Source organism: Lissotriton vulgaris, chromosome 6 (assembly GCF_964263255.1).
Source record: "Lissotriton vulgaris chromosome 6, aLisVul1.2, whole genome shotgun sequence".
NCBI lineage: Eukaryota > Metazoa > Chordata > Amphibia > Caudata > Salamandridae > Lissotriton > Lissotriton vulgaris.
Window position 1 is genome coordinate 1,428,166,934 of NC_141694.1, and position 288,358 is coordinate 1,428,455,291.

Below are 288,358 nucleotides of genomic sequence, written 5' to 3' on the forward strand. Positions count from 1 at the left end.
TCGGCCGTAGTCATCGGCCTATGTGAGGGCAACCACAAAATGGCTGCCGTACACAAAATGGAACCCGAAGGTTCAGAACAAAACCTCTGAATACATGGTGAATCCATCAATTGAACATGATGAAAACACTCGTACTTGCCGCACTCATCATTATCATTTATCTTTATCAAAATCGTCACGATACGACGACCTTTATGAAACGGTTTCAGAATCACGGAACCTCAGAAGGAGGACTTGTGACACTCGACATGGTGTCACTGCTGCTGCCGCCCAGCCAGGCCACCATAGGAGCAGTGGTGGCGGCACCTGCGCCCAGCCCACCCCAGGCCCAGCCAAAGCCCCAGCCTTTGAAGACAAGACAAGAGACAACAGAAGCAAAGGTAGGAGAAGCCGTCATAACATCAGTCTCCGCTGTAAATTGTGCCTGCATCATAGTATTTTTTTTTTACTGTTACGTGGCCCTCCCAGCACTGTTTTTCTTTATTTTTGTGCGTCACATGCTCTGTGCTTCATTGTATTTGCTCCCTCCTAATCCTCCCATGACTTTTAATATTTATTGCTGCCTCACATGGCCTTCCCAGGCCTCTATTCTAATTGATCGTATATGGTTGATCGTAATATTTCCTTCTGCGCCACAGGGCCCTCCTAGGCCTTTTTTTAAATAAATTGTGCGTGCATGAATTTCTGTGTCATATTTTTGAACTGTGTCACGTGCTTTAGCCTGTATTGTTATAAACAGAGCGTTCATAATAGTATTTTTTTACTGCGTCATGTGGCCCTCCAAGCTCTGTTTTACTTTATTGTTGTGCGCCACGTGCTTTGTGCTTCATCATATTTGCTCCCTCCTAATCCTCCTGTGACTTTTAATATTTATTGCTGCCTCACGTGGCATTCCCAGGCCTCTATTCTTATTGATCATATATGGTTGATCATAATATTTCCTTCTGCGTCACGGGCCCTCCTAGGCCTTTTTTAAATAAATTGTGCGTGCATGAATTTCTGTGTCGTATTTTTGAACTGTGTCACATGCTTTAGCCTTTATTGTTACAATTTGTGCGTATATTTTAGTATTATTTTCTCCTGCGTGACATGGCCTTCCCAGCTCTGTTTTGCTTTATTGTTGTGCGCCACGTGCTTTGTGCTTTATCGTATTTGTTCCCTCCTAATCCTCTCATGACTTTTAATGTTTATTGCTACCTCACGTGGCCTTCTCAGGACTCTATTCTTTTTGATCGTATATGGTTGATCGTATTATTTCCTGCTGCGTCACGGGGCTCTCCTAGACCTTTTTTTAATAAATTGTGCGTGCATGAATTTCTGTGTCATATTTATGTTACTCTTGATAGTAAAGTATACTATATATACCAGGGATGCTCATGTAAATGCTACTAGTGGGCCTGCAACAGTAATTTTGCCACCCACACAAGTAACCCTAAATAAAAAAGTCAGGCTTGGCATTGCAGTGCCTGTGCGCCCTTACTAAAACTGCAATGTTTTCAAACTGCATCCATTTGGCAGGCCTTTCCCGTCCCTTTGTATGAACTGTACACTGTATCCTTCCCTTAAACTTTGTGGGCGTATTTGGATGTGAAGACGGGGTGACAGTTGTTTTACTAATTATATATTCACACATCTTTATAGTCATTTATGTCTTTATACTTGAATGTGAGCATATAAAATGTGTTCTTTACATCTATAATGCTTTTCTTCTAACGTTTTTTCCTGATTATCTTCATTTTCCATAGAAATGAATGCCACTAAGTACCAAGAGTTTCTGGATTATATAAGCCGTAATGTGTATCCTGATGGTTTCACTAAATTCCAGAAGCATGGATTGCGTAGACTATCTAAAAAATTCTCTATTGACGGTGGTATAATTTTTTCAGTATTGGCACATAATTTGAATATCTAGATTAATGATGTTCTATTGGCTGGTGTCATTCTCTCCTATATAGGTGAAAAGTTAATTGGTTGAAGAACAGTACGTGATTATGTCTTTCTGCACACAACATATTTCACAAACTACATCAATGTAAGAAACGTATTTCTTATTAACTTTTTGTGTTTGAGAAAGGTTTGTGGCTCTTCTACTTTTCAGGTAAATATTCATATCTGCTATGTGACTTTTCAGTGTTACTGGTGCAAATACTGATTGTCATTGGTTACTTTTGATAAGTGTATTGATCAATCTACTTTGAAAGTTCTTATTGAAAAATGACTGGTTGCAATATTTCAAATTGTCAAAGAAATATTTTTCAAATATTTTAAATGCAAATTTTTCTAAATGATTTTGTAATGTATCTAGAGCACTGAAACCTATGATTGCTTTTCAACCTCAAACCACTTGTGATTAATTGTTTTTATGTACATTAACATTCAGGCTGGACTTTTGCTCAACATATACATTGGTTATTATGTTTTCAGTTTGAAGAATGCTACCTAACTCAGCAGCTAGTTGACGAGATGTTTACTAATGTAATATTTCTAAGGAATTATCTACTGAAAATCGCAATGGACCTAATGGAGTCATTAGGTTTGACTTTAACATTTCAATGATAAATAAGGTGTCACACTGTAGTGTTGTCCTGAACATTGGATTATTCTGTATTTTATTTTTTCATAGAAGGTCTATTATAGATAAAGGCATATCATAATTTTTAACATAGTATAGTAAGATATTGTCATTATAGTTTTGAATTTTCAATGATGTTCATAGTGAAGCCATTTGAATATGTTTGCAACAGTTGTGACTGTCTCTATTCCTGGATCTGAAAACACCTAGAATCATGCATGATACATTGCAAAATACCTTTTGAATTGTTAGCATTGCTGTTATGATGTACTAATGTACATCTTTTTTTACATTTAGAGTCTGTTGAAAAGTATTGTGGTGTCTGCAACCAAGATACTTCATAAATTCATACACAAAACTTAGTGGTAAGTACCCTCAATAACTGTAGATGCTGAAGATCAAAATTAAGTGATATACGTCCTTGGGCTGTTTTGGAGGCATTAAGTCTCCAAATCACATTCGTCTGATGCAGCATGTGTCTTAATATAACACAGATAACTGAGACATTTGCAAGGGTCTTTTTAGAGTACGTCTGCCATGTTGCTTAGCTGGCTATGCACCCTTCCTAGTTATGGATGCATTACCAATTTTCCACTGAGTGTTGAGAGGTCACTATGATTAATATGTAAATACATATAAAGTTTTCATTTCAAAAAGCTATTGACCTTTAAACAATGCACCCTTTCACTGCTTTCTTCCATACCTTCAAAAAAGATTTCATGGATTTACATGCATAGTCTTTCAGGTCTGTATATCTGTAATGTAAAACAAGCGTACTTGTTTTTCTTTTCTTTTGTCACTGACATAAATAATAATAATCAGTCACTGCTATGGCAATCTTTTACAATCCTGAATGCTCTGTGCTGGGTTTTGTGTGAGAGGGTGCCCATGCATAAGCATGCTAAGTTTTCTTTGGCTGCATGGAAACATGTAGTGTAACCTGTCAAACACTTTGAAATGCTACCCTCCCACTAGTCTTAGAGGCAGATGTAGAATTCAACTGTTCAACATAAAATAGAATTGGATGTCACTAAGTGCAAAGTATTTCTATATCATGCAAGCCCTAATGTGTCCCTTGAAAATTCCAGCAAAGTCCAGACACATAGTCACTGAAACACACCAACCATTAGTAACCTGTAAAAACTCTTTCAAGGGGTGATCAATACAAAAAATACTCCTTTGGCACAGCGAATATAGTGCAACACGTAAAAAACTTGCACCCCAACAACTTTGCTTGAGCTGCAACACAGAGATTGCAGGACAACCCACTTGCTGCTGCACCAAGCACATCAACTGCTGCAACAGCATCTTTGACAAACAGTCCATACTCACATATTGATCGTGATTTTGGTAAACTTAAATTTCTATGCATTTATTGCAATGAACTTTTGTGTTACGTGTAACAGTCTATCGACCTGATAAAAAACAGGAAACAGGAGCATCGCTATCCTCCACATTAGTCATTAGACATTCATCGAGCTTTTTTGTTGTAACAACTACCCCGGCCGAAGGCAGTGGGAAATTTGCACACTTGCTGCCTTTCTTTGCTGAGGTTATCAATTATTGTTCAATTTCATATTCTGATTCAAAGTCAAGGCCGTTTATCGAGCCTTTTTGTTGTAACTACTTCCCAGCTAAAGGCATTGGGTAATTTGCACAATTGCAGCTTATGTTTTACATTATTCATCTTCCACTCAATCAACACATCATCTACACATACACACACCTACTTGCTGCCTTTCTTGGCTATGGCTATCAACTATTCTTCTATTTCATATCCGTATTCAAAGTGCAGGCCCTTTATCCAGCCTTTTTGTTGTAACAACTACCCCGGCCAAAGGCAGTGAGAAATTTGCACACTTGCTGCCTTTCTTGGCGAGGGTTACCAATTATTCTTGAATTTCATATTCTGATTCAAAGTCAGGGCCCTTTATCAAGCCTTTTTTGTTACAGTTTCTAGCTCAGCCAAACACAACATGACATGGCAGGACTATGAAAAACATCTAAATCTACAGCACTACACGCCAAAAAGAAATGCTTACTGTGTAACTGACATTTTCCACCTGTAAGATATAAGATATGTCAATAGAAAAGAAACATGTTCTCAGTAAAGTGAAATGAGTTTTTGTGATATATTGAAATTATTTTCCCAACTTCTTTACTGTTGTTTGTTGTTACAGTGTTTTTTTCTCCTCACGTTCAATATTTTAAGCTACACTGCAACTATTTTCACAACTTTATACTTGTAATATCTAGGTTTGTGGTGCTCACATAAAATATTTTGTGATGCCTTGAAACTATTTTTAAAACTTATTTTTATAATTGTTTCATCTGCTTTCATAAAACAGTTTTTGGATACATTGCAACTATTCTAAAAAAATATTTACTCTAATATCAGTGTTGGTGGTGGTAACAGAAAATAAATGTGATACATTGTGCTGTGTGGCTCACTACAATATTAAAACAGAAGTGTGATAGTGTTCGCTGGAACTGTAAAGGTACAGACTGGGGTATTGAAGGTATAAAACACAAGTTTGACGGTACATGGAGGAGTGCATACATAGTCTATAGGGGTTTGAAGCAGTCCATTCCCTAAGGCCCACTTTGCATCATGAGTACTACAGTACTAGCTGAATGATTACAATTTTGCAAGAATAGTGTCTCAAAGCATTATTATTATATAATAATGAATTTATTCTTGTAACATCTAATAATTTAATAGAGCTTCTAAAATAATTTCATCATGTATTTCATTTTCCTGATTATTAATTTCAAAAGTCATATGATCATATTCGATGTCATCTAATACTTCCACAAAATCAGCATTCATATCTTCCTCTTCATTCCAGCTACTTGTAAAAAGTATGTTCAGCTCTTCTATGACACTGTTACTATTTTCGAAACCATCTTCAAAATTGTTTTGTTGATTTTCCATACTGAATTTCTTATGTTGTAGGTCCTTGTACAAAAACATAAACACTTCATTTTATCCTTACTGTAATAACAGCATATGTGGTGATTCTCATAAAATAAAATAAATATTTATCTTGGAAATGAAGCAACAATATTTTGTACTAGAGTGTATATAATTTGGAAAACAATTGAAAAATACAATAAATACAGTGTCACTATGCATTGTGACAGGTGCTATACTTAGGATATACAGGAATATTTTACTTTTGATTTTAATGGCATACAAACCAAAACAAGATAAAACACTGCCACTAAAGCAGATTACATAATGGTACAAATCTTGTCATTGGAATGTTGGGTATTAGGATAACATACACAACTCAAATATAAAATGATTTCAGAAACTTGTTACTTTTGCAATGATAAGGATTAGTAATGACTTTCCAACAAGATTTGAATATTTAAAAGCAGAAAAACTCGGAGGTGAAGAACAGAGGTAAGAGGTTACATCTCAGGATGCTAGAATGGATGAAAAGGGTGGTCCAAGGTCTGCATGTACAATGGCCAATGGAGACGTTTTGAGGGCGGGTACACTCAAGTTATTCTCTAATGTGTATTAAGTGCTGACGATACACCACACAGAATGGGCAAGAACAGATAAAATGATGGATTGTATGTGCTTGGACTATGATGAGAATACACTGTAGGTGGACCACGGTCAAGTGCAAAGATTAAATACTTTAGACATAGCAAATGAGGTGACAACAAGTGCCAGGAGGGTCCAAGAGTGGTGGAGGCTGGGTTTCTTAACCTGTGTCCTACCTACTGAGTTGCAAACTTAAAACAGTGACGACAGGAGTGCCTTACTTTGACTCTCCCCATTACGTTGTCAATTAGGATGGAGGTAGGGAATGGAAAGGAAAGGAGTAAACTACATGTCTACAGATGCACTGCTGTATTCAGTACATTGGATCAAGCACTGAATAAATAAAGTCAGATACAAAACAAGATGCACAAAAGCTACACAAAGGAGAGCTACACAAATAAGACGGCGAATCTTGAACACAAATTGGTAAGTCAGCAAAAGAACAAAAAGGCTAAGAACACTGCAACGGACGCCATGCTGCGGAACTCATTGTGATGAGAGGTAGAAAGATACTGTAAATAAAGCGGAATTCAAATAAAGAAAAAGTAAAAAAATACATGGATGACAAAGTCGCTGGGGTAATACTCTGTTCCCCAACACAAAAAATATTTTGCAGAAATTATATGTACGAATGTTTAAGGAGCTGCAAAGGGACCCATCCCCTGGGACTCCAAAAATAACATTGAGGACCGTGGGGGGAACCCCAATACCCCCACAGTCCCAGCCGGCTCTCCGCGTCCTTTGAGAGCCGGTATTGCTTTGTCAGAGAGAGCAGCTTATATGCTGCTCTCCCTAACGAAAAACAATCTGCTTTCCTACTTGAAAGAGAGAGCAGATTAACTTGGTATCTCTTTCAAATAGGAAAGCGGTTTGCTGTGGTAAAGTGGGTACCACAACTCTCCAGCCCTACCATAGCAAACAGCAGTGTCCCGGGGGTAGGCACCCCGGGACACTGCAGGAGCCGGCCCTGGGAGATGGTGGTCCCTGGCCATCAGACGCAGAAGCCCCTCCCAATACCATCCGTGCTACACGCAACTTAGGTATAAAATTTGATGATATGCTGTCCTTTAAACAGCAATCCAAAGAAGTGGCCGGTGTCTGTTTCAACATAATCAAGGGCCTCAGAAATTTTTTTGATTACCTCCCACTGGCCGCCCGCCGTACGGTTGCAATCGCTCTCATAACATCGAGAATCGATTACTGCAAGAGTTTGTACGCAGGAGCGGCTAAATCTACCCTGCACAAACTACAAATGATTCAAAATGCGGCGGCCCGCCTTGTCTTAAGATGGCCTAGGAGATCATCCGCATCAGCTGCTCTGAATGCGTTGCACTGGCTCCCCATCCAAAAACGGATACTATTCAAAGTCCTTCTGATCACATACAGAGGCTTTCATAAGTGCGGACCCAAATATCTGTCAACCAAATTTCACAGATACCTCCCAAATAGGGAACTTAGATCAGCTACTGCTAATCTAATGACCATACCCAAGTTTCGACTGACCACCAAGGGTGGCAAATCCCTAGCAGTCCTAGGCGCCAAGGCCTGAAATGCCCTTCCAGCTAAACTTAGAGCATCACCATCAGAAAAAATCTATAAAAAACTTCTAAAAACATGGATTTACGGATTATCTGATGCAAAATGTAAGACTCTAATCTAAGGACATTTTAAAGCTCAGCTACCACCCCCAAATATTTCATCTTTGCAGTGAAATCAGCAGCGCCAAGATGCTCCATGGAGTGTATGTGCGCTATACAAAAACCAAAAAACATCAAACATCTCCAGGAGGGAGGCTGCGCGACCCCCTCCCAACATTACAAAGCTCCGAGAGGTGGTGGTCCCCGGGACTGGGGGTTCGTGCCATCACAGACCCTTTTTTGAAAGATTTCTGCCCCAGGAGGGTGGCGGTCCCCAGGACGTGTGGGGGGGCTGAAAACATACTTTAAAAAAAAAAGTTTTTTAAAAAGTCCCGAGGGGCTGGCGGTCCCTGGGGCTACGAGGGGGGCCATGAGCCCCCCGCATACATATAGTTAAAGCCCCAAGGGATGGCGATCCTCAGAGCAGGGGGACTCCTCTAGGCCCCCCATTATTAAAAAAAAATTACCCCAATATTTGACCCCCGTGGGCTAATTAACAATAAAGTGGTCCACACGACTTAAAAAAATCCATCCATGCGGGACCCCCTGAGCAGTCCTAGAGGGTCAGGATGTTTCTACCCTGCCCCCTTTCCTTATTTTTCAACTTTGGTTTACTGTTTTCTTGTGACTCGGTTCTACCGAGGCACAATATGGCTGCCAACAGTTCCTGGTTTGGAGTGTTGACAGACAGTTGACATCCAATCAACATGCAGCTCGTGATCGTAATTGTATGGATTTCCATACGCATACAGTACTTCGTCCCTAGATATCACTATGATTTTACTTTAGATTTTCTCAGGAACTACTGAACAGATTTACACCATTTAACAAAAAGCCCAATTTGCGAACCAAACTCTACCTCTCTGCCAAATTTGGTGTAATTCCGTTCAGCTGTTCGGGCTGTAGCCCTGGCTAAAGGTCCTTATGGAAAATTGCATGGGGAAAAATGTTTTGGGACCCCCCTTTTTTCTCAGCCCCCAGTTGACGAATCACCCCCAACCTTTCTGGGATGGAGCAGAGCGGAGCAAGCCATTACCTTGGAGAAATTCGTGAAGATTCGTCCACCAGCGCCAAAGTTATTCCAAATAGAATGTTGTGGTTTTCCTATGGAAAGTAGGTCCTAACTATAACTATCTACTGGCGACCGCCAGTAGCTAAAATATATATATATATATATTTATATATATATATATATATAACCGCTCTCCCCACACCAGAGCGCGGCACTCACAGGCGGGTGCTGACAAGCGAGGGTGCACTCGCTAATCAATTAAAGCTCCCAAACTCCAAAGTAGAAGGTAATCCACAGGAATGAAGCACTCGCGGGGGCCGTTTGAAACAATTTATTGTGAATCAAACACAGCAAACAACAAACAGTCTCGTTTCGGTCGTAACCTTTCTCTATGTTTACCGAAGCGTCACACAGAACCTCATTTAAACCAGAGTGCTTGGAAATAAACGAAGGACAATCAAAACTCAAATAGAGTAAAAAGCATGAGCGCCATCTTAACATGCCTAAATTCATCACAATACTAATAGAAAATAACTAATAGTAGATGATACACGTGTACTAATAAATAAAAATCAACACAAGTAAAAGGGGTGTCAATCATAACACCACATGTAGCTGATAAAGCCCACAGATGGACATAACCACTCAGAACTCATGGTCCAACCTTCCAAAAGCACAAAACTGGCATAAGAGTATTCAAAGAAGCAGTCTACAATACATATCATATATACAGAAGGAACAATCTCAAATTATAATATGGCCGAGATACCCGCCACCCCCTCTCAACACAACCCCAATGATGGGAAACTGAAACGTTCTGAACTTTTGGAAGGCGGTGAGGGAGTGACCCTCACCGGCCGTATTTATTAAAATATGAAACAAAATTAAAACGTTAAAATAACATTTTCATATTACATGTACAATTTCATATCCACATTTGATCATTGGCTAACCTTAACATATTCTCTAATACAAAGGTTCTCCTAGCCGATCTAACATCATACAAACTTTAAATTGAAATTGTACATCCTAACGTTAAGGGCCGACGGCAAGATCATAACCGGTGTCAAGATCCCTAAACCAGACATGTCCCCCTCACTTGTGAGGGGCGACCGCACCGAGGCTTACCTCAAGTGCACTTACCAATTTCCCTTGACTTGACGGGGGCACTAATAGACTCGGCGCCACTTAAAGGTCGTCGAGAACTCGTGTGAGGTGTCTAGAAGGTAGCGTAGACCCCCTCCCAAACCCCACACAACTTACCGCATCTGCCGTCGCAGATGACCTGGCCCCAGGAAATTACCCAGGAGGGGGCTGTAACCCCTCCTACCCAAGGAAGGGGCCTTGACCGCCTTTCCTTAACTTACGGCGGCCCATCCTTAGACGGGACCGCCCACCGTTGAGGGGCCGATGGCCACCTCCTTCGAACGCTCCCATCCGTAATGGGTGACGCCCACACCAAGGGATCTTCCAATTATTGCTCACCGATCATGACCTTACCGCCTACCAAAATAAATACGACAATTCTAACTAAATGACTTACATCCCTAATTCCTAACGACAGTAATACATGTACGATTTATAAACGTCGTGATTACTGGACAACAACTGTTCATTTACCACTATATTACGAAACGAACATTCAAAACATATCATCTTTATTGCAAAAATTCGCAGTTATCACTTTATTCGAAAGGAAAATCAAAATCTATCCATCTTTATTGCATAATTCAAAGGCATCACAATACCAATTACAACCTGCAAAAAAATAGTGTTATACTTCAACTTTATTCAAAACCACCTGCTGTCCTCAGGGGCTGGTGGGTGGGTCAAAAAATGGCTCTTCGTTCCGTCTCGAGCTCACGTGCAGCGAGGGGGTGCAGCTTCAGAGCACAGGAACAAGAGGATGCTTTCTTGGCTTGTGGCTCCTTTTATCCGTCTTCAGGGCGGGAGTAAACCCGCCCCTGCCTGCCTCCGGGGGCGTGGCCGGCCGCGTCAGTGTCTAGGCCAGCCCACTCCAGGGCGGGAAAAAGGCGCGCCCCGGCTACGCCGCTTTGGGCATACCAGCCGAGACTCGCCCTCCCGCCCAAGATGGCTTCCCGGGGGGATCGTGGTACTCTGCCATACGTTCGGGGGGACCGAATGGTCGCCCCTTTCCATATGGCCGAGATACCCGCCACCCCCTCTCAACACAACCCCAATGATGGGAAACTGAAACGTTCTGAACTTTTGGAAGGCGGTGAGGGAGTGACCCTCACCGGCCGTATTTATTAAAATATGAAACAAAATTAAAACGTTAAAATAACAGTTTCATATTACATGTACAATTTCATATCCACATTTGATCATTGGCTAACCTTAACATATTCTCTAATACAAAGGTTCTCCTAGCCGATCTAACATCATACAAACTTTAAATTGAAATTGTACATCCTAACGTTAAGGGCCGACGGCAAGATCATAACCGGTGTCAAGATCCCTAAACCAGACATGTCCCCCTCACTTGTGAGGGGCGACCGCACCGAGGCTTACCTCAAGTGCACTTACCAATTTCCCTTGACTTGACGGGGGCACTAATAGACTCGGCGCCACTTAAAGGTCGTCGAGAACTCGTGTGAGGTGTCTAGAAGGTAGCGTAGACCCCCTCCCAAACCCCACACAACTTACCGCATCTGCCGTCGCAGATGACCTGGCCCCAGGAAATTACCCAGGAGGGGGCTGTAACCCCTCCTACCCAAGGAAGGGGCCTTGACCGCCTTTCCTTAACTTACGGCGGCCCATCCTTAGACGGGACCGCCCACCGTTGAGGGGCCGATGGCCACCTCCTTCGAACGCTCCCATCCGTAATGGGTGACGCCCACACCAAGGGATCTTCCAATTATTGCTCACCGATCATGACCTTACCGCCACAGGCCGGATAGTTGACCGGCTATCCGGACCCCCCACACTACTCCTTCCTAAAGGTCATGTCGTAAAGTCCGCAACCAAGCTATCAGGTCTCCTATGAGTAACTCATTTCCCACCCGGGACAAATGGACTCCATCCCCCAAATACATGCTGTCCCCTTTAATACAACCATGCGGAATCGAATTCAGAGTACTAGAACGGAACAATCTACTCACTTTATTGTTAATTTTTCTAACAGAATGGTTCAGAGCAGAAACTGAATGAGCATCTCGCCACACTCTTCGTGGGATCATGTGAGACCAAGCAATTGTGCACCCTGGAACTCTTCTCGCTAACCAACTTACGGTGGAAAGCATCGCCTCAAGAAGAAGTCGTCTACCAGTGGTCACTAAATCGTTGCCCCCAAGATGTACTATGACTATAGATGGCGGTGACCTCGTCCGCCCTAACAAACCCTCGAAAAATGATTCAAATTGGTCAATACAGAGTCCGCCCTTACCATAGAAGGACACCCTGTACCCGTATTCCCCGGCAACGTGACACATATCACCTGCTTTGAATACGTCCGCGGCACGCCTCACGTATGAGTGGCCCACGACCCACACCTCTTTTTTCACAGCCGGTGACGTCTGACCGCTGGCCCCGTGTTGGATCGACTGCACAGTTCGCCCCGCCTCGCAGGCTTGCGGAACTGAAAACCAAAGAAACAGAAGCATGAGTATCTCAATATCACTTCACAACATGTGCAAACGCACATACCTTTTGTAACAATTGGAGGACCAACGCCCCACACGCTTAATCTGTTCAACATTCAGACCCCTGGCCGTAGCTTCAGTAGCGGCCCCTATCCGAAAGGAATGGGTCCCGAACTCACCGGGGTTTAAGCCCGCGGCTGAAATCGACATCGCAAGCACCCGCTGGAACTGAAACCTTGTCAGTGGGGTGGCGTCAGCGTGTCTCAACAAGGTCCCCCCCCATGATGCCACCCTTTGTGCTAAATATTCCTCAACGCACTTTACCGGGCACATGGATGACTCGGGGATCCTTTGTATCAGGGTGCAGTCCCCTACCGCCCCCTGGTCAGTTTTGGACCTGACAAACGAGACAGTCATCGTCTCCCCCCTGACCTGGATGTGGTCTAGACACAATCCCCCCAGGGTATCCTGTTTATTCTTCGCCACTAACTCGCTTACGCGCATTGCCCCATGGAATGCTAGCACAAAAGCGGCTCGGAATAAGACTGTTTCATAAGGGGACGAACATGTTGCAGGCAGAACAGCTAATAATAAGGCCAACCTATCCAGACCTATCGGGCGCCTATCATCTAATCTGCGACCCTCAAGGCGTTGCCACCCACGTAACGCTTTTTGAACAATAAAGGTTGTAGTTGGGTCCTGGATCCCATGCGCCCTAGCCATAAAGGAAATGGCGGCCCGATGCCTATGGGCCGTGGCCACTGATTTGCCTGCCCGGTGTAATGACAACAGGAATTCAACTACTAATTCCTCCTGACCCCAAAGCTCACTTCTAGCCTCCCCCACAAAGGCCCAATAGGATCGAAACGCCCCTTGATATGCCTTTCTTGTCCTGGGGGCTAAACTCTCTCCCACGAGGTGCTGTAGCTCGGGGCACCGAGTGACCAGAGAGCTTCGGGAAAGGGTGCCGCTACTGGGTCCGCAGTGGGAAGGAAACCCCAGAAAGCCTGCATATGAAAACGAGAAAGTGCATCAGCTGCTTTGTTCATCACCCCTGGCACATGTCGCGCTCTGAACAAGACATTCAACTTCATGCACAATAACACAATTTCTTTGAGTAATCTCAGAACCCATTTGCAGCGTGCTGCCTGACTGTTGATACACTCAACCACGGTCATGTTGTCGGACCAGAATACTACAGAGTGATCTCTAAACCCCTCGGGCCAAGTTTTCAAGGCCACCAGAATGGGAAATAATTCCAAAAAGGCAATGTTCCTCGTTACACCGGACTCATGCCACTCTAACGGCCATCTTTGGGCCGACCATTGTGTGCCAAAAATGGCGCCAAAACCAGTGCTCCCCGCCGAATCAGTCCACAGCCCCAGTTCCTCAGAGGACACCGCAGGTTTACTCCAGACCACTCGACCATTGAAATCCGCCAGGAATGCCAACCAAATGCGCATGTCCTGACGCACCTCGGCCGACGACCTAGTGCGGTGATGGCCCTCTTTCAGGCCGACCATGGCTTGCGAGATCGAGCGGGAAAAGGGGCGGGCCATCGGCATGACTCTTAGGGCGAAATTCAGCTGTCCCACCAATTGCTGCAACTGATGCAATTTGACCTTGGGCCCCTTAATACATGTTTCTAATGTCCCCCTGAATTTCACCACTTTTTCATTAGGTAACCTGAAACAACCTTCCACGGAATCGAGCTCGATCCCTAGGAACTCGAGGCAAGTTGAGGATCCGACAGTCTTACCTGGTGCCAACGGCACACCGAAATGCTTCATCAAGGAACAAAATTCCTTCAAAGCCTGACCACATTCGGGACCCCCAGCCGCCCCCAAGAACAAAAAGTCATCGAGATAATGCATGACATGTTGGAACCCCGTCTTCCTTGTGAAGACCCACTGCAAAAAACAACTGAACATTTCAAAGTAAGCACAAGAAATAGAGCAACCCATTGGCATACATCTGTCCATGTAATATTGCCCCTGAAACGTGAAACCAAGGAGACGCTGATCGTCTAGATGTACCGGGAGCAACCGGAACGCTGACTCGATATCTGACTTTGCCATCAGCGCTCCGGGCCCTAGGCGATTCAACATGGCGACGGCCTCATCGAAGGATGCGTACCGCACCGAACATACTTCCTGATCTATTGCATCATTCACAGACCGACCATGCGGGGCTGACAAATTATGTATCAGTCTGAACTCGCCCGGGTCCTTCTTAGGATCCACCCCCAACGGAGAACAGACAAAATCATCACATGGTAGATTGACAAATGGCCCGGCCACTCGGCCTCGGGCTACCTCCTTCGCAATTTTCTCCTGCACTACAGTCGTATGTCTCAAGGCTGATACTTGATTTTTACAATTGCTTACCCCCCGGAATTCTCCCACTGGGATGCGGAAACCATACGAGAAACCGTTCCGTAGCACCCCAGCGGAAGCGTGATCCGGGTATTCGCTGAGCCAAGGAATCATTGCCATGGTATCAACCGGGGTAGGTAAAGGCGCCCCTCGGCCAGTTTTAGACCTGTTTGGCGCCTCCTCTACCCCCGTTATCACCCGTTTTGGCTCTGCACATGGACTCAGGATGCGATGACTGCCCGCACCCTCCACATTCATGGCGGAACTTGCATGTCCCCTGAGGCCTTGAACATTTACTTCTGTTGAAATTCCAACAAATACCCTTTTTACTTGTGTTGCCGATCGGCCTCGAGGGATACTCGTTACCTGAACCTGATCGAAAGGGAGTCCCGGCGTTTTGGCGGGAGGGTTCCCCCCCCGATCGCTCCCCACCAATGGCACCTTCAACATGCCAGTACTTTTGATTTTTGACCATGATACGGAGTCGAAACTGTCCCACGTTAGGTTTTTATCCTGTTCTTTTGCTTTCCTAAAGATATTATCATAACAAAACCACTGGGTGCCCGCATAAGCTACAGAATATTCCATGATCCTTGTCTGATAGATCGGCAATTCATGCAGCAGTTCTGGTCTACGTTCGCCTAGGATGGCTGTAAAGATCCCCCAGGCCTTACCCCAGTTACCACTATGTTCATCCACTTTAAAGGCGGCCATCTTTGCGCGCCAAACACTCGGATGCATGAGCTCCTTCTGGCTCCTAACATGCTCCAACTCGTAGTGGTCGGTTAGCAGTGAAAAAATGTTAATATACTCGTCTGCCCAGATCTTTTGTTTTATCTCTAAAGGGACATGTTGCCCCACTCTCTCCCTTCGTGAAGGTGCAGACTCGTCTCTTACAATCGGCAAAGGCCGCTTACCTGAACCCGATGCTCCCGGGGTTTTCTCAATCGCCGCCATCGGCACGACAACTGGCGGTGCCTTCGCCGCTTCCTTCGATTCACGCACCTGCCTAGCAAATGCTCGTGCGTCGTCAGCCGTGGTGCCCTCACCATCTTTTCCCAACCACGCTGCTAGTTGGGCTGCCAGCTCAGGAGGCATCTCCTCCGCGGGCACGGGGGTAACTACCACAGGAATCGAAGTACCCTCTGTCGGGACCGGAGTCGTCTCCTCAGGCGGAGGACGGGGAACCGGGACGTCCCCCCCAGCTGCTCCTCTTCTGGGCCTTTTGCCCTTCCCTCCCGGAGCTGCTCCTTCCAAAGGCCGTTTCGGCCCTTCTCCCGCTTCTTTGTCGTCCATCCGCTTTTTCATCTCGGCCATTTCTTTCATTAGCTGCCGCAGTATCTGGTCGGTAGTCATTCGCTTCACGACTTTCTTAGGCATTCTCCAGTAGAGTTCCTATAAGACAAAGAGAAAAGATTACCACGCTCAAAAAATGGCTCTTCGTTCCGTCTCGAGCTCACGTGCAGCGAGGGGGTGCAGCTTCAGAGCACAGGAACAAGAGGATGCTTTCTTGGCTTGTGGCTCCTTTTATCCGTCTTCAGGGCGGGAGTAAACCCGCCCCTGCCTGCCTCCGGGGGCGTGGCCGGCCGCGTCAGTGTCTAGGCCAGCCCACTCCAGGGCGGGAAAAAGGCGCGCCCCGGCTACGCCGCTTTGGGCATACCAGCCGAGACTCGCCCTCCCGCCCAAGATGGCTTCCCGGGGGGATCGTGGTACTCTGCCATACGTTCGGGGGGACCGAATGGTCGCCCCTTTCCATACATGGTCTAGGGAAGGAAATAATCAAAAAGGAGGAGATACTAAACAATAGCAATAGCAAATCCAGTCACATGGTACTTGAAATACAGTTCGCATACAGCGTGAAAAAGCAATGAAAGTTTAGGGTACAGCAATGAAATCTATAACATGTCTCATATGTTCTAAAATCCTTATTTTCATGGGGTGAACTGTGCTCCCTACATATCGGAGCCCACAAGGACAGTAGAGACAATAGACACTGTAGGGTGTGGTACACGTGAGAAACTTCTTAATTTTTCTCTGGAAAGCCACCCCTGGATGAGAGCTATTGCAAATTCTGAGCGTCCCCTGAAAGTTTGGGGGGGTTTTGTCAAGCGGGGGCCGAGAAAAAAGGGGGGTCCCGAAACGTGTTTTTAACATTGAGTTTTCCATAGGGCGGTTGGACTCACTTTTAGCTTGAACGGCTGAATGGATTTCTATGAAACTTGGCAGACTGTTTGCCCGATGTGCCTTTGCTAGGTCTCAAGATATGTGCTCCAGTGGATTTTGAGAAATTAACGTTCAAAAAAATATATATATCTGTGACAGCGTCCCGGTTAGCGCCCCAGTTCGCGTACCAGACGCGTAACGGAACTTCGCGAGGAGAAGCGGATTGGCTCTCCGGTGACTGTCAACATTCTAAACAGTCCAGAGCGGCCGCCATCTTGTCTCTGGGTAGGATCGAGAGACAAGAGGTGGTAATAAACGAAGGGGGAAATGAATGAAAGGGGGCAAGGTAGACGCCTCCTGACCCCATAGGATTGATGTGGGGCTATTAAAGGGCCCTGCGGGGCAAAAAAATAAAATACATTTTTTTTCGATTTTTCGCGGTGGAAGCGCTACCCGGTACGCGAACCGGGTAGCTCACCGGTAGTGTAACAGGAGTCCGCCATCTTGTGTTTCGGACGGATTTAGTCACAAGATGGAGGATAAACAATGTTGGGAATGGGTATAAGGGGGCACGGGAGACATATCCTGACCCCCTAGGTTTTCTGAGGGTGGCTGAGGAGGCCCATATATGTGTTAAAAAACACATACGGGTAGCATTCCGGAAAGCGTAACAAGGGGAAAACCAAGGGAAATAGTAAAATAATATTTTAGAGTCCTTTGAGGTAGGGTAGCTCTGAATAGAGCTGTTGTGTTGTGTGGGTGATGTAAGTACCAACATGTAGGTACCAATGAAGAGTCTAAAATTCAATGTACACCGTCTCCTCTGTAGATATTTTGTATGTTCTAATATGGGTTATTTAAATGTAAATGTGTGGAAAAGCACTTCATGCTTTAAAGCAATTGTATTTTTGAACTGATTGTTCTTTCCTCTTAGTCCTCCTCTTTGTTTTTTTCCCCACACTCTTCTTCAGCATGATAGTTGATAAATTTGTTCCCTCAAAAAATTTATATACATAAAAAAATGATATTAAATACATATAAAATATATTTTTCCTTTAAAAGAAGAATACATTTTACAGCTTTTGATATTTGCTATTAAAAAACCATTGAAATTCACTGAAAAAACCATAGGTTATAGACCATATATAGTTAGGAATTAGCATTTACAAAACCTTGAAAATTCACAGAAAAAACCATAGGTTATAGACCATATATAGTTAGGAATTAGCATTTACAAAACCTTATTTTACTCACAGAAAACCATTGAAATTCGCATATATAGTTAGTTGCACTAACTATATATCGCGCACCCGCAATCCACTGCTGGTCATGTCACATATTACATCATTCATGACATGGTCAGTGACATCACTGATGACATCACTGATGACATCTCAAATGACATCACTGATGACATCACTGATGACAACATCCAGTGACTGTATGTTTCTGTAAAGTTAAAATATGTCTTACATATTGAAGAATGAGTGGATGTATAAGTGTCTGGATGAAGGATTTAGTAGGTGCATTTCAGTGAATATATATATATATATATATATATATATAAGTTTGTGGTTATTCAGGTACACTGTAGAACTTGGTACTCGAAATCAGTGTTCGAGCCTCGGAGTTGCGTCCACATTCTGTTATTGCAGAATAATGACGTAATGTACGCGTCCCTGAAAATGTATTAGCTTTGCGTTGATTTTGCGCTATATAAATTTGCTAAAAAAGAAAAGAAAAGGAAGAATAGTCCACACTTACTGTCACAGGTAAGATGGTTGCATATGCTATTTATAGCACATGTGGTAGGGCGGAGGATCAGCATTTTACAAACACAATAAATACACAGACTCAAATTGATAGATGAAGTGTGCTCGACTCCATTTTATTATGCTGTTGTTGGTAACAAGTAGAATAGTAATCATGATATCATATATAGATAATTAACCATCAATGGTTTATGACTTCTGGTGTACAAAGGTAGGAGCATTGCATGTCAAATAATACACAGAAGATTCTATTGTGAAGAATTCATGAGTTGTGGTGCACTGAGGTAGGGACGGGTTATGTGGAGCCTGCAATGATGCGTGGTCCAGGCAGACGGCACTGGTAAAAATGTGTTTTGAATATTGAATTTTGCTTTAACAAGGGCAAGTGGCTATTAATTACGGTGTACTGAGTTAGTGGTACATCTGGTGTTTATCGTGTGCTCAACCTGCGATGATGCGTGGTCTGAACGGGCTGCACTGAAATCAGTCTCTGTTGCATACTGGAGTATATGAACTTTGAGGGGGAAAAAACTATCATCAATGGTTATCAATTGCTGTGAAAACTAGGTGTATTTATTTCTCCTCATAACAAATTACACAATTCCTCTTCACGCAGTCCATTGTAACTTTCACAAACTAGGGATGTATTTCTGGTGGCGATGTTGAGGGTGATACCCCAGAGGTACTTGATATTGCTGGTGGTGGAGGTACATTTTGACGCAAACTTGTACATTGTTTGTTATCATAGTTCACATGATGCAGCTATTGAAGGTGCTTGCACATACTAGCAGTGCAACAGCACTATTTTTTTCTCTGCTTTAAATAAATTGAGGCTGAATGTAATGCTGTCTGTAGTGCATATGCGCCACTGTTATCAAGCAGTAAACTCTTTTGATCGCAGTGTACATCTGAAAATAGAACTCAATACAGTCATTAAAGAATGTTTTCTTAGCATTCTTTAAGAAAATAATCTTTGCCTTACATAAATCAAGGATATCTTGAATGCTGTCCGTAGAGTAGATGCAAAGCTGAATGCAAGTTGAGAACCCTGTTGTATGGAGTGTAGATTTAAGGCAGTAGTCGACACAGAGATCAAAGCATGCTATTTTGTCACAAAATCTGAGGACACAGTACAATTGTGTCTGCCTTAAACAAAGCAAGTCTAAATTCAATTCTGTATGTAGAGTTGATACAAAGCTGAATTAAAGTTGAGAACCCTGTTGTACGCAGTGTAGATTGAAGGCAGTAGTCGAAACAAAGATCGATGTATGCTATTTTGCACAGTTAACAGAATCTGAGGACACAGTACAATTGTCTCTGCCTTAAATAAAGCAAGACCGGATTCAATGCTGTCCGTAGTGTTGATACAAAGCTGATTTCAACTGGTATCAAGTTGTCAACTTTACTGACCGCAGAATAGATTGTAGGCACTTCTCAGCACAGATATTGAAGACAAATTTAGATCCAAAGTTTAATTCAAGTTGAGAACCCTGCTGTCCGCAGTGTCGATGGAAACCACTAGTCGATACAGACATAAGTCTGTGGTGCTGTGGCGTTGAGTTCGCAATCGGCCTGTATCAAGGAAGAATGCGGTCATGGCGGCAGCCACGTGGCAGGGTGTAGACCTTCGCTGCGGCGCATTCTGTTCTCTTTGCAGTAGTGAACCACACCCAAGACATAGACTAATTATTTATAGTCTTACATTGATGATGTTTACGTTGGACTAGCCCACTCTGCTTCTGTTTCAAAGGAGGGGGGTGAACACAGCTACATGACGGAAATATTCCCTAGTGTCTGAGATAATATGGTTGCATCCACTATTCAGTATACTACACGTAACAATGGTATATGCACACACTGAAAAGTTTTTTGATTTCTATAGTGAATTGTGTATAGTATTTCACCGGTAGTCTTAGCATTGTGTACATTATTGTTGATGATCGAGTTTTTTCCCTCATACATACTAGGTTGCCACATCTCTGTAGACTGAGGTAGTGTACTGTTGAGGAAACTTCATAGTTTTTGAAGATCTACTGCAACTAACTCCTGTGAAAGGACAACCAGTTTTTAAAACAGTTACACATGAAGACACCAGAAAGTGCCTGGGAAACATTGGAAATGTTAATATTTGATCAAATTTTGAATACACAGATGTGATTACAAATATGTGACAGGCAAAGGATGCTGATTATAAGAGTATTCTTGAAGATATAAGAATTAGAAAAGTAAGTGAACATATCAAAGAAGCTTTACAGGAACGATTACTTTCAAATTTGTTTCCAAACGAAAATATTGTTCCAGAAAGTATATATAGAAAAATTGCAGAAAAGGAAACAGTGATATGCTTGATGCCAACTCTGTTAGAATGTTCTGTATTCAATGAAAAAATGTTAAAGTTAGAAAATCAAGAAATTATGAAACTGGAAGCTATTGATAGAATAGAGCATTAAGGAGCTACTATTATTTGTCAGAGAAGTTAAAGTCAAAATTGGATTCTTTAGAGAAGTCAATATCTAAAACTGCTGGTTTAGAAAAGAATCTATACGCATGTATAAATTGTCGGACAATTTTACGACGTAATTTACATGTAAAAGAGCTTTAGTAAATGGAGCAATGGGTAATGTTGATTTTGTTAATTACCCAAATAGAGATAACATTGAAGTTTTGAAAATTTAATTTGATGAAATTGAAAAGTACAACAATTGAGTTGTTGTTCAACTCGATTTTTGCTTGAAAAAGATTATGTCCGCCAAAAATAGTTTACTGTTTGTTTGGCTTATGTGGTGACTATTAATAAATCTCAAGGTTTAAGTGTAGATAGTGCTTTTGTGAATATTGGAAGTTCTGTTTTTAAAGAGGGTATGGCATATGTTGCTTTGTCTCGAACTCTATCTGGATTGTACTTGATTGATTTTGGTGAGACAAAGGTTACTGCAGATGCAAATTGTGTGAAAGAGTATAATAGGTTAAGAAGAGAATATGCACCCAATTTAGGGCAATATCCAGTATTTGAAAAGTGTGTGGTAGGTAGAAAAAGAAGAATTGAGAATATCTATAGTGAAACTGTAGAGAAAGAAAAAAAATGATGAAGTTGTGCCTGCAAGCAAAAAGAAAAAGGAAAGTGTTGAAGAGAATGTTGGTCATCGGTTTGAAAATAGTTCTGGTGTCAACAGCTATGCTAATGTCGTTGTTAATGTTGTTTTTGTTCTTGAAAGTTTGCAACAGCAAATTGTTGAAAATAGGGTCGAAAGATTCAGTTCATTGTTGTATTCTGTTTATGAGAAATGTAGTAGTGATAAAAGTAAAATACAAAGTATTTCTGATATTCGAAATGTTTTGGACATATGTTCTGGTTCTAGTCAATTTACACAGAATATTCAGCAAGATTGTCAGGAACTTTTATTGTTTATGCTTGGTGTACTGGAAGATGAAGGTATAGATATTGAAAACCTTTTTGGCCTTTCTTATAAATGGCAAAATGACTGTCAAAATTGTTTGTTTACATGTAGCACTAACATAGACAATGAAAGATTCATATATTTGACTTTACCTGACTGTGAATCAGTCTCTTTTAACAATCTAATTAGAGGAGCAAGTCAAAACATGGAGTGTAGCCAATGTAAATCAGAAATGTCATTAACATTATTTATACAAAGATATGGACAGTATATCATTTTAATGCTGAAACGTTGTAGAGATGATGGAAGAAAATTGGAAACTTTAATTAAAAATGTTGTAGCTGGTCAAGTTTCAATATCAGGAAGAACTTTTGTAGCTGTTGCAATTATTTTTCATGATGGACCTTCTACAACATCTGGACATTACACTGTTTATTTAAAATGTCTGAAAGGTTGGACACATTGTTATGATAGTCAATTAGTTTTTAGGCAACATTTGCCTAAAGAGTTACGAAATTCTTACCTAATATTTTTAAAGCCAAAATTTTAAGATCAAAACAGATTTACTGCTGTTAAGGTAGATTAGTCTGGTGTTGTAGAGTATTTAGTGAGTGAGAGTGAGGAGCTTGAAGGTGATCCTCTTGTTGATATTGAGGCAGTGTAGGTGTATCAGGTGGTTGGCGATGTGGCTGCAGCAGGGGACATTGATGATAACTCAGGTGGAGGTCTTTTGGATTTGTTGTAGTTGTTGTAGGTGTTTGGCTGGAATTCCTGTGTAGAGTGTTTTGCCACAGTGTAGTCTGCTGCTGATAAGGCCTGTGTCACTGTACTTCTTCTTTTGGTTAGGATCCACTTGTAAATGTTGCGGAGCATGTGGAGGGTGTTATAGCAGTACGAGGAGACAGTGTAGACTTGCTTACACATGGAGAAGGAGGAGTTGAGGATGGATCCTAGGTTGTGGACATGTTTGGTAGGTGCTGGTACTGTCCACAGTGTGGTCAGCTAGCAGGAGTTGTCCGAGGCTGAGTGGGTGGGTCTGAGGATGAGTACCTTCATTTTGTGCGAGTTCATGTTTAGAGAGCTGCAGTAGTTGGTGCCGTCCTTTATTGTGTCGTGGAGGTTGCTTTTGGTGAATGTATGACGTTACAACGCATACATTCACAATGCATACCATCACAACGCAACTTTTACAATGCAAGATCCATTACAACGCAAACCATTACAACACAGATGTTATTACAAGGTATGCACTTACAACGTAAGTATGGGTAAGTATATCATGTTATTGTTATTAATTTAAGTTTAATTTAATTACAATTTTTGAAAATATTTTATTTAAATAAAATGTTATTTGTATTTAATAAAATTTAAATTACTCTTCTAAATCCAGGGGGGTGTAAAATTAGGGTAAGTACTGGATAGTGTAGAGGTTAAAATTACTATTCTAACTCCAGGGCAGTGTAATAGTAGGGTAAGTGCTGGATAGTGTAGGGGTTAAAATTACTATTCTAACTCCAGGGGGGTGTAATAGTAGGGTAAGTGTTGGATAGAGTAGGGGTAAAAATTACTATTCTAACTCCAGTGGGGTGCAATAGTAGGGTAAGTGCTGTATAATGTAGGGGTTTACAATTACAATTCTAACTCCAGGGGGGTATAATAGTAGGGGAAGTGCTTGATAGTGTAGGGGTTAAAATTACTATTCTAACTCCAGGGGGTGTAATAGTAGGGTAAGTGCTGGATAGTGAAGGGGTTAAAATTACTATTCTAACTCCAGGGGGGTATAATAGTAGGGTAAGTGCTGGATAGTGTAGGGGTTAAAATTACTATTCTAACTCCAATGGGTTTAATTAAAATACAATTAATTTTAATTTTTTAATTTAAAATAAAATAAAATAAAAATATTAAAATGTATTATAATAAATTAAATTATAATTATTTTAAGAAAATTAATTTAAAAATAAATTAATAATATTGAAATTAAATACTTAGCCACACTTACGTTGCAATGGCATGCGTTGTAATAGCATCTGCGTTGTATTGGCATGCTTTGTAATGGCATGCGTTGTAATGGATCTTGCGTTGTAAAAGTAGTGTTGTGATGGTAGTGCGTGGTAAAAGTTGCGTTGTGATGGTTGTTCAAGCTTTTGGTGGTATGTGGCTTCTTGGTGAGGAAGAGGATGAGCTGGCTGTTGTTGGCTTAGAAGATGTTGTTGAGGTTGTGATGGTGGGTTACTTGTGTGAGGGTGGCCATGTAGATGTTGAGTAGCGTCGGGTTGAGGGATGAGAACTGGGGGACGGAGCAAATGATGTCGGTGGTTCTGGATCAGAACGCTGGGAGGCAGATTCTCAGGATTACTATTGAACAATTTCCAAAGTAGGAATTTGACGCATACTATTTGGCCGTGTGGAAAAGTATGTGAAACCAATATAACGAGTTTTTGTTGTAATTTTTGCCAGTATATATTTGTAAGTAACATTATTTTCAGTGTTTGAAAATTGATCATAATGTTTTGTTATGTAATGATTGTTTGAGATGTGTCACATTTACGTAAGAAATTGCTCTTAGAAAAAAACATTTAAGATATGTTTTATTTCTATTTTTTAGATTGCTATTGAAAATGATTATTTATTTTTTTACGATAATCTTATTGATTGTCTTTTTTTGCCCGCTGTTATGTGATGAGTACTATTGAACTCACTGTTTCTAGTAAAATTCAATATATTCTGGGAACAGCAAAAAAGGCAAATGTAATACTTTACAAATTATTTTGTGTTGTAAAAGATATATTGTAACTGTATTTTTTGTGTCTTCCACAGATGGTAATTTTATAATATATATTATTTTTATTATTATTTATTATGCTTAAGGTAAGTACAAGTAAATGTTGAAAATGGTCGATGGAATTCTCTTCAACCGAGCTGTAGTAATAAAACATGGATGGAGAAGTTAAGTGTGTTAAGAGGGTTTGTATCTTTGAAAAACATTTAAAAAAATGATATACTGAGTGTACCTGTCAGAACCCCTAATCAATCAGTGGATACGATAGACTTATCTAAACCGTAGCTGGCGCAGGAGAGATGAAGAATCCGCAAGGAAACAGACTTGGAGTGCTTTAGTGCAACAGAGGAATTCTAAGATGGCTACCTCGAGGAATGATGCGGTGGCGGTCTATTCATTTACCACACACCTGTGAGGAATCCTTGGTGGGGCAAGTGTTCCCTAACGGGTGCGCACTTCATCTAAGACCTTCCCGAGTTCAGACCTGTTTTCAATTGCTCCACAGATATTCCTGCAGAGACAGCACAAAGGTTGCAGATAAACACTAGAGGAGGGGCTGGTTCGAAAGACCAAGGAGTAGGTATTTAGTAGCGTTAGACTAAATTATAGATAAGGAATGGAGATAGAGTATGGTAGGTTATTAAATAATTGTTACTTTCCGTTATGTATCCATGTAAATGATACAAAGATGGTTTGTATCTTTTATATAGATTTGAAAAACATAAAATATAAATATACTGAGTGTTCCAGTATTCTTTACATTTCACTACAACACATCTACTAGTTTGGACCAGGTAAGGTGTATAGAGATATTGTACTTTTTTTACTACTGCATTTTATAATAACAGCCTGTTTTTTTTCCGAGAGTGATAAGGAGTGACTGGTTTGGTAATTTAAATTTTTTTAAAACTTAAAGTTCATATACTTAATTATAATTATATAATGTTATATAGTAGTTGAGAATGGTATTTATATAATATTTATTAAAGAGCAAATTAGGTGATAAAGCTAGTTTTGTGTACTGTATTAGGAAAAAAGATAAAATAAAGTGTTTATGTTTTTGTAGAAGGAGGTCAGCATAACAAATTCTCAATGGAAAATCAAGAATACAATATAGAACACGATTTTGAAAATACTAACACTGTGGTAGAAGAGATGAACATATCTTTTATGAGCAACGTTATTGAAGTGGAATAAATGAATGCTGGAGATATCAGGTGTGATTTTCTTGGATGATGCCTTTGTGGAAGCATTAGATTGATTGAGATTCATAAGATGACTTTTGAAAATGATAACCAGGAAAATGAAATATCTGATGAAATTTTAATAGAAGCTGTATTAACTTACGGAATGTTACAAGAATACATGTATTATTATATAATAATAATGGTCTGAGACACTCTGCTTCCAGAATTGTAATCATTTAGCTACTACCCAAGTACTCATGGTGCAAAGTGGGCCTTAAGGTACGGACTGTTTTAAGCCCTTATAGACAACATATGTATTTTTTGTATACACCGGCAAACTTGTCTTTTATAATGTTTCTATTCCCTAGTCTGTATCATTAGACTTTCACCAAACATTCTCACACTACTGTTTCAATGTTCTAGTGAGTCATTCAGCAGTATGTGCTTATGTATATACTGTTCTAAAAGTGAAGCTGCTATACATTCAGCCAGACACTCTCACTTTCACTCTCGCTTGGCATTTTTACATTCACCATACACTACTAATGTATTCATTCATTCATTCATTTGTGAACTACACTTTCATTTTGACAAACTTTTACAGACCAACATAGAAATATAGTTCTTTCTTTGACCAGTGAAGGTAGTTCTGAAAAGAACTGTTTTATTTGTCTTTTTAGTTTTCTATTATTTTTGTATTTTTTCAACAAGTTAAAAAAAAATTGAACTGGAAACAAAAAACGTGTGGAACAGGAACAAAAAGGTTAAAAATAAAATTAATGTTTAGGACAACGGTGCTCTTCTTTCCTCTTCCCAATGAGATCGATACACTGCTGATTGTATCAAAGTGATTTGTTGCAATATTTAGAATGAAATTTCAGATCTGCAAACTGTGGCACAATAATAGGATGTGGACTGCTGGGAGGAGGTTGTGGTGCAGTTGAGGTAGTAGGAACTGCAGGTTGAGGATTCTCCTGCAAAGTTTGTGTTGCCATCCTGGCATAGTTATTTGGATGCACTTTTTTGACATGGTGAACCATGCTGGCTGTTCTGAAAGAGTACTTTTTAGTGGGATCACCCCTGGAAAGAGTAACCTCACAAATATTGCAAGTTACTTTTGGTGCATTGACTTTTTTCAGTCCCTCAGGCTATGTAAAAAAACTTCCAAATGAAAGCTTCTTTTCTCTTTTTCTGAGGTTGCTCAGCAACAAATTCTTCCTCAGAGAAATGTTCTGATGAAGTTTCAAAAAGATCAGCCATTGTATAGTTTGGTTCTAAGGACTGCAGCTCCACAGAATAGATGCTTCTCTTGAGAAAGTCCAAGTAGAATGATCAAAATGGGAAGGGTATTTCAACAGTTTAAATAGTAAGTATTATGAACGAATCAAAACTTTCCTTTTACGCTCACATGGCTTTGCAGACGCTTACAGTGCATTTACCGGGTGTCAGTACGTACGATGTACAGTTGCATTTTTCGTAATTGCTTCAAAAAGAAATATCGGTTATTAAAAGTTAAAAAAGGTATTTTCAAGATTATCTCAGATAATGTCTTCCTTTAGTATGTACATTAAATACATAAATATATGTTTTTAAACAATTCAAAACTTTCGCACGGTACGCGCACGGGGCATCGTACATGACGTCACACGGAAGCGTCGATGCGACGCGTAACGTCAAAACGTATTTGTAACGTATGCAGTTGTATGCGCAGTGTACGATTACCCGTACAAAGTAGGTGCGATCACCGTACGCGTACAGTACCATTATACAAAAAGGAAAAAGGAAATATATACAATTTGATTGTAATATATTGGAAAAAAAATATTTAATAAAACATGATTTTAGAATTTTGTTTTGTTATTATTTTACATTAAGAATATGAAATATAACTCCAAAAATAAAATAACTATAAATAATTATAATAAAAATGTAGGAAATTAGTATAAGAAGACAGAAATATATTAATGAAGGCAGCGCATTTGCCCCGTCAGTAGCAGGACTTTATGTTAGCCAATTTGAGGGTCGCTATGTACTTAACAACACCAACCCTTTCGTTTCCAGTATTCTATTCTGGAAACGATACATAGACGACATCCTACTGATTTGGCACATTGACAAAGATTTGAATTCATTCATTGACTGGCTGAACGGCAGAGACAGATGGTTAAAGTTCACTCACACATCAAGTAATAAACACTAGACTTCTTAGATCTCACAATCTTCATCGAAGGAGGCAAAATAGAAACAAGGACATACACCAAACCCACAGCAAAAAACAGTCTTTTGTCCTACAAAAGTTACCATCCTAAACCTTTAAGGTACAACCTACCATACAGTCAAGTTCTAAGATTAAAAAGAAATTGCAGTAAAATCAGTGATTATAAGGTACAAGCACAAGAACTGAGTCAAAAACTAAAAGCCAGAGATTATACTGCCACAACAATATCCATATGTCAGAAGAGAGCAAAACATCAGCTTAGAGAATGTATTCTAAAAACAATCGTAAAAGAGGCCATTCCTGACTTAGTAACTTGTGTCACTACATTCTGCCCAGCAACCTATGACGTCCAGAAACTAGTCAAGAAGAACTGGTGTATTCTAACTACAGGCAAATACAATTGGCCAAAACCGAGATTTGCCAATAGATGGACAAAAAACCTCAAAGACTTTTTAGTGCACACTAGGCCAACAAAAAAGAAAACTCTTCCACAAACAAGACATATGAATATGACACTGGTTACAGGCCATTACCCGTGTGGAACCTGCCTAGTATGCAAATTGACAACTATGTCCAAATCCCTTCAATTACCAGAGACACTGCATTGGACACAACAACAACATACAAATTGTAACTATACGCACCTAGTGTATATATTTTTTTTTTTTTTTTTTTTTTTGTCAGTCAGAATATCTTTATTCGACTTATTAAAGTCATACAAAGAAAGAAAACATTAAAACAGCACGTTAAAAAGTATACATTATACATTACGGTCATGACAGTTAAATACACATTTAAAAATACTATTTACACTTAATTAAAAAGGTATATATATATAAAACAGTGCCTGTACTGTGATTTCATGCATTTAATAAACTTTTAGGGTGAAGATTGACCAGCAGCTTTCGCCCTAGCTGCCGCGACTAAAAAATTTGCAAGACCAAATGCAATACATGGATTAGCCATTAACTGTAGATGGAGCAGTGCGGGTCTCACCTGTGTGAACCCAGCATTTTTGAGCAATGGAAGTAAATGCTTTTTTCTCTGCTCGTGGAATAAGCTACAGAACATGATGAAGTGCATGGTATCCTGCACAGAGAAATGGTCGCAGCAGCAAGGGGCGGCTAGTTCTGGCTTCTGCCATCCCTTAAAGGAACCTAGGTGAAAATGAATGAGATTAAACCTTAGTTTAGTTAATAAAAACCTATGATAAGGGATAGTTACAAAGCGTAGGTATGGGGCCATTTGGAAATCGCTCAGCAATAGGAAATGAGCCCTAACTGCCGGCTTCTGAAGCTCGACTGCCTCACGACTTGCTTCCTTCCTTTCTAAAAAGGCTTTTTTAGTTTGGGCTATGTCGCTGGTCGTAATTTTCTCAGGAGAACGAAAAAGTTCTGGACGACCCAGATCTGAGAATGATTTACTTAGATAGGCCAGCCATGGAATTTTGCTCTGGTTGTCCAATGATAGGACATCCCTCAGGATTTTATGGTTCAGAGGTAAATCAGCATTTAGCCATATTTTCAGCCACAAAATCAGGGGTGCTGCGCTCAATAGGTCCGATACATATGGCAAACCAACCTCCTTATGAATAGAATAAGTAGGGGTTGATTGGGGGACAGAAAGAAGGGATCTTATGAATCTGTTTTCTGCTCTCTGAATGGGGTCGAGATTTACATAACCCCACAGAGGGGATCCATAAGATGCGATGGCAACAGGCTTACTTTTGTATATCTTCACCTAGTGTATATGATTTTTTGCCCATGCGGAAAAAAGTATATCGGCATGACCTGTCGTAAAATCAAAACCAGGATTGGAGAACATAAAAGTAATATCAGACTAAAGAAGAATACCACAAAATTATGTTCCCACTTCATTGAAGCAGAGCATGATTGTGAAGATTTGAGATGGACTGTTTTGGAAATATTGGCAGATAAGTCAGTTAACGCTGAAAAAGTACTGTTTGGAAAAGAACAGCGTTGGGTCAATTGCCTTCAGACTCATGTCACAGGTTTAAATGACAATATACCATGGCATAAATTTGCTTTCATTGAGAACCCTGACTCTTCAAAATCCAGGTGAATTTCCACATGCATCATGATGGGAATACAAAGAGGGAGCACGAAAAAGTGTAAGAAAATGAGGTACCACTGGACAAGACCACTGTTGTATAACCCACTCTGTATATTTATTAGAATATGGACCTATTAGCAAATCGAGTACGTTTACTAATAACTATGGTCACTCTCACCTGCAACAGATTAATAATCATAAGTATATTTTTTGACTTTTCCAAATTCGGGATAATCTCCACATGAGGCTTGATAGGTAATTCTAAAGGGAGCACTATAAATGTAAAATAGAACGAGGTACCAATGTTGAAGATCACCACTGTAACATAACTACTTTAACCTCAACCCATTTTTGTAGATTCATTAGAACATGAATCTTAATACAATCGATTGCGGTTATCAATCCCTGCGCCCAAACCTTATCCGCAATAGAGATCAACATTTTTTAAGTACATCTTCGACATTCCCTTAACGTAAATTGCACGGTCTGTTTAAACAACTTCCGTTAAAGTTTTTGAGACACAAACTACTAAAAACATAGTCCGCTTTCTATACTAACTCCTCAAAAAGGAAGGGGAAATGTTTCTCCGGCATCCAGGGGCAGAGTCAGCACCAGACACGGAGACCGATCCACATGCGGGTGAGAATGGCGTCCTGTAACTTTCACAAGCCGCGCTTGTCTCCAGCGGTAAGAACAACGCCTCCCTTAACTAAAATTCTCCCATTTCACTAGCTCGGGACCAGTGAGTCCTTTGTCACCTGAAGAAGTTTGGAATCTTTTTCGAATAAGGTAAAAAAATATCTCTGTAGTACCTCGATATGTTACGAATTGAATTCGCCGTTTTTTTGAACATGCTCCTAAGAGAATGGCAAATGCGATCAATAAGACAACATTTTACCACGCATTGTCTGCTTTCAAAACATTTGGGTCTTCTAATAACGTATACTACAGACTAGTACCTCTTTCTAGATAATGCTCCTAAAAGAGAATATATTTCTGCTACACTACATTCTGATATACTACAATCTTCCCCTCCCCATTAACTATAGGATTAGAGACATCACTAGGATTATATCCTTTGTTCCACCATACGCACAGCCACTTGAGGTTATTGTTTGACGATGGTGAGATTATCAGGGATATTCTTTACGTAATCAATTTGATATTGTTTATAGATTTTGTTGTGACTTGTAGCAATAGCCGCGAAAGTCCACTATGATACCACACTTTTAGATACAGTGCACAACAATAGACACTAATATACATTATTCCAAATAGGATTTTTTCAACAGTGCTGGTCTAGTACCCCCACAATTGTACGTTATGTTTTTATGTGTTTCTTTTGTCTCTACTGCAGGAAAATAGAACAAATTAGAAACTGTTAAGATTAACACTATTACTACACTAGTAGTGTAAGTAAATAAATGTTATGTGTGTTTTGTCTGTCCTGACGAATGCTCCGTCGACCCGGCTGGGCACAGAAGGAGCAGAAACATGTTGACGCTGCTGATTCAGTATAACCAGATCAAGTAATATGATTCAAAGTTTTACCCATTTATTTTTAATAACAAAGTCTCACCTTTTATGTTAAAGTTCTGTTGGTGAGGTATTTGTGTTTTAATTATCACCTTCACCTACTCCTATCTTTTGGGGGTCCTCCATTTCTCTGGACACTACTACATGAACCAGAGGTTACCTCAGGATGAGGTAGGCATACAGCACTTTTGGACACCCAATGACTATGCCATAACGCGTATGTGGGGTGGAGAACCGATATACACCGCACAAATAACATTGCGTTTATGAGGGTGATTCAATTTAACCTACGTTCACGTAGTTACAAGTGTCCATTCCCACTTTTTGATTACTTGGTACCTTTAAAAATTATAATTTACAAAATGTTTGAAATTCACTTAAAAAACCATAGGCTTCACACCCGTTATTGGGGTTGATTATGATTTTGGTGATTCTGCATCCTCCGGGCCGGTGGAAGCCACCGCCAGCCCGGAGGATGCGGAATCACCAGTGCAGACCTTCAAAACACCCACCGCCAGATTATGATGGTGGTGGGATCAGCAGCAGATGGCACGTCCATCCGCCGCTGATATACGGGGTCTTGGCCACAATTTGGTGGCGGTGTCTGCAAGACAACCCCAGCCAAATTACCATGGGTTTGAAAACATGCTTTTCTGTGGTGGATTTACCGCTGTGGAAAATCATGTGGACAATAGCTTCTGGGGGGCCCTTGCGGGCCCACAGGGTGTCGGGGGTGTGGGGTGCACATGTGGGGTACCTATGGTACCCCCTAGCATTTGCATGTACAAAGCGGCAGGCAAGGCGTGGTCCACATCCTAATTCCACCGGGGGGACCGCTGCTGCCCCTGTGGACGGTCCTTCCACCTCGGGGTGGCGGACGGACGCAGGTACATCCGCCATCCTAATAGGTGCCCTAGTTAGGAATTAGCATTTAAAAAACCTTTGAAATTCACTGAAAAAAACATAGGTTTCAGCCACGTTATAGTTAGGTTGGCAGCCATATTGTGACTCGGTAAACAGAGTCACAAGAAAGCAGTTAAAAAGAGGTTGAAAAACAAGACAGGGCGGCAGGGTAGAAACACCCATGCCCCATAGGCCTGCTCAGTGGGTCCCACAAGGACTCCCAGGGCCCAAAAAAACTTTTTTTTTTCAAAAAAGAAAATCAGCCAAATTCTCATTGGGTTTGTGAATCCGGCTGAAAAAATTTGAAAAATGAAGTGGGGACTTCCATGCATCGTTATTGTTAAGCCCTCTGGTGGGCCAGGTTCCGGGGGCCTGCCCAAACTATATTGCGGGAGCCCTGGGGGCCCCACGCAGCCCTGGGGACCACCTCCTCCCTTGGGCTTTATTGATGATTTGCTGGGGCACATAGCCCCCACAGCTTCGAAGACAACCACCTTGCCGGGGTTCTTATTTAAAAAAATAAGTCTGTGTGTGGGAATGAACCCCCCAAGCGGCCCCTCCTGGAGCCCTTGATGGCCCTGGAGTCCGCCACTCCTCAGGGTCAGCTCCTGCAATGTCCCGGGGTGCCCACCCTCAAGACATTTCTGTTTGCTATGGCAGGGCGGGAGTATGGTAGGAGGCAGGGAGCTTGCAGGGACCATGTGGGCATTGGGGCTCCCCACGGTTCCCAACAGAGAAGCCAGGCCCCGGGGAATGGCATCCTCAGGGCCAGAGGTAGCGCAGAAGGGGAGCCTCATGGCCCTCTCCCCTATGATTACATTATTTTTTTAAACATGGAAAGGCCGGCCTGAAGGGATTGGGTCCCTTGGGCCATAATTGGCATGAGGAGGGGCACCACGAGGGCCCCGTCACCCACAAAAAAAGCTGGCCTGGCTCTGGGGATGGGTTCCCCAAGGCCATAATTGGCATCTGGAGGGGGGCCACCTGGTCCACCTCCTTGAATTTTTTTTTGAAGGCTGTCAGGCCCCGGGGGATGGGGACCCCGGGGCCAAAAGCGACAATGGGAAGGGGGCCACTCAGCCCCCATCCCATAACAGACAAAAAAAGGAACTAGTAACTCACCAGAGGCCCCAACACCATCCTGCAGCACTCTGCAAAAGCACCCCCTGACGCATACTAAGTTGAGGGATTAAGTCCCCTTGAATACTTAGGGTCCCTGGGGTCCAACTAGCCAACCAGGTACCTCCATTAAGCACCACAGAGCTGAATTACAGAGAGGTGGTCTGAGACCATGCCCCGTTTTACACCTCTCTGCAAACATGGCTTCTGGTGCACTGTTGGTGGGATGATGAGGTCCAGTGGACTTCATCCTCCGAGCAGCAGTGTGCCAGAAGCTGTGTTTGCAGCATGGTGTAAAATGAAGCGTAGCCTAGGAACACCTCTCTGCAACGCAGCTCTGTGGTGCTTACTGGAGGTACCTGGTGGGCTAGTTGGCCCCCTGAGACCCTCAGGATTTAGGAGGACTTAATCCCCCAACTTACATTTCACCAGGGTGTGCGTTTGCACAGTGGTACAGGGAGGGGGTAGGGCCTGATATAAACATTTAGCAATCTTGTTGTGTGGGACTTACTGGTGGTAATAAAAGGGGTAGTTAGCCACCAAGGTTGACATGGGGGGCTAACTACCTCTCCTGTTACCTCCTATAAATCCCATACAGTGGGATTGCTAACAGGTGTTTGGAGGCCATGCTCACCTTTCTCCACCATTCAGCCCCCCTCACATAACAGACAAAAAAAGGAGCCTGCCGCTCGCCAGAGGCCCCACCCCCTCCATGCAGTACTCTGCAAATGCACCCCCTGGTGCATTCTAAGTTGGAGAATTAAGTCCCCTTGAATACTGAGGGTCCCTGGTGGCCAACTAGCCTACCAGGTACCGCCAGTAAGCACCAAAGAGCTGCGTTGCATAGAAGTGGTCTGATGCCACACCCATTTTTACACCACTCTGCAAACATGGCTTCTGGTGCACTGCTGGCTGAGTGATGAGGTCCTGAGGACTTCATCCTTGGAGGTTAAATCTGGGAAGAAAGAGAAAGAAAAGCACAGAAAGAAGCAAGAGAAATGCAGAAAGAAGTAGCAAAAGTCCAGAAAGACGAAGAAAAGTTCAGAAAGAAGCAGGATATATGCAGAAAAAACCAACAGAGGTGCAGAAAAAGGCGTTGTTGCAAAGTCATCCTTCACTCCCAATTTTTTACTGACTGGTACTGGTGGTAACCGACTCTGACTAACCAGGCCGGGAGCCAGTGCTATATTGAAAAACACTTAGAATACAGTGAAAACACCTACATGCACTTTGGTACACTATTGGTTGGGGTACAACTTTGATTGGCATGCCCACCCCAGCCTCTATGTCAGAGGTGCAGAAAGACGCAAGAGGGGTGCAGAAAAAGGTAGGCAGGGTACACAAAGAGGCAAGAGAGGTACAGAAAGAGGCAGGAGGATTTCAGAAAGAAAGAAGAAAAGTATGGGAAAAGTCAAGAGAATTGCTAAAAGAAGTAACGGAGGTGTAGAAAGAAGCAAGAGAAGTATAGTAAGAGGCAAGCACAGTGCAGAAAGTACCACAGAGGTGCTTAAAGAGGCGTGAAGGGTACAGTAAGAGCAAGAGAAGTGCAGAAAGAGAAAACAGAGGTACAGAAAGATGCACGATAGGTATAGAAACAGGCAGGAAAGGTGCAGAAACAGGGAACAGGGGTACAGAAAGAGAGAATCATAATGGGAAAAGAGAGGTGCAGAAAGAGGCAGGGAATCTGCAGAAAAAGCAACAAATGTGCTAAAAGAGGCAAGTGATGTGCAGAAAGAGGCAAGAGATCAGTAGAAAAAAGCATATTCCCTGCAGAAAAAGCAACAAAGGTGCTAAAAGAGGCAAGTGATGTGCAGAAAGAGGCAAGAGATCAGTAGAAAAAAGCAAAATATGCTGAAAGAAGCAAGAGAGGTGCAGAAAGAGGCAATAGAAGTACAGAAAGAAGCAACAGAGGTACAGAAATAGGCAAGAGGGGAAATAGAGAAGGAAGAGAAGTGCAGAAGAAAAGCAACAGAGGTGCTGAAAGAGCCACGAAGGGTGCAGAAAGAGGCAAGAGAAGTGCAAAGAAAGAAAAGAGGTGCAGAAAGAGGCACGAGGGGTGCAGAAAGAAAGAAGAGCAGTGCAGAAAGAAGCAACAGAGGTGCCGAAAGAGGCACTAAGAGGGCAGAAAGAGGCAGGAGGGCTGCCGATATCATTAACAGAGGTGCCAAAAGAGTCAAGTGAGGTACATAAAAAGCAAGTAAAGTGCAGAAAGCTGCAACAGAGGTGCAGAAAGATGCATGAGAGGTACAAAAACAAGCAAGTGAGATCCAGAAAGAAGCAACAGAGGTGCAGAAGGAAGCATGAAGGGTGCAGTAAGAGGCAAAAGAAGTGCAGAAATAGGAAAGAGCAGTGCAGAAAGGACTAGCAGAGGGTACAGAAAGAGGCAAGAGAGATGCAGAAAGAGAAAAGAGGGGTGCAGAAAGATGCAAGAAATCTTCAGAAAAAAGCAACCGAGGTACTGACAGAGCCAAGTGATGTGCAGAAAGAGGCAAGAGATCTGCAAAAAAGCAAGAGGTGCTGAAAGAAGCAAGAGAGGTGCAAAAAGAGGCAATATAAGTACAGAAAGAAGCAACAGAGGTACAGAAAGAGGCAGGAGGAGACAGGAAGAAGGAAGAGAAGTACATAAAAAAGCAACAGAGGTACTGAAAGAGCCACAAAGGGAGCAGAAGGAGGAAAGAGGTGCTGAAAGAAGCAAGAGAGGTACAGAAAGAGGCAATAGAAGTACAGAAAGAAGCAACAGAGGTACAGAAAGAGGCACTAAGGGTGAAGAAAGAGACAAGAAAAATGCTGAAAGAAGCAACAAAGATAAAAAAGGAGGAAAGACTCGCGCAGAAAGAGTAAAGAGAGATGTAAAAAGAGGGATGAAAGTGGTGCAAGAAGAAGCAAGAGCAGTGCAGAAAGAACCAACAGAGGTGCAAAAGGAGGCAAGAGGGGTACAGAAAGAGGTAGGAGAGGTGACTAAAGAGGCAAGAGAGGTACAGAAAGAGGCAGGAGGGGTGTAGAAAGAAGGATGAAGAGTGTAGAAAGAGAACAGAATTGTTGAAAGAAGGAACAGATGTTTAAAAAGAAGCAACAGAGGTATAAAAGGAGGCAAGAGTGGTGCGGATAGAGGGAAGAGAGGTGTAGAAAGGGGCAAGAGAGTTCCAAAAATAGGGAAGGGGGTGCAGAAAGAGGCAGGAGGGGTGAACAAAGAGGCAAGAGAGGTACAGAAAGAGGCAGGAGGGATGCAGAAATAAGGAAGAAAAGTGTAGCAAGAGAACAGAGAATTGTTGAAAGAAGCAGCAGCAGCAGATGTGCAGAAAGAAGCAACAGAGGTATATAAAGAGGCAAGAGTGGTGTGGATAGAGGGAAGAGAGGTGTAGAAAGAGGCAAGAGAGTTGCACAAATAGGGAAGAGGCAGGAGGGGCGCAGAAAAAATGAACAGAGGTGCCAAAAGAGGCAAGTGAGGTATAGAAAGAAGCAAGTAAAGTGCAGAAAGCTGCCACAGAGGTGCAGGAAGACGCATGAGAGGTACAGAAACAAGCAAGTGAGGTCCAGAAAGAGGCAACAGAGGTGCAGAAGGAGGCATGAAGGGTGCAGTAAGAGGCAAGAGAAGTGCAGAAATAGGCAGGAGCAGTGCAGAAAGTACTAACAGAGGTGCTGAAAGAGGCGTGAAGGGTGCAGAAACAGGGAACAGGGGTACATAAAGAGGCAAGAGAGATGCAGAAAGAGAAAAGAGGGGTGCAGAAAGAGGCAAGAAATCTTCGGAAAAAAAGCAACAGGGGTGCTGAAAGAGCCAAGTGATGTGCAGAAGAAGGCAGGAGATCTGCAAAATAGCAAGAGGTGCTGAGAGAAGCAAGAGAGGTCCAGCAAGAGGCAATATAAGTACAGAAAGAAGCAACAGAGGTACAGAAAGAGGCAAGAGGGGACAGGAAGAAGGAAGAGAAGAGCATAAAAAAGCAACAGAGGTTCGGAAAGAGCCACAAAGGGTGCAGAAGGAGGCAAGAGGTGCTGAAAGAAGTAAGAGAGGTACAGAAAGAGGCAATAGAAGTACAGAAAGAAGCAACAGAGATACAGAAAGAGGCAAGTGGGCACAGGAAGAAGGAAGAGAAGTGCAGAAAGAAGCAACAGAGGTGCTGAAAGAGGCACTAAGGGTACAGAGGGAGGCAACAGAAATGCAGAAAGAAGCAACAGAGGTAAAAAAGGAGACAAGACCCGTGCAGAAAGAGGGAAGAGAAATGTAGAAAGAGGGATGAAAGTTGGACAGATAGGGAAGAGGGGTGCAGAAAGAGGCAGGAATGGTGCAGAAAGAAGCAACAGAGGTGCTGAAAGAGGCAAGAGAGGTGCAGAAAGAAGCAAGCAAAATGAATAAAGAGGCAACAGAGGTACAAAAAGATGCAAGAGAGGTGCAGAAACAAGCAAGACAAGGAAAGGAGGCAAGAGAAATGCTGAAAGAAGCAACAGAGGTTTAGAAACAAGCAAGAGAAGTGCAGAAAGAGGCAAGTGAGGTACAGAAAGAAGCAAGAGCAGTGCAGAAACACCCAACAGAGGTGCTGAAAGAGGCAACAGAGGTACAGACAGAGACAAGAGGGGGGCAGAAAGAAGGAAGAGGAGTGCAGAAAGAACCAACCGAGGCGCTGAAAGAGGCACAAGGGGTACAGAAAAAAGGAAGAGAAGTACAGAAAGAAGCAACTGAGGTGCTGAAAGAGGCAAGAAGGGTGCAGAAAGAGGCAAGATCAGTGAAAAAAGAAGCAACAGAGGTGCAGAAAGAGGCAAGAGTGGTGCAGAAAGAAGAGAGGTGTAAAAATAGGCAAGAGAGTTGCACAAATAGGGAATTGGGGTGCTGAAAGAGTCAAGAGAGATGTAGAAAGAATTAACAGAGGTGCCAAAAGAGATGAGAGGTGCATAGTAGGCAAGTGCAATGAATAAAGAGGCAACAGAGGTGCAAGAAGACGCAAGAGAGGTGCATAAACCAGCAAGATTAGTGAAGGAGGCAAGAGAATTGAGAATTGCTGAAAGAAGCAACACAGGTGCAGAAAGAAGCAAGAGAAGTGCAGAAAAAGCAAGTGAAGTGCAGAAAGAGGCAACAGAGGTGCAGAAAGATGCAAGCGAGATGAAGAAACAAGCAAGAGAATTGCAGAAAGAGGCAAGCAAATAGTTGAAAGGAGCAATAGAGGTTTAGAAACAAGCACAAGAAGTGCAGAAAGAGGCAAGTGAGGTGCAGAATGAAGCAAGAACAGGGAAGAAAGAACCAACAGAGGTGCAAAAAGAGGCAAGAGGGGTACAGAAAGAGGTAGGAGAGTTGACTAAAGAGGCAAGAGAGGTACATAAAGAGGCAGGAGGGGTGCAGAAAGAAGGATGAGGAGTGTAGAAAGAGAACAGAATTGTTGAAAGAACCAACAGATGTTTTTTAAAGAAGCAACAGAGGTATAAAAGGAGGCAAGAGTGGTGCGGATAGAGGGAAGAGAGGTATAGAAAGGGGCAAGAGAGTTGCAAAAATATGGAAGAGGGGTGCAGAAAGAGGCAGGAGGGGTGAACAAAGAGGCAAGAGAGGTACAGAAAGAGGCAGGAGGGATGCAGAAATAAGGAGGAAAAGTGTAGCAAGAGAACATAGAATTGTTGAAAGAAGCAGCAGATGTGTAGAAAGAAGCAACATAGGTATATAAAGAGGCAAGAGTGGTGCGGATAGAGAGAAGAGAGGTGTAGAAAGAGGCAAGAGAGTTGCACAAATAGGGAAGAGGCAGGAGGGGTGCAGAAATAATTAACAGAGGTGCCATAAGAGGCAAGTGAGGGACAGAAAGAAGCAAGTAAAGTGCAGAAAGCTGCAACAGAGGTGCAGGAAGACGCATGAGAGGTACAGAAACAAGCAAGTGAGGACCAGAAAGAGGCAACAGAGGTGCAGAAGGAGGCATGAAGGGTGCAGTAAGAGGCAAGAGAAGTGCATAAATAGGCAGGAGCAGTGCAGAAAGTACTAACAGAGGTGCTGAAAGAGGTGTGAAGGGTGCAGAAACAGGGAAAAGGGGTACAGAAAGAGGCAAGAGAGATGCAGAAAGAGAAAAGAGGGGTGCAGAAAGAGGCAAGAAATCTTCAGACAAAAAGCAACAGAGGTGCTGAAACAGCCAAGTGATGTGCAGAAGAAGGCAAGAGATCTGCAAAATAGCAAGAGGTGCTGAGAGAAGCAAGAGAGGTCCAGAAAGAGGCAATATAAGTACAGAAAGAAGCAACAGAGGTACAGAAAGAGGCAAGAGGGGACAGGAAGAAGGAAGAGAAGAGCATAAAAAAGCAACAGAGGTTCGGAAAGAGCCACAAAGGGTGCAGAAGGAGGCAAGAGGTGCTGAAAGAAGTAAGAGAGGTACAGAAAGAGGCAATAGAAGTACAGAAAGAAGCAACAGAGATACAGAAAGAGGCAAGTGGGCACAGGAAGAAGGAAGAGAAGTGCAGAAAGAAGCAACCGAGGTGCTGAAAGAGGCACTAAGGGTACAGAAAGAGGCAACAGAAATGCAGAAAGAAGCAACAGAGGTAAAAAAGGAGACAAGACCCGTGCAGAAAGAGGGAAGAGAAATGTAGAAAGAGGGATGAAAGTTGGACAGATAGGGAAGAGGGGTGCATAAAGAGGCAGGAATGGTGCAGAAAGAAGCAACAGAGGTGCTGAAAGAGGCAAGAGAGGTGCAGAAAGAAGCAAGCAAAATGAATAAAGAGGCAACAGAGGTACAAAAAGATGCAAGAGAGGTGCAGAAACAAGCAAGACAAGTGTAGAAAGAGAACAGAATTTTTGAAAGTAGCAACAGATGTTTAAAAAGAAGCAACAGAGGTATAAAAGGAGGCAAGAGCTGTGTGGATAGAGGGAAGAGAGGTGTAGAAAGAGGCAAGAGAGTTGCAAAAATAGGGAAGTGGGGTGCAGGAAGAGGCAGGAGGGGTGAACAAAGAGGCAAGAGAGGTACAGAAAGAGGCAGGAGGGATGCAGAAATAAGGAAGAAAACTGTAGCAAGAGAACAGAGAATTGTTGAAAGAAGCAGCAGATGTGTAGAAAGAAGCAACAGAGCTATATAAAGAGGCAAGAGTGGTGCGGATAGAGGGAAGAGAAACACACATGAGAGTAGGCCTGGGCGCAAATTCCTTTCCCCTCGCCGAAATTGCGATAATTTGACATTTTTGCGTTCCGCGGAGAGCGCGAAAATGTCAAAATTTCCACAATCCGCGTCTAACGGGCAATTTTTGTCTTGCTCGCGCTGCACAAAAATACATTCTTGCGCACGCGCGATCATCTTACCTGAATCCCCACATTCGCCGGCAAGTTTTCCCGATCCGGTCACGCTCTCCACGAGATGTTAGATTGTGGTAGCCATTTTGCGCTATCTCTCTAGAGTTTGTGCCTGCATTAACGTCATTGGTTGCGCAATCACGCAATTCATTGCGCGATCATGTCTTTCTTCTCGCGATCATGTACCCCAAGAGCATGAGATGATTGAGTTCTTGAACATGTCCTTCTCCACCGCGAGCGAGAGCGTGAGGACGCGGACACATCATATCGAATGCGACTAGGAGTGAGAGAAACCGAACACGTTGTATCCAACGCGACAGGGAGCAAGAGAACCCGATCAAGTTATTTTGGATGCACCGGCAGAAGTAATGTGAAGCACGAGAACTTGAACATGCGAAATTTTCAATTTGGAGAAGAATATCAGCTCTAGCAGCATGAAAATGATGATTTGGATGAAAAAAACTCCTCAGATTGACATTTGACTCTTCTTTTTTGTACAAGGAGTCCTTTTTTAAAAAGGTGGGGAGAGGGAGGAAGTGCCTCAGCATCTCCAACTGCCTGTTCCTGTCCAGCAGTCTCCTCCCAGTGCTTTTGCCATCTCCTGGTCATTCTGCCTTTGGATTTTGAGCTGGAAAGATCACTCTTTTTGTCTGCTGTATCATTGCAATTGGATTTGAGGATTTTTGAATTGGATATTTTACAAGTAAGTGGTTGTTGTGTCTGTTTGATTGAGGGTATTGCAGTTGTTAGAACTACAATTTATTCGGTAACTATTGTTCCTTTTTTTAAAAAATGTTGTGAGTAGTAGTAGTCAGGAGTAGGCCAGAGCTAGTCATGGACTCATGGGTGTGTGCATGATGAAGCAACTGTTCCTTTGTTGTTTTTTGAAATTATTTCATTTTCAAGCATGATTTAGGGTCTGGTAGGCATTGGATTGAGTTGGGGAATGTGTTTTTTTGGTCACCAGATAGAGGGCAGGGGTGCTCCAAACAGGCCTTAGCCAGGCTCTCAGGAGTCACCTGATGGTATGCCCGACTAGTCTGACTAAGATGATTAGAAGTTACAGAGGGGAAATTACTGGTACCCAGAATCTGAAAACTAATCAGAAAATGGTCTGACCAAAGGACAGGGACGGGACTGGCCATAACCAGGGGAATGGTAGAGAGCACTTGATCAAGAGTGTTGCCCTTGATGTGAGTTGGAACAGACAAATAGGGAGTAAGGCCCAGGGGGGCGGTGATATCATTGATTTTAATCGTATCACCGTCCATTTCGGCCTCCATATGTATATTAAAATCCCCAAGCATAATACAATGTTCTGTTTTGAGACAGAGTGCCAAAATTAGCCCCTGCAGTTCCTCATAAAAGGGCCCACACTGACCTGGTGGTCTATAGACAGGTAGCCCTGAAAAGGATTGATGAGAAGATAGGGTGATAGAAAAAGCCAAGGACTCACAACCCGAAATGGGTTCCATGGGGATAATAACACAGGTGGCAGATCTCTGGACCACAATCGCCACCCCTTCACCCCTCCCGATGGGTCTATCATGTCTAAAAATCACGAAATCAGGAGGGATTGCAGTCGCAATATCATGGTTGGAGAGCTCACCTAGCCACGTTTCCGTAAGCATTAGACAAACAGGCTTTTCTACAGTTAACAGCTCGAAAATATCCAGAGCATGTCTGCTCAAAGAGCGAGTATTAAGTAAGAGGCATTTATAATTAGCAGTGGTCTTGGGGCTGGAGGCCCCGAGTGCCGAGGAATTGCCAGGAAGCCATTCACACCCGGGACACCAACGTTTGCCTCTGCAATGCCCCGGAAAGACCACATGACACGCAGCCCTACCTTTCCTAAGAGTAAGAAGATCAGACGCCGAATAGGAGAGCCTAGAACCAGCAGCTCCTGCCGCGCCGTCCGCCTCCGAGACGCGGATGGGCGTACACGGGCATGACTCTGGCACAACTCCGGCGCACGTCTGGCGCGTCCGCTGTACGCGACCGCTGCGCGGAGTCATAGCCGTCTTATTTAAGCGCTGCTAGAGCGCGTCACCCACCTGGCCCACACCCAATATGGCCACCAAAAAACCAGGAACCAGCCCTCGGCGTCGATACTCGACCGAGAGCGGTCCGGAGGCAGAGGGAGGGGGGAAAGGGACACAGAGCGCAAGGAAGCGCTAAAGGAAGTCTCCAAATGCTTAATGAGTCAAGCTATCAAAATACACGAATAAAAATGCAGTCGAACGCAAACAGCACAAAGCAAAGGAGAGAGACCTCCCGGCCTCCGCCTCAGGAGGGGAAAGTTGCTGCTATTAGTTGTCACTCGCACAGGCTAAGCTGTTCCCTTTTTAAGCGCTGCTAGAGCGCGTCACCCGCCTGGCCCACACCCAATATGGCCGCCAAAAAAACGGGAACCAGCCCTCGGCGTCGATACTCGGCCGAGAGCGGTCCGGAGGCAGAGGGAGGGGGGAAAGGGACACAGAGCGCAAGGAAGCGCTAAAGGAAGTCTCCAAATGCTTATTGAGTCAAGCGATTAAAATACACGAATAAAAATGCAGTCGAATGCAAATAGCACAAAGTAAAGGAGAGAGACCTCCCGGCTTCCGCCTCAGGAGGGGAAAGTTGCTGCTATTAGTTGTCACTCGCACAGGCTAAGCTGTTCCCTTTTTAAGCGCTGCTAGAGCACATCACCCGCCTGGGCAACAACCAAAATATGGCCGCCAAAAAACCGGGAACCAGCCCTCGGCGTCGATACTCGTCCGAGAGCGGTCTGGAGGCAGAGGGAGGGGGGAAAGGGACACAGAGTGCAAGGAAGCGCTAAAGGAAGTCTCCAAATGCTTATTGAGTCAAGCGATTAAAATACACAAATAAAAATGTAGTTGAATGCAAATAGCACAAAGTAAAGGAGAGAGACCTCCCGGCTTCCGCCTCAGGAGGGGAAAGTTGCTGCTATTAGTTGTCCTTGATCCTGGAGATTGAAAAGGCTATTACATTGTTAAAATGCGGAAAGGCCCCAGGGCCAGATGGGTTCAGTGCTAGATTTTACAAATATTTCTCTTCTCTCCTATCACATCCACTCCTACACTTGATTCAGGAATTTAATAACACAGAGGAAGCGAAGAGCACACTATCTGAGGCTATCATTGCCGTCCTCCCAAAAGATGGGAAAGACCCAACACTCCCTAAAAATATATAGGCCTATGGGCCCGATGTAGGTAAATCTAATTTACCACTTCTAAAATACCGAATCATACCGATTCGGTATTTAAGAAGTGGTAAATTAGAGGGGGGGAAATGTAGGTAATTCTGATTCGGCAAATACCGAATCTGTAAGATTCGGTATTTACCGATTCTGTAAATACCGTATCAGTATCCCTCATTGATTCCTATGGGCCTTGAAGCCCATAGGAATCAATGTGGAATACCAAATTGGTATTTACCGATTCGGTAATTACCCATTCTTGCAAGGGTGCAGGGGGTGTCACTTTGACACCCTCTAGCACCCCAATTACAGGCTTGTGTGCCATTTGGCACACATACATGCCCTATGGGCATGTCTGTGTGTCACATGGCACAGGTGTGCATGCACAGATGTGCATGCACACCTAGATTCGGTATTTTATTACCCAATTTGATTGGGTGGTAAAATACCGATTCTCAAAGCCCTGTGGCACTCTGACATGTGCCAGCTACATCTGCATTTACAGAATCGGTATTTTACTGAGTCTGCATTTACAGATTCGGTAATTTTACCGAATCGGTAAATACAGAATCGGTAAAATACCGATTCTGTAAATGCATGCCCTACATCTGAACACCGTAATACCGGTCGGAAACGGCCGAATTTGGTATTAGGGTACCTACATCGGGCCCTACCTCCCTTATTAATATTGACTGTAAGCTCTTAGCCATGATCTTGGCCAGCCGCCTCTAGAACGTTGTGCCAAAATGTATCCACCCCTCCCAGGCAGGCTTTTTGAAATATAGGTTATCCAGTGACAATACCAGGACATTAGCACATGTTCTGGAGAAGGCGCAGCTCATTACCACCCCCATTGTGCAATCACACTCGATGCCGAAAAGGCTTTCAATAAAGTGGACTGGACGTATCTGGAGGCAGTGCTAAATAAATTTAATCAAGGAAGGTCCTTCACGAGGATGGTAATGTCCCTTTACTCCTGCCCCTCAGCCGGAGTCAGAGCGGGGGGCTCGTTCTCTGCATCATCCCGACTACAGCAAGGAACCAGACAGGGGTGTCCCCTCTCCCCTTCATTATTCCTATTGGCAATTGAACCTTTCATTCACCACATACGGAACAATGAGGGCATCTCAGGAATCCCCTTTAATGATTGTACAATAAAACTAACTGCCTATGCAGATGACATTCTGGTTGTCTCAGGGAAAGCTGAGGAGGCTATACCAGCCCTCATGTCCACTATTTATTTTTAATTTTTTTTTAAATCTTTTAATTATTTTAAAACAAGAAGAAAAAGGAATAGACATATCCGGTGCCATACATTTATACATTATATTAGGGCGGACAGGTACAATGACGTGAAGCAACAGAAGAATCGTTGAGACGCCTGCGCTAGTAGGTACGAAGCAGGATTGGTAGCATTACAATCTATAAACAATTTAAGTGCAGGCCCTCAGAACCCGCCCACCCATAAAATCAGAATAGTAGAAAAAGCATGGCAACCAGACACTGGAACTTAATCAAAATCAGGATATTTCGCCAATATTACTAATAGGGGAGAGACTAGGGAGAAGATTGAAGAAAAGAAAACCATAAGAACGAGAACAGAAATAAAACAATAAACCCAATCCCCCCCACCCTGCACCCCTGCATATGGCTATTTCCTAATCCCAACTAGCAGTGTGCCTGTTGCCCAAACTAACTAGTTTCTAAAAATAGAAAAGAGAAAACATGTAGGAGGGCATTTCCTTATGGGCTCCCGGTCTCCATCCCCCCGCCAGAGACAACCACCCCCTATGATGAATATACAATTTTATCAGAGATCACAGAAAAAGTAAATTAGGGGGAGCCATGATACACCGCCCAGCCTCCCGTTAGACCAACAGTTACGACTCCCACATCTATTAAGGCCCTAGTACCAACCCTGGTCAATCAATCTCAGCCTTGGCCCTTCCGAGCCATCATGGGAACCCCTCACGGTAGGACCACTACTTTTACAGGAGAATCAAAGTGCAGAAAGAGTCCAAAAAAATTCAGTCCAAAACAAATCAAAGTCAGTAATTCCTCAAGAACTCCATCAGCACAGAAACGCTCCCTCATGGACGGATAGTCCCAATGTTGTTTTCTCCACGATCGTACAGTTACCAAAGAGGGAAAGGATGAAACAGAAGTCCAAGAACATTCACCATCATGAGTCTCCGGGAAGGGAACGCCAATCTATTCTCCCAAAGTCAGCAATGATGGTAGGTGTAGTAATACTTTCGAAACACCGGGTTCAGGATTCTCCAGAGTACCGACCGAGTGTTTTGGCGCGTCTTGTTGCATGGGGTCCTGGTCCAGAATCAAAATGGTTATCATGTAAATCGTAGCTGGCAGCAGTACCTGCAGTGGAGCAGGGTCCGGTTCCACACACTCCTTCTCAGAGAGGCCCGTAACCATTTTGTGAAGCAGGGCATCCATATGTGAATGAAATGCCCCAATGGCTGCCAAAATTGTCTTCATAGACGGCTAACACTCCTTCCGGTCTATTTCTCCTCGCTCAGTAACGATCATATTCACTTCCCCCATAGAGCCCGGTTTCTCCGGGGGAACAGGCAGGAGCGGAACGGATGGCGTCAGAGGGTGACTGATCGGTTTCTGCAGCAGCAATCTGCACTCCGCTGCCGCGAGCGAAGACCCTGACCCACCGAGCCCCATTGGTGGCAAACCGAGTCCGCGGGACAGGGACCTCCACTCACAGCCACTGTCGTGCCACGTCACTCCTTCCTCGATGCTTGTTAATTAGAATGACCGCCGTCAAAATCGGGCAGAAAAAGACCTCCACTGCGGTAGACCGGACCCTGCTTGATTCTCACGGCCGATGTTGTTCAACTGCAACCCGGCTGGGTCAAAACTCAAGGCCCCGGCTCTCCTGCTGGACTAGGCCGCAAACTTCAACTCGACATAACTCCATCAATCAAGCTGATTAAGTTTTCGGGATTGCACCATCGGAGTCTGCATCGGTTCATCTACATGGAGGCCGGGCGTAAAAACAGGATTATCAACAGGATCTTCTGGCAGGATAAGGAGGTCGGCGGAGCCGGCAGCCTAAGCAGCCATCTTGTTTGCGAGCATAGCTCCTCCTCCCTCATGTCCACTATTAACGAGTTCTCAAAGGTATCGGGTATAAATTAAATAAAGACAAAACGGAGGTTAAATTGTTGAATAATCTGGGAAATAAGGAAATATTGGGGGATTCTGGTCTAAGTTGGCAGCCGGACTGCTTCAAATATCTAGGATTGGACTTTGATAAGGGCTTAATTTCTATGCTACGCATTAACCAGAACTCGACCCTAAAGAATATTTCCAAATTATTGGAGGGGTGGTCTCCTAAGTACCTATCATGGTGGGGGAGGACCAAAACCCTGAAAATTATGGTAACTCCACTGGTAAACTACCTATCGAGTATGTTGCCGATGACCTTTTCGGAGGACTTTTTAGCCAGGGTTGACAAGCTTTTTGGTACATTCCTGTGGCAGGGGAAGAAACCCAGGATATCAATGAAGAAGCTACAGCTATCTAAAGAAAAAGGCGGCCTGGGGCTCCCCAACTTCAGAAATTATCAAACTGTGTTCTTATGCAAGCAAGGCGCACAATAGCTGATTGAAGACCAGACCTACACCCGCTGTGGGTGGACGTGGAAAAATCTCTTATTGATAGTATACCCCTTTCTGCCCTACTCACTATGGACCTCTCACAACTTCCTCACTCTAAATACATTTTATTAAACAGAAGACGCGCTCTCTTAAGGCTCGATCAATCCCATAATACAGGACTGAAAATTAAAAAATCAGCCTTGGTAGCCTTGTGGCGGAACCCCTCACTTAAGATTTAAGGAAAACCCCTCCAATGGGAATATTGGTCCAAGAAAGGTATTAATTTGGTGAGTGACCTATATGATGGGATACACCCTTTATCGTTCTCCTCGCACCAGTCCTTACATAATCTTGCACCGATAGATTTTTATGATTTTTTAAAGCTAAAAGTACTGCTATCAACTCGCTCTCTGAAACCCTATGATCCTTGGCTTAAGACCTATATAACACGTACCATGGCGGCTGGTCACTTTGTCTCAAAATCATAGAAACTTCTCCTCCCTCTACCCAGGAAGGCTCACAGGCGAAGTGAGACTCGATGGAAGTCAGAACCCAACTCCACGGGCTTGTCGTTTGAATGGGATATTATTTATATCACTGCTTTCTCAAATAAGGTCTCCCCAATATTAGCTCAAACCAAATATGTGTTACTAAACAGAGTGTACGGAACGCCAGAGAGGCTTTTCATATTCCATCAGAGAGATAGCCCTAATTGTTGGAATTGTAACTCACCTGTAGGAGACTTGGCCCACATGCTTTTTAACTGTCCCATCCTGAAAACATACTGTAAGAAAATCTTTGACTGCATAGAACATATTTTCAATTTCAAACCTGCAAGGGAATTCGTTTATGTCCTACTGGGTGTCCTTGACCCGAACCTAGTTAATGCACATGACCGCCAACTGCTTGACTTACTGCTCACCCTGGCCTGCAAAGTAGTCTTATGTAAAGGGAAGAACGCCTCTGAGGTGTCCTTTATGATAAGGTTAGATTGGTTGTCCTTTCTCAGAGGGGCTGATAACCTTGCGCTCCATTCTTCCCCATGGCGTGCTTCCCATCAGAAGCTTTGGAAAAGCCTTGATGCATCATCATTTACATTTGACCCTCCGTGAGGTGCTATGGTTATGTGCACTATTTTGCAGTAAATTGGAGTCTACGTGTAATATACTCTGCAGTGTAAATTGGTGGGGCATATGGGAGGAATCACCATTCCTAACAGAACTAATTGTCGAATGAGTACATGGAGAGTTGAACATCTGGAAACCTGAAACTCAGTGGTCTGGACACCGTCATTCTGTATGCAGCGTTGTATATGTAGCATTCGTTTTAATTCGGACTTTACATTCAGACCTCATGGCATGAGACTTTTTTGTAACGTCACAAAACTGTGTATTACCCTTCCCTAATTTGTTCTGATTTGATTTGTATATGATTTTGTATGTAACTCATATCATGCATTGGAGACTATGTGTTTTTTTCTTTATATTGTCTTTCTTTCTTCCTTTTTCTTCTTTTCTTTTTCAATAAAAATTATTTGAATTTAAAAAAAGCTGCTGATCATGAGCGTGGAAAATAAACCTCCCGGCGAGATTCTCAACGTGGGGAGGTCAAGTTTCTCATTGCAAGTGGTTGCGTATGCTTGCGACCGCTCGCAATGAGAAACTACCAGTCCACATTGAGAAAGCTGCTGCTTGAGTAGAAATCTACTTGAGCAGCAGAAAATACCCACTTGCACTGTGCAAGATGTGGTTTGCACTGATTGCACACTGCGGACAAGCATCCGGCACTGTGAAATCAGTGCGGACAGCATTTTGCACTACGCAGTTCACGTGGCTCGCGTAGTGCGATGTTAAAGGGTTAAAACGAGGAAGAATAAACCTGAGGTTACCACTCCACAACACAGACTACCATACCACATAATTGCGCTCCATAACACATAATACCACTCTACATAATTCCTATACACTAAATACCACATACTTTCTATCCACATAATTTCACTGCACAACATACCACATAATTCCACTACACACAATGTACATCCACTTCACTCCCAAAAAACACTTGCAACTCCAAAACCTATGAAATTGCAAACACTTCTTTAACTACTAGTCGCGTTTGCAGAGTGGTGGAGAAAGGGTGTTAGGCCTCCAACCAGTGCTCAGTATTTTTGCTGCGTTGGATTTACAGGAGGTACCAGGAGGGCTTCTTGGCCCCCAAGTCCCTCAGGAGTAAATTGGACTTCATCCCCCATCCCGTAGTCTGCTAGGAGGCATGTTTGCAGACTGGTGGAGAAAGGGGGGCATGGCCTCTGAAGAAGCTTTGGCAGTCCCATGGTGTGGGACTTAGTAAAGGTAACAAGAGAGGTAGTTGGCCTGCAAGGACATCCTTGGTGGCCAACAACCCCTCCTATTACCTCCAGTAAGTCCCACACAGCAGCATTGGTAAATTCTCATTGCAGGCCAAGCCCCCTTTGCCCTCTACTCTGCAAACATGCTCCCTGACGTGCTATTGGATGGGGATTGAAGTCCCCTTCACTGCCTGAAGTCCTTTAGGGGCCAACTAGCCTACCTCTTACCTCCAGTAAGCCCCTCACAGTGGGATTGCTGAGAGTTGGACACAGGCCACGCCCCCTCTCTCCACCACTCTGCAAACACGTCCCCCTGGCAAGTTTTAAGTTAGGGGATTAAGTCCCCTTGAATACTGAGGGTCCCTAGGGGCCTGCTAACCCACCAGGTACCTCCAGTAAGCACCACACAGCTGGATTGCAGAGTGGTGATCCAAGGCCATGCCCTATTTTTACACAACTCTGCAAACCCGCCTCTTGGTGCACTGCTGCTCGGGGATAAAGTCCACTTGTGTTCTGTGGTAATATCTTATGAGTTTCTGATGTTTTGCAATACTATCTGAAAGGTAAGTTAAAAATCAGTAAGGTGTGTTATGTATTATTTAGTAGTGCTTTAATATTTGTAGTGATATTTGTAGTGATATTTTTTGATTTGATAAGCTTTATTTTCAAACTTTTGAAATTATTTGAGAATTATGATGTATGAAATATTTTATGAAATGTACAGATGTATATTGTTACTTGTTTCATTGTACTGAAATGATGATTGAAATAGTTTGTGCATACTAATATGTGTACATTGGTAGATGGATTAGTAACTATGGTAGTTTGTATGAGTCTGTGGAATGGTACAGTTGAAGTATGCCGCATACATTTAGGTGTCTCTTTGAAAGTGCAGTCTGTCAAGTTTTACGGTCAGTATTGTCTTGTGACTGAGGTATGTCTTTACTTATATGTAATCTCATATGCATCTATTTCTATGTTTCTTTTTATGTATGATACTACTAGCAAAACGTTCAGACACATGCATGCATGCTTTCAGGAATATGGTGAGACTTACAACAGAGACTTGTGAAGGCCAAACAGCTTGAGTAGTTGCAGAACAGTAAAGCTGAAGGTTTAAGACATATTGGCAGAGGGATTAGTGACTAGGCAATTTTGTATGAGTCTGTGGAAAGGTACATTTGAAATCCACAGCTTAATTGTACGTGTCTACTTGGAATGGGAAATACATTCTGTGAAGTTTTAAGGTCTGCATGGTTTAGTGACAGTTATGTCTCTACTTAACCTTGCATTCTCAAATGATTTATGCATCTGAAGATGCTATATTTATAAAACACAGGTATACATCTATTTGTATATTTCTTTTATATATGATGGCACTAGCAAAAGGTGCAGACACATGCATGCATGCTTTCAGAAACATGATGAGACTTACAACAGACAAATGTGAATTATTGCTGCTTTACATTTGGTTAGGCCCAACACCCTAAATAATTGAGAATGGTGAAGCTGCAGCTCAAAAGTGAGGTTTAAGACATGTTGGTAGAGGGATTACTCATTAGGCTACTTCGTATGTGTCTGTCGAAAGGGATATTTTAATTGCGGCACATAACTTTAAGTGTCTGTTTGAAATGTGTAGTGCAGTCAGTCAAGTTTTAAGATCTGCATGGTCTTGTGACAGAGGTATGTCTCTACTTACACATATATTCTCATATGTGTTATGTATCTAAAGATGCTAGTCGTATAACATACAGTTATATTCGTATTTGTATTTTTCTTTTATATATGATGAAACTAGGAAAAGGTGCAGACACATGCATGCATGCTTTCAAGAACATGATGAGACTTACAAGAGACACATGCAAGGGTTGCTGCTTTATATTTGGCTAGGCCCAACAACCTAAGTAGTTGCAGAATGGTGAAACTGCAGCTCAAAAAGTGGGGTTTAAGACATATTGGTAGATGGATTACTGATTAGGCTACTTTGTATGAGTCTGTGGAAAGGTACACTAGAAATATGCCAAATAATTTTAGGTATCTGCTTGAAATGAGAAGTGCAGTCTGTTTACTTTTAAGGTATGCATGGTCAAGTGACTTAGGTATGTCTGTATTTTCACATGTATTCTCAAACATTTTGTGCATCTGAAGATGCTAGACGTATAAAAACACATATATACTTTTATATATACTTTTATTTTTATGTTTCTTTTATATATGATATCATTAGCAAAAGGTATAGACACTTACATGTGTTCACGAATATGGTGATACTTACAACAGACACATGCAAATGATTACTGTTTTATACTTGGCTAGACCCAACACCCTGAGTATTAGTAGAATGGTCAAGCTGCAGCACCAAGTTTAAGACATGTTGGCAGAGGGAATAGTGAGTAGGCTACTTTGTATAAGTCTGTGTAATTTTACATATCTGCTTGGAATGGGAAGTGCAGTCTGTTTACTTTTAAGGTATTCATGGTCATGTGACTGAGGTATGTCTGTATTTTCACATGTATTCTCATACATGTTGTGCATTTGAAGATGCTAGATGTGTGTAACACAGGAATACAACTATTTGTATGTTTCTATGATGTGTGATGCCAGCAGCAAACATTATTTTGTTTGGATTACAAATTGAAGATGGCAAGATAACATGAAAGAGAAGAAAACAAAGAAAACAGAAGTACTTAACCCAGAGTAAAAAGAGTGGGCTATAAAATTACCAGAATATGACTCAGGATAAAGTCTTTTCTGGTTCTAAACAATTCCTAAAAAAGTTTTTTTTTAAGACCTTTATTGTATCTTAATGCAAGAACACAGCTTTGGGCCTACAACCCAACAAGGGCCAGCCGCGAAGTACTCCAAGCATATACATCTAATCACTTTAACACAGCCTTCCAGCCGATAACCAAAGGTCCGGCGGCGTAATAGTTCAAAAAGGATAAATATATGTCTTACATTGTAAATGAAGAAGTTACCAACAGTCTAATTTTTCGTAAATACGGTGGAACAACCGTTTAGCTTAACAACCCCCACCCCAACAACCCCAGGGATCTGGTCAGGTCAACGATCAATAGTACATAGAACCAGAGGACTACAAGGACAAGAGGGCATTGGTTTCGGCACACTCTTGGTAAAGGCATCGGTCTCGTCTTTCCATTTACTGAATGCCTATTGGGAGAAGGGTAGCGTATCTCAAGTAGAGGAAGGCTGGTTCAAGTGGTGCTAAAGTACAGTGCCACAGTGTTCGATCCCCTGACAATATGGACAGGAAGGGAATTGCAACCACCGCAAGGCAGAGTGCAAGAGTCAAGTCAGTAGTAGCAAGGAAACAGCCGCCAGGTGCTGCAGATAAGCGCGGTGCTGGCCATCAATCATTAGGAAGCTTAGACAGCATATAAGCAGTATAGGGACCCCAGGCATCCCGTGGGCGCAAAGCAGTAGTGAGGCCTTCATAATAGCAAGTCAGTTGATCACGACAATATGCCATGTCTTGCAACCATAGTTTAAAATCAGGCGCACGTCTTCCACCCCAGCAAACCGCCACTCTGCGCCTGGCCATCTGCAACACCAATACCACCAAGCGTCTCATTCCTGCCGGCACACCAGATGCCATACCAAGCAAACATATGCGCCGGTCAGTAGCAATCTCCACTGTCGTCATTTCAGATAGCGTCGCCGTCACAGCCACCCAAAACGCAAATACACGTGCACACCCCCAAGCTAAGTGCATAAAGTCTGCCCCGTCTAGCCCATAACGCATGCAGACAGATGATTCACTGAGACCATACTTAACTAGTTGTGCCGGAGTATAATACCACTGCTGCAAGAACTTATAGTGCATGAGTCTAAAGTTACCATTAGCTGCAAAGTTGCCAGTCATAGAACAGCACTCAGACCACTCATCATCCGTCAGAGGTTCAGGCAGGCACGCATCCCATTTAGCCTTTGCAGCCACAGCACCTCCACCTTCATCCTCCTGTGATGCCCGGTACAACCGTAATATGAATTTCACACGACTGACCGTCGTATATAGCAATAGTAATGCTCCCAGCATGGGTGGTTCTGTAGGAAAGGAGGGATATAAATCACGAGCCGCAGCACGCAACCTGACATAGCTGAAAGTAGCCATGGTACCATTAGTCACCTGATCTAAGAAGTTCTGTAAAGGAAGGAACTGTGTGGCCGTAAAAATATCTCCCATAGTGTGTACCCCGGCACCCTGCATCATCTGCAAAGCCCCCAATTCGGTCGATACCGAGATATCCGCATGACAAAATAGAGGCATATCTGGCGCATACAGCGGTAGCCTGTTCAAACGTCTGCCCAATTCTTTCCAGGCTTTAGCAGTACATTGTACCGTGTCCACTTCACCCTTCTCATATACCTTATGCGGGTTCACCACCATCACCTTTAAGGGCTGCGGATACACTGCGCTTGCTTCAAGTGCCATTCGAGGCGTATATGGCCGAAATCCAATAGGAAGCAAAATGTGCCTGGGCACATAGATAGTACAAGCGCATATCCGGCACGGCAAATCCGCCAAGTGTATAGGGCTTAGTCAGAGTGTCCCACTTCACACGCGGCTTCTTCCCCTCCCAGGCTAGAGTAATTAACAAAGACTGAAGTTGTGCGAAAAAATGTGATGTCAGAGCAAGAGGGATATTTACGAAGTAATATAAAACTTAGGCAGGACCACCATTTTTATCAGGGCAACCCGGTCAGCAAATGAAAGTGGGAGACGGATCCAACGAGCTACCTGGTCTTCTAGTTTCGAAATAGCCACTCCATAGTTAGCCCGTATTACCTCTTGGGGGTCTCTATGTACTCAGATCCCTAGGTAGCGAACTGGCTCCGTGGCCCATGCCAATGGGAATTCCAAAGGGATTGGTTGCGTGATGTCAGTGAGCGGCAATAACATAGACTTATCCCAATTAATGGATTGACCAGAGAAGTGTTCGATCCGGGTATACTCCCGAAGCACTACTTCTAGATACCTAGCAGGCTCCCGCACATACAAAACCATGTCGTTGGCATACATGGAAATCGCAAGGGACCTGAGAGGAAAACGCAACGCTGTGTCCGCATGTCTATGTCGCAATATACATGCTAGGGGTTCTAACATAATTGCGAATCATAGGGGTGAGAGTGGGCAACCCTGCCTCGTACCTCTCCGCACAGAGATGGGTGCCGAGACGTGACCATTAACCCTTACTCGTGCAATCGGGTTTGTGTAGAGCTGGGTGATCAAGGATGTGAAGAAAAATGGCACTCCCATGCGATGCAACACCACTATCATATATCGCCAAGCAACATAATCTAACGCTTTCGCAGCATCCATGAGCACCGCCACCGCAGCAAGATCCGGCTTCAGTAGATGGAGTACCGCAAACAACGCTTTCAAATTATGTGTCGTGGAGCGAAAGGGGACAAATCCGGACTGGTCCCGCAGCACCATAACAGGCAATATCAGACGCAGTCGCATTGCCATCACCTTGGCAATAATCTTTACATCTGTATTCATCAGGGACAGAGGTGGATATGACTCACAGTGATCCCGTGGTTTGCCCGGTTTTGGGAGGGCCACCAGCAGGGCCTCTCTCATCGTTGCTGGTAGCTGTCCCTGTTCTAAGGACTCCTCCAGCACCATAGCTAGGTGGGGTAGAAGTAAGTCTACATACTCCTTATAAAATTCAGATGGCAAGCCATCCGTGCCTGCCGCCTTACCATTCGGCAGAGCCGCAATCGCATCCCGGAACTCCCGATCTGTTATGTGATGCATTAAGAATTCTTGTTGCCCATTCGACAGCCAGACCAACGCTATGTCTTCCAAATATTGTGCTATCTCGTCCTCCCCAGCCGTCTCCCTATGGTCATACATTTGCTCGTAATATTGCACAAAACAATCTAATATACCATCCGCACTCGTTACATTATGATCCCCACCCGTAATTTCTTGTACTCCACAGTGCCTGGCCCAGGGTTCCTTAATTCTATCTGCCAGACCACGGCCTGGACATCCACCCTCACCGTAATACCGTGCCCAAGTACGTTTGGATAAAAATTTGACCTCCTGCTCAGCCAATTCGTTATACTCAGTAACCTTCAACCGTATTTCAGCCAACAGAGATTCAGCCGGTTGCGCCACGTTCCGCCGTTCTAGGGCTATCAGCTCACGCTCCAGTTTGTCCATGCAGTCCCTTAATGATTTGAGCACACCAGACTGCATACTTATACACGCCCCTCGCACCGTCACCTTAAACGCCTCCCAGACAGTACTCATGTTATCTACAGAGCCAACATTCCTGACAAAATTATCTGTTCCCTCAGGTTTTCGCGCAATACCAGGTCCGATAAAGCACCAGGTGGTAGGTACCACAAAAACGGTGCAGGTACATGCGAAGGGAGCCACACCTCCATAAGCACTGGTGCATGGTCTGACAACGTGCGAGGCAGATGTTCCACACCCTACACCCAACCGCTAACATCTTTTGTCACAAGCCAATAATCCAGCCACGACCAGGTGTCATGCGCTGAGGTATAACATGTACCCTCTCGTACTTCCGGGTGTCCCAAGCACCACAAATCCACCAAGCCAAGTCCACTCATACCATCCCGCACTGCTCCTACCGCTTTTTTTAGCTGTTTTTTAGCTGTTTTTTAACTCCGGGCCGTCTACATTCGGACCAGAAACATTGACCATTGTGATTAGCGTACCGCACAATTTTCCATGCAAAATAATATAGCGACATTCTTTATCTACATCCTCGTGTAGCGTCACAAATGGTATGTTCTGTTAAGGTCATGACCCCACGTGCATATGAAGAATAAGTTGACACCGATCCAGTACCCTCCCACTGTCTGGCCACTGTCTCGGCCGCCCTTCCCCATAGGTGCGTCTCTTGAAGGAAAACAACCTGCACCCCATGCCTGTTTAGGTATGCCAATACTTGCCTAGTCTTTTTTGGGCGATTCAGCCCCCGCACATTCCAGGTGACCCAGGCAATCTTGCCTCCCTTATCCATATGACCTATCAGCTGTCAGACCCTTAGCTATAGCTGTCAAGCCCGCCTCCCAGTACCAAACACTGAGTTCACAACAAAAAATCAAATAGGTGCATACCATGACCTTCCCGTGATCAGAAGAGCATGTCTGCCAACAAATCCCAATCCCTCCATTCACCCATCCTGATCCCCAACCCGCTCTAAATTAAAAACCAGACCAGACCTGCAATCCCAAACCTCCCCCGCCCACCCCCGCCCACTTCAGATTCACCAACCTGCCAAAGCCATCTCCTACCCCCCAACTTCCCCGTCCCCAACCCAACTTCAAATAGATTGTGGGGTACTCCCATATGTGAGGCGCAGAGAGGCACTAAGCACCCGTTACTGGTAAGAACGGGAGGTGACCAAGCCCCAAGTAGGGCTAACCCACCCCTGCCACCACAGATCTGTGTCCTGTCCCTGCAGCTCCCTCTAAAATCTCAGAAATGTAGAAGCAAGGTGTCAAGCTTACATTAATATAGCTCCATTGTGATCTCACATAAGCACAATATCACTTTGACATACATTGGTTCCCAAATGCCAACAACCCCACCGCGCACTCGTTCCACAATATCATCACACCATCATGTAGATAGAATAGCATAGTCTCTAACTGAGATGCCCATAAGACATAAATCCCCCAGTGCATACAGACTGTAGTACCATTAGAAGTGCAATCAGAAGAAAAGATCAGAATTCCAAACTTTTAAGTCTCGCAAAAAACCTCAACCTCAACATTGCATAAGCCTTACAAGTTCCAGTTCAAGGAAAGTGAACAGTACAATGCATAGGGTCAGTTCCAACTGAAAAAGGCTCAAAAAGATCATCAGTCAATTTTATATGTGCAAGATTCCATTCAGCTTTCCACATGTAGGTCCTTATCTCTCTCCTGCGCCATAGTGGAGTCAGGCTTGCGCTTCTTCTGTTTTTTAGCATAATCCATGGCAGATTTGGGTGACGTGAAGATTTTATTATCGGATGGCGGTCCTATCCGCAGCCGAGCAGGATACAACATGGGATACGGTATATGTTCTGCCCGGAGAAGTAGTTTCACCCCATTAAATTCTTTGCGCGCTGTTTGTACTGCCACAGTAAAATCAGGGAAAAACTCCAATTTGCTACCTTGGTATTCTATGGCGCCCTTCTCTCGTGCCAAGCATAGCAGAACGTCTCTGTCTTTATAGTTTAAAATGCGAGCAATGATGGGGGGTGACGGCGCACCAGGCACTGGTCTTTTCGCTAGGCACGCTCAACTATGAAAACTCGAGACAGTTGTTCAGAACCAAACAATTCCACAAATAATTGCTCCAGAAAGTCTTCCATCCTGCCAACATTCGTGGAATCCGCCAGCCCCGTGACGCGGATGTTGTTGCGTCGGGACCGCCCCTCCAACTCCTCATTTTTAGCCTGGATTACCGCCAACACCCGCTCCATTCTAAATACTTTATTAGTTACCATGGCGAGACCATCCTCCGTAGCCGACACTCTCTGTTCCACTTCACCCATCCTCTCATTCTGCCTGTCAAATTGCTTGGCCATATGATCAAGTCTGTGGTTCACTGCCTCCATGGTCCCTCAATAGACTGCAGTGTTTTTTGCATAGCTATGAGTGTGGCCTCCAGATTTGGCGCTCCCCCCGATGCGCCCGCTGTCTCAGCGTCAGAGGAACCTGTGAAGTCGACATTGCAGTTCTGCGCGTATCAAAATTTATCTTCGGTTGGTTCCTCTCCGGTCTGCCCATGTAGCCAACAGTCAAGTTAATCTAACACCAATTGCAGCCGGGCCCCTGTAATGGCGACATAACTGGCAGTCGTAAGGCAATGCCAAGCTGCTAGACACTGAGCGCTACGTGCAGCGGAGTGGAGTGTTATATTGTAAGGAGAGAGATAGTGCAAATCTAACGTAATGGTTTAGAGATCCGAAGTAGTAGCTGGACCAGAACCCATAAATAGTGTAACCTCCATAAACTATGTGGGCACTCTCACAAGTGAATCAACGCCGTCCAGGCCTAGGCCCCAGTGTTCATCGTTGCTCCCAGCCCCCTGGCCTCAATTCACACTTAATGGCCAATTAATACAGCTTCCCGAGGGGCCCCGCCGCTTAGCCAATGTCCTGCACTCCAAGTACATGGGGGCCCGCAGTCTCCCAGCCGCCCCCGGCCAGTCGCTCCGGCCAACCCTCCACCCCGGCCGACCGCAGCTTGCGCGGCGCAGCCCAGGCCGGCCTAGTACCGCCTCCACAGCCCCGGCCTCCCTTAGGCCGCAGCCCCACTCACCGCCACCAGCCCAGGCGGATTCCACAGCCCGTCACAGCCAGCCGGCGTCATCCCGACCAGCAGAGCCTCCACCAGGATCACCTCCGGCTCCACTTCCTCAGAACCAGCAGCTCTTCACGCCTCCGGGGCACAGCTGCGATCGTCTCTGGGCTTTCTCTCACCCGCCAGGCCCTAGGCAGAGCTCACATACACAGGCCCGCTCCGGACACCACGAGGCAGAAATCACGGCCGGGGAACAATGCACCGGTGTCCGCCTCCAGAGGGCTCAGACGGTCGGAAACATCTCCAATCAGTGCCGCAGGTTATTCAGTGTAAGCAGCCATCAAAAGATTAGGTGGCAGAAGCAGGATGTGGCGGATAGTGAAAGGATTTTAGCTCGATCTGGCAGAGCCTCACATAAGTGCGGCCATCTTGCCGTGCTCCATCTAGCGCCCCCAACAATTCCTAAAACAGTGGCAGAGAGATTAATGAAAGACAATAGTAATGAGAGACAGATGTATTCAAATATTGTAAAAACTATAAAAGATCACCAGAGTGTAAGAAGAAGCAACATATTGAAAGTGTAGTAGATACTGCTTTTGAATTGAAACAGAAAGTGTTTATATTAGTATTTAAGACAGTGAAAACATTTAATAAAACAATGCAGCTTATGGAGGAGAAAAGCAAAATAAAAACACTGGTTAATACCATTAATGTTTCTAAATCTTTTACTGGTGAAAGGAAGCACACTTCTAGTACTGAGCCTTTCTTTGTGAAGGAAGTTATTTTCAACAGAACACATTAGTTCACACAGTTGATACTAGTGGTCAACGCTATGAGATGAAAGATGCTAGTCCCTTTCCAAAAGAAAAAATGGTTGTTAGGATTGTGGAAGAAATAATAACTGAAGAAGTTCAAGGGAAGCATACATAAGCTCCTGTATATAAATGAGGTTGTAGTAGTATTTGCTGTATTCACTAGGAATCTATTGACATATTGCACATTGTTTTACGTGAATATGCAAAAAAAGTCTTAAACAGAAGATTAGGATTTTACATGGACAATATCCATAAAAAAAGAAAATACACTCATGTTCATGGTCATTCTCTGGCTTGTAATTTAAGAAAAGAGAGTAAAATGTATTTTCATCATTGAAGAATGTTAGCAGAACACCACTCAGAAATGTAGAAGTTCGTAAGGAGACTCTACTATGTAAAAAGTCCAGCACTTATGTTTAAGTGAAATGGACTCAGCTCTACTTCATGGTTCACTATCAGGTGTACAAAAAGTTTGGGAAGATATACAGTTTTGTTTTTTGGTTCACAAGATGAGTGCAGAGAAAGTGAGAGCTTGATATTTGTAGGTGTTGAAGAACAGGTCTAAGAGGTTAGTATTACCAAGTTTGCAGAATAAATTACACATTTTATCTGAAAAACCAGACATTGTTTGTATTTGTTGTCGACGTACTAACTATAGAAGTCAAACTAGGAATGTTGAGTTATATTTACAAAGTGAAAGGGAAAACAATAAGTGGCAGCAATTTGGTGCCTAGTTGTCGGTAGAAGGTCAGTTTGAGTTGGCTACTGATCAACATATTTATAAATATAGTTACAACAAATTAAAAGAGAACAAAATGCCAGCTAGAGCAGTACATAACAACGTAGAGTCGGTAGCTATTTCTTAGGAACTGGCAGATTTGAATGCATATGAGTCCATTCTTATTCAATCTGTGCAACCATTTCAGGCTATAGTTTATATGGAACCTAAAACAGGTAAGCTGTCACCAACAGATTTATAAAGAGTCCTTTGGATTTTAAGAAAAATATTAAAACTGTTGATATAGGGAGGGGGAAAATGAGCAAGTAGGTATTCTAGTAAATGGTGTACCAACAAAGAGTTGAAAAATCTGGCAGGAGTTTGTAGATGTTTATAAACTTCAAAACCTACATTATATCTGATACAAAATAATATTTATTATAAGAATATAAAAGTTGATGAACAGGTAATCTACTTTGAAGATAAAACAGAAATTGTAAGTGGGCACATAGAAAAAGTGGACAAGGGCAAGAGGGAAGTGATTCATGAACATTATACTATACATTCTCTACATTCGAAAGAATTTGTTGGAAACTGTATTGAATTATTTCCAATGAAGGAAGTAAAGGGAACTTCCATGAGTGAATGGGAAAAAAGTTTAGAAGCTTGTTGTTTTCAACGGCTATTCCCCACTGGAGAAGGAGGACGATTTGATGAGCGAGCTGTTTGGATTCTAGCTTCAGAATACCACATGACAAGATTGTACTTTGAAGATACAAGATTTTGATGCATTCCATATATATTTCATCTTTTGTTTGAAATTAACTTGTCTGCACTTTCATATGTAGTGAACCACATACTAAAAATAGGACTTCATCTTCCACATGTTTCTGCGTAGTAATTCATGGCCAAAATTCAACAAAGAGATGAACATTTAGAATCTCAGTTGATTAATTTGATAGTGTGTCAATGTAGAAACAATGGTTATTGGTATCATCGTCATGGAGAACTTAAGTCCATATAAAGAAACGTAGGTACTCCTACATAGTTTGTAACACTTAGCTGTGCTGAATATGCTTGGGACAATTTACTACGAGAAGCAAATTCAAAAGTTAAAAACATTGAATCGAAGACAGGTGAAGTACTGTGTTCCTTGGATCCTGTAAATGTGTTCAGATATTTAAATCATAGGTTTTAAGCTATGATGTCATTTATCAGCAATAGAAATAATCCACTCTTGGAGAGGTGACAGATTTTTTGGGTAAAATGAGTACCAAGCCAGAGGTGCTCCTTATATACACATGCTATTATGTATAAAGAATGCTCCAAAATTTGGAAGTGAAACTGTTTCGTTTTTCATCGAACAGTATGTTACATGTGCCATTCCAACATAAGGAGGAGAAAAGACGTTGAGCCAACATGTTTTAATGTTTCAAAGTCATTGATAGGGGAAATACTGCGGACGAAAATACAAGTGTAACGGAAAATGTTATACAAAATGTCGTTTTGGATTCCCACGTCCTATTATTTCTAAAGGAAGAGTAAGTAGTATTTTGACAGCAGTAAGGCATACAATAACTCAGAAATTTCACAAGAATACATAAAACTTAAAAAGAACAGAAGCTTGAAACTACATTATGACTACAATTCAGGTATTTTGAAAATGTGGACTGCAAACATTGATATGGAAAACTACAGACAATTCAATTGCTGTTGCTTGCTAAGTTACATCATATATAACCAAATCTGAAAATACAGAGCTGAAAGAAATGTGGGAAGAAATTTCACAAGAGAAAAGTCTTTGCAAAGAGTTGTATAGCTTCAGCTTTCCCATCGAGAGATTGGATCCTATGATTATTCAGATTGTTTGAGCACAGCCAGATTTATTTAAAGTCAAGAGGAATCATATGGGTAAGTATAGGTCTTGCCGCCACCAAAATAGAGTTGGAGAATCTCTACAGGAAATCAAATACTTTGCACAGCATGAACCAGAAAGTACAGATATTGTTCAAAATAATATGTTGGATACAACTTATTCCAAAAGGAGTCCACATCTCGAAAACCTATGTCTGTATGAAATACTTCAACATTACAGCTTTAAAAGAAAGGTTACAGGAAATATAAAACAAGAAAAATATGCAGTAATTGAAGGTGACAGATATTTCCTATTAACCATAGAAAACTCAGTTGTGAATTTAGCAGTTCTGCAAATGTTCAAGCCTTGGCATAGTAAAATAGAATTACTTGGGGATTTCTACTGCTATGAAGAATATTTTCAGAATTCAGTGCACAATTTGCCCTACATATCTACAAATATTCAATGAAGAGATTGAACAATAAAGTACTATTCCAGCTGAAATAGATAGCAAAAATTCTAAAGATAGTCAAAGTTCTGGTCCACTGAGTCAAGAGCCACTGGGACAACCAATTATCAAAAATTAAGCAGCAATTGCCATGTATGAGGTAGAAACTGCAATGCAACAAGCACAACTTGATATTATTAAATTTGAAAAGATAGCAGAACAACTAAATAATGAACATAAAGAAACATATCTACAAGTCAAAGAAGAGATACACCGTGGTTTGCTACATGAAAAAATGAATGCCAATGCTCATCATTTAAACCTATCCTAATGTACATCAGAGGTCAAGATGGAACAGGAAAAAGTTTCCTAATCAAAGTTTTGACCAATTATCAACACAAAACTACAGAATCATATTTATCTTGTGATGTAACAGCTCCAACTGGATTAGCAGCACACAACATTAAAGGGATTACTCTACATTGATTACCTATGGTACCAGTTGAACATGATTTTAAATTGGAATATTAGAAGCTATCTGGAGAAGCTTATAATAAAGTCTCAAGAGTACTGAAGAAAATGAAACGTTTAATCATTGTTGAGGTGAGCATGGTCTCAAATATAACGCTTGCATTTGTGCATTTAAAAATGCAACATACTTTGATAACAGATTACGATGTTCTGTTTGGAGGAAAACATTTAATTGAATTTGGAGATTACTATAACTTACTCCTGTAAAATGACAACCTGTGTTAAAAACACTTCTCCATGAAGACACTAGGAAACCTTTGAGAAGTATTGGAAATGTGAACATTTGGTTACATTTTGAAAATAAGGAACTTGTTCAGAATATGGGACAAGAAGGTGATGAAGATTATGAAAGTATTCTTCAAGACAAAAGAATTGATGTCTTAACAAAACATGGTAAACAAGCTTTAGAAAGTCAGCTACTAAGGAACTTGTTTACAACTGGAAACACAGCAGCTGAAGTAATGTACAACATGTTTGGAGAAAAGCAGTCTATAGTTTGCCTAATGCCTACACTTCAACAGTGTTCTATATTTAATCAGCAACTTTTCAAACTAGAAAAACTACAAATAGTGGAAATTAAAGCTATTGATGAAATTGAACACCAGGGATTGACTATTTTACAGAGAAAGTACAGGCTAAATTGGATTTTTTGGAAAAGTCTGTATCTAAAACTGTGGGCCTAGAAAAGAATTTACATGTATGTATAAACTGTCGGGTATTTGTACGGCATAATTTGAATGTAAAAGAAGGTTTAGTAAATGGAGCAATAGTAAAACGTTGTTGATTTCGTAAAATTTCAGAAAACAGATGGAAAATAATTTTTAATTATAAAATTTGACCAAATTAAAGAGATAACATAGATTCGCAGTTGTGTTGTATGTTTTTTGCTTGTAAAAGATTTGTATGTTTGCAGACAGCAGTTTCTTCTGTCATTAGCATATGCAGTAACTATTCATAAATCACAAAGTTTAAGTATAGACACTTCCTTTGTAAATATTGGAAGTACAGTGTTTAAAGAGGGAAAGGCAAATGTTGCATTGTCTCGAGTAAGAATATTGTCTTGTTTGTATTTGATAGATTATGATGAGCAAAAGGTTAGTGCTGATGCAAATTGTGTAATAGAGTACAACTGTTTAAGTAGATTTTATGCTCCTTATTTAGGCGAATATCCCACATATGAGAAACGTGTATTGTGTCCAAAATGGAAATATGTCAAAGATGCAATTGAGGTTCAAAAAAAGAAAATAAACAAAGAGAAATTTGAAGGCGTAGAGAAAAATCAATGGAAACTGGTGATGACATTAAAGTATACCAGTTGGAAAGTAGTTCAGGTATCAACTATTATGCTAATGTGATTCTGAATGTTGTGTTATCTACAAGATCGTCACCATGAAATCATGGGGAATCATGAAAAAAGATTCTATTCTGCACTGCATCATGTATTTCAACAGGTTGTAAATTTCGCACTGCTTCTGGCATTCAGCATCTTTTGGAGATATGACATTTACCCTCAATATACAATAAGATGCAGAAGAATTTCTAACGCTTATGCTTGGAGTATTAGAACATGAAGGAATACAGATTGAAAACATTTTTGGACTAAGTTAGAGATGGGATCATAAATGTGAAGTGTGTTCATTTACTTCTACCACTGAAAAACAAACATGTATGATATGGTGTCTCCATCTCACTTCTTGTGCCATTGTGAAGTTGCTTAGGTGAGTAAATCTGATGGCACAGTACTGGGGCCATCACATGCTTTGCATGAAGATGTCACCCTCTTTTTCATCACCATCACCTTCCACCATGTTTGAATTTGTAGCTGATGTTCCCCAGCTCTTCCACCACCACAACTACATTCAGCAACTTTGTAACAGTTCTCATCCCACTTGATTGTGTGGTGTATTTCCTTATGGGTCACCTGGCCTCCAGCACCATAATGTGTACTAGGCTTAGCTCCACAAACATTTGTGTGGAAAATGATGCATACTCCAATATGCTCCCCCTTTTTGCTAACCTGGGAGAAGTACTTTCTGTGCCACTGTGAATGTCTGAAGAGGAACTGGAGGTAGGTATGCATGTTATTGATTGCCTCCCTGAGGTGGGCATGTTGTTGATTACCTCCCTGAGGCTGGGATTTGTGCACATCTCAGCTGGGGCTTTGGAAATATGGGAGCTGGTAGTGTGCTACCTGTGCCACATCTCTTGAAGATGGTTGAATAGCAATGCCAGATTCCTCTGTGTCACCTTCCATCATGACTACCTCATCCTCGTCATCTTCCTCTTCATCCCCTTCCATAAGTCTAAGTCTTCCTGGAATTTTTCTTTTCCCTTGTCTCTCCTGTTGTCTCCTGGTCTCTGTCGGGGTCCACTCCATGTCCCTATAATCATCATCGGAAGTGGTTCTTGGAGAGGATGGTGCAGTAGTACCTTTCCTTTTCCTTGCTCGAGATCTGGGAGTGAATGATTTTAAAAAAGGAGGTTCAACTTCTTGCTCGGAAGGAAGCTCTACCACCTGTTCTGCTCCAGCATCAGACAAATGTATTATTGTTGGCTGGGGCTGCTGTCCACTTTTCTGTGTTTCCTGAAACAATTGTGTACTTCTTTGTGAAAGGGACAAATCCAATGCAACATTACTACTTGCCGGCATAGACATGATTGCACTGGCTGTCCATTGACAGACATGGTCCTGGGCTGATGTTGATGGGGTGCCGTTGATGTTGGAGTGGAGTCCTAAAAAAGGTTGCAATCAACTCGCCAGTGGTGGAAATCTATTTCTTCTACATCCCACTAGCCACATTCTTGGCAGAACCTTTCTTTGGGGCCCTCTTAAAGCTGTCAGTTGGCAGTGACACTTAGCTTTAAAACAAGCTGGAAAGGTGACTGTGTTGTGTGGTCAGTCATGCATCACATTGTGCACAAGCCTTCTTTCTGGAAGTACTGTGGGTAATGTCTCTTATCTTGTGCACCTTAAAGCAAACAAGCAAGAAAAAAAAACCTGAAAAGTGCCAAGGTTGCAGTTCAAGTAGTAGTAAAAACAAACAATATTGTTTAGTGTGGTGACTTCATAATAATACAGTCTAACTATCCATTTGTAAATCCACACTAATATAAATTTTCATTGTGTGCAGTCAGTACACTCAGTAAGGATCTGAATGTGCATCACGTTGGGATATGGCACTTAGGGAGGAGCAGGTGACAATGGAATAATTATTAGACATGAATGGTGCTCTGCAGTGAACCTATTTTAATCATGGAGTTGATGCCAGCATTTAAGAAAATTTAAAAAAGTTTTAGAAAAAAAAATATGTATATTAAAATGCTTTTTAGAAAAATGTTTTTAAAGTTTTTACAAATTAAAATAAAAAATGCAAATGACAAAATGTTAATTAAAAAAATATATATCATTATTTTAAAAAAATGAAGAAAAGAAAATTGTAAAAATGTAAGGTAAAAAAACTAACATTCCAAAAATTTAAATAACAGATTAAAGATGAGTGAAAATATCTGTAAGCATATTAATTTATTAAACTGCTATAACCATTCATGCAAGCCTATGGCAAAGGGCCACAGTGGCTGGATGCAGAAAATGGCTACCAGCCAGTTCCAAATGGTCATCAATGACAACTAACACTGAGCAAGGAGGCATGGCCACAAACAGAGAAGACATGCAGACCTATTGGGAAAACACTGGCTGGCTACACAAAAGTCCAAGAGCCACATGGTTAGAACAATAACAACCAACAAGAAGGCATGGCCACAAACAGAAAAGACATGCAGGTCTATGGAGAACGCACACTGGCTGGCAGCCCAAATGGCCAACAGCCACATGGTTAGAACAACAAAAATCAACAAGGATGCATGGCTTCAAATAGAGAAGACATGCAGACCTATGGCAAAAGAACAATGGCTGGCAAAGCAAAATGGCCGCCAGCCACAGGGTCAGAAAAACAACAACCAATAAGAAAGCAAGGCCACAAACAAAGAAGACATGCAGGCCTATGGGGAAAGCACACTAGATGGCTACACAAAATGGCCGCCAGCCACTTGGTCACAACAACAAGTAGGAGGGCTACAAAACAAAGAACACATGCAGGCCCATGGTGGACACTAACTATACAAAATGGACCTTAGCCACATGCATGGGGAACTAAAAAGGCAAATGGTGGCCTATGAAAAACACACACACACGAGCCAGACAAAAGGCACATGGCAACACAGAAAACATAGCATTCTTTCAGCAATGCCAAAATAAGAATTAACAGGGCTAGAAATGTTTACAACAACACACATCCTCCAAAGCTGTTACCCCACCTATACACTGTTTGCAAGAAAACATGAAATACCACTAAAAAACACATTTTGTGTTTTATTCAAATGTCATCCATGACCTAAGTGATGTTTCAACTCAACAGACACCACAAAAACACTTAATTAAATCAATAATGCAAATGTAGTAAAAAAAAACACGGAGAAAATTAAGGAAACTGTGCAAAATTTTCCTTCACAAAAGAAGTACAATTATAAGCAATACAAATAGGTAGGCCCCTACTAACGCTGCAGCCACCCACCATAATAAATACATTATAAACAGCACCCTTTTATACCACTTTTTCCAACGGTATATATGCAGCAGACAAAGAGAGTGATTCTTTGAGATCAAAATCCTAATGAAAAATGACAGGGAAAGTTACAACGCACTGGGAGGAGCCTGCTGCACAGGAACAGGAAGTTGGAGTCTTTGGGGGACTGGCTTTTGGTTTGAAAAAAAAATCTTTTTAAAAGGCTTCTCGCAGAAAAAACAACTCCAACAGCCAGTTGGAGAAGAAAATCTACTTTAAATGCCTCTCAGCTGCATTCTCAAGCAGAAAAGCTGCTCAACCGCTCCATTTGCAATCGGGACTATGAATACTAGATTGCGGCCATAGTGGCCGGAAGCCGTGCGAGTGAGCACAACTTCTTGTGGGAGCTCGCTAGAGGTGTGAGAAGTCTCTTGCATGTTCATAAGTGTCACTCGCGGATGAGAGACAAAAGATAACTTGAGCACGCAAACAGAGAAAAAAATCTTCTACACGCCGAAGTGGTGGAATGCAGGAATTCCTCAACCCTCAGCTAAGCATGAAGTGCCCCAATTCCACAAACTCTGTGAAAAGAGTTTACAGCCTGGGCTTACACTTAATACAGTCCATTGGGTATCTTTTAACATGTGTGCCTTATTAAAGCAATGGTTTACTAAGGGGCTGAGGCCATTTTTGTTTTTATACAATGTTGTGCCATTCGTTGATTGAATTCTTGATTTGTTTTTCCAATATAAATTTTTTCACAAGGACAGAATATTGCGTATATAATATTTTTGGTTCTGCAATTCAAGTTTCCATTGGTTCTGGCCTTTTTGAAAAACTGTGCCTTCAATTTTCTGTCAGCAAACTGTACAATTCCATAACATATAGTGGTCTTCTAGTGTCTTCAAATTCCATTGGGATTGCAAATCACATTTTCTAGTTTTCTGGGTCCTACAAGCTCCTACAAGTTGTTTACCTAAACTTGTGCTCTTCTTCATCGCAAATATTGAAATTAGAATCCACATTCAGAATTTTTTATTTGATGCCATTTACTGCGGATGATCTTTTTGAAATTGATAGTCTGTGGGCAGTAAGTGGACCGCAAATCAAGTTTTCAAATGTTTTTTATTTTTTTTTTACTAGCAGGCACACATGTGGTGTGCACAATGCTCATTTCATTGAATGTTTTAGACATTTATGTGGATACACCTTCTCTTTTGATTTGTTAGTGTAACTGCATGAAGAAATAATCTTCTTTTCTGGTACAATTCTGTAGTTTTTAAAAATTGTCCATAAGGCAGGTTGTTTCATAAGTTCTGGGGGTGAAAACATCTGTAATGGAGTGCAGACAGAAATAATTGGGGACAGCCTTACAATAACAAACAATTTTGGAACACTCAATAGGCAAGAGGTTCACAATATAGATGATGACAGTGAAAATAAACTCTTCACTCTGAAGAAATTGGTGACTGGTATTAAGAGAACTATTGTGTTTAATGTCAAAATTGTTGAGTGGTTATAAAGTACTATTAGTTTTTTTTTTTAAGCACAATCTAAAGTTAAGTGTGAAAAATAACATATTTTCTATAATGGTGGCTTAGCAGTTATAAGCTATGGGTACATTCATGTGTTGGAATTTTTTTTAAATGTGGCCCTTTAAGACAAATTCAAACGTATATAAATATTGTTGAAATGATAATGAAATAAACTGCAAATAAATACATGGGCAAAGATAAGTCATTCACTTGGCCTTAATATTCAAAAGTTGATGGGAGAATATATGCAGCAAGACCCCTGTTATTTATACATTTAAAAGAATTCCATCCTAGCTGTCGACATAAGAGCCCAAATCTCAAATATGGATCTTTTTAAAAGTAGCACTTTAAAAATAATAATGTTAAATCCATCTTTACCAGCAAAAATAATGTATCATTACCATTCCAATGAAATAATAAAACATGATAGAGCTACTACTACAGAAATTGCAGTTTAAAAGTGTAATAAGTAATTTTGGATGTCAACCTATGAGGGGGGTATGTCTCACAGTAGAGAAAAAACAAATGTATGTCATTGTCACTACCAGGACATATAAAACCTTAAAGTATATGTCCTACCTTTTCCTTACACAGCACTCTTCCCTAGTGTCTATCCAGGGCTTACATTAGGGGTGATTTATATGCCATAAAAGAGGGGATTAGGGTTTCGCGAGGAGTTGTAAATGCCAAGTCAACTTGGCAGTATAAACTGTACATATAGCCTCTGCTTTGGCAGGCCTGAGACATGCTCAAAGGGTTACTTGTGCTGGTGACACAATCAGTGCTGCAAGCTCACTATTAGCATTAACCTACAGGCTCTGGGCTCAGATAGTTCCCTCCACTAGGGACTTACAGATAAATTAAATATCGCAATTGTGGCTAAACCATTGTACCAAAGTTTAGAGGAGAGAGCACATGCACTTTAGCACTGGTTTGCAGTGGTAAAGTGCTCAGAGTCCCAAAGCTAACAACATTCTGATTAAAAATTAGGAGGAGGAAGGCAAAGCATTTGGGGTAACCCTTCAGAGAGTGCCATTTTCCAACAATAGAAATAACAATAATAATAATAATTGGAAGAAGAATAAGAAGATGAAGACAAAGATAAAGAAGACAAAGTAGAAGAGGAAAAAGAACAACAATAACAATAATAAAGAGAGGATATATCGATGAATGGATGAGTGAAGGAATAAGTAGATGAATGTGTCAATGAATGTATGAAGAATGTTTTGTAATCGTTTTCCTAAGCCCCAGTCAATATGCAACAATTTTTTCTTGTGACATTTTGTAGTTACTGTACATAGGTTCATAAACAACGTTCTCCCTAATAACTCTTATTTGGTATCACCTGGTTACCCTAGATTCTAAAGCTCCATCTAATATTTTGTGATTCAGTAGTTCAAAGAAACTATATGTTAAGAATTTACCACATTTAATACCGCCTTAAAAAATGTTTGTCTCAATCTGAAAGAACGCAAACCTTGTATTGTGGGTAAAAATTATGCATTTTGTATTTCAATTTTTCGAATAATTTATAGAATGACTATACAGAACTTTTCCATATATTTACTATTTACAATTATTTTGGCTTTGCCTCCATAAATTAAAATGCATCTTTCTTTCTCTCAATGTGGTAAGAGCTATAAAAATGTCTTTCAATTTAGGTGGAGTAAGACTAAAAAAATAATGTTGATAGCATAGAACATGGCAGCTGCTAGTTTTGCTGGTTGCTAGGTCCCGCTGAAGCGCACCGCCACCGCCTTTATAGATGCCTAACAACCCCCCACCAACTCAGACTGTATGTGCTTCCCAGAGTCGCTCCTAGCTTTAAGTCCGATCCTGGAAGCTTCGTGGAAGAGCATTTCACTGCAGAAGCAGAGCAGGGGAAACTGCTGGTCTTGTGTCGCTCTGGAGCTGCAAAAGAGCCACATGGCAGCAGCACAAGGTCTTCTTAGGACCAGCGGGAGCAGCTTCTGTACAAGCACTGCTCCCCAAGTGGCAAACAGAGATATGGGTGCAACAGTGTACCTCTGTGATACTGCATTGATGGACAAAAAAGAGTGTGCCCCTCGGTGGCAGGAGGAAAGCTGAAGAAAACCCCGATAAGATGCCACGGGGGACATTTTTCTGGATATTTAAAGAGCTAATGTGCAAGTGGGGAGGCAGCAGGAGCAAGAGTGCTGGTCGGCAGAAGGACATATTGTCACTCCAATGGAGATAGCTTCGAACCTGGAACAAGTAGGTGCCCCCCTCTTGATAAAGTTTATACTACCCCTCTTTCTATTAAAAAAGCCGGTATGGAGGGATACAGAACTAAGGGGGAAGTAGACCAGGAATCCTTGGAAATTACAGAAGTGAAAAAACAGGAGTGAGAGTATGAGTCATGAAATGAAAGTTACCCCCTCCCTGTGGACCTTTTCTAATGTTCTTCCATCTGTAGTTATTCTTAAAAGTAAGGAAAAGAACATGGAGAGGCAACCTAGAAACTCAGGGTGTGTCCTGCAACCACGATTCCTGAGAGGGTTAGGAGTGTTGTGTTCCATAAATTTACTCTAAAGATTCGAACTTCTAGCTATGCCTGAATATCTGATGTAATGGCCTACTATGGAAAGCTTATTTAATATAGAGGTTTAGCTTGTTAGTAGAGGTGGATTACTTGGTGTTGCTGGTCACCCACAATAATGATTATGACCCTTGGGAAAACAGATTAATTTAAAAGACAACCAAACACTTTCTTATTCATTTGTAGCTATAACAATGAATTTAAGTACAGATAATTCATAACTGGGAGACTAGCAGAGACCTCAATCTTTTCAACAGTTTCTCTTGGGGGCACATACCAGGTAAGAGGTAATTAAAGAAGGATGTGTTGTTGCAACCTCGGGACAGAGGTACTAAGAATCAATTTAGTAAAGTAAAAGCTGTTGCAGATTGATCACCTACATGTACCGTATCAATTAAGACTTTGCAAACTGACCTAGGTTCAAACAGTTTGATTTGCAAAATCATCATTAGTAATGGGTTGCATTTAAACCTATGTCATTAATATGAGGCAGGTTGCAAATTGCTGGGGTGAGCAGACGACTATGTAATCACTTTTAATTTTGTTTTTGCAACCAATTTTCTTAATGGAAAGGCAGGCTGCCTTTTAAAAAAAGATGAGAACTTTTGAATTTTTTTTTTATGAGTATGCCATAGACACAGGGAAATGGTCCTTTGGGGACCCATTTGCATGTTTAATGGGTCACCACTATATTTCAGTAGTTGGTAAAATATTAATGTTTTGTGAATAGAATTTCGTTGCAAAACATTCATATATCCAATTGCGAATAGCTGTATGAAAGTGACACCTTAAGCATCTCCCTTCCAAATTGCGATTTGGTATTTAGTTGCAAACCCACATTTCAATTCAGTAAGGTGTTACCAAATAACAATTTGGAGTTGGTACATTCCAAAAGACTGTTTTGATATTACAAACGGTCCAATGTTTTGAAACTGGCTCTTTGAGCTCGCAAAATGCCTTAGTTCATCTGGCCCCTTGAGTGGGCAGTGCGCTGCCGTGTGTATATGCTTTATGTAGGAAGCTTGCTTTTTTGCCATAGTATTTTTGTTAATTGCACCTGCCCAGTGCATATGTAATGAAATTGTTTAAAAAATTCAGAGGCTGAGGGGAGGAGCTACGCGGGCATCCAAGATGGTCGCGTGAGCAGAGAGCTCCCGGGACCCGCGCCGCCCTCATCGATCTATCCTTTCGATATGCTGATTATTTTGATGGGCTTTTGAAGTACTACTCTTGCTGATACTGCTGCACTTTTCAGGGCTGGGATCGGACTCTGGGAACCATCTCTACGTCGTCCTACGTTTTCTGGCCTAGCCCCGGACGGGACCGGGGTCTCTGCTGCTCTGGATGGCCGAGATGTAATTCAACAACAACGGTCGCCTGGCATCTGCCTAACCGGTGACGTTGTCACTTTCACTTTCGGTTTCCCTCTGCCTTCCAGCTGACTACCTAGGAAGCACTCTGCATTCCTGGCTCCGGTAGTCTAGCTAGCTGTGCTCTCTGACTATAATCCTTGACCGGCGGATGCGATTCTTCGTCTAAGTCCTGCTTTGGAGACCAGCGGATCGCTGCCATTTCTACCAGGTCCAGGAAGACCCTTCGGGGTTCTGGTTCCAATATGGCGACTAAACCCGAGACTGAGAATCGCAGGACGAAGGTGACTACCCGTGGGGGATCGGTCCAATCCAACGTAATGGACCGCTATACTCAACCAAAAGCCTCCCCCAATGCTGCCGGCCGTAGTCTTGAGGACCCGAGGACGGACCTGGTAGCTACATCGGAGGTGTCTCTTCAAGATCTCATGGCCGCCATTGCTGGGATCAAGACGGACATGGGACAACAGTATGAGGCCATCGTATCCAAGATTGACACGGTGGCAGTGGATGTTACCCTTATTAGAGCTGACTTGTCTAAGACCAATGAAAGGGTCAAAGCCTTGGACCTCAAAGCCACCAGTCTGGTTACCGACATGGCGGAAGCACAATCGGAGATCGGTAATTTGCGGGCATCACATGATCTACTGGACAGACGCATGGAGGAGTATGATAACAGGGCCCGACAGAACAACATTCGCCTCGTCGGGGTGCCGGAAGACAGTGGTGCTGCTTCTATCGATCTCCTGGTCGAAGAATTAATTGTGACCAAACTTGCTCCCGCAGGCCTCAGTAAGTTCTTTGCGGTCGAGCGTGCGTACCGCTTCCCGGGTGGACAGACCAAGCCGGGGGCTCCCCCGAGGCCTATCATTGCAAGGCTATTCCACTTTCGGGACCGAGACGCCATCCTTCAGGCCTCTCGTAGACATGGTCTGCTGAAATTTGAGAACAGCTCCATTTCCATCTACCCTGACTTCACTCCTCAGGTGCAGCGGCACCGATCGGGATTCCTGGGTGTGAAACGTCGATTGCGGGATTTGGGACTTAAGTACGCAATGCTGTTCCCAGCTCGCCTTCGCATCGAGTATAGAGAACGTACTTTCTTTTTTGATCAACCGGACAGTGTTAGCGACTGGTTGGACTCATTGCCCAAGGAGGACACCGAGAGCGGAGGCCCCGGAGGCGCGGACGGAGGTGCATCGGCACAGGAGTGACATTTTGGTTCCTGAGGTTCAATCCTGGGTCGTATTATTTACAGAGTATTGTCTATATGCTTTCACTGTTAGGCCCGGGGGTGGGGCGGGGTGGGATTGTCTCTCCCTTCCTCCTCAGGGGTTCTTTGTGTAGAGTTTGATGAAGGGGCGACAGGCACACTGCAGTTTGGGGTGGCTTCTAAGTCAGCAGGGGTGCAGGGTGGGGGGTGTTGTAACGGGTTCTTGGTTGGGGGTGGGGGGGGTTCTGGTTGTTCTTTGTGTTTTGTATATGGTTTCTCACATGGTATTTTTTCATTTGCTTGTATCCTTAGTTCTGGGGTTCCGGGAGGGGGTGGTTTGGGGGTTCTACGGGGATGGGGGGGTGATATGAAAGTGCTGTCTTGGAACGTTAATGGTCTGGGAGACAGGATTAAGCGTGGTATTGTGCTTCAATTTATTAGACGCCATTCTCCTGATGTCGTTCTGCTGCAGGAGACCCACTTGATAGGGAATGCTTGTAAAGCCCTGGATCGCCGAGGTTACCGACTGGTGGCACATGCAGGTTTCACTTCCGGGTCCCGGGGGGCTGGCATAATGGTAAAATCCTCCCTGCCCCTTGAGATAGATGAAGTCACACTTGACGATCGGGGCCGATATGCTGCTGTTTCGGGCAGGTGGGAGGGAATGCTGATTATAATTGTTGCTGTTTATGTTCCTCCGGGACTCCAGGCTACTACATATGCTGATCTTGGTAGGACCCTCCTAGGGCTTCCAGACGGTGTCCTTATAATGGGTGGGGACTTTAATTCGGTGGTTTCTGGTGAATGTGACCGGCTGCCCCCCAGGGTTTTGCCTTCGTCCCAATTGTGGCTGACTGAGTTGATTGAGACTTTTGGGTTAGTGGATGTCTGGCGGATGTTGCACCCTACACAAACCCAGTACACTTTCCACTCAGGTGCCCACGGCAGCCTCTCGAGGATTGATTATTTTCTGATGTTAACTGCTAATACCTCCTTGGTGCGTGGGATCCGACACCTTCCCAGGGGTATTTCTGACCATTCCCCCCTGTTACTTGAGGCTTCTGTGGGAGACTGTTCTGGAGGTAGGGTCCCCCCTCTTCATCCCTGGCATTTTAGGAATCCTCAGCTTCGTTCAGACCTGGTTAAGGCCATTGACTGTTACTTTGACGAGAATGAGGGATCCGTTTCTTCCCCTACTATCCTGTGGGAGGCTTTTAAGTCCGTCATACGGGGTTCCGCGTTATCCTTTATTGCGGCTGATAAGAAGGCCAGGAGAGAAAATGTGTTAGCTCTTGAGGCAGAAATTACTTCACTTGAAAGTGGCTTGGGTGGTGACGATACCCCTGCAATTTTACACTCCTTAGCGCTGAAGCAGGCAGATTATAGAGCCCTGGTGACTGACGCTGCTAAAGTGATGCGTATGAATCAGCTGGGCCGGCTCTATGATGTGGGCGATAAGGCCAGTAAGTTGTTGGCGTGGTTGGATAAATCTGAGCGACTGAATCGTGTAGTGCCCGTGATAACCCGTGAGACTGGAGTGTGTGTGACTGATCCGGGGGAGATTGTCGAATGTTTTGTGGACCATTTTCAAACAGTATACCGGTCTGTGAGTGATCGAGACGAGGCTGACTCCCGCTTGCTTTTGCGTGACATCGTGCTTCCCTGTGTGTCGGAGGAGGATAGCTCCGCACTAGATGCGCCTATTACGATGGATGAGATTGCCACTGCCATTCGGTCCTTGCGATCAGGTAAAGCTATGGGGCCCAACGGTTTACCTATCGAGCTATACAAACTGCGTCCGGACAAAATGGCGACCCATCTGCGCACAATGTTTGTTGATGCTTTTGAGGCGGGAAGCCTCCCTTCTGACCAGCGTTTGGCCACTATAGTAGTCATTTACAAGGACGGCAAGCCTCGTGATCGGTGCACCTCATATCGCCCTATCTCGTTGCTTATCGCCGAGCCTAAGATCCTGGCAAAGTCCTTGCTAATCGCTTACTGACAGTTTTCTGTGACTTGATCCATCCGGATCAGTCCGGTTTCATTCCTCATCGGAATACGGCGCTTAATCTCCGTAGACTTCACAGCGTTCTCGTGAGAGCTGGGACCCTTACTGAACCCGCTGCTGTAGCCTCCCTGGATGCCACGATGGCTTTTGATACCATTGAGTGGCCATATCTGTGGGCGGCCCTTTCGAAGTTTGGTTTTGGCCCTACCTTTATCGCGTGGGTGCGACTCCTGTATGAACAACCGTTGGCCCAAGTCGTAGTTAACGGCAGAGTTTCTGGACTGTTCGCATTGGGGCGTGGCACCCGACAGGGATGCCCGCTCTCTCCACTTCTCTTTGCCTTGGCATTGGAACCACTGGTGGCGTGGCTTCGATGGGAGCCCTCGATTAAGGGGATCCGGTGGGCACCGGACCTGGAGGATCGCGTCTCTCTGTACGCAGACGATATTCTGCTCTATTTTACCTCACCTCAGAAATCCCTTAACGTGCTCTTTGATGTTCTTACCTCTTTTGGGGGGGAACTCGGGGCTCGTTATTAACTGGACCAAATCGTGTGTGTATGTTATAGCGGGGGAGCTGCCCCCGCTACCTCGTAGATTCCCATCCAGGTGGCAGAGACTGGGTTCAAATATTTGGGGATTTTCATTTCCATGGACTCCTCTGTGCGGTAGGACCGTAACCTCTATGCTCCTCTTCGTCGCCTCAAACAGGATGTGCGGAGATGGCGTGGCTTGCCTCTGTCCCCATTGGGACGCGCAGCACTTTTTAAAATGATGTCCCTTCCCAGATTTTTGTATGCCTTGCAGAATTTTTTTGATCCTGTTCCCTCCCGTTACTTTCGCGAGGTTGAAGGTCTTCAGAGGCAGTTAATTTGGGACGGACGAGCTCGCATCTCCTTATCCTTATCTAACTCACGCTCCCGTGGTACGATGGTGGCATAGCCCTTCCGGACATCAGACGTTATTACTGGGCCTCACAGCTCAGCGCGATTAACCAAGCGACGTACTCCCCGGGGCCCACTCCCGCCTTTGCTATGGATAAACTCCTGTTGCCGGGTGGCAACTTTAAAAGGGCCTTATACTCGAAGGCACCATTCCGCCTTCTGACTGGACCTACGAAATGCGCTGTGCGTGCATGGAAAGATGTGACTGTGGCCACAGGTTGGAGTGATAGATTGACGCGAATGACTCCGTTATATGACTCAGAGCAGTTGGGTGGCCTGTGGCGAACGAAAGGGTTTGACAGATGGGAAATGATTGGTATTAGCAAGGTGGAGGATCTTTGGGCCGGAGGCACAATTAAGTCCTTCGAGGCCCTGAAGGTGGAGTATCAAATGGATGACAGGGAATATTTTCGTTATCTTCAGGTGCGCCACGCCTTGCTCTCTGTTTTCCCCCCCGGGATGGAAATCCCCCAATCATCCCCGCTCGAGGATCGGATTCTGGATGGCCATGTGCCGACAGCACGATTTCTCTAATTTATAAAAAACTTATTAATACCAGGGCTGATCTTCTGGTGAGGCTTAGGACCTCTTGGACGGCAGATGGCCTCGAACTAGATTACGAGGACTGGCAAATGGCGATTTCCTCCCCCAGGGAGGTGGCTATTCCGGCCCGCCTTCGCTTTGTGCAGTTAAAGATCCTCCACCGAGTTTACATGACTGGTACGCGTCGGGTTCGGATGGGGTTCTCGACTGATGGGCTGTGTAAGCGTGGATGTGGTATGGATGGCACCTTTCTTCACATTCTATGGGAATGTCCAGTGATCGCCGCTTTCTGGTCCAGAGTGCATGATGTAATGGGGCGAGTCACCGGGGTTTCCCTCCTCCCTGAGGCGAGGCGCTGCCTGCTTAATGTGTGGAAGCCTACGGATTGTACGGCTGCTCAGACCTTTTGGATCACTCTGGGCAACATGGTTGCCAAGGGAGATATAGCGCAACCCTGGGGCTCCCACAGACCACCTGGAATAAGTGCTTGGAAAGAAAACATGGACTGGTGCATGTTTCGGGAGAAGACGGTATATGAGGCTCGGGGCCGGCCCAGGAAATGGGGTAGAATTTGGTCACAATGGAATGAATACCGTGGAGACATTTGTGCCCCACCACTTGATTTTACTGCTAACATCCCCTCGTCCCCGTAATTGACGTTCCTAAAGACTGACTACTATGCCTCTCCAATAATCCTCTTCGCCGTCTCCCCGCCCCCCACAAGGTTGCCTTTATTCTTTCAGATGGATCTCCCCACCCCCCCCCTCCCGTGCCCTAGACACTGTTCCCACCATGTGAGTGTTTGTGTTGTTTGTTTCAAATTTCATCAAAATTATAAAATGAAACCTACGTTATCCTTCCTCTGATGTTTGATGCCAATGCACCGTAGTGATGTTATTTCTGGCTTTTTCCGCAGCGCAAGGTGGTCCGGAATATTGTCGATTGTCATAGCGGCTGGCCCGATTGGGTTGTAGGCAGACGCTGTGTACTGTGCATACGATAATAAAGGTTTTTTAAAAAAAATAAAAAATTCAGAGGCTGACCATATTTTTTATATCATTCAATCTATGTCAAAAGCTGAGGTATCCAGAGCTCTGATCTCATGATGCTATGACTGGCGCACCAGCTTGCAGGTCTCTCCTTCCCTTCCATCCTACACTTTATAAACTGATGACCTTATGTACTAAGAATGCATTCTGAAAAGTGGGTGCCATTTGTTCACCTCCTTTTACTGAATGCATTGGTATTTTGTGAAACGACCTATGCAGTAACAGGCTGGTTCTCAAAGTACTGAATTTTAGGGAGTTGCAATTTGACCTACCTCATATAATATATTACTGAGTCAGGTCACACATTATAACGCACTACAATTCACTGCCCTCACAGTGAAGGTGGTCTGTGTGGGTCAACAGATCACCATGTCAGTCATTGTTTTTAAACCGAGCAATCATTTATTTTAACTTTTCGGTGTCATTAACAAATCATTTGTTCAGTTTGTAAACCATTGATGCAAATCGTAAATTGGAAGGGATGCCTTAAACACTCTTGCCCACATGCATCAAGCATTTTTGGAATCGCAAACGGTGCGATTCCTTAAAATCGGCCGTTTGCGATTCCAAAAATGCTTTTTGGGATGCATCATTGCTTTTGGGCCAAAATCGCTAATTTTGCGATTTCGGAAAATGCGATTGCATTTAAGGAATCGCAATTTTGCGATTCCTTAAATGCAATGCATCATTTGTTGAAACAATTGCGATCTTGAAGATTGCATGTGCAAATTACCGCGAGGGGGAACCTCTCGGTAATTTGCGAAAAATGTTTAAAATGCTCAAATTAGCATTTTAAACACTTTCATGCTACAGACACACATGTCCTTAGGACATGTGTGTGTGTAACATCCATTTAAAAAAACATTTCAGGGGTGCAGGGGGGGGTCCTTTGGACCCCCCCCTGCACCCATGAAATTTTCTAAGTGCCATTCGCAATTTCCATTGATTCCTATGGGCCTTTTGGCCCATAGGAATCAATGGAAATTGCGAATTCGCAATTTTGAAGTAACAAAATATTTGCGAGTCGGTAAAAATTGCGATTTTTACCGAATCGCAAAAAATTTGCGAAAATATTCATGCATCCCATTTTGCGAATTCCAAATTGCGATTCGCTATTTTTCGCAATTTGGAATTCGCAAAAGGCCGGGATGATGCATGTGGCCGTCTACTTCTAATTAGCAATTCGGTATACACTCTGAAATCTACTTTGCGAATCCCAAATTGTGTTCTGTTTATGTCAAAAACCTATTTGTATATAAGGCCCAAAGTTTTGTAAGTAATAATTCCAATCACATATTTCAATAGTGAAGAACAGTGTCCTCTCTTATTGACCCCTTATAATTGGAACGCCAGTGTTTGTGCCATAGTGCAATATACGGAAATGGAATTCAATAGATTCAGTCTCAAATGTATGCTTTTTGTATATTTGAGAATGTCTTCCCTGTTTAGTGTTAGTTTAGAGCATGGAGAGGTGTGAATCTTGCTGTCAAAGGAAATGGCATTTCAAGAATCTATGGGGGGTAGGAAGACTGACATTTGAAAAATATAAATATATACCATTTTACGATAGAAATGTAAAGCAGTTAGAGATCTGAGTGTACTTTCAAATACTCAACAAAAGAAACAAATGCCAAGGCAAATATGTCTCCTGGAATATATGCAGCAAATACTATTCAGCCTGTTATTTTATAAATAACCAACCCTAGAAAGCTATTTCTGGATGCTCAGCAGCAGTCTGTTTCAGATCAGTGCGTGATCTTATCATCTGATGCTTTCATATTCCGGGCTATGCTTTTATTTTAAGCTTCTTGGAAGATTATTTTGGGAAAAGTTAACAATATGTAGCATTACATTTAGATATGATTGACAAGCATTACTCACAATGATATCCATTGACCCATGGCCAGGTACATGCAATAAATATTTGGGGCCTGATTCACAAAGAAAAACGTGTACTTATGTGTACGTTTACTTGTATTTTATAACTATGCACTCCTTATATTCCCAATGCTTATGTGGGAATAGTTATAGAAGTCTGCACACAACAGGATAGGTGTGGTGGGTGTCCATTGGTGCAGGCCAGGCCCTGAGCACAACCCTTTGTTTTAAGTCTGAGGGATATCAAAGACTTCAACTACCTGCATCTGCATCTGGACTCTACAAGATGTGGCCTTATGTGCCAGAGGCTTGGGCACCCGCAGGGCGTTGGGCAGACCAGGTTATAGAGTCCATATGCAGATGCAGGAGGTTGAAGTCTTTGATAACCCTCTGACTTAAAAAAGAGGCAAGTCCGCAAGCCATTGGATTTCCCCTGGGTTCAAGTGATGCAGGCTCAGTCCTTCTCACACAGGTAGGAGAGTAGAGGGCATCTACCGCTTTGCCTTCAACATTTTGTTCAGTCTCATGTCTATTGGTTATGTATATATTTTTTCTAGTATGCTTTTAAATGACTTTTGTTATATTAAAAAACAACTATAAGAAAAGAAAAGAAAAACAGAAGGGAAAAACACAAAAAGAATATATAAAAAATATGTAAATCTTAAAAGAATTGATAAATATATATAATATATACCAACAAAATCAAATGAGAATATTTCATTGTTTGAGATTATCTATATATAGTTGGACTTTCCATTCTCAATTTCGTATGTAAGCTATATCAACCATGATCTCCATATAAACACATTTTGATTTTGTCACTTGGCTATAGACCTTCCTTAACTTAGTTTGTTCCCTATGTATAGCAGGTGCACTGGTAATATATAGGGGTCCCCTTTTTTCTAAATATTTAAAGGGTCCCGCTGCCATTACTACATATTGGCATACCATTGAGGTTCGCGGTTCACTCAGCCCTTCTTTCCAGTGCATTTGAATGGCCGCAGTGAGCGCCGAATGGAGCAAGAAATCCCACGGGACAGCTTACCGTTCCTGTAATGGCTCAAAGGGTAGCAAGGTACCATCGTCGTATAGGCCCCCTAACGTAGTCAGGCCCTACTCCGCCCAGTCAGTCAGCACTGCCCAATTAACCCCATGCGGCAGAGCAGTGCACGTGGCCAGGGGGATCTCAGGAGCATAAGGACACGTGATCTGCTCCCTCCTCTGGATTCTGTTCCAGCAGAACCGAAATTATGCAATTCTTGAGTAAGTGACTTAAGCCGCAGTTGTAACTGTAAAATTATTTGGGGGAGTATCTGGCCGATGCTACTGCTTGGGTGCGCCATTGCAGCTGGGCCGCCAGGTAGTATGTTTCAAAATCTGGGACCGCCAGTCCACCCTCCGATTTTGGCCTCATCAGTATTTTCGACGCTACCCTCTGCCTGCCCACGGCCCAGAGAAACCCTGTAATCAGTGACTTAAGTTGCTTAAAAATTGATGCTGGAATCCAAACTGGCAAGGTCCGGAAATATGACAGCAACCTGGGAAGGGCCTCCATCTTAAGAAGGGCCACTCGGCCAGCCACTGAAAGAGGAAGAGCTCCCCAAAACTCGAGATTACTCCTAAGGCCTTTGATGGCTCTAACCACGTTACTCTCCAAAAAATCACTTTGGGTATGATATATTCAGGTCCCCAGGTACGTCATACATTGACGTTCCCATTGTACCCCATGTGTAGCTGCTGGGCCAACAGCCCAGGGGGCAGTAGGGAACAGGCAGGATTTCGCTCAATTAACTTTGAGTCCAGTGATGGTGCTAAGGTTGTGAAGTAAACTCTTTGTTCCAATGATGGCATTCTCTGCATTTGCCAGAAAAATTAGCAGGTCATCGGCATACAGCACAATATAGTGTGACTGACTGTGCACACATAGCTCAGGATATCGTAGACCCGTTCTGGCCTGAGCCAGAAGCGGCTCCATGGCCAGGGCAAATATTAGAGGCAAGAGCGGGAAGCCCTGCCTCATCACGCAGCTTAGGATGCATGCATCTGAAATCAATCCACCTGTTTTAACCCTAGCCATAGACTGATTGTACAAGAGCGCCGTCCAAGACACAAATGCATCCACCAAGCCAATGCTTTGTATGACCGTAAATAATACGGCCATTCCCTACTGTCAAATGCCTTCTGTATATCCACTGCCAGTATAGTAGTGGCTTCATTATGGGTAAGTGTCAGCATCTAAGATACGAAGCAGGTGCCTCACGTTTATGGCCTTATTCCTGTTCGGAATGAATACCGCTTGGTCCCTATGTATTTAGTGTACCATGTGCGGGAGCAATCAAGTTGCCAGGATCTAAATTGAACCTTGTAATCAGTGGTGAGAATAGACAGCGGACAATAGGCCTTCCTATCTGAGGGCGGTTTCCCTGGCTTCAGTAGTGGAATAATGATCGCTTTGCGAGTGGTGGCGTGAAGCTGCCCCACTCACTTTGCTTATAAATAAAGTGTCACTAACTGAGGTGCCAGAATATCTGTGTATGTAAGGTAACATTCAATTGGCAAGCCGTCCACCCCAGGGTTTTTTTTCTGCGCCAAATGCTTAATTGCCCCTCGTACCTCCCCAATGGTAATATCTTCACCCAACAGCTCTGTTTGCTCCCTGTCTGTAGTAGGAAGATCTGCTGTGGCTATAAACTCCTCAAGGACCTCATCATTCATTGTTACCCTACTCCAATAAAGGTCCGTATAGTAGGAAATGAACTGATCATTAATCCCTTGCTCCTCCAACCCAGTGGACTGAGCAGTGTGCAGTATGCTCCTAGGTGCACCAGCAGAGAATCAGCAAACTTTCAACCTAACATTATTTTTTAGGAAGACTGTCTAGGGTATTGAAGTAATATTGAAGCCTTTGTAGAAAGTGATGACAACTGTGGAGTACTTCAACCCTGACGAAGTCTGGGGGTACTTCCCCAGACGAAACACGTATTGGCTGGGCAACTTTTCAGGATTAAAGAAGAACAAACAACACTCGCATTGTTCATCTTGATTTTCAATATATTTCTGTAACATTGAATTTTCTCTTGAGAAATCTTATGACACAGAGCAATTGCTCCACAGATGATGTTGACATGTACACAGGCCTGCAGTAAGTTTGTGTGACCTTCGGTCTATGATTCAGGGGGTTCAGGGTTAACCCCCTCCTGTTGGTACCAACCCACACGCACTTTAGCCAGATAACACACACTTGTAGCAGACGCCAATTCCTACCACATAAATTTAAACACTGTCCTTTGTTCTGTATTTGAAAATGGGTGTCTCAACACAAATGTTGACACAATCACCAATGTATCAGGACACACTCTAGCTTCCATACAGTGGAAAGTTACCTACACAAGCTTTAGCCTTGGAATCTTTACCCCCAAAATTCTACAGGCTACTTAATATCCCAGCCTACGTAAAGGCCAAGCATAGCAAAGTCACTAAAATCATTCACTAAAACTCTCTGGGGGTTATTTACAAGCCCCTTGCGCCACTGGTTTGTCACTTTTTCCCAAGTTAAAAGTGACGCAAAAGGGGCGCAAGAGGCTTGTAAATAATCCCCTCTGTATTGTTCCAGTTGTTCTCACCACGATCTACAACAAATTTAACCCGAGGACATCCCTGCAGCCATTCTTGACTCAGCCACCAAAAGGACTTGCAATGACTTCCAATCCCTTTGTCCCGCCTTTGCTCCCACCATCTTCCCTGAGATGAACATAGTAAACACATGCAAGTGGAGGGTGTAGTATGTGCATTAAACTCAACCAATTTTGATATACTCATGGTCACATTTTAGTCCACTGGTTTTTTTCTCACTGTGCCTTTATAACCAATGACCCGTTACTGATCAGTCTATGTGGAAATGAGCCATGATCGTGTCCTAATAGGTATAGTATATTCCAAACTGATTCCCCTGGTACCATCCCAAAGACGGCTTGCTCTACTCAGTTCTCCAGCCCAAATAAATCACAGAAATTCTCCAAATTTTAAAAGATCGTTTACTGTATTATGTTTTTCAACTATTTTGAAATCTCTCGTTCCTGAGCGTTTCCACTTGAGGGCCTTTTATTGGGTGGTGAGTTCATTGACAGGGTTTCATATTGAACGCATTACGTAGCCTTCGACATCCCCTTTGATCGAGGCGTCTCGCTCCAGGACCAAGGCTTCGACTGTTCCATTCATTCTTCTATTGGGTGAATCAGAATTCCTTGCATTATACATTTTCCAAAAGATGTTCAATACTCAAAAAAAGAAAAAGCAGAGTAATCACTGAAACAAGCACAGGGCACACATGCGCATACTGCAGTAGCATCTGTGTATAGTGACAGAATGCTGTGTCGCAGGTCGTAATTTTATACTGCCTGGAAACGGTGCTAGGCTTGTATTGGTATATGACATGTAAGTGAGTTTACACACATACAAACACACATAAACACACACGTTTGTTCATTCATTCATTCTTTCATTCAATCAATCAGTCATATATAGGTGAATGCTTGCCCTACATTGGAACGCAGCCCTTGTCTTGGTAGCACTGAACAGGTCCCAGCTCATTCAAATTACTGATGGTTCGTGTACACCACATTAGGGCAGGTGAGTCTTGAGTGGCTCAGTGTCACTAGTCGCAGCTGACAACCCGCAAGCCGTGATTGAAGTTCATATTTGAAGAAAGATCTTTACAATTCATGCTCAGTTATTGGTATACGGCTGAGGAAAATGACAGACAATGCAAAATTACCAGGACGTTATTTGAATGTAGATTTGTAGTTTTCTTGAAAAATGATATATTTCACAGCTTTCATTATATCCATGACATCTGTAACAGCATTTCGACTCTCATATTAGTGTACATTATTTGTAATTATAACTGCCTTCAGGTTTCGAATTTGCATAATGTTTAATGCAGCCTGGATGTAATTTGGTTGCTTAAAATATGATACATTAACATTTTCTACTTGATTTCTCACTCATCAGTAAAGAGCAAGAGTGCCACAATTAGCTGCTTGCTGACTTTGAACTCTTGGACTAATATGGAAATGAAGTCAAGCTAACAGCAATAAAAATGTGAGTGGATTATCAATGAGAAGGAATAAAGAATGTTTTTGCATGCTCGACAAGGAAATGAGAAATTGAGAGCTTGCAAATTACTTCTAAATGTCTGCAGGTTAAAACTCAATATTGATGGATATGATTTCTTAAAAACATCTGTCATTATTTCAAATATACGATTATCATGTTTAGGTGTGCCTCAGAAGACAGGTATTTCACTGCCATTAAAAAAAAAGAAAAAAACAACCAATTGGAAGTGTTAGAAATGTCCATGCTTGGCCTGGAATTCCCCCATATTGTTGAACCCATAAACTGAACACGTTTTTGTTGGCCATAGGACTCTTCACACGTTACCCCAGCTACAGCAAAATGCGTGTGCTCTCCCTGGTAAAATTGACATATACCTAATGGGCATAGTTAATTCACTTGTAAGTATAGAGTATATAGTACTACGTGTACCCAGGGCCTGCACATTAAATGCTACCAGGGGGCTGCAATAATAATTGTGCCACCAACTAAAGTAGAATCGTAAAGCATGATTTTGATTTGATTTTGATTTGATTTATGTCTTACAGAGCGCAGCGTATGCCCAAGGGCGTCTTGGCGCTAAAACAGCAAGGAGCCTAAAATTATAGCTGATTTTCTTTTATATGAACTTATTAGTTGTTGAACAGCCAGGTTTTCATCCAACTTCTGAACACCATCAGGGAGTTGCTATTTTAAATCTCTAATGGAAGGGAGTTCCATACTTTAGCCGTGCCAACAATAAAACTCCTCCCCCAGCGTAACTGTTTGTACCTCGGGACTACCAATAAGTGTGCCTGTGCTGATCTTAAGTTTCTGGAAGGAGAATATTTCTTGAGATGTGTTCTCAAATAAAGAGGCCCTTTCCCCTGTAATGCCTTAAATGCAAGACATTGAGCCTTAAATGTAATTTTCGTCCCCACCGGCAGCCAGTGAAGAGCCCTCAAGCGATTAGTTACTGATTCATGTTTGGGGATATTTAAGATTAGTCTTGCCGCTGCATCCTGCATCCATTGGAGTCTAAGTAAGAGCTGTGCTTGAAGTCCTATGTACAAAGCGTTTCCATAGTCCAATCGCAATATAGCCAATGCAGTGACTGCCGTTTTTAGAGTATCCACAGGGATAAACGGTCGGATCTTCCTAATAATTCTTAAAATGCCCCAGAGGGTGGAGGCAACTTTGTTAATTTGACCATCTAATGTCAGTCTTTGGTCAAATATTACCCCCAGATTTCTAACTTTGAGACTGGTATTTGGCAGTCACCCAAATCAGCCGGCCACCACTTTGGGGACCAAAAGGAGGTGTTGGAGCCTCTGTCTTATCGCCGTTCACTTTGAGGCAATTTTTCTGCATCCATGTGTTGATCTGTTCCATGCAGATGTTAAAACAACCAGACGTCTCTTCAATGTTTCTTGATACTGAGATCACCACCTGTGTATCATCAGCATATGATATGACAGAGAAACCACATTGTCTAATGAGTGCTGCCAGCGGGCCACATAAATATTAAAAAGAGAGGGGCTCAGGGATGAGCCCTGAGGCACCCCACATGGCAGCTCAAATGTTTTAGAAACCTTACCATCCATTTCTACCAGAAATGTTCTGTTTGTTAAAAATGATGTTAGTAATTTGGTGGCACTGTCTTGGAACCCCAATTCTTCAAGTCTATCGATCAAGATTTCATGGTGACCGTGTCAAAAGCATGTCTCCAGGTTAGCCCCTGTAGTCTGGTTATGCAGTTTATACTCCTATTTCAAACTAGCTAAACACATCTTGCCAGGTCTAAAACTATCTATAGTTCACCCCTAAGGTAGGCCTTAAATGATCATTAGGCAGGGTGCCTAGTATGTAAAACGTACTACATGTGTATTTAATGCTTTAAATGTCCTGGCAGTGGAAATGCCTTGAAGCTGTATTTCACTGTGGAAAGGCTGGCTTTCTTATAGGAAAACACTGGTTTGCACTATAACAACTTATAGTAATTAATTTCAGTTTGGGAGCAGCTAGAAAAATGGTTCATGGACTCATTTTAATAGTAAATTAAAATCCAGCTTAATGGAGAGGAGTTGGCCTGACGGCTAACGCCATCAACCTCAAATCTGGGGAACCTAGTTCGAGTCTCGGCAAGGACACCAATATCCTGTAGTTCTGGGCAAATCACTTAATCTCCCCATGCCTAACAAAACAAAAAATGAATGTGTCCTCATGTAAATGCAACTGGTCCTTGTGTAAAGCTCTCTGATACCCAATACCTTTGGGTCAAGTTCGCGATATATAAAACTCCCCTGACTGGTAATGGCTCCACAGTGCAGAGATGTGGAATGCTCCCAGCAGCAAATGCTTCCCTATCAATTGCTATTCACCTCTTTTACCTGGGAAGTGGCATCTTGCTAATAAAGGCACCACTGTGGTGAGACGTGGATTGCTACCAGACAGTGGACACAAGTCTTGGGTGTGGAGAGATGTTTTGCTTCCTTGAACAGTATTGACTGTAGGCGGTGCCCAGCCCCTTCTGATCTTTTGAGGATGTCTTCCATGTCATTAGCAGGTGTAGCTAACACCTAGGCCTGCCTACCTTTTGTTTTGCTAGTCAGCTTTGATCAAAACCAAGTGGATGAAGGGGTTGCCCGAGAGCTGGTTTGGAGAGACCACAAGAGAGGAGTTGCCTAATAGGCACAGGGAACTCTGACCAGGGAAAAAAGGCTCTACCATGTTGGATTTAAGTAGAGAGAGGCACTATGGTATGGTTTACAATAGAACACACTAAATGTGCAGCAAGATTTAGTTGGGTGATGCCTAGGAACCTTTACCCCAATGGTTAGGGAATAGCCAGGACTTTCCCACATCTGGGACATCTGGCACTGAGCATAAGTGTGGTATCTTCTGTACTAGGCCCTCACTGGGCATGCATGTGGCATCCCCACTACCATTCTCAGAACACTCCTGGACCTGTGAATAAACTAAAGAAAGACTACCCTGCTGTCTGAAGAACCTGAAGGAAGACTGGACCTCCTTGCCTTGAATCCAGGACCCTCAAAGTGACTCCACTGGTCAGTTGGCTGACTTCCTGTTGGTGCTACAGGGACACAGCAAGCTTCTAGAGGCCCATTCCCCGCAACTTCCAAGCTGACCCATACCAACAAGGTGTGCCTTGAACCCTGCTGCTTGTCTCTGTTGGACTGAGTGCTAAACCCCATTTGGTTCCCCTCAGGCCCAGGACTCTTGGCTGGTGTTAAAGTGTACTGCTCTTGTTCCTCAAACTGCAAGAAGTGGGACATAGAAATGTTTTGCCAATTTTCTGACTGGAAAACTGCCACAGCCTTCGACGTCAAATCACCAGTCGGTCCCAGGTTGCTGGTTTGCCCTGCATAAAGAGATCTGCCTCCGGAAGAGTTTCTATGTTAGCACATAGAAGACTTTGCCAAGATTGATGCAGAGCCAAATCCCATTGACCTCAAGGCATTCCCAGGCAAAAACTTCTGGCTTCACACTCTCGGAGCTTTCCTGCCTTTGTCGACGACCGCCTCTGAACTCCAGCACTTCAACAACATGCTTTTGCTGGGGCCCACTTCGGATCAATCAATCAATCATTTGTAAAGCGCACTACATACTAGCGAGGGTCTCAAGGTGCTGAGGGGGTGCTATTGATCGAACAGCCAGGTCTTGAGTATCCTCCTGAAAGTCAGCAGGTCTTGGGTCTGTCGTAGGCTCAGTGGGAGGGTGTTCCATGTCTTGGCGGTGAGGTAGGATAAGGATCTCACCCCGGTGGCTGTTCTTTGGATGCTCAAGACGGTTGGGGATGTAGAAGTATAGCCTTCTATTGAGGTAGGCTGGGCCGGTCTTGTAGACTGCCTTGTGTGCATTGGTGAGGAGCTTAAAGGATATCCTCTTGTTGACGGGGAGCCAGTGCAGGTTTCTTAGGTAGGGGGTGATGTAGCCGTGGCATGGTGTGTCAAGGATCAGTCGTGCCAAGGCGTTATGGATCCGTTGTAATTGTTTGATGAGCTTGGTCGGGACTGCCGCATAGAGGACGTTTCCGTAGTCGAGTCTGCTGCTGACAAGGGCCTGGGTGAGTGTCTTTCTTGTATCTGTCGGGATCCATCTGTAGATCTTGCGGAGCATACAGAGGGTGTTGAAGCAGGAGGAGGAGGTGGAGTTGACTTGCTTGGTCATGGAGAGCGTTGAGTTGAGGATGATTCCCAGGTTGTGTGCATTGTCGTGGGTGTCGGGCTGCCCTCAGTGCCGTCGGCCACCAGAAGTCGTCCCAGGATGAGGGGCTGGAGCCGAGGATGAGGACCTCCGTCTTGTCCGAGTTCAGTTTGAGACGGCTAGTCTTCATCCAGTCAGTGATGGCCTTTATTCCTTCGTGGAGGTTGGCTTTGGCAGTAATGGGGTCCTTGGTAAGGGAGAGGATCACCTGAGTGTCGTCGGCCTAGAAGATTATGTTGAGGTTGTGCTGTCGGGCTACGTGTGCGAGCGGGGCCATGTAAATGTTGAACAGTGTTGGGTTGAAGGAGGATTCCCTGGGGTACGCCGCAGATGATCTCGGAGGCTTTGGAACAGAATCGGGGGGAGGCGGACGCTCTGGGTTCTGCCAGAGAGGAAGGAGGTGGTCCATTTCAGAGCCTTGTCTCGGATACCTGTGGCATGGATGCGTGCGCATAGTGTGCGGTTGCAGACGGTGTCGAAGGCAGCAGAGAGGTCTAGGAGGATGAGTCCTGCGGTCTCGCTGTTGTCCAGAAGGGTCCTGATGTCATTGGTGGCGGCGATGAGGGCAGTCTCAGTGCTGTGGTTGCTGTGGAACACTGACTGGGAAGGGTCCAGGATTCTGTTTTCTTCGAGGTATCGGGTTAGCTGTCTATTGACGGTTTTCTCAATGACCTTGGCCTTGAAGGGGAGCAGAGAGATGGGCCGGAAGTTCTTGAGGTCTCTTGAGTCTGCCTTAGGTTTTTTGAGTAGGGCGTGGATCTTGGCGTGTTTCCGGATCATGGTCTAGATGGTGTCATCGATGCTCACACTGGCCCAGGCTAGCAGGGGTTCGTGGTCGATGGTGTGTGGAGGGTCTGTTTTATTGCTGTCTGTTGGGGCTGTCTGGGTGTTGAAGCTGTCGTGAATGTCTGCTATCTTGCGGTGGAAGAAGGTGGCAAGGGAGTCGCACAGGTATTGCGACGGCTGGATGTCATTGGTGTTTAGCTGGGTTTGGAGAGTTCCTTCACAATGTTGAAGAGCTCATTGCTATTGTGTGCATTGTTGTTGAGGTGGTCTTTGGAGCAGGTCCTCTTGGCCGCCTTGATGAGGTGGTGGTGGTTGCGGATGGCGTCCTTGTGTGCTGCGTGGCTGTTCGGAGTTTGTTCACTGTGCCATTTCTTCTCGAGTTTCCGACAGACTTTCTTGGCGGCTAGGAGTTCTGGGGTGAACCAGCTGGCCCTCTTGCTGGGGTTTCTTCAGCAGGGCGAGGGTGTTGGCGCAGTCCTCGATCCAGCGTTTGAGGCTGTGGGCAGCGTGATCGGTGTTGGTGGGTTCTGTGGGTGGGCTGAAAGCTAGGTTTGATTGTAGTTGGTCTTCTGTTATTTTGCTTCAGAAGTGGCGGGGATCTGTTGGGTGCGGTGGTGTGTGGTGGGCTTCTGGAAGGCAAAGTGGATGCAGCAGTGGTCAGTCCAGAGGAGTTCGGTGGTGTGGCTGGCAGAGACGTGCAGACTTGAGGAAAAGACGGGGTTGAGCGTGAGGCCGGCGGAGTGGGTGGGCTTTGTGACGAGTTGCTTCAGTTCAAGGTTGGCGAGATTATCGATCAGGGTTGTGGAGTTGTTGTTGTTGGTGTTCTCAAGATGAAAGTTCAGGTCTCCCAGGAGGATGTAGTCGGTGGAGGACAGAGCGTGCGTGCTGGTCAAGTTGGTGATGGAGCCGCTGAACTGGGGGCGGGGTCCGGGGGGCTTTAGACGAGGGTGCCTCTGAGGGTGGAGTTAGGGTCTGTGTAGTTCTGGAAATGCATGTGTTTGGTGGTGCTGAGGGCGTCATCAGTGCTAGTCGAGACCCTGATGCTGTTCTTTTGGACGATGGCGATGGGATCCAGCTTCCTTTGTCCTGCTGACCACTCATTGACAACCCGTTTTTCTCCATTAAAGTTTCTAAGTCTGTAGGCAAACTTTCCACCAGGATGAACATGGTCCCCTGTATCTGACACTCATTCTATCAATTTCAACCTTGAACTTTGACTTTGACCCCGTCTAGTGCAGTCAGGTAAAAAACAGTTGGCGTTTTGTGATTTTGAAACTTTGTTTAATTCAAACTTTAAAAATGTAAAATTGCAGTTCCACTTATTGGATTTTGGCATTTTATTTTTTGAAATTTGTTTGGGATTTGTACTGTCTTGTGTGTTCACTTTATTACTGTTTGAACGCTGAATAAATACTTTACATATTGCCTCTAATTAAGCCTGACTGCTTTGTGCCAACTACCAGAGGGTTGAGCAGAAGTTTATTTACTGACTTTGATGGCAAGAGTTGTGATTATCATTTGAAGTGCATAATGACTAGTGGTAGGCGAAAGATTATGCTCTGCCAGTGCAGGTCACAGTGTTTTGCCTACTACACTTTCTGCTTGGAAAGCAGAGTGCCTGCAAAACTCTCCCAATTGCTGAGTGGCAGAGTTTTTTCTTGCACCCAGCTTGTTCAGTTGATGAGTGTGACAAAGAATTTGCGTCCTTTAGCATGTTTTTTGGTGCTAAATGGTTTTAATGTGGGTGATCATGTCAGGTTGTGACTGTTTGTTTTGGGAAATCTGCCACTCGAGTAGAAAATCTACTTGAGAGCCAGAAATGAGCAGGGGTCTCTAGCTTACCCCATGGTGCTGTTTGCACTGATTTTACAGAGCTGAACAAGCTCCCTGTACTAAAAAACAATGGGAGCGGGGCTACCTGCCAAATCCCACAAGCTTGTTGAACTCCATGGAATGTGGCTGAGATTTTATGAAACTCTGGATCATTCTGGGTAGTAAATCTCTGAGAGTTCTACTCACCCCTAGTTCTCATCACCTTCAGCTAATACTCCAATTACTAAAGGAAGGCTACATAAATCATACATTTGGATATGATGTGTGGTCTTAGACAGCAGTTCTAATGTAAATAATGCACCCACAGAACCCAGAATAGATGTTTTATGAATTTAATTTTTAATGGCACATTTTTACTTGTGGGAGTGGACCAAAATACAAGTCATTATTTTTTTATAGGAAATGTTGATGTCTCCTTTTTACATTTTGAGTCCTTTCATGGTGCTGGCGGTACACTCTTCTACACAAGTTAAGTACCATTTTGGTGAATATTATATGGTAAGAAATCTGTGGCTTCCTGCTGATTCCAGAAATTTCCCTCACACAAATGAAGCAAAACGTATTTTTACTCATATTTTGAGGTTTTCTGAGCATTTTGGGTAAGAAAATATTTTTGGATCCCACTGATTTACATCACTCTGGACTTCCATGGTATTTAATTTTTTATAATGGAGCAGGTTTGATAGGTTTCTCTGGGTTCGGAATATGCTAAGACCGAATATCCACAACCAGCCCATTTTCACAACAATGGTTGGTTTTGAGTGGAAAAAATGATCTTCCAATGTTCCATTTTAGGCCCTTTCCTGTTAAGGTTGTTATGCTAACCAACACAACCCAGGTACCATTTTTATCACAAAACCTGAAAACATGCTGGGTTGTAGGAAATATGTAGCTCAATGCAGAGTCCAGAACTTTTGCTCATTGAAATGTGATGAAAATGTGTATTTTTATAATAAATATGAGCTTCGAATGGCACTGTGTGTAGGAATATGTCATGGGATCCATGCAAGGTATTCAACTGTGGATTTCTCCAGGTGTCTAGTCTTCATGAATGTATGGGTGTGGTAGGATTTGTGCTAGGTGCCAAATTCAGCAGTCCCTATCATTTCAAAAGAGGGTTCTTTTTGGGTGGAAAATGTTGATCTGTCCATGTAGTATTTTGGGACTCTTGCTGTTACGGGTGTAAGGCCCACTCACACAAGTTGAGTACCATTCTTATCGGGAGATGAAGGGGAACACTTGGTGGTAGTTATTATGTGAATCCGGACAGATTGCCGTACTTTTCTTCACAGAAATATGAAGAACAAATGTATTCTTAGATGCAGTTTGAGGTTTGCATACTCTTCCAGGTAAAAAAACAATGTTAGAACTGCACACGTCACACCATGATGGACAGCTCTTGCAGAAATGTCTGGGTATGGTAGGGTTTCCCTGGTGGCAAATGAGCTAGGGCCAAAACCTAAAGCTACCCACATTGTAAAAAGCATATCTTCTGATGGTTGAAATATGATGTCTACAGATAATGTTTTGGGGTGTTTTGTGTAACAAACGCTGGCCCCAACACTCAGGTAGGGAGGAATATGTATTAGTAGATAATTTGGTTTTACAAAATAGATTTCCCTGTATGTGTGCCTTCCAAATGTGAGACAGTGTGCAAGTAAGAAGACATTTTGCAAAATGCTCTCTGAGTCTCATGTTAGTATCAGTGCCCACAAATTCAGAGCTGTCTAAAAAAAGACTGTTCAGTATCTGGTGAATATTTCAGAAACATATACCTTTTCTTCACACCCATTTTTCACTCTTTATATTTTACCCATACTCAGTACACAATGAAAAACCATTGTAAAGGAGCAGCTCAGCATTTGACTCTGGGTATATTGAGTGATTGGAGATCCTACAAACTCTATATATTGCTCGACCATAAATGTCTAGCAGATGTATTGGTACACTGCTTTTGTAAATCCTCCATCATGACAAGAGGATACACATAAAAATGTCAGAAATGGCTGGTTTTTCATAATCATTTTCAATATATTTGGCCCGATTCACAGAACTAACTTAAGACAAAATCCTAAACGTACTACCATTTTGGTATTCTCAGAAGGCACTTACTCATTTTGGTATTCACAGAAGGCACTTACTCATTTTGGTATTCACAAAAGGCATTTAGGGGCATATTATCAAGAAACGGAGTTAAAATTATCGCCACTTTAGCAGCAGGAAACTGCTGCTAAAGTGGCGATAATGGGCTTGAGAATATGCCCTTGTGAATTCTTATAGAAACCCATGTTCTGGTGTGACCATGGGATTATATTGGAATTCTCTACGGCATATTATCAAGCCCATTACCGCTGCTTTAGCAGCAGTTTTCTGCTGCTAAAGTGGCGATAATCTTAACTCCGTTCTTGATAATATGCCCCTTACTCCTTTCGGTATTCACAGAAGTTAGGAGTCCTAACTTTAGGACTCCTAAATGCCTTCTGTGAATACCGAAAGTCTGAAAGTTTAGATTTTTCTCAGTTTAGGAGGAGTAAAGGTACAACTCCTAACTTTACTACTCCTAAACTGAGAAAAATTCTATCTTTAAGACTTTCGGTATTTACAGAAGGCATTTAGTAGTCCTAAAGCTAGGAGTCCAAACTTTACTGCTCCTAAACTGAGAAAAATCCTAACTTTGAGACTTTCGGTATTCACAGAATGCATTTAGGAGTCTTAAAGTTAGGACTCCTAACTTCTGTGACTATCGAAATGAGTAAGTGCCTTCTGAAAATACCAAAATGAGTAAGTGCCTTCTGTGAAAACAAAATGGTAGTACGTTTAGGATTTTGTCGTAAGTTAGTTCTGGGAATCGGGCTCATTATTTTTATTTTAACAGTTAGTTTCTTTGGAAAAACCATGAGGGATCTACACAAATTTCACCCTTGCTGAATTCAGAATATTGTCTACTTTTCAGAATGTATAGCTTTCAGGCACCACCCATAGATTTCGCATCTGTCCCTAACATGAACCTGAACTATGTTGAAACCACAACAATTACAAAAATAGACAACTTCTTTTGGAAAATTCCAAACCTGTGGTAATGTTTGTTCCTGAAACTGTGAAGATGGTGATTTTAGCATATGAAACCTTTGCTGATGCCATTTCTAGTGGGAAACAGGCACTTTCTTCCACAGTAATGTTTTGCCATTTCCCTCCTAAAAATCCAACATCTAACTATATTTCGCTATTTATTCTGTCCTCTCCAGGGAATCCACAAACCTTGGGCACTAGTTAGCAATAGTTGTAAGATTATAGAACTGTTGGTGAATGAGTGGATGTGTATGTAGATGTTGGAATTACCTAATAAGTTGTTGTAATTGGTATTGGTTTCACCTTTTTTAAGAAAATGTTAGTTTCTATTTTTGAATGTGTGTGTCAAAGGTTATTTTATGCTGATAGGAGGTCTGTCACTTTGTCACAAGGATGTTGTCATCAGTGATGTCATTTGAGATGTCATGAGTGATGTCATGAGTGATGTCACTGACCATGTCATGAGTGATGTAATATGTGACCTCATCAGCAGTGCATTGCACGTGCAAGTTATAGTGAGTCCAACTAACTATAACGTGGGAATTTCAATGGTTTTAGGCGAGTAAAATTTCCACCTAACTATAAGTGGTGTGAAACCTATGGTTTTTTCAGTGAATATATATATATATATATATATATATATATATATATATATATATATATATATATATATATATATATATATATATATATATATATATATTGCATATAAGTAAGGTTAAGCGGGGCCAGAATAACTATTCTAACTTCAAACCCAAAAATCCATACAAAATTGAGAAGAGTATATATATTTGGGAGGTACAATTTGCATTTTCTAGTTTAAGTCACAACAATATTGATGAACGTGTGTATAACTGGGAGTGAAACATTCGCTATTTTGGTATTAGTGCATCAACGTTAGAAAAAATGAATATATTTGAGGGTGGGATCAGGTTTAAAATTGAAAATCTTAAAGGTGGATGGATCACTGAAGGTTTGAGACAGATGCCTGGCTATGGCTCAACTAGAGGTCTATTAGGACCCTCAATCCACAAATGAGCTTATCCCAGAATAAGTAACAGCTTTGTACATCTATGCCAAGATTCAGTGAGGGAAGGTGAAGAGATTGGAGAGGAAGAGACAAACCAGTAGAATGAAAGAGAAGCAGGACAATGGAAGATCAACAGGTGTCAGTGCAAAGGAGGATACAGACAGCCTTGAGGGGGACATGTTAGGGTGAAAGGTAAGGTACTAAAGTTGTCACCAGGAGCAATGTAAAATTGAAAAAGAAAGAAAGAGCAGGGGGACCAAATACATGCCATGGAAGAAGGTTGATTCTGGTGCCAGCAGATAAGAGAAGTTGGTAGTGCAAAGGCAGACTAAGCAGTGTGACTTATGGTTCTTTATGACTCCTTGCTCTAATCACCTATTAGAGGTACTATCCCATCACAGCAAGCCCAAATTCACCAATTGTTCAGTTAGGTACTGTGTCCCTGTGAAACGCTAATCCCCCTTCCCACCCAAGCCCTGTCATATTATGACAATATATTTGCGGGCTTGACTTGTGTGTTGACTATTAGTGTAAAGCTGTACCCATGACTCATCTCTGCCCATAAATCTCTGGCACCCCATGTCTACTAAAAGCCAGTGCATTGATAAAATGCAAACATGTGTGGACATCTCACAAATCAACAAACTAAATTGTATAATTTGGAACCCCAAAAATTATTTTTGATTTTACTTTTACAAATATACATTTTTATTCAATATATAATAATATTAATTATAGAAAAAAACAAATATAACTTAACTTCTACATAAAATATCAGTTAATCAATTCAAAATAAAATGATAATTCCTAACAACTTATAATAAAACTACAAAGTACTTCACCAAATGAAAAAACAACCCATTTATTTGTATAAATATTAATAAAACATTTTTGAAACACCCACATTATTTTTAACAAGATAAACAATCTATTAATATTAAGCATTAACATACATACCATTAGCATACATATACAACACTAGCCATCTAAATAGCCCCCAGTTATTAAACACCCCAGAACTCAAATAAATAAAATGATTTAATAGATTTACACATGAAAACAACTTAGAAACAATACTGACACATTTCATTATACATTTTAGAAATTATGAATAATTAAAATATATTCCAACAAAACATTAATCACCAAATTCCTTTGTGAGGCCTGAAAAATTAAGGACAAAAATTGTGTAGGATAAATGCAAAATAATCAAAACATGCACATAATTACCAATTAAATAATCTCACAAGCATGACAAACCACATGCTTTTAATCATCAATATTATGCTTAGAAACAGGAACAATTAACAAACTTACTAATAAAATTTACCATAGTCGACAGACGCGCGAGCACACGAAACAAGATGGCCACCTCCCGGTGAGCTCTGTGTCGGAACAGCACATTTTCGATGATAATTTCTTCATTATCTGTCAGCATTTTCTTTAAAAAAAGGAAAAACAGCACTCTGAAGTACTACCTGCTGCTGTGAAGGTTTTTCCTGGTGTTCTGGACATCAGAGGTGGTGTTTTCTTCCTCCTGCTTCATCCTCCAGCTCTACTTTAGGATACTGCCCAGATTTCCTGGCAGGGGGGAGGAGTAAGTACTCAGGAAAGGGCCTGGCTTTGGCCTAACCACTCCCACAGTCTGTTTTAGCTGCTGCACCAGCCTTTTCTTTGAAGCATTTTTTCTGCAATTACCTCATTTTCCTGCACTTTACATCTATCTACATCCTTAATTTTTATTATATGAAAATGGTGAATAAAAATGCACAAACTCGTCATAATAAGAGGAAATAACATATTTCTCTTCCTCCAATAAAATCTAAAGTGGTGGAATCTAGTGAACCTTCCTTGCATTAATTCTTAATGAACTTCAAGCCCTTCGTGCCAACACTAATACCATAGCTTCAGAGATTAAAAGCCTGCACAAAGATATGGCTAGTATGTCAATGAAAAGTTCAGATAATTCAATTAAAATACAAAGACAACAAAGTTAAAATGTATGCTATTACACCACTTGTGGCAAAAAGTTCTCCTATGTCTGCTCTCCTTCTGGATATGGAAAATCATAATAGGCAATACAATTTGCATATTTTTTATTTACCAGAAGATGTTGAACATTCCAATTGCAGACTATACTTAGAGAATTTGATACCTGGTCTTTTAAACATCAAATTTCTTGGAAAAATGTGAAATCAAGAGTAGAGGATTCCATCTCATCGCAATCCTCATCACACTAAGCCATGACAAATGATATTAAAGGTTTTATGTCATCATCATTTGGTATTGATAAGGAAAGCAGCACGGCAAATTCCTTCCTTAATTGTCAATGGTAATAAAAATTGTATTCACCGAGACTTCGCTAAAGATACTGTTAAGATTTGTAAGGTATTCCCTGACATTCATCCTCAATTGAGAAGTCTTGAATTTAAATATGGTCTTTTTGATCCTTCAACAATGCAAATTTGGAAAGATAGTTTTTCAAAGTCCTTCCAACACCTGGAAGATTTACAATTATTCCTGGATCAACATTCACAGCATTCTGCTTTAATATGTATTTCTGACATTCTACTATTTTCTCCACACTGGGCTCCAATGGTTTGGTCATGCTTGTGAAGCGTGTGTGCTTTTCAAATCTGTTATTAATGTTTAGTTGTTGTCGTCTTTTTTTATGTTTGTTTGTCTTTTCTTTTTTGGCTTGGCTTTCCTTATTCAATGTTCTAGAGGTACTATTTTTCATGTTCTTCTTCAACTTTTTCTCCTCTTCCTAATTCTTTTCTCCTCTCTATTTTACTATGGCTAATGTTAAATCTAAAATCTGTATTTGTAAAGCGCAAACTACTCATCCTTACGGGTTTTAAGGCGCTTGGGGCCTCCTAAAGCTTTTTTCACTTTTAAATCTTTTCTTAAAACTACAAAATTGGGAGATATTTGGCGATTACAGTTTCCTTCGGAAAAAATGTTTACCTTTTTCTCTAACCCACATAACTCACACTCGAGACTTGATTATTTATTAATTTCAAGACAACTAATTAATTCTGTAGTTACTCCTACTTTTGGTAATATTTATGTTTCAGATTATGCCTTTATATCCTTTTTTCTACAATTTAATTTTAATTTTAAAACATAATCCGTATATAGTACTACGTGTACCCAGGGCCTGCACATTAAATGCTACCAGGGGGCTGCAATAATAATTGTGCCACCAACTAAAGTAGAATCGTAAAGCATGATTTTGATTTGATTTTGATTTGATTTATGTCTTACAGAGCGCAGCGTATGCCCAAGGGCGTCTTGGCGCTAAAACAGCAAGGAGCCTAAAATTATAGCTGATTTTCTTTTATATGAACTTATTAGTTGTTGAACAGCCAGGTTTTCATCCAACTTCTGAACACCATCAGGGAGTTGCTATTTTAAATCTCTAATGGAAGGGAGTTCCATACTTTAGCCGTGCCAACAATAAAACTCCTCCCCCAGCGTAACTGTTTGTACCTCGGGACTACCAATAAGTGTGCCTGTGCTGATCTTAAGTTTCTGGAAGGAGAATATTTCTTGAGATGTGTTCTCAAATAAAGAGGCCCTTTCCCCTGTAATGCCTTAAATGCAAGACATTGAGCCTTAAATGTAATTTTCGTCCCCACCGGCAGCCAGTGAAGAGCCCTCAAGCGATTAGTTACTGATTCATGTTTGGGGATATTTAAGATTAGTCTTGCCGCTGCATCCTGCATCCATTGGAGTCTAAGTAAGAGCTGTGCTTGAAGTCCTATGTACAAAGCGTTTCCATAGTCCAATCGCAATATAGCCAATGCAGTGACTGCCGTTTTTAGAGTATCCACAGGGATAAACGGTCGGATCTTCCTAATAATTCTTAAAATGCCCCAGAGGGTGGAGGCAACTTTGTTAATTTGACCATCTAATGTCAGTCTTTGGTCAAATATTACCCCCAGATTTCTAACTTTGAGACTGGTATTTGGCAGTCACCCAAATCAGCCGGCCACCACTTTGGGGACCAAAAGGAGGTGTTGGAGCCTCTGTCTTATCGCCGTTCACTTTGAGGCAATTTTTCTGCATCCATGTGTTGATCTGTTCCATGCAGATGTTAAAACAACCAGACGTCTCTTCAATGTTTCTTGATACTGAGATCACCACCTGTGTATCATCAGCATATGATATGACAGAGAAACCACATTGTCTAATGAGTGCTGCCAGCGGGCCACATAAATATTAAAAAGAGAGGGGCTCAGGGATGAGCCCTGAGGCACCCCACATGGCAGCTCAAATGTTTTAGAAACCTTACCATCCATTTCTACCAGAAATGTTCCGTTTGTTAAAAATGATGTTAGTAATTTGGTGGCACTGTCTTGGAACCCCAATTCCTCAAGTCTATCGATCAAGATTTCATGGTGACCGTGTCAAAAGCATGTCTCCAGGTTAGCCCCTGTAGTCTGGTTATGCAGTTTATACTCCTATTTCAAACTAGCTAAACACATCTTGCCAGGTCTAAAACTATCTATAGTTCACCCCTAAGGTAGGCCTTAAATGATCATTAGGCAGGGTGCCTAGTATGTAAAACGTACTACATGTGTATTTAATGCTTTAAATGTCCTGGCAGTGGAAATGCCTTGAAGCTGTATTTCACTGTGGAAAGGCTGGCTTTCTTATAGGAAAACACTGGTTTGCACTATAACAACTTATAGTAATTAATTTCAGTTTGGGAGCAGCTAGAAAAATGGTTCATGGACTCATTTTAATAGTAAATTAAAATCCAGCTTAATGGAGAGGAGTTGGCCTGACGGCTAACGCCATCAACCTCAAATCTGGGGAACCTAGTTCGAGTCTCGGCAAGGACACCAATATCCTGTAGTTCTGGGCAAATCACTTAATCTCCCCATGCCTAACAAAACAAAAAATGAATGTGTCCTCATGTAAATGCAACTGGTCCTTGTGTAAAGCTCTCTGATACCCAATACCTTTGGGTCAAGTTCGCGATATATAAAACTCCCCTGACTGGTAATGGCTCCACAGTGCAGAGATGTGGAATGCTCCCAGCAGCAAATGCTTCCCTATCAATTGCTATTCACCTCTTTTACCTGGGAAGTGGCATCTTGCTAATAAAGGCACCACTGTGGTGAGACGTGGATTGCTACCAGACAGTGGACACAAGTCTTGGGTGTGGAGAGATGTTTTGCTTCCTTGAACAGTATTGACTGTAGGCGGTGCCCAGCCCCTTCTGATCTTTTGAGGATGTCTTCCATGTCATTAGCAGGTGTAGCTAACACCTAGGCCTGCCTACCTTTTGTTTTGCTAGTCAGCTTTGATCAAAACCAAGTGGATGAAGGGGTTGCCCGAGAGCTGGTTTGGAGAGACCACAAGAGAGGAGTTGCCTAATAGGCACAGGGAACTCTGACCAGGGAAAAAAGGCTCTACCATGTTGGATTTAAGTAGAGAGAGGCACTATGGTATGGTTTACAATAGAACACACTAAATGTGCAGCAAGATTTAGTTGGGTGATGCCTAGGAACCTTTACCCCAATGGTTAGGGAATAGCCAGGACTTTCCCACATCTAGGACATCTGGCACTGAGCATAAGTGTGGTATCTTCTGTACTAGGCCCTCACTGGGCATGCATGTGGCATCCCCACTACCATTCTCAGAACACTCCTGGACCTGTGAATAAACTAAAGAAAGACTACCCTGCTGTCTGAAGAACCTGAAGGAAGACTGGACCTCCTTGCCTTGAATCCAGGACCCTCAAAGTGACTCCACTGGTCAGTTGGCTGACTTCCTGTTGGTGCTACAGGGACACAGCAAGCTTCTAGAGGCCCATTCCCCGCAACTTCCAAGCTGACCCATACCAACAAGGTGTGCCTTGAACCCTGCTGCTTGTCTCTGTTGGACTGAGTGCTAAACCCCATTTGGTTCCCCTCAGGCCCAGGACTCTTGGCTGGTGTTAAAGTGTACTGCTCTTGTTCCTCAAACTGCAAGAAGTGGGACATAGAAATGTTTTGCCAATTTTCTGACTGGAAAACTGCCACAGCCTTCGACGTCAAATCACCAGTCGGTCCCAGGTTGCTGGTTTGCCCTGCATAAAGAGATCTGCCTCCGGAAGAGTTTCTATGTTAGCACATAGAAGACTTTGCCAAGATTGATGCAGAGCCAAATCCCATTGACCTCAAGGCATTCCCAGGCAAAAACTTCTGGCTTCACACTCTCGGAGCTTTCCTGCCTTTGTCGACGACCGCCTCTGAACTCCAGCACTTCAACAACATGCTTTTGCTGGGGCCCACTTCGGATCAATCAATCAATCATTTGTAAAGCGCACTACATACTAGCGAGGGTCTCAAGGTGCTGAGGGGGTGCTATTGATCGAACAGCCAGGTCTTGAGTATCCTCCTGAAAGTCAGCAGGTCTTGGGTCTGTCGTAGGCTCAGTGGGAGGGTGTTCCATGTCTTGGCGGTGAGGTGGGATAAGGATCTCACCCCGGTGGCTGTTCTTTGGATGCTCAAGACGGTTGGGGATGTAGAAGTATAGCCTTCTATTGAGGTAGGCTGGGCCGGTCTTGTAGACTGCCTTGTGTGCATTGGTGAGGAGCTTAAAGGATATCCTCTTGTTGACGGGGAGCCAGTGCAGGTTTCTTAGGTAGGGGGTGATGTAGCCGTGGCATGGTGTGTCAAGGATCAGTCGTGCCAAGGCGTTATGGATCCGTTGTAATTGTTTGATGAGCTTGGTCGGGACTGCCGCATAGAGGACGTTTCCGTAGTCGAGTCTGCTGCTGACAAGGGCCTGGGTGAGTGTCTTTCTTGTATCTGTCGGGATCCATCTGTAGATCTTGCGGAGCATACAGAGGGTGTTGAAGCAGGAGGAGGAGGTGGAGTTGACTTGCTTGGTCATGGAGAGCGTTGAGTTGAGGATGATTCCCAGGTTGTGTGCAGTGTCGTGGGTGTCGGGCTGCCCTCAGTGCCGTCGGCCACCAGAAGTCGTCCCAGGATGAGGGGTTGGAGCCGAGGATGAGGACCTCCATCTTGTCCGAGTTCAGTTTGAGACGGCTAGTCTTCATCCAGTCAGTGATGGCCTTTATTCCTTCGTGGAGGTTGGCTTTGGCAGTAATGGGGTCCTTGGTAAGGGAGAGGATCACCTGAGTGTCGTCGGCCTAGGAGATTATGTTGAGGTTGTGCTGTCGGGCTACGTGTGCGAGCGGGGCCATGTAAATGTTGAACAGTGTTGGGCTGAAGGAGGATTCCCTGGGGTACGCCGCAGATGATCTCGGAGGCTTTGGAACAGAATTGGGGGGAGGCGGACGCTCTGGGTTCTGCCAGAGAGGAAGGAGGTGGTCCATTTCAGAGCCTTGTCTCGGATACCTGTGGCATGGATGCGTGCGCATAGTGTGCGGTTGCAGACGGTGTCGAAGGCAGCAGAGAGGTCTAGGAGGATGAGTCCTGCGGTCTCGCTGTTGTCCAGAAGGGTCCTGATGTCATTGGTGGCGGCGATGAGGGCAGTCTCAGTGCTGTGGTTGCTGTGGAACACTGACTGGGAAGGGTCCAGGATTCTGTTTTCTTCGAGGTATCGGGTTAGCTGTCTATTGACGGTTTTCTCAATGACCTTGGCCTTGAAGGGGAGCAGAGAGATGGGCCGGAAGTTCTTGAGGTCTCTTGAGTCTGCCTTAGGTTTTTTGAGTAGGGCGTGGATCTTGGCGTGTTTCCGGATCATGGTCTAGATGGTGTCATCGATGCTCACACTGGCCCAGGCTAGCAGGGGTTCGTGGTCGATGGTGTGTGGAGGGTCGGTTTTATTGCTGTCTGTTGGGGCTGTCTGGGTGTTGAAGCTGTCGTGAATGTCTGCTATCTTGCGGTGGAAGAAGGTGGCAAGGGAGTCGCACAGGTATTGCGACGGCTGGATGTCATTGGTGTTTAGCTGGGTTTGGAGAGTTCCTTCACAATGTTGAAGAGCTCATTGCTATTGTGTGCATTGTTGTTGAGGTGGTCTTTGGAGCAGGTCCTCTTGGCCGCCTTGATGAGGTGGTGGTGGTTGCGGATGGCGTCCTTGTGTGCTGCGTGGCTGATCGGAGTTTGTTCACTGTGCCATTTCTTCTCGAGTTTCCGACAGACTTTCTTGGCGGCTAGGAGTTCTGGGGTGAACCAGCTGGCCCTCTTGCTGGGGTTTCTTCAGCAGTGCGAGGGTGTTGGCGCAGTCCTCGATCCAGCGTTTGAGGCTGTGGGCAGCGTGATCGGTGTTGGTGGGTTCTGTGGGTGGGCTGAAAGCTAGGTTTGATTGTAGTTGGTCTTCTGTTATTTTGCTTCAGAAGTGGCGGGGATCTGTTGGGTGCGGTGGTGTGTGGTGGGCTTCTGGAAGGCAAAGTGGATGCAGCAGTGGTCAGTCCAGAGGAGTTCGGTGGTGTGGCTGGCAGAGACGTGCAGACTTGAGGAAAAGACGGGGTTGAGCGTGAGGCCGGCGGAGTGGGTGGGCTTTGTGACGAGTTGCTTCAGTTCAAGGTTGGCGAGATTATCGATCAGGGTTGTGGAGTTGTTGTTGTTGGTGTTCTCAAGATGAAAGTTCAGGTCTCCCAGGAGGATGTAGTCGGTGGAGGACAGAGCGTGCGTGCTGGTCAAGTTGGTGATGGAGCCGCTGAACTGGGGGCGGGGTCCGGGGGGCTTTAGACGAGGGTGCCTCTGAGGGTGGAGTTAGGGTCTGTGTAGTTCTGGAAATGCATGTGTTTGGCGGTGCTGAGGGCGTCATCAGTGCTAGTCGAGACCCTGATGCTGTTCTTTTGGACGATGGCGATGGGATCCAGCTTCCTTTGTCCTGCTGACCACTCATTGACAACCCGTTTTTCTCCATTAAAGTTTCTAAGTCTGTAGGCAAACTTTCCACCAGGATGAACATGGTCCCCTGTATCTGACACTCATTCTATCAATTTCAACCTTGAACTTTGACTTTGACCCCGTCTAGTGCAGTCAGGTAAAAAACAGTTGGCGTTTTGTGATTTTGAAACTTTGTTTAATTCAAACTTTAAAAATGTAAAATTGCAGTTCCACTTATTGGATTTTGGCATTTTATTTTTTGAAATTTGTTTGGGATTTGTACTGTCTTGTGTGTTCACTTTATTACTGTTTGAACGCTGAATAAATACTTTACATATTGCCTCTAATTAGGCCTGACTGCTTTGTGCCAACTACCAGAGGGTTGAGCAGAAGTTTATTTACTGACTTTGATGGCAAGAGTTGTGATTATCATTTGAAGTGCATAATGACTAGTGGTAGGCGAAAGATTATGCTCTGCCAGTGCAGGTCACAGTGTTTTGCCTACTACACTTTCTGCTTGGAAAGCAGAGTGCCTGCAAAACTCTCCCAATTGCTGAGTGGCAGAGTTTTTTCTTGCACCCAGCTTGTTCAGTTGATGAGTGTGACAAAGAATTTGCGTCCTTTAGCATGTTTTTTGGTGCTAAATGGTTTTAATGTGGGTGATCATGTCAGGTTGTGACTGTTTGTTTTGGGAAATCTGCCACTCGAGTAGAAAATCTACTTGAGAGCCAGAAATGAGCAGGGGTCTCTAGCTTACCCCATGGTGCTGTTTGCACTGATTTTACAGAGCTGAACAAGCTCCCTGTACTAAAAAACAATGGGAGCGGGGCTACCTGCCAAATCCCACCAGCTTGTTGAACTCCATGGAATGTGGCTGAGATTTTATGAAACTCTGGATCATTCTGGGTAGTAAATCTCTGAGAGTTCTACTCACCCCTAGTTCTCATCACCTTCAACTAATACTCCAATTACTAAAGGAAGGCTACATAAATCATACATTTGGATATGATGTGTGGTCTTAGACAGCAGTTCTAATGTAAATAATGCACCCACAGAACCCAGAATAGATGTTTTATGAATTTAATTTTTAATGGCACATTTTTACTTGTGGGAGTGGACCAAAATACAAGTCATTATTTTTTTATAGGAAATGTTGATGTCTCCTTTTTACATTTTGAGTCCTTTCATGGTGCTGGCGGTACACTCTTCTACACAAGTTAAGTACCATTTTGGTGAATATTATATGGTAAGAAATCTGTGGCTTCCTGCTGATTCCAGAAATTTCCCTCACACAAATGAAGCAAAACGTATTTTTACTCATATTTTGAGGTTTTCTGAGCATTTTGGGTAAGAAAATATTTTTGGATCCCACTGATTTACATCACTCTGGACTTCCATGGTATTTAATTTTTTATAATGGAGCAGGTTTGATAGGTTTCTCTGGGTTCGGAATATGCTAAGACCGAATATCCACAACCAGCCCATTTTCACAACAATGGTTGGTTTTGAGTGGAAAAAATGATCTTTCAATGTTCCATTTTAGGCCCTTTCCTGTTAAGGTTGTTATGCTAACCAACACAACCCAGGTACCATTTTTATCACAAAACCTGAAAACATGCTGGGTTGTAGGAAATATGTAGCTCAATGCAGAGTCCAGAACTTTTGCTCATTGAAATGTGATGAAAATGTGTATTTTTATAATAAATATGAGCTTCGAATGGCACTGTGTGTAGGAATATGTCATGGGATCCATGCAAGGTATTCAACTGTGGATTTCTCCAGGTGTCTAGTCTTCATGAATGTATGGGTGTGGTAGGATTTGTGCTAGGTGCCAAATTCAGCAGTCCCTATCATTTCAAAAGAGGGTTCTTTTTGGGTGGAAAATGTTGATCTGTCCATGTAGTATTTTGGGACTCTTGCTGTTACGGGTGTAAGGCCCACTCACACAAGTTGAGTACCATTCTTATCGGGAGATGAAGGGGAACACTTGGTGGTAGTTATTATGTGAATCCGGACAGATTGCCGTACTTTTCTTCACAGAAATATGAAGAACAAATGTATTCTTAGATGCAGTTTGAGGTTTGCATACTCTTCCAGGTAAAAAAACAATGTTAGAACTGCACACGTCACACCATGATGGACAGCTCTTGCAGAAATATCTGGGTATGGTAGGGTTTCCCTGGTGGCAAATGAGCTAGGGCCAAAACCTAAAGCTACCCACATTGTAAAAAGCATATCTTCTGATGGTTGAAATATGATGTCTACAGATAATGTTTTGGGGTGTTTTGTGTAACAAACGCTGGCCCCAACACTCAGGTAGGGAGGAATATGTATTAGTAGATAATTTGGTTTTACAAAATAGATTTCCCTGTATGTGTGCCTTCCAAATGTGAGACAGTGTGCAAGTAAGAAGACATTTTGCAAAATGCTCTCTGAGTCTCATGTTAGTATCAGTGCCCACAAATTCAGAGCTGTCTAAAAAAAGACTGTTCAGTATCTGGTGAATATTTCAGAAACATATACCTTTTCTTCACACCCATTTTTCACTCTTTATATTTTACCCATACTCAGTACACAATGAAAAACCATTGTAAAGGAGCAGCTCAGCATTTGACTCTGGGTATATTGAGTGATTGGAGATCCTACAAACTCTATATATTGCTCGACCATAAATGTCTAGCAGATGTATTGGTACACTGCTTTTGTAAATCCTCCATCATGACAAGAGGATACACATAAAAATGTCAGAAATGGCTGGTTTTTCATAATCATTTTCAATATATTTGGCCCGATTCACAGAACTAACTTAAGACAAAATCCTAAACGTACTACCATTTTGGTATTCTCAGAAGGCACTTACTCATTTTGGTATTCACAGAAGGCACTTACTCATTTTGGTATTCACAAAAGGCATTTAGGGGCATATTATCAAGAAACGGAGTTAAAATTATCGCCACTTTAGCAGCAGGAAACTGCTGCTAAAGTGGCGATAATGGGCTTGAGAATATGCCCTTGTGAATTCTTATAGAAACCCATGTTCTGGTGTGACCATGGGATTATATTGGAATTCTCTACGGCATATTATCAAGCCCATTACCGCTGCTTTAGCAGCAGTTTTCTGCTGCTAAAGTGGCGATAATCTTAACTCCGTTCTTGATAATATGCCCCTTACTCCTTTCGGTATTCACAGAAGTTAGGAGTCCTAACTTTAGGACTCCTAAATGCCTTCTGTGAATACCGAAAGTCTGAAAGTTTAGATTTTTCTCAGTTTAGGAGGAGTAAAGGTACAACTCCTAACTTTACTACTCCTAAACTGAGAAAAATTCTATCTTTAAGACTTTCGGTATTTACAGAAGGCATTTAGTAGTCCTAAAGCTAGGAGTCCAAACTTTACTGCTCCTAAACTGAGAAAAATCCTAACTTTGAGACTTTCGGTATTCACAGAATGCATTTAGGAGTCTTAAAGTTAGGACTCCTAACTTCTGTGAATATCGAAATGAGTAAGTGCCTTCTGAAAATACCAAAATGAGTAAGTGCCTTCTGTGAAAACAAAATGGTAGTACGTTTAGGATTTTGTCGTAAGTTAGTTCTGGGAATCGGGCTCATTATTTTTATTTTAACAGTTAGTTTCTTTGGAAAAACCATGAGGGATCTACACAAATTTCACCCTTGCTGAATTCAGAATATTGTCTACTTTTCAGAATGTATAGCTTTCAGGCACCACCCATAGATTTCGCATCTGTCCCTAACATGAACCTGAACTATGTTGAAACCACAACAATTACAAAAATAGACAACTTCTTTTGGAAAATTCCAAACCTGTGGTAATGTTTGTTCCTGAAACTGTGAAGATGGTGATTTTAGCATATGAAACCTTTGCTGATGCCATTTCTAGTGGGAAACAGGCACTTTCTTCCACAGTAATGTTTTGCCATTTCCCTCCTAAAAATCCAACATCTAACTATATTTCGCTATTTATTCTGTCCTCTCCAGGGAATCCACAAACCTTGGGCACTAGTTAGCAATAGTTGTAAGATTATAGAACTGTTGGTGAATGAGTGGATGTGTATGTAGATGTTGGAATTACCTAATAAGTTGTTGTAATTGGTATTGGTTTCACCTTTTTTAAGAAAATGTTAGTTTCTATTTTTGAATGTGTGTGTCAAAGGTTATTTTATGCTGATAGGAGGTCTGTCACTTTGTCACAAGGATGTTGTCATCAGTGATGTCAATTGAGATGTCATGAGTGATGTCATGAGTGATGTCACTGACCATGTCATGAGTGATGTAATATGTGACGTCATCAGCAGTGCATTGCACGTGCAAGTTATAGTGAGTCCAACTAACTATAACGTGGGAATTTCAATGGTTTTAGGCGAGTAAAATTTCCACCTAACTATAAGTGGTGTGAAACCTATGGTTTTTTCAGTGAATATATATATATATATATATATATATATATATATATATATATATATATATATATATATATATATATATATATATATATATATATATATATATATATATATATATTGCATATAAGTAAGGTTAAGCGGGGCCAGAATAACTATTCTAACTTCAAACCCAAAAATCCATACAAAATTGAGAAGAGTATATATATTTGGGAGGTACAATTTGCATTTTCTAGTTTAAGTCACAACAATATTGATGAACGTGTGTATAACTGGGAGTGAAAAATTCGCTATTTTAGTATTAGTGCATCAACGTTAGAAAAAATGAATATATTTGAGGGTGGGATCAGGTTTAAAATTGAAAATCTTAAAGGTGGATGGATCACTGAAGGTTTGAGACAGATGCCTGGCTATGGCTCAACTAGAGGTCTATTAGGACCCTCAATCCACAAATGAGCTTATCCCAGAATAAGTAACAGCTTTGTACATCTATGCCAAGATTCAGTGAGGGAAGGTGAAGAGATTGGAGAGGAAGAGACAAACCAGTAGAATGAAAGAGAAGCAGGACAATGGAAGATCAACAGGTGTCAGTGCAAAGGAGGATACAGACAGCCTTGAGGGGGACATGTTAGGGTGAAAGGTAAGGTACTAAAGTTGTCATCAGGAGCAATGTAAAATTGAAAAAGAAAGAAAGAGCAGGGGGACCAAATACATGCCATGGAAGAAGGTTGATTCTGGTGCCAGCAGATAAGAGAAGTTGGTAGTGCAAAGGCAGACTAAGCAGTGTGACTTATGGTTCTTTATGACTCCTTGCTCTAATCACCTATTAGAGGTACTATCCCATCACAGCAAGCCCAAATTCACCAATTGTTCAGTTAGGTACTGTGTCCCTGTGAAACGCTAATCCCCCTTCCCACCCAAGCCCTGTCATATTATGACAATATATTTGCGGGCTTGACTTGTGTTTTGACTATTAGTGTAAAGCTGTACCCATGACTCATCTCTGCCCATAAATCTCTGGCACCCCATGTCTACTAAAAGCCAGTGCATTGATAAAATGCAAACATGTGTGGACATCTCACAAATCAACAAACTAAATTGTATAATTTGGAACCCCAAAAATTATTTTTGATTTTACTTTTACAAATATACATTTTTATTCAATATATAATAATATTAATTATAGAAAAAAACAAATATAACTTAACTTCTACATAAAATATCAGTTAATCAATTCAAAATAAAATGATAATTCCTAACAACTTATAATAAAACTACAAAGTACTTCACCAAATGAAAAAACAACCCATTTATTTGTATAAATATTAATAAAACATTTTTGAAACACTCACATTATTTTTAACAAGATAAACAATCTATTAATATTAAGCATTAACATACATACCATTAGCATACATATACAACACTAGCCATCTAAATAGCCCCCAGTTATTAAACACCCCAGAACTCAAATAAATAAAATGATTTAATAGATTTACACATGAAAACAACTTAGAAACAATACTGACACATTTCATTATACATTTTAGAAATTATGAATAATTAAAATATAGTCCAACAAAACATTAATCACCAAATTCCTTTGTGAGGCCTGAAAAATTAAGGACAAAAATTGTGTAGGATAAATGCAAAATAATCAAAACATGCACATAATTACCAATTAAATAATCTCACAAGCATGACAAACCACATGCTTTTAATCATCAATATTATGCTTAGAAACAGGAACAATTAACAAACTTACTAATAAAATTTACCATAGTCGACAGACGCGTGAGCACACGAAACAAGATGGCCACCTCCCGGTGAGCTCTGTGTCGGAACAGCCCATTTTCGATGATAATTTCTTCATTATCTGTCAGCATTTTCTTTAAAAAAAGGAAAAACAGCACTCTGAAGTACTACCTGCTGCTGTGAAGGTTTTTCCTGGTGTTCTGGACATCAGAGGTGGTGTTTTCTTCCTCCTGCTTCATCCTCCAGCTCTACTTTAGGATACTGCCCAGATTTCCTGGCAGGGGGGAGGAGTAAGTACTCAGGAAAGGGCCTGGCTTTGGCCTAACCACTCCCACAGTCTGTTTTAGCTGCTGCACCAGCCTTTTCTTTGAAGCATTTTTTCTGCAATTACCTCATTTTCCTGCACTTTACATCTATCTACATCCTTAATTTTTATTATATGAAAATGGTGAATAAAAATGCAAAAACTCGTCATAATAAGAGGAAATAACATATTTCTCTTCCTCCAATAAAATCTAAAGTGGTGGAATCTAGTGAACCTTCCTTGCATTAATTCTTAATGAACTTCAAGCCCTTCGTGCCAACACTAATACCATAGCTTCAGAGATTAAAAGCCTGCACAAAGATATGGCTAGTATGTCAATGAAAAGTTCAGATAATTCAATTAAAATACAAAGACAACAAAGTTAAAATGTATGCTATTACACCACTTGTGGCAAAAAGTTCTCCTATGTCTGCTCTCCTTCTGGATATGGAAAATCATAATAGGCAATACAATTTGCATATTTTTTATTTACCAGAAGATGTTGAACATTCCAATTGCAGACTATACTTAGAGAATTTGATACCTGGTCTTTTAAACATCAAATTTCTTGGAAAAATGTGAAATCAAGAGTAGAGGATTCCATCTCATCGCAATCCTCATCACACTAAGCCATGACAAATGATATTAAAGGTTTTATGTCATCATCATTTGGTATTGATAAGGAAAGCAGCACGGCAAATTCCTTCCTTAATTGTCAATGGTAATAAAAATTGTATTCACCGAGACTTCGCTAAAGATACTGTTAAGATTTGTAAGGTATTCCCTGACATTCATCCTCAATTGAGAAGTCTTGAATTTAAATATGGTCTTTTTGATCCTTCAACAATGCAAATTTGGAAAGATAGTTTTTCAAAGTCCTTCCAACACCTGGAAGATTTACAATTATTCCTGGATCAACATTCACAGCATTCTGCTTTAATATGTATTTCTGACATTCTACTATTTTCTCCACACTGGGCTCCAATGGTTTGGTCATGCTTGTGAAGCGTGTGTGCTTTTCAAATCTGTTATTAATGTTTAGTTGTTGTCGTCTTTTTTTATGTTTGTTTGTCTTTTCTTTTTTGGCTTGGCTTTCCTTATTCAATGTTCTAGAGGTACTATTTTTCATGAATGAATGAATGATTACACATTTCTATAGCGCATGGTTACCCTAAGGCATCCCAGCGCTTATGTGGTCAAGTCATCTCCATTACCTTTAACAGAATAGGAAGGTTTTCAGCATTTTTCTAAATCTGAGATGATTCTCCTCCAACCGGATAGCATCTGGAAGATTATTCCAGAGCTTTGCAACCTGTAGAGTGAAACGTCTGCCCCCGGTGCGCGATCTCCTGATCCTGGGGATTGCCAGTAGATTCTTATTGCTGGATCTCAGGGTTCTGCATGTTTGATAAGGAGTAAACAAGGGTGCAAGAATGTCTGGTCCCGAATTGTGCAGGGCTTTGTGAGCAATAGTCATTGCTTTAAATTGGATTCGTTGTTGCACAGGCAACCAATGTAGTTGCTTCAATGCTGGTTTGACAGAGGTTCTGCGTGGAATGTTCAGTAGTATTCGGGCAGCACAATTTTGGATTGTCTGAAGAATCTTGATTGTCCCTTTAGGGGCCCCTAGATAGACTGCGTTGGCATAGTCTAATCGTGATAGTATAAGGGATTGTACTAGGATCCTTCTAGCCTCAAAGGGAAGTAGTACTAGGATTTTTCTGAGTGCTCTCATAAGGGCGTAACCAGTCCCTGCTACCTTCCGGGCTTGGACCTGAAAGTTAAGGGCTGGGTCGAGCCACACTCCCAAGCTCTTAATTTGCTCCTTAGGGGTTGGAGGCTGCCCCAAAGAGTCCGGCCACCACATATCCACAGAGGTAGGTGGTTTATGTCCTAGCATCATGACCATTCATGTTCTTCTTCAACTTTTTCTCCTCTTCCTAATTCTTTTCTCCTCTCTATTTTACTATGGCTAATGTTAAATCTAAAATCTGTATTTGTAAAGCGCAAACTACTCATCCTTACGGGTTTTAAGGCGCTTGGGGCCTCCTAAAGCTTTTTTCACTTTTAAATCTTTTCTTAAAACTACAAAATTGGGAGATATTTGGCGATTACAGTTTCCTTCGGAAAAAATGTTTACCTTTTTCTCTAACCCACATAACTCACACTCGAGACTTGATTATTTATTAATTTCAAGACAACTAATTAATTCTGTAGTTACTCCTACTTTTGGTAATATTTATGTTTCAGATTATGCCTTTATATCCTTTTTTCTACAATTTAATTTTAATTTTAAAACATAATCCGAATGGCGAATGAATAATAGTATTGTTCCTAATGAAATAAACAAATCAAAACTCTTAAATGCACTTCAAGAATACTTTCATTTCAACCCAAAAGGTTCTACATCTAGGGTAAATAAATGGGATGCTTTTAAAGCTTATATTAGATTTTATGGCATGACACGGAGGCCAACATTATGCAAATTGTCCTTTATTGCCACAGCTTAGCAGTAACAATGAGAGAGAACATAGAAGATATGAACATTCTAGAAGATGTATATAGCTCATGAACACACAGCCATCATCCTTCTTTGTTGCTGCTGCTCATACAGATAAGTAACCTCCTTTTCACTCGTGTTTACTGATGCATGTGCTTGCCTGATTTCAATTTGTTATCGCATATTTGGGTCCACTTGACCCTACCATGCGCTCATTTCCCTTTGATCTCTCCCTTTGACACTTGGTATGTCTTCATTCTTCTTATTTATCTGTTTCCCTTTCCATCGTGGCCCATCGCTGCTCCTTTTAGACAGCTTAGGCAGGCCTTTCTGCTGTCCTTGCCTGGGGTTTCTATTTAAAGCATTGCCCCCTTAGTCGCGACCGGGCCTCTCTCTCTCTTCGCGTTCAAAAGACGCGAGCGCGCTCTCCACAACCGGCGCGTGCCTAATAACAACAGCCCACTCCGGAGATATCCCGACGGACTTCCCTGCCCTCCCTTCGTGGCTCCGTGAGGAGTTTACCATACCTGACCTTCGCCTGACAGCGTTCTTGGGCTTCCGTCCGACAGGTTCCGGACTTTCTCCCCTCCGCGGTGCACCTTCGTGCACCGCGGAGGGGACGTACATGAGGAAAAGACCTTGGCAACGCCACAGACGCCTCTGTGCGCGATTGTCAAGGTTACCAGTAAACTTATGACAGTTGCTGGTCTGATTCTGCCTCTTTCGATTGTGTTTGTCCTTCACAACCAATTTAAGCACTTTTTTTGCCCAAAACAAAACCAACAAAAACAACAACAAAAAAAAGGGGTAAACGGATTGCTACTTGAGGTAGGATTATATACTCTACTTGCTGGAGGATAGAAGGATTGAGTGTTATTAACCTGTTTGGGTTATATTAGTTCTCTATTTTTGAATATTTAAATAAAGTTGAAGACTAGTGGCCTCTGATCCTACCTGATCATGTCTTCCAACCCTGACGCCTCTTTGGAGGGAAAATTGGAACTACTGGTTTCTAAAGCCATGGAAAAGGTCATGGGGTCTTTTAATGAAGCCATTAATAAAAAATGTAATGACACCATGAATAAAAATGTTGACATGTTTTCGAGGGCATGGCCTTCTTCTAGTAGTGCTCCCCCTCAGGCAAAAGGAAGGGGCAGTTAAGGCCCCAAAGATGAGAGCTGCGGGGGAACAACCTAGCATGTCTTCAAAAAAACATAAGGTGTCATCAAAATCGGCTCTTTCTCCCGTCAGGGTGGAGACCAGAAAGGTGCCTTGGGCACCACAGAAGGACAAGAATTGGGTCCAGGTTCGCCTATACGTATCGATAGTGATGAACAGAATGATGCGGAGATAGACCTCTCCTGTTCGTCCCCCTTTGATTCGGATGTTGACATGCCGGAGGATGACTCCGTGGAGAACTGCGAGGGGACAAGCAAAACATCGGGATCTAAAATGGGTATTACCAACCCTTTTGGGAACAATATGTTTGATCCCTTATTAATCAAACATCCCCTTGCCCCCGAATTGCTACCGTCCCAGCACGTCGCAAATTACGTTGCTTTTTGGCTAATAAGGGAGATACCCAAGGAAGTGAGGTCAAGATTGAGATCGGAATGCCCTCGCCCCTCCCTTCCGGACAAAGTTACATTTACTCCCGAACTAGACCCTAAGGTCGTTGCATTTATAGCTAAGGTTGCAAAGGACCTGAGGAAGGGAATAGACAAGGGACTCGGGTCATGTCAGGACCGTCTTCTTGATATCATTGGACCCCTAACTAAAATATTTGATTTGGCAGAGAATGCTTATGTCGGAGGCATTTCCGTTGATCCAAAAGAACTACGCGAGTGGGTTCAGAGATCCATCTGCCTTCTCAGCAATGCCAATACCGCCTTATCTAATGAACGTAGAAAAGGGATACTACTTAAAATAGACCCTAAACTCATTGAATTGGCGAATAAAGAGACTGGACCCAACTCGCAAGGGCTCCTTTGTGGAGAGGAGTTCATACGCGATATGGCAAAGTATGTTGGAGCTTTTAGCTTGATTTAGAAGTCCCAGCGCGAAATTAAAAAGGTTTTCCAGGATAGAGTTTTTGGACAGGCTGGGAGAATGCGGGGTCGATTCCCCGGCCGTGGACAATCGTCTTCGAGACCCTTTTTTAGACGAGGATCCAGATATCAACAATCGTCATTCTATGCAAATCAGACCTTCTACCCTCAGAGACAACGTGGCAAAGGAAGATTTTCGCGTGGAGAGAGGAGGAACAAGACCTTCTCGACAGGTAGGTACAGTCAAAGACCATTTAGATACCCCTATAAAGGTGGGTGGCAGACTAGCCCTTTTCTCTGGCAACTGGACCTCGGTCACTCAGGATCCTTGGGTCTTACAAACCGTCAGGGGTTACAAAATAGACTTTTTGGATGTTCCCTTTCAATTAAAGCCTCCCCGAGAGATAATATTCTCACTGGATCAAAGGAAACTTGTTTCTCAAGAGGTTCAAGACCTCCTCGCCAAGGGGGCTATAAGACAGGGTTTTCAGAGAGGTTTCATAAGCAATATCTTCTTAGTGGAAGAGAAAGACAAGACACAAAGGCCTGTGATAGATTTAAAAAGCCTAAATGGATTTTTGTCTTACCACCATTTCAAAATGGAGGGAATACACCTACTCAGAGACGTTCTGAGGAAAGGCGACTGGCTGACACGCCAAGATTTAAAAAAAGCTTATCTGACCATCCCTATCTGGCCTCCTCACAGGAAATTCCTACAGTTCACTTGGGAGGGAAAACTCTGGGAGTTTTGCAGCCTCCCTTTCAGTCTATCCTCAGCCCCTTGGTGTTTCACCAAAGTGCTGCGCCCAGTGGTGGCTTGGTTAAGAGAACGGGGTGTGAGGCTCATAATCTACCTGGACGACATCCTCATTATGGCTCAAACCAAGTCGACTATTTCTCGTCACACGGATCTTAACATCCGGCTCCTAGAATATCTGGGCTTTGTCATAAATACAAAGAAGTCTTGCATTGTCCCTTCACAGGAGACCCAACTCCTGGGACTCTTGGTAAACACACTATCAGGAGAGTTAAAGTTACCAAAGGAAAAGATAAAGAAACTCAGGAAGGAGTTAAAAAAGATACTCTCTCTAGATACATTTCCCTTAGGACTTCTAGCGAGAATCCTAGGTCTCCTTTCCTCGACCATTCAGGCGATCTTCCCCGACCCTCTTCACTACAGGGCCCTGCAGAGACTCAAAGCAAGGACTCTGAAGGCGTCTCAATCCTACACTCAGATGACCAGCTTGGACATAGACTCGAGGGAAGAACTTTCTTGGTGGCTGAAGAATGCAGAGGCCTGGAATGGCAAAGCGATCTTCGGGGAATCCCCAGACATAATAATAGAGTCGGATGCGAGTCTATCAGGCTGGGGCGCATCTTATGCCAACCTCTCGACAGGGTGACGATGGACTCGCGAGGAGAAGAATCTACACATCAACTGCCCGGAACTTTTAGCAGGCTGCTTCATAATTTTAAGCTTTACAGGAGAGTCTATGAAATGTTCTATAATGCTCCGCATGGACAATGTCTCAGCGATAAGATATGTGAACAAACTGGGAGGACCGCATTCGAAAGGTCTGACAGAAATAGAGAAAGTCTTCTGGGATTATTGCCTGAACAAGGGACTGTCAGTCATGGCAGAACACCTCCCTGGTTTGAACAACGGTGTAGCAGACTGGTTTTCCAGAACTTTCAGGGACTCCAGTAACTGGACGTTGAACAGGGATATATTTTTGGGCATTCAAGAGCAGTGGGACCCCTTTGGGACGGATCTCTTTGCAGACAGGCTGAACTCTCAATTGGCGAAATATTTCAGTTGGAGGCCGGACCCTCAGGCATCAGGGGTGGATGCCTTCCTACAGGATTGGCAAAACTTAAAACCATATGCCTTCCCGCCATTGGTAATGCTCCCACGACTTCTCTTACACGCTTGCAGATACCTTCAGAGTATGGTAGTGATAGCCCCCCTCTGGTGGTCTCAAGCATGGTTCCCGGTCATCCTGGAGATGACCATGGACTTTACGATCCATAGCCCATCTTTCAGTCGTCTTCTCCTGGGCCCTCAGGGCGAATCTCACCTCCTCCTGGACCAAGGCACCTTAGGCCTGACGGCCTGGAAGATTTCAGGCGACAGTGGCAAATCCCTGGCCTTTCGCACAATGCTTTCCGACTCATATCTGAATCCTGGGCTTGAGGAACAAGGGAGGCATATCGATTGGCTTGGAACAAATGGGTTTGCTGGTGTCTTCCATGACATCTTGATCCTGTTTCAGTTGATCTAGTTCAGGTGGTTAATTTCCTTTCTGAGCTTTTCGCTTCTGGCCTCAGTTATAGGACCGTTAATGTTTATAGGTCAGCAATAGCTGTGGGTCACTCCTTAGTCGATGGTGTATCTGTTGATTATGAGAAGCATGCACGTTCTCAATCCTCCAACTCCTAAGTACTCAGCCTTTTGCGACATAAGAAACATTTTGTATCTTATCTCTTCATGGGGAGAGAACGGTGTCCTCTCGCTCAAGCGTATTTCTTATAAACATATTGTCTTTCTTTGTTTATTCACCTTTAGGCGAACTTCGATGTTAAGGCATTAGATGTTACCAGTAGGGACTTTCAACCTGAGGAAGTTTGCTTTTATCTTAAAAAAAGGACCAAGACAATGTCTTCCTCTTTCTTCTATCCTTTCTTTCCTGAGAAAGAACGTCTGTGTGTAGTCAAATGTCTTAAAGAGTATGAAAAAAGGACTATCAATTTGAGAGGTACTGAGACACAACTCCTGATCTCCCATAGCTCTCCTCATAAACCAGTATCTTCTCCCACACTCGCAAGATGGGTGAAAGAAGTGATGAGTGAATGTGGTGTTGGCATTTTGATATTTGGTGCACACTCTCTTAGAGGTGCATCAGCTTCTAAAGCCTTTATGCTTGGTGGTGGGCTTCAAGATATACTAAGAGCCGCAGACTGGTCTAATGAAACTATGTTTAAAAAATGATATTTTAGACCTATTAATAATGTGATTGACAATGTTCTAAATTCACTTCAAACTTGCATAATGTTGGCCTCCGTGTCATGCCATAAAATTTAGATTTTTCACAGCCTACTGGGCAGAAAATCTGGATTTTATTAAAGACACGGAGGCTAATATTATCCCTCCACTATTTGCCCCTCCCTAGGGGTTATATTTTTTAAAAATGTTTATGTCTTCTTCTTTTCAGAATAAGAATTTCCTACATTTGTTTTATGGAGATGTTTCGTTGGATGTCTCGCTTCAAGTTGAATTTTGTTGACCTTATTCTTTTGATTCGCAGCATTGGACAAAGAAGGATGATGGCTGTGTGTTCATGAGCTATATACATCTTCTAGAATGTTCATATCTTCTATGTTCTCTCTCATTGTTACTGCTGAGCTGTGGCAATAAAGGAGAATTTGCATAATATTAGCCTCCGTGTCTTTAATAAAATCCAGATTTTCTGCCCAGCAGGCTGTGAAAAATCAAAATTTTCTTTGTTCAAATTGCAGCTTGGGTTGAGTTTTATCCACCTTCTCCATGATAACAACCTGAAAATCTCAATGTTTTAGCCCGTAGAGCATGAGAGATGGAAGGAGCAGGTCAGTGGGACCTTTATGTCATTGCTCAGGACGGCACTCAGAACAGGTCACCAAAGAGGTATAGCGCTGTCAATGTCGCGCCTGAAGCAGGCATTGAGGTTTGGATCAAATAGGCATGAGGGCCATCTCCCTCAAGGCATCTTAGGGTGAAGTCTGACCTCCTTCACTAGTATAAACGAAGGAGCAGTAAACCTGCTGCACCGGAGACTCTTCAGCAGGTCAAATCAGATCGCAGTTCCCACACAGGCCAGCTGCGAAGAAGCCATGGGGGACACCGTATGGACCCCATACCCCCAGGGTGAGGCACCAGTCCAGGGATCACTATGACGCTAACATCTAGTTCCAGCTAGCAACTAAGGGTGGGCCGAATTTGCGTAGTCATGATACGCAAAGCTCCCCAAAATGGTAAAAAATCTCGGTAAGCATGCAAAACTTCTGCAAACACGTGGAATTGCTTGTTCCGCCCATTCGCAATGCTTTTTCCGGTTCGCAAACGCGGTTTGCGTGCTTGGGGAGAAATATCTTACAAACACGCATTTTGAAAGAGCGAACAAGCAGAAAATTCTGCAAAGCCACGTAATTTTGGCCAATTCTGTGTTCTCTGCGGAACGCAAAATTAACCAAATTCCGCGAGCAGAACGGAATTTACCACCCAGGTCTACTTGCAACACAAGTTGTTATGGCCAAGGTGGAAGCTATCAGCGTCTCTGCTCGTGACTCTGATCCAAATGGTGCAAGAGGCGCACCACCCCTTTTTGCACTCTCTAAGCAGCGTTTCACGCCTGCTCCAGTGTTGAGGGGTAGAGGATAGCGGTAAACACCAACAATGAACCCAAGTTAGAACTGACTCAGTCCAGCAGCACGAAGGAATTCGCAGGAGAAGCAATGCTCACCGTCAGGTAATCTCCGCACCACAGCGCCAATGCACCACAATACCACCTTCCGCAATGCACCAAGCACCACACAATGTTGAACTTCTTGTGGTCCTGATCAAAAATAGCGCAGTTAGAGTCACCTCTGGTAACTGCTAACCGCCTGCACGATCCGCACAGGCCCAGGCGCCGACTGGAAGTGGGTAGGCATCCAACAACAACAGAGAGCACGGGCTCATGACTCTCGTGGCTCATCAGCATAGGGAGCACCACTGGGGGTCGTTGCACTCACCTCAGCCACGCAGTGCACTGAGCACTCACGGGCACAATGGACGGCGCCAGAACATTTGTCTCAGCCTCCGCACTACAGCGCTGGAGGGTAGTAGCTCTTTCCTCATAGCACTCCGGGGTCCCCATGGGGGTCCGCAGCACTGCTGACTACTAGATGGTCTCTTAAACCCCCACAGCTCCCGCCTCGTGGGCTCGTATAGCACGCAGTTAGCCCGTGTATATCTCCGCACAGGCTATGTCACAAGCCTGGCCTCCAATCTTCTGTTTACGTGGAGGACGGGTCCCCACACTACGAACCTCGGAGCAGCACCATCTTGCTGTTCGTCCTTTACCAATTGATTCACGAGCCTCTTTTAATTCCTACAACAAGGCGCCATCATCAGACGACTTGCATAAAGCGTGAATACTACAAACCGCTATGTTATTTTAAAATAAGCCCATTTTCCCTTCCATTCGGCATGAAATACCTACATAACTGCCATCAACGTCTTTCTAAAGATTAACCCCTATACATCATATTTCGCATCTTCCATCTGGGAATATTCAGCTGTGAGATTACGTTTGGGATCTTTATAGTGCATACGTTGAACAGGAATGAGCTGACTGCCCCTGTCCACGAAATCGCTATATCATACGATCGTTAACAGTGGTTAGAACACTAACACAGAGATCAGGAATCCTATCAATCGATGATTATATGTTCATCAAAAATATATGAAGTTTTCACCTTCCGTTATCTTACTGCATGGATAGAGTCTCCATTGTTGATTTAATCTGTGTCTCCTGAAGAAGGCGGTCCTCTGCCGAAACGCGCGTCGAGTTTTTATGCTTTTTTTCATTACCCATGTCACTATATATATGTTTCTGTCGATAAATTTCACTGTGCTGTATATGAGTTTTATGCTAATTGTTTATTAGAACTGTATGTAATCAAGGAATTTTTTATACCTATCATATGGTTTGGCCCTTTGGTCATTCACAGTATGATTTTTAATTATATTGATTAAAAACATATTTTTTATACAAATTTGTTAATTTTTTGATTATTCCTTCTTGATCACTGGTCTGACCGGATTGTTCACTCATATTCTTAGATGTCCTAGGATTTTTTCTCGCACCTGTTGCTACCCTGCCCTAGGAGTCTATAGATCTTTACTACCCAGGGGGCCTTGTTATTTTCACCTGCAATCCACTGCATCGAGCCAGATCGCTCTCCTCCACTCCACGTCATCACAGGGCACCGCACAGCTTAAAAAAACAGCACAAAATGAGCAGTGCACCTTCCGCTACAAGCACTACTGCTTCTTAACTCTGGGCAGCCAGGTTTGGTGCAGGATAAAGGTTGTATCTTTAGATGGTCGGACGGAACTCTCAGCTTACACCGCCATCTTGGGCTCAGGCAAGCTTCACTCCCATTCTAGAGCTACACTTTATTTAATTTTATTGCCATTTCAAAGTGTGTCATGTCCAAACTTTAGGCCCCTTACTCACAGTGGTCCCTATTCACTGTGCCAAAGTATATTAGTTTAGCCTTCAGTAGTTCTCAAACATTTTGCACTGATCAAAGTTGCATCACAGAATATGTAGGAGTACCCTGGGTCTACATGATGTCAAAAGCTTCGATTGGTGAGTTTATACCATGACATGGGATGAGGGTTGTCAATAGGTCACTACAAAAGTGTATATGAAGATATTACTTTTGTTCATCATGTGACGATACACATGTATGTTAACTTATGATTAATGCTAGCGATAGATGTAGAAAATATTTTCTTAAATCAATACAGACAAACAAAACGTTGCAAAACCATTTTGTTTCATTCTATTTCTTGTGTACATACAGATCAATGTCTATCAGTAGCGGGCATATGGGAGGCCATCGCCAGGAAGGTGTGGACCCTGGGGGTCTGCAGGTGGTGCAGCATTCCTTGTTGCAAGAGGTGGGAGGACCTACGATGTTGCACTCAAAAGGCATCTGAAGTCCAGCTAAGGAGGTCCTCCCAATGTGGGAGGTGCATGTCCCGCACCTTGACCCATCTAATGACCCACATTCTGGCGGTGACATATTCAGATCTTGATGGGCAGTTGAGGGCCTAACAGCTGCAACAAAGGGGTAACATATTATCAGAGATTCACATGTTACATGACAAATGTTTTGGTACAGGCAGGAGGTTTGGCATGAACATTAACATTAACATGTTGAACGTACAGGAGGAATTCTTGAAGGTGTAAGTTTGGCACAACATGTATAATGATGTACATTGTTTATTCATTTGTTGGTAAGGATCCCACCTGACTCCTGTTCACAACCATTGGACTGTTCTGAGCAGACACATGGTTGCCTAAACTCCATATCTATATATCTATATCTATATCTATATATCTATATATTACCTACTGGCTGTCGCCAGTAGGTATATATAGTTAGGATTTTTTCCCTATGGGATTTTTGAAAATTCTATGTCTAATAACTTTAACGTTTGTTGACGGAATCGGCTGAAATTTTCAGGAAAATTGCACATTTTGTTTCTGAGCAGCCCTTGAAAATTTGGGGGGGTTTCGTCAAGGGGGGGCCGAGAAAAAAGGGGGGTCCCAAAACGCGTTTTTCCCATGTTAATTTCCATAGGGCGGTTGGCCTCACTTTTAGCTCGAACGGCTGAATGGATTTGCACGAAACTTGGCAAAATTGTAGGGACTGTTAGCCCGATGTGCCTTTGCTAGGTCTCAATATATGTGCTTCAGTGGATTTTGAGAAATTAACGTTCAAAAAAAGATATATATCTGTAACAGCGCTCCGGGCTGCGCTCCAGTTCGCGTACTTTTCGCGAAACGGAACTTTGCGATGCGAAGCTGATTGGCTTTCCGGTGTCTGTCAACATTCTAAACAGTCCGGAGCGGCCGCCATCTTGTCTCTCGGTAGGATCGAGAGAGAAGAAGAGGTGAAAAACGAAGGGGGAATTTAATGAAAGGGGGCAAGGTAGACCCCTCTTGACCCCCTAGGAATGATGTTGGGGTTATTAAAGGGTCCCGTGGGGAAAATTAAAAAAAATGATTTTTCACGGTAGAAGCGCTTCCCGGGCCGCGAACTGGGCCGCAAACTGGTAGCGAAACGGGAATTCGCCATTTTGTGTTTCGTTTTAATTAAATTACTAGGTATAAGGGGGTGCGGGAGACGTATCCTGATCCCTTATGTTTTCTGAGGGTGGCCGAGGAGGCTCATATATGTTGATACATGTCTTCCAGCGGCTGTGCGTGAGCGTTTTTTTTTTTTTGCTGCGTGACGTCTGGAAATCAGGAAGTGTTGACCACCAATTTGTCACTGCGATAAAATATTTTGTTATAAATGAATCCTTATTGATAAACATTGTCTGCGCCATCTTGCCTTTTTTCCAATGCCACAATTTTGTCGTGCACGGCAGCCATTTTAGATGCCTTGACCAGACCCACTCTCTGCACGCCGTCGATTCTCAGCACGGCTCCCCACCCTCGCAATCATCTCCCCCACGCACTGGTCACCCCCGCTCGCTCTCTCATGCATCGGCCATAAACTTCCCCCCATCTGCGCTGCTCTTCCCTGAGAATCACACCATGTGCCCGCCCGACACCTCCCTTTCACCCTATTCACTACCGCACCCTCTGACACTCCTCTTCCTCTGTGTCCGATTGTCCAGGCCGGTCCCAGGCTATCACCTAGCCCTGCGGATGTAGTTTATGGCCCCAGCTGTAGAGAATCCAGACATGCCAACCCTCCCGATTCAGGCGTGAGACTACCGATTTCAGTGCTAGTCTCCCGCCTCCCGATTCCTGCAAGCAAAAACCCGATTCCTCGGGGGTTTCAGCTGACAGGGCTTGGTATTGTGGTACGTGGAAACGTCAGAGGGCCGATGCAGGGGCTCTAGAAGGGGTGATAAACCATTTAAGTCTCATTAACAAGCGCATGGTCTTTTAAAGATCTGTGAAGTACTCGGGGCGGCGGTGTGTGTGTGCCCTCTTTCAGGAGCGGGCGGGGGGGGGGGCACTGCCAGCAACTTGCCAGGCCAGGCAGTGTTCAACACTTGCATCACCCTTTCTCTGCCTGCTATTGCGCTCCATGCTTCGGAAAGGTAAGAAAAAGAACGTGCATTTGAGTTTGAAATGTCCGATCCTGTAGCAGCACACTTCCAAAGCCCACACATGACAATAACCCGATTCAAGGCCCCATTCACCCGATTTTTTAAAAATATATAGCACTCCAAGAAAGTAGTAGGATTATAAAACTTTATTAACTTATAAATATATAGAACGCAACAAAAACTGTAAATACATTTAAACATTTTTTGGAAAAAAGAAGCAACAATGGTCAGTAGCTGTCTTTTGTGCGAATAGTCCCAAGGCAGCACAACGTGCTGAGTTCTGGACGGCACTCAGGTGATGTTACCTGGGTGCCGCACTGGTTTTTGGTTTCCTACAATGCAGCTCAGAAAAACAGCGTGGGGCGTCCCGGGTGGTGTGGGGGGAGGCCTCGTCAGTAGCGGTCTGTTGTGCGAATAGTCCCAAGGCAGCAGAACGCGCTGAGATGTGGATGGCACCCAGGTGATGTCCAGTAACTTGCCGCACTGGTTTTGGCATCCTACAATGCTGCTCCGAAAAACGGCGTGGGGCGCCCCGGGGGGGGCGTGGGGGAGGCGGCGAGAACGGGCCTCACCAGGTGGAGGCTCGTCTGCTGTACTGGGGCGCCCCTTTACCGTTTCAGTTGCCATTCCACCCGCTTTTGCTACACTGTGCCTCATCCTCCATTCAGCTGTTTATCGCCCGCTCTTGCGGCTACAGCGTCTCGCTCACCATGTAGTTGAGTTGCGCCCACTCTTGCGGTGCAGCGATAGGCGGCTGCCATAGGACTCTTAAAATGGCGGACGGCTCTTCGGATTTGGGCCTGGTCCACTAAAATGGCCCTGGGACACCTTGGAACTCGGACGCTTGCCTGCTAGGGCTTGGGCTCCATTCTCGAAAGCGTCCCCTCAGCCGTGAAGATTCTACAAAAGTCTTGGGGGCCCTCGACTCCTGCAGGCTTCCGGTGGGGAGCGGCTGCCATGATTGCTCGCGGAATGACCACGACGGAGCCACGAGATGGTGGTGCTTTCATGCTGACGCCAGCTTCAGTCTGAAACATCCAGAAACAAGGTGGGGCTTTCATTGTTTGGGAAAAAAAAATGTTCTAAACCAATAAAAAGTGTTATTTTTAGGTCATATGACCAAGCCTTCCGTCATTAGGAAACTAAAAGTAAAATGAACCAATGAAAAGTTTTATAAACAAGTCACATGACCTGTTATGCGGCATAGGGCTACAAAAAGCGTAGAAAATCCGTTGGCACGTGAGGCGGCGTCAGTAGCGGACCGATGTGCGAATAGGCCGAAGGTAGCATAATGCGCCGAGATCCGGATGGCACAGAGTTGTGTCCAGCAAGTTGCTGCACTGGTGTGGCTATCCTACAATGCTGCGCCGAAAGTCGGCGTGGGGCGCCCCGTTGGCCTGTGAGGTCGCGTCAGTCAGTGGGGGCTGTGCGTCTCCCCCAAGATGGAGGCTCCTCGGCTGCAGTGGGGCGCCCCTTAGCGTTTCACTCGCCGTCCAACTGAGTTGCGTCCGCACTTGCGGCTACAGTAGGCCGAAGGCAGCACAGCGCGCTGAGATCTGGATGGCACCGAGGTGGTGTCCAGCAAGTTGCTGCACTGGTGTGGCCATCCTACAATGCTGCGCCGAAAGACGGCGTGTCCAGCTGAGTTCCGGTCACTCTTGCGGTACAGTGACTCGAACGTGCCGAGATCCGGATGGCACCGAGGTGGTGTCCAGCAAGTTGCCGCACTGGTGTGGCCATCCTACAATGCTGCGCCGAAAGACGGCGTGTCCAGCTGAGTTTCTCCCGCTCTTGCGGTACAGTGACTCGAACGCGCCGAGATCCGGATGACACCGAGGTGGTGTCCAGCAAGTTGCTGCACTGGTGTGGCCATCCTACAATGCTGCGCCGAAAGTCGGCGTGGGGTGCCTCGTTGGCTTATGAGGTGATGTCAGTAGTGGACCGATGTGTGACTAGGTCGGAACCAGCACAAGGCGCCAAGATCCGGATGGCAAGTCCTGGATGTTGAGTGCCATAGTTGAGAGTTCTGAGCAGTGTTTGTAACACTGTCTGAAGCTTATTTGCACCTGCTGCAGCTTCACTATTGCCCTGGTGTGGCCAAAGATCGCCCATGACATAGGCGGCCGTCTCCCGAGGTCCGGCGGAACTTTTTTCCTTTTCCTTTCTGCATCTTGTCACACAATCCGTTTGACCTGAAGACACGACCAGGTCCCTGAATGTGTGCAGGGGGACGCTATTGATTGAATCAAAATGGCGGCTTCACACAAAGCTGAGTCAAGCGTTGCTGTTGATGCTATACAGACAAAAATTGGTTTTCAGTTTGTGCATTCTTCAGGATTTTTTTTTCAATCCAAGGCTGATTGAGAGTTTGTAGAACAATGGCTTCAGATTTTCAACATACTACGCTTCAACATTCTTCCTAAATGTAACAATGTGAGAGTCACTAGGAGAACAGCTGTTTATCTTTCCTTTCAAAATGCTGCCAACAATATTTTCTGAAGACACCATTTTGTAGCATAAAGGGCCGAAAGGGGTTCTGGTCTGGCCGATGGTTGGTGGAGACGTTTTGACTATATCTTGGACCTGCCCGGCCTCGCCCAAAATGGCACCGGTATAAATGGGACTCGTAACTCCTTGTTGTGTACTGGTTGAACAACCTTGATATCACGAGATATGAATGCAGTTTTGATGCTCATGGCGGGCGGGAACGAGAATTGATTGAATATTTCGACATCCCTATTGATATTAAGTTCTGATGTGTTATTGATTACTGTACTATTGAAAGTTCGAATTAACGTCACCCATGGTACTTGCCCGCAAATGTATATCTAGATAATTTTTTTGTAAGTGGCCCTGTCGTATTTTAATTACAAAATGTACGTCCACCGATTCCGCAACTGTTAGACACCTTAGTTCTTGCAATCTAATGGCCCGCTCGTTACGTTCCTCTACAATGTAAATGTGTCCTTATCATATACGATTTCAGTTTGCTCCGTGGCCGGCCCACGTGGTTATAGGCCCGTATTTGTATACTGACATTTTCACAATAAATGTTTTTAAAACAAAACATGGTAGTAGTATTTACATTGGTAAAGTTTTTACTTTTAGTCACTGTTTTCGAATCAGTAAAAGGCAAGTGAAATAAAGCAGTCCAATTACATGACGGATAAAAGGTATAATACGTAGGAACGCAGTAAAGATAAATGGTCAAGGGCAGTTGTGTTTTCCACTCCTGCAACATAAAGTGATCAATAAGAATCTGATAATCAGGCGTATCGGCGACTAAGACAGCAGGCCGAGCCTCTTTTACTCAACGGCTCCGTTGAGATGTCATCAGTGATGTCATCAGTGATGTCACTGACCATGTCATGAATGATGTAATATGTGACATCATCAGCAGTGGATTGCGGGTGCGCGATATATAGTTAGTGCAACTAACTATATATGGAATTTCAATGGTTTTGTGTGAGTAAAATAAGGTTTTGTAAATGCGAATTCCTAACTATGGGGTCGATTAGGATCGCGGACGGACTTGCGTCCGTCCGCGACCCCAGAGCAGGAGGGAACCTCCGCATGGCATGCGGAGTTCCCTCCTGTGCAATTAGGATGTGACCGCAAGGGTTGCGGTCACATCCTCTATTTTTAACATTGGCGCGGGTGCAGCTTCAAGCTGCACCCGCGACAATGTTAAAAATGCACGCATTGCATTTGCATGCAGAAAGAGGCAGGCACCGCGCGGTGCCTGCCGCTTTCTGCATGCAAATGCAGGGGGGTACCATAGGTACCCCCCATGTGCACCCCCCACCCCCCCTTCACCTAGGGGGCCCGCAACGGGCCCCCGCAGTGAAGATCCGTATGCTTTTCCACGGCGGAAAATCTGCTGCGGAAAAGCACTTTTTAAAGCCCATCCTGATATGGCGGACGGTGTCTGAGAGACACCGTCACCATATCAGAGCTTTTCCGCTGCGGTTGTAAGCCGACCGCGGCGGAAAAGCTGCGGACGGAAACCAGGACCCACCGCCCATCCTAATGTGGCGGTGGGTCTTTGGTGAGTCCGCAGAGGATTTTCCGCCTCCTCCAGGCCGGAGGTGGCTTCCGCCGGCCCGGAGGAGGCGGAAAATCCTCCATCCTAATCGGCCCCTATATATGGTCTATAACCTATGGTTTTTTCAGTGAATATATATATATATATATATATATATATATATATATATATATATATATATATATATATATATATATATATATATATATATATATATATATATATATATATATATATATATATTACCTACTGGCAGTCGCCAGTAGGTAGTTATAGTTAGGATTGTTTTCCATAGGAAATCCTCAACATTCTATTTGGAATAACTTTGGCCCTGGTGGATGCATCTTTGTGAATTTCTCAAAGAAGATGGCTCGGTGCGCTGCGCTCATTTCCTAAAAGTTTGGGGGGGATTGGTGAAGTGGGGGCTGAGATAAAAGGGGGGTCCCAAAACGTGTTTTCTCCATGTCATTTTCCATAGGACCTTTAGGCTCGGCTACAGGTCGAACGGCTGAATGGATTTATAAGAAATTTGGCAAAACTGTAGAGTCCTGTTCGCAGATTACCCTTTTTTTGGAATGGTGTAAATCCGTTCAGTAGTTGTTGAGAAAATTAAAGTTAAAGTCAATTATATATCTATAGGCGCGCACACGTGCGCGCACCCAAGCGGCAGCGCGTGAGCGGAATTTTTTTTTTGCTGCGTGACGTCTGTTAACGTTCGATTCGAAGGAAATCAGGAAGTTTTGTCCGCCATTTTGTCACTGCGAGTAAATATATTGTTCATTTCATAGCGTTGAAACATGGAAAGGGGAGAAGGTAGAGATTGTCTTGCTGCGTAGGTTTTCTCGGGGTGTGTAGTAAGGCCCTTGAACGCGAAAAAATATATTTTTTTTCCCAGAAATAAATAACGGGGTGCGCGCACCCGGTCGCGCACACCTATTCACAAGAGTGTGAAATGAAGAGTGCTTAGATATAAAGTGGCTTTGAAAAGAGCCCTTGTGTTAATTGAGTGTTTTCTGCATTTATAGGTAAGTACCGATGCAGAGCCTGATGTTGCAGAGGAAGATTGTGTTTCCCTCATTCGTGAAATGAACACCGTCTCTCCTATAGACGTCTTGTATGTGGTATCGCAAGTTGTTGTGGTAAATAGAACCCATGCTATAATCTCTGAGGAACGCAGAAACAGATGTATTTAAGTTGTTGTGGTAAATAGAACCCATGCTATAATCTCTGAGGAACGCAGAAACAGATGTAATTACATGTCTCCTTGCTTTCTCAAATTGTGCACAATGTTGATTGGACCAATTCCATTTCTGTCTTTGGCATATATTGGAATATACCAAGGCAGATCGAGGAAAAAGTGTTATCAGTTGTGGAAAGGTGTCTTTTAGAAGCATTTCCAGACCTACCCGAGTGATTGTGCGTAGATCGTTCCCACCACAGTGCACAATTATAAGGTCTGGTTCTGGGAGATGCATAAAAGTTTTCACCAATGGAATCAATTGGTGACATTTCAATCCTCTTTTGGCAATCCATGTTATGTGTACATTTGGTAAGCCGAGTTTGCAAATTCGTCTCCTTAGTGCATATTTTTCACTCCAGTGAATATAACTGTGTCCTATTAGCCAGACCTTCATTTTTAATGGATTTGTAGTCGTCGTCCGATCAGTTCTGGAAGTGGAATGGTAGTTACAAGTTTAAATCCTAAATAAAAAAAAAGGAAGAGGCTGGGTGTGATTAATAAAATAAAAATGATTGGTTGATTATAATAAGTGGAGATTGAAGAGTACGTTGCATGTTAATGTTTATGTGAAACGAAAAGTATTATTGGGTGTGAAAAAAAGACATGTAACTGAGTTGTGGATTGGCAGGTGTTTCTGGAGGGAAAACAGTCTTCTTAGTTTGCTGTAGATCGTTGAGACATGAACTTTTGACCTGTGCCTTCAGCAAGGTGCAGAATGAGGTGTTACCATGGAAACAGGCGGAGATGGCAGTTGGTGATGGGTGTCTCTCACGTGAGTCTGAAAATATTGTGAAGGACAACCAATTGAAATGTAAATTTGATTTTACAATTTTGCTTCAGGAAATGTGATTGGTTGAAGAGAGTTATATGAGTGTGTATTGACTGGATATCTGTGCCATTGAATTTTGGTTGCAGTGATAGAAGCAATATTCAGAGTTCCGCTAACGAATATCTGTTTTGTGACTTTCACTGTTGTACATCGTTCAAAGCATTGGTAAAGGTAAGTGCGTAACTGTTTGTTTTGTCATGTATCGTATAATATAGTTTAATCAGAAACAATCATTGATTTTCCATGTGAAAACTAATTTATGGCTGTCGTAATGTGTTGTATTTGTAAAAGTAATTTCTTCCATTTAAATGTTGAATACGCAGTAAAAAATATTTTTAATATAGAGTAATTATTTTTGTAATTTTGAAGCGTTTATATATAATGAGAGAAGTTGTTGAGGATATGAAGAAATAATATTAGCAGAGACACAGACAATGCAGAAAGAGGAAGAAATGGTAAATTACTAGTGATACCGTTGTGAAAAAATGGTAATGGTTAATGAATTGGTAAACTTTTTGTCAGTGGACAATATTTCAGGCTGGTTGGTGGCCGTGGCCTGCACTGGTGGGGGTGGGGCGAGAGGGTCGGGGAAGGGGGTTAAAGTGGTAATGATAAAGGTATTCACAAAGTTTCTGTTAGACGGCAAAAATTTTAGTGCGGTTTTTGGTCGTCGTTTGCACTGGTGGGGTGAGGGAGGTGGTCGAGTGAAATAAAATGAAAAGTTTTGACCATGAGGTTGTATAGAGATTTGTGTAGTAAATGTGTTCGTACATTGAGGTTGGAAACGGAGCATAAAAATATCTCTCTCAGTTCTGCTGTTTGACTGCATCTTCATGTCCCTTCTGTTTTGCATCTCCGTTGCCCTGTGTTATCTTATTGTCTGTGTGTTTGCCTTCAATCCGGGCTGAGGAAGTTTGCTGTGGAGGCACACACAGATAGTCCTATTAAAGTGATTGGAACGTTTTAAAAAAAATAATGATATAATTGCATTGATATTTTTAAAGCGCTACTGAATGTTTTCTTTCACAATTACCGCTTGGTTGCTTTCTCAGAGCAGAGGGTATGTCGTATTTCACTCTTTGGTGCCTCTGCATCTGACTCTGTTCTCTGGTGGCTGGCGGAGAACTGTTTGTTATTATGGAGATGAAAGGGTGATAAGGAGAGAAATACGACATAGCGTCTGGCCTGTAGAAGCGTGGGAGCAGTGATTAACTCTGAGTGAAGCGGAACTGTGTCGGTGCTTAGTAACAGTAAAAAAAAAATGTTAACAGTGGTATAACTGTGTTTACGGTGCGCGACCTACTAAGAAAGAGTTCACGGGCCGTATTTGGCTTGCAGGTTCTAGTATCAGTAAGTGAGGTCGAGAAAAGAAAACATTCATGACTTTATTTATGAAGGCCTTGCGCCACCGGTGCGTTACTTTTTCTTATTTTAAAAAATGAGGCACTGGCGGCGGAAGGTCTTCATAAATAAGGTCCTCAGTGACTACAGTTAAGGTTATGTGGAGCCCATGAATAGTTTTTCAATATGAAATCATTTCAGTTGAGATTATGGATTAAAAGAGAAACCGTGAATATTCGAAATGATTATTTGGAAATGTACTGTTTTAAAGGCAAATCATTATGTAATATGAGTACAGAAATTGCAAAAAACACAGTAATTGGTATTGTTAGTAGTACATGGAATACAAACGCTATAGTTGAAGAAAAATGAATGTAGTTGGAAAAAAACATTGTACACTCTTATAAGGAAGTATATTATATTTTAATAAGTGGAAGAAGGTGTCTGGTCTTTTAGTTTAGGAAGGATATATGAAAATGCAAGTTGTTATACATCATTACTTTATGAATCAGCTGTCTACATGCTAAGCACTATCAAGTTTGTGTCATGTTACTGTGTGAGGTGAAAAAAAGGCGCCAAAAGCGACAAAATGGCGAGAGGTGCATGTATGTGAGGGGAAAAAAAAGGCGCCAAAAGCGACAAAATGGCGAGAGGTGAATGTATGTGAGGGGGAAAAAAAAGGCGTCAAAAGCGACAAAATGGTGAGAGGTGCATGTATGTAATTTGTTGGATGCAGCAGTATTGCCGGTCGTATAGGAACTCCACAGAATTAGGTTGCCGGCTATGAAGTGGAGAGGAGCATAATGACTTGATAAATTTTCTAGGAGTCTTAGGGGTCCGATGTAGGTAAATCCCATTTACCGATTTTGAAATACCGAATACTACCGATTTGGTATTTCAAAATCGGTAAATGGGATGTAGGTCCCAACATCTGGATTCGTTACCGAATCCTTAACAATTCTTTAATTACCGATTCGGTAAATACCGATTCGGTAATGATAGCGAATCGGTAAAATTACCGAAAATGTGCCCTTACATCTCGTTAGCCCTTTACCGATCGGAAACGGCCGAAAATCAGTATTTTCGGCCGATTCGGTTCGGTAAAGGGCTACCTACATCGGGCCTTAATTTAGTCACTTAAATATTGCTAAGGAGTTTGCCACGGAAATATGTATCCATTCTCAGAGGTTTATTATATTAAGGATATATATTAACATGGTGGCTCCTGGTGTTTTGTGGTTCTGTGCAAGTGTATTGCTTGCATGTGTATAATGCTGGCCCTGTAGTTTTTCTGTATGGACATGGGGCTTTATTTATGACGGCCTTGCGCCACTAGTGCGTCACTTTTCCCATGCTAAAAGTGACGCAGTGGCGACGCAATGTTTCATTAATAAGGCTTTTTTTGTTTTGTGAGTTGGCCTTTTACTTTTCAAAGCCTACTGTTGTAGGTGCATAAATTTTAACATAAGGAAAAGTGACATATCTGTGGCAGAATGTTTTTATAAATGAGAAATTTTGTATTTATTTTTAATGGAGAGTATTTTGGGAATCTTATTACTTATGCTTGTTCAATGCTATAATGATTGTATATTGTGTAGGAAATAAGTTTGTTATAAGTTAATAAAATTTTATTCTTTCTATTCTTAGAGTGTTTGGTGCCTGTAAGGATTAACCTGTCGAAGTTATATATTGAGAATATATATTCTTTTTTTCAGGTGAGTTTCTTTTTATGGTTTGGCAATTTCTGTGGGTGGTGATGAAAATAATAAAGAGTAATTTGTAAATGTTTTGAATATGATTTTATCTCAAATTTTTTACATGTGGTTCTATCTGCTTATAGTACATATGTTTTTTGAGATGTTCTCCATTGACAGTTCAAATTATGTTTTAATGAGCTTGGGATATGTGAAGTTTTACAAGGAGTTGAGATTTAGAAATCATTGGAGTATAATTCTTTTAGGTTTGTTTTAGTAATAGTTGTGAAGTGCTCATTATTTCTAAAATCTTGTTGTATTATGTTTGGTAGTGTTCCATTTTTAATTAAAGAGAGGTATTATGATATGGATCGAAATGTAATGTTTATTTTCCTGTATATCTGTGAATATACTATGTATAGGCAGTTTTTAAAATATTAATGTAGTTTTATTATGAGGTGGTTGTTCATGGTAAGTATGATATTTTGCATATGGTAAGACATTGACATGGTGAGTATACTGTTGTAATATAAATGGAACTGTCTCTGTGGGAAGTAGTAATCTGTAAAGTGAATTAAATGGTTTGTATAGTGTAATTCTTTTCTTTAGAGTGCATATATTTATATTGCACTTTGTAGTGATGAAATAAAAGAAATGGGTCTCTAAAAATTATTGTACAGGTAATAAATATTTCAAATATGTAGAAAATCTAAAAATAAATTTTACAGTGAAATGTCTTTTATCATCAGTAATTATTTAATTTTAAAAAAACAAAGTGTCAATGTTTAGAGTTATACTGCCAATTTCTTTTTCAAAACAAGAGGAATGTGGTATTTTACAAATTATAGAGTTAATAAGTTAGAGATTATAAAATTATCTGTAGTTTAAAAATTAGTAAAGGTAGATTTTAATTATACACTTATGGACAAAGATATAATTTAATGTTTATATTTTTTAAAAGGAAAAAGAAGAATTTATTGAAAAAAATAATGGAATTTTTTGGGGAAGAAAATGAAGTGAATTTTGAAATTATAAATGAACTAATGGAGGAAATATTAGACACGGTTGTTGGAGAGGAAGAAGATGACAATGACTATTTTATGGACATTTCTTTAGATTCAGCATATTTAGAGCTAATAGAAGAGGAGGAAAATGAAGTTGAAGAAATTTCTGATGAACTGATGTTAGAAGTTCTTTTAAATTATGAAATTTTAAATAAATAAAAAAAATGATAGTAAACCATTCGTGATGATAGCTTTTTTCATATATTCGTCAATAAAGTGCTTTATGAGAGTGATAAGATATGTTCTCATGAAGTGTAAAAGAGATTGTAGAAAAAAAGATTAAAACACTTATGATGACCGATAGTTTTTGAAAAAAGTGTAATGTTTGTATGCTTTTAAAAAAAAAAATTCAAAATTGTCTATGAATTTTAAAGAAATATATAGTGTGAAAAATGTACAAGGAAAATTCACTACAGGATTTACTACTTTGTTCAGAGATTTTCTGTTATTATGTGTATTTTATTAAAAAATGAATGTGTGGTTTTAATTTGGATGGTATATGGTAGTACTGAACTATAATATTTGTTATTTTTGTGTCTTACAGGTTCACAATCTCATCAAAATTTTAAATTAAGATGCCGACCAGAATTGAAAAAAAGAAACTCTACAAGCGGACGTACAGTTTAAAGAAGAAAACTACAGAATTATTTTCAAAGACTGAGAGGACGGTTACAAAGAAGAGTACTCCTGGTAAGCAAACTAAAAAGTTTGTGAAAAGTATTTTGGGGAGGAACAATGTAACTATTGAAGTTCAGAAGGAGAAAAAGATTTCATCATCTAAAAATACATCTGGAGTTAAAGAAACTAATATTACTGCAATTAGGAAAGATGAAAGTCAGTACAGTAAAACCCGGAGCAATCAATTTAGCCAAATCAGGAAGCGTATGTTTTACAACAGAGTCGTTGCGAATTTATTACAAAAGGAAAAAGTTTCTAAAAAAAGATCTGTTTTTCTTAAAAAAAAACTATACATAGAGGCTTTTGTTGAGCGCGCATTTGAGACAAAACGAAAGTTATTTATTTTAATACTAATAGAATAAATATTTTAAATAAGGCGATTCGAGTTTTCAAAAGTAAAAGTAAATGGAAGAGACATATAAATAGGAGTAATTTTTGTAAAGTGTTTTCTGGGAAGTGGATGCATACTTCAACTTCTGAGCCATTTTTTAATGAAGAGAGTTACTTTCAAAGTAACGATCTGTTGCATGCAGTTGACACCACAGGTCGAGCGTATGAGGTGAAGGATGGTTGTGTTATTGAGAAAGAGAAAATTGTGGTTAGAAATGCAGAAGATGTTATGGTTAGAGAAGCTTTACAGGGACGTCCTAATGCTCCTGTTTACAGTTGGAATTGTAGTAGCATTTGTAGTGTACGACAGGATTCAATTAATTTCTTTCGCAATTTCTTACGTAAGTACACTAAAGAAAGTCTAAAGAAAAAAATTAAAATGTTGCAAGAATTAGATGAATGCAGAGTGCGTGAGAAAATAGGTCTGCAAGGCCATTCTCTGGCTTGTCTCTCTAAAAAAATATGTCAGAGTGTATTTCATCACTTCCGGATGTTAGCAGTGCATCACACTAAAATGAGAAAATTAGTGAGAAAGTTGTACTATGCAAAAAGTCCAGCACTTAAACTTAAACAGTTAAATAGTGCTCTTTTGTATGGATGTGAATTAGATGTTAAGAAGATTTGTGCAGAAATTGAGGTAAGTTATTTTGGTCCCGAGGAAGATAATGCAGAAGGTGATATAATTACAGAAGGAAATGTGTTAGAAAATGTTGGGCATGTAAATATTGAAAACTTTGAACAAGAAATAATAAAGTTTAAGGTAATTGCAGGTGAGAAACCAAATTTTTCTTGTGTCTGTTGTCGACGAATTCATTACAAAAGTCAAACGAGGTTAGTTGATTTATATTTAAAAAGTGAAGATGAAAGTAATGGTCAATGGAAAGATTTTGCAACTTATTTGTTGGTGGAAAACTATTTTGATTTGGGTTTTGAGCAACGTGTTTGTAAATATTGTTATAATAAATTAGATGAAAATAAAATGCCTGCTAGAGCTGTTCACAATAATTTAGAGTTGGTAAATATTCCATCTGAATTGATGAATTTAAATACCTTTGAGACGATTCTGATTCAATGTGTACATCCTTTTCAGGCTATTGTTCGAATGGAGCCTAAGACTGGTAAATTAAATCCTTCAGATTTACTAAGAGGATTAAAGGGTAGAGTTGTGTATTTGCCTCTTGATCTTAAAAAAAATATGGAAACAATTGGTGTTGAAAATGTAGAAGAGGAACCTCTAGTTATTCTAGTGAATGGTGTACCCACAAAGAGTAAGAAAATCTGGCAAGATTTAGTGGATGTTAGGAAAGTGAAAAAGGCAACGTTGTATTTAGTGCAAAATAATAAGTATTACAAAGATATATATGTAGAACAAGAAGATGTAAGTGAAGAAGAGGATAGTGATTTGTGTAGTGGACAAATTGAGAAAGTTGATGTATCTAGATCTGAAGAAATTTATGAACATTACAGTGTTCATCCACTGCATTCCAAAGAAGCAATAGGGAATGCTATTGAATTATTTCAGATGAGAAAGGCGAAAGGAAATCCGATTAGTGTCTGGGAAGAAAGTTTGGAAGGTCGTTGTTTCCCACAGTTATTTCCTACAGGTGAAGGTACACGATATGATGATCGACCTATGCAGATTCCTGCATCTGAGTACCGGACAACTAGATTATATGCAGAAGATGCAAGGTTTCGGCAATGTATTCCATATTTGTTTCATCTTTTGTTTGAGAGTGACTTATCTGGTCTGTCTTATGCAGTAAATCATATCTTAAAAAGTGGTGTACATCTGCAAAATATATCAGCAAAGGAATTTATGGATAGAGTGCATCAGAAAGATAGTGTTTTGGATTCTCATTTAATTAATTTAATGGCTTGTCAGCGGGGTACTAATGAGTATTGGTACCGTCGTCATGGAGATTTAAAGTGTATGCTTAGAAACTTAGGAGCACCAACATGGTTTTTAACTCTAAGCTGTGCAGAGTATGCTTGGGAAGATTTAATTGAATTTCTTCGGGAGGCGAATGCAAATATAGAAAATATAAACTATAAGACCCTGGAGAACTGTGTTCATTAGATCCAGTCAATGTTTGCAGGTATTTTAATCATAGATTTGAAGCTATGATGTCTTTCATTACTAACAAGAGAAATCCGCCTCTTGGTGAAGTACTGGATTTCTTTTGGAGAAAAGAATATCAAGCAAGAGGTGCTCCTCATATTCATATGCTACTATGGATCAAGGATGCTCCTAAATTTGGAATAGACTCGGATGAGACTGTACTGTCTTTTATTGAACAGTATGCCACTTGTGACATACCTAATAGTACCACTGATAAGGACTTAAGAGGAAAAGTGTTACGTTTCCAAAGTCATCGCTGTGGAAAATATTGTCGGCGAAAATTCAAATCAAAGAGCAAATTTTATACCAAATGTCGCTTTGGATTTGCATGACCGGTACTTTCAAAAGGAAGAGTCAACAATTTGATGTCATGTTTGCGACATAATATCAGAAGGAGGTCACCTAAAAATACGTACAATTTAAGAAGAGGTGAAGAATCGAAATATAATAATGATTATAATCCAGTCATTTTGTCCATGTGGAATGCTAACATGGACATACAGTATGTTGCAGACAACTCTATTGCTGTGGCTCGATATGTAACGTCTTACATCACGAAATCTGAAAAGACGGAATTGAAGGAGATGTGGGAAGACATTTCTCATGAAAAGAGCCTGAGCAAGAAATTATATACGTACAGTTTGAAGATGCTGTCTCATCGAGAAATTGGAGCATATGAATGTTGTGATAGATTATCATCAGCAAGTCTTTATGCGAAGTCAAGGACTATTCTCTGGGTGAGTTTGGGCCTAGCAGAAACACGAAACCGTGATCTAAAACCGGTGAAAGAAATTGAGTACTTAGCCCAGAAAGAACCAAACAGTACAGACATTTTGAAAACAAATATGTTGGATACATACTATCCAAATAGAAGTACTCTGCTTGAAAACATTTGTCTGTATGAAATACTTCAAAATTATATTTTTAAGAGAAATGTTACCGAGAATATTGATAAAGGTGTACATGCTGTAATTGGACATGAAGGATGTCTGGTAAAACAAAGAAAAAGACACTTGATAAATCATCGGAAACTGAGTTGCGAAACACCTGATAAAAGAGAGTTTTACTATTTTGCTCTTTTGCAACTCTTTAAACCATGGCGTAGAGAAGAGGAACTACTTGGAGACTTTGATAGTTATGAAGATTCATTCAACGCATCTAAAAGTATTATTGAATGTCCTATTTTCAGCAATTATCTCCAAATGTTGAATGACGAAATAGAGCAAGAAGCAACAATTGCAGCAGAGATTGCTAGAGATAGTTCACAAGATAGTCAAAGTTCGGCATCATTAAGTCAAGATCCACTGGGACAACCAATTATTCAAAATGAAGCAGCCACCGCCATGGATGAGGTGGAAAGCGCAATGCAGCAAGGTCAAGAGCAAGTAATCGACTTAGAAGAATTAAAGAAGCAGTTTAATGTTGAGCAAAGACAGATATATGATGAAGTGACAGAGCACATTGAGCATGGCTTTCGTCATGAGAGAAAAGATTGCTCATGTATGTCATTTGAGCCTATTCGATTATATGTAAGTGGAGAAGCTGGGACTGGTAAAAGTTTCCTAATTAAAGGAATTACTACATATTTACAGCAAACAACTCAATCAACACTGTCGTGTGTTGTTACTGCTCCAACTGGATTGGCAGCACATAATATAAAAGGTGTATCTTTACATCGTTTGCTGATGCTGCCAGTTGAACATGAAAATAAATTACAATATCCGAAGCTTTCTGGAGAAGCTTCTTTTGAAGTTTCTAGAGTCCTTAAAAAAATGAAACTTCTTATTATTGATGAAGTAAGCATGGTCTCTAATTTAATGCTTGCTTTTGTGCATTTAAGAATGCAACAGACACTTAAGACAGAGTATGATGTGTTATTTGGAGGTAAACATGTCATAGTTTTTGGTGATCTACTCCAGCTGACTCCTGTCAAAGGACAACCTGTATTTGAAACTGTTACACATGAGGAGACCAGAAAGTGCCTGGGCAGTATTGGAAATGTAAATATATGGTCACATTTCAAATATACTGAACTGATTCAAAATATGCGACAGGCAAAGGATACTAAATATGGAAGTATTCTTCAAGATATTAGGATTGGAAAATTAACTGAAGATGCAAAACAGACTCTACGAACGCGATTACTTTCCAAGCTGTTTCCTAATGAAGATAATGTTCCTGAGAGAATATATAGTGAAGAGGTTGTAGATAAGTCAGTGATATGCTTGATGCCAACTCTGAAAGAATGTTCAGTTTTTAATGAGAAAATGTTGAATTTAGAAAAGCAAGAAATTAAGAAACTGGAAGCTAAAGATAGAATAGAGCATGAAGGTAGTACTATTGTTTTGTCTGAAAAGTTGAAATTGAAATTGGATTCTCTTAAAAAAACTATATCTAAAACTGCTGGTTTAGAGAAAAATCTGTATGTATGTTTAAATTGTCGGATAATTTTAAGAAGAAATTTACATGTAGAAAGAGGATTGGTAAATGGAGCAATGGGTAATGTTGTTGGTTTTGTGAATTATACCAATAGAGATGAGATTGAATTTTTGAAGATAAAATTTGATGGGATTGATGAAGTTCAACAAATTAGTCGATGTTCAACTCGTTTTTTGCTTGTGAAAGACTTATATGTCCGTCGTAAACAATTTCCAATTTGTTTGGCATATGCAGTGACTATACATAAATCTCAAGGTTTAAGTGTAGATTGTGCTTTGGTAAATATTGGAAGTACTGTATTCAAAGAGGGTATGACGTATGTTGCTCTGTCGCGTGTTAGAACTTTATGTGGACTTTATCTAATTGATTATGATGAGACAAAGATTAGTGCAGATTTAAATTGTGTGAAGGAGTACAATAGGTTAAGAAGAGAATATGCTCCAAGTTTACCTCAATATCCTTTAATTGAAAGGCGTATAGTTGGTCAGAAAAGGAAAAATGAGGACAAATGTGCTGAAGTAGTCCAGAAACGACGAAAAAAAGATGTAGCTGTTGTTGGTAGCTCTAAGAAAACTGTTAGTATTGAAGAGATTGTTGGATTTAAGTTGGACAATAGGTGTGGTGTCAACTGCTATGCAAATGTAGTAGTTAATGTTGTTTTCTTTTTGAAAAATGTTAAGGAACAGATTATAGAAAATCAGGAGCATACCTTTTGTCATTCTTTAAATTCTATATTTGAAACGTGTAGTAGTGGTGATAATGAAATAGGAAGTGTTTCAGAATTAAGGAATGTTTTAGATATATGTGCAGAAGTAAATCAGTTTTCTCAGAATATACAGCAAGATTGTCAGGAATTTATTATGTATATGTTTACAGCTTTGGAAGATGAAGGTGTAGATATTGATAGTCTTTTTGGGCTTTCTTATAAATGGGAACATAAGTGTGATAATTGTTCATTTTTAAGTAGTACTGAGATACCCAGCGAAAGATTTTTATATTTGACATTACCAGACTGCAAAGAAGTGCCTTTTAATGAACTAGTTAAAGATGCGCATCAAAATATGGTCTGTTCTCAATGCAAGTCTGAAATGTTATCAACTTTATTTATCCATAGATACGGACAATATGTAATTTTAATGTTTCAACGATGCAGAGCTGATGGGAGTAAAGTATCCACTTTAATTAAAAATTTTGTGGCTTCTCAAGTTTCTATTTCTAGAAGAACATTTGTAACTGTAGCCATTATTTATCATGAAGGGCATTCTACATCATCAGGACATTATACGGCTTATTTGAAGTGTGCTACTGGCTGGACACTTTGCAATGATAGCCAATTGACTTTTAAAAAACGTTTGCCTTTTGCCTTAAGTAACTCTTATTTGTTATTTTTGGAACCCAAATTTCAGTAGAGTGGTTTGGTGTAGGAATATGTATACTATAAAGATCTGAAACTTAGTAGTTTACAAATATCATGTAAATAAGGGTGTACAAATCTATACATGAAATTTGTGTTTTGCATATTGATAACATCAGGTACAAATTTACTTAATGTTTGATGGTATAACATATGGTACAAATTTTGATTGCAAAAGTACAGAAAATAATGGATGAGACTAAGATTACAAAATTTCAGAAAAAAACTACTTAACTCATAGTATTTGGCCACGTGGAAAAATATGAGAGAAGAAAATGAGTACTTTTGAGAATTATTTAGAAACTTATATGGACGTAAGTGTTTCGGGGAGGTATTTAAAAGATAATGAGTTAGCTTATACAATTTGGCCACGCGGAAATGTATGAGAGAAGAAACTGTGTCTTTCAAATACATTTTTTATAGGAGATTGCTGCACGGGATTTTGTTGAGATATCTTGAAAAATAAGTGGTATACTTTAATTAGGTTGTAACTGTGGAAGATGTAGTATGCTTACTCAAGAAATTGCGAATTTGAGGAAAACATTTAAGACATGTTTTTTTCAAGTATTTATAATATGTATGCAGATTTTGTATGGGTTTTTTAAACACAATCATTTTGATTGTGTTTTTTTTTCCCCGCTGTTATATGATGATTAATGTTGAAATCACTCTTGATAGTGAAAATCAATGTTTTCTGAGGACAGCAAAAATAAATCATTTAATATGTTGTTTACTTATTTTGCTACATTGTATTCAGAAATATGTATTATAACAGATTTTTTTTTTACTCTCCTCCACAGATATTATATTTATAAGGTACGTATATTTAATAATATCTGACAGTTTTGTTTGGTAAGTATATATAATAAAGAAATTTTTACAACATTGTGTTATTTATTTCTCTATCCTTCTTAAAACAATGTCATCTTTTATATTGAACACTTCCACATAGGATTGGGTGCATTGTTAGAAGGTATGGTTTAAAAGTGATTAAATAAACTGAGCGATATTTCACTGAGTGAGTTTAGGAAAAGTGATATATGAAAACGATGGTGTATATGGTATTAAATGTTACATGGTGTTCTTTGCAGGACTTTAAATCCTGTGTTGTAGTTCCAATTTTGACTCAAGATTACGGGGCTGGGGGGCTTAGTGGGACTTGCATGGTCATGATTGAGGTACTCCTTTTATGAGCCATGGTTCAGATATGTTTATGATAGAGTGGTTCCGTCATGGTTCTGCTTAGTGAATAGAACGTGTTAAGGAAGCACAATGTTAGTGTTGTGCATGCATAGCGGCAAGTTCATCAGAAATGTTGTTCGTCCTGAGGACAGATAAGACAATGTTCATGATGGAGGACGTTTGTGATGAGTATTGAACCATTTAAAAGTTGTTAAAAAAAACCTGAAGGGTTTTTATAAAGACGAGATATGTTTGTCATTCTAGAGCCCTGTATCATAAAGAACTGTTCTTCTGAACTAATACGTATTGAAATTAGTTGACTGTCATTTATGAGATTTTACTCAGTGACTTTCTGGGCCATATTCTTTCAAATCTGTACATGTGATTGCTGCGTGAAGACCTACGCCTACTTCAATTTGAATATAGAGGTATATTATGAAAGGTGTTTATCTGTGGTTTTTTTACTTTAAACGTCAAGAAAGCAGAGATAAAATTATCTCTCTATTATTTAGCAGCTGCTAACACCAGTTAGGAACACTTAGTAGAAGATAGTGAACATTTTGGGTGCACTTTGTATGTCAGTTGCATTTATATGTAATGAGATGCAAAGTGGGCGTGCCAAGATGTTACCGACTGAAAATAGTCTTTAACATCGTTATCTCTTATTACTAGCTTTTGGAGATATTTGCGCTAAGCGGGAATATTTCTAAAAGCTAAGACTTGCCTTGAGTAGTTCTTAGCTATGTTATCCAATGGGGGGTGGATAACATGGCTAATAGCATTAGGTCGCTATCTATGAATAATTCTGATTTTTTTGTGATACTTATGCTTTGCAACGTTTTTTACCGCATTTGCGTTAAACCTTATTAATACCAAGGTTTATTTGCGGAAGAAATCGCTGCAGCGCTGCGGTAAATGTTTAGGGCCATATTACCAAGAACTAGCGATAATTTTTGTCTCTAACTTGTTTAGACACAAAAATTATCGCCGCACATTGGCGATTTTTATTGCAGATAAACCTTGCTATTAGCAAGGTTTATCGTAAATGCGATAAAAAACGGCCGCAATGCATGAATATCGATGAAAAGTCAGCGATATTCATGAATTATCGAGCAAATGCTCTTAGCCATGTTATCCACCTCCCATTAGATAACATGGCTAAGAACTGCTGAGGGCAGGTCTTAGCTTTCGGAGATATTTGCGCTTCGCGCGAATATCTCCAAAAGTTGATAATAGGAGATAGTGATGTTAGGGACTGTTTGCAGTGGCTAACATTTTGGCATACACACTTTGGATGTCATTAGTGATAAATATCACCGACATGTAAAGCGGGGCCCAAGATGGTTGCTATCTCCTATTAGTTGTCACTAATTGGTGTTAGCGACAGCTTGATAATAGGGAGATAATTTTATCTCCGCTTTCTTGGCTTTTAAAGCCAAAAAAGAGGTGATCAACCCCCTTGATAATATGCTCCCTAGTCTGTAATCAAGTAGAAGGAATACTACATACTTGAATATTGTTTAGTGCTTATTTTCATTGAGATCGTCACAGAAGTTCAGTGGACTCGAGACGCTGTTTTTGTGTATCTTGGCGACTGCCAAGCCTTTGTAGCAGTGGGAGTGAGGCCTCTCTAAGGGGGCAGCGTAGCTCCTTTTGATGTTTATAATTGCAGATAGCAGGGTAGAAATGTCCGCGGAATTTATGGATGCTTAGTCGAAGTATAGTGTACGTGCTGCTCTTAGCACCTCATTACGACACACAGGGGAGTCACGTTCCACAGTTGGAGATCAGAGACTTAGGAAATAAAACTTTATAATAGCAAGGGCTGTAAGCGATAGAAATCGACCGTTGTCGGTGTACAAAATATCACCGGTATTGCTGGTATTTTCTATGGTGTTGGTGGTCGAAGGAGAATAGTAACATATGTGAAAAAAAATTCGGTAACAGGCTCAGAATTTCACATTATCACGTGAAAACAAAAGTTTTTCTCACATACTGATAAGTCTTTTATAATTAAGGGACGGAGTGTATGTAGTGCTATTTACTACACTGCTATGTGAACGTCGAATGTTTCATAAGGGGAGGCTTTAAAAGTTTTTTGATAAACTGGTTTTCTAGGGAAGTGGGTGGAGTGTTCCGTGTAAATTGCAGAATAGAAACTAGTAAAAACCAATTGGAAGTGTTCTTTTAAAGTCACATGACTGCACATGCGTGTCTCGACGCCTGTACGTGATAGGTGGGTGCGCGCACCCGGTCGCGCACAAGATGAAAGCGGCGAGAAAATATCAGCTAGAAGTGTTGTTTTGAAGTCACATGACTTCACATGCAAGTCTCAGGTCCTGCACGCAATAGGAGGGTGCGCGCACCCGGTCGCGCACTACAATGAAGCGCCGAAAAAACATGTCATAAGATGCTCTTGGAGCATGTTTTCGTAGAAATAGTTAGTTCTGAAAAGAACTTTTTTTTTTTTTTTTTTTTTGGAAACAAGTGTTATGATGCTTTAGATTTCTTAAAGTTGCTACTACATTTTTCAGTATGTAATACTATGAAAATGAAGTGAAGAAATTTATTTTTCCTTCGGGCATTTATGACTTTCAATTTTGAGTTTAATAAGAACAAGGCTCTGCTCTCCATACAAAAGAATTTCTGCACACTGGTTGCATTTCATGTGTACCTTCGCAAGATATGGTCTCAAGTCCATCTCAGCACTCGATGGAGATACAGATCGTCCACCAGAAGATGTGCTGGCCACCTCTGATGGTAATAGCGTGGCCAGGGCTCTTGTCGATGCTTTTGCATAATGCTCAGGGTGCCTTTGTTTAACATGTCGCAGCATGGTGTGTATAGAAAAGGAATATTTTCTATTTGGATTTCCCCTTGAGAGCTCTGAATTGCATATCGTGCAGGTTACTTTTGGCGCATTCACTTTCTTTTGATCTTCAGGATAAGTAAAAAATTGCCAAATGAAAGATTCCTTTTTTCTTCTTAACGGTGGTCGTTCATTTCCTTCAGATTCGTAAGATGAATGTGGAAGGGCAGCCATTTCAGCAAAGTCTTCCGGAAGATGCTCGACGTTGTTGTCTCTTGAGAGTAGAAAAGATTGTGAGGAAAGTGGGTGGAGTGCTTCGTGTAAATTACAGAACAGAAACTACTAAGAACCAATTGGAAGTCTTGTTTTCAAGTCACATGACTTTACATGCGCTTCTCAGGACGTGTAGGCGGTGACACTATCTAGTTACGAACGTGATTTGGAAGTAGCGATGTTCTTTACTGAAGTTTAAAAACGTGAAAAGAAGTGAATTCAAACACATACGGATTTGATATATTTTTACAGCTCGATTTAAGTATACAATTAATAAATTATAAAATCTGTTATATTTTTCAAAATAAATATTAAGGTGTGTACAATCAGTCACGCACGAATGATTAAAAAAAATTCGGCTCCATTTAATTAAAAAGTTTATAGGAGAAAAAAAGCCTAGGTTCAGTGTCTTTAACGTACTATAAGTTTTTTCATTGGTCTATGAAGAAATTCATTAGGTTTAAATTGGAAAGCTTCATGAAATAAATAGGTGGGTGTGTGCACTCAGTTCTGCACGTAAGATTGGTATGTCGATATTTATTTCAGGTATATCTTTCATACTTAGGAACTAGCATTCAAAAAACCTATGAAATTCACTGAAAAAACCATAGGTTTTACACACGTTATAGTTAGGAAATAGCATTTGAAAAACTTATGAAATTCACTGAAAAAACCATAGGTTTGACACCAGTTATAGTTAGCTGGAAATTTTACTGATATAAAACCAATGAAATTCCACGTTATAGTTAGTTGGACTCACTATAACTTGCGCGTGTAATGCACTGCTGATGACATCACATATTACATCACTCATGACATGGTCAGTGACATCACTCATGACATCACTGATGACACCATCCTTGTAAGAAAGTGACAGATATCATTTCAGTGTAATGTAACCCTTGAAACACATATTCAAAAATAGAAACTAACATTTTCAAAAAAATGGAGATACCTATACCAGTTACAACAACCAATTCAGTAATTCCAACATTTATATACACATCCACTAATTCACTAACAGTTCTATATAGTCACTCGTATATATACTTACTGATTATATATAGTGATACAGCTATATATCCTATTATATACCGACAGACATCCAAAAGTAAATCACAGATATATTCACACTTGGAAATAAACTAATAAACATCCATTTATTTACATATACAGATGTACACACAGTAATACCTTACTTCTAAGTAAACTTTCAGTTACTTACTCTTTTAAACAATCACTTATAGAAACACATATTTATTTAAACAGGAACTCTTTCAATCTCTCACTGTCACATATACTCAGTTATATATATCAATACTTACATAAACTACATTGAAACATATGTGGTTACTAATAAACACACTAGTGAAGCAGGTAATCACTGACTAACACACACATATACACACTCAGCCATCCATACAGTCCTGTACATCCATTAAGTCACTTATTTAAACATTTATTTTTCCATCAACCTCTACATATACATATATAAAACATATTTATTTTTTAAAAAGACACACATTCACTGAATAGTGTCATCAGTGATGTCATCAGCAGTGCATTACACGCGCAAGTTATAGTGAGTCCAACTAACTATAACGTGGAATTTCATTGGTTTTATATCAGTAAAATTTCCAGCTAACTATAACTGGTGTCAAACCTATGGTTTTTCCAGTGAATTTCATAGGTTTTTCAAATGCTATTTCCTAACTATAACGTGTGTAAAACCTATGTTTTTTTCAGTGAATATATATATATATATATATATTCACTGAAAAAACCATAGGTTATAGACCATATATAGTTAGGAATTCGCATTTACAAAACCTTATTTTACTCACACAAAACCATTGAAATTCCATATATAGTTAGTTGCACTAACTATATATCGCGCACCCGCAATCCACTGCTGATGATGTCACATATTACATCATTCATGACATGGTCAGTGACATCACTGATGACATCACTGATGACATCAAAAAATTTCAATGGTTTTGTGTGAGTAAAATAAGGTTTTGTAAATGCGAATTCCTAACTATATATGGTCTATAACCTATGGTTTTTTCAGTGAATTTTCAAGGTTTTGTAAATGCTAATTCCTAACTATATATGGTCTATAACCTATGGTTTTTTCAGTGAATATATATATATACATACATATATAAACATATATCATCTGTATATCTATATAAATACAAACATAAATGCATGCATACATATACTTATATGCATACAGATTCATGTTATTTACATGAAAGTTGAAAAAACACTAATAAAAGCAAAGCTAAAAAGCCACCTCATTACAAACAGAATGGCTTTAACTTAAACGAGGGCGAGATCTATTGCATTTTCAATGCTTGTTTACTTTGGTTCCATCAAGAAGGCATTCAGATGTGTCACACATTTGCCATAAATTCTGAATCTTAGCACTCTAGTTGCACATTAGATCACTGTAGTAAAGCTACTGCTCACCAGGGACGTCTGCTGCTGGTATTCAAAGTGCATGTTTCAGTCTGCATGTCAGAATTTTTTTAATGAAATAGAAGGGGATTTGAGAAGTCACTCAAAATGATCCCTAATTTTTCTTTCTGAAGCACTAATCATACTTTCTATGGCAAAATTAACCCCCTCATGTTGTTCCTTTTTAAATTGAGTGTTTTCAGACTTACCACTTCATTCCAATCAAGATGGCTTCTGGTGTGCCATACTTTTGTCATAAGTAAGACTGTTAGCGCTCTAGTTGTTCTTTAGAACACTCTGGGACATTCTGTCATTGGGCTATACTTGGGGTACATCTGGGTGATATTTGGGCTACATTTAGGCTCTTTTGTCTCTGGTGGCCATCTTGGGAGACTGTATGTCAGAATTTTTTAATGAAATTGAAGAGGGTTTGAGAAGTCCCTCAAAATGTGCCCTAATTTTTCTTTCTGCAGCACTAATCATAATTCATATGGCAAAATATACCCCCTCATTTTGTTCCTTTTTAAATTAAATGTTTTAAGAGTTACCACTTTATTCCCATCAAGATGGCTTCAGGTGTGCTATACCTTTGTAATACGTAGGACTGTTAGCGCTCTAGTTGTTCTTTAGAACACTTTAGGAGGCTGCAGTAGAGCACAAAGGAATCAACTGACAGTCTCTGTCCTTGTTGGATGTACAGGTTTTACTGAGAATGTCAGACTTCATTTTCACATGACTGAGAAAGATAATGTGAATTTACAGAAAATATGCTTTCAGTTTAGCTTATAGATCCCCTTCCAAACCACTGTGGGAAAATCATGAGATATTAGTTTTCTTTCAAACAATATTCATGATATCACAGCAGAAGGTTTTTTCACATGGTAAAATCACCTTAGAACCCACCACAATTCCTAAAACGAGTATGGTACCATCAACAAATGATTTATAATGTAACTAAAGTCCTAAAACCCTCTATTAACTACAATGCTTTTTAATGAGGTGCTATCATCATGTATATTGGTCCCAAGATGGCTGCCAACACTTCTTGGATGAAGTGCTGACAGCCAATCAGATCAGATGTGTGGTTAGGCTCCGCCCAGATATATATCTTTTTTTGAACCTAAATTACTCAAAATCCACTGGAGCACATATATTGAGACCTAGCAAAGGCACATCGGGCTAACAGTCCCTACAATTTTGCCAAGTTTCGTGCAAATCCATTTAGCCGTTCGAGCTAAAAGTGAGGCCAACCGCCCTATGGAAATTAACATGGGAAAAACGCGTTTTAAGACCCCCCTTTTTTCTCGGCCCCCCCTTGATGAAACCCCCCCAAATTGTCAGGGGCTGCTCAGAAACAAAATGTTCCATTTTCCTGAAAATTTCAGCCAATTCCGTCCACAAACGCCAAAGTTATTAGACATAGAATTTTCAAAAATCCCATAGAGAAAAAATCCTAACTATATATACCTACTGGCGACCGCCAGTAGGTAATATATATTCACTGAAAAAAACAGAATGTTCACACCAGTTATAGTTAGGAATTAGCATTTAAAAAACCTATTAAATTCACTGAAAAAACCATAGGTTTCACACCAGTTATAGTTACCTGGAAATTTTACTGACATAAAACCATTGAAATTCCCACGTTATGGTTAGTTGGACTCACTATAACTTGTGCGTGCAATGCACTGCTGATGACGTCACATACTACATCACTCATGACATGGTCAGTGACATCACTCATGACATCACTGATGACACCATCCAGTGAATGTGTGTCTTTATGAAAAATAAATATGTTTTATATATGTATATGTAAAGGTCGATGGAAGAATAAATGTTTAAATAAGTGTCTAAAAGGATGTTTTTTTAAATAAAAATTGATTGGTTAACTGGCTTATTAAGTGTATCTTAGTGAATACATATATTAGTGAGTAATGATTAAATATTTAAGTATATGTATCAGTGTTTCACTTTTTTTAGTAACAGTATGAGTGTCTGTATGGTTTGGTGGGGGTATTACTTAGCACATAGATGCATCAATGACTGACTCTCTGTTTGTATGTGTTTTGAAGACAGCATATGTGCAGGACTGTATGGGTGGATGAGTGTGTATGTGTGTGTGTTAGTGAGTGAATGACACTAGTGTATTTATCAGTAACGACATATGTTTTAATCTAGTATTCAATTCAATTCAATTTTATTATGATTTTGGCTCTCAATTGAGGGCCACATAAAACACATACAAGAATACGTAATAATTACAAAAGGAGAACATGGATTTACAAGGAAATAAAAGGACCACAGTTTTATCAATAGGAAAATAGTAAAACACTTCTCTTGAAAATAATTAATAAATATCTAAAAACCCTCGGAAGAAGTTAAAAATCCTAAAACAGAACATTTCATTGGGAGGACAGTAAAGTGCATGGAAAAAAGATTCAGCATTTAAAATTCCCAGTTGTAAACAGATGGGTTTTACCCACTTAGAACGCAAAGGGCGCAGTGCAGGGCACGAAAACAAGACATGATTTCGGTCTTGAATGGCATTACTACAGAGATTACAAATAGGGGATACACCATACCATTTCGCAAGAAGGATATTAAGGGGGAGCAAGTCATGTCTTAAAAGATGCCACAATCTTCGTACACTATGGGGAATGTTCCACATAAGGTATTGTTGGGGCAGATTTAGTGTGTATGTATTTAGCAGTAGCTGCCGATCTTTATTTCCTTGTTTGGCCAACATATCCATCTTAAAACTAAGTTCCCAAGAGGCACCTTTTAATTTTGACTTTAGTTCGGCTGGAGAGAACTGAAACAGAGAACTCTCATCCAACTCTAATAAATGTACAGCTTTCCTAAAGTTCTTGACCAACTTTGAGAACTCATTAAAATGGCCCAAGAGTTCTTTTTTAATAGCATCCCGTAAAGTATCCGGGTTACTTCTTGCTAAACTAGCTACCCATCTTACGAGGGCAATTAGCCCCTGGACCCAACTGCTACGAAGTCCAAATTCCAGCCTGCATGTAGAAACTGAGCAGGCTGTGTTTAGGGAAGAGATATTTCTTAACACCCTTCCTTCTACTTTATGTAGGAATCCCCAATGGTTTAATTCCACTAGTTCTAGTCCGTAAAGTAACGTGGAAGGGATCTTTGCTCTAAACACCTCTAAAAATAGAGGGAAATGTCTTTTCCCTGTGGCATTATACATAGATTTTAGCCCCCTACCATGAGCCAAAGCTTTATGAGTAATGTGCTCAATATGTGGTTTCTCACTTAAATTTGAGGAAATGATCTTGCCCAGAAAAGTGTAAGTTTTAACCACTTCAAGTTTTTGTCTTCCTATGGCCCAACCAAAGTTTACAGACCTGCATTTTTTCTTGCCAAAAATACACATTATTTTGCTCTTCGTGATGTTAATCTTCATATAATGTGTTTCTGCAAAATGATTTAATGCTTGCAGACGATTGGAAAGGGGCGACCATTCGGTCCCCCCGAACGTATGGCAGAGTACCACGATCCCCCCGGGAAGCCATCTTGGGCGGGAGGGCGAGTCTCGGCTGGTATGCCCAAAGCGGCGTAGCCGGGGCGCGCCTTTTTCCCGCCCTGGAGTGGGCTGGCCTAGACACTGACGCGGCCGGCCACGCCCCCGGAGGCAGGCAGGGGCGGGTTTACTCCCGCCCTGAAGACGGATAAAAGGAGCCACAAGCCAAGAAAGCATCCTCTTGTTCCTGTGCTCTGAAGCTGCACCCCCTCGCTGCACGTGAGCTCGAGACGGAACGAAGAGCCATTTTTTGAGCGTGGTAATCTTTTCTCTTTGTCTTATAGGAACTCTACTGGAGAATGCCTAAGAAAGTCGTGAAGCGAATGACTACCGACCAGATGCTGCGGCAGCTAATGAAAGAAATGGCCGAGATGAAAAAGCGGATGGACGACAAAGAAGCGGGAGAAGGGCCGAAACGGCCTTTGGAAGGAGCAGCTCCGGGAGGGAAGGGCAAAAGGCCCAGAAGAGGAGCAGCTGGGGGGGACGTCCCGGTTCCCCGTCCTCCGCCTGAGGAGACGACTCCGGTCCCGACAGAGGGTACTCCGATTCCTGTGGTAGTTACCCCCGTGCCCGCGGAGGAGATGCCTCCTGAGCTGGCAGCCCAACTAGCAGCATGGTTGGGAAAAGATGGTGAGGGCACCACGGCTGACGACGCACGAGCATTTGCTAGGCAGGTGCGTGAATCGAAGGAAGCGGCGAAGGCACCGCCAGTTGTCGTGCCGATGGCGGCGATTGAGAAAACCCCGGGAGCATCGGGTTCAGGTAAGCGGCCTTTGCCGATTGTAAGAGACGAGTCTGCACCTTCACGAAGGGAGAGAGTGGGGCAACATGTCCCTTTGGAGATAAAACAAAAGATCTGGGCAGACGAGTATATTAACATTTTTTCACTGCTAACCGACCACTACGAGTTGGAGCATGTTAGGAGCCAGAAGGAGCTCATGCATCCGAGTGTTTGGCGCGCAAAGATGGCCGCCTTTAAAGTGGATGAACATATTGGTAACTGGGGTAAGGCCTGGGGGATCTTTACAGCCATCCTAGGCGAACGTAGACCAGAACTGCTGCATGAATTGCCGATCTATCAGACAAGGATCATGGAATATTCTGTAGCTTATGCGGGCACCCAGTGGTTTTGTTATGATAATATCTTTAGGAAAGCAAAAGAACAGGATAAAAACCTAACGTGGGACAGTTTCGACTCCGTATCATGGTCAAAAATCAAAAGTACTGGCATGTTGAAGGTGCCATTGGTGGGGAGCGATCGGGGGGGGGAACCCTCCCGCCAAAACGCCGGGACTCCCTTTCGATCAGGTTCAGGTAACGAGTATCCCTCGAGGCCGATCGGCAACACAAGTAAAAAGGGTATTTGTTGGAATTTCAACAGAAATAAATGTTCAAGGCCTCAGGGGACATGCAAGTTCCGCCATGAATGTGGAGGGTGCGGGCAGTCATCGCATCCTGAGTCCATGTGCAGAGCCAAAACGGGTGATAACGGGGGTAGAGGAGGCGCCAAACAGGTCTAAAACTGGCCGAGGGGCGCCTTTACCTACCCCGGTTGATACCATGGCAATGATTCCTTGGCTCAGCGAATACCCGGATCACGCTTCCGCTGGGGTGCTACGGAACGGTTTCTCGTATGGTTTCCGCATCCCAGTGGGAGAATTCCGGGGGGTAAGCAATTGTAAAAATCAAGTATCAGCCTTGAGACATACGACTGTAGTGCAGGAGAAAATTGCGAAGGAGGTAGCCCGAGGCCGAGTGGCCGGGCCATTTGTCAATCTACCATGTGATGATTTTGTCTGTTCTCCGTTGGGGGTGGTTCCTAAGAAGGACCCGGGCGAGTTCAGACTGATACATAATTTGTCAGCCCCGCATGGTCGGTCTGTGAATGATGCAATAGATCAGGAAGTATGTTCGGTGCGGTACGCATCCTTCGATGAGGCCGTCGCCATGTTGAATCGCCTAGGGCCCGGAGCGCTGATGGCAAAGTCAGATATCGAGTCAGCGTTCCGGTTGCTCCCGGTACATCTAGACGATCAGCGTCTCCTTGGTTTCACGTTTCAGGGGCAATATTACATGGACAGATGCATGCCAATGGGTTGCTCTATTTCTTGTGCTTATTTTGAAATGTTCAGTTGTTTTTTGCAGTGGGTCTTCACAAGGAAGACGGGGTTCCAACATGTCATGCATTATCTCGATGACTTTTTGTTCTTGGGGGCGGCTGGGGGTCCCGAATGTGGTCAGGCTTTGAAGGAATTTTGTTCCTTGATGAAGCATTTCGGTGTGCCGTTGGCACCAGGTAAGACTGTCGGACCCTCAACTTGCCTCGAGTTCCTAGGGATCGAGCTCGATTCCGTGGAAGGTTGTTTCAGGTTACCTAATGAAAAAGTGGTGAAATTCAGGGGGACATTAGAAACATGTATTAAGGGGCCCAAGGTCAAATTGCATCAGTTGCAGCAATTGGTGGGACAGCTGAATTTCGCCCTAAGAGTCATGCCGATGGCCCGCCCCTTTTCCCGCTCGATCTCGCAAGCCATGGTCGGCCTGAAAGAGGGCCATCACCGCACTAGGTTGTCGGCCGAGGTGCGTCAGGACATGCGCATTTGGTTGGCATTCCTGGCGGATTTCAATGGTCGAGTGGTCTGGAGTAAACCTGCGGTGTCCTCTGAGGAACTGGGGCTGTGGACTGATTCGGCGGGGAGCACTGGTTTTGGCGCCATTTTTGGCACACAATGGTCGGCCCAAAGATGGCCGTTAGAGTGGCATGAGTCCGGTGTAACGAGGAACATTGCCTTTTTGGAATTATTTCCCATTCTGGTGGCCTTGAAAACTTGGCCCGAGGGGTTTAGAGATCACTCTGTAGTATTCTGGTCCGACAACATGACCGTGGTTGAGTGTATCAACAGTCAGGCAGCACGCTGCAAATGGGTTCTGAGATTACTCAAAGAAATTGTGTTATTGTGCATGAAGTTGAACGTCTTGTTCAGAGCGCGACATGTGCCAGGGGTGATGAACAAAGCAGCTGATGCACTTTCTCGTTTTCATATGCAGGCTTTCTGGGGTTTCCTTCCCACTGCGGACCCAGTAGCGGCACCCTTTCCCGAAGCTCTCTGGTCACTCGGTGCCCCGAGCTACAGCACCTCGTGGGAGAGAGTTTAGCCCCCAGGACAAGAAAGGCATATCAAGGGGCGTTTCGATCCTATTGGGCCTTTGTGGGGGAGGCTAGAAGAGAGCTTTGGGGTCAGGAGGAATTAGTAGTTGAATTCCTGTTGTCATTACACCGGGCAGGCAAATCAGTGGCCACGGCCCATAGGCATCGGGCCGCCATTTCCTTTATGGCTAGGGCGCATGGGATCCAGGACCCAACTACAACCTTTATTGTTCAAAAAGCGTTACGTGGGTGGCAACGCCTTGAGGGTCGCAGATTAGATGATAGGCGCCCGATAGGTCTGGATAGGTTGGCCTTATTATTAGCTGTTCTGCCTGCAACATGTTCGTCCCCTTATGAAACAGTCTTATTCCGAGCCGCTTTTGTGCTAGCATTCCATGGGGCAATGCGCGTAAGCGAGTTAGTGGCGAAGAATAAACAGGATACCCTGGGGGGATTGTGTCTAGACCACATCCAGGTCAGGGGGGAGACGATGACTGTCTCGTTTGTCAGGTCCAAAACTGACCAGGGGGCGGCAGGGGACTGCACCCTGATACAAAGGATCCCCGAGTCATCCATGTGCCCGGTAAAGTGCGTTGAGGAATATTTAGCACAAAGGGTGGCATCATGGGGGGGGACCTTGTTGAGACACGCTGACGCCACCCCACTGACAAGGTTTCAGTTCCAGCGGGTGCTTGCGATGTCGATTTCAGCCGCGGGCTTAAACCCCGGTGAGTTCGGGACCCATTCCTTTCGGATAGGGGCCGCTACTGAAGCTACGGCCAGGGGTCTGAATGTTGAACAGATTAAGCGTGTGGGGCGTTGGTCCTCCAATTGTTACAAAAGGTATGTGCGTTTGCACATGTTGTGAAGTGATATTGAGATACTCATGCTTCTGTTTCTTTGGTTTTCAGTTACGCAAGCCTGCGAGGCGGGGCGAACTGTGCAGTCGATCCAACACGGGGCCAGCGGTCAGACGTCACCGGCTGTGAAAAAAGAGGTGTGGGTCGTGGGCCACTCATACGTGAGGCGTGCCGCGGACGTATTCAAAGCAGGTGATATGTGTCACGTTGCCGGGGAATACGGGTACAGGGTGTCCTTCTATGGTAAGGGCGGACTCTGTATTGACCAATTTGAATCATTTTTCGAGGGTTTGTTAGGGCGGACGAGGTCACCGCCATCTATAGTCATAGTACATCTTGGGGGCAACGATTTAGTGACCACTGGTAGACGACTTCTTCTTGAGGCGATGCTTTCCACCGTAAGTTGGTTAGCGAGAAGAGTTCCAGGGTGCACAATTGCTTGGTCTCACATGATCCCACGAAGAGTGTGGCGAGACGCTCATTCAGTTTCTGCTCTGAACCATTCTGTTAGAAAAATTAACAATAAAGTGAGTAGATTGTTCCGTTCTAGTACTCTGCATTCGATCCCGCATGGTTGTATTAAAGGGGACAGCATGTATTTGGGGGATGGAGTCCATTTGTCCCGGGTGGGAAATGAGTTACTCATAGGAGACCTGATAGCTTGGTTGCGGACTTTACGACATGACCTTTAGGAAGGAGTAGTGTGGGGGGTCCGGATAGCCGGTCAACTATCCGGCCTGTGGCGGTAAGGTCATGATCGGTGAGCAATAATTGGAAGATCCCTTGGTGTGGGCGTCACCCATTACGGATGGGAGCGTTCGAAGGAGGTGGCCATCGGCCCCTCAACGGTGGGCGGTCCCGTCTAAGGATGGGCCGCCGTAAGTTAAGGAAAGGCGGTCAAGGCCCCTTCCTTGGGTAGGAGGGGTTACAGCCCCCTCCTGGGTAATTTCCTGGGGCCAGGTCATCTGCGACGGCAGATGCGGTAAGTTGTGTGGGGTTTGGGAGGGGGTCTACGCTACCTTCTAGACACCTCACACGAGTTCTCGACGACCTTTAAGTGGCGCCGAGTCTATTAGTGCCCCCGTCAAGTCAAGGGAAATTGGTAAGTGCACTTGAGGTAAGCCTCGGTGCGGTCGCCCCTCACAAGTGAGGGGGACATGTCTGGTTTAGGGATCTTGACACCGGTTATGATCTTGCCGTCGGCCCTTAACGTTAGGATGTACAATTTCAATTTAAAGTTTGTATGATGTTAGATCGGCTAGGAGAACCTTTGTATTAGAGAATATGTTAAGGTTAGCCAATGATCAAATGTGGATATGAAATTGTACATGTAATATGAAACTGTTATTTTAACGTTTTAATTTTGTTTCATATTTTAATAAATACGGCCGGTGAGGGTCACTCCCTCACCGCCTTCCAAAAGTTCAGAACGTTTCAGTTTCCCATCATTGGGGTTGTGTTGAGAGGGGGTGGCGGGTATCTCGGCCATATGGAAAGGGGCGACCATTCGGTCCCCCCGAACGTATGGCAGAGTACCACAATCCCCCCGGGAAGCCATCTTGGGCGGGAGGGCGAGTCTCGGCTGGTATGCCCAAAGCGGCGTAGCCGGGGCGCGCCTTTTTCCCGCCCTGGAGTGGGCTGGCCTAGACACTGACGCAGCCGGCCACGCCCCCGGAGGCAGGCAGGGGCGGGTTTACTCCCGCCCTGAAGACGGATAAAAGGAGCCACAAGCCAAGAAAGCATCCTCTTGTTCCTGTGCTCTGAAGCTGCACCCCCTCGCTGCACGTGAGCTCGAGACGAAACGAAGAGCCATTTTTTGACCCACCCACCAGCCCCTGAGGACAGCAAGTGGTTTTGAATAAAGTTGAAGTATAACACTATTTTTTGCAGGTTGTAAGTGGTATTGTGATGCCTTTGAATTATGCAATAAAGATGGATAGATTTTGATTTTCCTTTCGAATAAAGTGATAACTGCGAATTTTTGCAATAAAGATGATATGTTTTGAATGTTCGTTTCGTAATATAGTGGTAAATGAACAGTTGTTGTCCAGTAATCACGACGTTTATAAATCGTACATGTATTACTGTCGTTAGGAATTAGGGATGTAAGTCATTTAGTTAGAATTGTCGTATTTATTTTGGTAGGCGGTAAGGTCATGATCGGTGAGCAATAATTGGAAGATCCCTTGGTGTGGGCGTCACCCATTACGGATGGGAGCGTTCGAAGGAGGTGGCCATCGGCCCCTCAACGGTGGGCGGTCCCGTCTAAGGATGGGCCGCCGTAAGTTAAGGAAAGGCGGTCAAGGCCCCTTCCTTGGGTAGGAGGGGTTACAGCCCCCTCCTGGGTAATTTCCTGGGGCCAGGTCATCTGCAACGGCAGATGCGGTAAGTTGTGTGGGGTTTGGGAGGGGGTCTACGCTACCTTCTAGACACCTCACACGAGTTCTCGACGACCTTTAAGTGGCGCCGAGTCTATTAGTGCCCCCGTCAAGTCAAGGGAAATTGGTAAGTGCACTTGAGGTAAGCCTCGGTGCGGTCGCCCCTCACAAGTGAGGGGGACATGTCTGGTTTAGGGATCTTGACACCGGTTATGATCTTGCCGTCGGCCCTTAACGTTAGGATGTACAATTTCAATTTAAAGTTTGTATGATGTTAGATCGGCTAGGAGAACCTTTGTATTAGAGAATATGTTAAGGTTAGCCAATGATCAAATGTGGATATGAAATTGTACATGTAATATGAAACTGTTATTTTAACGTTTTAATTTTGTTTCATATTTTAATAAATACGGCCGGTGAGGGTCACTCCCTCACCGCCTTCCAAAAGTTCAGAACGTTTCAGTTTCCCATCATTGGGGTTGTGTTGAGAGGGGGTGGCGGGTATCTCGGCCATATGGATAAACCCTTTGGTGTTAAGTCTAAAACTAAGATGTCGTCCGCATACATTAAGTCTGATATCCCTATCTCTCCTAGTTTCGGGGATTGCCCCTCACATGCAGAGATGGCCTTTGGAAGGTCTGCCGTATATAAGGAAAATAATGTTGGGGCCAATATACACCCTTGTTTCAAACCGTTTGGTGAGGGAATAGGTTGAGAGAGACCTCTCTCTCCACCATATAGCACCTTGCACCAAGTGTTCGAGTGAAGGGCTTTCACAAGATCAAGGAGTTGTGATGGCATACCTAAAACTTCAAGCTTTCTCCACAGCGTCGGACGATCCACTTTGTCAAACGCTGTGGAGAAATCTATGAATGCCACATAAATTCCACTCCCTCGAACACAGACGTATTTATCAATAAGCACCTGCAAGGCAGTTAAATTATCTAATGTTCCATGTTCTTTACGGAATCCTGTTTGTTCCAATGGTAAAATATAATTGGATTCAATCCAATCATTAATCAATGTTAAAAGATATTTGGCGAACACTTTTCCTATTGCATCCAGTAAAGCTATAAGGCGGTAATTAACTGGATTCTCCCGTTCTCCCTTTTTAAATAGGGGAATTAATATGCTTCCTCTCCATGAATCTGGGATGGATCTAGAAAGCAGGCATGTGTGAAATAATGGGGTCAAGATTTTACTCCAAGTAGTAATGTCTTGTTTCAATAAAGACATGGGTAGTTCATCAGGACCCATAGCTCCTGAAGAGCGCATACTCCTTAATACGGAGGCTATGGCATCCTCATTTGGGAGCTCTATACTATTTGTACAGTTCTGAACTACCTCCCCATTATCACCCACTATGCCATTGGGGCCATACAATCCAATTATGAATTTTATCCAGATATCTTCAGCAATGGAGATGGGAGTAGCAGTAATTCTTGCTCCACAACCTGTCCCTATTATAGACCAGAATTCTCTGGAGTTATGAGAGGCCGAAGCTTCTCTTAGTCTGATCCAGAGAGAATCTTCCTTTTCTCTTTTTAATTTTAATTTCAGTCTGGTCCTCCTTCTACGAAGAAGGGCTAATTGCTGAGCAGTTTCCTTGGATCTATTCAGATACTGTAACCTCACAAGTCTATTTATTGCCCTATTTAAGGGTACTAGTATGCTAGGGAGGAACTGCAACTTTTTGGAGAGTTTTGTTTTCTTGGCAGAGGTAGTGATCTTGTTTTTAAACTCTTCAAATTTAACAAATTCTCTACCCTGCCAGTCATCTAGGTCCAAAATAGTTTGCAGTAAAATTTTTTGAGCTTCCCGCATGCTAGAGGGGTTCCAAAAACACCTACCAGTTTTGATATGCATAGAGACTCCTTTGTTTGTTATAGACCAGGAATCTGTATTTGGGGGTTGCAAAGAAACAGTTAATTTAATCATATTATGGTCGCTTAGGGAAGACTGCGAGATCATTAAATCCTGAATAAAGGAAAACGAATCATAGTCCGTAATCACATAATCCAGGATAGCTTCTCCCCTAAATGACCTATGAGTAAACTTGGCAGGAGAGTCGGAAGGCATCCTACCGTTTACAATTAAACCCTCCAAGTTGCTTAGTTCATCAAGCAATATTTTCCCTCTTTTATTGGTTTTTATACTATTGGGAAAAGTTGCTTGGGGTATGTTATATGCTTCTTCCTTGTTAATATTTCTAAACATATCTAAGCTAACATTAGAAATTTTACTGTTTAGGTCACCCATAATCAAAATATAAGGAGGCTGATCCTGCTCTAATAATTGCTTTACATAGGAGAACATTCGCCTTAAAACAACGTTAAAAGTATCTTCTGGGGGAATGTATACATTTAAAAGAACAAGAGAATGACGATTTCCTACTGTCCGTAAATTCTTAATGGTAATTGACTGGAAAAGATTACTGCTATCCTTATGGTGAGAAAACTGCCATTGTAATGTATTAGATAAAAAACAGGCAATTCCACCTTTTGCGTGTCCTTTCTTCACTGATGTGGCGGCAGCTTCAAGCACAATGTAATCTTTACCTCCATTAATACTATTTGTGCACCATGTTTCCTGAATACACAATACATCCATATGCAGGGATAATAAAAATTCTAATTTCTCTGGGCAATTATTTAAACCAGCAATGTTCCAGGATACTATATTTAGATGACTGTTAAAGATGTTGAAACAGTCTTGGAGTATTCGATGTATTAAAAGATAGGACTCCTGGTAGCCAATTCCACAACTGATTATCTTCTGTAGGTGGCTTGTCCAATTTCACAGAAAGAGGGAGTACCTCAGAGACCATACGTTTACCTCTGGACACCCAGATTTTTAAGTCTTTCCTGTGAAGGTAATGTTCATCCTCGGGACAATCCAATCTGGAGGCTATTACCCTAGGATCTAAACAATTTCCCTGATTAAAGAAAGGTAATACATCGATCCCTTTACATTGAAAATCCTCAGCTTGTTGGAGAACTAAATTAGCGATAATTTTAGAGAAAAATTTAACTCGCACACGTTGTTCACAACCAACCATTATTATGGAGACTAAGTCGATATCTTTAGATAGGATCAGTTTTAAACTGTCAATATCTTTAAAGGCATTAATCAACCATGATCTGTTTATGATCAGCTCGGAGTCAAATAAGGGAAGGAAATCCAAGGTCAAAGTGTCAATGTTGAGGTTAGATCTTAACAGCGGGACACTACAACTCTTCGTCTGTTCCTCTACAATTGGACAAAAATTAGGAGCAAAAGGGTTAAGTACCCTTTTTCCAGGCATAGAGTTACTTAAAGATTCCTCTTGTGGTGGATCCTTAGAAATTGTAACAACAATTTTAGGGTTAGATATTCCCTCGTCCATGAAATTAACCACAGGGTGATCAACTATAACAGAATTATTAGCAACCACAGGGCCCGCATTAGTGGAAGGATCCAGTACGGAATCATCTACAATATCAGTTGTTTCCCGTACATCTGTAACAGTATGCTTTTGAAATATAATTTGCCTCTGTTTCTTCTTATTATATTTTCGAGTTGGTTTCCTATTTTTTCCCTTATATTTTCTACTTTTTACTTTTCCCAACCCTTTAGACAGGTCTGTACCTTCAGAGTCTTTTGCATCCTGATTAAAGATTGGAAAAAGATCAATAACAACAGAATGGTTGCCCTCTTCCAGATTTGTATCCTTCGGTGAAGATTCAGGGACTTTACACCTTTGTGAGGGACTTAAGAGAATAGCCACAGAGGGCTCATGAATCTCGACTTTTACCAGCTTCTCCTGTTGAGTATTTTCACTTAATAAAGGATCACAGACCAAGTCCTTCGGGTCGATTTTTTCAATGTGGTCAGTAATCCCACTTTCAGTTTTTCCAGCTAGTAATACTTTCAGTATTTCTGTAACTGAGTGTAAGATACAATCAGAGCTCCCAACAAATTTGCCTAACAAAAGAAGAATAGAGGCAAGTAAATGTTCAAGAGCTATCAGTGATTCTGAGATAAGTTTTTCACTTTTTTGATGTTCTGTAGCAATAAGAGAACAGATCCCAGATAGGTTAAGCTGTGGAGAATTCGAATGACTCTGCAACGAACGTATATCTTGTGAGTTCATTGATGGGGTACTACTATAGAGCATTAAGCCCGATGGCGTTTCTCCATTTGGGGGTTTACTAGTTATTGGTTGTTCCGGAATATTTTCCTCCAAATACCGACCACAAAGTTCAAGATCGATGCTGGATGGAATGGAAAGATCATTAATGTTCATTTCCTCATTTTCATTAACCTTATAAGTCATGGACTGAGGAACTATGGAGTGAGAAGGAATAGAGTCCGGAATTGGGTTATTTTGTATCCCTATAGAAGGGTTAGAGCAAATATTTAAATCGGGAGTAGATACATTTCTTCCAGAGTACTCCTCGGTATCAGTAATCTTCATCCCTTCGGGCTGTTTATCGGTCATAATTGACGAAGAAACGTTAGCAATAGTTGACACTCCCAAAGATTTAACAGCGGATTTTTCCCAAATTTCCGACAATTGCTTCTGACCTTTCAGTGAAACGCTCTTGACAGAATTAATCTTTAGGTTTTTGGGTTTAGGATTTAAACCGGATCTTCCACCCAATACTCTGCCAGAGCGTAATGTTCTTGATGTCATAGTATCAGTACATGAGACAAACTTCCCAACTGTCAAGTAAGGGTGAATTAAATAACGGGGCCCAGCCTGGCCTACCTCGGTCACTGAGGGCCACAGAGGGCCCGCCCTTTGCCCGGGCTTCGCTCCGGGCGTCCCGCTCGCGTCCCGCGACGCGGAGGAAGCAGCGTTTTTCTAGCGCCTCAGGGCGCGATGACCCCGCTGGAGTGGATCCGGGTCGCTGGGCAGGCTGGAAGTTGTAGTCTCCCTCCGCTCGGTGGCCGCTAAGGTAGCAACAGCGGCGGCGGGAGGGAGACCGGGTTCCACAGAGCAGGAAGGAAGTTCAAGGCAGGAACGACCAGCAGCAAGGTAAATCTCCTCTCGATAAACTGAGCACCCGCTCTGCCGAGGAAGCAGCGTTTTTCTAGCGCCTCAGGGCGCGATGACCCCGCTGGAGTGGATCCGGGTCGCTGGGCAGGCTGGGAGTTGTAGTCTCCCTCCGCTCGGCGGCCGCTAAGGTAGCAACAGCGGCGGCGGGAGGGAGACCGGGTTCCACAGAGCAGGAAGGAAGTTCAAGGCAGGAACGACCAGCAGCAAGGTAAATCTCCTCTCGATAAACTGAGCACCCGCTCTGCCGAGGAAGCAGCGTTTCTCTAGCGCCTCAGGGCGCGATGACCCCGCTGGAGTGGATCCGGGTCGCTGGGCAGGCTGGGAGTTGTAGTCTCCCTCCGCTCGGCGGCCGCTAAGGTAGCAACAGCGGCGGCGGGAGGGAGACCGGGTTCCACAGAGCAGGAAGGAAGTTCAAGGCAGGAACGACCAGCAGCAAGGTAAATCTCCTCTCGATAAACTTTAATCTAGTATATGTGAGTATTGATATATAAATGAGCATATGTGAGAGTGAGATATTGTAAGAGTTCCTGTTTAAATATGTATGTGTTTCTATAAGTGATTGTTTAAGAGAGTAAGTATGTGTAAGTTTCCTTAGAAGTAAGGTGGTAGTGTGTGTATAGTTGTATATGCAAATAAATGGATGTTCAATAGTATATTTGCATGTGTTAGTATGTGTAAGTAACTTTTGGATCACTGTTGGTGTGTAACAGGATGTATAGGTGTATCACTACATATGATGAGTGAGTATATGTATGAGTGACTATATTGAACTGTAGGTGAATGAGTGGATGTGTATATAAATGCTGGAATTATAGATGTGGTTGTTGTAACTGGTATGGGTATCTGCATTGTTTTGAAAATGTTAGTTTGTATTTTTGAATAAGTGTTTCAAGGGTTACATTACAGTGAAAGGAGGTCTGTCACTCTGTCACAAGGATGGTATCATCAGTGATGTCATGAGTGATGTCACTGACCATGTCATGAGTGATGTAATATGTGACCTCATCAGCAGTGCATTGCACGCGCAAGTTATAGTGAGTCCAACTAACTATTACGTGGGAATTTCAATGGTTTTATGTCAGTAAAATTTCCAGGTAACTATAACTGGTGTGAAACCTATGTTTTTTTCAGTGAATTTAATAGGTTTTTTAAATGCTAATTCCTAACTATAACTGGTGTGAAACCTCTGTTTTTTTCAGTGAATTTCATAGGTTTTTTTAATGCTAATTCCTAACTATAACTGATGTGAAACCTCTGGTTTTTACATTGAATTTAATAGATTTTTTAAATGCTAATTCTTAACTATAAGTCTCACTTTATAAGTACATTGGTCCACATTGAGCTACATTGGGCTACATTTGGGCTCTAACATATATATAGCCCAATGTGTCCCAATATTTATTTTTTTAAGTTAATTTTCTTAAAAACCACTTGAGCATATATCTTGAGACATAGCAAAGGCACATCAGGCTACCAGTCCCTTCAATTTTTCAATTTTTTTTTATATTTTTATTTTTTTTGCATTGGAGCGCTCCCGGTGCGCGCCCCGGGGAGCGCAACGGAAAGCGTACTATTATGAAGCGCCCCGGAGCGCGCCCCGGGGAGCGTCCCGTAAGCGCCATTTTTGCGAACTAAAACATGATCGTGACGTATCGCGTAGCCGCGTCCGCGTGATACGCATGGCGTAAGCGCACCCGGAAGCACTCAAGCGAATACGATCGCGCAACGTAATCTTCCGACGCGCTTACGTGACGTGACCCGGGGCACGCCCCGGGACGCGCCCTGGGGCGCGTAGCGTAAGCACGTCGGGTCATATGACCTAAAAATAACACTTTTCATTGGTTCATAACAGTTTTGGTTTCATAATGATGAAACCCCTGGTCATGTGACCTAAAATTAACACTTTTCATTAGTTCAGGATATTTTTTTTTTCCAAATGATGAAAGCCCACACCTTTTTTCCTTATTCTACCTTTTTGCTTTGAGAGAGGAAGACCTTTACTTATATCTGTCGAAAATGGCTACATTAGCTGCAGCTGCTGGATCTTCTGGACCACCACCACCACCACCACCACCACCACAAGGACCTCCACAACTTCACAGTGGTGGAGATCAAGAACAGGAGGAGGATGAGGACGAAGAGGAGAGTAGATTTGTCCGAGAGGACAACATAAGCTACAAGCCACAAGGGCACATCATATGGCAACTTTTTTTCTATCCTGAGTGACAAAAAAAAAGTCAATGCACCTAAAGCAACCTGCCTAATCTGTCATCAGGAGCTGTCAAGGGGGAATCCCAACAAGAAATACTCCTTCGGCAACCACACAATGATTAGGCATATGCTTAGAAAGCATCCCAATAACTATTCTAGGGCAGAGGTCAGGGAACTGGCCAAAAACCTTGTCCAATCTTCTGCCAGCACCTCCCAAACTGCTGTTTCCACCCCATCAGGACCGGAAGTTAGGGAGACATGCTCCATCATACAAACCAACTTTTCAAATTTTAAAATGGTTTGTAAATTTTGTGGTCAAACGATTTGCTATGGTGAGCAATGCATCACTCTTATTAATCGTGCTTGGGAAAACCACAAGTGCCAAAGGAAATATTAAATTGTTGCACTTTTTTTTTCTCCTGTTGAGCCCTTTTGAAATTCCTGTTTTTTGTTTCTCCCCTTAAAAAATACAAAAAAACAAAAAATTTTCAGAAAAACCAAAAAAAGAAAAAAATGTTTATAAACCCCCCAAAAAAATATAAAACAACAAAAAGAATAAAAAAACCTGTTATTTTCAGAACTACCTCCCATTTATATTAAATGACTTAAATTTTAAAACTCTGCCATTCTCTTTTCTCCCTGGTGCGCTCCCTGGTGCACTCCCCGGTGCACGTACCGGGCGCTCCCCCCGCGCAAATCGGAAAGAAAAATGTTTTTTTGCCCCGCGGGGGGCTTTTATAGCCCACACATTAAACCCAGGGGGTCAGGGGGGTCTACTCTGCCCCCTAATGGTCTTTTCCCCCTTTGTTTTGGCCACCTCTTGTGTCTCAATCATACCGAGACACAAGATGGTGGCCGCTCCAGACCGTTTGGAATGTTTACAGACACCCGAAAGCCAATAAGCTTTCCGTGCGCAAGTCGCGTCGCGCGCCCTGAGAGCTCCCCGGAGCGCGCACCAGGGCGAGCTTACAGATATATATATTTTTTGAACCTAAATTACTCAAAATCCACTGGAGCACATATCTTGAGACATAGCAAAGGCACATCGGGCTACCAGTCCCTACAATTTTGCCAAATTTGGTTGAAATCCATTCAGCCGTTCGGGCTAAAAGTGAAATCGACCGCCCTATGGAAGTTAACATGGGGAAAACACGTTTTGGGACCCCCCTTTTATCTCGGCCCCGCTTGACGAAGGACCGGAGCTCGACGAGACCATTTTGAGGAAATTTTCAGTCAGATTCGTCAACCGGCGCCAAAGTTATTCCAAATAGAATTTTGAGATTTAACATTGAAAAAAATCCTAAATATAACTACCTACTGGCGACCGCCAGTAGGTAATATATATATATAAATATTCACTGAAAAAACCATAGGTTTGACACCAGTTATAGTTAGCTGCAAATTTTACTGACATAAAACCATTGAAATTTCCACGTTATAGTTAGTTGGACTCCCTTTAACATGCGCGCCTGCAATGCACTGCAGATGATGTCACATATTACATCCTTCCTGACATGGTACATGGGACTGGTAGCCCGATGTGCCTTTGCTATGTCTCAAGATATGTGCTCCAGTGGATTTTGAGTAATTTAGGTTCAAAAAATATATATTTCTATGGCCGCGCACCGGTACGCGCACCGGGGAGCGATCCAGGCGCGCTACGCGACTTGCGCGCTGAAAGCTGATTGGCTCTCGGGTGTCTGTAAACAGTCCAGAGCGGCCGCCATCTTGAGTCTCGGTAGGATCGAGACACAAGAGGTGGCAAAAACAAAGGGGGAATTGACCATAAGGGGCAGAGTAGACCCCCCTGACCCCATAGGTTTGATGTGGGGGGCTGTAAAAGGGCCCCGCGGGGCAAAAAAAAAATGTACATTTTTTTTCGATTTTTGCGGGGGGAGCGCCCGGTACGCGCACCGGGGAGCATACCATGAGGAAAAAAGAATGACAGAGTTTTTTAAAAATGAAGCCTTTTTTTATCAATTGGATGAAGTTCTAAAAAGAACTGTTTTTTTATTCTTTTTGTTGTTTTATATATTTTTTATTGTTTTTTTGAACATTTTTTTCTTGTTTTGGCTTTTTTGAACAGTTTTATATTTTTTTGTATTTTTTATGGGGAGAAACAAAAAAAAGGGAATTGAAAATGGCTCAACTGGAGCACAAAAAACCCAGGAAAAATTATGGTTTCCTCAGGCATTTGTGGTCATCCATAGCAACAGTGATTAATGTAATGCTTTTTTCACCATAACTAATGGTTTTGTTACAATAAATACAAACAATTTTGTATCCCCCAAACTTTGTTTGTATATTTGGAATCACTTCACTTGCTTCTGGACCCAATGGAGTGGGTTCTTTAGTTGTAGAGGTTCTGGATGATGATTGGGGTAGGTTACTGCAGATTTCCCTCACCTCTGCTGCAGAATAGTTATTAGGGTGTAAACGCTGCATGTGTTGTATCATAGTATGATTCCCAAAGGAATATTTTTTAGCAGGGTTCCCCTTGGATAGCACAGCTTTACAGATGAGACAAGTCACCTTTGCAGCGTTTACTTTTTTAAAACCCCTTGGGACTTTGAAAAACTCCCATATGAAGTGCTCTCTTGGTTTGTATGGGTGATTGTCTTCATGCAGGAACTGCCTTGTCCCTTCCTGCTCTTCCTCCTCCTCCTCCTCTTCTTCTTGACCACCAATGTGATCTTCTGGTGGTCCTTGTGGTGGTGGTGGTGGTGGTGATGGGGCAGATGCTCCAGCTGCTGATAGTACTGTAGTCCTATCTGTAAGAAAAAAGCAGGTCTTCCTCACTCAAAGAATAAAGTGAGAATTAGGAAAAAAGGTGGGGGCTTTTATCATTTGGAAAACAAAACTGATCTGAACCAATGAAAGTGTTATTTTCAGGTCACATGAGCCGGGCTTTCATCATTTGGAAACCAAAACTGTTTTGAACCAATGAAAAGTGTTATTTTCAGGTCACATGACCCGACGCGCTTACGTTACGCACCCCAGTGCCACTTATGTAGCGTGTTCGTATGCGCGCGGGTGCTTCCGGGTGCGCTTACGCTGTGCGTATCACGCGGACGCGGCTACGCGAAACGTCACAATGATGTTTTCATTCGCGGCATTAGCGCTAACGGGACGCTCCACGGTACGCGCACCGGGGGCCGCCGTAGCAATGCGTTCACCGGTGAGCGCATCGGTGCGCGCCCCGGGAGCGCTCCTGGGCAAACAAATAAAAAAAACATACAAAAATAGTATTACATAATTATAAAATATAAAATTCATCATAAAAAATATTACATTTCATACCTATAGAGATTTGCTATTAAAAAACCTATGAAACTCGCTGAAAAAAACATAGGTTTTACACCAGTTATAGTTAGGAATTTGCATTTTAAAAACCTATTAAATTCACTGAAAAAACCATAGGTTTCACACCAGTTAAAGTTAGCTGGAAATTTTACTCGCATAAAACCATTGAAATTCCAACGTTATAGCTAGTTGGACTCACTATAGCTTGCGCGCCTGCAATGCACTGCTGATGACGTCACAAATTACATCACTCATGACATGGTCAATGACATCACTCATGACATCACTGATGACACCATCCTTGTGACAGAGTGACAGACCTACTTTCAGTGTAATGTAACCCTTGAAACACATATTCAAAAATAGAAACTAACATTTTCAAAAAAATGGAGATACACATACCAGTTACAACAACCAATTCAGTAATTCCACCATCTATATAGACATCCACTCATTCACCAACAGTTCTATATAGTCACTCACACATATATTCACTCATCATATGTAGTGATACACCTATACATCCTGTTACACACCGACAGTCATCCAAAAGTTACTCACACATATACTCACACATGCAAATAAACTATTGAACATCCATTAATTTGCATATACGGCTATACACACACTACCACTTTACGTCTAAGGAAACTTACACACACTTACTCTCTTAAACATTCACTTATAGAAACACATACTTATTTAAACAGAAACTCTTACAATCTCTAGCTCTCACATATACTCACTTATATACATCAATACTCACATATACTAGATTAAAACATATGTCGTTACTAAAAAAGACAATAGTGAGACAGTCATTCACTCACTAACACACACATATACATACTCATCCACCTATACAGTCCTGCACATATGCTGTCTTCAAAACACAGTGAGTCAGTCACCAACCCATGCAGCTACTTATACACAAAGTGAAACACTGATACATATATTTCAATATTTAAAAGTTACTTGTTAATATACGTATTCACTAAAATACACTTAATAAGGCAGTGAACCAAACAATTTATTTATAAAAAACATAACAAACATAAACATCCACTTAGACACATATTTTACCATTTAATCTTCCATCAACCTTTACAAATACATATATAAAACATATTTATTTTTCAGAAAGACACATTAACTGGCTGGTGTCATCAGTGATGTTACTGACCATGTCATGAGTGATGTAATATGTGACGTCATCAGCAGTGCATTGCAGGCGCGCAAGTTATAGTGAGTCCAACTAACTATAACGTGGAATTTCAATGGTTTTATGTCAGTAATATATATATATATATATATATATATATATATATATATATATATATATATATATATATGGTAGAAAGATTTTTTTGGGCCCGGGGGCCCTCTAGGACCCCCTCAGCAGGCCTTGAAGGTCAGGGTATTTTTACTCTGCCCCCTTTTCTTGTTTGCAATGTATGTCTCACTTTTTTGATTTTCACTCGGTGAGAGGCACAAGATGACTGCCAACATTTCCTGGTTTGGAGTGTTGGCAGTTAATTAGAGCTAAGCTCATGCTCAGGAGGAGATGGTTGGTTAGGCGCCACCCAGATATCAAAACATTTTCTTTTTCTAATTTCTCAGGAACTACTGAATGGATTTACACCATTTAAAAAAAGGTCTCTTTCTGAAGCAAGATCTACCCTATGCCAAGTTTGTTGTAATTCCATTCAGCAGTTCAGGCTGTAGCTTTATCTAAAGCTTCCAACGAAAATTAACATGCGGAAGACGTGTTTCGGGACCCCCCTTTTTTCTCAGCCCCTGCTTGACAAATCACCCGAAACTTCCAAGACAGAAGCTGACTGGAGCGGGATACTTACTTTGAAAAATTTGCAAAGATTCCTCAACCGGCGCCAAAGTTATTGGAAACAGAAAAAACGATTTTCCTATGGAAACTAGGCCCTAACTATAACTACCTACTGGCGACCACCAGTAGGTAATATATATGTATACACTACATATTTACCAGCATCTTTTACTATGATTCTGAATGCTTCCAATCTTGACAAAAGTTCAAACAGAGGAAGGGATTGCCCAACAGAGCCCAATTCAACCAAACAGGGCCTTTGGGGCTGAAATTGAAAACCATGTCTCGTTTCACAAACTGAAGCTAGCCCACTTGACCACGATTAAAGTGAATCTGATGCAAGGCCGAGAGATGACCTTTCTGGAAGAAATGTCACAGTGTTCTTGGTCCTGCTAGAGTTGATATTAGAGTCTTCTATTCCCATGTTCAAACCTATTGTTGTAATCCACCTCTTCTTGCACCTGTGCTCACATTACATACAGCACAAATTCAAGATTCCTCTGTGAGACAATGGAGCAGTCGTACATGCAGACCCCCCAGCTTTTCACAATTTCATTATTCATGTTTTTATCACAAAATCAGCTGAGGTGCGCAATTCCTATAATTTCATGTTAGGGCCCTGCAAAATTAAATAAAAATTTCTTTGTCCGTGTTGCTTTAGAGTTATTTTCAAATGCATGCGTCTGTTGGCTCTTCTTTATCTCTGCTTTAACGTAAAGTCCGGTGAGCAGAGCCTCTTTCTGCCTGCCTAAAGATGTTCAAGCAAAGGAAGTAAGTTATTACAGTCCTCCACCACTTTCCCTCCTTCTCACTGCTTCTGAATTTGCCTCAGGAGTGTGGAGAGCCAAGAAGCCGGGTATGCCTCTCTGTTTTTTATTTTTTTTATTCAAAGAATGTCCATAAGACCAGCACAACTTTCCACTTATAGCGTGCTGTTTTTTATTTGTGTAAACTTACAGGCAAGGAAGACACCTTTTCTTTATGATACTCTTGGTTGTTTTAAGTGATTGCCAGGATTTTAGTGCTGGAACTGCACAAAGAAAGTATGCTGTGATCCTGGGTGCAATGTGGCAAGGTCTTTGAGTGTGAGGTGATGTAAGCAGAGCAAAATTTCACTTTTGCAGGTTTTTCAACTTATTCCCCCCTTGCCTTTAAAAATGAATGTGACGTGGGGTAATGTAACTGGTGCTCATGCTACCCAAGAGCTGCAGAAAAATGTGCAAAGAGGTAAAAAACAATGCGTTTACATAAAATTTGCATGTGTGAGTTCAGAGTGCCAGTTGTACAAAACCTATTGTGTAATGTTTCTCTATAATAATCTGGGACATGAACAGGGTCTTGCCAATTAGGTCACTACTAAAACATGTTTAAAAACAATAACTTTTAATAAGTATTTCTTAGAATAATGGTACAAATGATGCATTAATGTCAAAGCTTCCACGTCAAAACGCTTTTTTGAATTTTGAAGAGGCGTTGGCGTATTTTATGTGATGTTTGTTATATGATTTACACAACCTTTTTCAAGGCTCGGCTTGTGAACGGGATATAAGATCCAATCCAGACCCTTGGCTCTGCTCTCTTGTGTTAATTTGTAAGATGGTATATATAGCGGACGTTTTCGAGGTGGCAGCTGCTTACAAAGGCTGATTTTAGAGACATGCTGTACATCGACTCACTTGGGGAATAGTTGCTTTGATACGTGTGCTCTGAACGGACTCACAGGAGCTTTACACTTCACCTGCACTACCAGGACCAGAAGGCCACCTGAGTGGCCCCACCCACAGAGGCAGCCTGGGAAATAAAAGTGCAAGTAACACTGTTTGGTGTTTCACAAGCTGGTGCCATTGAAGAAGGGAACTAGCGTTCCCGAAACGTGTCTGGTGTTGCCAAGAATTGCCTGATACACAGACTTTTGCCCCTTGATCTGCTCAAGCTGTCACCAATAAATTACTCGAAGAATTCAGGCTGCTGTTGGCTTCTCTCTTTGGGGCTAAACCTGTTGATGGATTTGTAGCGGCTGAGCCCAGCCGCGAGAGCAGCTCACCTCATGGAAGCGGGCCCGTGGTGGAGCCAGTGCGGTTTTCACCTGCATTACGGGAGCGGACGTTTTCGAGGTGGCAGCTGCTTACAAAGGCTGATTTTAGAGACATGCTGTACATCGACCCACATGGGGAATAGTTGTTTTGATACGTGTGCACTGAACGGACTCACAGGAGCTTTACACTTTACCTGCACTACCAGGACCAGAAGGCCACCTGAGTGGCCCCACCCACAGAGGCAGCCTGGGAAATAAAAGTGCAAGTAACACTGTTTGGTGTTTCACAAGCTGGTGCCATTGAAGAAGGGAACTGGCGTTCCCGAAACGCGTCTGGTGTTGCCAAGAATTGCTTGTTGCACAGACTTTTTGCCCCTTGATCTGCTCAAGCTGTCACCAATAAATTACTCGAAGAATTCACGCTGCTGTTGGCTTCTCTCTTTGGGGCTAAACCTGTTGATGGAGCATTTTGTGCCCCCACCCGCCCCGTTCCCCGCCTGCCCCGACCCCCCCCTGCCCTGACATTTTCCCCCGGAGCCTTAAAAAGGCAACATATGATAGTCACAGCAGTGCACTATAATGTAAAACCGTCTCACTGTATTGCAGCTATTACTCCAGCCTTCGCCTGGAAATGACCATTTCCATGTTTTTAAAGTGGGGATAAACTGAACCAGATTTCCTGGCTTTCCTTCAAGCTGCTTGCTTTCCCCGTCCCCGCCCGCCCCGTCCCCAGCCTGCACCGACATTGTCCCCCGGAGCCTTAAAAAGCGAAATATGATAGTCAAGGCAGTGCGCTTCGGGCTGTTTGCTTTCCCCGTCCACATGAAAAGTACCACGAAAAGAGGGCACATTTAAACACGGCTCCGAGGTTGACGGATCACTTTCGCCTGTGGGGTCTCTTTGAGCGGTGTTTACCCTTGACGGAGCTCAGCGTGCCGAGATTCCAGCATGGTAACATAATGCCCACTTGTCAACCTAAAGACCCTTAAAGCTGAAACGCTGAAACGCTGGCGCTCTGCAGTTCAACTTCCTGAGCTGTGTTTGAGGTAAAACTAATGAGCGTGATCGTGGTAGTTTGGAGTCTTACATCACCTCGTACCCCGCCTGCCCCGACCCCCGCTGCCTTACCTCAGCCACCGCTCCTCAGTCCACCGTTCCTCGTCGCTCGTCATCGCTCCTCCCCCGTGCCATGTCCGCTTCACTTAGACGCCACTTCTCCCCGTGCTCCTGACGTCTGCACACACGTTGCGGCCAGCGTTACTTCGAGGGCACTACTTTTTTATAATGTAAATTTTTTAAATATAAAGTATTTTTTAACTTTATATAGCCTATGTCCATCTGCACACCCTGAGGATTCCAACGATGTATCGGATGTGTGGATTGGCGCTGTGGTTCCCGAGTTTACCCACCTCAAAGCCTCAAAGTTCTTTCTTTATAATAGTAGTATATATATATATATATATATATATATATATATATATATATATATATATATATATATATATATATATATATATATATATATATATATATATATATATATATATATTCCAAATCCTGATTTAGACACCGCGTCTTGAATCACGCGCAGGAACCAAACAGGACACGGACCCAATTTCTCTCAGTGCTTATATCTTTATTACAGCCAGATGTCTGAGACGCGTTTCGCGGCGCAAACGCCGCTTGTTCACTCGACCATCAGTGATGTCATGAGTGATGTCACTGACCATGTCATGAGTGATGTAATATGTGACGTCATCAGCAGTGCATTGCACGCGCAAGTTATAGTGAGTCCAACTAACTATAACGTGGGAATTTCAATGGTTTTATGTCAGTAAAATTTCCAGCTAACTATAACTGGTGTGAAACCTAAGGCTTTTTCAGTGAATTTATTAGGTTTTTAAAATGCTAATTCCTAACTATAACTCGTGTGAAACCTATGTTTTTTCCAGTGAATTTCAAAGGTTTTTTAAATGCTAATTCCTAACTATAAGTCTCAGTTTATAAGTAAGACTGTTAGCGCTCTAGTTGTTCTTTAGAACACTCTGGGACATTCTGTCATTGGGCTATATTTGGGCTACATCTGGCTGATATTTGGGCTACATTTGTTTTTTTTGTCTCTGGTGGCCATCTTTGGGCTACATTGGGCTACATTGGGCTACATTGGGCTACATTTGGGCTCTAACATATATATAGCCCAATGTAGCCCAATATATATTTTTTCAAAGTTAATTTTCGTAAAAACCACTTGAGCATATATCTTGAGACATAGCAAAGGCATATCGGGCTACCAGTCCCTACAATTTTACCAAATTTTTTTTGTATATTGTTTTTTTTTTTTTTTTTTTTTGCCTTTGAGCGCTCCCGGTGCGCGCCCCTGTGAGCGCCCCGGAAAGCGTAATTATATGAAGCGCCCCGGGGCACACACCGGGGAGCGTCCCGTAAGCGCCAATATCACGAACTAAACATGATCGTGACGTATCGCGTAGCCGCGTCCGCGTGATACGCACAGCGTAAGCGCACCCGGAAGCACTCGAGCGAATACGATCGCGCAACGTAATCTTCCGACGCGCTTACGTGACGCGACCCGGGGCGCGTAGCGTAAGCGCGTCGGGTCATATGACCTAAAAATAACACTTTTCATTGGTTCATAACAGTTTTGGTTTCATAATGATGAAACCCCTGGTCATGTGACCTAAAATGAACACTTTTCATTAGTTCAGGATATTTTTTTTTCCAAATGATGAAAGCCCACACCTTTTTTCCTTATTCTACCTTTTTGCTTTGAGAGAGGAAGACCTTTACTTATATCTGTCGAAAATGGCTACATTACGATCGCGCAACGTAGGCGTCTGACGCGCTTACGCGCCGCGCCCTGGGGTGCGGCCCGGGGCGCGTAGCGTAAGCGCGTCGGGTCATGTGACCTGAAAATAACACTTTTCATTGGTTCATAACAGTTTTGGTATCATAATCATGCTTATTTAAAGTGACCAATGCATATGTCTCTTGTCAGTTTAAATCAGAATTGAGGGCAAGTGCCCAATATCTTCAATCCTACATATCCTCACATGTCTAATTTCATACATGTAAGTTCCTTCCCACTCTATGTACACAAATAATTACATCTGTAAATGACTTAAAACATCAATCATCAACAAATTATCAAAGATTACATATCTAAATATATACTATTTTTAAAGAACACTCATTATATCTTCATAAAGAATATAGAAAATATCAAAAAATATATATATAAAAAATATAGACATATATATATATATATATATATATATATATATATCTCTATATACACACCATACCTTTATGTACATATATACACATTAAAACTGGTCATGTATACATATCTTTTGGGAATTGATTGACTATTTGTACAATCATATTTGGCCTAAATGTAGTAATCAAATGATCAGTATAATACTTCCTAGATAAGTGTGCATGAATAGTTTAGCTAAATTTAAAGATATGCCTATAATATCTATGTGGTATTCTCAAGAACAAAGACCCTTAAAAGCAGCTGTGAAATATATATAATGCAAAAAATAATGTAAAGTGCTCGTGCTACATAATTAGTTTAAACAAAGGAAATATTTCATTTAAAAGAAAACCCTTTCACAGAAAAGATGGAAGTCATGGATACCAGAATATTTAGATCGCGCAACGTAGGCGTCTGAAGCGCTTACGCGACGCGCCCTGGGGCGCGTAGCGTAAGCGCGTCGGGTCATGTGACCTGAAAATAACACTTTTCATTGGTTCATAACAGTTTTGGTATCATAATGATGAAGCCCCTGGTCATGTGACCTGAAAATAACACTTTTCATTGGTTCAATACATTTTTGTTTTTCAAAAGGATGAAAGACCCCACCTTTTTTCCTTATTCTGACTTTGTCCTTTGACTTAGGAAGACCTGTTTTTACCTCTCTGTACCTTTTGGATCTTTATAATGGCTTCAGTAGCAGCAGCAGCTGGTGCATCTGCACCACCACCACAACCAGCAAGAGGACCAACACAAGATATCATTGGTGGTCAACAAGAGGAGGAAGAGGAGGAGGAGGAGGAAGAGGGGAGGAGAAGATGGCTTGAAGAACAAAATACCCCATACCAGCCAAGACCACACATTATATGGGAGTTTTTTTTTGATCCCACAGGGGAAGAAAAAAGTAAATGTAGCCAAGGTGACTTGCCTAATCTGTGGCATGGAACTTTCTAGGGGGAACCCTAATAAAAAATATTCATTTGGAAACAACACGATGATTCGCCACATGCAGCGCAAGCATCCAATAAACTATTCTGCTGCAGAGATGAGGGAACTGGCCAGTAACCCTCCCCAAACCACAAGCACCACCTCAAAAAGAAAGCAACCACTCCGTCGGCACCAGAGGAAAGTGAGACGATGCCTTGCATTCAGCCATGATTTGCAGATTTCTGAATTATTTGTAAATATTGTGGGAAGACCATCTTCTACGGAGAACAGAGCGTAAAGCTCATCGTCCTTGCTGGGGACAACCACAAATGCCCCAATAAACCCTAATTATTTCTTTTCTTTTTTTTGTTTTGCTCCAGATGAGACATTTTCAATTCCCTGTTTTTTCGTTTCTCCCCATGAAAAATACAAAAAAAATATAAAAGTGTCAGAAAACCCCAAAAAAGTTTAAAATGTTCAAAAAACAATAAAACAATTTAAAACAACAAAAAGAAGAAAAAAACAGTTCTTTTTAGAACTACCTCCAATTTCTAAAAAAAGGCTACATTTTTTAAAAACTCTAATATTCATTTTTCCCCATGGGATGCTCCCCGGTCCGCTCCCCGGTGCGCGTACCGGGCGCTCCCCCCGCGCAAATAAAAAAAAAATTATTTTTTTTTGCCCCGCTGGGCCCTTTTATGGCCTCCACATCAAACCTATGTGGTCAGGGGGGGTCTATCCCTGCCCCCTTATGGTCATTTCCCCGTTTGATTTTCCCACCTCTTATGTCTCGATTTTACCGAGACACAAGATGGCGGCCGCTCTGGACTGTTTCGAATGGAAAGGGGCGACCACTCGGTCCCCCCGAACGTATGGCAGAGTGCCTCGATCCCCCCGGGAAGCCATTTTTTGGGCGGGAAGCGCGTCTCGGCTGGTATGCCCGAAGCGGCGTAGCCGGGGCGCGCTTTTTCCCGCCCTAGAGTGGGCTGGCCTAGACACTGACGCGGCCAGCCACGCCCTCGGGGCAGGCAGGGGCGGGTTTACGCCCGCCCTGAAGATGGATAAAAAGAGACGCAAGACCAGAAGACATCCTCTTGTTCCTGTGCTCTGAAGCTGCACCTCCTCGCTGCACGTGAGCTCGAGACGGAACGAAGAGCCAATTTTGAGCGTTTTAATCGTTCTTGTTTGTTTTGCAGTTACTTCGTTCGAGAATGCCGAAGAAGGTTGGAAAGCGCATGACTACTGACCAGATGCTGCGTGTCCTCATGAAGGAGATGTCCGAGCTAAAGAAGCGGGTGGATGAGAATGAGGAAAGGGGGCCAAAACGTCCTCTGGCAGGAGCAGCACCGGGGGGGAGAAATAAGAAGCCCAGGAGGGGGGCAGCGGGAGACGACATCCCGGGTCCCAGTGCCCCGCTCGAGGCCCCAGCTCCCGTGCCGGAAGAGATGGTCACCCCCGTGCCCGAGGATGATATGCCGCCCGAGCTGGCGGCACAGTTGGCAGCGTGGCTGGGGAAAGGTAACGAGGGCGCCACAGCAGCCGACGCGCAGGCACTGATAAAGCAACTGCGTGAGAAGCGGGGGCAACCGGAGGTGCCCGTGCCGGCGCCAGTAGGGGACAAGACTCCAGGGACGCCTGCGAACACAGAGGCAGCGTCAGGGGCAGGTAAGCGGCCTTTGCCGATCGCGAGGGATGAATCTACACCCTCGCGGAGGGAAAAATTGGGGCAACATGTTCCTTTGGCAATTAAGGAAAAGATTTGGGCGGGGGAGTATGTGAACATTTTTTCCCTGCTTGTTGATCATTATGAGGTGGAGCATGTAAAGAGTCAGAAGGATCTCATGCACCCGAGTGTTTGGCGCGCAAAAATGGCCGCCTTTAAAGTAAATGAAAATATCGGCAATTGGGGCAAGGCCTGGGGAATCTTTACATCAATCCTAGGGGAACGTAGACCTGAGTTGCTTTCCGAGTTTCCAATCTATCAATCACGAATCATGGGGTACTCGACATCGCACCAGGGCAATCATTGGTTCTGTTATGATAATCTGTTCAGGAAAGAAAAAGAGCATAATAAGAGTCTAACTTGGGATTGCTATGATTCCATGACTTGGGATAAAATGAAGGAGTCAGGAATGTTGAAAATGCCACTGGTGGGGAGCAATGTTGGCGAATCCTCCCGACAATATGCGGGGACGCCCTTTCGATCAGGTTCGGGTGCCGACGAATACTCGAAGCCTGCAGGCAATGCCGGAAAAAGGGGTTTCTGCTTCAATTACAACAAAGGTAAATGTTCTAGACCACCGGGATCGTGTATATTCAAACATGTCTGTAGTGGTTGTGGGTCCCCCCATCCTGAGACCTCGTGCAGAGCCGGAACGGGTGATAATGGGGGGAGAGGAGGCGCCAAACAGGTCTAATATAGGCCGAGGGGCGCCTTTACCTACCCCAATTGATACCTTGGCAATGATCCCTTGGCTCAGTGAATACCCTGATCGTACTTCTGCTGGGGTGCTGCGGAACGGTTTTTCATATGGTTTCCGCATCCCGGTAGGGGACTTTCGGGGGGTGGGAAAATGTAACAACCAGCTTTCCGTTCTGCAGCATGCGACCGTTGTGCAGGATAAGATCCGAAAAGAGGTGGCTCGGGGTCGGGTCGCCGGCCCGTTCAGTGTACCCCCAGTTCAGAATTTTGTTTGTTCTCCGTTAGGGGTAGTCCCCAAGAAAGACCCCGGTGAGTTCCGACTGATTCATAATTTATCAGCCCCGCGAGGTCTTTCAGTAAACGATGCAATTGATGCAGAAGTGTGTTCAGTGCGGTACGCATCCTTCGATGAGGCCGTAGCCATTTTAAATCGCCTGGGGCCCGGGGCGCTGATGGCAAAGTCAGATATCGAATCAGCGTTCCGGTTGCTCCCGGTACACCCAGACGACCAGCGCATCCTAGGATTCATGTTTCAAGGTTGTTACTACATGGATAGATGTATGCCGATGGGGTGCTCTATATCCTGTGCTTATTTCGAGAAATTCAGTAGTTTTCTACAATGGGTCTTCACAAAGAAAACAGGTTTCCGAAATGTAATGCATTACCTTGATGATTTTTTGTTTCTTGGGGCAGCGGGGGAATTGGAATGTGGTCGAGCCTTGGCCGAATTTTGTGTGTTAATGAAACAGTTTGGTGTGCCATTAGCACCAGGAAAAACAGTGGGTCCCACGACTTGTCTCGAGTTTCTCGGGATCGAGTTGGACTCCATTGAAGGGTGTTTCCGTTTGCCAACAGAAAAAGTGTTGAAATTCAGGGCTGCACTGCAAGTATGTATACGTGCATCAAAAGTTACGCTGCAACAATTACAGCAGTTGGTGGCACAGTTGAATTTTGCCCTCAGGGTAATACCAATGGCCCGCCCCTTCTCCCGTTCAATTGCCCAAGCGATGGTCGGTCTTAAAGAGGGCCATCATCGCACGAGACTATCGGCCGAGATCCGCCAGGATATGCGGATTTGGTTAGCATTTCTGGCGGACTTCAACGGTAGAATTGTCTGGAATGAACCAGCCGTCTCTTCGGAAGAGCTGGGGTTGTGGACCGACTCGGCAGGAAGCATAGGTTTTGGCGCCATCTTCGGCACGAAATGGTCGGCACAAAGATGGCCGACATGGTGGCGTGAGAATGATTTGACAAATAATATTGCTTTCCTGGAGCTTTTTCCCATCTTGGTGGCCTTGAGAACATGGCCCGAGGGGTTTAGAGATCACTCGGTCATATTTTGGTCGGACAATATGACCGTGGTCGAGTGCATCAATAGTCAGGCAGCACGTTGTAAAATGATTTTAAGGCTCCTTAAAGAAATTGTCTTGCTATGTATGCAATTGAATGTGATATTCAGGGCAAAACATGTTCCTGGGGTGAAGAATCAGGCTGCTGACGCACTGTCTCGTTTTCAAATGCAGGCTTTTTTGGGTTTTCTCCCCTCAGCGGACCCAGAGCCGGCACCCTTCCCCGAAGCTCTCTGGTCTCTCGGTGCCCCGAACTTCGTCACCTCGTGGGAGAGAGTCTAGCACCAAGGACGAGGAAGGGATACGAAGGGGCGTTTCGGGCCTATTTAGCCTTTTTAGGGGGAGATAGAGAGCGACTTTGGGGTCACGAGGAAGGGGTAGTGAATTTCTTGATGTCCTTACGCAGGGCTGGGAAATCGGTGGCGACGGCCCAGAGGCATCGTGCTGCCATTTCCTTTGTTGCCAGAGCACACGCTATCCAGGACCCGACAGCGTCTTTCGTTGTGCAGAAGGCGCTGCGCGGGTGGCAACGCCTGGAGGGTCGCAGAGTAGATGAAAGGCGCCCTATAGGTTTGGATAGATTGTCCCAGTTGTTGGCCACACTCCACGCCACATGTTCATCTCAGTTTGAGGCGGTACTGTTCCGAGCCGCCTTTACGCTGGCATTCCACGGAGCAATGCGGGTAAGCGAATTGGTTGCAAGGAACAAACTGGATGTGTCGGGAGGTTTGTGCCGGGAACACGTTCAGATACGGGGAGAAACAATGACAGTCTCCTTTGTAAGGTCCAAGACTGACCAAGGTGGGAGGGGTGACTGCGTCGTCATTCGCAGGATTCCTGGGTCCTCCATGTGTCCGGTGAAGTGTTTAGAGGAGTACCTAGCACGAAGGGTGGCATCATGGGGGGGGACTTTGTTAAGACACGCTGACGTCACCCCACTGACGAAATTTCAGTTTCAGCGGGTGCTTGTGATGTCCATTGCCGCCGCGGGCTTGAACCCGGGCGAATTTGGGACCCATTCCTTTCGGATAGGGGCTGCTACTGAAGCTACAGCCAGGGGTCTTAATGTGGAGCAAGTGAAACGTGTGGGGCGTTGGTCCTCCAATTGTTATAAAAGATACGTGCGGTTGCACATGTTGTGAAGCGATAATAATGTACTCACGCTTCTTGTTTTGTTTGGTTTCAGTTACGCAAGCCTACGAGGCGGAGCGGACCATGCAGTCGACCTTACACCACGCCAGCGGTCAGACATCACCGGCTGTGAAAAAGGAGGTGTGGGTTGTGGGCCACTCATACGTGAGGCGTGCCGCAGACGTATTCAAAGCAGGTGACATGATTCACGTGGCTGGGGAATACGGGTACAGGGTGTCCTTCTATGGTAAGGGCGGTCTCTGTATTGACCAATTTCAAACATTTTTCGAGGGTTTGTTAGGGCGGACAAGGTCACCGCCGTCTATAGTTATAGTGCATGTTGGGGGCAATGATTTGGTCACCATCGGTAGACGACTACTCCTGGAGGCAATGCTTTCCACTGTAAGTTGGTTGGCGAGGAGAGTTCCGGGGTGCACAATTGCATGGTCCCATTTGATTCCACGTAAAGTGTGGCGGGGGGCTATCTCTGTTCCTGCTTTAAATCATTCCGTAAGAAAGCTTAACAATAAAGTGAGTGGGTTATTCCGTTCCAGGACATTGCATTCTATCTCCCATGGCTGTATTAATGATGACAGTATGTACGTGGGGGATGGGGTGCATTTGTCTTGGGTGGGGAATGAGTTACTCTTGGGTGACTTCTTAGCATGGTTAAAAATGTTGAATCATGACCTTTAGGTAGGAGCGTGTTGTGGGGGGTCCGGATAGCCGGTCAACTATCCGGCCTGTGGCGGTAAGGTCATGATCGGTGAGCACTAATTGGAAGATCCCTATGAGTGGGCGTCACCCAATACGGCTGGGAGCGCTCGGGGGAGGTGGCCTTTGGCCCCTCAACGGGGAGGCGGTCCCTTCTAAGGATGGGTCGCCGAAAGAAGAGGAAAGGCGGTCAAGGCCCCTTCCTGTGTAGGAGGGGTTACAGCCCCCTCCTGTTGAATTTCCCGGGGCCAGGGTCATCTGCGACGGCAGATGCGGTAAGTTGTGTGGGGTTGGGGAGAGGTCTCCGATACCTTCTAGATACCTCACACGAGTTCTCGAACGACCTTTAACTGGCGTCGAGTTGATAAGTGCCCCCGTCAAGTCAAGGTAAATTGGTGTAAGTTGCACTTGAGTACGCCTCGGTGCAGTCGCCCCTCCTAAGTGGGGGGGGTATGTTTTGGTTAGGGATCTGACACCGGTTATGACCTTGCCGTTGGCCCTTAAACGTTAGGATGTACAATTTCAATATTTCAAGTAAATGTTTTGTAGGATGTTAGTTCGGCTAGGAGAACCTCTGTATTAGAGAATATGTTAAAGTTAGCCTAACATCGCAATGTGGTATGAAATTGTACATTAATGTTTAAATGTTTTAAATTTTGTTTTTTAATAAATACGGCCGGGCGGGTCACTCCCGCCCACTTCCAAAAACTTCAAGAACTGTTTCCGGTTTCCCTCATTGTGGGGATTGTGTTGAGAGGGGGTGGCGGGTATCTCAGCCATATGGAAAGGGGCGACCACTCGGTCCCCCCGAACGTATGGCAGAGTGCCTCGATCCCCCCGGGAAGCCATTTTTTGGGCGGGAAGCGCGTCTCGGCTGGTATGCCCGAAGCGGCGTAGCCGGGGCGCGCTTTTTCCCGCCCTAGAGTGGGCTGGCCTAGACACTGACGCGGTGAGCCCCCCCCCCGGGCAGGCAGGGGCGGGTTTACGCCCGCCCTGAAGATGGATAAAAAGAGACGCAAGACCAGAAGACATCCTCTTGTTCCTGTGCTCTGAAGCTGCACCTCCTCGCTGCACGTGAGCTCGAGACGGAACGAAGAGCCAATTTTGACCCACCCACCAGCCCCTGATGACAGCGAGTTGTTTAATAAAGTTGATCGTTTATTCTAATTTTGTTTTCCTTTTTGCAGGTGGCGATAGTGTTATGTTGATGTTGAATATGTAATAAAGATCGGTCTAATGTTATAAGTTTTTGATTAAAAGAAACTTTGAATTTGAGGTCCATTTATCGAACAGGTTTGACAGTCATAGGGACCAATATACTCTTTTAGTTAGCATTTGTCGTATTTATTTTGGTAGGCGATAAGGTCATGATCGGTGAGCACTAATTGGAAGATCCCTATGAGTGGGCGTCACCCAATACGGCTGGGAGCGCTCGGGGGAGGTGGCCTTTGGCCCCTCAACGGGGAGGCGGTCCCTTCTAAGGATGGGTCGCCGAAAGAAGAGGAAAGGCGGTCAAGGCCCCTTCCTGTGTAGGAGGGGTTACAGCCCCCTCCTGTTGAATTTCCCGGGGCCAGGGTCATCTGCGACGGCAGATGCGGTAAGTTGTGTGGGGTTGGGGAGAGGTCTCCGATACCTTCTAGATACCTCACACGAGTTCTCGAACGACCTTTAACTGGCGTCGAGTTGATAAGTGCCCCCGTCAAGTCAAGGGAAATTGGTGTAAGTTGCACTTGAGTACGCCTCGGTGCAGTCGCCCCTCCTAAGTGGGGGGGGTATGTTTTGGTTAGGGATCTGACACCGGTTATGACCTTGCCGTTGGCCCTTAAACGTTAGGATGTACAATTTCAATATTTCAAGTAAATGTTTTGTAGGATGTTAGTTCGGCTAGGAGAACCTCTGTATTAGAGAATATGTTAAAGTTAGCCTAACATCGCAATGTGGTATGAAATTGTACATTAATGTTTAAATGTTTTAAATTTTGTTTTTTAATAAATACGGCCGGGCGGGTCACTCCCGCCCACTTCCAAAAACTTCAAGAACTGTTTCCGGTTTCCCTCATTGTGGGGATTGTGTTGAGAGGGGGTGGCGGGTATCTCAGCCATATGTTTACAGACACCCGAGAGCCAATCAGCTTTCTGTGCGCAAGTCGCGTGGCGCGCCCAGAGCGCTCCCCGGTGCGCGTACCGGGGTGCTGTCATAGATATATATATTTTTTTTAACCTAAATTAATCAAAAACCACTGGAGCACATATCTTGAGACATAGCAAAGGCACATCGGGCTACCAGTCCCTACAATTTTGCCAAGTTTGGTGCAAATCCATTCAGCCGTTTGGGCTAAAAGTGAGTTTGACGGCCCTATGGAAATTAACTTGGGGAAAACACGTTTTGGGACCCCCCTTTTATCTCGGCCCCCGCTTGACGAATCCCCCCGAAACTTCAAAGGAAGGACCGGAGCTCCACGAGGCAAATTTAAGGACGTTTTCAGGCAGATTCCTCAACCGGTGCCAAAGTTATTCCAAATAGAATTTTGAGATTTTGCATTGAAAAAAATCCTAACTATAACTACCTACTGGCGACCGCCAGCAGGTAATATATATATATATATATATATATATATATATATATATATATATATATATATATATATATATATATATATATATATATATATATATATATATATATATATATATATATATATATATATATATATATATTCACTGAAAAAACCATAGGTTTCACACCAGTTATAGTTAGGAATTAGCATTTAAAAAACCTATTAAATTCACTGAAAAAACCATAGGTTTCACACCAGTTATAGTTAGCTGGAAATTTTACTGATATAAAACCATTGAAATTCCCACGTTATAGTTAGTCGGACTCACTATAACTTGCGCGTGCAATGCACTGCTGATGACATCACATATTACATCACTCATGACATGGTCAGTGACATCACTCATGACATCACTGATGACACCATCCTTGTGACACAGTGACAGACCTCCTTTCAGTGTAATGTAACCCATGAAACACATATTCAAAAATAGAAACTAATATTTTCAAAAAAGTGGATATACCCATACCAGTTACAACAACCAATTCAGTAATATCACCATCTAATACACATCCACTCATGTGTATGTATATGGGTTATTAGATATTTTTATTAGTATCAGTATGAGTGTCTATATGGTTTGGTGGGGGTATTACTTAGCACATAGATGCATGAGTGACTGACTCTTTGTTTGTATGTGTTTTGAAGACAACATATGTACAGGACTGTATGGGTGGATGAGTGTCTATATGTGTTTGTTAGTGAGTGAATGACTGTCTCACTAGTGTCTTTATCAGTAACTACATATGTTTTAATCTAGTATATATGAATATTGATGTATATAAGTGAGTATATGTGAGAGTAAGAGATTGTAAGAGTTCCTGTTTAAATAAGTATGTGTTTCTATAAGTGATTGTTTAAGAGAATAAATATGTGTAATTTTAAATAGAAGTAAGGTGGAAGTGTGTGTATAACTCTATATTCAAATAAATGGATGTCCAATAGTTTATTTGCACGTGTGAATATGTGTGTGAGTAACTTTTGGATGAATGTCGGTGTGTAACAGGATGTATAGGTGTATCACTTCATATGATGAGTGAGTATATGTATGAGTGACTATATAGAACTGTTGGTGAATGAGTGGATGTGTATATAGATAGTGGAATTACTGAATTGCTTGTTGTAACTGATATAGGTATCTCCATTTTATTAAAAATTTCAGTTTCTATTTTTGAATATGTGTCTCAAGGGTTACATTATAGTGAAAGGAGGTCTGTCACTATGTCACAAGGATGGTGTCATGAGTGATGTCACTGACCATGTCATGAGTGATGTAATATGTGATGTCATCAGCAGTGCATTGCACGCGCAAGTTATAGTGAGTCCGACTAACTATAACGTGGGAATTTCAATGGTTTTATATCAGTAAAATTTCCAGCTAACTATAACTGGTGTGAAACCTATGGTTTTTTCAGTGAATTTAATAGGTTTTTTAAATGCTAATTCCTAACTATAACTGGTGTGAAACCTATGGTTTTTTCAGTGAATTTCATAGGTTTTTTAAATGCTAATTCCTAACTATAACTGGTGTGAAACCTTTGGTTTTTTCAGTGAATTTCATAGGTTTTTTTAATGCTAATTCCTAACTTTTTATACAGACTCATACCTATGTGTTTTTTAGTGAATTGCTAAAGTATGTTTTTGTAAAAATGAACACTATAATGTATATTGAGATAATATTTTTAATTTAAAATATTTTTTTTTATATTTCGCTTTCGGTGCGCGCACCGGTGCGCGTACCGTCAGCGCACTAACAAAAAAAAAGAAAAAAAAATGAAGGAGGGACTGTGTAATAGATAGTAAGACAGATAAAAAGTGTAAAAGGAAGTAACTGAGAAAAGAAAAATGAATAAGGGAGCAAAAGAAAGAAGAAATAGGAAGAAGACTAAAGCAGAGGTTAAGGGAGATTGTAAATGGATGTTGAAAGTAAAAAGAAGGACAGTTAAGTATGGGAATGTCAGGTAGTGACGGAATCAGAGGAAAAGAATAGCAGTGATTGAGGGAAAGTAAATATCAGTGAATATAAGTAAAAAGGGGTGAAAGAGGGTACATGTAAGTGAATAAGGGTAACACATGGGGAGTAATAGAGACAAACAAGAGAGAGAGTAAAAGAAGGACTGTCACAAAGGGACTAAGTGAACCAGTAAAAAAGGTAAGTGAAGGAGTGTGCATAGGCAGAAGTACTGAAAGAAATTGAATGTGGTCGGAAGTAAACATGGAACAAAAGAATAAGTGAGGGAAGCAAAGTAAGGAAATAGGGGTGCGGTAGGGTGACAGAAAAATAGTGAAAATAAAACAAAAGGTGATAACAAAAAAGATTTTGTAAACACACTTACCATATAATCAATGCAAACTTGTATCTATGAAAGATAAAAGAAAAAACACGTTATAATTTCTTAAAAATATATAATAAAATAGAAACAACAGTTCATGAGGTTTAAAAATCTACAAAAGTTTACTAAGAAATGATGCAATAGTGAAGGATACAAAAACAGAAAGAAAGTAATGTAGAAAGAGAAAAAAAAAGGAAAAAGAAATAGAAAGAGAACAAATTCCTAAAGGTAAATAAGATACTAAAAGAATGTAAGATATCAAATCAAAATCAGTAAAGATAAGAAAATAAAAGAAAAATGAGTGAAAAGGAGAGAAGTCTGATTGAGAAACTATAAATAAAAAAGAGGAATAGAAGATGATTGAGAGTGAGTGAAGTAAAGTAACAGAGTGAAGGGATGAAAGGAATGAAGTTAGTATAGAACGATGGATAAAACAGGAGTGAGAGAGTAAGTACACAGAAAGACAAAAGGAAGAACTAAGTGAACTACAGTACAATGGATGCGAAAGAAAAAAAAAGGAGAAAAAGAAAGAGAGGGTTAGGAAACTAAAGCAGTGGTACTGTGAGAATATGAAAAAGATAAAAAGTGGTGGAAGGAACAGAGGAAATGCAGACAGTTCCTATTAGATTAAGAAGTTGTGAATGAAGTGCACTAAAGAAACAGCGATGAAAAAAGAGTGTAAATTAGTAAAGAGAGGTAAATAAGGGTGAAAAAGAAAATGAGTATAAGACAATGTGAACACAATATAAATTACACAATGCAAACTACACAATAACTTCTACAATATGTTACATTATTTATTTTTGCTGTTCTCAGAATATATTGAATTTCACTTAAATTAGTGAGATCAAAGTCTTCATCATATAACAGCGGGAAAAAAAAAACACAATCTAAAAGATTGTGTTTAAAAAAACCCATTCAAACATACATCTCATATAAGTACACTAATCTTTGATTCACTTACTTTTCCGTGAGACCAAATTGCAGATAGTGAAGGTCCTTTTGGTGGAAAAAAGTCTGCTGTGCTCTATAACTTCCATTTCATCGACTTCCTATGAAAAAAGATCTAACAACATCATATGTTACACTTTCCTCACGGCCAATTTGTGTCAGATATATCAGTATTTTTTACTTTGAGATCCACTTAAAGTATCTACATGAGATTGCAGATAGTGAAGGTCCTTTTGGTGAAAAAAAGTCTGCTGTGCTCTATAACTTCGATTTCATCAACTTCTAACAACATCATATCTTACATTTTCCTCACGGCCAATTTGTGTCAGATATATCAGTATTTTTTACTTTGAGATCCACTTAAAGTATCTACATGAGATAAATAATTTCAAATATTAGATTAACTAACTAACTAACTAACTTTTATTAACTATTCCCGTCTTCAAAGGCCAATTCCCTTTACTAAAACTTTGGTTTTAAAAACACTAGATAAGAATTTGTAGAGTCATAAGGCAAACGTTGTTTATAAGTTAAATGAGAATCATTGCAGTAACTCCATCCATTTTCAGATTTTAAGTAGCATGTATAATGTCCTGAGGTGGTCGAAGATCCATCATGATAAATAATAGCTTCAGTTGTAAAGGTCCTTCCAGAAATTGATAACTGAGAAGCCACAAAATTTTTGATAGAAGTTGTCAATTTAGTTCCATCAGGTCTACATCGTTGGAAAACTAAAATAATATACTGCCCATACCTTTGTATAAATAATGTGGACAGCATTGTACAGTTACATTGGGTACACACCATATTATGATCTGCTGCTTTAACTAGATTTTTAAAAGACACTGATTTACAGTCTGGTAAAGTCAAATATATAAATCTTTCAGTGTCTATTGTAGTAGTACTTGATAAACTACAATTGTGGCAGTCATGCTGCCATTGATAAGAAAGACTGAAAAGATTATCTACATCTACACCTTCATCTTCCAAAACACCAAACATATACATTAAAAATTCCTGACAATCCTGCTGAATGTTCTGTGAAAATTTATCTTGACCAGAACACAAATCTAAAATATTTCGAATTTCTGTTACACTTTCTATTTGTGCTGTAACACTGCTACATTTCTGAAACACAGAATTCAATAAACCACACAATCTTTGATCCCGATTTTCAACAATCTGTTCTTGTAAACTTTTAAGAAAAAAAACAACATTAACCACTACATTAGCATAGCAGTTGACACCAGAACTGTTTTCAAACTGAAATCCAACAACATTTTCTCCACAATTCTTTTTCTTCCTGTTTTCAATTACAGTTTTCTCTACTTTTTGTCTTTTTGCAACTACCTCACTACAATTATCCTCATTTCTTCTTTTTCGGCCTACCACACGTTTTTCAAACAGAGGATATTGAGGCAAATGTGGAGCATACTCTCTTCTTAACCTATTGTATTCTTTAACACAATCTAGATCGGCAGAAATCTTTGTCTCATCACACGCAATCAAGTACAATCCTGATAAAGTTCTGACTCGAGATAATGCCACATATGCCATACCCTCTTTAAACACAGATCTTCCAATGTTCACCAATGCACTATCTACACTTAAACCTTGAGATTTATGAATTGTCACTGCATACGCCAAACAAACAGGAAACTGTTTTCGGCGAACATATAAGTCTTTTACAAGTAAAAATCTAGCAGAACAACGACTTATTTGTTGTACTTGTTCAATGCCATCAAATTTTATTTTTAAAAATTCAATTCCATCTCTATTTCTGTAATTCACAAAATCAACAACATAACCCATTGCTCCATTTACCAGACCGCTTTCAACATTTAAATTCCTTCTCAAAATGATACGACAATTTAAACACACATTCAGAGTCTTTTCAAAACCAGCTGTTTTTGAAATACTTTTCTCCAATGAATGCAATTTAGTTTTCAAATTTTCTGACAAAACAATTGTTGCACCCATATGCTCTATTTTATCTATTGCTTCCAGTTTCACAATCTCTTCATTTTCTAAGTCTAACATTTTTTGATTGAAGATGGAACATTCTTGCAGAGTTGGCATCAAACATATCCCAGATTTCTTCTCAGTCATTTTTTAAAAAATATTCTCTGGAAGAATGTTTTCATTTGCATACAAATTTGAAATTAATCGACTATGCAAAGCTTTTTTCCCTTTCTCAGTCATTTTTCCAATTCTTACATCTTGTAGAATATTTTTATAATCTTCATCCTTGGCCTGTCGCATATTTTGAAGCAGTTCAGCATATTTAAAATTTAGCCATATATTAACATTTCCAATGCTTCCAAGGGACTTCCTGGTATCTTCATGCGTAAGCATTTTAAACACTGGTTGTCCTTTTACTGGAGTCAACTGCAATAGATCTCCAAAAACAATAATGTGTTTTCCTCCAAATAACACATCATAGTCTGTTTTAAGAATTTCTTGCATTCTCAAATGCACAAAAGCAAGCATTAGATTTGAGACCATGCTTACTTCATCTATGATAAGAAGTTTCATTTTCTTCAAGACTCTTGAAACTTCAGAACACGCATCTCCAGATAGCTTGTTGTAATGCAATTTATTATCATGTTCAACTGGCAGCATCAATAAACGATGTAGAGTAATCCCTTTAATGTTATGTGCTGCCAGACCAGTTGGAGCAGTTACAACACAAGACAGTGGTGAATCAGTCCTTTTCTGCAGATAACTTGCAACGGCTTTAATTAGAAAACTTTTTCCTGTCCCCGCTTCTCCACTTACATACAGTCGGACAGGGTCAAATAATATACATGAGCACTCTTTTTTCTCATGTCTGAATCCATGTTCAATCTGCTCTGTGACTTCATCATATATCTTTTTCTGCTCAATGTTTAGTTGCGTTACCAAATCTTCTAAGTTAACTCCATCCTCTTGAGCTTGTTCCATAGCTCTTTCCACCTCATCCATGGCAGTGGCAGCTTCATTTTGGATAATTGGTCCTCCTAGTGGATCCTGGCTCAATGAAGTAGAACTCTGACTATCTTGAGAACTGTTTCTAGCTATCTCTTCAGCAATTGTGGTTTCTTGCTCCATTTCTTCATTCAACATTTGCAGATAATTTAGAAAAATAGGACATTCTATGGTATCCTTAGTTGCATTAAAAGAGTCTTCATAACAGAGAAAATCTCCAAGTAGTTCCTCTTCTGTACGCCATGGCTTAAAGAGTTGCAAAAGAGCTAAATAGTAAAATTCTCTTTTGTCTGGAACTTCACAACTCAATTTTCGATGATTAATCAAATGGCCTTTTTTCTGCTTCACTAGACATCCTTCATAGCCAATGAGTGCATATTTTCCATTATTGATATCTTCTGTGATGTTCCTCTTATAACTGTAGTTTTGAAGAACTTCATACAAACATGTGTTCTCAAGGTGAGTACTTCTATTTGGATAGTATGTATCCAACATATTTGTCTTCAAAATATCTGTACTGTTTGGTTCTTTTTCCGCCAAATATTCAATTTCTTGTACAGATTTCAAAACTCGGTTTCGTGTTGCAGCAAGACCAAGACTCACCCAAATGATTGTTCTTGATTTGGCATAGAGACTTGCTGATGATAACCGATCAGAACATTCATATGCTCCAATTTCTCGATGCGACAACATCTTCAGACTGAAACTGTATAATTTCTTGCTTAGACTCTTTTCATGTGAAATGTCCTCCCACATTTCCTTCAGTTCTGTCTTTTCTTTTTTGGTGATGTAAGATGTCACATATCGAGCCACAGCAATAGAGTTGTCAGCAACGAACTGAATATCCATGTTAGCATTCCACATGGACAAAATCACTGGGTTGTAATCGTTGATGTACTTAGATTCTTCATTTCTTTTCAAATTATATGTGTTTTTGGGAGATTTTCTCGTCACAGTATGTCGTAGAGATGACATCAAATTATTTACTCTTCCTTTAGAAATCACTGGTCGAGGAAATGCAAAACGACATTTCGTGTAGTACTTTTCCTTGTTTTTAAATTTTCGACGACAGTACTTTCCACAACGATGAGATTGAAAACGTAAAACTTGTTGCCTTAAATTGTTTTCTTCAGTAGATTTTGGAACAGCACATGTTGAATACTCTTCAATGAAACTCATCACTGTTTCATCTGAATCTGATCCAAATTTGGGTGCATCTTTAATCCACAACAACATATGTATATGAGGAGCACCTCTCGCTTGATATTCCTTCCTCCAAAAGAAATCCAAAACCTCTCCAAGGGGAGGATTTTTTTTGTTGGTAATAAAAGACATCATAGCTTCAAATCTATGATTAAAATATCTGCAAACATTCACTGGATCTAAAGAACACAGTTCTCCTGGTGTTTTCAATTCTATATTTGGTATGTTTTCATTTGCCTCTCGTAGAAATTGAAGTAAATCGTCCCAGGCATACTCAGCACAGCTAAGAGTGAGGAACCATGTAGGAGTTCCTAAGTTTCTTAGCATACATTTCAATTCTCCATGACGACGAAACCAATACTCGTTGGTTCCACGTTGACATGCCATGAGATTGATTAGCTGAGATTCCAAAATACTGTCTTGCAGATTAACTTTCTCCATAAAGTCCCTTGCACATACATTTTGCAAATGAGGTCCACTTTTTAATATATGATTAACTGCATAAGAAAGCCCAGACAAATCACTTTCAAACAGTAGATGAAATAAATATGGAATGCATTGACGAAACCTTGGATCTTCTGCATATAATCTTAGAGTCCGGTATTCAGCTGCAGGAATTTGAACTGGTCGATCATCATATCGTCCACCACAACCTGTTGGAAATAATTGTGGAAAACAACGAGCTTCCAAACTTTCTTCCCATACACTAATGGGACTTCCTTTTGCTGCCTTCATTTGAAACAAGTCAATTGCATTTCCCATTACTTCTTTGGAATGCAAAGGATGAACAGTATAATGTTCATATATTTCTTCAGTTCTAGACACATCAACTTTTTCAATTTGACCAACTGAAGAATCACTATCTTCTTCTGTAGCTGTTTCCTCTACTCCAACACTTACATGTTTGTAGTACTCATTGTTTTTAACTAAATACAACGTTGCCTTCTTGACTTTTTTAACATCCACTAAATCTTGCCAAATTTTCTTACTCTTTGTTGGAACCCCATTAACTAGAATAACTAAAGGATCTTCTTCTACTCTTTCTACACCAATTGTATTAATATTTTTCTTTACATCTAGAGGCAAATAAACAACTCTTCCCTTTAATCCTCTCAGTAAATCTGATGGAGGCAATTTCCCTGTCTTAGGCTCCATGCGAACAATAGCCTGAAAAGGATGGACACATTGAATCAAAATAGATTCATAAGTATTTAGATCCATCAATTCAGAAGGAATATCTATCAACTGAAGATTATTATAAACTGCTCTTGCAGGCATTCTATTTTCATTTAATTTTTTCAAACAATAAGTGCAAATACGCTGATCCAAACTCAAATCAAAAGAATTCTCCACCAACAAATAACTTACAAAATCCTCCCATTCACTATTATTTTCCAATTCACTTTTTGCATATAAATCAACTAACCTAGTCTGAATTTTATAATGAGTCCGTCGACAACACACACAAGTTACATTAGGCCTCTCACTTGATTTCACCTTAAACTTGATAATTTCCTCATCAAACTTTTCAATACTTGAAATTTGTCCATTATCTTCTGCATTACCATCCATTACTATATCTATTTCTACACTGTCCTCTTTGTTCCCAAAATAACAAAACTCAATTTCTTCACAAATAGTCTTCACATCCACTTCAGATCCATGCAAAAGAGCACTATTTAACTGTTTAAGCTTAAGTGCAGGACTTTTTGCATAATACAACTTCCTCACTAATTTCCTTACGTTATTATGATGCACTGCTAACATCCTAAAATGATGAAAAACACTCCGACAAACTTTTCTAGAAAGACATGCTAGTGAATGCCCTTGCAAACCTGTGCTTTCTCTCACTCTGCAAGGATCTAACTCTTGCAGGATCTTCATTTTTTGTTTGAGACTTTTTTTACTATATGTACGTAAGAAATTTCGAAGCAAATCAATTGATTCCTGTCGCACACTACAAATACTACTGCATTTCCATGTGTACACTGGACCCTTAGTACGTCTCCCTAAAACTTCATCAGCTAAGACCTCTTCTGCATCTCTAGATACAAGTTTCTCTTTTTCCATCACACAACTATCTTTCACCTCATATGCACGACCACTGGTGTCAACTGCATGCACCAAATCATTTTCCTGAAAGTAACTCTCCTCATTAAAAAAAGGCTCAGAACTTGAACTATGCATCCATTCACCAGAAAATACTTCACAAAAATTACTCCGATTAATAATTCTTTTCCATCTACTGTTCGATTTGAAAACATCCATTGCCTTATTAAGTATCCTAATTCTATTGATTATTAAAATAAATAATTTTTTCTTAACTTCAAAAGCCTGATCAACAATCTTTTCTACACTTTTCTTTTTCTTGTAAAAAGCAGCTTTTAGTTTACTTTTCTTTTCATTTTTTAGCAAATTTAAAACTACCCTATTGCGAAACATTCGCCTACGAATGTCCCTAAAAACATTTACCCTTCTATTGCTAACCATTCTCTTCTCTCCTGGTCCAATGGAAACATTTTTTGTGGGCTTCTCTTTCCTTTTTAGATTTGTTGACTTTTTCTGTATATTCACATTAGCAATTTCATTTTTTTTCCTACGACATATGTTGCGAAGAAAAGACTTAATTGGCTTACCAGAAGCTTTTCTGGTGTTTTTTGAAGTAGTTGTTGAAGAGGATTCCATAAACTCTGTTGTTGATGTTCTCCTTTTCCGTATGGTATTTTTGATATTTCTTTGCCTTGAAGGCATTTTTGCTTCCTTTTCAGAAGTTGATTTGAATCTGTTGTTCTGTTAAAAAAACACATGAAAGACCACTATTAGCAAACAACAAAGTAATGTTAAAAAGCAAACAATATAAACAATAAATTGCAACATATTTAAGTTTATACAATAGCAACACATGGCTTTATTTTTAAAGGCCTTGCGCCACCAGTGCGTCACTTATTACCCATGTTTAAAGTCAAGCATCAGCTGCACATGGCATTCATAAATAAGGGCCAAATGCAAATACCAATCAATTGCACCCAAAAATCGATTTTTCAATAACATGTAAGAAACACTGCGCAAAACCTAAGTACAACCACTCAATATCATCAAACAAAGTCAGGGTCTGATTTATAAAGGCCTTGCGCCACCAGTGCGTCACTTATTACCCATGTTTAAAGTTTTGCATCGGCTGCACATGGCAATCATAAATAAGGGCCAAATACATATACCAATCAATTGCACCCAAAAATCGATTTTTGAATAACATGTAAGAAACACTGTGCAGAACCTATGTACAACCAATCAATATCATCAAACAAAGTCAGGGCCTTATTTATGAAAGCCTTGCGCCACCAGTGTGTCACTTATTACCCATGTTTAAAGTCATGCATCAGTTGCACATGGCAATCATAAATAAGGGCCAAATACATATACCAATCAATTGCACCCAAAAATCGATTTTTCAATAACATGTAAGAAACACGGCGCAGAACCTATGTACAACCAATCAATATCATCAAACAAAGTCAGGGCCTTATTTATGAAAGCCTTGCGCCACCAGTGCGTCACTTATTACCCATGTTTAAAGTCATGCATCAGCTGCACATGGCAATCATAAATAAGGGCCAAATACATATACCAATCAATTGCACCCAAAAATCGATTTTTCAATAACATGTAAGAAACACGGCGCAGAACCTAAGTACAACCACTCAATATCATCAAACAAAGTCAGGGCCTTATTTATGAAAGCCTTGCGCCACCAGTGGGTCACTTATTACCCATGTTTAAAATCATGCATCAGTTGCACATGGCAATCATAAATAAGGGCCAAATACATATACCAATCAATTGCACCCAAAAATCGATTTTTCAATAACATGTAAGAAACACGGCGCTGAACCTAAGTACAACCACTCAATATCATCAAACAAAGTCAGGGCCTTATTTATGAAAGCCTTGCGCCACCAGTGCGTCACTTATTACCCATGTTTAAAGTCATGCATCAGTTGCACATGGCAATCATAAATTAGGGCAAAATACATATACCAATCAATTGCACCCAAAAATCGATTTTTCAATAACATGTAAGAAACACGGCGCAGAACCTAAGTACAACCAATCAATATCATCAAACAAAGTCAGGGCCTTATTTATGAAAGCCTTGCGCCACCAGTGCGTCACTTATTACCCATGTTTAAAATCATGCATCAGTTTCACATGGCAATCATAAATAAGGGCCAAATACATATACCAATCAATTGCACCCAAAAATCGATTTTTGAATAACATGTAAGGAACACTGCACAGAACCTAAGTACAACCACTCAATATCATCAAACAAAGTCAGGCCTTATTTATGAAAGCCTTGCGCCACCAGTGCGTCACTTATTACCCATGTTTAAAGTCATGCATCAGCTGCACATGGCAATCATAAATAAGGGCCAAATACATATACCAATCAATTGCACCCAAAAATCGATTTTTGAATAACATGTAAGAAACACTGTGCAGAACCTATGTACAACCAATCAATATCATCAAACAAAGTCAGAGCCTTATTTATGAAAGCCTTGCGCCACCAGTGCGTCACTTATTACCCATGTTTAAAGTCATGCATCAGCTGCACATGGCAATCATAAATAAGGGCCAAATACATATACCAATCAATTGCACCCAAAAATCGATTTTTGAATAACATGTAAGGAACACTGCACAGAACCTAAGTACAACCACTCAATATCATCAAACAAAGTCAGGCCTTATTTATGAAAGCCTTGCGCCACCAGTGCGTCACTTATTACCCATGTTTAAAGTCATGCATCAGTTGCACATGGCAATCATAAATAAGGGCCAAATACATATACCAATCAATTGCACCCAAAAATCGATTTTTGAATAACATGTAAGGAACACTGCACAGAACCTAAGTACAACCACTCAATATCATCAAACAAAGTCAGGCCTTATTTATGAAAGCCTTGCGCCACCAGTGCGTCACGTATTACCCATGTTTAAAGTCATGCATCAGCTGCACATGGCAATCATAAATTAGGGCAAAATACATATACCAATCAATTGCACCCAAAAATCGATTTTTGAATAACATGTAAGGAACACTGCACAGAACCTAAGTACAACCACTCAATATCATCAAACAAAGTCAGGCCTTATTTATGAAAGCCTTGCGCCACCAGTGCGTCACTTATTACCCATGTTTAAAGTCATGCATCAGTTGCACATGGCAATCATAAATAAGGGCCAAATACATATACCAATCAATTGCACCCAAAAATCGATTTTTGAATAACATGTAAGAAACACTGCGCAAAACCTAAGTACAACCACTCAATATCATCAAACAAAGTCAGGGCCTTATTTATGAAAGCCTTGCGCCACCAGTGCGTCACTTATTACCCATGTTTAAAATCATGCATCAGTTTCACATGGCAATCATAAATAAGGGCCAAATACATATACCAATCAATTGCACCCAAAAATCGATTTTTGAATAACATGTAAGGAACACTGCACAGAACCTAAGTACAACCACTCAATATCATCAAACAAAGTCAGGCCTTATTTATGAAAGCCTTGCGCCACCAGTGCGTCACTTATTACCCATGTTTAAAGTCATGCATCAGTTGCACATGGCAATCATAAATAAGGGCCAAATACATATACCAATCAATTGCACCCAAAAATCGATTTTTGAATAACATGTAAGGAACACTGCACAGAACCTATGTACAACCAATCAATATCATCAAACAAAGTCAGAGCCTTATTTATGAAAGCCTTGCGCCACCAGTGCGTCACTTATTACCCATGTTTAAAGTCATGCATCAGCTGCACATGGCAATCATAAATAAGGGCCAAATACATATACCAATCAATTGCACCCAAAAATCGATTTTTGAATAACATGTAAGGAACACTGCACAGAACCTAAGTACAACCACTCAATATCATCAAACAAAGTCAGGCCTTATTTATGAAAGCCTTGCGCCACCAGTGCGTCACTTATTACCCATGTTTAAAGTCATGCATCAGTTGCACATGGCAATCATAAATTAGGGCAAAATACATATACTAATCAATTGCACCCAAAAATCGATTTTTCAATAACATGTAAGAAACACGGCGCAGAACCTAAGTACAACCAATCAATATCATCAAACAAAGTCAGGGCCTTATTTATGAAAGCCTTGCGCCACCAGTGCGTCACTTATTACCCATGTTTAAAATCATGCATCAGTTTCACATGGCAATCATAAATAAGGGCCAAATACATATACCAATCAATTGCACCCAAAAATCGATTTTTGAATAACATGTAAGGAACACTGCACAGAACCTAAGTACAACCACTCAATATCATCAAACAAAGTCAGGGCCTTATTTATGAAAGCCTTGCGCCACCAGTGCGTCACTTATTACCCATGTTTAAAGTCATGCATCAGCTGCACATGGCATTCATAAATAAGGGCCAAATACATATACCAATCAATTGCACCCAAAAATCGATTTTTCAATAACATGTAAGAAACACTGCACAGAACCTAACTACAACCACTCAATATCATCAAACAAAGTCAGGGCCTCATTTATAAAAGCCTGGCGCCACCAGTGCATCACTTATTACCCATGTTTAAAGTCATGCATCAACTGCACATGGCAATCATAAAAAAGGCCAAATAAAAATACCATTCATTTGCACCCAAAATCGATTTTTAAATAACATGTAAAAAACACTGCGCAGGACTTATATACTAACATACAATTTCACTTCTAAAACATAACTATCTGCTTCCAAATATTCTCCATAGAGAAAATAAATCTCTATCTAAATTAAATGAATCATTACTTACCTTTAGAAATGCTTTTGGAGATTGAAAACAGTGTCAGACACACACACCAATTTTTCTTTAGCAGAGGAGAAGGTGTGCTCTCAATACACTGAAACCAAGACTGGCATAGAAAATCTCTATCTTTGTACACATATGCCTTAATTCAACCAATGAAAACTCTTCCCTCACTATTTTCAAACCAACACCCATCCCCCTCTCAAACCTTTCTATCTGTTACCATAGCAACTCCCTCCTAACTGAACTGTAAGGTTCAAAAGTTTATCTTACAATGTTGCAAATTAACTCAGCAAGGATGTTTGACCTGTCAATACAGCAGCCTATACAGGGTATTTTTGCTTTTGGTGACTTTTTTTAAACCATTCAAATTGCTTCTTTCACACAACATAACCATACACCCTAACTTTCAGTTTTCAACTATCTGAATCCACCAATCATTGCTAGTGATTCAAGAGCACAGAAACTCCACAATTATTTTTTTGTGAACTCCTACTGTTCCAACTGCCATTTCATTCCCACACTTCATCTGACTGGACCAGAACCTTCTCACATCATGTACTCTGTTTGGGTTATTGGACATAGCTACATCCACTGGGCTCAAAGGTATGCAGCTAGCAGAAATTTTCATAACCTTGATTTATCAAATGTGGAAATCAAGTGGATTGGCCACAGAGGATTAAAATGTCACCAATTGATACCATTGGTGAAAACCTTTTTGCATCTGCCAGAACCTGACCTTATAATTGTGCACTGTGGTGGAAACGATCTAGGCACATTAACTGGGGTAGGTCTGGAAATGCTATTAAAGGACACCTTTCATCAATTGATGATACTTTTTCCCCACACTGCCTTGGTATATTCCAATATATGCCAAAGACAGAAATGGAACTGGTCCAACCAATTTGGTCCACAATTTGAGAAAGCACGGAAACATGTAAATAAATCTGTTTCTGCTTACATGAGAGACTATGGAATGGGTTCATTATACAATAATAACTTGCGTTACAACATGCAAGACATCTACAGAGGAGATGGAGTGCACTTCTCAGATGAGGGGAATAGAATATTCCTCCTGAATTTAAGAATGTGTATTGGAACCTACTTGTAGGTACCTAAATCAACCACAGAACCCAAAAGCTCTTTTCAGAGCTACCCTAACTCTGATCATTCAAAGCGTTTATTTTTTTCTAACTTTTTTCACTATTTTTCACCAAAGTACGCTTTCGGGTACGCTTAAAGGTGCGCGCACCAGGCGCTACCCCCGCGAAAAATTAAAGAATTTTTTTTTTTTTTTTTACGTTTATGAGCCTCGTAAGCCCCCCTCAGAAAACCTAGAGGGTCAAGAAGTCTCTACAGTTCCCCCTTCTATCCATTCCGAACATTGTTTACCCTCCATCTTGTGTCTCGATTGTTCCGAAACACAAAATGGAGGACTCCCGTAACGCTGCCAGTGCGCGTAAAGGAGCGCGCACCCCTAAGCGCTCGTTAAAAAAAGGTGGGAAAGTAATTTACGGAAAACCCAATGGAGACACTTTCATCAAATATAGAATACGCCCTACTACATAGCAGTCCCTACCATTTGCCCAAATTTGGTGAAATTCCATTGAGACATTTAGGCTACAGGCCTGTCTAAATATCCTGAGGTAAATTACATGACAAAAACACACTTGTAATGTTAGAATTTACAACCAATTAAAAAGTATCTCTCATTTTCTACGATTATTTCCTGACGTTTGATTGGTTAAGTACAACAATATATATAAAAGAAGAGAGGGAAACACAGCCATTTTGACTACTGCTTCCTGAAGTACACTTGAAAACAAATTTCACTGACAACTTCAACTAATTTCTCTAAGGTAACTTCTAATTATGGAAGTATATTGTACACGTTAAGTTTATTTCTTAAAAAATATTCTGTTAGTGATATGCTATCCCTCTTTAATAGTTAGAGATAGAGATAGACTTCTCTGTAATAGTTATGGATTGAGTTAGGCTTCTCTGGTATACTAGCTCTACTAATATAGTTAATTTATATGCAATTTTCAGAAAGAAAATGGAAGGAGAAAATAAGGCAAATGATACTTCTATCAAAGTAAAGGTGGAAAAACCAGAAGATGAAAAAAAAGAAGTTGATTTCATGGATGACTCTTTGGATGAACAGTTTATAGAATGTTTGGAAGAAATTGAATCATGTACATATAATTATGAGGAAATTCCGGACAATATTATGTTAGAAATTTTATTAAATTATGAAAAAGAATCAGAGGAATAAATTTATCTTTAATAATTTCAATTGTTTCAGACAATATTCTTTTTTATATGTAATTCATGAAGTATTACCAAAAATGTTTAAAATATAAAGTGAGACTTATAGTATACTGTTCAACTATTTTTCTGTTACATAGTAAGTTTACTCATAGTTACTACCTTTCTCCCACTATATTATCTCATATGAATATTTTACACCTCATTTTCATAAGTGAACAGGATAGACTACTCATGATCCCCTAGAAATTCTCAGGGAGTGCTTAAAAGATCTGTTTCTCCTTTCCAGACAGACTATATTATGAATTCCATATACCACAAAAAATACAATAACAACATGCAAGATGTCTACAAAGAAGATGGTGAACATTAAATTTAAGTCTCTTCATTAGTACCTACATGTAGGTACTTACATAAAATAAAAAAATAAAAAAAAAAACAATTCATAAACATACAATTTTTGAAGTGATTATTTTTCCATAGTACCCTCCTCGATACGCTCCCCGGTGCGCGCACCAGGCGCTTCCCCCGCGAAAATCGAAAAAAAAAAAAAAAATTTGAGGCCCCGCGGGGCCCTTTAATGGCCCCCATATCAAACCTAGGGGGTCAGGGGGGGTCTACCCTGCCCCCTTATGGTCAATTCCACCCTTTGTTTTTGCCACCTCTTATGACTAGATTTTACCGATAGACAAGATGGCGGCCGCTCCGGACTGTTTAGAATGTTTACAGACAACTGAGAGCCAATCAGCTTTCTGCGCGCAAGTCGCGTGTCGCGCCGGGAGCGCTCACCGGTGCGCGCACCGGAGAGCGCCTATAGATATATATATTTTTTTGAACGTTAATTTCTCAAAATCCACTGAAGCACATATCTTGAGACATAGCAAAGGCACATCGGGCTACCAGTCCCTACAATTTTGCCAAGTTTGGTGGAAATCCATTCAGCCGTTCGAGCTAAAAGTGAAATCGACCGCCCTATGGAAATTAACATGGGGAAAACGCGTTTTGGGACCCCCCTTTTATCTCGGCCCCCGCTTGACGAATCCCCCCCAAACTTTCAGGGAAGGACCGGACCGCCATGAGACCATTTTCCTGAAAATTTCAGGCAGATTCGTCAACCGGCGCCAAAACTATTCAAAATAGAATGTTGAGATTTAACATTGAAAATTATCCTAACTATAACTACCTACTGGCGACCGCCAGTAGGTAATATATATATACATATATATATATATATATACATATATATATACATATACATATACATATACATATATATATATATATATATATATATATATATATATATATATATATATATATATATATATATATATATATATATATATATATATATATATATATATATATATATATATATATATATATATATACATATACATATACATATACATATATATATATATATTCACTGAAAAAACCATAGGTTTCACACCAGTTATAGTTAGGAATTATCATTTAAAAAACCTATTAAATTCACTGAAAAAACCATAGGTTTCACACCAGTTATAGTTAGCTGGAAATTTTACTGATATAAAACCATTGAAATTCCCACGTTATAGTTAGTCGGACTCACTATAACTTGCGCGTGCAATGCACTGCTGATGACATCACATATTACATCACTCATGACATGGTGAGTGACATCACTCATGACATCACTGATGACACCATCCAGTGAATATGTGTCTTTCTGAAAAATAAATTAGTGAGTTATGTTTAAATATTTAAATACATATATTAGTGTTTCACTTTGTGTATAAGTGGCTACATGTGTTGATAAGTAGCTACATGCGTATGTATATGAGTTATTTGATATTTTTATTAGTATCAGTTTGAGTGTCTATATGGTTTGGTGGGAGTATTACTTAGCACATAGATGCATGAGTGACTGACTCTTTGTTTGTATGTGTTTTGAAGACAGCATATGTACAGGACTGTATGGGTGGATGAGTGTCTATATGTGTTTGTTAGTGAGTGAATGACTGTCTCACTAGTGTCTTTATCAGTAACTACATATGTTTTAATCTAGTATATATGAATATTGATGTATATAAGTGAGTATATGTGAGAGTAAGAGATTGTAAGAGTTCCTGTTTAAATAAGTATGTGTTTCTATAAGTGATTGTTTAAGAGAATAAATATGTGTAATTTTCAATAGAAGTAAGGTGGAAGTGTGTGTATAACTCTATATTCAAATAAATGGTTGTTCAATAGTTTATTTGCACGTGTGAATATGTGTGTGAATAACTTTTGGTTGAATGTCGGTGTGTAACAGGATGTATAGGTGTATCTCTTCATATGATGAGTGAGTATATGTATGAGTGACTATATAGAACTGTTGGTGAATGAGTGGATGTGTATATAGATAGTGGAAGTACAGAATTGCTTGTTGCAACTGATATAGGTATGTCCATTTTTTAAAAATTTCAGTTTCTATGTTTGAATATGTGTCTCAAGGGTTACTTTACACTGAGAGGAGGTCTGTCTCTGTGTCACAAGGATGGTGTCATCAGTGATGTCATGAGTGATGTCACTCACCATGTCATGAGTGATGTAATATGTGATGTCATCAGCAGTGCATTGCACGCGCAAGTTATAGTGAGTCCGACTAACTATAACGTGGGAATTTCAATGGTTTTATATCAGTAAAATTTCCAGCTAACTATAACTGGTGTGAAACCTATGGTTTTTTCAGTGAATTTAATAGGTTTTTAAAATGATAATTCCTAACTATAACCGGTGTGAAACCTATGGTTTTTTCAGTGAATTTCATAGGTTTTTTAAATGCTAATTCCTAACTATAACTGGTGTGAAACCTATGGTTTTTTCAGTGAATTTCATAGGTTTTGTTAATGCTAATTCCTAACTATAAGTTTCACTTTATAAATAAGACTGTTAGCACTCTAGTTGTTCTTTTTAACACTCTGGTACATTCTGTCATTGGGCTACAGTTGGGCTACATCTAGTTGAAATTTGGGCTACATTTACAATTTTTGGTCTCTGGTGGCCATCTTTGGGCTACATTGGGCTACTTTGGGCTACATTTGGGCTACATTTTGGCTCTAACATATATTAAGCCCAATGTAGCACAATACATATTTTTATAAAGTTAATTTTTTTCCAAACCACTTCAGAATAGGGCTACCTGTCCCTACAATTATCCCATTTTTTTTTTTAATTTTTGGGGGGAGCGCTCCCAGAGCGCGCCCCGAAGTGCGCCCCGAAAAGCGTATTTCTGAAAAGCGCCCCCTGGCGCGCTCAGGGGAGCGTCCCGTGAGCGCCAATATCGCAAACGAAAACATGATCGTGACGTTCGCGTAGCCGCGACCGCGTGATACGCACGGCGTAAGCGCACCCGGAAGTACTCGCGCGAATACGATCGTGCAACGTAGGCGTCTGACACGCTTACGCGGCGCGCCTCTGGCCGCGCCCCGCGGCGCGTCGCGTAAGCGCGTCGGGTCATGTGACCAGAAAATAACACTTTTCATTGGTTCATAACAGTTTTGGTTTCATAATGATGAAGCCCATGGTCATGTGACCTGTAAATAACACTTTTCATTGGTTCAATAATTATTTTTTTCTAAATTTAGAGAAACCCACCCATTTCTCTCACTATTGATTTGCACTTGGAGAAAGCAAGAGGTGTTTTGTGAATTTTGAACTCATACTTTCCTGATCTACAACAATGACTGCAAGGGAGTCCTCCAGCAGTGATTCAGATGGATTTGTGCAAGAGGACCCTCCTCACCAGAAAACAAAGAACCACTTCATCTGGAAATTTTATGACATCCCTGAAGGACAAAAAAAAGTTAATGCAAGTAAAGTAACTTGCAAAATATGTGGAAGTATTTTATCCAGAGGCAATCCTCTAAAAAAATACAGCTTTGGAAATGCCAATTTAATTAGGCATGTCAAAAGAAGACACCCCAACAATTACTCCAGGGAGAGTGTCAGGGAGCTGGCAGAGAAGGCACGAAGAGATGGAAGCAGCACCTCCACTGGTGGAGCAACACCTTCAGGTTCAACACGTGCAAGAATGGTCCCTAACATCCAGCCGGTATTTGCAGGAATAAAATTTTTATGCAAGGACTGTGACGAACTACTCTGTTACGGGGAGCAGAGCGTTGAACTCATTGCAATAAAGAAACAGGAACACCAATGCTCTCCCCGTCCCTAAATTTTCTCATTTTTTTGCTCCTGTTGAGCATTTTCTGAATCCCTGTTTTTGTTTTTCCCCTGAAAAAAAACCAAAAAAAATATAAAATCGTTTCAAAAAGTATAAAAAAAATATAAAACAACAAAAACAAAAAAAAAGTTCTTTTCAGAACTACCTCCAATTTATAAAAAAATGCTATTTTTTTTTTAAAAAGGTGCCATTCTTTTTCTCAATCGTACGCTCACCGGTGCGCGTACCAGGCGCTCCCTCGGCGCAAATTAAAAAAAAAATTTTTGGGGGGCCCCGTTCGGCTTTTTTATGACCCCCACATCAAACCTAGGGGGTCAGGGGGGGTGTACCCTGCCCCCTTTTGCCCATTTCCCCCTTTGATTTTTACCACCTCAATCCTACCGAGGTACAAGATGGCGGCCGCTGCGGACTGTTTCGAATGTTTACAGACACCCGAGAGCCAATCAACTTTCCGTACGCAAGTCGCGTGGCGCGCTTTGAGCGCTCCCCTGCGCGCGTACCGGGGCGCGGCTCTAGATATATATATTTTTTTGAACGTAAATTACTCAAAATCCACTGGAGCACATATCTTGAGACATAGCAAAGGCACATCGGGCTACCAGTCCCTACAATTTTGCCAAATTTGGTGGAAATACATTCAGCCGTTCGGGCTAAAAGTGAAATCGACCGCCCTATGAAAATTAACATGGGGAAAACGCGTTTTGGGACCCCCCTTTTATCTCGGCCCCCGCTTGACGAATCCCCCCCAAACTTTCAGGGAAGGACCGGAGCTTGACGGGGCCATTTTGAGGAAATTTTCAAGCAGATTCGTCAACCTGTGCCAAAGTTATTCCAAATAGAATTTTGAGATTTAACATTGAAAAAAATCCTAACTATAACTACCTACTGGCGACCGCCAGTAGGTAATATATATATAAATACATATATATATATATATATATATATATATATATATATATATATATATATATATATTCACTGAAAAAAACATAGGTTATAGACCATATATAGTTAGGGATTAGCATTTACAAAACCTTGAAAATTCACTGAAAAAACCATTGGTTATAGACCATATATAGTTAGGGATTAGCATTTACAAAACCTTAATTTACTCGCACAAAACCATAGAAATTCGCATATATAGTTAGTTGCAATAACTATATCGCGCACCCGCAATCCACTGCTGATGATGTCACATATTACATCATTCATGACATGGTCAGTGACATCACTGATGACATCTCAAATGACATCACTGATGACATCACTGATGACATCTCAAATGACATCACTGATGAAATCACTGATGACATCTCAAATGATATCACTGATGACATCACTGATGACATCTCATTTGACATTACTGATCACATCACTGATGATATCATTCATGTGATAATACGATGAACCTCTTCAGACTCTAATATAACCTTAGATACAATCAGTGTAAACAGACACTCACAAACTGTCACTCATCCGTGGAGTTACTCACACACCTAGTCAGTCATGCAAAGAATCAATCACACCTCCATTTCCTCAACTATACAGTTATACACAGCTTACTTATTGAAACATATTCTAACACTTATTTACTCTCTTATACAATCACTGATACACGTTTTCAATGATCCATGCAGCCACTCACACATTCACTGGCTCTTATACACAGTAATTTATATATGTCAACTCTCACATGTACTGTGTTTTACATATGTACTTACTTTGAAATTTAGCACTGAGATATCCATTCACTCACCAATACACTCATGCACACAGTCAACCACCCATACAGCTGTTTCCACATGCACTTTTGAACCCATACATCTAGTGAATCAACTGCTCACACATCTATGCACAGTCACACACCTACCAGCCACCACCACACACACACTCACTCTCCCATACAAATACTTGAGCAACCAATCAATAACCCATATAGTTACTCATATAGCTACTGATGAACACATGTAGCAGTTTACAGAACAATAGATATAATGATGCACACATTAAGACAGTTTAGTCACTAACTCATGCACTTAATGAGACACATTCAATCACTCTCTCATACAGTCAGCCATGCACCTACTAAATCCTTCATCCAGACACTTATACATCCACTCATTCTTCAATATGTAAGACATATTTTAACTTTACAGAAACATACAGTCACTGGGTGTTGTCATCAGTGATGTCATCAGTGATGTCATTTGAGATGTCATCAGTGATGTCATCAGTGATGTCACTGACCATGTCATGAATGCTGTAATATGTGACATCATCAGCAGTGGATTGCGGGTGCGCGATATATAGTAATTGCAACTAACTATATATGCGAATTTCCAAGGTTTTGTAAATGCTAATCCCTAACTATATATGGTCTATAACCAATGGTTTTTTCAGTGAATTTTCAAGTTTTGTAAATGCTAATCCCTAACTATATATGGTCTGTAACCTATGGTTTTTTCAGTGAATTTCATTGGTTTTTTAAAAGCTAATATCTATAGCTGTAAAATATATTCTTATTCTAATTCACAAATATATTTTATATATTTTTGTATTATATTTTTTTAATTCAATTTATATTATAGTTTAAATTATTTTTTCTTGTTTCGCTGCCGGTCCGCGAACCGGTAAACGTTCCGTTAGTGCAAGTACCGCATTAGAATGCGACATTGTGACGCGTCGCGTAATCGCAACGTATCACGTTACTGCGTAATGCTCCTTATGATGTGCCGCGTTAGCGCACCCGGAAGCGTTCTGGAACGCGAACCAAGGCGCGAAACGCAGAGCCCCGGAAACGATCCGAGGCGCGGAGCGCGTAACGTAAGCATAACAGGTCATGTGACTAGTTAATAAAACTTTTCATTGGTTCATTTTACTTTTAGTTTCCTAATGATGGAACGCTTGATCATATGACGTAAAATAAACACTTTTCATTGGTTTAGAACATTTTTTTTCCCAAATGATGAAAGTCCCACCTTTTTTCCTGACTCCGACTTTCATTTTTATGAGAGAAAGACCTGTTTTTGCTTGCTTAGTCACATTTGTAGTAGCTGCAGCTGGTGGATCCCCACCACCTCCACCACCACCAAAGAAGAGAGGACCAACTGGCCAGGTCATCTTCCAACAAGAGGAGGAAGAAGAGGAAGACGAGGAACAGGAGCAAGGGACAAGGGGGTTTTTGAAAGAAATGCCAAGGACGTCCCATGTTAAAGTCAATTTTATTTGGCAATTTTTTTCTTTTCCTCAACATGAAAAGAAAGTAAATGCCAGGTACGTTACCTGCCTCATCTGCCACAAAAAACTCTCCAGAGGGACCGAAAAAAAATATAGTTATGGTAATCATACCATGCATCGACACATGGAGAGGTGGCTCCCGATTAATTATAGTGCTGCACAAATTAGAGATTTGGTGGATAACCCCCGACCGGCCAATACATCCACCAATGAACTAGCAATAACTGAATCAGAGGCAAGGGAAATGGTACCAAATCTCCAAAATAACTTTGGGCAGATATAATTGACATGTATAGAATGTGGCAAATTAATTTCATGTGGAGAGAGGAGTATTACTCTAATAAATAGAGAATATGAACATCATCAATGTCCAAAACGTCCAAGAAAGTAATTTTTTTTTTGTTGCTCCTGTTGAGCCCTTTGAAGTGAATCATTTTTGTTTCCCCTTCCTCCAAAAAAACACAAAAAAATATAAAACAACAAAAATAATAAAATAAAAGTTATTTTCAGAACTACCTTCCTTTTTAAAAAAAATTGCTAGAATGTTTAGCACTCTAGCATCCTCTATTTCTTTTGGTTCGCTTTCCGGTTAGCGTTCCGGTACGCGAACCGGGAGCGAACTAAAAAATTTTATTTTTTTAAAAAGACGAGTAAATAAACAGAGAGTAATGTGAAAAGAAAGACAAATAGAGGGAGTAACTCACAGTTACTGTTGAAAGAGGGACTGATAAAAGGAGTGAAAAGAGTAGTATAAATAAGTAATAGAAAAAGAAATGAAGGAAGTAGCAAAGGCAGGAAACTAAGGGTTAAAGAAATGAAGCAGTGGAACTAATAAAAGTTAAATCTGATAGACATGTAACGTAAAGAGTACTAAACACTTACCTTATAATTGTCATTAACGTAGTAAATTATCATTTTTATACTTTTAATCTGTGTAAGAAAGAACAAAAAAATTTAAATTAATACAAGGTAGTAAAAAAAGAGTGAGCATGAGACAAAATGAATACATATTATAAATCCCAATTCAAAGTAGAAAATTAATTAAACATATTTAATGGTTTATTTTTGCTGTTATCAGAAAATATCAAATTTCACTGAAAACAGTGAGTTGAAGGTATTCATCATATAACAGCGGGGAAAAAAAACACAATCAAAATGATTGTGTTTAAAAAACCCAAATAATATAACTAAGCAGAAATAAGAACTCCTCCAAAGTAACTTACTTTCTATGACGTCAAAGGATGTGCTATGAACAGCTTATACTCTGTTGTGCTGTTACTCTTTTCTGCCCGCCACTTTCTGAAAGATAAACTCCATTGTTTTAAGAAAACTGAGACATACAAAGCAATTTAAAACAGCACACTAAATTACAGCAACACCTAGAATCATTATAGTCCAATTACCTACCCTAAATTCTCACTTCAGTAATCAAGTCAAAAGGCAACATTGCTTCGTACTCAATTAGTAATGTTTGCTGAAAGAATAGCCTTTTTTATATTTCAAATAAGCTGTGTAATATCCAGATGTTGTCAAACGACCATCATGTCATATAATAGCTGCAGTTGCAAATGTTCTTCCTGAAATCGATGACTGTGTAGCCCAAAAATTTTTAATTAGACTTAACAACTTTTTTTCATCCAGTTTATGTAGTTCAAATTGTAAAATGACATTTCACCCATAAGTTTCCATAAAAAATATGGACAGCATTGCAGACTTACATTTCCTCTACTCCTTATTTTGATCTGATGCTTGACTTAGCTTATAAAAACAAACAGTTTTTGCTCTGTACTACAATTATCCACAAGGCCATATAGAGTAGGAGCCATTAGAACCTCTGGAAATTCCTCTGAACAAATCCCAAGATTCCTTTCCTAAAATTTTGGTTGTAAGAACAGCAGGTAAGAATTTTTAAGGTGGAAGGGCAATCTTTTTTTGAAAGATAAAACAGAATCATTGCAGAATGACCAGCCGTTTCCAGATTTTAAATAAGCTGTGTAATGTCCTGAAGAAGTTGAAGGACCGTCATGATATATAATTGCTGTAGTTACAAAAGTCCTTCCTGATATTGACAACTGCGAAGCCACAAAATTATTAATTAAAGTTGTCAATTTAGTTCCATCAGGCCTACATCGTTGGAACATTAAAATGACATACTGGCCAAAACTTCGTAAAATTAACGTGGACAGCATTGCAGACTTACATTGGCTACACTCCATGTTTTGATCGGCTGCCTTTACTAGCTTATTGAAGGATACTGATTTACTGTCAGGCATAGTTAAATATATAAATCTTTCTGAGTCTACACTAGTAGTACTTGATAGCCTACAGTTCTCGCAATCATGCTGCCATAGATAAGAAACACCAAACAGATAATCTACATCTACACCTTCATCTTGCAATACATCAAGCATATACATTAAAAACTCCTGAAAATCCTGCTGAATATTTTCAGAGAATTCTGTTTGACCTGAACATTCGTCTAACAGATAACGAATTTCAGACACACCTTCTACTTTTGTTCTATCAGTGCTACATTTCTCTAACACAGAATTCAACAAACATCATAAACTTTGTTCCGAATTGATCACAATCTGTTCTTTTAAAGTCTCTAGTGAAAAGACAACATTAACAACTACATTAGCATAGCAGTTGACACCAGAACTATTTTCAAATTTAAAACCAACAACATTTTCAACAGAATTAATTTTATTCCTCCTTAAAATTTTTGGTTCATCGACTACTGGTCTTTTTGCTTCAACCTCCCTACTATTACTGATATTTCTTCGTTTCCGGCCTACCACACGTTTCTCAAACAAAGGATATTGAGGCAAATGTGGTGCATACTCTCTTCTTAGCCTATTGTATTCCTTAACACAATCTAGATCCGCACAAATGTTTGTGACATCACAGTCAATCAAGTACAAACCCGATAAAGTTCTGACTCGTGACAATGCTACATAAGCCATACCCTCTTTGAACACAGAACTGCCAATATTCACTAAAGCAGTGTCTATACTTAAACCTTGCGATTTATGAATTGTCACCGTATATGCCAAGCAAACAGGAAACTGCTTACGGCGAACATATAGGTCTTTTACAAGCAAAAACCTAGCTGTGCAACGACCAATTAGCTGTACTTCCTCAATGCCATCAAATTTAATTTTTAAAAATTCAATTCCATCTCTACTTCTGTATTTCTCAAAATCAACAACATTACCCATTGATCCATTTACCAGACCTCTTTCAACATGTAAATTCCTTCTCAAAATGATACGGCAATTTAAGCACACATTCAGAGTCTTTTCAAAACCCGCAGTTTTAGATATAGTCTTCTCTAATGAATCCAATTTAGATTTCAAATTCTCAGACAAAATAATTGTTGCTCCCATATGCTCTATTCTGTCAATAGCTTCCAGTTTCACAATCTCTTGTTTTTCTAAATTCAACATTTTGTTGTTGAAGATGGAACATTCTGCAAGAGTTGGCATTAAACATATTCCAGATTTTTTCTCAGTAATTTTCTGAAAAATATCCTCTGGCAGAACGTCTTCTTCTGGATACAAATTTGACAGTAATCGTGCATGTAAAGCTTCTTTCCCACGCTCAGCCACTTTCCCGATTCTAACATCTTGTAGAATATTCTTGTAATCTTCGTCCTTCGCCTGACGCATATTTTCACGCAGCTCAGCATAATTGAAGTTTAACCATATGTTAACGTTGCCAATGCTCCCTAGGCACTTCTTGGTATCTTCATGTGTAAGCAGTTTAAACACTGGTTGTCCTTTCACTGGTGTCAGCTGCAGAAGATCACCAAAAACAATGATGTGTTTGCCACCGAATAACACATCATACTCTGTTTTAAGAACTTCCTGCATTCTCAAATGCACAAAGGCAAGCATGACATTGGAAACCATGCTTACTTCGTCAATGATATGAAGTTTCATCTTCTTCAGGACTCTAGATACTTCACAACAAGCATCCCCAGATAACTTGTGGTATTGTAATTTGTTATCATGCTCCACTGGCAGCATCAGTAGCCGATACAAAGTAATACCTTTAATGTTATGAGCTGCCAGTCCAGTTGGAGCGGTCACAACACAAGACAGCGATGATTCAGTCCTTTTCTGAAGATAACATGAAATTGCTTTAATGAGGAAACTTTTTCCAGTTCCTGCTTCTCCACTCACGTATAGTCGGACAGGCTTCAACAACGTGCATGAGCACTTTTTCTTCTCATGACTTAATCCATGCTCAATTTGGTTGGTAACTTCGTCATATATTTTCCTCTGCTCAACGTTGAGTTGTCTTTCCAAATCTTCTAAGTTAACCACATCCTCCTGAGCATGTGCCATGGCTCTTTCCACTTCAATCATGGCAGTGGCAGCTTCATTTTCGATAACTGGTCCTCCTAGTGTATCCTGACTCAATGAAACAGAACTCTGACTGTTCTGAGAACTGTCTATAGCAATCTCAGCTGCAATTGTTGCTTCCTGCTCGATTTCTGCAGTCAACATTTCTAGATATTTTGGAAAAAACAGGACATTCTATGGACTCCTTGGCCGCATTGAAAGAGTCTTCGTAACAGAGGAAATCCCCAAGCAGTTCCTCTTCTGCACGCCAAGGCTTGAAAAGTTGCAAAAGAGCTAAATAGAAAAACTCTTTTCTTTCTGGAGATTCGCAATCCAATTTTCGATGATTAACCAATTGACATTTTCTTTGCTTGACCAGACATCCCTCACCTCCAATTACAGTATACACTCCTTTATCAATATCTTCTTTGATGTTCCTCTTGAAAACGTAATTTTGTAGAACCTCATACAGACAAACATTCGCCAGGTGACTGCTTCTATTTGGATAATATGTATCCAACATGTTGGTCTTCAAAATATCTGTACTGTTTGGCTCCTTCTCCGCCAAATACTCAATTTCCCGTACAGGTTTCAGAACTCGATTACGCGTTGCAGCAAGACCAAGACTCGCCCAAATGATACTCCTAGATTTGGCATAGAGACTTGCTGAAGATAACCGGTCAGAACATTCGTAAGCTCCGATTTCTCGATGCGACAACATCTTCAGACTGAAACTGTACAACTTCTTACTGAGACTCTTTTCATGGGAAATATCCTCCCTCATATCCTTCAGTTCTGTCTTTTCTTTTTTGGTGATGTAAGACGTCACATACCGAGCCACAGCCATACAGTTGTCAGCCACACACTGTATATCCATGTTAGCATTCCACATGGACAAAATCACTGGGTTGTAGTCGTTGATGTACTTGGACTCTTCGTTTCTTTTCAAATTGTATGTGTTTTTGGGTGATTTCCTCGTCACATTATGTCGCAGCAAAGACATCAAATTGTTCACTCTTCCTTTTGATATCACCGACCGTGGAAATGCAAAACGACATTTGGTGTAGTACTTGTCCTTATTTCTGAATTTACGATGACAGTACTTTCCACAACGATGGCTTTGAAACCGTAAAACTTGTTCTTTTAGACTTTTGTCTTCATTTGTCTTTGGAACAGCACATGTAGCATACTGTTCTATGAAACTCATCACTAAGTCATCCGGATCTGTTCCAAATTTGGGTGCATCTTTGATCCATAGCAGCATATGTATATGAGGAGCACCTCTTGCTTGATACTCCTTTCTCCAGAAGAAATCCAACACCTCTCCAAGAGGTGGATTTTTCTTGTTCGTGATGAAAGACATCATAGCTTCAAATCTATGATTGAAGTATCTGCATACATTCACAGGATCCAAAGAGCACAGTTCTCCGGGTGTCTTGAATTCAATATTTTCAATGTTTCCATTTACCTCTCGTAGAAATTCAAGTAAGTCTTCCCAGCCATACTCAGCACAGCTGAAAGTGAGGAACCATGTGGGAGTTCCTAAGTTCCTCAGCATACATTTTATGTCACCGTGACGATGGTACCAGTACTCATTAGTACCACGCTGACATGCCATCAGATTAATCAGGTGAGAATCCAAAATACTGTCTTGCACATTGACTTTATCCATAAAGTCCCTTGCCGAGATATTTCGCAGTTGTACACCACTTTTCAAGATGTGGTTCACTGCATAAGACAACCCAGAGAGATCACTTTCAAACAGTAGATGAAATAAATAGGGAATGCATTGACGAAACCTAGAATCTTCTGCATACAATCGTAAAGTCCGGTATTCTGAAGCAGGAATTTGAACAGGTCGCTCATCATATCGTCCTCCTCGACCTGTGGGAAATAACTGTGGGAAACATCGAGCTTCCAAACTTTCCTCCCAAACACTAATGGGACTCCCTTTGGCTTGTTTCATTTGAAACAACTCAATAGCATTCCCCATGACTTCCTTGGAATGCAAAGGATGAACACTATAATGTTCATATATTTCTTCCGTTTTAGAGGCTTCTACTTTCTCAATTTGTCCAGGACACAAATCGCTGTCCTCTTCTTCACTTACTTCCTCTTCTGCAACACATACATTCTTGTAGTACACATTATTTTTTATCAAATACAATGTTGCCTTTTTAACTTTCCTAACATCCACTAAATCTTGCTAGATTTTCTTACTCTTTGTCGGAACACCATTAACTATGATAACCAGAGGTTCCTCTTCCACTTTCTCTACTCCAATTGTATTAATGTTTTTCTTCAAATCCAAAGGCAAATAAACAACCCTTCCCTTTAATCCTCTCTGTAAATCTGATGGAGGCAACTTCCCTGTCTTTGGCTCCATTCGTACAATAGCCTGAAAGGGATGGACACTTTGAATCAAAATAGATTCATAAGTATTTAAATCCTTCAATTCAGAAGGAATGTCAACTAATTCCAGATTATTATAAACCGCTCTAGCAGGCATCTGGTTTTGGTTTAATTTGTTATAGCAATAAGTACACCTACGTTGGTCCGCTCCCAAATCAAAACAATTTTCTACCATCAAGTATGTGACAAAATCCTTCCATTCACTATTGTTTTCCATATCACTTTTTGCAAATAAATCCACTAACTTAGTCTGATTCTTATAATAAGTCCTTCGACAGCACACACAAGTGAAATTAGGCCTCTCACATGTTTTCACCATAAACGTGGAAATTTCCTTGTGAAACTTATGTGTACTGAAAATCTGTACACTGTCTTCCACATTACCTTCTTCTAGTGGTTCAATTTCAACATTGTTCTCTTTACCAGCAAAGTAACAGAACTCAATTTCTTGACAAATATTCTTCACATCTACTTCAGAACCATGCAAAAGAGCACTGCTTAGTTGTTTAAGCATAATTGTTGGACTCTTAGCATAATACAACATTCTCACTAATTTCCTCACTTTATTATGATGCACTGCTAGCATCCTGAAATGATGAAAAACACTCTGGCATACTCTCCTGGAAAGACAAGCCAGTGAATGACCATGCAAACCTGTCACTTGTCTCACTCTGCAAGGATCTAATTCTTGCAACAACTTAATTTTTTGTTTTAAACTTTTCTTAGTAATCGTCCGTATAAAATCACAAAGCAAATTGATGGAATCCTGTCGCATACTGCAAATAGAACTACACTTCCAGGTGTACACTGGTCCCTTAGGACGTCTCCCTAAAACCTCATCACTTAACACCTCTTCTGCATCTGCAGACACAAGTATTTCTTTTTCAACCGGTTGACCATCTTTTACCTCATAAGCTCGACCACTGGTGTCAACTGCATGCACCAAATCATTGTCCTGAAAATAACTCTCCTCATTCAAAAATGCCTCACTATTTGAACTATGCATCCATTCTCCTGAGAAAACTTCACAAAAATTACTTCGATTAACTTCTCTCTTCCATCTACTATTTGATTTGAAAACATAGATTACCTTGTTTAGTTTCCTAATTCTATTAATTACCAAAATAAATAACTTTGGCTTAATTTCGAAAGCCTGATCAATAATTTTCTCTACATTTTTCTTTTTCTTATAAAATGCCACTTTCTGTTGGCCTTTCTTAAATTGTTTTAGCAAATTGACAATTACCCTGTTGCGGAACATTCGCCTATGAATGTCCCTGAATGCATTTTCCCTTCTACTGCCATGCACAGAGTTATCTCCTGCTGTAGCAGAAACTTTTTTGACGGGCCTTTCCTTTCCATTTAAATTGGCTCTCTTTTTTGGCACTAAAACTTGTTCTGTAGTTATACTTTTGTTTCTACAAATGTTTCTAAGAAATGATTTCGTTCTCTTACCCGGAGCTTTCTTCGTGCGTTGAGGTGATTTTAATGTAGAGGACTGCTGCAAGCATTTACTAATCTGCTGTCTTTGACGTTTCGTAGCCTTTCGGATTCTATCCTTAGACGGCATTGTCTAATTTCTAAATAATCTGCAGTTGAATCTGTGGTAAAATATAATAAAAAATGCTATTAACCACTATTACCAAACAGTAAATCAATAACAGTAAGAATTTGATTCAGCAATGCTATAAAGATGATTCAATAAAATATTTTTAATTTTACTGTGATAGTGATAGTATTACAGGACTTTCATGCAAATGACTGCCCACCCTGCAACAAAAAGCCCACATGAAACTTTACGCACATTAAATTGTGTACTTACCTGCAATAATCCATATGGCAGTGTTTACGTCCCTCCACCCTGCCCCTCCCCCTCCCCGCCTGCCTGCCCCAACGTAACCCCCTCCACGACCCGCGGCTGCTGTTTTGCAACATGGTGCATCTTGTAAATCTCTCCTGCATTGTAAAAGTGATGTAACAGCAGCACAAAAGAGGTGCACAACCATCATAAATCTGTCCCTAAGACTTTAAGGGCCAGATGTAGGTCAGTCGGTAACGGCCGAAAAACTGTATTTTTGGCTGTTACCGACCAGTTTACAAAATTTGTCATGTAAGGGGCAATATATTACCGAATCGGTAAAATTACCGAATCGGTAATTTTACCGATTCGGTAAAATAAAACATCGGTAAATATACCGATTTGAAGCCACCCATATGTAGGTGGGACTCTTCAGAGTGCCAGGAGCCTTTACGAATCGGTATTTTACCATCAAAACCAATTTGATGGTAAAATACCGATTCTAGGGCCAGATGTAGGTAAAAAACATTTACCGATTTTAAAATACCGAATTGTACCGATTCGGTATTTCAAAATCGGTAAATGGTATGTAGGTCTCAACATCTGGATTCGTTACGGAATCCTTAACAATTCTTTAATTACCGATTCGGTAAATACCGAATCGGTAATGCCCATTCATTCCGATGGGCTTTGAAGCCCATAGGAATGATTAGGCATTACCGATTCGGTATTTACCAAATCGGTAATTAAAGAATTCACAAGGGTGCAGGGAGTGTCACTTTGACACCCTCTGGCACCCCCAAAACAGGCACAGGTGCCATGTGGCAGGCATACCTGCCTGTCACATGACATACGTGTGCATGCACACATGTGCATGCACACCGGAATTGGTATTTTACCATGAAGTTGGATTTCATGGTAAAATACCGATTCGTTAAGGCCTTTGGGACTCAGAAGAGTCCCACCTACATATGGAATTTACCAAATCAGTAAAATTACCGATTCGGTATTTTAACGAATCGGTAATTTTACCAATTCTGTAAATGTAAATTTACCTACATGTGGCCTTGGATTTAGGCCCCTACATACCGATTTGCCATTTACCGGACGGAAACGGCCGAAATCGGCCGTAACCGGTCGGTAAATGGCCTGAAACGGCCACCTACATTGGGTCCAAAGTGTGCATGCATTTAATTTCAAAAAAAGTTTTTAAACCTTTTATGTAAAACAATTATACACCTACATTCATGGGGAACTGACTTAAAATGCCCTAATACACATGAAAACGTTTTTTTAAGGTACTTGCACCTTTTTTTCAATAACTTTTTACATGGCTATGTAACTCAAACAATCAAAAACAAAATTTTTCAAGCACACATCGGGCGTATTTACAAGGGCCTTGCACCACGGGGAAAGTGACTACAAATGACCAGACACACATGGGGACATATTTACAAGGCCCTTGAACCAGAGGGAGTGACTTGAAATGGCTAAGGACACATAGGAGAGTATTTACAATGCCCGTGCAACACTTATGCATCATTTTTTACATATACACTGTAGAACAGCATGGGGCAATAACAACACAGATGTATCATGCATCTGTTCTGCAAAAGCGACGCATTGCAGGAATCACATCACAAGTAAATAAATTCTCATATTTTTTTAAAGCATGCCTTTTCCTTAAAAACTATTTTCTGATCATAATTTCAAAAAACACAGCACAGCTCCTATGTACATAAACACCTTATCAGTACTAATACTTTACATTAACTACAATTACAATTGGGAAAAGAATGCAAAATCGCCTTTGAAAGCATAATGCAAACACTTGATGCAAAACATAATTTTAAATACACAGCTGACTTTCTTATTTACTCAAAAAAGCGTACTAGTCTTTATCTAAAATATAGAAACGATAACTCACCTTTACAAATTCTTTTTGAATTTTAAAACAGTCTCAGAAACACACCAATTATTCTTTAGCAGAATTAAAGGTATGCACTCCAGAGGCTGGAACCAACAAAGGCACTGAAACGCTGATATTCATCACACATATCTCTCATGTCAGCCAATCAAAACTCTTCCTTCACTATTTTCAAATCAACACCCTTCCCCCCTCTGCCCTTTCTGCCCTTTTTCCATAGCAACTACCGCCTGCCAGACCTCTCATGTTTACAAGTTCACACAACAATGTTTCAAATGAACTCTGAACTCTCAGTACACCTGCTAATCCACTGCAATCTTTCATAACATCATTTTTTATTAACCATTCAAATTAAATCTTTCAAAGAACACATCCATGCACCCTAACTTTCTGTTTTCAGCAATGGAAATACACCAATCACTGCTAATGAATCATTTGCACTTAAACTCCACAGTTTTTTTTCATTACAAACTTCACTATTTCAACTGCCATTTCATTCCCACACTTCATCTGACTGCAGCAAAAATTCCTCTAGCCATGTTTTCAGTCTGGATTCTTGGACATAGCTACATCCACTGGGCTCACAGGTATGCTGATAACAGAAATTTACACAACCTCAATTTACAAAATGTGGAAATCAAATGGATTGGCCGAAGAGGATTGAAATGTCACCAATTGATACCATTGGTGAAAACCTTTTTACATTTGCCAAACCCTGACCTCATAATAGTGCACTGTGGAGGAAACGATTTGGGCACTTTGACTGGGGTAGGTCTGGAAATGCTCCTAAAAGACACCATTGAGCAATTGATGACACTTTTTCCTCAAACTGCCTTGGTATATTCCAATATATGCCAAAGACAAAAATGGAGGTGGTCCAATCAATTTTGTCCACAAATTGAGAAATCAAGGAAGCATGTAAATAAGTCTGTTTCAGCTTACATGAGAGACCATGGAATGGGCTGCATCTACAACAATAACTTGCGTTACTATATGCAAGATATCTACAGAGGAGATGGCGTGCATTTCTCAGATGAGGGGAACAGAGTTTTCATACTAAATTTAAGAATGTGTATTGGTTCCTACTTATAAGTATCTAGAACTTACACAGAACCCAAAAGCTCTTTTCAGAGCTACCTTAACTTTATTTACTCTTTTGAAATTTCGAATGTACCTTTTTTCACTAATTTTCACTTATGTTCGCTTTCCGGTTCGCTACCCAGTTCGCGTATCGGCAGCTAACCACGCGAAAAATTAAATGTATTTTCTCAACATATATGAGCCTCCTCAGCCACCATCAGAAAACTTAGGGGTCAGGATACGTCTAAAGTACCCCCTTCTACCCATTCTGAACATTATTTACCCTCCATCTTGTATCTCAATTCTACCGAAACACAAAATGGAGGACTCCCGTAACGCTGCAGGTTCGTGTACCGGGACATGCACTGACAAGCACTCGCTCAAAAAAGGTGGGAAAGTAATTTACAGAAAGACCACTGAAGACACTTTCACCAATTAAACATTAGCTCATACTACATACCAATCCCTACCATTTTCACAAATTTCGTTGGAATACCATTTAGTCATTTAGCATGTAGAACTCTCTAAAATCCCTGAGGTAAATTACTTCACAAAACATATCGGAAGTGTTGGAATTGACCACCAATTAAAATGTTACTTTCAATTTCTACTATTATATCATGACATTTGATTGGTTATGTACCTGAATATATATAAAGAAAGAGAGAGAAACACAGCCATTTTGACTACTACTTCTTGTAGTGCATATCCACTAAATTTCAACTTATAACTTCAAGTTGTATTTAAAAGGTAACATATTATTTAAAAAACTGAAGTATGTTCTGTACTGTAAGCTAATTAGGAAAACATTTTCTGATAGTTATATTCTATCACTCTGTAACACTTATAGAATAAAATAGACTTCTCTGTTTTAGTTATGGATGGAGTTTGACTTGTCTTGTATAATTCAGAATTGACTAAGAGTTTATTTGATAATTTTCTTCATATTTCTACTTCCAGTTTGATACCATACAGTGCCCAACGAAAAAAATCACTGTTTAAATAACCAAACTGCCTGTCTGTACTGAAACCCAACAGTGCCCTATCTGTACTGATATATTTTTTAAAAATTCTTTTTTCAGCGTACAAAATGGAAGGACAACAGGAAAATAACTTGGAAATTGAAGCAGGAACAAAAAACGAGTCAGAAATTGACCATCAATTCTATGACGATTCACAGAACAATGAACTTCTGCAATGTGTGGAAGCAGTAGATTTTCTACTGGAAAATGAAAAAAAAATGATAATGATTTTTTAGAATTTCTTTTAAATTTTGAGAAAGAATCAGAATAATAAATTTTTATTTCATAATTCAAAAATTGTTTGACACATTATTCATTTTTATATGTATATTGTAAACTAGTAGCAAATTGATTATAACGTGAAATCAGACTTTAAATATACTGTGCAACTTTTTTGTGTTACATACTGAGTTTGCTCATAGTTACTTCATTTCTTCCACTATATTATCTCCAATGTGTATTTAACATCTCTTTATCATCTCCTGCCTCCATGTTGTTTCGGCTTTCCTGACAGACTATGGTATGAATTCCATATACCACAATAACTTCTGTAACAACATGCAAGATATCTACAAAGGAAACGGCGTTTATTGATTTTTAGACTCTGCATTGGTACCTACATGTTGCTACGTAAATAAAAAAAAAAAAAAACAACAAAACGAACAATCAATAAACATACAATAAGTTAAAAGTCAATCATTCTTGTTTCCTTATAGTATGCTCCCCAGACCGCTTTCCGGTACGCGTACCGGGCGCACCCCACGAAAAAAAAACGATTTTTTTTTTTTGCCCCGCGGGGCCCTTTTAAAACCTCCACATCAAACCTAGGGGTCAGGGAGGATCTACTATGCCCCCTTATGGTCATTTGCCCCTTCGCATTGGCCTCCTCTTGTCTCTCGATCCTACCGAGAGACAAGATGGCGGCCGCTACGGACTGTTTAGAATGTTGACAGACACCGGAGAGCCAATCAGCTTCGCTTCGCAAAGCTCCGTTACGCGAAAAGTACGCGAACTGGAGCGCTATTCGGGACGCTGTCACAGATATATCTGTTTTTTTAAACGTTAATTTCTCAAAATCCACTGGAGCACATATATTGAGACCCAGCAAAGGCACATCGGGCTAACAGTCCCTACAATTTTGCCAAGTTTCGTGCAAATCCATTCAGCCGTTCGAGCTAAAAGTGAGGCCAAACGCCCTATGGAAAAATGAATGGGAAAAACGCGTTTTTCTCGGCCCCCCCTTGACCAAACCCCCCCAAATTTTCAGGGGCTGATCAGAACAAAAATGTGCCATTTTCCTGAAACTTTCAGCCGATTCCACCCACAAACGCCAAAGTTATTAGACATAGAATTTTCAAAAGTGACATAGAGAAAAAATCCTAACTATATATACCTATTGGCGACCGCCAGTAGGTAATATATATATATATATATATATATATATGTATGTATATTACCTACTGGCGGTCGCCAGTAGGTATATATAGTTAGGATTTTTTCTCTATGGAACTTTTGAAAATTCTATGTCTAATAACTTTGGCGTTTGTGGACGGAATCGGCTGAAATTTTCAGGAAAATGGCACATTTAGATTCTGATCAGCCCCTGAAAATTCGGGGGGGGTTTCGTCAAGGGGGGGCCAAGAAAAAAGGGGGGTCCCAAAACGCGTTTTTCCCATTCATTTTTCCATAGGGCATTTGGCCTCACTTTTAGCTCGAACGGCTGAATGGATTTGCACGAAACTTGGCAAAATTGTAGGGACTGTTAGCCCGATGTGCCTTTGCTGGGTCTCAATATATGTGCTCCAGTGGATTTTGAGAAATTAACGTTTAAAAAAAATGTATATATCTGTGACAGCGTCCTGGATTGCGCACCAGTTCGCGTACTTTTCGCGTAACGGAGCTTTGCGAAGCGAAGCTGATTGGCTCTCCGGTGTCTGTCAACCACGCACTCAATTCAGCGAGGACATCGCCGACTTCGTCAGCCCGCATGCCCTCCCCTCCGCCGACTACATCCTCCTGGGGGACCTCAACTTCCACCTGGAGAACAACAACGAACGCAACACCAGCACCCTGCTCGACAACCTCGCCAATCTTGGACTCAAGCAGCTGGTGTCCACCCCCACCCACCTCGCCGGACACACACTCGACGCAGTCTTCTCCTCCAGCACAGACATCGACTTCAGCCACGCCACAGAGCTTCAATGGACGGACCACAGCTGCGTCCACTTCACCTTCAAGAGAACGACGACCCACCACCACCAGCATCAGGCCACCCGCAGAAGCTGGAACAAGATCACAGCAGACCAGCTCGCCGCTTCCCTGAGCCAGCACCCTCCCGCCAGCTCAGCGAACCCCAGCCAGGCCGCCGACAACCTCACAAAGTGGATCAGCAACTGCGCGGACGAACTCACCCCGCTGAGGACCCCGCCCAGTAGATCCGGCAGCAAGAAAGCCCCGTGGTTCACCGACGAGCTCAAGAGCTCCAAGAAGAACTGCCGAGCCCTCGAGAAAGTCTGGAGAAGGGAACCTACACCGGACAACAGGACCACCTTCAAGCTGGCCACCCGGAAACACCACCAGCTGATCCGCGCCGCCAAGAAAACTGCTTTCAAGGACCGGCTGGACAACAACGCACACAACTGCAAGGAACTCTTCAACATCGTGAAAGAGCTATCCAACCCCAGCGCAGGAAACAACGACATCACCCCATCGCAAGACCTCTGCAACTCCCTCGCTTCATACTTCCACAACAAGATCGCGGACATACACAACAGCTTCAACAACCAACCAACGCACACCAAGACCGAACAACCACCCCCCACCACCACCCTCCACGCCTGGACCCCGATCAGCACCGAAGACACCATCCGCACGATGAACTCCATCCACTCCGGATCACCGACTGACCCCTGCCCTCACCACGTCTTCAACAAGGCTGACGCTGTCATCGCACCCCACCTGCGAGACATCATCAACACATCCATCGACACCGCCAACTTTCCTGAGAGCTGGAAGCACGCCGAACTCAGCGCTCTTCTCAAGAAACCCACAGCGGACCCCACCGAACTCAAGAATTACCGCCCCATCTCGCTCCTCCCGTTTTCAGCCAAAGTCATCGAGAAGACCGTCAACAAGCAGATGGCCGCCTTCCTTGAGACAAATGGATCCCTCGACCCCTCACAGTCCGGCTTCCGAGCCAATCACAGCACCGAGACCGCCCTCATCGCCGCCACCGATGACATCCGAGCCCTCATGGACAACGGAGAAACAGCGGCCCTCATCCTCCTAGACCTCTCCGCGGCATTCGACACTGTCTGCCACCGCACCCTAGTACAGCGCCTCAGCAACATCGGAATCCAGGACAAGGCGCTGGAATGGATCATCTCCTTCCTCGACGGAAGAACACAGAGAGTCCGCCTACCACCGTACAAGTCAGAGGCCTCCGAAGTCATCTGCGGCGTCCCTCAAGGATCATCCCTGAGCCCCACCCTCTTCAACGTCTACATGAGCCCCCTCGCGGCCACGCACGCCAGCACAACCTCAACATAATCTCCCACGCCGACGACACCCAGCTGATCCTCTCCCTGACTAACGACCCCGCCGCCGCCAGAGCCAACCTGCACGAAGGGATGAAAGAGGTAGCCGAGTGGATGACGACCAGCCGCCTGAAACTGAACTCGGACAAGACGGAGGTCCTCATCCTGGGCTCCTCACCCTCCACCTGGGACGACTCCTGGTGGCCTCCCGCCCTGGGCACCGCACCCAAACCGACAGACCATGCACGCAACCTGGGCTTCATCCTGGACTCCTCCCTCTCCATGACCAGGCAAGTCAACAATGTCTCCTCGGCGTGCTTCAACATCCTACGCATGCTACGGAAGATCTTCTGGTGGATCCCCACCGAGACCAGGAAGACCGTCACCCAGGCCCTCGTCACCAGCCGACTGGACTACGGCAACGCCCTCTACGCCGGTACCACCGCCAAGCTCCAGAAGAGACTCCAGCGGATCCAGAACGCCTCAGCCAGACTCATCCTCGACATCCAACGAACCAGCCACATCTCTGGACATCTGAGAGACCTTCACTGGCTCCCCGTCAACAAAAGAATCACCTTCCGCCTCCTCACCCACGCACACAAAGCCCTACACGACCAAGGCCCGAGCTACCTCAACAGCCGAGTCAACTTCTACGCTCCCAAACGCCACCTCCGATCAGCCAACCACGCCCTCGCCGCCGTCCCCCGCATCCGAAGAGCGACTACAGGAGGAAGGTCCTTCTCCTACCTGGCCGCCAAGACCTGGAACTCCCTCCCGACCGACCTGCGCCTGACCCAAGACCACCTCTCCTTCAGGAAGAAGCTGAAGACCTGGCTGTTCGAGCAGTAGCGGCACCCCCCCTCCCCCAGCGCCTTGAGACCCTACGGGTATGTAGCGCGCTCTATAAATGTCATTGATTGAACATTCTAAACAGTCCGGATTGGCCGCCATCTTGTCTCTCGGTAGGATCGAGAGACAAGAGGAGGCCAAAACGAAGGGGCAAATGAAGGAAAGGGGGCAAGGTAGACCTCTTTAGCCCCCTTAGGATTAATAAGGGGGATATTAAAGTGGCCCGCGGGGCAAAAAAAAAAGAAAAATTGTGATTTTTTGTCGTAGAGGCGCAAATCGGTACGTGAACCGGGCAGCTAACCGGGCAGCTAACCGGCAGCGTAACGGGAGTCTGAGGAGAAGCTGATTGGCTGTCAACATTGTAAACAGTCTGGAGCGGCCGCCATCTTGTCTCTCGGTAGGATCGAGAGACAAGAGGTGGTGAAAAACAAAGGGGGAAATGAAGGAAAGGGGGCAAGGTAGACCCCTCCTGACCCCCTAGGATTGATGAGGGGGATATTAAAGTGCCCCGCGGGGCAAAAAAAAAGTACCTTCCGTCTCCTTTTGTGTTTCTGTTTCAATTTTCAAGTTATTTTCTTGTCCTTCCATTTTGAATTCTGAAAAATGAATTTTTAAAAAATATATCAGTACAGAAAGGGCATTGTTGGGTTTCAGTACAGATAGGCAGTTTGGTTATTTAAACAGTGTTTTTTACTTTGGGCAGTGTATGGTTTCAAATTGGAAGTAGAAACATGAGAAAATTATCAAATAAACTCTTAGTCAATTCTGAATTATACTATAGAAGTCTAACTCTATCCTTATCTCAGGGCCTCGCACTCAGCCCACCAGCATGGGGCCACGCACTGGTGATGTGTCCTTTTGTTTTCTTGGAGATCTATCACAAAGAAAGGTGTCGCCTGCAATTAAGGTCCATTGGCGGGGTCCCTCCTATGAAGGTGTGAGAAATGCGTGTGGATTAAAAGTTAAAACTGTGGGGGCGTCAAAATGATGGACAATGGGGCCCCCACAGTGTCTGTGCATGTTCTCCTTGTAAGTGGCCAGTTATGTAATTTGGAGGGGGCCTTGCGCACGTTCCCTTTTAGCTCAGGGCCTCGCAAATCCTTGGACTGGCCCTGCCATAACTAAAACAGAGAAGTCTATTTTATTCTATAAGTATTACAGAGTGAAAGAATAAAACTGTATGAAAATGTTTTTCTAATTTGCTTTCAGTACAGAACATACTTCAGTTTTAAAAATAATATCTTACCTTTTAAATATAATTTGAAGTTATCAGTTGATTTTTTGTTGTTCTGCACTTCACAAAGTAGAAGTCAAAATGGCTGTGTTTCTCTCTCTTTGTTTATATATGTTCAGGTACATAACCAATCAAATGTCATGATATAATAGTAGAAATTTAAAGTAATATTTTAATTGGTTGTCATTTCGAACACTTCCGATATGTTTTGTGAAGTAATTTACCTCAGGGATTTTAGAGAGTTCTACATGCTAAATGGCTAAATGGTATTCCAACTAAATTTGTGAAAATGTTAGGAATTGGTATGTAGTATGAGCTACTGTTTAATTGGTGAAAGTGTCTCCAGTGGTTTTTCTGTAAATTAGTTTCCCACCTTTTTTGAGCGAGTGCTTGTCAGTGCTTTTCCCGGTACGCGAACTTGCAGTGTTACGGGAGTCCTCCATTTTGTGTTTTGGTAGAATTGAGATACAAGATGGAGGGTAAATAATGTTCAGAATGGGTAGATTGGGGTACTTTAGCCGTATGCTGTTTCCCTAAGTTTTCTGAGGGTGGCTGAGGAGGGTCATATATGTCGATAAAATAAAAAAGGTTTTTTTCGCGTGGTTAGCTGCAGGTACGCGAACTGGGTAGCGTACCGGGAAGCGAATATAGGTGAAATTAAGTGAAAAAAAAGGTTCATTTGAAATTTTAAAAGAGTACACTAAGTTAAGGTAGCTCTGAAAAGAGCTTTTGGGTTTTGTGTATGTTCTAGAAAGTTATAAGTAGGAACCAATACACATTCTTAAATTTAGTATGAAAACTCTGTTACCCTCATCTGAGAAATGCACGCCATCTCCTCTGTAGATATCTTGCATGTAGTAACGCAAGTTATTGTTGTAGATGCAGCCCATTCCATGGTCCCTCATGTAAGCTGAAACAGACTTATTTACATGCTTCCTCGTTTTCTCAATTGTGGACAAAATTGATTGGACCACCTCCATTTTTGTCTTTGGCATATATTAGAATATACCAAGGCAGTTTGAGGAAAAAGTGTCATCAATTGCTCAAAGGTGTCCTTTAAAAGCATTTCCAGACCTACCCCAGTCAAAGTGCCCAAATCGTTTCCTCCACAGTGCACTATTATGAGGTCAGGGGTTGGCAAATGTAAAAAGGTTTTCACCAATGGTATCAATTGGTGACATTTCAATCCTCTTCGACCAATCCATTTGATTTCCACATTTTGTAAATTGAGGTTGTGTAAATTTCTGTTATCAGCATACCTGTGAGCCCAGTGGATGTAGCTATGTCCCAGAATCCAGACTGAAAACATGGCTAGAGGAGTTTTTGCTGCAGTCAGATGAAGTGTGGGAATGAAATGGCAGTTGAAATAGTGATGTTTGTAATGTAAAAAACTGTGGAGTTTAAGTGCAAATGATTCATTAGCAGTGATTGGTGTATTTCCATTGCTGAAAACAGAAAGTTAGGGTGCATGGATGTGTTCTTTGAAAGATGTATTTTGAATGGTTATATAAAAATGTTGTTATGAAAGATTGCAGTGGATTAGCAGGTTTACTGAGAGTTCAGAGTTCATTTGAAACATTGTTGTGTGAACTTGTGGCCATGATAGGTCAGGCAGGCGGTAGTTGCTATGGAAAAGAGGTAGAAAGGGCAGAGGAGGGAAGGGTGTTGATTTGAAAAAAGTGAGGGAAGAGTTTTTATTGGCTGACATGAGAGATATGTGTGTAGAATATCAGCGTTCCGGTGCCTTTGTTGGTTCCAGCCTCTGGAGTGCATACCTTTAATTCTAGAACAGAATAATTGGTGTGTTTCTGAGACTGTTTTCAATTTCAAAAAGAATTTGTAAAGGTGAGTTATCGTTTATATATTTTAGTTAAAGAGTAGTATGCTTTTTTGCGTAAATAAGAAAGTCATCTGTGTATTTAAAGTGATGTTTTGCGTCAAGTGTTTGCATTCTGCTTTCAAAGGCGATTTTGCATTTTTCATTTATAGGTGTATTATTGTTTTACATAAAAGGTTTGAAATCAAATGCATGCACACTTAGGGCCCGATGTAGGTGGTCGTTTAGGCCATTTACCGACCGGTTACGGCCGATTTCGGTCGTTTCTGACCTGTAAATGGCGAAAAGGTATGTAGGCGCCTAAATCCAGGGCCACATGTAGGTAAATCTACATTTACAGAATCGGTGAAATTGTTTTTGATACCAAGAAGTGCCTAGGGAGCATTGGCAACGTTAACATATGGTTAAACTTCAGTTATGCTGAGCTGCGTGAAAATATGCGTCAGGCGAAGGACGAAGATTACAAGAATATTCTACAAGATATTAGAATCGGGAGAGTGACTGAGCGTGGTAAACAAGCCTTACATGCACTCTTACTGTCAAATTTATATCCAGAAGAAGACGTTTTGCCAGAGGATATTTTTCAGAAAATTACTGTGAAGAAATCTGGAATATGTTTGATGCCAACTCTTGCAGAATGTTCCATCTTCAACAACAAAATGTTGAATTTAGAAAAACAAGAGATTGTGAAACTTGAAGCTATTGACATAATAGAGCATATGGGAGCAACAATTATTTTGTCAGAGAATTTGAAATTTAAATTGGATTCATTAGAGAAGACTATATCTAAAACTGCGGGTTTTGAAAAGACTTTGAATGTATGCTTAAATTGCCGAATCATTTTGAGAAGGAATTTACATGTTGAAAGAGGTCTGGTAAATGGATCAATGGGTAATGTTGTTGATTTTGAGAAATACAGAAATAGAGATGGAATTGAATTTTTAAAAACTAATTTGATGGCATTGAGGAAGTACAGGTAATTGGTCGTTGCTCTGCTAGGTTTTTGCTTGTTAAAGACTTATATGTTCGCCGTAAGCAGTTTCCTGTTTGCTTGGCATATGCGGTGACAATTCATAAATCGCAAGGTTTAAGTGTAGACACTGCTTTAGTGAATATTGGCAGTTCTGTATTCAAAGAGGGTATGGCTTATGTAGCATTGTCACAAGTCAAAACTTTATCGGGTTTGTACTTGATTGACTGTGATGTCACAAACATTTGTGCAGATCTAGATTGTGTTAAGGAATACAATAGGTTAAGAAGAGAGTATGCGCCACATTTGCCTCAATATCCTTTGATTGAGAAACGTGTGGTAGGCCGGAAACGAATAGATATCAGTAATAGTAGGGAGGTTGTAGCAAAAAGAGCAAAAGTCGATGAACCCAAAAGTGGAAGCAGGAATAAAATGAATTCTGTTGATAATGTTGTTGGTTTTAAATTTGAAAATAGTTCTGGTGTCAACTGCTATGCTAATGTAGTTGTTAATGTTCTCTTTTCACTAGAGACTTTCAAAGAACAGATTGTGATCAATTCGGAACAAAGTTTATGCTGTTTGTTGAATTCTGTGTTAGAAAAATGTAGTGCTGATAAAACGAGAGTAGAAAGTGTGTCTGAAATTCGTTTTCTGTTAGACGAATGTTCAGGTCAAACAGAATTCTCTGAAAATATTCAGCAGGATTGTCAGGAGTTTTTAATGTATATGCTTGATGTATTGCAAGATGAGGGTGTAGATGTAGATTATCTATTTGGCCTTTCTTATCAATGGCAGCATGACTGCGAGAACTGTAGGCTATCAAGTACTACTAGTGTAGACTCAGAAAGATTTATATATTTAACTTTGCCTGACAGTAAATCAGTATCCTTCAATAAGCTAGTAAATGCAGCCGATCAAAACTTGGACTGCAGCCAATGTAAGTCTGGAATGCTGTCCACGTTAATTTTACGAAGTTATGGCCAATATGTCATTTTAATGTTCCAACGATGTAGGCCTGATGGAACTAAATTGACAACTTTCATTAATAATTTTGTGGCTTCGCAGTTGTCAATATCAGGAAGGACTTTTAAAACTACTGCAATTATATATCATAACGGTCCATCAACTAATTCAGGACATTACACAGCTTATTTAAAATCTGGAAACGGATGGTCATTCTGCAATGATTCTGTTTTAACTTTTAAAAAAAGATTGCCTTTCCACCTTCAAAATTCTTACCTGGTGTTCTTACAACCAAAATTTTAGGAAAGGAAGCTTGGGATTTGTTTAGAGGAATTTATAGAGGTTCTAATGGCTCCTACTATATATGGCCTTGTGGATAATTGTAGTACAGAGCGAAAACTATTTGTTTTTATAAGCAAAGTCAAGCAGCAGATCAAAAAAAGGAGTAGAGGAAATGTAAGTCTGCAATGCTGTCCACATTATTTTTGAAAACTTATGGATGAAATGTCATTTTACAATTTCAACTACATAAACTAGAAGAAAATAAGTTGTCCAGTCTAATTAAAAATGTTTTTGTTACACAGTCATCGATTTCAGGAAGAACATTTCCATTGCAGTTATTACATAATATGCTGGTCCTTTGACAATATCTGGATATTACACAGCTTATTTAAAATTTTAAAAATGGCTATTCTTTCATCAAACATTACTAATTGAGTATGAAGCAATGTTGCCTTTTAACTTGATTTTTGAAGTCAGAATTTAGGGTAGGTAATTGGACTACAATGATTCTAGGTGTTGCTGTAACTTAGTGTGCTGTTTCAAATTGCTTTGTATGTCTTAGTTTTCTTAAAACAATTGAGTTTATCTTTCAGAAAGTGGCGGGCAGAAAATAGTAACAGCACAACTTTATAGGATATCCTTTGACGTCATAGAAAGTAAGTTACTTTGGAGAAGTTCCTATTTCTGCTTATTTATATTATTTGGGTTTTTTAAACACAATCATTTTGATTGTGTTTTTTTTTCCCCGCTGTTATATGATGAATACCTTCAACTCACTGTTTTCAGTGAAATTTGATTTTTTCTGATAACAGCAAAAATAAACCATTAAATATGTTTAATTAATTTTCTACTTTGAATTGTGATTTTGTAATATGTATATGGATTGGTGTGGCTCACTGATTAGAGGCGGTAGACCTAGAAGCAGAGGTCGGCCTGGGACCAGGGTTCAATTCCTGACGTGGCAGGATCTCGTGCCTTGGTCAGCGGACTCGATAATTTTTGCTTCGGTGCCTACTCCAACCATGGGTCCCACTCAGCAACTTTGGGTAATAGCTTGCTTAATCTCAACTAACAGCCCCATCAGCGCCGGGGATGCCTGGCATCACCTTGGGGATGCTCAGGAGGGTTTATCTCACAGGGAAAGCCAGGATGGGTTCCCCAGTAAAATATAGCGCCGGGACGCTTCTTTGCTGGGTCAGCTGTACGCTTTACTAGTATACCACATTTAACATTTAACATTCATTTTGTCTTATGCTCACTCTTTTTTTACCATCTTGTATTAATTTAAATTTTTTTGTTCTTTCTTACACAGATAAAAAGTATGAATATGACAATACAGTACGGTAATGACAATTATAAGGTAAGCGTTTAGTACTTTTTACGTTACCTGTCTATCAGATTTAACTTTTATTAGTTCCTCTGCTTCTTTTTTTAACCCTTAGTTTCCTGTCTTTGCTACTTCTTTCATTTCTTTTTCTATTACTTATTTATACTACTCTTTTCACTTCTTTTATCAGTCCCTCTTTCTACAGTAACTGTTTGTTACTCACTCTATTTTTCTTCCTTTTCACATTACTCTCTGTTTATTAATTTGTCTTTTTTTAAAAAATATTTTTTTTACTTCGCTCCCGGTTCGCGTACTCGAACGCTTACCGGGAAGCGTATCAATAGAAATAGAGGATGCTAGAGTGCTAAACATTCTAGCATTTTTTTTTGAAAAGGGAAGGTAGTTCTGAAAAGAACTTTTTTTTATTATTTTTGATGTTTTATATTTTTTTTGAATTTTTTTGAGGAAGGAGAAACAAAAATGATTTACTTCAAAGGGCTCAACAGGAGCAACAAGAAAAAAAAAATTACTTTCTAGGACGTTTTGGACATTGATGATTTTCAAATGATCTATTTATTAAAGTAATACTAATTTCTCCGCATGAAATTAATTTTCCACACTGTAAACAAGTCAATCTCATGTGCACAAAGTTCTTTTGCAGATCTGGAACCGTTTCCCTTGCCTCTGACTCACTTATTGTAAAGTCATTGGTGGATGTTTTTGCCGGTCGGGGGTTTTCCACCAAATCTCGAAGTTGCGCTTTGGAATAATTAAGAGGGTGCCAAGTCTCCATGTGCCGATGCATGGTATGATTACCATAGCTATATATTTTTTTCGATCCCTCTCGAGAGTGTTTTTTTGCAGATGAGGCAGGTAACGTACCTAGCATTAACTTTCTTTTCATGAGAAGGAAAAGAAAAAAATTGCCAGATAAAATTCACTTTCACACGGGACGTTCTTGGCATTTCTTTCAGAAAGCCACTTGTCCCTTGCTCCTGTTCCTCGTCTTCCTCTTCTTCTTCTTCCTGGTCGAAGATGACCTGGCTAGTCGGTCCTCTCTTCTTTGGTGGTGGTGGAGGTGGTGGAGATCCACCAGCTGCAGCTAATACAAATGCCATGTATTAGCAAACAAAAACAGGTCTTTCTCTCATAAAAATGAAAGTCGGAGTGAGGAAAAAAGGTGGGACTTTCATCATTTGAGAAAACAAAATGTTCTAAACCAATGAAAAGTGTTTGTTAAACGTCATATGATCAAGCGTTCCATCATTAGGAAACTAAAAGTAAAATCAACCAATGAAAAGTTTTATTAACTAGTCACATGACCTGTTATGCTTACGTTCCGCGTTCCGCACCGCGCCTTGGATCGATTCCGAGGCTTTACGTTTCGCGCCTTTGTTCGCGTTCCAGTACGCTTCCGGGTGCGCTAACCCAGCACGTCATAAGGGGCATTACGTAGTAACGCGATATGTTGCGTTTACGGGACGCGTCACGATGTGCATTTCTAAGTCGGTATTTGCACTAACGGAAAGTTTACCGATTCGCGGACCGGCAACGAAACAAGAAAAAATAATTTTAACTATAATATAAATTGAATTAAAAAAATATAATACAAATATATATAAAAAATATTTGTGATTTAGAATAAAAATATATGTTACAGCTACAGATATTTGCTATTAAGAAACCATTGAAATTCACTGAAAAAACCATAGGTTTTAGGCCATATATAGTTAGGGGTTAGCATTTACAAAACCTTAATTTACTCGCACAAAACCATAGAAGTTCGCATATATAGTTAGATGCAATAACTATATATCGCGCACCCGCAATCCACTGCTGACGATGTCACATATTACATCATTAATGACATGGTCAGTGACATCACAGATGACATCACTGATGACATCTCAAATGACATCACTGATGACATCACTGATGACATCTCAAATGACAACATCCAGTGACTGTATGTTTCTGAAAAGTCAAAATATGTCTTACATATTGAAGAATGAGTGGATGTATAAGTGTCTGGATGAAGGATTTAGTAGGTGCATGACTGACTGTATGAGAGAGTGATTAAATGTGTCTCACTGAGTGCATGGGTTAGTGACTAAACTGTCTTAATTTGTGCATCATTATATCTGTTGTTCTATGAAGTGCTGCATGTGTTAATCAGTAGCTATATGAGTAACTATATGGGTTATTGATTGGTTGCCTAAGTATTTCTATGGGAGAGTAAGTGTGTGTGTGGGGATGGCTGGGAGGTGTGTGACTCTGTGTATACATGTGTGAACAGTTGATTCTCTCGATCTATGGGTTCAAAACTGCATGTTGAAACAGCTGTATGAGTGGTTGACTGTGTACGAGTGTATTGGTGAGTGAATGGATATCTCAGTGCTACATCTCAAAGTAAGTAAATATGTAAAACACAGTACATGTGAGAGTTCACATATATAAATTACTGTGTATAAGAGCCAGTGAATGTGTGAGTGGCTGAATGGATCATTGAAAACTTGTATCAGGAATTGTATAAGAGAGTAAATATGTGTTAGTATATGTTTGAATAAGTAAGGTGTGTATAACTGTATAGTTGATGAAATGGAGGTGTGATTGATTCAGTGCATGACTGACTAGGTGTGCGAGTAACTCCATAGATGAGTGACAGTCTGTGAGTGTCTGTTTACTCTGAGTGTATCTAAGGTTATATTAGAGTCTGAAGAGGTTGATCGTATTATCACATGATTGATGTCATCAGTGATGTTGTCAGTGATGTCATTTGAGTTGTCATCAGTGATGTCATCAGTGATGTCATTTGAGATGTCATCAGTGATGTCATCAGTGATGTCACTGACCATGTCACATGCACTCTTGAACCCATACACCAAGTGAATCAACTGCTCACACATCTATGCACAGAGTCATACACCTCCCAGCCACCCACACACACACTCAGTCTCCCATACAAATACTTCGACAATCAATCAATAACCCATATAGTTACTCATATAGCTACTGATCAACACATGCAGCAGTTTACAGAACAGACATAATGATGCAGAAATTAAGACAGTTTAGTCACTAACCCATGCACTCAGTGAGACACATTTAATCACTCACTCATACAGTCAGTCACGCACCTACTAAATCCTTCACCCAGACACTTCTACATCCACTCATTCTTCAATATGTAAGACATATTTTAACTTTACAGAAACATACAGTCACTGGATGTTGTCATCAGTGATGTCATCAGTGATGTCATTTGAGATGTCATCAGTGATGTCATCAGTGATGTCACTGACCATGTCATGAATGATGTAATGTGTGACATCATCAGCAGTGGATTGCGGGTGCGCGATATATAGTTAGTGCAACTAACTATATATGGAATTTCAATGGTTTTATGCAAGTAAAATAAGGTTTTGTAAATGCTAATTCCTAACTATATATGGTCTATAACCTATGGTTTTTTCAGTGAATTTTCAAGGTTTTGTAAATGCTAATTCCTAACTATATATAGTCTATAACCTGTGGTTTTTTCATTGAATTTCATTGGTTTTTTAAAAGCTAATATCTGTAGCTGTAAAATATACTCTTTATTACGTGACGTATCACGTAGCCTCGTGAGACGCCTCATGACGCGTCGCCTCTGCAGCGCAAACCAAACCCGTAACGTAAGCGCGCCGGAGCACGCTTACAGATATATATATATTTTTTTTACCTTAATTAGACAAAATCCACACATGCACATATCTTGAGGCCTTGCAAAGGCACATCAAACAAACAATCTTTACCGCTCTGGACTGTTTAGAATGTTGACAGACACCGGAGAGCCAATCAGCTCCGCTTCGCAAAGTTCTGATACGCGAAAAGTTTGCGAACCGGAGCGCTACCCGGAGCGCTGTTACAGATATAGCTGCCCGGTTAGCTGCCGGTTAGCTGCCTGGTTAGCTGCCCGGTTAGCTGCCCGGTTCGGGTACCGAGACGCGTCTCTACGGCGAAAAAATCGAATTTTTTTTTTTTTTTTTTAGCTTAGCTGCCGGTTAGCTGCCTGGTTAGCTGCCCGGTTAGCTGCCCGGTTAGCTGCCCGGTTAGCTGCCCGGTTCGCGTACCAAGACGCGTCTCTACGGCGAAAAAAAATCGATTTTTTTTTATTTTTTTTATTTTTTGCCCCGCGTGGCTCTATAATATCCCCCTCATCAATCCTAGGGGGTCAGGAGGGGTCTACCTTGCCCCCTTTCCTTCATTTCCCCCTTCGTTTTTCACCACCTCTTGTCTCTCGAGAGACAAGATGGCAGCCGCTCCGGACTGTTTACAATGTTGACAGCCAATCAGCTACTCCTCCGACTCACGTTACGCTGCCGGTTAGCTGCCCGGTTAGCTGCCCGGTTCGCGTACCAAGACGCGTCTTTACGGCGAAAAAATCGGATTTTTTTTTTTTGCCCCGCGTGGCTCTATATTATCCCCCTCATCAATCCTAGGGGGTCAGGAGGGGTCTACCTTGCCCCCTTTCCTTCATTTCCCCCTTCGTTTTTCACCACCTCTTGTCTCTCGAGAGACAAGATGGCAGCCGCTCCGGACTGTTTACAATGTTGACAGCCAATCAGCTACTCCTCCGACTCACGTTACGCTGCCGGTTAGCTGCCCGGTTAGCTGCCCGGTTAGCTGCCCGGTTCGCGTACCAAGACGCGTCTTTACGGCCCCGCGTGGCTCTATAATATCCCCCTCATCAATCCTAGGGGGTCAGAAGGGGTCTACATTGCCCCCTTTCCTACATTTCCCCCTTTGTTTTGGCCTCCTCTTGTCTCTCGATCCTACCGAGAGACAAGATGGCGGCCGCTTCGGACTGTTTAGAATGTTGACAGACACCGGAGAGCCAATCAGCTTCGCATCGCAAAGTTCCGATACGCGAAAAGTTCGCGAACCGGATCGCTGCCCGGAGCGCTGTTACAGATATATATCTTGATTTAAACGTTAATTTCTCCAAATCCACTGAAGCACATATATTGAGACCTAGCAAAGGCACATCGGGCTAACAGTCCCTACAATTTTGCCAAGTTTCGTGTAAATCCATTCGGCCGTTCGGGCTAAAAGTGAGTCCAACCGCCCTATGGAAATTAACATGGGAAAATCGCGTTTTGGGACCCCCCTTTTTTCTCAGCCCCCCCTTGACGAACCCCCCCCAAATTTCCAGGAGCTGCTCAGAAACAAAATGTGCCATTTTCCTGAAAATTTCAGCCGATTCCGTCCACAAACGCCAAAGTTATTAGGCATAGAATTTTCAAAAGTCCCATAGAGAAAAAATCCTAACTATATATACCCACTGGCTATCGCCAGTAGGTAATATATATATATATATATATATATATATATATATATATATATATATATATATATATATATATATATATATATATATATATATATATATATATATATATATATATATATATATATATATATATATATATATATATATATATATATATATATATATATATATATATATATATATCACAAACATTGCTCACTTACATAGGAGAAGTAGGCAGGACACAGCTCCGGGGTGCAAGTGGATTTATTGAAGCAATTTAAGCATTAAAAATGTCAGCGAAACACTGTGGCAGACGCGTTTCTAGCAGGAGCAGCTTTCATCAGTGCCGGTATCCCAGGCATGGTCAATTCACCTGGGGCTCTTGAGGCGTTTCAGAGACCACTCCCAATGTAGCAGTCTCTAAGCTCCTCCTCTTGTTAAAAAGGTATGTACCTCCTCACGCAGCGTCTTCAGGCAAACTGCATCCTGGATTATGTGGTTCATTGTGGAAACCTCATGCAGTGATGCGGTAAGTCTAAAATACCCAGTGGTGTCCCCAAACTTGGCAATGTATCTCATAATCCGCCCCAGTTTGGCAAAAGTAAGATTGTCCGGCTAAGGTATGTACCTCCTCACGCAGCGTCTTCAGGCAAACTGCATGCTGTATTATGTGGTTCATTGTGTAAACACAATATATATATATATATATATTCACTGAAAAAAACATAGGTTTTAAACCCGTTATAGTTAGGAAGTGGCATTCAAAAAACCTATGAAATTCACTGAAAAAAACATAGGTTTTACACACATTATAGTTAGGAAGTAGCATTTACAAAACCTATGAAATTCACTAAAAAACCCATAGGTTTGACACATGTTATAGTTAGCTGGACATTTCACTCATATAAAACCAATGAAATTCCCCCGTTATAGTTACTTCAGCTAACTATAACTCGCGCGCCCACAATGCACTGCTGATGACTTCACATATCACATCACTCATGACATCATCTATTAAATGCGTTAGTTTTGAAAATTACATATATTTTATATATGTAGATCTGAAGGTTGGTTGAACAAGAATTTAGTATACAAGTGTATAAACGGTGCTTTTTTGGTGAAAAATAGATTGTATAACTGACTGATTAAGTATATCTTAATGAGTACATGGGTTACTGAGTAATGTTTAAATATATACATATCTGTGTCAGTCTATCAGTTTCTGTTTTAGTGGCTGAATGTGTTGATGAGTAGCTATATGACTGATACATTATGTCTATGTAGGTTATTGTTTCTTTATTATTAGTAAGAGTGTTTCAGTGTCTAAGTGTTAATATGCTACATTAGGAGATTTTACATATTGCATACATGCAAGAATCAGTGACATACTTTTCCTATATGTTGTAGGCAGCATATGTCAGATGTTAGATGTTATCAGTGATGTCATGAGTGATGTCACTGACCATGTGATGAGTGATGTAATATGTGAAGTCATCAGCAGTGCATTGCGGGCGCGCGAGTTATAGTTAGCTGAAGTAACTATAACGGGGGAATTTCATTGGTATTATGAGTGAAATGTCCAGCTAACTATAACAGGTGTCAAACCTATGGTTTTTTCAGTGAATATATATATATATTCACTGAAAAAACCATAGGTTATAGACCATATATAGTTAGGAATTCGCATTTACAAAACCTTATTTTACTCACACAAAACCATTGAAATTCCATATATAGTTAGTTGCACTAACTATATATCGCGCACCCGCAATCCACTGCTGATGATGTCACATATTACATCATTCATGACATGGTCAGTGACATCACTGATGACATCACTGATGACATCTCAAATGACATCACTGATGACATCACTGATGACAACATCCAGTGACTGTATGTTTCTGTAAAGTTAAAATATGTCTTACTTATTGAAGAGTGAGTGGATGTATAAGTGTCTGGATGAAGGATTTAGTAGGTGCATGACTGACTGTATGAGTGAGTGATTAAATGTGTCTCACTGAGTGCATGGGTTAGTGACTAAACTGTCTTAATTTGTGCATCATTATGTCTGTTGTTCTGTAAACTGTTGCATGTGTTGATAAGTAGCTATATGAGTAACTATATGGGTTATTGATTGGTTGCCCAAGTATTTGTATGGGAGACTGAGTGTGTGTGTGGGTGGCTGGGAGGTGTATGACTCTGTGCATAGATGTGTGAGCAGTTGATTCACTAGATGTATGGTTTCAAAAGTGCATGTGGAAACAGCTGTATGGGCGGTTGACTGTGTGCATGAGTGTATTGGTGAGTGAATGGATATCTCAGTGCTACATGTCAAAGTAAGTACATATGTAAAACACAGTACATGTGAGAGTTGACACATATAAATAACTGTGCATAAGAGCCAGTGAATGTGTGAGTGGCTGTATGGATCATTGTGAACTTGTATTAGGGATTGTACAAGAGAGTAAATATGTGTTAGTATATGTTTGAATAAGTAAAGTTTGTATAACTGTATAGTTGAGGAAATGGAGGTGTGATTGATTCTTTGCATCACTGACTAGGTGTGTGAGTAACTCCATGGATGAGTGACAGTCTGTGAGTGTCTGTTTACACTGATTGTATCTAAGGTTATATTAGAGTCTGAAGAGGTTCATCGTATTATCACATGAACGATATCATCAGTGATGTGATCAGTAATGTCAAATGAGATGTCATCAGTGATGTCATCAGTGATGTCATTTGAGATGTCATCAGTGATGTCATTTGAGATGTAATCAGTGATGTCATCAGTGATGTCACTGACCATGTCATGAATGATGTAATATGTGACATCATCAGCAGTGGATTGCGGGTGCGCGATATATAGTTAGTGCAACTAACTATATATGGAATTTCAATGGTTTTGTGTGAGTAAAATAAGGTTTTGTAAATGCGAATTCCTAACAATATATGGTCTATAACCTATGGTTTTTTCAGTGAATTTTCAAGGTTTTGTAAATGCTAATTCCTAACTATATATGGTCTATAACCTATGGTTTTTTCAGTGAATTTTCAAGGTTTTGTAAATGCTAATTCCTAACTATATATGGTCTATAGCCTATGCTTTTTTCAGTGAATATATATATATATACATACATATATAAACATATATCATCTGTATATCTATATAAATACAAACATAAATGCATGCATACATATACTTATATGCATACAGATGCATGTTATTTACATGAAAGTTGAAAAAACACTAATAAAAGCAAAGCTAAAAAGCCACCTCATTACAAACAGCATGGCTTTAACTTAAACGAGGGCGAGATCTATTGCATTTTCAATGCTTGTTTACTTTGGTTCCATCAAGAAGGCATTCAGATGTGTAACACATTTGCCATAAATTCTGAATGTTAGCACTCTAGTTGCACATTAGATCACTGTAGTAAAGCTACTGCTCACCAGGGACGTCTGCTGCTGGTATTCAAAGTGCATGTTTCAGTCTGCATGTCAGAATTTTTTTAATGAAATAGAAGAGGATTTGAGAAGTCACTCAAAATGATCCCTAATTTTTCTTTCTGAAGCACTAATCATACTTTCTATGGCAAAATTAACCCCCTCATGTTGTTCCTTTTTAAATTGAGTGTTTTCAGACTTACCACTTCATTCCAATCAAGATGGCTCCTGGTGTGCCATACTTTTGTCATAAGTAAGACTGTTAGCGCTCTAGTTGTTCTTTAGAACACTCTGGGACATTCTATCATTGGGCTATAGTTGGGGTACATCTGGGTGATATTTGGGCTACATTTAGGCTCTTTTGTCTCTGGTGGCCATCTTGGGAGACTGTATGTCAGAATTTTTTAATGAAATTGAAGAGGGTTTGAGAAGTCACTCAAAATGTGCCCTAATTTTTCATTCTGCAGCACTAATCATAATTCATATGGCAAAATATACCCCCTCATTTTGTTCCTTTTTAAATTAAATGTTTTAAGAGTTACCACTTTATTCCAATCAAGATGGCTTCAGGTGTGCCATACCTTTGTAATAAGTAGGACTGTTAGCGCTCTAGTTGTTCTTTAGAACACTCTGGGACATTCTGTCATTGGGCTATACTTGGGCTACATCTGGGTGATATTTGGGCTACATTTGGGCTCTTTTGTCTCTGGTGGCCATTTTGGGAGACTGCATGTCAGAATTTTTTAATGAAATAGAAAAGGATTTGAGAAGTCACTCAAAATGTGCCCTAATTTTTCATTCTGCAGCACTAATCATACTTTCTATTGCAAAATATACCCCCTCATGTTGTTTCTTTTTAAATTAAATGTTTTAAGAGTTACCACTTTATTCCAATCAAGATGGCTTCAGGTGTGCCATACCTTTGTAATAAGTAGGACTGTTAGCGCTCTAGTTGTTCTTTAGAACACTCTGGGACATTCTGTCATTGGGCTATACTTGGGCTACATCTGGGTGATATTTGGGCTACATTTGGGCTCTTTTGTCTCTGGTGGCCATTTTGGGAGACTGCATGTCAGAATGTTTTAATGAAATAGAAAAGGATTTGAGAAGTCACTCAAAATGTGCCCTAATTTTTCATTCTGCAGCACTAATCATACTTTCTATGGCAAAATATACCCCCTCATGTTGTTTCTTTTTAAATATATGTTTTAAGAGTTACCACTTTATGCCAATCAAGATGACTTTAGGTGTGCCATACCTTTGTAATAAGTAGGACTGTTAGCGCTCTAGTTGTTCTTTATAACACTCTAGGAGGCTGCAGTAGAACACAAAGGAATCAACTGACAGTCTCTGTCCTTGTTGGATGTACATGTTTTACTGAGAATGTCAGACTTCATTTTCACATGACTGAGAAAGATAATGTGAATTTACAGAAAATATGCTTTCAGTTTAGCTTATAGATCCCCTTCCAAACCACTGTGGGAAAATCATGAGATATTAGTTTTCTTTCAAACAATATTCATGATATCACAGCAGAAGGTTTTTTCACATGGTAAAATCACCTTAGAACCCACCACAATTCCTAAAACGAGTATGGTACCATCAACAAATGATTTATAATGTAACTAAAGTCCTAAAACCCTCTATTAACTACAATGCTTTTTAATGAGGTGCTATCATGTATATTGGTCCCAAGATGGCTGCCAACACTTCTTGGATGAAGTGCTGACAGCCAATCAGATCAGATGTGTGGTTAGGCTCCGCCCAGATATATATCTTTTTTTTAACCTAAATTACTAAAAATCCACTGGAGCACATATATTGAGACCTAGCAAAGGCACATCGGGCTAACAGTCCCTACAATTTTGCCAAGTTTCGTGCAAATCCATTCAGCCGTTCGAGCTAAAAGTGAGGCCAACCGCCCTATGGAAATTAACATGGGAAAAACGCATTTTGGGACCCCCCTTTTTTCTCGGCCCCCCCTTGATGAAACCCCGCCAAATTGTCAGGGGCTGCTCAGAAACAAAATTTTCCATTTTCCTGAAAATTTCAGCCAATTCCATCCACAAACGCCAAAGTTATTAGACATAGAATTTTCAAAAATCCCATAGAGAAAAAATCCTAACTATATATACCTACTGGCGACCGCCAGTAGGTAATATGTATATTACCGCCAGTAGGTAATATGTAGGTAATATGTATATTACCTACTGGCGGTCGCCAGTAGGTAATATGTATATTACCTACTGGCGGTCGCCAGTAGGTATATATAGTTAGGATTTTTTCTCTATGGGATTTTTGAAAATTCTATGTCTAATAACTTTGGCGTTTGTGGACGGAATTGGCTGAAATTTTCAGGAAAATGGAACATTTTGTTTCTGAGCAGCCCCTGACAATTTGGGGGGGTTTCATCAAGGGGGGGCCGAGAAAAAAGGGGGTCCCAAAACACGTTTTTCCCATGTTAATTTCCATAGGGCGGTTGGCCTCACTTTTAGCTCGAACGGCTGAATGGATTTGCACGAAACTTGGCAAAATTGTAGGGACTGTTAGCCCGATGTGCCTTTGCTAGGTCTCAATATATGTGCTCCAGTGGATTTTTAGTAATTTAGGTTAAAAAAAAGATAGATATCTGGGCGGAGCCTAACCACACATCTGATCTGATTGGCTGTCAGCACTTCATCCAAGAAGTGTTGGCAGCCATCTTGGGACCAATATACATGATAGCACCTCATTAAAAAGCACTGTAGTTAATAGAGGGTTTTAGGACTTTAGTTACATTATAAATCATTTGTTGATGGTACCATACTCGTTTTAGGAATTGTGGTGGGTTCTAAGGTGATTTTACCATGTGAAAAAACCTTCTGCTGTGATATCATGAATATTGTTTGAAAGAAAACTAATATCTCATGATTTTCCCACAGTGGTTTGGAAGGGGATCTATAAGCTAAACTGAAAGCATATTTTCTGTAAATTCACATTATCTTTCTCAGTCATGTGAAAATGAAGTCTGACATTCTCAGTAAAACATGTACATCCAACAAGGACAGAGACTGTCAGTTGATTCCTTTGTGTTCTACTGCAGCCTCCTAGAGTGTTATAAAGAACAACTAGAGCGCTAACAGTCCTACTTATTACAAAGGTATGGCACACCTGAAGCCATCTTGATTGGCATAAAGTGGTAACTCTTAAAACATTTATTTAAAAAGAAACAACATGAGGGGGTATATTTTGCCATAGAAAGTATGATTAGTGCTGCAGAATGAAAAATTAGGGCACATTTTGAGTGACTTCTCAAATCCTTTTCTATTTCATTAAAACATTCTGACATGCAGTCTCCCAAAATGGCCACCAGAGACAAAAGAGCCCAAATGTAGCCCAAATATCACCCAGATGTAGCCCAAGTATAGCCCAATGACAGAATGTCCCAGAGTGTTCTAAAGAACAACTAGAGCGCTAACAGTCCTACTTATTACAAAGGTAGGGCACACCTGAAGCCATCTTGATTGGAATAAAGTGGTAACTCTTAAAACATTTAATTTAAAAAGAAACAACATGAGGGGGTATATTTTGCAATAGAAAGTATGATTAGTGCTGCAGAATGAAAAATTAGCGCACATTTTGAGTGACTTCTCAAATCCTTTTCTATTTCATTAAAAAATTCTGACATGCAGTCTCCCAAAATGGCCACCAGAGACAAAAGAGCCCAAATGTAGCCCAAATATCACCCAGATGTAGCCCAAGTATAGCCCAATGACAGAATGTCCCAGAGTGTTCTAAAGAACAACTAGAGCGCTAACAGTCCTACTTATTACAAAGGTATGGCACACCTGAAGCCATCTTGATTGGAATGAAGTGGTAACTCTTAAAACATTTAATTTAAAAAGGAACAAAATGAGGGGGTATATTTTGCCATATGAATTATGATTAGTGCTGCAGAAAGAAAAATTAGGGCACATTTTGAGTGACTTCTCAAACCCTCTTCAATTTCATTAAAACATTTTGACATACAGTCTCCCAAGATGGCCACCAGAGACAAAAGAGCCTAAATTTAGCCCAAATATCACCCAGATGTACCCCAAGTATAGCCCAATGATAGAATGTCCCAGAGTGTTCTAAAGAACAACTAGAGCGCTAACAGTCTTACTTATGACAAAAGTATGGCACACCAGAAGCCATCTTGATTGGAATGAAGTGGTAAGTCTGAAAACACTCAATTTAAAAAGGAACAACATGAGGGGGTTAATTTTGCCATAGAAAGTATGATTAGTGCTTCAGAAAGAAAAATTAGGGATCAGTTTGAGTGACTTCTCAAATCCTCTTCTATTTCATTAAAAAAATTCTGACATGCAGACTGAAACATGCACTTTGAATACCAGCAGCAGACGTCCCTGGTGAGCAGTAGCTTTACTACAGTGATCTAATGTGCAACTAGAGTGCTAACATTCAGAATTTATGGCAAATGTGTGACACATCTGAATGCCTTCTTGATGGAACCAAAGTAAACAAGCATTGAAAATGCAATAGATCTCGCCCTCGTTTAAGTTAAAGCCATGCTGTTTGTAATGAGGTGGCTTTTTAGCTTTGCTTTTATTAGTGTTTTTTCAACTTTCATGTAAATAACATGCATCTGTATGCATATAAGTATATGTATGCATGCATTTATGTTTGTATTTATATAGATATACAGATGATATATGTTTATATATGTATGTATATATATATATATTCACTGAAAAAAGCATAGGCTATAGACCATATATAGTTAGGAATTAGCATTTACAAAACCTTGAAAATTCACTGAAAAAACCATAGGTTATAGACCATATATAGTTAGGAATTAGCATTTACAAAACCTTGAAAATTCACTGAAAAAACCATAGGTTATAGACCATATATAGTTAGGAATTCGCATTTACAAAACCTTATTTTACTCACACAAAACCATTGAAATTCCATATATAGTTAGTTGCACTAACTATATATCGCGCACCCGCAATCCACTGCTGATGATGTCACATATTACATCATTCATGACATGGTCAGTGACATCACTGATGACATCACTGATGACATCTGAAATGACATCACTGATGACATCTCAAATGACATCACTGATGACATCACTGATGACATCTCATTTGACATTACTGATCACATCACTGATGATATCATTCATGTGATAATACGATGAACCTCTTCAGACTCTAATATAACCTTAGATACAATCAGTGTAAACAGACACTCACAGACTGTCACTCATCCATGGAGTTACTCACACACCTAGTCAGTGATGCAAAGAATCAATCACACCTCCATTTCCTCAACTATACAGTTATACAAACTTTACTTATTCAAACATATACTAACACATATTTACTCTCTTATACAATCCCTGATACAAGTTCACAATGATCCATACAGCCACTCACACATTCACTGGCTCTTATGCACAGTTATTTATATGTGTCAACTCTCACATGTACTGTGTTTTACATATGTACTTACTTTGACATGTAGCACTGAGATATCCATTCACTCACCAATACACTCATGCACACAGTCAACCGCCCATACAGCTGTTTCCACATGCACTTTTGAAACCATACATCTAGTGAATCAACTGCTCACACATCTATGCACAGAGTCATACACCTCCCAGCCACCCACACACACACTCAGTCTCCCATACAAATACTTGGGCAACCAATCAATAACCCATATAGTTACTCATATAGCTACTTATCAACACATGCAACAGTTTACAGAACAACAGACATAATGATGCACAAATTAAGACAGTTTAGTCACTAACCCATGCACTCAGTGAGACACATTTAATCACTCACTCATACAGTCAGTCATGCACCTACTAAATCCTTCATCCAGACACTTATACATCCACTCATTCTTCAATATGTAAGACATATTTTAACTTTACAGAAACATACAGTCACTGGATGTTGTCATCAGTGATGTCATCAGTGATGTCATTTGAGATGTCATCAGTGATGTCATCAGTGATGTCACTGACCATGTCATGAATGATGTAATATGTGACATCATCAGCAGTGGATTGCGGGTGCGCGATATATAGTTAGTGCAACTAACTATATATGGAATTTCAATGGTTTTGTGTGAGTAAAATAAGGTTTTGTAAATGCGAATTCCTAACTATATATGGTCTATAACCTTTGGTTTTTTCAGTGAATATATATATATATATATATATATATATATATATATATATATATATATATATATATATATATATATATATATATATATATATATATATATATATATATATATATATATATTACCTACTGGCGGTCGCCAGTAGGTAGTTATAGTTAGGATTTTTTTCAATGTTAAATCTCAAAATTCTATTTGGAATAACTTTGGCACCGGTTGACGAATCTGCCTGAAAATTTCCTGAAAATGGCCTCGTCGAGCTCCGGTTCTTCCTTGAAAGTTTGGCGGGGATACGTCAAGCGGGGGCCGAGATAAAAGGGGGGTCCCAAAACGTGTTTTCCCCATGTTAATTTCCATAGGGGGGTCGATTTCACTTTTAGCCCGAACGGCTGAATGGATTTCCACCAAACTTGGCAAAATTGTAGGGACTGGTAGCCCGATGTGCCTTTGCTATATCTCAACATATGTGCTGCAGTGGATTTTGAGTAATTTAGGTTCAAAAAAATATATATATCTATAGGCGCTCTCCGGTGCGCGCACCGGAGAGCGCTCCAGGCGCGCCACGCGACTTGCGCGCAGAAAGCTGATTGGCTCTCAGTTGTCTGTAAACATTCTAAACAGTCCGGAGCGGCCGCCATCTTGTGTCTCGGTAGGATCGAGATACGAGAGGTGGGCAAAACAAAGAGGGAAATGACCATAAGGGGGCAGGGTAGACCCCCCCTTGACCCCCTAGGTTTGATGTGGGGGCTATAAAAGGGCCCTGCGGGGCATTTAAAATATTTTTTTTTTTCGTTTTGCGCGGGGGAAGCGCCCGGTACGCGCACCAGGTAGCGCACCGGGGAGCGTAAAATGAAGGAAAAAGATGACAGTTTTTAAAAAATGAAGTTTTTATTTAGAAATTGGAGGTAGTTCTAAAAAGAACTTTTTTTTTCTTCTTTTTGTTGTTTTATATTTTTTTTGTGTTTTTTGAACTTTTTGAACTTTTTTTGGCTTTTCATAACAGTTTTATATTTTTTTTGTATTTTTTAAGGGGGAGAAACAAAAAAAGGGAATTGAAACTGGCTCAACTGGAGCAAAAAAATAAAAAACTCAAAAAAAATTACTTCTTTTTGGGGCACTTGTGATTATCACCTGCAAGGACGATGAGCTTAACGCTTTTTTCACCATAGGCGATAAGCTTGCCACATGCAGAACAAGTGATTTTAAAATCAGCAAATCTTGGCTGAATGCAAGGCATCATCTCGGATGTTTCTGGTCCCGATGAAGTGGGTTGGTTTGTTTGGGAGGTGGTCCTTGACAACTGGGGGAGGTTACTGGCCAGTTCCCTGAACTCAGCACGAGAGTAGTTGTTTGGGTGCTTTCTGGTCATATGACGAATCATGGTATAGTTACCAAATGAATATTTTTTGTTTGGGTTGCCCCGTGAAAGTTCATCATTGCAGATTAGGCAAGTTACCTTGGGCGCATTCACTTTTTTCTTGCCCTCTGGGATTAAAAAAAACTCCCATACAATGTGTGGCTTGGGTTTGTATGGGGTATTTTCTTCAGGCAGCCATCTTCTCCTCCCCTCCTCCTCTTCCTCTTCCTCCTCCTCCTGTTCTTGACCACCAATATAATCTTGAGGTGGTCCTCTTGGTGGTTGTGGTGGTGGTGGTTGGGCAGATGCACCAGCTGCTGCTGCTACTGAAGCCATTATTAATATCAAAAAGGTACAGAGATTTACAAACAGGTCTTCCTCAGTCAAAGGACAAAGTCAGAATAAGGAAAAAAGGTGGGGTCTTTCATCATTTAGAAAAAAAACTGTCCTGAACCAATGAGAAGTGTTATTTTCAGGTCACAAGACCAGGGGCTTCATCATTATGAAACTAAAACTGTTATGAACCAATGAAAAGTGTTATTTTCAGGTCACATGACCCGACGCGCTTACGCTACGCGCCCCGGGGCGCGCCCGGGGGCGCTTTGGGTTGCGTAGCGTAAGTGCGTCGGATGTTTACGTTGCGCGATCGTATTCGTGTGAGTACTTCCGGGTGCGCTTACGCCGTGCGTATCACGCGGACGCGGCTACGCGATACGTCATGATCATGTTTTCGTTCGCGATATTGGCGCTTACGGGACGCTCCTCGGAGCGCGCCCGGGGGCGCTTTATAAAAGTACGCTTTTCGGGGCGCTCCCCGGGAAGCGCACCGGGAGCGCTCCAAAGCAAAAAATAAAAAAATTTAAAAAAATGGGAAAAATTGTAGGGACTGGTAGCCCTATTCTTAAGTGGTTTTTACGAAAATTAACTTTGATAAAATATATATTGTGCTACATTGGGCTATATGTATATGCAAAAATGCCAAAATGTAACCCAAATGTAGTCCAATGTAGCCCAATGTAGCCCAAAGATGGCCACCAGAGACCAAAAAATGTAAATGTAGCCCAAATTTCAACTAGATGTAGCCCAACTGTAGCCCAATGACAGAATGTACCAGAGTGTTCTAAAGAACAACTAGAGTGCTAACAGTCTTATTTATAAAGTGAGACTTATAGTTAGGAATTAGCATTTAAAAAACCTATGAAATTCACTGAAAAAACCATAGGTTTCACACCGGTTATAGTTAGGAATTAGCATTTAAAAAACCTATTAAATTCACTGAAAAAAACATAGGTTTCACACCAGTTATAGTTAGCTGGAAATTTTACTGATATAAAACCATTGAAATTCCCACGTTATAGTTAGTCGGACTCACTATAACTTGCGCGTGCAATGCACTGCTGATGACATCACATATTACATCACTCATGACATGGTCAGTGACATCACTCATGACATCACTCATGACACCATCCTTGTAACACAGTGACAGACCTCCTTTCACTGTAAAGTAACCTTTGAAACACATATTCAAAAATAGAAACTAACATTAACAAAAAAGTGGATATACCCATACCAGTTACAACAACCAATTCAGTAATTTCACCATCTATATACAAATTCACACATTCACCAACAGTTTTATGTATTCACTCATACATATACTCACTCATCATATGTAGTGATACCCCTATTCATTCTGTTACACACTGACAGTCATCAAAAACTTACTCATACATATACTCACACATGCAAATAAACTAATAAACATCCATTTATTTGCATATACAACTATACACACATTAGCACATTACTTCTAAGGAAACTTACACATACTTACTCTCTTAAACAATCACTTATAGAAACACATACTTATTTAAACAGGAACTCTTTCAATCTCTCACTCTCACATATACTTACTTATATACATCAATTCTCATATATACAAGATTAAAACATATGTAGTTACTCATAAAGACACTAGTGAGAGAGGCATTCACTCTCTAACACACACATATACACACTCATCCACCCATACAATCCTACACAAATGCTGTCTTCAAAACACATACAAACAGTGAGTCAGTCATTGATGCATCTATGTGCTTAAGTAACACCACCACCAAACCATGCAGTCACTCATACTGATATTAAAAAAACACATCTAATAACCCATATACACACACATGTAGCAACTCACCAACCCATGCAGCCACTTATACATAAAGTAAAACACTGATACATATATTTAAATATTTAAACATTACTTGCTAATATATGTATTCACTAAGATACACTTAATAAGCCAGTTAACCAATCAATTTTTAAAAAAAAAAACATCCATTTAGACAGTTATTTAAACATTTATTCTTCCATCGATCTTAACATATACATATATAAAATATATTTATTTTTCAGAAAGACACACATTCACTGGACGATGTCATCAGTGATGTCATGAGTGATGTCACTGACCATGTCATGAGTGATGTAATATGTGATGTCATCAGCAGTGCATTGCACGCGCAAGTTATAGTGAGTCCGACTAACTATAACGTGGGAATTTCAATGGTTTTATATCAGTAAAATTTCCAGCTAACTATAACTGGTGTGAAACCTATGTTTTTTCAGTGAATTTAATAGGTTTTTTAAATGCCAATTCCTAACTATAACCGGTGTGAAACCTATGGTTTTTTCAGTGAATTTCATAGGTTTTTTAAATGCTAATTCCTAACTATAACTGGTGTGAAACCTATGGTTTTTTCAGTGAATATATATATATATATATATATATATATATATATATATATATATATATATATATATATATATATATATATATATATATATATATATATATATATATATCCCATAAAGTTGCCTGTAAAGTAAGAAGGGAGCCTCACACGGAGATCACTATCGCCACCTTTATTCTTTGAAGAAAGCAGCATGTAGAAACCGAGTCTGACACTGAAATTAGAGTCCTGCCTGACGCGTTTCATGCCAGAAGCATTTCATCAGAGGCACTGGACTTATTCTGGATGGCCCGGCATATTCTGGCTCCACTTTAAGCGTCCAAAAGTGCACGCCCACGGGCGCGGCAACTCCAGCTGCTTGATGGTACTTGTAGTGCCGTCCTTCGTTAGTACGCTGCCATGACCTGAAGTGTTTTAAAATTTGAACCCCAGTGGGTGGTGCCGCCAAGTTCACTTGCATGCTGCTCATTTTCATTTTCAAAGAACCGGCTTCTCCTTCCCTTGGCAAAGCGTCATAAGGCGTCTCTGCAGGAGGGCTGTAAACAGCCCCGGTGCTCCGCTTCACGGCTCAGGCATGCCGCAATTAATCCCATAAAGTTGCCTGTAAAGTAAGAAGGGAGCCTCACACAGAGATCACTATCGCCACCTTTATTCTTTGAAGAAAGCAGCATGTAGATTCTTTGAAAATGAAAATCCAGAATAAGTCCAGTGCCTCTGATGAAATGCTTCTGGCATGAAACGCGTCAGGCAGGACTCTAATTTCAGTGTCAGACTCGGTTTCTACATGCTGCTTTCTTCAAAGAATAAAGGTGGCAATAGTGATCATGATCGGTGAGCACTAATTGGAAGATCCCTATGAGTGGGCGTCACCCAATACGGCTGGGAGCGCTCGGGGGGAGGTGGCCTTTGGCCCCTCAACGGGGAGGCGGTCCCTTCTAAGGATGGGTCGCCGAAAGAAGAGGAAAGGCGGTCAAGGCCCCTTCCTGTGTAGGAGGGGTTACAGCCCCCTCCTGTTGTATTTCCCGGGGCCAGGGTCATCTGCGACGGCAGATGCGGTAAGTTGTGTGGGGTTGGGGAGAGGTCTCCGATACCTTCTAGATACTTCACACGAGTTCTCGAGCGACCTTTAACTGGCGTCGAGTTGATAAGTGCCCCCGTCAAGTCAAGGGAAATTGATGTAAGTTGCACTTGAGTACGCCTCAGTGCAGTCGCCCCTCCTAAGTGGGGGGGGTATGTTTTGGTTAGGGATCTGACACCGGTTATGACCTTGCCGTTGGCCCTTAAACGTTAGGAGGTACAATTTCAATATTTCAAGTACATGTTTTGTAGGATGTTAGTTCGGCTAGGAGAACCTCTGTATTAGAGAATATGTTAAAGTTAGCCTAACATCGCAATGTGGTATGAAATTGTACATTAATGTTTAAATGTTTTTTAAATTTTGTTTTTTAATAAATACGGCCGGGCGGGTCACTCCCGCCCACTTCCAAAAACTTCAAGAAATGTTTCCGGTTTCCCTCATTGTGGGGATTGTGTTGAGAGGGGGTGGCGGGTATCTCAGCCATATGGAAAGGGGCGACCACTCGGTCCCCCCGAACGTATGGCGGAGTGCCTCGATCCCCCCGGGAAGCCATTTTTGGGCGGGGAGCGCGTCTCGGCTGGTATGCCCGAAGCGGCGTAGCCAGGGCGCGCTTTTTTCCCGCCCTAGAGTGGGCTGGCCTAGACACTGACGCGGCCAGCCACGCCCTCGGGGCAGGCAGGGGCGGGTTTACGCCCGCCCTGAAGATGGATAAAAGGAGACGCAAGACCAGAAGACATCCTCTTGTTCCTGTGCTCTGAAGCTGCACCTCCTCGCTGCACGTGAGCTCGAGACGGAACGAAGAGCCAATTTTGACCCACCCACCAGCCCCTGATGACAGCGATTTGTTTTAATAAAGTTGATCGTTTATTCTAATTTTGTTTCCTTTTTGCAGGTGGCGATAGTGTTATGTTGATGTTGAATATGTAATAAAGATCGGTATAATGTGATAAGTTTGTTTTTGATTAAAAGAAAGTTTGAATTTGAGGTCCATTTATCGAACAGGTTTGACAGTCATAGGGACCAATATACTCGTTTAGTTAGCATTTGTCGTATTTATTTTGGTAGGCGATAAGGTCATGATCGGTGAGCACTAATTGGAAGATCCCTATGAGTGGGCGTCACCCAATACGGCTGGGAGCGCTCGGGGGGAGGTGGCCTTTGGCCCCTAAAAGGGGAGGCGGTCCCTTCTAAGGATGGGTCGCCGAAAGAAGAGGAAAGGCGGTCAAGGCCCCTTCCTGTGTAGGAGGGGTTACAGCCCCCTCCTGTTGTATTTCCCGGGGCCAGGGTCATCTGCGACGGCAGATGCGGTAAGTTGTGTGGGGTTGGGGAGAGGTCTCCGATACCTTCTAGATACTTCACACGAGTTCTCGAGCGACCTTTAACTGGCGTCGAGTTGATAAGTGCCCCCGTCAAGTCAAGGGAAATTGATGTAAGTTGCACTTGAGTACGCCTCGGTGCAGTCGCCCCTCCTAAGTGGGGGGGGTATGTTTTGGTTAGGGATCTGACACCGGTTATGACCTTGCCGTTGGCCCTTAAACGTTAGGAGGTACAATTTCAATATTTCAAGTACATGTTTTGTAGGATGTTAGTTCGGCTAGGAGAACCTCTGTATTAGAGAATATGTTAAAGTTAGCCTAACATCGCAATGTGGTATGAAATTGTACATTAATGTTTAAATGTTTTTTAAATTTTGTTTTTTAATAAATACGGCCGGGCGGGTCACTCCCGCCCACTTCCAAAAACTTCAAGAAATGTTTCCGGTTTCCCTCATTGTGGGGATTGTGTTGAGAGGGGGTGGCGGGTATCTCAGCCATAGGGCACACAAAACTAGTCTAACAGAGGACAAAAGGGCAGAAAAACAAGGGAATAACAGAGGGCAGAAGGGCCCAAAAAACGAGTCTAACAGACGGCAGAAGGGCAGAAAAACAAGGGAATAACAGAGGGCAGAAGGGCACAAAAAACGAGTCTAACAGGGGGAGAAGGGCAGAAAAACAAGAGAAAAACGAGTCTAACAGAGGGCAGAAAGGTAGAAAAACAAGGGAAAAAACGAGTCTAACAGAGGGCAGAAGGGCACAAAAAACGAGTCTAACAGGGGGAAGAATGAATCCTGCCCTGCGTGTTTGTCCACGAATATGCCACCGTTTTGTGCAATACCTCTACTCAACTGGAGTACTTTCTACTGTCTAATCAGTAAGTGCTCCCTCATTGGCTAAATGTAAAGGGGCAGATTTACAATAACTGGCGCATCCCCAGGCATGCGCCAGTTATTGTGCGCTGCTGCTCCGCCACCCATGGTCCGCTGCATTTACAATACGGTGCACGCAAGCGCAACGCAGCTCCAGCAATGCTCTGGGGGGCCCTATCTCTCCAATGCTGCGTCAAGCCTTGCGCTTGCTTCAAGCAGGCACAGGGTTTTGACGCAGCATTGGCCTAAAAGTGACTAAGTGAAATCTTGTAGATTTCACTCAGCCACTTTTAGGAGGCGTTCCTGAGCAGGAACGCCCTCCCCTGCGCCAGAACGCCACCCAATGGCTCAGGGCTTTACAACGTGACGCATCTCTCAGATGCATCACGTTGTTAATACCCAGCATCATGATGCATCTTTTGTGCTGCAGCAGCGTCACTAAAATGACGCAACAGCGGCGCAAAAGAGGCACAAGCGGCTTTTAAATCTGCCCCATAGTGCTTTAACTACACTGTAGCTGCGTAAAGGGCCAGAAGATGTGTCTCCAGTGACCATGTGTGCCTGTGCCTGTGTTACAGGCACACATGGTCACTGGAGACACATCTTCTGGTCCTTTACGCAGCTGCAGTGTAGTAAAAGCACTATACATTTACCCAATGAGGGAGCACTTACTGGATTAGCCAGTAGAAAGTACTCCAGGGCAAATCGCAAAAAAATACGAGGTTTTACAGAAAAATTTGCGAATTCTCTGATTTATTTTATGATTTCACAGAGAAATACGCGAATTCGCGGAGCGCGAATTAGCAAATTTCGCCCATGCTTAATTCTATACATCAATTGTTCTTTTTGAAGAAAATGGAATACACACTAACCCAAAAAAGAACTAACACCATTTTCACAAAAGAAATGTCTAGCTCATAGTGGTAAACATAGTCAATAGCCCTTCAAAGCTCATAATCTCCCATGCACAATATAGCTAATTACTGTTACATACATGGAGAGAGAAAACAGGCCCGTTATCCAAACAGGAATAAGTAAATTACTGTACCCTTGCATTATAAGAACAATTTACCACCCACCAACCTCATGTAAAAATGAGTTAATCCCATTTTGACAACAGGAAACATTAGAATATAGTTAAAAGTGCATTCAGCTGTCCTTTTAATCTCTTAGAGCCAGATGTACGACCATGTCATTTTGCGATTCGCAAATTGTGCACAATTGCGAATCGCAATTTGCGACTCGCAAAATGACATGTACAACAGTGTCAGAGACACTGTTAGAGATTCTCAATGGGGTCGCAAATTGCATGCCTCATCAATATTCAGGAGGCACTCACAATTTGCAACCCCATTGAGAACAGCTGGCTCTTCCAGTATGGTGGCCTTCTAGGCTCAGCAGACCTCCATGTCTGGAACTGCTTTTAAATAAAGCAGTTTTTTTCAATGCAGCTCATTTTCCTTAAAGGAAAATGGGATGCATTTAAAAAAAGAAAAATTAAACATTTTTGTTTCATTTTTTAAGGGCAGTTAGTGGTACTTGGGACCACTGCCTGCCCATAAAAAATATTTTACCCTGCATTCACAAAGGGGAAGGGGTCCCCTGGGGACCCCTTCCTTTCTGTGAGGGCTTTACCACCCTTCTAAGAAGGTTGGTAAACTGCGACTGTTTTGCAAATGCAAAACAGTCATATATAGGTCGCAAATCCGTTTATGCATGCAAAAACGGCCCAGAATCCCTCATGTGTAAAATAGCTCATTACCTTTTCCTTACAGGAATTATTAAAATACACTGCCACATACATGTCACTGCCATTTAATAGCACCGTCCCCATGGAGAAAATCATATAGTCCATTACCCCAAAAGAAATAGTTAGAACACAGTGGCTGTGTGGTGTATTAGTCGTTCATCACCCATTATCCTTCACATAGAAAATTGCTATGCGCATTATCCCAAGAGGAATAGGCAAAATTCTGTGCCTGGGACAAGTAACATTATATGAAACATAAGGGGTACTCATTAACCCATCATGTGCAAAAAACACAATGGTTCCTAGTAGAATTAATACCGTGTACCAACAACAAATTGTTTACAATCAGAAACAATGTATAGTGGGATAATTTAAATCAGTTACAAAAGGCATAATCACTCAATGATAACATTCTTGGATTAAATAAACAAAATAAGTCGTAATAGCCAATATTTAATTCTGAAATATAAACATTTAATTTATAATACCGGTGCTTAAGGCTCAATTGACCACCCAGTGTACAGAAGGGGAATATAAAGTGCAAAACATAAAGAGAGGGATGCAATGACAACAAAGTAGGTATTAATTTGTACGGATTTACTGTCCCAAAACATTTGTGGATTGACCTAAAAAAAAGGTTCAATTGCCCAATGTAATTTTGACCCATAGTTAGTCAAGGTCATCATCAGCCCAAATAGAATTTGAACAGAAGACGTTGGTGCCAGTTGTTACAAGAATATTTCGCAAGTTTGACTGGATATATTTGAAAAAGTGATTAGAACCACCTATTGTTGATCTTTTTGTTTAGAACATATATCAGCCTCTTAAGCCTGTAATTCGCCATGTTGAAAAGAGGTAGTATCATTACCTGAAAGGACTGATGAGAATACATCACCAGGTATAAATAAGCAATTTACCAAACATCCTTTTCTATGTAGAAAATAGTTATGGCCTTTTCGCTAGCAGATACCCATAGGTCCCAGACATATTGAACAGCCATTTAAAACCATACCTCCACCATGTTAAAAAACAGATCCCTTATTCCCTAATACCTTTCATTGCCAAGCATGTGATCAAAGCCACTTAGCACTCATCATTTTCCATGAAGAAAATAGCTAACAGAAATGTCAGACCTACTTCAGTAGATCTTTGTTGTTATAAACACCAATAATGGGCTTTTTAAAGGTCGATTTGGGTGTTTGTCACATACATGTTAGCATTTTGTAAACGTAAATGGTGCAAAGAATATATGTTCAACTAGTCAGCATTTATCAATCTGAAAAGAAGCATTGAAGCTATTTATATCCTAATACCATACTTCAATCAATAATTCTCCTCAGATATAGTACATTATGATTAGGATGTCAGACTGACCAACCTCTGGTCGGCAGTCTCGACTAATCACAATGCGCCCGAACACTGTTTGGTCGCATACTCCCATTTCTCAATGGGGCTCATGTTACAGCCTTAAACAGGCCGTAACACAAGCTCCCGTTGGGAAAAGGGCAGTGCTGTTTATCCCCACACCCGTGGCCGGCACTTCAAGGTGCCTGCTACATGGCGCAGAGATCAACAGCCCCAAACCGGAGGCTAAACGCATAAGGGGGCCCTGCTGGGGCCCCCCAAACAAGCTTTCCGACATGGTTTCCATTTCAACCAGACCAACATGGATACCATGTCGGAAACTGTGCATCATAATCACAAGGGTGGAAAGGCCCACTCTTTGGGATTACGAGCTGGCTCAGACTGGCCATCGGGCTCCATTAGCCCATTTGAAGCCAGACGGAATGGCCAGCCGGTTTACTTTGCGACCGCAAGCATTATAATGCGGCGGTAGGAAAATAAACTGAGCGGCCGATTACAACCTTTGGAATTGACAGGTCAGTGTATCAAGCAGTAATTAGACTGGAATTCGGTCTCCAAAGACAGTGCCGGGTATCAAAAGGATCCTTCCTAAAATGCATGGCTGTTTTATCAACATCAGCCTGACATCTTTAGGGAATATTTGCTGGCAAGAAATTAATGAATCTTCTTACACTGCAAAATGGAGAGCTTATATTTTAGCATCCTTATAAGATATCGGCCTGGAAATTGAACTGTTAGCTTTAAAAATCCTAACTATAAATTAATTTGAAAAAAGCATATCAAAGCGGAATCGTTTAAATTGGATAAATTTGCTTTAGCTGAAAAAAACTATGCCTGGTACGTGATCAATTCATATCAATCCCTACGTGTTCAGCCATATTTAAATGTCTTCTTTTCTGTAAAGTTAAAAAAAAAAATTCTAAGGCTATGTATGGGTATAAACCCAACAAAGGACGGCACTCGTTCTTGGATTAAACAGTGGCTGGACTCTATTTATAGATTCTGCGGTTGGCCACAGGAATCTCATGTACATATAGTATGTTGACAAGGTTTACTTCTCTTAGACGTTTTTTTCTGAGACCTTATTTTCTGGTGAGTGGTGTGAGATCTGCTCAACAGGCATTAATGATTTCATTGTCTGGTGAATCGGTTCCACTACTATGTGAATTGGTAAAATGTTTAATGGCAGTGGATAAATGTCTAATATAGGGTAGATCCCCTCTAATTTTTGACCTTGGTGCTATTGATTTTACTGATTTTTAATCTTGATTAAATTTATATGTTTTGTTACGATGGTATTAATTTGAATGTAATATCAGCGGGTTACCATCACAGCAAACTGATGCACTTTTTGCACATTAGATCATTCGAAAGGATGGGAAATTAATGTTTATTGGTCGATAATATTTCCTTGTGATATCTACGGAAAAGTATGTAAAGCACACCGTCACTTAATTCTGTATTATGTAATTCAAGATGTAAGGTGGCTAGATTTGGGCTTATTAACAAGGTTTTAATCTGTATATATGGAATTGATTTTTGTATCATGTGAAGAGAAGATCTCTTGTTTTAAAATGTAATTGTGTTTTTCTTGGTGAATTATGATGCTATGATTGCAATGATTTTAAGTAATCAAGCAATAACGATTGTATATCTCTAGAATATGGCCCAGATGGCTCCGACCATAGGCCTTTATGGGCTGCATCGTAAGGGGCCCCTATGTGTCCACTACCAGTGAAAACAGTTTCATTCCAGCTGTTCGTAATTGAGGAAAGCAATCGTTAAACCTGTACAGAATTGCCATAATGTGAAATGTAATAAAACATCATATTATATGGGGTAACATATCAGATTTCATCTATGGTGAAAAAATATATGCAAATTTGACAGTCTACCATCACATATAATGGTTGACAAAAAATGTCTGTGAAAGAAATGGGCCATTGGGATATGTTATGTAAGCATATAAATAACACCTTTGCTTTCATATATTAGTTAAACTAAACCATTACTTCAATATATGACTTTGCCTCCAGCAAAATTAGTTGTTAAAAATGTGTGTTCTTTTTCCACTCTTGTATTAAAACTATAAAAACATTCTCTTAGCTGAAGAGATGAGGTACCAATGAAGCTGTGGGTCATGGCAGTAAAAGCTCAGAGTGGAAAATTCAAATTTTGCATTCCAAAGTTTTCTTGTTGACAGATTCTTTCTCTCTTGAGGAGTTAAACATATTCTAGCAGGGCAACCCAAGAGATGTATCCAAAGAAGTCATCTGGAAATTAAATAGCTTTGCTGAAAGTTTACACTGATGCCCTTATCGTCACGGAAGTCCAAAAATTTTCTAGTCTCAACTTTTCACACTTCCTGGAGCAGTTCCTATGTGTCACCTCTAAGGCTTTTTTGGACCTCAAGCACAGCACTTTCGGGCCAGGGGGCACTTCATCAATGCCAGGAAAAAGATCTCTTGCTGCTTTTGATATCTCTTTGGCCACACAGTACGCCATCCAACTGTATTTGGGGTTTACTTTTTAGTCCTGGAAACGTGGGAGCAGATCCCGCTACTCTAGTCCCAACACAAGGCACAGACCACAGGTCCAATGCTCTTCTGTTCTCCCACATGTCCTGAAAGTGTCCTGAGGAGCTGGGTCTGAAGTGCTACTTTGTCCAATTCACTAGCCAGTAGGAAGCTGTGGCTCCTGGACACTCCCTGGCCAATGTGTCAACATTTCCCATAGGCAAAACTTTCCTCTTTTGCAGCACATCCACTCAGCCTGTCAAAACATGCCTTCGTGAGACTAAAACCAAAGGATCTAAAGTGTAACCTAAGCTCAAAAGACCCCTCTTTTCCAGGCTTCCTTTATCACTAAGCCAATTCTCCACCTGATTACTTTCAAGTTAATTCGTTTTCTGCACCTTGCTTAACAGCCCTGCTTGGGTAAGCTGGGCCAGATTCCTCCCTCAACCATTCTTCAGGAGGACGCAAGCCATGACAGCACAATTTCCCCACTAATTAGCCTGCTGGAGCTTCAGACAGGCTATGTCTACATTTTTCAAAGTTACCTTTCATGTAAATGTATCACAACCCAAACTTCTCCATTCAATCTGATTTTTTGTTAATATTAAAAAACAGTTTTTGTGATATCCCAGAAGGATCATCCATTATGGGGCACACACCCTGGTCTGGCTTGTGAGACTTATCAAGTCCCTGGAGTACTCCCTGAGATGGATGGACCACCGCCCCGTCCTTAGCCCTACAAAATGCAGTAATTGATGGCTGAGGTAGGGCCAAATATGGAACAGAACTTCCTTTACTTGTGTGCACGCCCCTAGCGCCCCTCCTCAGACGCTTGTGTTGCCGTCTGTTTTCAGACCATAGCTTGAGTTCGGTCAGGCAAAATCCTCCTCCTCCCTGTCCTAATACTCCCCAGCTGGCCTTTACCTGCCAGAAAATCACCCGGCTTACCTGAGCTCTCCTCATTGTGGACAGGGAGGGCTTTTATTTTGTGCCATGTACCTGTAGAGCAGCCCGTACAGACGCCTCCTTCCGTTGTTTGACAGCCTTGGGGACCATATTGCAGAGGACAGGGAGGCAGACCCCCAAGAAGAAGTTGACACTGTCTCAAGGCTAGGCTAAAATAGCCGGCAGGAGAGCCCGCACAGCCGCTCAAGGCGCGGTTCAATATTTGTGTCAATTTCCCTGCCAGTGCCGTCCAAGCTCTGGCGTATCTTCTCCACACTTCCTCCGCACCTGATTCAGCGACCATGCCAAGGTCAAAGGCTGTTTCGAAAGCCCGCCATGCAACAGAGATCCAGAGGAGCCACCACGTCTCCATGCACCAAAGGCACACCCCGCAAAACACTTCTCCATAGGAGGCGCTGTCCTTCCACAGTCCAAAAGAATCTTGAGAAGCAGAGGACCAGCCCAGCAACCCGTGTGGTCTGAAACACCCTGTGGGCCACCCAGACAACCATCCAGTAATGTTTTCCAAGGAATTCAGAGGAGAATGGGACCGGCGCACCACCTCGACGATCCTATGCAGACGCCATCTTGCTTTCCTGCTTTATTCGAAGGCTTTTCAACAAAACAGTGGTTGAAATAGAGTCTGTGGCTAATTCCAAAGCATAGTTAGCAATTTAGAATTATAATTACACGTTAGTTTTTCTCATAGAAGCAGCTACAGTCACATGCAGTGAAAATAGTTGTTGGGGCTAGTCACTGTATGTTATCCTCTCAGTCCTCAGGATCAGTGTGATGTTAAAACAAGGCTACCTCCTGATCTATCCAAACCCAGATTGCTGTAATAGCCATTGGTCAAGGAAGGATCAAGCGAGGGCAAAACCGCGGGGAAGGAAGGGGACAGCAGGGAGAGAGATCTGAAAGACAAACAACAAGACCGTTGGTACCAGTTTCTATGCACTAGATAAAACACAACCACAACAACCCAACAATAATAACATATACCTGTAAAGGAAACTAAGGTCACGGTACTGTAAGGGTATGGCACCTCTTTATCATCCAATCCTGAGAAGGATGCGAATGTAGCTATGGTCCCCTGTAACACACAAAGAATTATCCCTTACACTCTATAATATTTCCCCTTGACTATGTATGTTTTGGATACTTGTGTGATAGTACCTGTGATTAGAGGAGAAGGTCTTGTATAGCGTCTTGTCAGCACCGTGATTCTATGACACACGTTGAATTGAAATAATAACAAAAAAGGGTTGCTTCACCCTGTTGAGAACAAATGAAGTTACAGTACCTGAGCCAATGATATAGGAATCCTTCCGATACCTCTACTGGTACTTGTGGTAATGTAATTTCGCAATACTTCCCAGCAGGAGTCGCAAGACGCAGACTCGACCGACAGGAATTACTCCTACCAAGCCTGGTAGGAAAATGAGGGTATATGGCGGGATTTCGTCTTCTGCAAGAGCCTCGGAATTGAGACTCACCAACGGAGGGCAAGGATGCAATCATAACCCTTTCAGAAACAACGATCCTCCGCATGAGCCAATGCAAGAAAGCTCGCCAACGGAGGAACGCAGACGCATTAAGCTCCCAACAAAGGAACCAGGAGTCCTCCGCATGAGCCGATGCAAGAAGGCTCGCCAACGGAGGAAATCCGACACAGTAACTCCAAAATAGAAGAACAAGGATTCCCCCGCATGAGCTGATGCAAGAAGGCTCGCCAACGGAGGAACGCAGACGCGGTAAAACAAACCGGCAAAAATGCCGATACGCAATGCAGCAGTGAGCCGTATGGGATCCAGACGGCCAACCTGTGGACAGAATGAACACTGAAGTTCTGGTCAGTGAAACAACAATTACTTGGTCTACGGAGCAAGAATATCCGACGAGGAAAACAGGAAGTTTCCTCCTATATATAACCGCCCCTCAGTAGGCGCTAAGCATTCTGGGACCTGTAGTTGTTTTCCATACCTCCAGGGCACACAGTCAGTTTCTCCCGTCTTGAGGCGCTCAAGGGATCGTGACACTGTAGGAGAATGCTTGTATGAAATGCTTACATGAACCACTTTTAAATACTATGCACTCTACCTTGAGAGCTACAAGGCACTCATTGCACTAACATATTCAATATTTAAATGAAGGGCTCTTTCTTATCTGAAAGGGTTATTGAGAGACATTCTTGGGGGTTTTAAACCTTCAGCAAGTAGGCTACACATGTAGACCTGAAGCCATGGTGATTAGCTAATATTACCAAATGTTATGGGATTAGACCCCACACACTAGAGGCTGGACAACAGTACCCAATATTCAAAGTTCAGACAAGCAGCATCATTTCACAAATATATGGGATGACAACGCAAAAAGAAGTACAATCTCATCAGCTGTATCTTTTTTAACATTACCGTAAATGGAAGATGCTAATTAAAGTGAAACGAATATGCTGCTGTCTTGTTAATATATTTTTAAAATTTTTCCCATTTTGTTGAAGTGTACTATTTGTTGTGTTTGTGTTCTTTTTTATGTATATAAATATCTAATCGTCAACGTGTTGGTTATCAATATCATGGTCGTGTTTTAACTTGTTTTATTATTTCCTTCATATTTTGCGAGCTTGTATTTTTGTTACCAATATTATTGGTGTTCAGATGTTTTAAATGACAATTGTTTTGCAGTCAGCATTTTTGCTTTTTTTTATTAGGGTTTAGGAAAGACAATATCATAGTTATCATTGTTGTAGTATTACCACGTGTGTACCACAACATTTTTGTACTCCTTATTGTGTCATACAACCTATTTTGAACACAGCATATTTCTAGAACACTTCCACTACTGACAGGGGCATTAGGTGAATCTTTGTCACGACTGAATACACTCTTTGATCATTCAAACATGTATTATAAGTACAATCTATGACAGTGCATTATGGGATTTCTGTTACATTAATTTATGTTGTTCTTACCTTGCAGCATTTCCAGGAGTGCCTCTTAACTAGTATTGTATATATTTTTTTTATTGTACACCCAATACTAATATGCATTTTCACTTTCTTTCATCAATACTAACAAGTCATTTTAAATGCACACCAAGAAGTTCGATCTGACTTTGTCATTAATAACGCAGTAAGTATCAGCATCAAATACTAAATTAAAAAGGTTCTACTTGTAGTTACCCAATTCACTCTGGCTATAATCTTCTGTACCATACAGTAAAGGTTAGAAAAAGTGTAGGCAAAAGCATAACAACTATAGATGCTTAATGTGAGAATATATTTACCAAGATTATGCACCTTGTTTGCATCACAAAAGTGATCCCAATTGACAAAAAAATATTTTTTTACCAATTTATTTTTCAGTGCTGGAAAATCACATTAAAGTAACATAAATCAGCACTTAGTGCTGCTTTGCATTACTTAGCTCTAAGGGGGCATTCCCTGGGTGGTGCAGGGGCGTTCGTTCGCAAGCAACCACCCAAGGTTTTTGACACTAAAAAAAGTAGACAGGGTTTTAGGATAAAAAACTGTGTCCATTTTGAATATGCTCTAACTTGGAGAAAAGCTTTTATTTCGACTTTCTTTTCCGACTTTGCATGTGTGCTGAACACAAAGTGGAAGATGTTTTACAGTTAGTCTAAGCATAGTATTTTATACTGAAAGGGTATCCTTCCAGTGCAAAACCTATGCTAGGCTCACGCAGACACCTTGAACTATGGTGCAAAGGTGTGAGAGTAGTGCACTGCAGCAAATTGCAGCACCGGTGCTAAGGAGAGGGAGGAGAGTGCCAAATGTATGTAAATGTGGCGGTCTCCCACTCTCTCCTTCTCACGCAATGGAGCGCAGCATTTTTGGCTGTTGTGCTGTGTGAGATTTTAGTAAACCTGGGTCTAAGTGTTTTAAGTTTTCTACCTGTTCGGACTTACACTAACTCAATCTACGTTAGATGTCAGTCAGTGGGTATTATTCTGTTCTTTAGAAAAGTTCAACTCCTGGTGACAAGGTCTGCACATAAATCTAACCCAGTAATTTGGATTTTGCAGTGGTGACGGATCTGCGGGCTGTTATAAAGGAAGAAATACAAACCTGTAAGTTAATCTTGGTCTTTTAAAGCAAAGAAACGGCAACGACATTAAGATGGTCATTTCAAAATGTTCCTACTTGTTAAAAATGCATTATCACAGCACTTGCCTGAAGGATTTCAGAAGCTAAATGGCTAAATACACATGAATTGATTTTGAAATGGTCTGAATCATCTCAGAAAGTCTCTCCTTCGTAAATATAGTGTTCGTAAAGGATTCCGTATGTACTGTGACACACAGAGTGACACATTTATAAAGAGGAATGAGACAGCTATTTCAAGCATAACGGGAATTGTTCTCTTTAAATGCTTTATTAGTGGTGAGTAGCCTCACAATCGCTTTTTACAAAGACTCTGCCAGATGGCTGTGGAGATTTGTCCATTTGTAAAAGCAATCAAAAATAGAATGGCTTGTTATTCATCGCCATTCAATACTGAGTCACAATCATTCTATAATTTCCACAGTACAAGAACCCGTTGACACAAGGCATTGATTGATTAACAAAAGAAAAGCAGAGTTTTATGATTCTTTATTCACAAATTTAAGAATGTATGGAGATGTTGCAGGCATCTGCGTGTGTGTTCTAAAAGCATAGTCATTAATGCAAGTTCTGTTTCTAGAATATTTTAAGATGTAAAATAATGATATGCAAAATGGGATGAGATGAAAACCATGAATGAGTAGCATAAAAAATCCAGCTTCTCACTTGAGAAACAAAATATTTTCCACCTTGGACCACTGGTAACTAAGGGGCTCCAAAGGTGAGAGAAATTACTTTCTACATGCACTCTGTTTAACTTTTAGCATCACTGCACTCACATCACAGTTAATCAAACTTCACATGCAATGGGACGGAAAGCGTTATATATATATATTATATTCACTGAAAAAAACATAGGTTTCAGCCACGTTGTAGTTAGGAATTAGCATTTAAAAAACCATAGAAATTCACTGAAAAAGCCATAGGTTTCACACATGTTATAGTTAGCTGGACATTTCACTCAGACAAAACTATTGAAATTCCCCCGTTATAGTTAGTTCAGCTAACTATAACTTGCGCGCCTGCAATGCACTGCTGATGACGTCACATATTACATCACTTATGACATGGTCAGTGATTTTACATTTTTTTCCCTGTGCGCTCAGGGTGCGCGTACCGGAGAGCGCACCCAGGAGCGCACCCAGCGCTTACCCCGCGAATTTAAAAAAAAAAGTTTTTTTGCCTGTCAGGGTCCTTCTAGGCCCCCCTCAGAAAACCTAGGGGGTCAGAGGGTGTCTATTCTGCCCCTTTTTAATTATTTCCCATTTCCCCTCTTCTCTTGTGTCTCTGTTCTTCAGAGTCACAAGATGGCGGACTATGCAGACCATTTAGAATGTTTACAGACACTCAAGAGCCAATTAGCTTTTGAAATTTACAACCAATTAAAATGTTTCTTTGGTTTTGAATTTGTGCGTGATGAAGTTTCATTGGTTTTCTACTAATGAAATGGTTCTCTAATGAGAGGGAAAACACAGCCATTTTGTGATAGTACTCTTTGAGGTACATTTGTGAGGAATTTTTGGTGTTCTATTTCTGGTGTGAAATTTACACAGTATTATCTCTTCTACTGCTTTCTAAAAGGTGAGTTGTTAATTTGTAAGGGGAATTTAATACTTGATAAAGCTAGTTTAATATTATCTATTACTAAAAATGATAAATTAAAGTGTTTTTTTCTACTATTTACAGCAAGAAATTTAAAAAGAATATGGATTTCATTGAGGACACCGTTAATATTAATTTTGAAATTTCTGCAACCTTTTTTGAGAAGAGTTTGATTGAGGTCTCAAATGATCCTATTCATAACACTATCCATGAAGAAGACCTTCTTTTGAGAGAAGATGGAATGGAGGATTTTAATGATGAGACTTTGGATATTGAATTAATGGAATGTTTGGACTATGTTGAGTTCCAGGAGTCATTTATGAAGAGTTCTGATGAGGAGATTCCTGATCAATTAATGCTAGAAGTACTTCTAAATTATGAAAATTCTGAAGAATAAATTTATATTTATAAATTACAAATTGTTTGAGACATTTTTCTGTTATTCTACTTGAAATTTATGAGATAGTAGTGAAATGATTGTGGTATAAAGAGAGACTTATAGTATAGAGTGCAACATTTCTGTATTACATAGTGAGTTTACTCACAGTTACTTCCCTTCTCCCACTATATTTTCTCCAATGTGCATTTCACATCTCTTTTTCATCTCATGCCTTCTTTCTCTCACTATTTCTCTCTAATGTACACTATCGCCGCCATTTTTTGTATTTTCAGAAAACAGTGAAATGTAATGCTCCACGTCGAGAGGAGGCACCCCCAGAACTATGCCTGTTTTTAATGAGGCTTCCATCAAATGCAAAAATTGTAATGCCCTACTTTGTTACGGTGAACAAAGTTTTCTGATCATTGTTTCAGCATTAGAGAACCACCGCTACCGTCCCCAGTCATAATTTTAGTGAGAGAGGAAAGAAAAATGAGTGAGGGAGCAAACAAAGGGACGAGAGGCGAAGGGAAGTTAAGTAGGGGGATTGAAAAAAGGTGAGTGTGTGAGTATAACTAAGTTATAGGGAGTGAGCTTAACAGAAGAGGAGTGAGTGACTAAAGAGACGGAGAGAATGAGACTTACAGAGAAAGAATAAAGTAAGGGGAGTGTAGAACTAAGAAGATAGAGGGAGTAAGACAAGGAATTAATGAAGTGGATTAAGGAGAGTAAGGGAAGGGAAAACAGTGAAAGAGCGAAGAATGGGAAGAGAGAGGAAGGAATGTAAAGGAGAAGGTCGGAAAGAAGATGAGTGTGGGAATATAGCTCAGTAATAGGGAGTGAGCATGATAGAAGAGGAGTAAAACACTAAGAGGACAGAGGGAATGGAGGTAACACAGAGAGAGTGAGAACAGGGGAGTGAGTAATTTAGAGAACAGATGGATTGACAGAAGCAGTTACTGAACTACAGAAAGAGTAGTAAGGGAAGGGAAAAGAGTGAAGGAGTGAAGGATGAGAAAAGAGAGGAAGGTAAGTAAAGGAGAAGGTCTGAAAGAAGGTAAGTGTAGGAGTATGGACGAGTTATAGGGAGTGAGTGTGATATAAAAGGAGTGAGAGACTAAGAGGACAGAGAGAATGAGGCTAACAGAGAGAGTATGAGGGAAGGGGAGTGTACAAATAAGATTACAGAATAAGTAAGAGAAGGAGTTAGTACAGTGGAATAAGAAAGTAAGTGAAGAGAAAAGAGTGAAGGAGCAAAAGAAGGAAAGAGAGAGGAAGCAAACTAAAGGAGAAGGTCTGACAGAAGGTTAGTGTGGGAGTATAGCTGAGTTATAGGCAGTGAGTGTGACAGAAGAAAAGTGAGAGACTAAGGGGTTGGAGAGAATTAGGCTAACAGAAAGACATTAAGGGAAGGGGAGCGTTGAACTAAGAAGACAGACAAAGAAAAAGAAGTAGTAATTGAAGTGGAGTCAGGAGAATAAAATAAGGAAAATATATAAAACAATGAAGTAAAACAAGAGAAAGGAAATAAAATAAAGGAGAAGGCCTGTTTTTCCCTAATGTGCGCTTCAGGACCTCATTTATGAGGATATGTGTCACTTTTACGCCACCGGTGCGTCACTTTTAGTGAGGCACCAGTGGTGTGAAAATTGCACCTTGTTGAGTCATATTTACAAAGTGATGCATTTAGGTAGATGCGTCACTTTGTAATCCCTTGCGCCACATTATACCTGCACCAGGTATAATATATTCAAAGGGGGCGTATTGACACAAAGAAGGATTGTACAAGGGACGCAGTAACATCTAAGAGATTTCACTGCGTCACTTTCAGGACGCCATTGTGTCAAAATCTTGCACCTGCCTCACAGCAGGCCTAAGACTGATGCAGACCCTTTCACATGGGACTTACCCCATGTGAAAGGATGCATTGCTGGAAATTATTTGAGGGTAATAGAAAAAGACTGAGAAAAGTGGAGTGAATAAATTAGAAGATAGAGGATTTGAGAAAAGGAGTTATTGAAGTGGAGTAAGAAGAGTAAGAGAAAGGAAAAGAATGAAAGAGCAAATGATGGGAAGAGAGAGGAAGGTAAGTAAAGGAGAAGGTATCAAAAAAGGTGAGTGTGTGACTATAACTAAGTTATAGGGAGTGAGCTCGACAGAAGACGAGTGAGAGACTAAAGAGACGGAGAGAATGAGGCTAACAGAGAGAGAATGAGGTAAGGGGAGTGTAGAAGTAAGAGGACAGAGGGAGTAAGAGAAGGAATTAGTGAAGTGGAGTAAGGAGAATAAAGGAAGGGAAAAAAATAAAACAAAGAAGTAAGAGAAGACAGAGGAAAGAAAGTACAAGAGTACGCCTCAAAAAAGGTAAGAGTAGGAGAAGAGTGTGAACAAAGAGAGTAAATGTGGGGATTTAGAATAAGTGAGGCAAGTGCTATGAGGAAACAGAGGTGTGGGAATATCAAATAAGAGTAGTGAGGTTATGGAAAATAGTATAGAGAAAATAAATATTCTACATCAAACTTACCTTATAAGTAATATCAACTTAGTTTTATATTTTCATTTAAATTTATATCTGTGAAAGACAAAACAAAATAAGTTACAATATTTATAATATATATTTTAGAATACAAGAGACAAAGTAGGAGATTAACAAGGGTATGTGAGGGTGAGTGAAGGGCAGGGAGGTTGATGAAAAAGGGAAAATAAAAAGAGGATAAAAGCAAGTAAGCTTGAGACAAACAAAGTGAAGGAGTGAGAATATAGAGCTAGTGAAGGAAAGAGTGACACAAAGGAACTGAGTAAGAGAGCAAAGAAAGGTAGTAAGCATGATGGAAGAGGAGTGAGAGGATCCAGAGACTGAAGCTAAGAGACAGGCTGTGAGGGAAAGGGAGTGAGGATGTGAGAGGATAGAGGAAGTGAGAAAAGAAGTGAGTGAAGTGTAATAAGGTGAATGAGAGAAGGAGAATTATTGAGGGAACAAAGAAAGGAAACAAAGGGAAGGGGAGTGAAGTAGAGTGACTGACATCTGGAAATTGGTGGATGGGAGAGAGGTAATGAGCAGTGAAGGAGTGGTTCATGAGAATAAGTGTGGAAAATGGAATAAGGGAAGGGAGGTGAGGGAGAGTCAAAAAAGGCCAGTGAGGTTGAGTTAAAAATGGTGATAGATGGTGGAAATAGGTAAATGAGCATAAGAGAATGGAAAAATATTATATATTTAATAATAGAAAATACAAAATAATTTCAACAACATGTTAAATGGGTTATTTTTACTGTTCTCAGAATATATTGAATTTCACTTAAAACAGTGACTTCAAAAGTACTCATCATATAACAGCGGGCAAAAAAAACCACAATCAAAATGATTGTGTTTAAAAAACCTATTGAATAATTACTTAAATAATGTAAATTTTTAAAAACCATATCTAAACTCACTTTTGATCCATCCACTTTTCCACGAGGCCAAATAGTATATGGAAAGTCCTTTTCTATGTAAATTAGTCCACTGTTTTCGTAATGTCTTTCATGTTACGAAACAAAAGTTTTACTTCCATCTCTAGCTTACATTTAATAAATAATTCCTATAATACTCACAGCACACTTTATATAATAAACATATACTATCTCTATGAGAACTACATGTTTTTTATTACCTTCATCACTCTCATTCAGAAAATAATTTTGAAATGCAAACTAAGTTATATTAACTGCTGCAATCTTCATAGGCCAATTACCTTCCCTAAAATTTCGGTTGTAAGAACACTAGGTAAGAATTTAGTAAGTCAGAAGGCAAACGTTGTTTGAAAGTCAATTGAGTATCATTACAGAGCTTCCAACCTTTTTCACATTTTAAATAAGCTGTGTAATGTCCTGATGTTGTTGAAGGACCATCATGGTAAATAATTCCTGCAGTTGTAAAGGTTCTTCCTGAAATTGATAATTGAGAAGCCACAAAAATTTTAATTAATGTTGTCAATTTAGTCCCATCAGGTCTACATCGTTGGAACATTAAAATAACATACTGTCCATATATTATTAAAAATATAGTTGATAGCATTTCAGATTTACATTGACTACAAACCATGTTTTGATTTGCTGCTCTAACTAGAATATTAAAAGACACTGATTTGCAGTCTTGTAAGGTCAAATATATAAATCTTTCAGTGTATACTGTAGTACTACTTGAAAAGGTGCAATTGTCACAGTCATGTTGCCATTTATAAGAAAGGCCAAAAAGATTTTCTACATCTACTCCTTGATCTTGTAAAACAACAAGCATATACATTAGAAATTTCTGACAATCTTGCTGAATATTCTGTGAAAATTGATTTAGACCAGAACGTAAGTCTAAAACCTTTCGAATTTCAGAAACACTTTGTATTTTTGTTCTATCACTGCTACATTTCTCAAACACAGAATTTAATAAAACAACAAAGTGTTTGATCACGATTTTCAGCAATCTGTTCTTTTACAGTTTGGAGAAAGAAAACAACATTAACCACTACATTAGCATAGCAGTTGACACCAGAACTATTTTCAAACTGAAATTCAACAACATCTTTAACTGAATCCATTTCCTTTCTGCTTACAATTACTGTTTCATCTACTTTTATTTCTTTTTGCTACAACTTCACTACAGTTTTTCTCATTTCTTCTTTTTCGGCCTACCGCACGCTTTTCAAACAGAGGATATTGAGGTAAATTTGGAGCATACTCTTTTCTTAACCTATTATATTCTTTTACACTATTTAGATCTGCATTAATCTTTGTCTCATCAAAATCAATCAAGTACAATCCAGATAAAGTTCTGACTCGAAATAAAGCAACATATGCCATGCCCTCCTTGAACATAGAATTTCCAATATTCACCAAAGTAGTATCAACACTTAAACCATGAGATTTATGAATAGTTACTGCATATGCTAAAGAAACAGGAAACTGTTTTCTGCACACATATAAATCTTTCACTAGCAAAAAGCGAGCAGAACAACGACTGATTTGTTGTACTTCTTCAATATCATCAAATTTAATTTTTATAATTTCAATTCCATCTCTATTTCGGTAATTCACAAAATCCACAACGTGACCCATTGCTCCATTTACTAAACCTCTTTCCACATGTAAATTACGTCGTAAAATTATACGACAATTTATATATGCATACAGAGTCTTTTCCATACCAGCAGTTTTAGATATTGTCTTCTCTAAAGAATTCAATTTTGTTTTCAACTTTTCTGACAAATAATAATGGCTCCTTCATGTTCTATTTTATCAAAAGCTTCCAGTTTCACAATCTCTTGATTTTCCAACGTTAACATTTTGGTGTTGAAGATTGAACATTCTTGCAGAGTTGGCATCAAGCATATGACAGATTTGTTTTCAGGAATTTTCTTAAAAATATTCTCTGGGAGAATATTTTCCTTTGGAAACAAATTTTAAATTAATTGTCCATGTAAAGCTTCTTTGCCATACTCAGTTAGTTTTCCAATTCTTACATCTTGTAGAATATTTTTATAATTTTCATCCTTTGCCTGTCGCATATTAGTAGTTCTGCATATTTGAAATTTAGCCATATGTTAACATTTCCAATGCTTCCTAAGCACTTCCTGGTATCTTCATACGTAAGCATTTTAAACACTGGTTGACTTTTAACTGGAGTTAGTTGCAGTAAATCTCCAAAAACAATGATGTGTTTGCCTCCAAATAACACATCATATTCTGTTTTAAGAGTTTCTTGCATTCTTAAATGCACAAAAGCAAGCATTACATTTGATACCATGCTTACTTCATCAATGATAAGAAGTTTCATTTTCCTTAGTACTCTTGAAACTTCACAACAAGCTTCTCCAGATAGCTTGTGGTATTGTACTTTGTTATTATGCTCCACTGGCAGCATCAATAAGCGGTGTAAAGTAATTCCTTTAATGTTGTCTGCTGCCAACCCAGTTGGAGCAGTAACAACACAAGAGAGCAATTACTCCTTTTTTTGTTCTGCAAATATGTTGCAATCATTTAAATCAAGAAACTTTTCCCAGTTTCTGCTTCTCCACTGACATATATTCGGATAGGCACAAATGATGTACATGAGCACTCTTTTTTCTCATGTGATAAACCATGCTCAATTTGTTGTGTAACTTGGTCATATATTTGTCCCTGTTCAACGTTTAGTTCTTTTTCCAAATCTTCTAAGTCAACTCCATCCTCCTGAGCTTGTTCCATGGCTCTTTCAACTTCATCCATGGCAGTGGCAGCTTCATTTTATATAATTGGTCCTCCTAGTGGATCCTGACTCAATGAAGCAGAACTCTGACTGTCTTGAGAACTGTCTCTAGCAATCTCTGCTGCAATTATAGCTTCTTGCTGTATTTCCTCGTTCAACATTTGCAGATAACTTGAAAAAACAGGACATTCTATTGTATCTTTAGTTGCATTGAACGAATCTTCATAAGTAGGAAAATCTCCAAGCAGTTCCTCTTCTCTACGCCAAGGTTTAAAGAGTTGTAAAAGTGCTAAGTAATAAAATTCTCTTTTGTCTGGAGAATCACAAATCAATTTACGATGAATAATCAAATGACCTTTTCTTTGTTTTACTAAACAGCCTTCACATCCAATTACCGCATATACACCTTTATTGATGTCTTCTGTGACGTTTGCAGAACTTAATAGTGACGAGCGTTCTCAAGGTGAGTACTTCTATTTGGATAGTATGTATCCAACATGTTTGTCTTCAAAATATCTGTACTATCTGGTTCTTTCCCCGCCAAATACTCAATTTCTTGTACAGATTTCAAAACTCGGTTTCGTGTTGCAGCAAGACCTAGACTCAGCCAAATGATGGTTCTAGATTTGGCATATATAGACTTGCTGATGACAACCGATCAGAACATTCATTCGCTCCGATTTCTCGATGCGACAACATCTTTAGACTGTAATTGTATAATTTCTTGCTTAGACTCTTTTCATGTGAAATTTCCTCCCACATTTCCTTCAGTTCCGTTTTTTCTGATTTTGTGATGTAAGACGTCACATATCGAGCCACAGCAATAGAGTTGTCAGCCACATATTGAATATCCATGTTAGCATTCCACATGGACAAAATGACTGGGTTGTAGTCATTTATGTATTTGGATTCCTCATTTCTTCTTAGGTTGTATGTATTTGTGGGTGATTTCCTTGTCACAGTATGTCGCAGAGAAGACATAAAATTGTTGACTCATCATTTTGATGTTACTGGACGTAGAAATGCAAAACGACATTTCGTGTAGAACTTGTCCTTGGATTTGTATTTTCGACGACAGTATTTCCCACAACGATGGGTTTGAAAGCGTAAAACTTGCTGTCTTAAATTGTTTTCGTCTGTACTTTTCGGAACAGTACATGTAGAATACTGTTCAATGATTTTGGTGCATCTTTAATCCATAGCAGCATATGTAAACGAGGAGCACCTTTTGCTTGATACTCCTTTCTCCAAAAGAAATCCAACACCTCTCCAAGCGGAGGATTTTTTTTGTTTGTAATAAAAGACATAGCTTCAAACCTATGATTGAAATACCTGCATACATTAACAGGATCCAAAGAGCACAGTTCTCCAGGTGTCTTGTATTCAATATTTTCAATGTTTTTATTTGCCTCTCGTAGAAATTCAAGTAAGTCTTCCCAAGCATACTCAGCACAGCTAAGAGTGAGGAACCATATAGGAGTTCCTAAGTTTCTTAGCATACATTTCAATTCCCCATGACGACGGTACCAATACTCGTTAGTACCACGCTGACATGCCATGAGATTAATTAGCTGAGATACCAAAACACTGTCTTGCAGTTTGACTTTATCCATAAAATCCCTTGCCGAAACATTATGTAGATGTGCTCCAATTTCAGTATATGGTTTACTGCATAGGAAAGTCCAGACAAGTCACTCTCAAACTGTAGATGGAACAAATATGGAATGCAATGGCGAAACCTTGGATCTTCTGCATATAATCTTGAAGTCCGGTATTCAGATGCAGGAATTTGAACAGGTCGGTCGTCATATCGTCCACCTTCACCTGTTGGAAATACCTGTGGAAAACAACGAGCTTCCAAACTTTCTTCCCATACACTAATGGGACTTCCTTCGGCTTTTTTCATCTGAAACAAGTCAATAGAATTCCCCATTACTTCTTTGGAATGCAATGGATGAACACTATAATGTTCATAAATTTCTTCACTTCTAGAGACATCAACTTTTTCTATTTGACCAGCAGAGACATCAGTGTCCTCTTCTACAGTTGTTTCTTCTTCTCCCAGATACACATTTCTATAGTACTGATTATTTTTTACCAAATACAACGTTGCCTTCTTGACTTTCCTAACATTCCACTAATTCTTGCCAGATTTTCGTACTTTTTGTTGGAACACCATTAACTAGACAAACCAGAGGTGCCTCTTCTTTTTTTTCAATACTAATCGTATCAATATTTTTCTAAATATCTAGAGGCAAATAAACAACTCTTCCCTTTAATCCTCTCTGTAAATCTGAAGGAGGCAATTTCCCAGTCTTAGGCTTCAAGCGAACAATAGCCTGAAACGGATGCACACATTGAATCAGAATAGACTCATAGGTATTTAAATCCATCAATTCAGAAGGAATGTCTACCAACTCCATATTATTATGAACAGCTCTAGCAGGCATTTTATTTTCATTTAATTTAATATAGCAACATGTACAAATACGTTGATCTGAGCCCAAATCAAAACAATTTTCAACCAACAAATTATCTTTTCGCTTTTTACATATAAATCAACTAATCTAGTCTGATGCTTATAATTAGTTCGTCGACAACAAACACAAGAAAAGTTAGGCCTTTCACTTGAATTGACTTTAAACCTTATAATTTCATTTTCAAAATTTTCTGTACTTAAAATCTCTTCATTCTCTTCTACATTACCTTCTAGCAGTGTATTAATTTTTGTACTGAGCTTTTTTTCACCAAAGTAACAAGACTCAATTTCATCACAAATGTTTTTGACATCTAATTCAGTTCCATGCAAAAGAGCACTGTTAAACTGTTTTAGTCTAAGTGCTGGACTTTTTGCATAGTACAACCTTCTCACTAATTTCCTCACTCTATTATGATGCACTGCTAACATCCTAAAATGATGAAAAAAAACTCTGACATACTTTTCTTGAAAGACAAGCAAATGAATGCCCTTGCAAACCCGTTTTTTCTCTCAGTCTACAAGGATCTAAGTCTTGTAAAATTTTCATTTTTTGTTTCACACTTTTCTTAGTATATGTCCGTAAGAAATTGCAAAACAAATCAATTGATTCCTGTCGAACACTACAAATACTACTACAATTCCATGTATACACTGGAGCCTTAGGACATCTCCCTAAAACTTCATTTGTATGCATAGGCGAATTTTGCGAATTCACGGTTCGCGAATTTGCGGATTCGCGAACTCGCAATCCGCAAATTCCGCGAATTCGGGCAAATTTGCAAATTTGCTGTTTTTGCCAGTGCGCGGCGAATTTGTACACGTTCGGGAATGCAAACTTACTTGTGTGGTCGCAACGGTCGCGACCATGTTGTTTCTATGTGTCCAGCCTGTTTGCGACCCTGTGGTTCATCGCGGCCACTCTCCGGTTCATCACTGCCACCCTCTGGTTCACCAATGCCTCCCTCTGGATCATCAATGTCCCCCTCTGGTTTATCACAGCACCCTCTGGTTAATCACTGTCCCCCTCTGGTTTATCACAGCACCCTCTAGTTCATCACTGCCACCCTCTGGTTGATCACTGCCATCCTCTGGTTCATCCCTGCCACCGTCTGGATCATCACTGCCACCCCCTGCTTCACCAGTGTCACCCTCTGGTTCATCACTGCCACCCTCTGGTTTATCACAGCACCCTCTGGTTCATCACTGCCACCCTCTGGTTTATCACATCACCCTCTGGTTCATCACTGCCACACTCTGGTTGATCACTGACATACTCTGGTTCATTCCCTGCCACCCTCTGGATCATCACTGCCACCCCCTGCTTCACCAGTGCCACCCTCTGGTTCATCACTGCCACGCTCTGGTTTATCACGGCACCCTCTGGTTCATCACTGCCACCCTCTGGTTTATCACAGCACCCTCTGGTTCATCAATGTCCCCATCTGGTTTATCACAGCACCCTCTGGTTCATCACTGACCCCCTCTGGTTTATCACAGCACCCTCTGGTTCATCACTGCCACCCTCTGGTTGATCACTGCCATCCTCTGGTTTATCCCTGCCACCCTCTGGATCATCACTGCCACCCCCTGCTTCACCAGTGCCACCCTCTGGTTCATCACTGCCACCCTCTGGATCATCACTGCCACCCCCTGCTTCACCAGTGCCACCCTCTGGTTCATCACTGCCACGCTCTGGTTTATCACAGCACCCTCTGGTTCATCACTGCCACCCTCTGGTTTATCACAGCACCCTCGGGTTCATCACTGTCCCCCTCTGGTTTATCACAGCACTCTCTGGTTCATCACTGCCACCCTCTGGTTGATCACTGCCATCCTCTGGTTCATCCCTGCCACCCTCTGGATCATCACTGCCACCCCCTGCTTTACCAATGCCACCCTCTGGATCATCACTGTCCCCCTCTGGTTTATCACAGCTCCCTCTGGTTCATCACTGCCCCCCTCTGGTTTATCACAGCACCCTCTTGTTCATCACTGCCACCCTCTGGTTGATCACTGCCATTCTCTGGTTCATCCCTGCCACCCTCTGGATCATCTCTGCCACCCCCTGCTTCACCAATGCCACCCTCTGGTTCATCACTGCCACCCTCTGGTTTATCACAGAACCCTCTGGTTCATCACTGCCACCCTCTGGTTTATCACAGCATTCTCTGGTTCATCACTGTCCCCTTCTAGTTTATCACAGCACCCTCTGGTTCATCACTGCCACCCTCTGGTTGATCACTGCCATCCTCTGGCTCATCCCTGCCACCCTCTGGATCATCACTGCCACCCCCTGCTTCACCAGTGCCACCCTCTGGTTCATTACTGCCACCCTCTGGTTCACCAATGCCACCCTCTGGATCATCACTGTCCCCCTCTGGTTTATCACAGCACCCTCTGGTTCATCACTGTCCCCCTCTGGTTTATCACAGCACCCTCTGGTTCATCACTGCCACCCTCTGGTTGATCACTGCCATTCTCTGGTTCATCCCTGCCACCCTCTGGATCATCACTGCCACCCACTGCTTCACCAGTGCCACCCTCTGTTTCATCACTGCCACCCTCTGGTTTATCACAGAACCCTCTGGTTCATCACTGCCACCCTCTGGTTTATCACCGCACCCTCTGGTTCATCACTGTCCCCCTCTGGTTTATCACTGCACCCTCTGGTTCATCACTGCCACCCTTTGGTTGATCAATGCCATCCTCTGGCTCATCCCTGCCACCCTCTGGATTATCCCTGCCACCCTCTGGATCATCTCTGCCACCCCCAGCTTCACCAGTGCCACCCTCTGGTTCATCACTGCCACGCTCTGGTTTATCACAGCACCCTCTGGTTCATCACTGCCACCCTCTGGTTTATCACAGCACCCTCTGGTTCATCACTGTCCCCCTCTGGTTTATCACAGCACCCTCTGGTTCATCACTGACACCCTCTGGTTGATCACTGCCATCCTCTGGTTCATCCCTGCCACCCTCTGGTTTATCACAGCACCCTCTGGTTCATCACTGTCCCCATCTGGTTTATCACAGCACCCTCTGGTTCATCACTGCCACGCTTTGGTTCATCACTGCCACCCTCTGGTTGATCACTGCCATCCTCTGGTTCATCCCTGCCACCCCCTGGATCATCACTGCCACCCCCTGCTTCACCAGTGCCACCCTCTGGTTCATCACTGCCACCCTCTGGTTCATCACTGCCATTCTCTGGTTCATCCCTGCCACCCTCTGGATAATCTCTGCCACCCCCTGCTTCACCAGTGCCACCCTCTGGTGCATCACTGCCACCCTCTGGTTTATCACAGAACCCTCTGGTTCATCACTGCCACCCTCTGGTTTATCACAGCATCCTCTGGTTCATCACTGTCCCCTTCTGGTTTATCCCAGCACCCTCTGGTTCATCACTACCACCCTCTGGTTAATCACTGCCATCCTCTGGCTCATCCCTGCCACCCTATGGATCATCACTGCCACCCCCTGCTTCACCAGTGCCACCCTCTGGTTCATCACTGGCACCCTCTGGTTCACCAATGCCACCCTCTGGATCATCACTGTCCCCCTCTGGTTTATCACAGCACCCTCTGGTTCATCACTGTCCCCCTCTGGTTTATCACAGCACCCTCTGGTTCATCACTGCCACCCTCTGGTTGATCACTGCCATTCGATGGTTCATCCCTGTCACCCTCTGGATCATCACTGCCACCCCCTGCTTCACCAGTGCCACCCTCTGGTTCATCACTGCCACCCTCTGGTTTATCACAGAACCCTCTGGTTCATCACTGCCACCCTCTGGTTTATCACAGCACCCTCTGGTTCATCACTGTCCCCCTCTGGTTTATCACAGCACCCTCTGGTTCATCACTGCCACCCTTTGGTTGATCACTGCCATCCTCTGGCTTATCCCTGCCACCCTCTGGATTATCCCTGCCACCCTCTGGATCATCACTGCCACCCTCAGCTTCACCAGTGCCACCCTCTGGTTCATCACTGCCACGCTCTGGTTTATCACAGCACCCTCTGGTTCATCACTGCCACCCTCTGGTTTATCACAGCACCCTCTGGTTCATCACTGTCCCCCTCTGGTTTATCACAGCACCCTCTGGTTCATCACTGACACCCTCTGGTTGATCACTGCCATCCTCTGGTTCATCCCTGCCACCCTCTGGTTTATCACAGCACCCTCTGGTTCATCACTGTCCCCATCTGGTTTATCACAGCACCCTCTGGTTCATCACTGCCACACTTTGGTTCATCACTGCCACCCTCTGGTTGATCAGTGCCATCCTCTGGTTCATCCCTGCCACCCCCTGGATCATCACTGCCACCCCCTGCTTCACCAGTGCCACCCTCTGGTTCATCACTGCCACCCTCTGGTTCATTACTGCCATTCTCTGGTCCATCCCAGCCACCCTCTGGATAATCTCTGCCACCCCCTGCTTCACCAGTGCCACCCTCTGCTTCATCACTGCCACCCTCTGGTTTATCACAGAACCCTCTGGTTCATCACTGCCACCCTCTGGTTTATCACAGCATCCTCTGGTTCATCACTGTCCCCTTCTGGTTTATCCCAGCACCCTCTGGTTCATCACTACCACCCTCTGGTTAATCACTGCCATCCTCTGGCTCATCCCTGCCACCCTATGGATCATCACTGCCACCCCCTGCTTCACCAGTGCCACCCTCTGGTTCATCACTGGCACCCTCTGGTTCACCAATGCCACCCTCTGGATCATCACTGTCCCCCTCTGGTTTATCACAGCACCCTCTGGTTCATCACTGTCCCCCTCTGGTTTATCACAGCACCCTCTGGTTCATCACTGCCACCCTCTGGTTGATCACTGCCATTCGATGGTTCATCCCTGCCACCCTCTTGATCATCACTGCCACCCCCTGCTTCACCAGTGCCACCCTCTGGTTCATCACTGCCACCCTCTGGTTTATCACAGAACCCTCTGGTTCATCACTGCCACCCTCTGGTTTATCACAGCACCCTCTGGTTCATCACTGTCCCCCTCTGGTTTATCACAGCACCCTCTGGTTCATCACTGCCACCCTTTGGTTGATCACTGCCATCCTCTGGCTCATCCCTGCCACCCTCTGGATCATCCTGCCACCCTCTGGATCATCACTGCCACCCCCTGCTTCACCAGTGCCACCCTCTGGTTCATCACTGCCACGCTCTGGTTTATCACAGCACCCTCTGGTTCATCACTGCCACCCTCTGGTTTATCACAGCACCCTCTGGTTCATCACTGTCCCCCTCTGGTTTATCACAGCACCCTCTGGTTCATCACTGCCACCCTCTGGTTGATCACTGCCATCCTCTGGTTCATCCCTGCCACCCTCTGGTTCATCACAGCACCCTCTGGTTCATCACTGTCCCCATCTGGTTTATCACAGCACCCTCTGGTTCATCACTGCCACGCTTTGGTTAATCACTGCCACCCTCTGGTTGATCACTGCCATCCTCTGGTTCATCCCTGCTACCCCCTGTATCATCAATGCCACCCCCTGCTTCACCAGTGCCACCCTCTGGTTCATCACTGCCATGCTCTGGTTTATCACAGCACCCTCTGGTTCATCACTGCCACCCTCTGGTTTATCACAGCACCCTCTGGTTCATCACTGTCCCCCTCTGGTTTATCACAGCACTCTCTGGTTCATCACTGCCACCCTCTGGTTGATCACTGCCATCCTCTGGTTCCTCCCTGCCAACCTCTGGATCATCACTGCCACCCCCTGCTTCACCAGTGCCACCCTCTGGTTCATCACTGCCACCCTCTGGTTCATAAATGCCACCCTCTGGATCATCACTGTCCCCCTCTGGTTTATCACAGATCCCTCTGGTTCATCACTGTCCCCCTCTGGTTTATCACAGCACCCTCTGGTTCATCACTGCCACCCTCTGGTTGATCACTGCCATTCTCTGGTTCATCCCTGCCACCCTCTGGATCATCCGTGCCACCCCCTGCTTCACCAGTGCCACCCTCTGGTTCATCACTGCCACCCTCTAGTTTATCACAGAACCCCCTGGTTCATCACTGCCACCCTCTGGTTTATCACAGCATCCTCTGGTTCATCACTGTCCCCCTCTGGTTTATCACAGCACCCTCTGGTTCATCACTGCCACCCTCTGGTTGATCACTGCCATCCTCTGGCTCATCCCTTCCACCCTCTGGTTCATCACTGCCACCCTCTGGTTCACCAATGCCACCCTCTGGATCATCACTGTCCCCCTCTGGTTTGTCACAGCACCCTCTGGTTCATCACTGTCCCCCTATGGTTTATCACAGCACCCTCTGGTTCATCACTGCCACCCTCTGGTTGATCACTGCCATCCTCTGGTTCCTCCCTGCCAACCTCTGGATCATCACTGCCACCCCCTGCTTCACCAGTGCCACCCTCTGGTTCATCACTGCCACCCTCTGGTTCATGAATGCCACCCTCTGGATCATCACTGTCCCCCTCTGGTTTATCACAGATCCCTCTGGTTCATCACTGTCCCCCTCTGGTTTATCACAGCACCCTCTGGTTCATCACTGCCACCCTCTGGTTGATCACTGCCATTCTCTGGTTCATCCCTGCCACCCTCTGGATCATCCGTGCCACCCCCTGCTTCACCAGTGCCACCCTCTGGTTCATCACTGCCACCCTCTAGTTTATCACAGAACCCCCTGGTTCATCACTGCCACCCTCTGGTTTATCACAGCATCCTCTGGTTCATCACTGTCCCCCTCTGGTTTATCACAGCACCCTCTGGTTCATCACTGCCACCCTCTGGTTGATCACTGCCATCCTCTGGCTCATCCCTTCCACCCTCTGGATCATCACTGCCACCCCCTGCTTCATCAGTGCCACCCTCTGGTTCATCACTGCCACCCTCTGGTTCACCAATGCCACCCTCTGGATCATCACTGTCCCCCTCTGGTTTGTCACAGCACCCTCTGGTTCATCACTGTCCCCCTATGGTTTATCACAGCACCCTCTGGTTCATCACTGCCACCCTCTGGTTGATCACTGCCATTCTCTGGTTCATCCCTGCCACCCTCTGGATCATCACTGCCACCCCTGCTTCACCAGTGCCACCCTCTGGTTCATCACTGCCACCCTCTGGTTTATCACAGAACCCTTGGTTCATCACTGCCACCCTCTGGTTTACCACAGCACCCTCTGGTTCATCACTTTCCCCCTCTGGTTTATCACGGCACCCTCTGGTTCATCACTGCCACCCTCTGGTTGATCACTGCCATCCTCTGGCTATCCCTGCCACCCTCTGGATCATCACTGCCACCCCCTGCTTCACCAGTGCCACCCTGTGGTTCATCACTGCCACCTCTGGTTTATCACAGCACCCTCTGGTTCATCACTGCCACCCTCTGGTTTATCACAGCACCCTCTGGTTCATCACTGTCCCCCTCTGGTTTATCACAGAACCCTCTGGTTCATCACTGCCACCCTCTGGTTGATATCTGCCATCCTCTGGTTCATCCCTGGCACCCTCTGGATCATCTCTGTCCCCCTCTGGTTTATCTCAGCACCCTCTGGTTCATCACTGCCACCCTCTGGTTGATCACTGCCACCCTCTGGTTCATCAATGCCACCCTCTGGTTGATCGCTGCCATCCTCTGGTTCATCCCTGCCACCCTTTTTGTTCATCAATGCCACCCTCCGGTTTGTCACTGCCACCCTCTGGATCATCACTGTCCCCCTCTGGATCAACACTTCCACCCTCTGGTTCATCACTGCCACCCTCTGGATCCTCACCGTCCCCTCTGGTTTTTCACAGCACCCTCTGGTTCACTACTACCACCCTCTTGTTCACCACTGTAGATTATGGGGGGAAAGCAAAGCACACCTTCCCAGCCTCAACTGAGATGAATTAATTTGGGGCTGGTTAAAGTGTCACTGAATTTGTGCTTCAAGTCTGGTACCTGCTTCCTTAGCTGTAAGACCTTCCTGTTGCAGTTATTTTTTTTACAGGAGCATTGTGCCATACTTGTAACTATTCTCTGACCCTGCTTTGAGGGTCAGAGCAGGGTCAGAAAATAGTTGAAAGTAGGAAGTTCTGAACTCTGGAAGGGCCCCTCTCAGGAAGCACTACAGGGAATGGTTACAAATTAGTTTGAACTTTTGCACCTGCTATCAGTTTTCCAAAATGTGTTTTCCTTCCATTTTCGCGAGATTTGCGGGACGCAAAATCGAACTTGCAATCCGCAAATTTGTGCGAATTTGCTGATTTCTCTTTTTTTTACATGTTTGGGCATTTTTTCCTTTTTTTTGCGTGTTCGGGCGGTTTTTTGCTTATTCGCGGGCCGCTTGCAGCGCACCGACCCCGAGGTTGCCCATGAGGTCATGTACGGGTGCGGCCATCTTGTTTGCGTGACGTGTTTCCGTTTCCGGGCGCTTGTTGCAAGTTCGCTTCGTATGCGGCGCGCGATTACATATTCGTGGGCGTTTTTGCGTGCTCGTGGGGGAAATATCGCGCGAACTTACCCACGCGGTCCTCCATGGGCGCGGCTATCTTGTTTTTCATTCACTGCTACGGTTTTGGGCATGCTACCTTTCTATCTATCTACCTTACATCTTTGCAATCCTATGTTTTGAACTTTTTGGGGGTTTTCTTTGCTTATTATCTCTCTCTTCAATTTCCTACATCTATATTTTGTGTTTTTTTTTACTTTTTGTTACTTTATTACCTACTTTATTTCTTTTGCTCTCTCTCTTATTTTTTTTCACCCCTATTCTTCTTTCCTTCTTCTTGTGCCCAGGACCATGGCTAAGGGAGGCGACAAGGGCAAGGGGAAGGGTTCAGCCCCACGTACCCGGCTCCCTTGCGGGTGTTGGAGGGGGGAGGAAGTGCAGCCCAGGGAGATCTTTTCTGCGGTGGAGGTGGCCACCTTGATAGTTTTTCTCCATGTCCACCTCCCTAAGACCGTGGCAGCAGGTGGGCGGATTGCTTCAGGTTACGGCCTCCGGGAGCGTCGCCAGCTGTGGGAGAAGGTGTGCCGGCGCATGTATAAGGAGTCTGGGGTCCAGCGCACCTACCAGCAAGTGACGCATTAGTGGACTGACATCTTGGACCGGGAGCATGACATGCTCGACCTGCTTGGTGTGGAGATCCCTGGGCTTGGTAAGTAGCAATTTATTAACTACTTTTTTTCCTTCTGCTCTGTTATATTGCTAATCTATTTTTTTCCTGAAGAGTACGAATGCTGCTGATTAGATTACATTGCAGGTCAATTAATTTTTTAAAATCTTCTGTCATTGCAGGTGCTCGCCTGGTTATTGGCGTTGCTACTATGCTTACTTGTTTGCAACTTTTTAGTCATTGGAGAGCATTACTACGTAATGCTAGAGACAGTAGAGTCAAGTCTAGTCCTTCTTTGTACTCCTGCTGCTCCCACTTTGAAGAGATAGTGGTGGATTGATACGTTGACTATACTATTTATTACTTGTTCTAGGACATTTGTTAGTGGTCTGCAATCATGATGACTGACTGTGTCTGTCACGCGACGTCTCTTGCTGCTGAGTGATGGCAGTCGTAGTAGAACCTTTTTGTTGTTGATGTAGATAGTGAAACACATAAATTTCCTATTAGACGGTCTGCGAATCCTGCAATACTGTACTACTATCCTCTTAGTTGACCAGATGTTCTGACTGGGTTTTTGTTCCCCTTTTCGAGTGAAGGTGATTTTAGCCTACTATCATTCTAATAGAGGGATTAGAGCCTTAGATCTGGCCTATTTACAATGTGCTTGACATAATTCCCTATTCTTTTCTCTATTCTAGGGCCTATAAGCTTATGTTAAGGGATAGATTCCTTAGTATTGGTATTATTCCGTCCTTTTGTAAGGTTACTAGTATATTCCTGATAGAGTT

The 288,358-nt window shown here is 41.6% G+C and overlaps 1 protein-coding gene across 1 annotated transcript; it reads right to left on the reverse strand.

The window, feature by feature from the left end:
- Positions 1-87,993: 87,993 nt before the first annotated feature.
- LOC147708957 (uncharacterized) lies at positions 87,994-201,590 on the reverse strand. Its single transcript, XM_086925804.1, has 6 exons — positions 201,486-201,590; positions 193,941-197,415; positions 163,360-164,630; positions 103,543-103,665; positions 89,898-90,020; positions 87,994-88,191 (listed from the first exon to the last, which is right to left on the reverse strand). Exons 2-6 carry the CDS (start codon positions 197,374-197,376, stop codon positions 87,994-87,996), a joined length of 5,151 nt encoding a protein of 1,716 aa, XP_086781930.1. The 5' UTR covers positions 197,377-197,415; positions 201,486-201,590.
- Between the last annotated feature and the right edge of the window lie 86,768 nt (positions 201,591-288,358).

Bases quoted from the DNA above. Each gene is read 5' to 3' on its own strand.
- LOC147708957 (XM_086925804.1), bottom strand. From the start codon at position 197,376: ATGCCTTCAAGGCAAAGAAATATCAAAAATACCATACGGAAAAGGAGA. The intron at 103,666-163,359 runs GTTGGTTGTGAA...CACTTCTTGCAG, and splicing joins ACTTAGTCTCCATAATAATG to TTTGAGGAACAAGAGCAGTA. The intron at 88,192-89,897 runs GTATGGGTCAGC...GATGATACACAG, and splicing joins GTTCAAGGCACACCTTGTTG to GTGGTGATCTCAGTATCAAG.